The sequence below is a fragment of the Phaenicophaeus curvirostris genome, chromosome 1 (assembly GCF_032191515.1).
Source record: "Phaenicophaeus curvirostris isolate KB17595 chromosome 1, BPBGC_Pcur_1.0, whole genome shotgun sequence".
Lineage (NCBI taxonomy): Eukaryota > Metazoa > Chordata > Aves > Cuculiformes > Cuculidae > Phaenicophaeus > Phaenicophaeus curvirostris.
In genome coordinates, this window is record NC_091392.1 from 162,891,026 (window position 1) to 163,127,113 (window position 236,088).

General features: G+C 44.5%; 4 protein-coding genes across 6 annotated transcripts; 2 read left to right on the forward strand and 2 right to left on the reverse strand.

The window, feature by feature from the left end:
• Positions 1-13,248: 13,248 nt before the first annotated feature.
• ME3 (malic enzyme 3) lies at positions 13,249-136,980 on the forward strand. 2 transcript variants are annotated; one of them, XM_069879842.1, is made up of 14 exons: positions 13,249-13,460; positions 83,736-83,869; positions 86,256-86,405; positions 102,890-102,965; positions 106,629-106,790; positions 108,595-108,698; positions 117,890-117,999; positions 130,270-130,367; positions 131,591-131,704; positions 132,794-132,899; positions 133,482-133,624; positions 134,655-134,828; positions 135,225-135,323; positions 136,730-136,980. In XM_069879842.1, exons 1-14 carry the CDS (start codon positions 13,281-13,283, stop codon positions 136,889-136,891), a joined length of 1,812 nt encoding a protein of 603 aa, XP_069735943.1. In that variant the 5' UTR covers positions 13,249-13,280; the 3' UTR covers positions 136,892-136,980. The 2 variants fall into 2 exon arrangements, with proteins under 2 accessions (XP_069735943.1, XP_069735951.1); XM_069879850.1 differs by having other exon boundaries at positions 134,655-134,693.
• Positions 136,981-150,294: 13,314 nt separating this feature from the next.
• Positions 150,295-153,179, reverse strand: FAM181B (family with sequence similarity 181 member B). Its single transcript, XM_069879499.1, has one exon. The coding sequence runs from the start codon at positions 153,137-153,139 to the stop codon at positions 152,174-152,176; it is 966 nt and encodes a 321-aa protein (XP_069735600.1). The 5' UTR covers positions 153,140-153,179; the 3' UTR covers positions 150,295-152,173.
• A 31,353-nt stretch (positions 153,180-184,532) lies between these two features.
• On the reverse strand, positions 184,533-220,501 carry PRCP (prolylcarboxypeptidase). The gene is made up of 9 exons (XM_069879885.1): positions 220,320-220,501; positions 202,162-202,302; positions 200,978-201,079; positions 200,473-200,654; positions 199,163-199,320; positions 197,685-197,857; positions 196,295-196,459; positions 193,815-194,002; positions 184,533-186,558 (listed from the first exon to the last, which is right to left on the reverse strand). Exons 1-9 carry the CDS (start codon positions 220,455-220,457, stop codon positions 186,354-186,356), a joined length of 1,452 nt encoding a protein of 483 aa, XP_069735986.1. The 5' UTR covers positions 220,458-220,501; the 3' UTR covers positions 184,533-186,353.
• Positions 220,502-220,797: 296 nt separating this feature from the next.
• DDIAS (DNA damage induced apoptosis suppressor) lies at positions 220,798-229,522 on the forward strand. 2 transcript variants are annotated; one of them, XM_069879819.1, is made up of 6 exons: positions 220,798-220,813; positions 221,836-221,891; positions 222,883-223,011; positions 223,671-223,832; positions 224,936-225,053; positions 226,744-229,522. In XM_069879819.1, exons 3-6 carry the CDS (start codon positions 222,899-222,901, stop codon positions 229,252-229,254), a joined length of 2,904 nt encoding a protein of 967 aa, XP_069735920.1. In that variant the 5' UTR covers positions 220,798-220,813; positions 221,836-221,891; positions 222,883-222,898; the 3' UTR covers positions 229,255-229,522. The 2 variants fall into 2 exon arrangements, with proteins under 2 accessions (XP_069735920.1, XP_069735930.1); XM_069879829.1 differs by lacking the exons at positions 220,798-220,813; positions 221,836-221,891 and adding an exon at positions 221,530-221,788.
• The last annotated feature ends 6,566 nt before the right edge of the window (positions 229,523-236,088 follow it).

Below are 236,088 nucleotides of genomic sequence, written 5' to 3' on the forward strand. Positions count from 1 at the left end.
GAGTTGGAAGAGACCTGAAAGATCATCCAGTTCTAAGCTCCCTGCCATGCGCAGGGACATGTTCCACTGGATCAGGTTACTCAAAGCATCATCCAGCCTGGCCTTGAACACCTCCAGGGATGGGGCAATCAAGTCAATTAGGAGCAGAATCAAAGTTCTGCTCCCAAGTAACAAGTGATAAGATGAGAGGAAATGGCCTCAAGATGCGCCAGGGGAGGTTTAGATTGGATACTAGAAAAAATTCTTTACCAAACAAGAATGTAAGCATTGGAAGAGCCTGCCCAGGGAAGTGGTGGAAGTATTTGAAAACCATGTGGCCATGGCATTTCAGGACATGGTTTAGTAGGCATGGTGATGTTGGGCTGACAGCTGGACTTGATGATCTTGGAGGTCTTTTCCAAACTTAATGATTTTCTGATTCCATGACTGCCAGAAAAAAAAAAAAAAAAAAAAAGAAAAGAAAAGAAAAAACCAACAACAACAAAACACCAGCAACAAGAAACCACATATTTAAAAAGAGAAACAGGGATGAGCAGGACTAATGAGGACTTACCCCTCCCTCCAGGTTCCTCTGCAGTACCAAAAATAGAGTCTACCATGGTCATCTTTCCAGGGTTCTTGTGTCTCAACTAAGGTGTTGGATTCTTTTGTTCCAAAATGGGATATTGGTGGTAAACAGAATGCCACAAACTAAGTAGGCTATCAGACCACTGCTGTCCACATCAGCAGTTGTTAATGTTGTGAATTTTAGGATGTAATGAGATGATTAGGATGTAAATAGCATGGCTGCTGCTCCTCCAGCATGTCAATTAGCATGTTGTTCCATGATGCTTGCAGGGAAATGCCAACTGATTGCAGCTGGGCAGATGGTCAGCAAGGGCATGTCATCTTGCTTTCATTGTTTTTATGCCTACTTCATGTCATATACTGTTTTGTAATTACTTGACTTGAAATCACTTGACTGTGCACCCACTATAGCTATACAATCCCGTGGTTTCCTACAAAAATCTCCTTTCCTCCTTCAGTTTTTTCCAATTGCTTGTTGCAAGCAACTTCAACAATCTTCCATAAATCAGGTGGGAAGGTTGGAAAAGGAAAGGAAGAAGGGTCCAGAAAGACTTTATAGCAGCCTTCCAGTACTTAAAGGAGCCTACAGAAAAACTGAGGAGGGTTTTTTTAATCAGGGAGTGCAAGGATAGGACAATGGGAAATGATTTTAAGCTGAAAGAGGGGAGATTTAGATTAGATACTAGGAAGAATTTTTTTTCCCTTTGAGCATGGTGAGGCACTGGCACAGGTTGCCCAGAGAAGTCACCAATATCCCATCCCTGGAGGCATTCAAGGCAAGGCTGGATGAGGCTTTGAGCGACCTGGTCCAGTGGATGTTGTCCCTGCTCATAGCAGGGGTGTTGGAAGTGGATGATCTTTAAGATCCCTTCCAATCCAAACTATTCTATGATTCTCTGATCCTATTATTACAAATTTCTTCACAGTATGAAAAATAAATAAGCCATCTTTAAGTAGGACACGGAAACAGTGACGAGTTCAAAATTTTATCTGAATTAAAGAGCAGAAATCTGAGTTTCTGATACTCCGTCATATCCCAAGGCAGAATGTCTTCAGGGGTTTTAACCTTGAATGCCTCAGTTTCTCTTTGAAAAATGCCTTTATCTCTCTTGAGGTTGGGAATCTTAATTGACGGACATTTTCAAAGCACTTTGTACTGCTTAGATGAAAGACTTTTCTAAATGCAAAGTATTGTTACATGTAAAGTTCACGTCTGGAGTAAATTTTTAAAACAAACCATATGAAAAGCAGAATTAAGAGTGGAAATGCTGACCCAGCTATTAATTGCTTCGCATCAGAGAGTGGGCTGAGGGTCCTCTTTTATGTTGTTTATTTCAAACAAACAACTCTGGGAATCTCCTGTGGAAATTAAATGAGAAAACCAAAGTCCTTTCATGGGTATTTTTGGTTTATCTCCCCATGAATCTTAAATTCATCATGTGGAGAGAATGTGGAATGCATTTGCCCCCCTCTCCCTCCATCCCCTACACGCACTTTCCCACAATGAGTAAAATACATTTTCTTGCACAGTTTGTCTGCTTGTCCACCAAAGGGTAACAAAATAACCCAGAAAACAGGAACACCCTGTCCCTGAACCCTGTTGAAAACTAAATAAATAAAGAAAAGAAGAGGGACGACTCTGAGGGTTCCCAGGAAAACCTGCCGCATTTAACATCGTGTATGCAGTGACTGCTGACACACAAGCCCCAAAGCTCCTAATTCCTCAGCTCTTACTCAGCAGTGAGTAACAAACTCTTGGTCAGTGAGTCACACAGGCTCCAAAACACAGCTGAGCATGTGTCAGCGAGCATCCAGGTTTTAGGAAATGTGAGTGGGAAGGGGGAGATCTCTTGTATCTGTCTTGGAACAGGGAGAAGCCTGGCACACCGTGAGGGTACTTGGAAGCTGTTGTTGCAGCTGCTGGCAGGCAGGCTGTCATACCAGTCTTTTCCAGCACATTCAGTACTCTAGATGAATTCTACAGAATTATGCTTCTGTATTTTGTCTTTCGTTCTGCTGTCCTTCCAGCACACACACGTAGACCTCCCTCTGTCTCAGATTTAATCCCTCGGTTACCAACCTTGCACTTCTAGTGATACAACAACTAACCAGGAGTTAGCTGTTAGCTAAAACCCTTATCCGGCTGCAGGAAAAGCTTTGCTTTCCCCAACAAATCCTGATGTGAAAAAGGAGTGCAGAAGGCAGCCGGCTTCAGTGAGAGGAAAATAAGCTTTGCTGTAACTCAGTTTCTAAACTGTATTGAACAAAATCCGGCTTTCACAAGCGGTCTCTAAGGATTAATCCTAATTAATTTTGCCTGGTTAAATATTATACATCAGCTCAAATATACACCTCTGTGCTTTAGAATGAGAGGAGTCACGAACTTCTGAACTGGTGATTTACTACCACTTAAAGTTTTAGGATGGGAGAAAGTGCCTTTGCTCAAGATTAGACTCTGCTCACCTAGCTTAGACCAGCCATCCCGTTTTCAGTGGCTTTGCAACATCTCATGTCTTAGGAGCATTTTAGATGGATTTGGGCTTTAAAAGGCCCTTCATTCACTTTCTTCTCTTACACTAAGTATTATTACACCACACTGGCAATTTCATAGAATCATTAAGGTTGGAAAAAACCTCTAAGATCATGGAGTAGAACCATCAGACCATCAGGTCCAGTTTGACCCTTGAGCAGGTGATAGTTTGTCTTATGATAAAAAAATGGCATCACTTTCCTCTTTTTTTTTGTTCTGGGGGTCCAGTTTTGAGAATTTGTTCCCCCAACAATTCCCCCCCAATTGTTCACTCTGCTGAACCTCGATATATTCTCCTAATCAAATGTCAGAGGAGAAAAGGGTGCTTAAAAGTTGTTCATGGCCATGCTGGCACCCACAGCTCCATTTCAGTGAAGTATCTACTGCTGTATAGCATGAACAAACACTCCATCCATCCACTGCTGGTAGATGCATGATTTACCCTGCAGAAATATTTTGATCTAGTAGGTACTCAATTTCTAGAGACAATGTACAATTTATGTGTATGCTTTGACCTTAGTGTGTCCCTACTTTTCTCCCCTGCTGTTCCTCCTGTTGCTGGTTGTAGTGATGCTGGGATACAGGCATATAGTTTTACATTGATTTTTAATAGGAGCTTTGGACATGAAGATATTTTGATATCAAATTGCTGTTTAAGATTCTGTGGGAGTGTCTTCTCATTTAAGATGGTTCACCGCAATCTTGGCTGCTTGCAGGTTTTTGTGTGTCGTGACGAATCGCCTTCACTCAGACTTGGAAAATGAGATTATTCATCAGCATTCCAAATGCCAAGAGGTGTTAATGGAGTTAGTCTGCCCTCCCTAGGGATGGACTTCTGGGTTGCTGTATCCTCCCCTCCTGTTCTGTAAGAAATACTAATTAGTTCATCGTTTAAGATTCATTATGGCAGAAATTAGCCATTTCACATGGTTCACCATTACAATGATCTATATTTTCCCCAAGTAGTAGATAGCAATTCATAAAGCATTAACTTTCACATGCAGTATTTTCCATGGATTAAAATGTCTTTTGGAAGCCTCCTAGACTTCTGCATGGACCGGATACCCTGCACAGATGTGCTTGTAGCCTTTGCAAGTCACAACTACAAGCAGACACCGTTCTTATTTTGCCCATTAATTCATTCATTCCCTTTGCAATGTCAAAAAATCCCCCACTGTGTACTAAAGGATGTCTGTTTGTAAAAAAACCAACCCCAAAGCAAACCCAAATTAATTTCTGCCTAGTACCATGTTGTGATTGCTCTCTTCTCTCCTCTCTGACACACTACGCCCAGCAACACGTGCTGCAGAAGTTTACATGTTGGCAGAGACTGTTGTCCACCTGCTTGGCCAGAAGTAACTTTCTCAGAGTATAGCCAGCAGAAGCGAAGATCTGCCCAGTTCCCAGCAGCTTCAGTGCAAAATCCAGCCTCACTGGGAGCTTGCCAGGTCACAATTTTTAATCACAGGCAGCAGTTCTGATTAGAAAATTAATCATTAGGGTTGGTCATTAGGGACCTGGGGGTGTTGGTTGACAACCGACTGAATATGAGCCAGCAGTGTGCCCAGGTGGCCAAGAAGGCCAATGGCATCTTGGCTTGTATCAGAAACGGTATGACCAGCAGGTCCAGGGAGGTTATCCTCCCTCTGTACTCGGCACTGGTGAGACCGCTCCTCGAATACTGTGTTCAGTTCTGGGCCCCTCACCACAAGAAGGATGTTGAGGCTCTGGAGAGAGTCCAGAGAAGAGCAACAAAGCTGGTGAAAGGGCTGGAGAACAGGCCTTATGAGGAGCGGCTGAGAGAGCTGGGGTTGTTTAGCCTGGAGAAGAGGAGGCTGAGGGGAGACCTCATTGCTCTCTACAACTACCTGAAAGGAGGTTGTGGAGAGGAGGGAGCTGGCCTCTTCTCCCAAGTGACAGGGGACAGGACAAGAGGCAATGGCCTCAAGCTCCACCAGGGGAGGTTTAGGCTAGACGTTAGGAAAAAATTCTTTACAGAAAGGGTCATTGGGCACTGGAACAGGCTGCCCAGGGAGGTGGTTGAGTCACCTTCCCTGGAGGTGTTTAAGGCACGGGTGGATGAGGTGCTGAGGGATATGGTTTAGTGTTTGATGGGAACGGTTGGACTCGATGATCCGGTGGGTCTCTTCCAACCTGGTTATTCTGTGATTCTGTGAAAAGATCTGTAAGATCATTAAGTCCAGCTGTCAGACCAACACCACTGTGCCTACTAAAAAAGCATGTCCCAAAGTGCCACATCTACATCTTTTTTTTTAACATCTCCAGGGATAGAGACTCCACCACTTTCCTGGGTAGCCTGTTCCAAAGAAAACATTGATTAAAATTCCTTCCTAGGGTTGGCTTGTGTATGCAGACTCCATGACATAAAGTATGTTACCTAAACTGTGTTACATTATCTCAGCAGAATATCTAAGAGACATCACCAGATTGTCTAAGATTAACTGACTTTAAGCAGTGCAAACTTCCCTGTACTTCTTTTAAATTGCCTTTGAAAGTGTTAATTTCCTGTTTTCTGGTTTTCTTGTCTCTGTAATAAATATGTATTTGTAACTACGAACACTCAGAAAAAATGCTGTGTGTTTGGAATGAAGTGATCGAGTCAGTAATACAAGTCTGCTAAACTTCTGCTAATGTAAATAAGACAAATACTGATGTCAAAAAAAGCTACAATGATTTATATCAGTCAAAAGCATAGTCCCACCGACTTAAAAAATGTTTGTCCTGATTTATTTTAAGAGGCGTAAAAGTCTCCTAAAATCAGATCCTAAGGCTTTTTAGAAGATTATCTTGGAGGTTATAGAATTGACTGAAGGCTTGATGAACAGATAAAACTTCTGCAAACCTTCGTATTGCCAAGAAAGAGAAAGCCAGCATACATTTCTGCTTTACTTCTGTAAACAGTGTGCTTTTATGCTATGGGGTTTAAGAAGCCTGTCTTTTTTTTTTTTCTCTTATCATCACGTGGGACTCTGCACAACATTTATGCTGGCATTACACACACGCTTTTTAAACAACAGAGAGATTGAGAGCTCCGCGCCAGGCACAAAAGTGTGCCAGTGGCTGACTACATCTGTACCTATGCAACAGTGGAGCTGACCTTTGAAGCTACTTCTCACTTTCAGTTATTTATTTTCCTTATCAGTCCCATATCTCATCTGTATATCTCTGAAGGGGGCTGCCATGGGTAACCAGACTCCCAGCAAAGTTTAGAGGGCTGCTGCCCTCTGAGAAATGGTTGTGGCTTTGAAATGTCATACCGGCATTTTCCCCTGGCCAAAAAGTGTAAAGAAAACACACTTTCAGATATAAAACTAATGAAATGGTTTTACTAGGAGGCCATATTCACGGTTTCACTTGATAGTTACTGATTGTTAATCACAGAGCTAATACGTTATAATTATACAGAGGCCAGCTGAGTTAAAGTGGCTTTCATAGAGTCGTGGAATCATGGAACAGTTTGGGTTGGAAGAGACCTTAAAGATCATCCAGTTTCAAGTCCCCTGCCATGGGAACGCACAACTCCCACTGGATCAGGTTGCTCAAAGCCTCTTCCAGTCTGACCCTGAACACCTCCAGGGATGGGCATACACAGCTTCTCTGGGCAACCTGTGCCAGCGCTCACCAATTTCACGGTTTAAGAATTTCTTCCTAATATCTAATCTAAATCTCTCCTCTTTCCACTTAAAACTGTTCCCCCTTGTCTTGTCCTTGCACTTCCTGATAAAGCCCCTCCCTAGCTTTCCTGTGGGCCCCATTTAAGTCCTGAAAGGCTGGTATAAGGTCTCCCTGGAGCTTTCTCTTCTCCAGACTGAACAACCCCAGGGAACAATCCCAGAACAGGGACAGGAAAGAATAGGACAGGGATAGGGCAGAAATCATAGGATTTCTAAAAGGTCCTGGTACCATACCAGCACCAGTTTCTCTAAGAGCTTGACAAATCTTCAACAGATGAATTCTTCCAGTCCTTGCCCTTCCTACAGTTCATATTGGCGATCTGCCTGCTGCGGAAGATATCCCTTGGGATGGGGTGGGGGGGTATAAAGGCTAATACATCAATATAGGACTTGGAAAATGCTACACCTAACATGAAAAAGTGTTGTCTTCTAGGAATGATGTTCAAAGAAGGAAGGGATAACAACTGCCTGGTTGTAGAATTATAGAACCATTCAATCATAGAATGCCCTGAATTGGAAAGGGACCCATAAGGATCATTGAGTCCAACTCCTATCTCTGTAGAGAGAAGGGTGAAGAAATGCTTTGCATGCAGGCACACAGGTTTCTTCATGTTATTTTCTCTTTTTGAGTTATCCAGATTTATTTGACTCTGCAAGTACTTTCATAATATGCAACCTTGTATTATTTTCTCATTTTGTACTATGCAAAAATATCTGTTTTTAAAATACACCTTTTCACACACATAAGGAAAATATTTGTAAATCACACTGGCAAAGGAACTAATGAATTCAACACTTATGAAGTATAAATTACCATCTGTCATTAAAAGCTTCTCACACTACTTTTTCCTTACATCGCATAGACTTGTACTGCCCCAGAATCTTCAGGAATGACCTAAAGGAATTAGAGTCACAGAATCATGGAATGGTTTAGGTCGGAAGGGACCCATCCAGTCCAACCTCCTGCCATGGGCAGGGATATCTTCAACCAGACCAGGTTGTTCAGAACCTCATCCAACCTGGCCTTGGATGTTTCCAGGGATGGGGCACCTCCCTCGTTCCTGTACAAACTGTGCCAGTGGTTCATCATCCTCAACATAAAATGTTTCTTCGTTATATCTAGTCTGAAACTATTGAACTGATAAAGTCAAGTGCTAATTGCAATTTTGCACAATCAAAAAAGATTGTTCAGAAACACATTAATGGTTATTTTTGTGGCAGCGAGTCATTATGAAAACCGCCTTTGACCAAACTCTGGAATGATGATAAATATTTTATTGCTTTATAGCCGCAAGGGCCTTTTAAAAGAAATGTTGGTTATGACTTGTTAAACTTGCTGAGTATGTGTTCCCCTGTCATGACAAATGTGGGACATTAAGAAGCAGGTTAACCCAGCCATCTGCATGCTTACCCGTGTCATGCTGAAGGTGATACAGAACACTGCTGTGTGCTTTCCCCTGTAATTAATCCACCTCAAACTGCCTTCACAGCAGTAGTGGGTGAAGATGTGCACTGGGTGGTCAGCTGACACAGTAATTTTACCCCTTAGTAGCTTGTTTACCAGCTCTTTTTCATGTGTCTGAGACTTTGATCACCTCCTTCACTTCTTTTGTATCACAAGGCATTACCAGGACATTTTATTTTTTTGGTTTTGTGAGCTGTGAAGTCTAACTTAGCATAATTTTAATGAATCCATATTGCTGAATGGATCTTTTAATTGCATAAAATTTCCTAGCAAAAATAATTGTCCAAGTCAGACTTGGGGCACATCACTATTTGGAAGGTCAGTTGTGCTCCATTAAAATAACAAGCTGACTTCTAAGGAAAAAGGTTACCCACCTCCTTTTTGTCTTCAAAACTTTCTGTTTAGACACCTATGATTTACTTGAAAATGGTATTGTCATGCTCAATGTAAAAATGTACTCCTGCACTGTACATAAAATTATTTTTTTTTAAATATAAAGCCATTTCTAAAAAATGTCCAAAATATAAAGGTGGGCTGTAGCAGCATTGCAGTCTGACTGAAGCCAGCTGTAAAACCTTTAATATCTTCCATGGGAGGAAGCTCAAAGCCATTGCCTATGAAAAAAATTAAGTTTCAAAATAAATTAAAATTATATGCTTGTGTTTCATTCTAAACTGCATTTGTTTAGTAGAAATTCAGACACTATTTTGCCCACTTCTCTTCAAGAACTCGGACACTGAGGATCCAGCCCATGTGCTACAGGGTTAATGTGCAGCTAACACATCAGTGGTGAGACAGCAGGAAAACAACAAAGCCAACATTTATATAAGAGAGGACAGGAGAATTTATGGACTGAAGTGCGTTTATCTCTATGCTCATTTTTCATTGTAAGAAGTGTAAGTATGAATCCCCATCGTTATCACTTAAAACCAGCCAAGGCCAGGAAAGAGGTCCAAATGCCTGATTAAGGCCTTAATTGCACAACTGCAGATGGGTTTTCTCTGGATCACAGTGAAGTCTCTCACTGCTGAACAATAACATTATGAGTGCATATGTCAGGGAAGTAAACTGTAGCACAGGGAGTCTAGTGATAGATGACAAAGTAAGCAAGGGACTGACAGCCAGGACCTATGGATCCTCTTCCCAGCTCCATCATCTCATATGACCACAAATGAGAACCCTCTGCATGTCCCTCCATCTGTAATGTGAATGTGAAAATACGGAGTTAGCACAGTGACATTAACCAAAAAAAAAAAAAAAACAAAGACTTTGAACTTGGTTGCAGCAATAAAGATTTTTAAGACTAGAAAGGATCCCTACCCCATTGCAAGGATCTGCTGTTTTATGGCAGCATGCAATCATCTGTGGTATTTTGTCCATAACCTTAGGTCTTGTATTTGTTAGAGGTGAACAGAAGGGCTCTGGGACTGCTGTGCCTGGTGCAGGCCTTTGTTAATTCTTGTGGATTAAACGTCAAGTATATAATTGCTTGCAGTTGTGAAAGGCTGGCGTGATGATCCCTGTGGTGCCTTCAAATCCCACAGTCTGACCTAGTCTGACACCCTGTATGTAATATAAACTGAGTCCATACCTTCTAACTGAGCTAAAGCATACCTTTATCTATAACATATGTATTTTACAACATGTATATTACTCCATAGATATTATCTCTCCATATATGTATGCATATATATATATATATATATATCTCAACACAACCAGGAAGAACAGACTAAATGCTACAGCAGATGAAACTGCTGTAGCACATTCTACATGGGAGCTTAGCACAGCTATCTGTGATCCTGCTGGCTCCAGCCTCTTCTAGACCACTTAACAGTTTTTCTGGCCACTGTTTGTTGTACAGAGGGGTCTCAATCAAAATTCACACCCCACGTTCTGTTCAGTTTGTTTGTCAAGATGAACTTAAATTAAGAGTTTGCATGTACAGAGAGCATATGGTCTCTGCACAATCCAGTAAACCAGGAGACACACAGCTGTACAATGCCAAGAATTCTCAAGGTATGTGGTTTGAAACCACCATCAATGTAAGATTATAACTTCAGCCTAATTCATTTCCTGGGAGGAAAGATATTATCATAGAAGAATAGTCACTATAAGGCTCTTCTTTAGGCATCAAAGATTTATTCCCTAGTAAATTTTAAAGAATATTTCATTGGCATTCTCTTCAATGCCAGACTGCTAAATGTGAGGCCACAGCACAAAGAGGTTTCTTAAATTACTGGAGGAACAAATTAGCTCTTACAAATCACTTTGAAACTCCAATTGAGTTTTGTAGCAACCCCAAAATCCCCAAGTGTATCTAGAATCCCGTTCCAAAAACTATTCCTCCTGTTGCTGAAAAATAGCTTAAATAAAACCTTAAGAGCTTGATGCAAATTATGTATGCATTTCATTGCTCTTATGGCTTTTTTTAACAGTCTTTCTATTTTTTTAATTAAGAATTTAATTGATCAATCAAATTTGTATTCAAGAGAGGCTTGCATATTAGACAAAGTGCGTTCATGTGCATCTGACAGCAAGCACTCTGCATCTTGGAGATAAGGAATCTGATTGAGATTCAAGCCTTGTTTTGCAGTGACAGGTAAATTTTAGAAATGCAGCATCTGTAATTTGATTCTCACCGAGCTACAAAAAGTCAGTTTGATCGGTATGGTCAGCCCATAGAATCATAGAATCGATAGGCTGGAAAAGACCTTAGAGATCATCAATTCTGCTCGTACTTGTCTACTACAAAATCATATATCAAAGCACCTCATCTGATCGCTTTTTAAACTCCTCCAGGGATGGTGACTCAACCACCTCCCTGGGTAGCCTGTTCCAGTGCTTGCTAAACCATTCTGTGAAGAAGTTTTTTCTAATGTCCAATCTAAACTTCTGCTGACACAGCTTGGCGCCATTCCCTTTTGTCCTATCACTTGGGGGAAGAGACCAACACCCACCTCTCTACAACCTCCTTTCAGGTAGTTGTAAGGAGCGATAAGTTCTCCCCTCAGCCTCCTCTTCTCCAGGCCAAACAACCCCAGCTCCCTCAGCGGTTCCTTGTAAGACTTGTTCTCCAGCTCCTTTACCAGTTTCGTCCTTCTTCTCTGGACATGCTCCAGGACCTCAATGTCTTTCTTGTAGTGAGGGGCCCAAAACTGAACACAGTATTCGAGGTACAACCTCACCAGTGCCAAGTACAGGGGGAGAATCACTTCCCTGATCCTGCTGGTCACGCCGTTTCTGATACAAGCCAAGATGCCATTGGCCATCTTGGCCACCTGGGCACACTGCTGGCTCATCTTCAGTTGGCTGTCAAACAACACCCCCAGGTCTTTCTCTGCCAGGCAGCTTTTCAGCCACTCGTCCCCAAGCCTTTAGCACCACACGGGGTTTTTGTGTCCCAAGTGCAGGACTCTGCACTTGGCCTTGTTAAACCTCATCCCATTGGCCTCAGCCCATCAGTCCAGCCTGTTCAGATCCCTCTGTAGAGCCTCCCGACCCTCCAACAGATTGACATTTTTTCCCAGTTTAGTGTCATCCGCAAACTTGCTAAGAGTGCATTTGATCCCCTCATCCAGGTCATTGATAAAGATATTGAACAGGACTGGACCTGGCACTGGGCCCTGGGGAACCCCACTTGTGACCGGCCTCACACTGGATTTAATTCCATTTACCACCACTCTTTGGGACCAGCCATCCAGCCAAGAGAGGGTTTGCCTGTCCAGGCCAGTGGCAAGTAGGATCCTGTGAGAAACTGTGTCAAAGGCTTTACTAAAGTCCAGGTAAACTACTTCCACAGCCTTTTCCTGATCCATCAAGCGGGTCACCTTGTCACAGAAGCTGATCAGGTTAGTTTGGCAGTATCTGTCTTTCATAAACCCATGCTGAGTGGACCTGATCACCCCATTGTCCTGTATGTGCTGTGAGATGGCACCCAAGACGATCTGTTCCATGACCTTCCCTGGCACTGAGGTCAGATTGACAGGCCAGTAGTTTCCTGGATTCTCTCTCCGGCCCTTCTTGTAAATGGGTGTAACATCTGATGATGTAATTGAGGGCTGCTGGGCAGAAAAGGACTTGGGGGTGCTGGCTGATGAGAAGCTCGACATGAGCTGGCAATGTGTGCTTGCAACCCGGAAGGCCAACTGTATCCTGGGCTGCATCAAAAGAAGCGTGGCCAGCAGGTTGAGGGAGGTGATTCTGCCCATCTATTCCTCACTTGTGAAACCTCATCTGGAGTCCTGTGTCCATTTCTGGAGTCCTTAACATAAGAAGGATATTGAGCTTTTGGAACGAGTCCAGAGAAGGCCTACAAGGATGATCCAAGGACTGGAGCACCTCCCATATGAGTACAGGCTGAGAGAGCTGGGGTTGTTCAGCCTGGAGAAGAGAAGGCTCCGATGAGATCTTATAGCAACCTTCCAGTACCTGAAGAGGCTACAGGAAAGCTGGGGAGGGACTGCTTACAAAGGCTTGTGGTGATAGGAGGAGGGGGGAATGGGTATAAACTGGTGAGGGGCAGATTTAGACTAGACATTAGGAAGAATTTCTTCACGATAAGAGCGGTGAGGCACTGGCACAGGTTGCCCAGGGAAGCTGTGGATTCCCCATCCCTGGAGGTGTTCAAGGCCAGGTTGGATGGGGCTTTGAGCACCTTGATCTAGCGGGATGTCCCGGCCCATGGCAGGGGGGTTGGAACTGGTTGGTCTTCAAGGTCCCTTTCCACCTAAACTGTTCTGTGTCTCTGTGGCTCTGTGATTCTGTGACCTGCAGCCCCCTGTCCCCAGCACAGACGCTCCCGCCCCCACCACCTCCGACCCCTCCGGTGCCGCTGTGCCCGGCGGAGGCGGAGCCCCCGGGGCTGCCATCCCCTCCCCTCTGCCTTTAACAGGTAACGGAGGAGGCGCGGCCGCCCCGGCAGCTGCTTTCCCGGCTGCCTTTGGCTGCGCGGCCGCCGCGCGGAGCCCCGGAGCGGCGCCCCCCCCGCCGCCTCCCCCCGCCCGCGGGCGTCAACGCCGCGATGGTGCCGGGGAGCGGCCGCCTCCTGCGGCTAGTGGGGGCCGGGGGGAGGCGGCTTCTCCTCCTCAAACACCCCCAGAGGCGCGTCTGCCAGGCTGGGGGGAGCCCGCCACCCCAGGGCAGAGCCCTGGCTGCCAAAAAGAGGGGCTACGACATCACCAGGAACCCGCACCTCAACAAGGTCGGTGCTGGCGGGGGCGGGGGGGAAGGGGCTCGGCGTGGATCGGGGCTGCTGGGGCTCGGGAGCTGCCTGAAACCCACCTCTCCCTCCCTTCCCCGCGTCGTTTACGCCTTCCTGTTCGAACCGGCATCTCCGCCTCGTCCCGAAGCCTCCTTGCGTTGTGTATCCATAGCAACCTGCATCCCGGCACCCCGGCGGGTGCGCTGCCCAGGGGAGCGAGCATCCAACCTCCGCACAGAGAGCTGGGGAGCGGCTCCTTATCAGGGGTGCACAGAATCATAGAATCGCCAGGTTGGAAAAGACCCACCGGATCATCGAGTCCAACCATTCCTATCAAACACTAAACCATGCCCCTCAGCACCTCATCCACCCGTCCCTTAAACACCTCCAGGGAAGGTGACTCAACCACGTCCCTGGGCAGCCTGTTCCAGTGCCCAATGACCCTTTCCGTGAAAAAATTTTTTCCTAATGTCCAGCCTAAACCTCCCCTGGCAGAGCTTGAGGCCATTGCCTCTTGTCCTGTCCCCTGTCACTTGGGAGAAGAGGCCAGCTCCCTCCTCTCCACAACCTCCTTTCAGGTAGTTGTAGAGAGCAATGAGGTCTCCCCTCAGCCTCCTCTTCTCCAGGCTAAACAACCCCAGTGCAGGGGTAGGATGAGGGAGAATGGCCTGAAGCTGAAAGAGGGGAGGTTTATGTGAGATGTTAGGAAGAAATTTGTTACTGCGAGAGCATGGAGGCGCTGGCACAGGTTGCCCGGTGAATTCATGGATGCCCCATCCCGGGAGGCGTTCAAGGCCAGGCTGGATTAGGCTTTGAGCAACCTGATCCAGTGGAAGGTGTCCCTGGCCATGGCAGAGGGTTTGGAACTTTAAGGTCCCTTCCAACCCAAACCATTCAATGATTCTATGATTTATGAACAACGAAAAAAAAACCCAAAACAAAAACCCCAAAACCAAAGCAAAAGCTTTAGGAGAAGAGTTTAACAATGTCCATATGGTGCATTGTGTGAGACCCCATGCTACTTTTCTATCCCTTTCTGGTGTTGGAAAGGGAGAATAAAATCTGAACGTAAATTTTGGAGTCACTTATGTCCAATTCATAGAGTCATTTAAGTTGGAAAAGACCTCTAAGATCATCAAGAACGTTAGATTTCAGCTTCTTCCATGACAGAGCATTGGACTCGATGATCTTTAAGGTCCCCTCCAACCCAGATGATTTTATAGTACTGTTCTTGTATTAATATTGCTAAAAATAACTACATATATGTTAATTACCTTAAAAATACATAGATAGTAAACATAATATTGATCGTTAATGGGGCTGTGACTACACACCATCTGCTTGTTGTGTAGTTATCTAGTCTGTGAGCCTCCTGTGTCATCTTTTGGACTGGGGACTTTTTGGATGACAGCTTATACTTAATATAGCATGTGATGCGCTGGGCGTGCATCTGCTGGTACCTTCTTAGGTGTTCAAAAAGCATTTAGCCATGGCACTTTGGGACATGGTTTAGTAGGCACCGTGACGTTGGGTCAGCAGTTGGACTCGATGATCTTAAAGGTCTTTTCCAACCTTAATTCAGCATCCATAGAAGTGCACCCCTATGGACCAAGGCATGCAATGACACAAAATGTTACTGAACACATAACAACCCTGTAGGCAATCTGGTTTGAGTCATTATACAGTGAATGGAAGAGTGAAGAGGAGTTCCCAGATATCTCATAAGCAACATTAATTCAGCTCTAAGTGGTTTTGGTGGTTTTTAATTCAGCATCTGACTTGTTCTCTTGGGTGTTGGATGATAGTTATGAAGAGTAGCATAGCTAATGATTCTAGCAGTCTTACTTAAAATCAATTCAATTTGGAAAATTAATAGTTTTAACTTTGTTGGGTGTTATGTAATAATAACACACACATGGTTGAATCTATTGCTTGTTTTAAATTGATCTGACTACCACAGAAGTAGATTTTTTAATGTCCCATTTGATGTTTTTCAGAAATGAGCTTTTTCTGAACTATTTTCTTCCCTTTCAGCAAAATAAAGTATTTCTTTTTAAGTCTAAATGGGATTTTAGCCCATGTAGAGAGAAGGGAAGAAATCTGCCTCTGTTAGAGGCAAAATGTATTATTGTGTGCCATGCTTACTAAGAAATCTCCCAGCTGGATGTTTACAGTTCATGTTGTTCCATTCCTCTGTCAGTACAGACTTCACATCTACAGAATATCCAGGGGAGGAGAGAAGTGGCTGATATATTTGGTAAGAGAGAAGGACTGCCTATTTATACACTGAGGTAATTAGTAACTGGTCATTAGTAAATGCTCAGGCCGTCTTTCCAGACTGTTCTAAATAAGCCTCTATTTCTCTGTCACTCATAACATTGCTTATAACATGTTGAACATAAAGTGTTCATTGTAGTATCTAAGGAATTAGCTGTGTTCCGCTGAAATGGGATATTTCAGTTTGTATCTTGTAGCCTATCACAGAACCATAAAGTGGTTTGGTTTGGAAGGGACCTTAAAGATCATCCAGTTCCAACCCCCTGCCATGGGTAGGGACATCTTCCACTGGATCTGGGTGCTCAAAACCCCATCCAGCCTAGCCTTGAAAACCTCCAGGGATGGGACATCCAGGACGTTTCCACCATCCAGTGTCTTCCCACTCTAACAGTAAAAAATTTCTTCCTAATATCTCATCTAAATCTTCCCTCTTTCAGCTTAAAACCATTTCCCCTTGCATTATCCCTGCACTCCCTGATAAGGAACCCCTTCCCAGCTTTCCTGTAGGCCCCCTGGAAGGCTTCTATAAGGTCTCCCCAAAGCCTTCTCTTCTCGAGGCTGAATAAGCCCAGCTCTCTCAGTGGTTCACGGCCCTTTTCTCTGCAATGCTGTAGTGGTGTATCTCAAAATTAGGGCTGTTGATCTGTTTTCAATTGTTGTACTCTCATTATAAATCAATTCCCATTTACCACTTTGGCAGGTAGATGTGGGCACAGGGTCATTGCTATTTTCCTACAGTGAATCTTAGTTTTGTCTAAGCTTTCAGCTGATTGAAGGCTGCTCTGCGTCCTTACATCTCTCCAAGAACCTCTGGAAAATTTTTCTAAAGTGAGGGTTTGGGCAGCAAATGTTGTGCACTTTATTCAAAGCCCTGGGTGGTTTATAACTTTGGGGTGAAGTTTAAAGGGCTGGTCTAAAGCTAGGAAACGTGCTATTTTATCCAGCGAAAACTGTGTCCCTCCAGCAGAATTACAGACATACTGACATTCTGAGGTTGTTGATCCAAGTCTTTGCTTGCTTACTATGACAAAGCTGCCTTGTAGAAGCTCTTCAGACTTAAAAGTCACTGCTGCCAGGTCCTCTGTAATACCCTAAATATCATAGAATCATGGAATCAGTAAGGTTGGAAAAGACCTCTAAGCTCATCCAGTCCAACTGTCAGGCCAACACCACAGTGCCCACTAAACCATGTCCTGAAGCGCCACAGCCCCATGTTTTTTTAACACCTCCAGGGATGGGGACTCCACCATTTCCCTGGGCAGCCTCTTTCACTCCTTCACCACTCTTTCAGTAAAGAAATTGTTCCCAATATTCAATCTAAACCTCTCCTGGCACAACTCAAGGCCAGTTCCTCTTGTCCTGCCCCTTGTTACTTGGGAGAAGAGATCAACACTACCTTGCTACAATCTCCTTTCAGGGAGCTGTAGGGGGAGATATGGCTTACCCTCAGCACCCTTTTCTCCAGATTAAACAGCCCCTGTTCCCTTAGTCACTCCCTACAACCTCTGTCATCCAGACCCTTCCCCAGTTCCGCTGCCTTTCTCTGGATGCACTTCAGCTCCTCAATGTCTTTCTTTGAGTAAGGGGTCCAAAAGTGATTCCAGGTGCGGCCTCTCTAGAGCCAAGTCCAGGGGGACGATCCCTTCCCTACTCCTGCTAGCCACACCATGGCTGATCTAATCCAGGATGCTGTTAGCCTTCCTGGGCATGCTGCTGGATCATGTTCAGCTGTCTGTCCACCAGTAACCCCAGGTCCTTTTCCACCAGGTAGTTTTCCAGCCACTCTTCCCCAAGCGTGGATGGTTGCTTGGGGCTGTTGTTGCCCAGGTGCAGGACCCAGCATTTGGCCCTGTTAAACCTCATACATATTACCTGGACCCATTGAACCAGCCTGTCCAGATCCCTCTGCAAAGACTTCTTGTCCTCTAGCAGATCAACATTCCTGTCCAGCTTGGAATGTACTGGTGTATACATCATTCAAATGCAGAAACTTTATTTGTCCTTCAGCTTTGTGGGGAATAGAATTTAGCAAACTTAGGGTTCTTTGAACATAGTGTCAGTAATTTGTCACTGGAACTGAGAAAAGATGATGCAATCTTGCACATGTCTGTGTTCTGCAACTATGGTAAGACAGGCCTGAAATTGGCTGGATTTGTGTTATGATTGCATCTAAACAAAATTAATAACGAGCACAAGAGCAGCACATCTGAAATAGCAGTTGGTAAGATCAAATCAAGGCTGGATTCTGTTTCAAAATTAGTAAATCTCCTTTCTAAATTTGCAAGGTTTTATTTTTATAGGTGGCTGGCTTTAGGTCTGTTTAAGCATACAGCTACCAAGGTAGGCACAGGGCTTTACGTGGCCATGGGACACCTTGCATTTGTTAACTTATAATCTCTTCATGGTTTGCAGAGTAGGAGTATGAGGTAGACAAAGTTTGGAAGTTCCCCTCTTATTTTTTCAGGAGCCCAGAGCTGTTTGAGGGGGTTTTAGGGAACATGCTGATTTAGGAAAAAAACAGGTTAAAAACTCCAATGAGGGTATCTAAATATGCTAAAGCCACAGCTGGCTTAGAAAGTGCCCAATGTGGAAATGAGGAAAGCATGGGAGTGTGCAGAGGTAGAGTATCCTATTTACTGCTGTTATTGACTGTTCTTAAGGTTTGTGGCTGCTGCTGGAGACAAGAAGCTCGCACAGGTGAACTGACTTGACAGTGCTGTCCTGTTTCAGGGATGTCAAAGCAGATACTTTCATGGCCAAACCAGGCAGCGTGTTGGCCAGTTGTGGCCCAAACGAAACAATAGCTATGCGACTGCTAGAAAATCGTGCTGCAGCTCTTCTAGGGTTGAAATGCGAGTGAGCCAGAACACGGTGAGATAGGATGAGCCTTCCTGGTGCTCAGGCACTAGAACAGCTTGCCCAAGGAAGTTGTAGATGCCCCATCCCCGGAGCTGTTCAAGGCCAGGCTGGATGGGGATTTGTGCACCCTGATCCAGTGGAAGATGGCCCTGCCAATGGCAGGGGGTTGGAACTGGATGATCTTTAAGGTGTCTTCCAACCCAAACTATTCCATGATTCCATGTTTTTACTTGTGCTTTATTTCACCAGTCAAGCCTAGGTGAATCATTATTAACACAGTGGAACCATACTTTGAGGAGAGTATCCATGGTCCAGTGTTTCAGGAAATGTGCTGTTCTAGGAATACGATGGCTTACTTCAATTTGTTTTCACCCTCATCCTGGATTGTGGAGTTCCATTTTTCTGTGCTTAGTGTTAATGTCACACATTTCTTGAATTTTTAATCCAATGTGTCTTCTGGCGATGGCATTTCGTAATGTTTTGGTACCAAAAAACTTGCTGCTATGGCATGGTCAACAACCTAAATCTGTTTGTGTTTCTGGTATTGGCAGCAGCCTGCAGAAGTGCTTTTGCTTCCCGGTCTGAATTCCAATCCCCCTCCTTTATCATAGCCAAAACAGGAGGCTACCCGCCTTCCCTTCCCTCCACATAACTTCTTGCCAACGCTGTCATTCTCTGCTTTGGGACAGCATTGCTTTGGGAGTAGAGCTTGTGTGGAAAAGCTGGGAAGTACAGAGGAAGTCTCTTGCTATCAAGGTGAGAGGGGTGCTGATGCAGACCCTGCTTCTGGCTGTATTTACAATCCTACTACGCATTGGTCCTTTTCCTTTTAGCCCTTGTAAATGCATTGAGAGGTCTTGGAAGGACTGGTTGGGCAGCTTTTATAAGTTTATGCTTGCAGTTGCTGGATATTAATAAAAATAAATTGTATTTGGACCAAACACTTATTTCTGTTTTCCAAGAAGTTTATGTTATAGAAATACTTTAAAAATTTCAACTTTTAAGTTGTGGAAATTCATCAGTTTGGTGGCTGCTTATGCTGCTTTGGTTTTTTCATGCCCTTTCTGTTCGGGAAGCCTTAATCCTTACACCAGGCATGTTTTGGCAGAGCAGAGCCAAGACTGAAATTCTTGTTTCATATGGTCGACCAAGATTTTTAGCATTCAAATAAAAATTGCACTTAAGTAACACAAACTGTGTGATAAATGGTATGAAAATTTGTATCAGTGCAGTTAGAATTGGTCTAAGGCTGAATGTTACAGCTTATTCAGCATTCCTTTTCACTGCATCAAGCGTGGCAAGCAACTGGTTGGTGACTTTGGAAGCACCATGGATGTTGGTGGGAAAAATGAGCATATTATACACAGGGCTGATGCTGTAAACAAACTTCACTCACATCAGCAGCCTTCAAGCCTTGCCTCATGGAAGCAGCATGTCATATAGTGACACATAGAAACTATGTGCTGCTGTGTGTTGAAATAAGTCACTGCTGCTCATCAGAATTAGTGATTGAACTGAAGGCAGTGCTGATTCACAGGGTGGAAGGAAGAGCACTATTGCATGGTTTGGATATGGTTTCCATTGGATTTGCCTCATGGTACGGTACCAGTTGGATTTGGGAACTTTGTAGTGCTGTGTGGTAGAGTTTGACCTCTGAAGTTTTGGTTTTGAGGTGTCATAGATCTAGCACTCACTGAACAAAACTGCACCTAAAGCAAATTCCGTTTGACTTGATTTTGGATAAAGAGTATGTAGATTGAATTCCTCTTCAGTGTCTGTAGCAGCCACCTCCAGACGTACACTCTGGCTGCTGTTCCTGGCATTCATTCAGAGCCGAGAAAGGGAAGGTGGGTGTTTAACACAACTGCGCTCTACTGGCACCCCTGCTGAAGAAAGAAGCTGCGGTTGTTTATAATACCTGAAAAGAGGTGTTGCAGCCAGGTGGTGTTGGTCTCTTCTCCTGAGTAACAAGTAATAGGATGAGAGAAAATGCCCTCAAGTTGTGCCAGGTTAAGATTAGATTCGATATTAGGAAAAAATTTCTTTACTGAAAGAGTGGTGAAGCACTGAAAGTGGTGGAGCCCCCATCCCTGGAAATGTTCAAAAAATACGTAGCTGTGGCACTTTAGGACATGATTTAGTAGGCATGGTGGGGTTGGTCTGATGGTTGGACTGGATTATTTTAGTGATCTTTTCCAACCTTAATGATTCTGATTCTATACCTCTGTGGGCTGTGGGATACTTTTCTTTCCCTGACTTGCTGTAAGCGATGCCAGTTTGCCTTCCTGCCCCCCAACTTGCCTGGCTGATGGGAGGTACCACACAAACATCTGCCTTTGACCTGTGGCGTCCATGTTTCACTCACTTTCCATGTCTGAGCGTCCCACTACCGGCACATGTCCCTCTGTGGCAGCACGTAGGCATTCCTAGCACCAAACCTCTGGGAGAGTTGGGCTCCAGAGTTTGATATTGGAGCTGCCGATGCATGTGCCTGCTGTAGCCAAGAGCTGGATGCTGCCCTGCACAGAAGACTTTCCTGTTCCTATCTCTGATTAAATGCTATGCAGGAGTACAGAGTGTTCTCTTTTCTTGATTTTTTTAAATTACAGATCTTTTTTTAGTTACCCTTGGGGTCCTGGATCCAGAAATATTACACTGTCAAAAATTACTTAAAGGGGCCTACAGGAAAGCTGAGGAGAGGCTCTTTGTCAGTGATTGCAAGGACAGGATGAGGGAGAACAGTTTTCAGATGAAAGAGGGAAAATTTAGGTTTACTATGAGTGGGATGAGGCAGAGAGAAGTCGTGGATGCCCCATCCCTGGAGGTGTTCAAGGCCAGGTTGCATAAGGCTTTGAGCAACCTGATCCAGTGGAAGGTGTCCTTGCCCACTGCAAGGAGTTTGAAACTGGATGATCTTTAAGGTCCCTTCCAACCCAGACCATTCTACGATTCTATATGTTTTACTAGGCTGACTGATTGAGATGGGAGGAAGAAGTAAAACCTGGGGTTTTCATGTTTACATCCCTTCTAGCAACTCATTTTTTTAACTAGATCAGTTCGTCCAATTAAAAAAAAAAGCCCAAAACAACAACAACAAAAAAAAAACCCTCATCCTTCCCCACCCGAAAGCTCTGACTGTGAGATGTTTCCTACTGCACAGGGAATTCAATGGCTTCGTGTTGCTATTTGTGTCTGTAGCTTCTTGGTGGGATAAAACAACTGCTCCTGTACATGTGATTGCAGTTATTGGAGGGACAAGATAAGGCCCTTCTCTCCCCTAATACTGTATGGAGTTTTCTAACTCTATCTGTAAAATGAGCCAAATAAGAAAAAAATTACGTGCTGAAGTGCTAGGTCTGAGTAGTGTGGAAAAAAACAAATACAATCTGAAAATGTATTATGTCTTCTATTTATTCAGGTGTTTTGTCAAACTCTCTTTTAAGCCCAACACCACTGGGCCTACTAAACCATGTCCCAAAGTGTCACAGCCACACAGTTTTTGAACACCTCCAAGGATGGAGACGAGACTCCACCACTTCCCTGGGTGGCATCTTCCAGTGCTTCACCACTCTTTCCATAAAGAATTTTTTCCTAATATCCAATCTAATCCTCCCCTGGAGCAACTTGAGAGAAACTCATTTGGGCTGGTGCGATGTGCACTAAGTCTGAATTCCAACAGCCACTCCTGTAGGAAAAAGCAGAGGGCTGTACAGTGGTTGCTGGAGTGTAAACAGCTCAGCAGTTCAGGTGCTTTCTGACTAAGAGATGGAGCTTGCACAAGAGGATATGCAAGTTTTTAAAGTGATGCGGACATTGGGAAGAAAAGTTGAAAGCTCTCTCCCTTCAGTCTGTGCCAAGCAGATGGTTTGATGGGTGGAAGTAATGGGAAGTGATGATCAATGTAACCATGTGCTCCAGATAGGTGCAGCTACAGACTTCCCAAGGGTGAGGGAATGCTGATCTTAACACAGAACCACTCGCCTTCTGCAGTGTCCGCTACTTTATACTCCTTAGGGAATTTGCTTACATTGGCATCTTACAAGTTTGTCGAATAAATCACATCCAAGCACTGACTCTGTTGGTCAAAGGTAATAAAAGAATTGTTTTCCCTCTCAACTTCAGAAGATTTTCAGTACACAGACCTCTGGGACACGTTTCTTATTGCACACATGCAACAGATTCCTCTCAGGTTTGGTAAATTGCCCAGGTTATGATGTGTAGCAGTGTTTGTTAGAAGGAGACATGTGCGACATGCCTTTCCTTCTATGTGTAGCTGCCAGCAGCTTTTACTGGCTTATGTCTAGGAAAAAAAAAGCACAGAGCTCCCACTGAGCATCATGCTCTGGTTTCTAAGAGGCAGCACAGACTTAAAGCATTGGGAAGCTTTCCATTGATTCCAATGAACTTTTTTAATGCTAGGACTCAATGATCTGAAAAGTCTTTTCCAGCCTAAATAATTCTGTGAACTTTGCATCAAGCCTTTTTTGAATATAGGAACAAGCAACCTCACCGTTCAAGAAGGGAACACCTCCCATATGTGGACAGGCTGAGAGAGCTGAGCTTATTTAACCTGGAGAAGAGAAGGCTCAAGAGCCACCGTGTAGCAGCCTTCCAGTACTTAAAGGGGCCTACAGGAAAGCTGAGCTGGGGGTGGGGGGAGGGATGCTCTTTATCAGGGAGTGTAGGGATAAGACAAAGAGGAACAGTTTTAAGCTGAAAGAGGGGACATATAGATGAGATGTTAGGAAGAAATTTGTTATTGTGAGCGTGGGGAGGCATTGGGACAGGTTTCCCAGAGAAATCATGGATGTCCCATCCCTGGAGTTGTTTAAGGCCAGGTTGGATGAGGCTTTGAGTAACCTGATTGAGTGAAAGGTGTCCCAGTCTTTGTCAGGGGCTGGAACTGGATGGGATTTAAGGTCCTTTCCAACCCAAACCATTCCAGGTTTCTATGTTACGTTTATGTTTTGTAAATGATTCTGAGGTTATTTAATCCCAAATGGACGAGATTAAAGGTAATATAGCATGGAATTTTACCACATTGCTCTGTTAACAAAGACTAATTAAAATGGACAAAGAGACAAATTAAAATCACATTTGTGCTTACAGAATCTCAAAGCAAAAATGGAATTTGCCAGCGTCATCAATTTCTACTCATACGGAATCACATGAAGGCTTCAGCTGCTTCTGTACGTTTGTGTCCTGAAAGTCAAAAGTGCTCTTCAGTACTCTTTATTTTACCTTCCTCTGTCCAAGCTCATTCATCTTCCATATGGGCTTTGGAGCAGCCATCTCAGTGATGCCTTTCCAGTGCCAAAAGCTGTCCTCATGCACATGGGCAGGAAGCATCAGACTTCTTCGCAAGAGCTGCTGGAGAAAAAGCTAGGGAGATGCAGGCTGAAAATGTTGGGGTTGTGCAGTCTGGAGGAGAAGGCTGTGAGGACACCTTAGAGCAACCTTCCATTATTTCAAGGGGGCCTACAGGAAAGCTGTGAGGGGCTCTGGAGCTTTTTATCAGGGAGTGCAAGTATAGGACAAAGGGGAATGGTTTTGAGCTGAAAGAAGGGAGATACAGGTGAGATGTTAGGAAGAAATTATTTACTGTAAGGAAGGCATGGGCACAGGTTGCTCAGAGAAGTCGTGGATGTCCCATCCCTGGATGTGTTCAAGGCCAGGCTGGATGAGTCTTTGAATAACCTGATCCAGTAGAAGGTGTCTTATCCCATGGCAGGGGGTTGGAACTGCATGGTCATTGAGGTCCCTTACAACTCAAAACGTTCTAGGATTCTATATCACAGACAGCTTAAAGCTACCCTGGTGAGTTGCTGCAGTAGCTTAATAAAACTTACAAAACCACCTTTGAATTATAACCTTCCAAATGTCCATTGGTCAAGGTTACTGGGATTATGAAACCAGAATGGATGCATGACTGATGCTGGCTGAAACTGGGCCACTCTCCCTAAGGACAGGGAATTGTTTGGGATTTAACATGTTAACTGTACTCAAAGTTATAAGATAACAAACTCATTTCTTATAGAAATAGGCAGAAGTGAGGCAAAGGTGCTGGAAGGCAGTGGCAAGTCTCTCGCTGCTGCTGGAAAACAGGTTTGGTGTTGACTGCTTTTTAAAAGTTAATTGCGTTTTAAAGATAAGCCTTAATGGTTTTGGCAGTGAGAGTGCAGCTGTAACCAGATCTTGTTTTGCACAAGTGCCTTTGGGGTTCCTCTTCAAGGTCAAATGTCCGACTGACGGGCAGCTGAAATGCTTCCCTGGTAGGAACATAACTGTTATTTGATGGGGTTGCAAAATGAGTTTCCCACTGAAGCCAAATCTCAAAGCATATGGGAATCCAGCAGTTTCACTTCCTGCAAAATGGGAAACCCTGGAAGCATTTCTTAGGATTTCCTGCAGGGGAAGATGTATTATTAATCTTATTTGATTTACAGAATCATAATATTTGCAGTGCAATTTGTAACACAGAGCAGAAAGTTTTCCATTAGTATTTCCTGAGGAATGGCAAATTCAGTGAAGTGGATGCTTTTAACTTTTTACTTTATGTTACAGAATAAATGCAGCAGCTCATGAGACTGTAAATAATCCAGGTGTTGGAGCAGGGAAAAAGAGCAGTGGATGAGATTCTAGATCCACAAGGAGGCAAGGAATGGCTGAAACTGTTCTTGGGTCTCAATGCCTTTGGTTGTTGTCATCATAATTTAATCTCTGAACAGTAGTGTTATACCAAGTGTGCTTGTAGGAGGTGGAAACCTCAGTATGGTTGATTAAACAGTCATTGGATCAGTTCACTTCTGGTTTTAATTTTCCTAGTGTTACATAATTCCTCACAAAATCTGAGCTGATGGTGATGTACTCTGGTTTGGGGCCAAACTCAGATATCCTTGATGTCTTGGGAGCATGTTCCCTTTCAGGTTCATCATAATTTCATACTACGGAACCTGGTTTATGTATCTTACAGAGGCTTAAAACTTTAAGTTGTAAAATTTGCTCCACGAATTAAGAAACATCTTTGTGGTGTAGAATGCACCACTTAGGTTTAGAATCTTCAGCAGCTTGAGCCCAAAGAGGAGAGACAGGCTGCTTTTTCACACTGGAGAGGCTGTGGTCAGACACTTCATCCCTGGCTGTGGTTGCCAGATTGTGGCAAAATATATGAAGTACTGAGTTTGAACGTAAAGACATGGCAAAAACATGAAAACAATGTGAGTGGGAGAAATATTTGTGGTTTATTGTTTCTTCTTCCACATTCTGGGAGGCATTCAGCACATAGTATGACTATCAAGACATGGATCATTCAGCTTCTGCTTTTCTTTAATGAGATTCATTCAGGGATTGAAGCTCAGGCAATTGAAGTCTGAAGATGCTGGCTGCATTGCATCTAGCGCTTCTGAGCTCCACTGTTGTATCAAATAGTGATGGAGGGAAGTTTCTGAATCACTGATATACATTCAAGAGAGGATCAGGTAGACATGGGCATCGTATTGGTAAGTGTATCTCACATTTAGTTTTTGAGTGCCCATTCAAGATGGGGAAATGGACTTTGTAGAATCATAGAATAGGTTAAGGTGAAAGAGACCTCAAAGCTCATCCATTTCCAACCCTCTTGCCATGGGCAAGACCACCTTCCACTAGATCAGATTGCTCAAAGCCCCATCCAGCCTGGCCTTAAACACCTCCAGGGATGGGGCAGCCACAACTTCTCTGGGCATCCTATACCACTGCCTCCCCACCCTCACAGTAAAGAATTTCTTCTTAATATCCAGTCTAACTCTCCCATCTTTCAGCTTAAAACTGTTCCCCCTCATCTTATCCCTGCAATTCCTGATAAAGAGCCTTTCCTTTCCTGTAGGCTCCAGGACAGTTATTCTCACTTCACCAGGGAACGGAATTCAGCTTGCCCAAGGTGATATGGGATGATTTTGGCAGACCGAGTAAGCAAATGCAAGTCTCTCCAAATTGCCTTAACCACTCAGCCAGCAAACCTGTTTGCTCAGTCTTCTTATAGCATCTTTTCTCTCTGCCAGCAGTGATCTTAGCCACAGCCTGTGAGAAATATACATGGTCCATCAGCTGCTATATGCCATGCATGCCATCAAATCTACATTGTTTTATAAAATGAAAAGCATTTTGTGAAGTATTTCCCACAAGCTATGTGCAAAGGAAGCAAACACTTGTAAGCATCTGTTCTAGGAAGGCTTTTCAAATTCTGTTTACCACAGCCTTCTTATTTTTTCCATTAATATGCTTAGTTAATTACTTAAAATTTCTATTTTTATTATGTAATGGTTAAAGACTTCTAGTCACATTGTGTGTGAGTTACAGATGCCTATACCTGTAAACTTGAGGTAATGACCTTATCTACATTTTTAAAGTGATAATTCAAAGAGGGGACCAAAATAGGATAAGTATGGATCCTTAAAGTTGTTGGACCAGAGCTCTGGGTGTGCTGTGTGTCCTCTGTGGAAGGTGCTGAAGCATCTGATTGCACAGAGGCGACAACCAGTAATTTCTTAGACATCAAGAATCACAGAATCACTAGGTTGGAAAAGACCCACATGACCATTGAGTCCACCCATTCCTATCAAGCAATAAACCATGTCCCTCAGCACCTCATCCACCTGACTTTTAAATACCTCCAGGGAAGGTGACTCACACACCTCCTTGGGCAGCCTGTTCCAGCGCCCAATGACCCTTTCCATGAAAAATTTTTTTCTGATGTCCAGCCTGAACCTCCCCTGGCAGAGCTTGAGGCCATTCCCTCTTGTCCTGTCCTGCGCCACTTAGGAGAAGAGGCCAGCACCCTCCTCTCTACAACCTCCTTTCAAGTAGTTGTAGAGAGCAGTGAGGTCTCCCCTCAGCCTTCTCAAGGCTAAACAACCCCAGTTCCCTCAACTGCTCCTCATAAGACTTGTTCTCCAGCCCCTTCACCAGCTTCATTGCTCTTCTCTGGACTCGCTCCAGAGCCTCAACATCCTTCTTGTGGTGAGGGGCCCAGAACTGAACACAGGATTCGAGCAGCGGTCTCACCAGTGTCGAGTACAGAGGGAGAATAACCTCCCTGGACCTGCTGGTCACGCTGTTTCTGATACAAGCCAAGATGCCATTGGCCTTCTTGGCCACCTGGGCACACTGCTGGCTCATGTTCAGTCGGCTGTCAACCAACACCCCCAGGTCCTTCTCCTCCAGGCAGCTTTCTAACCAGACTAGAAACTTACTGTCCTGACTTCCCTCTCGTTTTATGTAATGGCACGTTCCAGCAAATGTCTAGGACTGTATCCAAACCAGATTGAATTTGACGGGAAACAACTGAGAAATGACAGACCTTTGCAGTAAAATATTCAGAGTTATGGTCTTATTGGCTTCATATTGTTTAATAAAGTGCTTTGCTGAGCTAGGGCATAGGTTTTGATTTAATATTTATCCTCTTTACTGCTGTGAGACTATGAGTGTCTTCTGGCCAAAGCCTGAGGAGTGGCTTTATATGAATACAGCTGGGTTGTAAACAAGTGGTGATGCACTTCTGCTCTGTACTTAGAGGGAAGAGAAGCAAAATTATAAAACAATGAAATGTCTGCATTATTGAGTACCAGGCAAAAGAAAATCAACTGCAAAAATGAAGTTAACTTGCAAGATGTGGTTCAGGCAGCTGTTCATGTCTCCAGTTGGCATTTGCATTATTAAATAAATGAGAAGAAAACCAAGAAATAAATAACCCGTGAAGTGACACAGTTACTTCAGATGTTAGAATTTCTGAACCTATAAATTTGCTCTCAGCTTTCACTGCTGAGGTCACAGGGAATTTTTTTCTTTGGATCACTTTCTTCCTTACATGTACAAAAGAAGGAATGGAAGAGTAGTGGATGAAAGGAAAGAAAGTCATGAAAGCATCATGACAGCCCCTTATGTTAGTGGTGGGTTTAGATCCTATATTCTTTAATGGTGGTGTAGGAGTCTGGGTTGTCCTTCCCATGCACTGTACAGTAACTGAGCAGTTTGATTAGAGTGTGATTGATTAAATGGATACATTAAGTGTGTTTGGAGCCAGAGTCTGCCTCCAAGCCATGGAGACCAAACCACTTCTCATCCCCAAACAGTTAGATGTGAAATTTGAGAGAGTTGGGGTTGTTCAGCCTGGAGAAGAGAAGGCTCCACAGAGATCTTATAGCAGGCTTACAGTACTGAAAGGGCTTACAGGAAAACTGCAGAAAGGCTCTTTATCAGGAATTGCAGGGATAGGATGAGGGGGAACAGTTTTAAGCTGAAAGAGGGGAGATTTATATTGGATATTAAGAAGAAATTCTTTACTTTGAGGGTGGGGAGGCAGTGGCACAGGTTGTCCAGAGAAGTCATGACTGCCCCATCCCTGGAGGTGTTTAAGGCCAGGCTGGATGGGGCTTTGAGCAACCCGATCCAGTGGAAGGTGGTCCTGCCCATCGCAAGGAGTTGGAGCTGGGTGGGCTTTAATGTCCCTTTCAACCCAAACCATTCCATGATTCTATGATTCTATGATTCTTTGAAATTTTGGTTCACGTTTTCTTAATGCAGAAGTACATATTTATGATAGATTTGCTCTTCTGCTTCACAATTCCTTTGCTCATAGGTTTTGGAAGTTAGGGAAAACAGGCAAAATGTAGTAGTAACAAAGAGCATAGTGAGGGTTGCCTGTAAGGTATTACAAAAGGAATAAAACCCCACAGCCATGGCAAACTTCGTCTCTCTTCTACATTCCAGGAGCCTTTCTGAACAAAAAGTCTGTGAATTTTTTGGGAAGAAAATCAAGATCAGCAGCATTGTGTAAATGTTTGGGGTTTGATCCTACAGGTCCTTAGATGCAGGAAGTGGAATCCTGTCTCCTTAGTCCATACAGAAAGACTTAAGCCCGATAACAGGTTGGGGATGATTCCATATTCTGAGATTTGGTAGGAAAATGCAGTGGCAGAAAGATTTGTGAATAATATGAATACGGATGTCCTGATTTGTGTAAAAAATATTCCAAGACAGATTTTCAGGGAGGACGAAAATAAACCCAGGGTATTTGCTTTGTGCTGAGTCTTTGCAATGCTGTTCCAACATAAACATAGTTTAGAAGTCAGTGGCTTTTGGGAAAAAAATTATTTTTTTTAATGTCTTTTAAGTTATTCAGGTAACCTCAAGCTTTGCAGAACTGCTTTATTTTGTCTGGTGAGAAAAAGACATCAAGGGAACTTTAGTGCAGGACATGGACTGATGCCAGCACAGTGGAGTAGGGAGTTACCTGACTCTACAAACTTACTCATAGTAGGAAGATTAATTTAGACTGTGCAGCTGCAGTGGCACCTCTCTGCACTTACCACAATGTTTTAGTGTGAAGTAAGATTTTGATAGATACAAAATAGTTATCTCCAACAGTACAAGACTAGAGCAACTTTAGTATAATTTGTATACTCACCGAAGTAGAACTTTACATGAAATTTGTCGAAAATACCTTTTATTTCACCAATAAGCAAGTACATGCATGTGCCTAGATGTGATTTTTGGCAGAATCTGGCCTCTTTATTCTGAATCCTAGTTCACCCCTGCTGTTCTCTGAAATGAAAACCTGGTTCTCCTGCAGGAAGAGGCATCATTCCTGCCATCTGCAAAACATCAACATCTATATCAGGCTAATATTGCTCTGACCTCTCAGAATACAATGACTTTTAAAGAATGTTCAAGGACAGATTCTTATCTTATGTTAAACACTGGACTTAAGAGACTGGATATGTCTTGTCATGTAACCAGTTTGTTAGGTGGGCTTCAGTGAATCGATGGTGCTTCTAATTCATACAGGTTCATATATTCTGATGGTGGGAAAATTATGTGTTTATCTGCTTTTAATTAGCCCATTATTTTGTGTAGTTCTGCATTTGACAGTTAAAAGTGTTTCTGTGCAGCGATAACAGCTTTCAGGTGCTGCGTTTTGAACAGTGCATTCTGGATGTATTTGCACAGGCCATTTCTTTTGAACATTTTTTATGAATATTGGATGTGAGTCATGAATGAAAGTGCTTGGGAAATGCATGCATAGAGTGAAGCCTGAAGGTGCTTTCTGTAGGTAATTGGTAACTGGAAAGAAGTGTGAAACACTTCAAGCTATTAATAAACCTTATTCTAAATGCAGCTTGCATATCAGAAGGGATTTTAATCATAGAATCACAAAAGTTGGAAAAGACCTCTGTTACCATTCAGTCCAACTGTCAGACCAACACCCTTATGCTTACAAAACTATGTCCTGAAGTGCCTCGGCCACATATTGTTTGAACACCTCCAGGGATGTGGACTCCACTACTGCCCTGGGCACCCTCTTCCAGGACTTTGTCACTCTGTCAGTAAAGATTTTTTTTCCTAATATCCAATCTAAATCTCCCCTGGCACAACTTGAGGCCATTTCCTCTTGTCCTATCACTTGTTACCTAGGAGCAGAGCCCAAACCCTTCCTAGTGCTTACCTCTTTTCTGGCAGCTGCAGAGAGCGATGAGATCTCCTCTCAGTCTTCTCTTCTCCAGACTAAACAGCACAAGGTTCCTCAGCCACTTCTTATAATACCTGTGCTCCAGACCCTTCTTCAGCTTCATTTCCCTTTTCCAGACATCACCAAAGTCTGTCTTGTAGTGAGATGCCCAATAATATACAACAATGAGAGGATTTTTACCATCAGGAGTACACAATTAGGAGATGAGAAGTAAAATCTCTGACATATAAGAAGATGAAAGTGATGCCAAAAGCAGTTTGGTGTATTGCCTTTGTCTATAATCAGACTGCCTTGGAGGAACTTGGGTCCTGGTTCTATCTGTCCATTTATCCTGGCATGCAGCCCAGCTTCAGCTTGTTTCTAAAACAGAAAGACCCTTGTGCAGACCATTACAGAAAGAAACATGTATGGTCTTGTCTGTTGGCACCACATCACTCAAAAATGGATGAGAGAGGCTGGCATCTGGACCTCACAGTGATCTGGTGCCCTACAGCAGACAGATGTGTGCCCAAGTCACTGTACTTTGCACTTTTCCTTAATCAGAGAAGCGTAATCATCTTGGTGATACTCCCTAGAAGGCTTATGAGGGTGACCAGGATGAGCAAGTGGTGAAACAGGTCTTGGACCTGGCTTTTTAAAATACGTTGTAGATCTACGTGGTATTTCTGTTTCTGAAATCTTGTATAAAATATTTGTTTCCAGTTATTTTAATGCTCTACATCTTTAAGTTAAAATCACAGAATCATAGAGTGGTTTGGGTTGGAAGGGACCTTAAAGATCAGCCAGTTTCACACACACACCTCCCGCCATGGGCAGTTTGCAGGTATTTTATGTGCAGAGCCCATTTATCTTAAGAAGTATTGTGGATGATATATGTCTGCCCCTTTCATTATAAAGGCAGGTTTTAGGTATGAAGAGAAATAGAATCATAGAATCATGGAATCAGTAAGGTTGGAAAAGACCTCTAAGATCATCCAGTCCAACTGTCAGCCCAACCTTACCGTGCCTACTAAACCATGTTCCAAAGTGCCATGTCTACAAATCTTAACTCTTTTGTGATCACTAGCAGCCTTCCTTGGACTGTTGAGAAGTATATCCTGACACTCATTTCAAACCACAGCTGATGAGCTACTTTGCCCTGTGAGCTAGTCTGAATGACATAATTAAATGTCTGTGTTGATAATCTGGTTACAGCCTCTTAATACAGGCTTTGTAGCTTGAGTTCATCCCTGGTCGTGGGAACACTTCAGTCAATACTGTCCGTGAATGGGGCTGTTTTGAACATTATGTGTGGTTGGATTCCTACTGATGTAAAAACTCAAGAAACTCCAAATAACGTTCATTAGATGTAGGCAGTGTCTGTACTAATGAATTAAACATACCCAAGAACATTCCTTGCCAGCTGCAGGGCCTGCATGCACACTGTTGAATTCTTACCCTTCGTAACCATGGGTCTGCTTACAGGCCATGCTCCATAACCCATTGAAACTCTCCAGTAGCCAATCCAGGAATCACCAGCCCTATAAATGGGACTAACTGCTGCAGAAGTGTTGATTCTAACTGTTAGTGGGAAACGTCATGGGTTTTCAGTTAAAATACAGTGTTGGTAACTAGAGCTTTTTTAAATTGGCATCTGTTGTGTGTTTAATTATTCCCCTGCAGTTGTTTTTAATATTATTTGTTACAAAAGTGCAATTCTACTTTTGATTTTCACAAAAAAATGCTGTTTAGTTTTTGTTAGCATAGTTTTCTTTAAATCTCAAAATACAGATTAGGGTTTAAGTTCTGCAACAGATGTACAGCTTGCCTGTAGTCTTTCATTTCACCTCACTGCTGCCATTTTTTCAGCTAGGGAAACTCTTCATTCATACTGCTTTTTTTTGGGAGGAGATGGGTGTTTGGTTTTGTTTGGTTTTATTAACATCAGTGATGACCCTAGGGGCTTGTTTCTTTTGTTATATGACTTCTCCTTAGGGACTGGTATGTGAATCCCTCTATAAGCCACTGCTGAATAAAAGTAGAATTTCTTAGTGGAGAAGAACCTATATACCATTATATTCTTAAAATACAAAATGTGCACATGCACTTCACTGTGCTTGATACACAATCATAGAATAGAATCATAAAATAACTACAGCTGGAAAAGATCTCTAAGCTCAGCAAGTCCAACACCACCGTGCCTACTAAACCATGACCTCAACTGCCACAGCCACATGCTTTTTGAACATCTCCAGGGATGAGGACTCCACCACTTCCCTGGGCACCTTCTTCCAATGTTTCACCATTCTTTCAGTGAAGTATTTTTCCGAATATCCAATTTAAACCACCCCTGGCACAACTTGAGGCCATTTCCTCTCATTTTATCACTTGTTACTTGATGATGCACCTTAGTTGTACTGTTATGCCTGCTTCTGTTGCTTTGGAATAGGATGTATAAATTAAATCAAGAACTACTTTTTTCCTTTATTCTTTATGTGACCGTGTCTTGCTTTAGTAAGACTCACAAGGCAGTGGCTAAAACCTCAGAATATGGAGAAGTACACTGACCCTTTTGAGAGTCAGTACAACTCTGCCTCTTGAGAGGTCTGTGCCTGCACCTTCTCTGTGTAAATCCATGTGGTCTATATTGCAGCTGCTTGCTGATTTTCATCCCTGTCTACAGCAGAGACAAAGAGCTAAAGACCTAGTGCTACAAACAGGGATTTCCCACCCATGTATTTTTAAGGAATTCTTTATAAATTATATTTCTTGTGGGCTGCCTCAACGTTGGTGAGTCATGCAGAACTAAATCCACAAATTATAGTTGGGTTAAGGGGTCCAGAGTAAACAAAAATTTCCAGTATTTGAAGAAGAATTTGCCAAACTGAAGGGCAATGACTGACATGTGCCAGGAGCTCATAATTTTGGTGCTGAGAATGGCAATATATGGGGTTAATGCAGAGCTGGTTAATGTATTTGCAGAGATTCCAAGGTGGAAGGTTGTTCTTTGCCCCAGGATGGTGCTTTTACTGTGGATTAGTCTTTCACAATGTTTATTAGTACAAAAGCTGAGAAAGTAATTGCAAATAACTTTATGCAATTATACTGATCTTTTTTTTAGTCTTCAAACTTCATTATATAGAGTATTTCATTCTGTAAGGTTTTTTTAAATCTTGGGTTCTTAATTAGTTTGCACTAAGTAGTAACAGATGGAAACACCCTCCTACTTGCAACACCTATGAGGTTCATTTGATTGAAAAAGATTTCCATAGAGAGAACTGCCAAAAGGACAAGAGAAAATAGCTTCAGGTTGCACCAAGGGAAGTTTAGATTGGATATTGGGAAGCATTTCTATACTGAAAGAGTGATGAAACACTGGAAGCTGCTGCTCAAGGCAGTGGTGGAGTCCCCATCTCTGAAGGTGTTCAAAAAACGCGTGGCCATGGCACTTCAGGACATGGTTGAGTAGGCACAGTGGTGTTGGGCTGAGGGTTGGAATGGAGGATCTTAGAGGTCTTTTCCAACTTTAATAATTCTATGATTCTGTGAGCCCTGAACGGTCTCTGCTCACTTGTAGAGTGTTGTCAAGTCTCCTTGTGTTGGCGTATGAAAACGCAAAAGACATTTTTGGGGATATTTTTGAGGCAGATCTAACATTCATGAAGTGCCAAGAAGAGCCTGCTGGATTTGTCTGCAGCAAGACTCTGTTCAGAAGCACTGTCAGGTGTTAGTGTGGGATTTCAGACAGGCTCTGGGAAAGAGGATCTAACTGGATGACACATGCTGTTTCTGTGCTGTGCATCAGCACTTCAGAAAGACATTCAGTTCTTCAATGTATTATGCATCTTTAAAGATGCATTGTGTTTCAGTGTCTAGCTTCACAAGCTTGTGAGACATCAGTTTTGTCTTGACTGTTTATCTGAGGGAAGCGTGCATAAATCCTGTAAGTGCTGGTAGCTGGCTACATGTAAACATGTCAGTGTGTCATGAGGTTTATGTTGTTCCAGAAGACGTTTGTGCCTGGTGAGTCTTTTCACTGACAGCTAGTGTAGTCGGCCTCTCTTCTGTAAAGACTTTTCATGGCCAGAGGGTTCCCCCACAAGGAGGAGTTTGAGAAGCATCCTGAGATTTTTTAGGAGTTCTCTCTGTGTGTACATATAAAAAAAACCTGCTGAATGATGTAGCTGCTTTTAATTCTTTCTTTCTAGAGAGTAATATTTCCTCGTGGATGGCCTTGCATAAACAGTGGTGCTACATCCAAAAAGTTCCAATTTGCAAAATCCCTCTTTCATTGATGACATTACAGCCTGTTCTTTTAGAGTCTTATGAGGAGTGGTTGAGTGACCTGGGGCTGTTCAGTCTGGAGAAGAGGAGGCTGAGGGGACACCTCATTGCTCTCCGGAGCTCCCTGAAAGGAGGTTGTTGTGAGGTGAGTGTTGGTGTTTCCTCCTAAGTAATAAGTGACAGGACAAGAGGAAACAGCCTCAATTTGCACCAGGGGAGATTTTGATTGGATATTAGGAAAAATTTCTTTGCAGAAATTTTACAGTGGTGAAGCCCTGGAAGCTGCCCAGGACAGTGGTGGAGTCCCCATCCCTGATGGTGTTAAAGAAACGTGTGGCCAAGGCACTTTGGGACGTGGTTTAGTAGGCATTGTGGGGTTGGGTTGACGGTTGGACCTGATGATCTTGGAGGCCTTTCCCAACTTTAATGATTCTGTGATTCATTCGTGTTTCACTGTGTCAAGCGTACTATTGCCGTGGTGCTACCTACATCATGTTTGAACCCATTTCAGCACTTTTGACTAGCTCTTACAGCTGGACCAACACATATCCCAGTTACACCACACGCTCAAGCCAATGGAGGGCTTCTTGGCCAGTAACTTCTGCTGGATGTTATTTGGCTCTGTTAGCAGGGTTTGGCTGGTCAAGCTGACTCTGTTCTGTACTTTCTCCACCTACTCTTTGATTTGTTTTCCCCTGTTCCACAACTTGGAGAGGAGAAATCTAAAAGTGAGGAAATCTCAGAGATTCCACTACTTCATTCCCAGTCTTCTGCCATTAAGAAATCCAGTTCCCGTGTGAATGATGACCACCTCAGTGTGAAGATTACTGTAGAGAAAGTGCAATCTTGTGTTTCTGTTAAGAATCAACTCTGTGATGTGCAGATACTTGAGTCATTCCTGATGCTGTTTCAGTGCTTTATGAACCATTAGAACATAGTTTTGCTCTTTTAGGGATCTTGTTACAAGCCACTACTTGCTAGCTAGAGAATTTAGGTTTCTGCCCAGATTGTGGGGTAGGATCCCCTGGCACATGCCTCGGCTCTGCAATGAATTGGCCTTGGAGCATTGATGCTAAAGATGCCTGTGGGGAACCCCACAGTAGGAAGCAGTATGAAAAAACATGAGAAACTGTAACAGCTCAGGTTTCTTTGTATTCAGTCACCAAAATTACTCTCTTCGTGTCCTGCCTTCTCTTGTGTCGCAGGTAGCTTGGTAACTTTACTACTTGGATGTGTCTACGTGGTTTGGATTAGACCAGAGCATTTATTCTATCCTAGTATCCTGTTCCCACAGTGGCCACCAATAAATGCTAAGGGAATATTGAGGATAGGGAAGTAAGCAGTAACAGTGCTTCCGGCAGCCAGCTGTTTGTGGCTCAGGAATCTACTAGCTTAAATCATTGCATCAGCAGGTAAAAGAAGGGGATTCTGCCCCAGTGCTCTGCTCTCATGAGAACTCACCTTGAGTCATGTGTTCAGTTCTGGAATCCTCATTACAGGAAGGACATGGAACTGTTAGAGTGAATCCAGAGCAGGGGCACAAAAGTGAGGCTGGAGCACCTCCTTTACAAGAACAGGCTGAGAGAGTTGGGGTTGTTCAGCCTGGAGAAGAGAAGGCTCCAGAGAGACCTTATAGCAGCTTTCCAGTACTTAAAGGGGGCTACAGGAAAGCTGGGGAGGGACTCTTTATCAGGAAATGCAGGGATAGGATGGGGAAAATGGTTTTAAGCTAGGTGAGATATTATGAAGACATTCTTAAGGGTGAGGGCAATATGGCACGGGCACAAGTTGCCCAGAAAAGTCATGGATGCCCCATCCCGGCAGGTGTTTGAGGCCAGGTTGGATGAGGATTTGAGCACCCTGATTCAGTGGAAGGTGTCCCTGCCTGTGGCAGGGGAGTTGGAACTGGAGGGTCTTTAGGATCTTTTCCAACCCAAACCATTCTATGATTCTTGATTTAATGGCTTTTGAAAGATCTGCCCCCCATCTCATTTCTTAAATGTTTTTAAACTCTTAAAAGTAGCATACAAGGCAAGGATTTTTTTTAAGATGACCAATTGTGGAATAAAGAAATTCCTCATTTTGGTTTGAACCTGCAGTTTGGTAGTATTTTTGATACCTCCTTGTTCTTCTGTTAGAAGTTATTGTGAATGACCCCCGATTTCTCTGTTCCTCCAGGAGAAATAAGATTTCCAGCCACTTAAGAGAGATTTCTAGAGAATCTCAATGCCTGAGGTGGTGATGGGAATGAAGGTTTTACTGATGAAGGCCTTGTGGTGGTGGGATGAAGACTCTGCAGTAGGAAAATGTGTACTAACCTAATAATTTCTCAGATTTAGAAACCAGTTATTAGGGCTAACTGGATAAGGTGGATAACTTTTCTTTACTATCCAGTTTTCTGCTTTATGTAACACATTAATAGTGCTAACATTTTAAAACCTACTGAAACTTAAAATTGTTTTTTCCAGTGTGTGTGGCAAAGAGAATAACAGTAAGAGTCAGGAAATGTGGATTTCTTTTGAGACACGTTAGCTCTGAGTTACAATGAAGTTATAAAGAAACAGACAAAAATAAAATATCCCCCAGCCCCACATAAGGCTGGGGGGATAATTAGCACATCTCGAATCAATGTACTTCTAAAAGTAATGGGTTCTCAGTGAGTTCCTGAAATTCAAGTGGGAAACAGGTGGAAAGCTGGAAAATGGAGAGAATGGAAATCTGATAGTGAAAAGCTCTAGTGTGATGGAATTGAGCTGGAAAATGGGTTTGAAATGTGCAGTTATATGAAGCAATTCTTCCATGTCAAATAAAAATAAGAATTCTAAGGCAACGTCCATAATACAGCTCTGTAATGGAAATTACTTCCATAAACTGAAACTGTAACTTCAAGCAGATCACATAAGTATATATTCCACAGCCTCAAAACAAATTTAACAAATTGATATGATAGAATTTCAGTACTCTGGAATAACTCTCTGAAAGACTAAACAACACCATGATGGCTAAGATGTAGAGATAAGCCTCAAGGGTCTTCACAGCAGTTTTTATATGTTGGGGTTTTTAAAACAAGACATAGAAAATACATCCTTTCTTAAGGAGACAATATTCTGTTTTATGTAATAATCTACTCTGAGCTTGGCTTTAATTTAAAATAAATAAATAGCTATGATGCCACAGACTGGGCTTGAAGTTCCACATATGAAGTCATTGGCTACACAGTGGACTCCAAGGATTTACTGTTAGCTGGCCAGGGAACAAGCGCAAATGCAGCAAATTCATCCTTACAGCCTCAGCGCATGTTCCCTAGGATGTCCTGTGGAGCAGCAGTAGTGGACCCTGAAGCTCATTTATTCTCCCAGTCACAGAATCACAGAATCGTTTAGGTTGGAAAAGACCCTTAAGGTCAAATCTAATCATCAGCCCAGCAGTGCCAAGTCACCACTCAACCATGTCCATAAGCGCTACATCTTCACATCTTTTAAACCTCTTCAGAGATGGCAATGCTACTACTTCCCTGGGTAGCCTCTTCCAGTGCTTCACCACTCTTTCATTAAAGACGTTTTTCCTAATATCCATTCTAAACCTCCCCTGGCGCAACTTGAGGTCATTTCCTCTTGTCCTGTTGCTTGTTACTTGGGAGCAGAGCCCCACCTCTGCCTGGCTCCAACCTCCTTTCCAGGACCTGAAGCGAATGCCGAGGTCTCCCCTCAGCCTCCTCTTCTCCAGACTAAACAACCCAAGGCCCTCAGTGACTGCCAGAACCCCTCTACTCTGGACCCTTCCTAGCTCTATTCCCCTTCTCCAAGTGTGCTTCAGCTCCTCAGTTTCTTTCTTGTACTGAAGTGCCCAAAACTGAACCCAGGATTCAAGGTGCAGCCTCACCAGTGCTGAGTCCAGGGGAATTACCCCTTCCTTACTCCTGCTGGCCACACCATGGCCAATCCAAGCCAGAGTGGTTCTGGCCTTCTTAGTCAGTCTCCTTTATCTTATCTTATCTATCTTCCTTATTTTCCTAGGCATTCCTCTGGTGCCTGTCTCTGATCTAGTGGGACATGTCCCTGCCCATAGAATCATAGAATAATTTGGGTTGGAAGAGACCTTAAAGATCATATAGTTCCAACCACCCTGCCATGGGCAGGGACATCCCACTAGATCAGGGATGCCCAAGGTCTCATACAACCTGGGCTTTAACACCTCCACAACTTCCCCTGACAACCTGTGCCAGTGCCTCATACTCTCATGGTGAAGAAATTCTTCCTAATGTCTAGTCTAAATCTGCCCCTCTCCAGTTTCTACCCGTCCCTCCTTATCCTATCACAACAAGCCTTTATGAATAGTGCCTCTCCAGCTTTCTTGTAGCCCCATTTCAGGTACTGGAAAGTCACTATAAGATCTCCTTGGAGCTGAACAACCTCAACTCTCTCAACCTGTCAACCTCCACATAGAATCATAGAATCATAGAATAACGAGGTTGGAAGAGACCCACCATTGAGTCCAACCATTCCTATCAAACACTAAACCATGCCCCTTAGCACCTCATCCACCCGTGCCTTAAACACCTCCAGGGAAGGTGACTCAACCACCTACCTGGGCAGCCTGTTCCAGTGCCCAATGACCCTTTCTAAGAAGAATTTTTTCCTAATGTCCAGCCTAAACCTCCCCTGGCGGAGGTTGAGGCCATTCCCTCTTGTCCTGTCCCCCGTCACTTGGGAGAAGAGGCCAGCACCCTCCTCTCTACAACCTCCTTTCAGGTAGTTGTAGAGAGCAATGAGGTCTCCCCTCAGCCTCCTCTTCTCAAGGCTTAGCAACCCCAGCTCTCTCAGCCGCTTCTCGTAAGACCTGCTCTCCAGCCCCCTCACCAGCTTTGTTGCTCTTCTCTGGACTCGTTCCAGAGCCTCAACATCCTTCTTGTGGTGAGGGGCCCAGAACTGAACACAGGATTCGAGGAGCGGTCTCACCAGTGCCGAGTACAGAGGGAGAATAGCCTCTCTGGACCTGCTGGTCACACTGTTTCTGATACAAGCCAAGATGCCATTGGCCTTCTTGACCACCTGGGCACACTGCTGGCTCATGTTCAGTCGCTGCCAACCAACACTCCAGGTCCCTCTCCTCCAGGCAGCTTTCTAGACAGACTTCTCCTAGTCTGTAGCACTGCATAGGGTTGTTGTGACAAGGGGGTTGGAACTAGATGATCTTTAAGATCCCTTCCAACCCAAACTGCTCTATGATTCTATGGTTCTTTGCTAAGGGGTATCCTTGAGCCCTCTTGCACTGGGTGTGTAGAAAGCAGGAAAGATGATCAAATTGAAAGCCAGAAGCAAGAAAAAACAATTTCTGGTCAGGGAAATGTGGAGAAGGAAGCCCTGTTCAAAGTTGTGGAGAGGTTTCTACCACTCTGGTGCTGGATATGACATATAAGGGTGACCTGTGGACAGGGAGGGATCGGCATGGCTCTGGTTTTGACCTCCAGTATTGTCCTCAGAGTGACAGTCTGTCCATATTGCTATTGAGGACCAGTATGACCAGTAGTACTCAGCTGCCGTCTGGAGAGATGCAGCTTTGGTAAATTCTCTTCAGCTTTTGTTCTGAAATCCATTTCTTTCCTGACTGCACAGTTTTTAACTTTAATCTGTCAACTTTTGCACCCTAATCAGCTCTCCTGTCATTTGCTTCCCAAGCTGCACCTGTGGGAAGCCCTGTGGTCTGTGCAGCTTCATCTGATGGGCTGTTTGTCTTCACCATCAATGAGTTTTCTAGTTTGAGTGGTTTGGGGCTTTTTTTTTTTTTTCCCCAGACCGTAATTACAGCCTTGTTGTGGTTGTCGTAATTCACTTCACTTGCATCCAGGGAATTTGACCTGGAATTCTTTTTGCAGGTGTCTATTGATTTATGGTAGAGTGCAAGGAAGTAAGCTGTTTTATCTGAAGACTATCTAGAACTTTGGAATCAACTGAAAGTTATCAGTCATTTTTTCCAGTAGGGCTGATAGTGCTGAACAAGTGGTCAACCCAATGTTTTTGTGAATAGGGACAGCCAGAAACACCCCTTCAGTTCATGGAATTACGGAATGGTTTGGATTGAGGAAACCTTTAAAGCCCATGCAGTCCAACTTTGCCACCATGAGCAGGGACAGCTTCAACCAGAACAGGCTGCTCAGAGCTCTGTCTAAACTGGCCTCAAATATTTCCAGGGATGGGGCATCTCCCACCTTTCCAGGCAATTTGTGCCAGTACTTCACCACCCTCTTCCTTATACTCAGTGTAAATCTCCCCTCCTTTAGTTTAAAACCTTCCCTCTTGTCCTTTTGCTTCAGACCCTGCTAAAAGCTGTCACCAAGACTCTAGGGTGAGAGCTCAATTTGGGGTTTCATTTATTTGCCGTTTAAAACTTTTTCCTTTACAAAAGTAGCTTTCAAAATTTCTCAGTGGAAAACTTGTGTTTGGAGTTTTCCAGCTTTTGATTAAAATGAAATATTAAAAAACACTTGTGTTTCTGTTTACTCTTTTTAAGAAAGTTTTATTGTGCTTAGTGACAAAAAGAAAAAGGATACCTGCTATATTTTGCTCTTCTTCCCATTACTGCATTGCAGGTTTTTCATTTTAATAGCTCAAATTTAAGGAGCTAGAATAATGGGATTTTAAAATGTGAAAGGAGGAGGGAAGTGATATCTGTCTATTTTCTTTTAGAAAGACAGAACAGGAGAGTTGGAAGTAAGGTTTAAGTAACGAAATCCAACCTCTTCCCAGGGTGCATTAGGCAGGGATAAGCTCACTGAGCACAAACAGCAAAGGTTTTTAGTAATACAACTGAGGAAATATGAGGCAAAAGGGGAATATGCAAATGGAAAAAATCTTAAAATACATCATAGAATTACAGAATGATTTGGGTTGGAAGGAACCTTAAAGATATTCCAGTTCCATACTCCCTGCCATGGGCAGAGGCGTCTTTCACTGGATCAGGGTGTTCAAAACCCCATCCAACCTGGCCTCAAACACCTCAGAGGATGAGGCATCCACTACCTCTCTGGGCAACTTGCGCCAGTGCCTCACCACCTTCACAGTGAAGAATTTCTTCCTAATATCTCATTTAAATCTCCCCTTCTTTCAGCTGAAAATGGTCCCCCCTTGACCTATCTCTGCACTTCCTGAAAAAGAGCCCCTTCCCTGCTTTCCTGTAGCCCCCTTTAAGTACTGGAAGGCTGCTATAAGGTCTCCCCAGAGCTTTTTCTCCTCCAAGCTAAATGTTATTCCCTTTGCTCTATCAAGCCCCCTTGGATTTAAAACTCTGAAGGCTTGATCCTGAGAGAGCTGACCTGCTTTGGGCAGGGGTGGGACTAGGTGACCTCTTGGAGGTCCCTAAATTGATCTGTAATTGTGTGACATGTGTAACTGCGGGAGGTTCTGCCTCATTGAAATGTATTGCAGTAGTCCAGGTTTGGATTTCACTGCTGCCCTGGACAGCTGTAAGGGCAGCTCTGCCTTTCTGTCTGAAGCCAGGAGCTTAAGGGATTGAAGACATTTTTAAGTATTAATTTCCAAATATTACAAAAATATTGTTTCTTTTTATTTAGCTTGACATTAATTGATACCTTGGTGCTTAAGGGATATAAAATGTAAGATGTTAATGTTCTATAATGTTTATTTTTGAAGTGAGACCAAAATTAAACTACAACTTTTGGCAGAAGGCATGTTGTTTTTAACCTATGCCAAGAAGAGCTGTTGTTTCAATTCTCCTTTCCTGTGCCTGAGCACAGAGCTCTCAGAATTAAGAAACCTGCACATCCATACAGCATCTCTGAAGCAGTTAGGAGCAAGGACATTGCTAAGTCTTCACAGATAACTTATGGCCGCTCCTGGGCAGCAAGAAGTATTTGACAACTTGTGTTCGTTCACGAAAGTCTCCGGTTCATCTAAACCTTGAAGCCAGGGCTTGACCTAGAAATATTTGTGCCATTGCTCAAGACAAGAGTCCATGTGCTCGATATAGTACTACAGGGTGTAAAAAATTAATCCTGAGAATAGCATCTCCTGTCAGTGCTTTGTTTATGTGAAAACTAGGCAGGCAGATAGCAGCTGCCATTTCATCTCTCGCAGGCTCTTAGTTAAAATCCTTACAGACAGTAGTTCCACAAAAAGATGAATCCATATTTTGCAAAAATCTTTCAGACTATATTATGATTATTAAAAGTGTACATAGGTGATTGTTTCTTTAAAGGCCATCAGGAAGATTTGTCAGTGTTTGTTTATAAATGTCCTGCAAAAAGAGATGCCTTGGCAAAAGGCCAGAGAAGGGCAGCAGGAATAAACGATGGTGTGGAGGGCTTCCATATAGGGAACAATTGACCAAATTGGGACTATTTGGTCTCCAAAATTGTGAGTGGTGCAGAAAGGATTGAGAAAGATGACTTTCATTTTCCCAGCATGTATGAAATGTAGAATACCAGCTTCATGAATTATCCCTTGGAAGAATATCCCCAAGAATTAAAACAGAATCACAGAATCACAGAATCACAGAATAACCAGGTTGGAGGAGATGAATATGTCCCAAGTTCCCTCTGAATTCCTTAGTACTTTCCTTAACCTGTCAGACTGACATATGAGTTTAATTTGAATGGTTTCTTTCTGTTTGCATTTTGGTTTTGAAGTACTGGCCATCTCCAGAGCTTGATGAAGTCTTGTCTTCTTCTGGTATCTAAAAGTGCTTCAACACAAAACCTCAAAGTTAGTGACAAATTTCAAATTCTTCTAACTCTGAGTGTTGCTTTGCTTTTGGTTTTTGTTTGGGGTTTTTTTTGTAAGATACACATTGTGTCTAAGTGAATGAGTCTGCAGAGATTTGAGTTTACTTGCTTTTACTAGAAAACTGGATAGAAATAATGGAGCTGCAGTTCAGAAGCCTGTGGCCACATATGTCACTGATGATGTAGCCCACAACTTGGTTTCCAGAGTGGAGGAGATTTGGGTTCACTGAGATTGGAATGTGAGAACAGTGCATTTGTGATCCTTCATGGATGTGTGCAGTACAGCCCCCAAGCTGTTTCTAATCTTTTGAAGGATGTTCTAGACCTACCAGAGTAGAAGAAAAGTGAGGAAAGACATCTTCTAGTTCATTTGTATTGGGGGAAAAATCTAAAGGAATTTGCATTCACTGGGTAAATGAAGGATGGGAAGATAAGAAGCAGTAAAAATATTTCAGTGCATGCTTTTTCATGTTTCCTTTGTACCCCCCTGCTTGTTTTTCATGAATGCACGTGACAGTAGGATCAGCCAGGCCAAGCTTGGATCTGCTCTAAGTAAACACAAAATTTTTATTGCCTATGGTCCTCAGCTCTTACTTTCACTCGTCCTGATTTAACCTCATTGTTCTGTTATTAACATCAGTGGAGTTGCTCCAGGTATTGCTGATAAGTGATATGAAAGTCAGAGTTTGTTAATGAGAACTAGGCTCACTATTTCATCACTGGTGGATGAAGTTGCTAAGCCATTATCTATCATGTTTAAGAGGTTGTGGCAGTCTGGTGAAGAGGAGGGACACAAAGATGATCCAAGGGCAGGAGCACCTCCCATACGAGGACAAGATGATGGAGTTGGAGTTGTTCAGCCCAGAGAAGAGAAGGCTCCAGGGAGACCTTATAGCAGCCTTGCCGTACTGACAGGGGGCTACAGGAAAGCTGGGGAGGGACTCTATTAGTGAGTTCAGGGATAGGACAAGGGGGAATGGTTTTAAGCTAAAAGAAGGGACATTTAGATGAGGTATTGGGAATTAATTCTTTAGGGTAAGGGCAGTGTGGCACTGGCACGGGTTTCCTAGAGAAGTCATGGAGGCCTGATCCCTGGAGGTGTTCAAGGCCATGTTGGATGAGGATTTGAGCAACCTGATCCAGTGGAAGGAGGTGTCCCCACCCATGGCAGGGGGGTTGGAACTGGATGATCTTTATGGTCCCTTCCAATGCAATCATTCCATGATTCTATGATTCTATTTAAAGGGAAAATGTTTCCCTTAGCTATTGCTGAGAGAGCAGCACTCATCTCCAAACCTATCTGTTGCTGACATTTATTTGCTATGAGAGTTGTTGCAGAAGAATTGGAGCTTATGCTGACCAGTAAGGAGATTCCTGTAAGGTGTCTGGGCCAAAGTATTAAAACTGTTAACTTTTTCTCTGTGGATTGCTTGTAAGACTTACTTCTTTAAAGGGGGGTGGAAATTAAATCACTGCCGTGAACATAAAATCCTGTTGTGCTCACTTGCAATACAGTTAAAGGTTTCAGGCATTCCAAAAAGGATCAGCCCACGCTGATCCGAATCACTGAACAGGAAATGCTGCTAGGCAAGATCCTGAGCTTAACTAATTAATTTTAATTTATGTATTAAAATATTGATCTAGATAATGCAATAATTACAAACTCTTGTGTTTGAAGATCATGAAAATTGCTATACAATGAAATTTTGCAATCATTGTAGTGTGAAGGTTGGTCGCATCTGGGAAAGAAATGTTTATCTTGTCCTGGAGCAATGCTGTTTTTATTAACATGCAAGTAAGGACTCTTGACTAAACTTAGGTCTGTGAAGTACATACCAACTTCTGGACTCAGTAACACTCTCCTTCTATTGTGTGTGCGGTCACAGAAATGGATATTTTTGCAAGATGCCCAGCCAGTAGCTTCAAAACCAGCCCAAAATCCTGAATGCCCAACCCATCCTTTTTAAACATTGTCCTTTGAATGCCTAATTTCTTCCCAGGGCATTTCATTTATCCATATTAATTTCTGAAGGATAGAACGAGACAGTTTTTTCAGGGTCAGTAGCTGATTTCACACCCCCGCTCTTCACCTTCAGGCAATGGTTTCTCACCCACTGAAGAGACCTGAAGGGGTTTGTTGTCCCACCAGTCCTGAAATTAGGGAAGGCATGAAGTATTATCTCTGACTTTAGAGAACTAGCTAGCTTCTGTCTGAGAGTATTCGTCACAAAATTTCTTAGTATTAATTAGGTTTTGCCATTATCTTCATAACACAATCGTAAGTTATGGTTGTACTACTTTGAATATCTACAAAAGCAAATCACAATAAAATGTATTTCTAGAGTGTATAATGCAAATCTCCTGTTCTTTCAGTGGCGGTGTCTTGTTGCTCTGCCGAAGCACTGGTGTTGCTCTGTGGTACCCTTGTATCAATCAGGCTGAGATTTGGCCTTCTACAGATAGAGTAATGTTTCTTCCTTTCTCTGTCCCGTTAGGCTTCTTGTTTCAGGCTTTTCAATAGGAATTCTTCTTTAGGACTTGTATTAAACACCTGATGAAAATGTCTGTCTTTCTTCCCTTTGCATCTGGGCACCCTTTCTTCTAGACAAGACTTCTCTCTGCTTTTCTGATCTTCTGTAAATTTTGCTGCCCTGTGTTCCTCACTCACCGTATCTTTTCTGACTTTAAGCTGTTTGCAGCCTTCAGAAAACCCAGGGTGTTTAAAAGCACATGTATCTTATTGGATTTGCCATGTGGAGTTTGCTACAAGCAAGATAAATACCTATTGTATCTTCTCTGATACAAACACAGTCAGGAAACTCAACACAGAGCTGTGGAAGAGTAGCTGCAGCATAACATGAACACAGCCAGCACTGCTCAGAGATTTAAAATCACAGGATCACAGAAAGGTTAAGGTAGGCAGGGACCTTTAGAGATCATCCAGTCCAACCTTCTTGCCTAGACAAGACCGTAGATCAGATTGTAGACCTGAGCAGATTGCTCAGGTTCTTGTCCAGTTGAGTTTTGGGTATCTCCAAGGACAGAAACACCAGAGCCTTCTTGGTCAAGCTTTGTGATGTTGTCTCCTTACATCAACTTTTCACTTTTTTCTGTTTACTTAAGAGTTCTTCAGCTATTTCCAGGAATGCTGTTATCCTATCTTAGGCTGAATGTACTTAATACAGCTCTCGGCCGTTCTCACAGTAGGTGAGAGAGGCATTGTGCTAGAGTTGTGATGATGCAGTGCTGCGGTGTGCATTTTTCTACACATTAGTGATGTGTGTGAAAATACAGCAGATACAGTGAAAATATAGGAAGGAAGGATTTTATACTTAGTTAACCTTAGTTAAAAAGGACTTTTTGTTCAACCTGGTAAGCTATGGGGATCATAATGCCTTCACTGCTGTGTCTGTGACTGCTTTCTGTATGCTTTATGATCTCTGCTGTGAATCTAAACAAATCAACTTCAGCTTAAACATCCCTGTACATGAACTCGATTCAACCTCCCTGCCAGAAAGAGAGGCCTCTCCCATTAGCAGTTTCAGATGTAGCAACTTCTGTTTATCTGGTCTATATTCTTCATACCAGGTCCTTATTTTTTTATTAATAGATTGAAAGGTGGAATAATAGAACCAGCTGAAGAGGGGCAAGAACAAAAACAGCTATCCTTGAACTGCTTGGTACAGATTCTGCCCAGCAGCAGAAGTCCAGTCCCAAGCAGGGCTGAATTTGGCACCATCAGACACTGCAGCACGGCTGATGGGGTGGATTTGTCCTGCTTGGAATTTGAAAAACTGGCTGTTTCTTGTGCTTTCTCCACTCTGCTGCTTATTAAGAATGTGACCTTCTGAGAGGTCAGTGTCTTGGTGCTTATAGGTGAGTGGGTATTCGAGCTAAATCTTCAAATATAAGTCAGCCCTGGAGCTATCTTAAGGAGCAACATCTTATCTACTCACAGCTGATTTGCTGCCACTCCTCCATGGTTTTCTGTGTTGCACTGTCACTTGTTTCTGTGCAGGTTTTTTGTTGGGACCCAAAAGCTCGTGTCTGATTTCAGCCCTCAGTTCTGCATTCAGCTTGTGTACAAATCCTTGTGCTACTTTGCCTCACTTGAATTAAGTGTTGATCTAATGGTTATTTAATTGTTCCCATTGCTCTTTATTGGGTGATACAAGGTCATCTGTTACAATGATGACTATTTCCATGAAGGCAGTAGTTTAAAACAAGCTGATTTTTCATTTAGACATCAGCTCAGGGCCTGTTGTCAATCGGAAAGATTTAAAAGCCTGTTTTGGCTGGCATAGCAGGCTATCTGTTTGTGCACATGCCCAAAGCGATCTCCTGCTGGGGGTCGGAAGGGAATTCCTCTCTCCTGGAACAACATGAAGAGCCAGGAGCATTTCTGAAGGAGGAAAAAGCCCACATTCCTCCAGGGCATCAGTTACGTGCAGATTGGACAGGGTATCACACCTTCCACTGGATCAGCATGCTCAAAACCTCATCCAGCCTGGCCTTGAACACCTCCAGGAATGAGGCATCCACAACGTCTCTGGGCAACATGTTCCAGTGCCTCACCACCCTCACAGTAACGGATTTCTTCCTGATATCTCATCTAAATCTCCCCACATCCAGCTTAAAACCATTCCCTCTTCGTCCCGTCCTTGCACTCCCTGATAAAGAAGCCCTTTCCTGTAGGCACCTTTAGGCACTTGCACATCCTTCAGGAGGAAACCCTGACACCCACTTCCTACATGCTGTATTGAAGTCCCTTAATTTTATTAATCCCTTTGTGAGTGAAAGGTGCTGTGGTTTGTAGCTCCCCGCAGTGGGAGATCTCTGGTAAAGCTTTCAGTTTGAGTGAGTTTGCAGGGATGGAAGGGGCTGGGTTTGGGTTTTTAACTATCTCTGTGCTTGGCCTGTTTCACCCTTTGCAGGAGGTAAAATATGTCCCAAGTAATGAGATTTTTTTTGTCAGTTTGTCTGCAAAGTTCAAAAGAGCAGAAATACTTGTTAGCTTTTGTCTCTCCTTTGGGAAAGAAAAATGCAGCCCTCAAATTCCTGCTGTGTTGTTGGCGAGTGAAATCTGTCCTGAACTGCAACCGTACATCGCTAAGCGCAGGCAGCGGAATGTCTCTCATTTAGTCAGAATACAAGCACAGAGGCATCTGTAAGCCAAAGAAAATCCTTAGCCATAAATGAGAAGGTGAGGGATTTAACAGCAAATTCTGGTTTTATTTGGGCCAGTGCCTTTGGATAAGGTTTAACTCAAATGAGATAGTTTACATCTCTCCCAGGCTCCTCTGAAAAGTAGTGCATGCTTTTTAGCTGAGGATGCCTGGAGATGTACCCATCTCTGCTTGTCTCTCCAAGGAAGAAGCCATGGCCAGTCTCCTTGGGCTTTCCCGTGTAGTGTCCCAGCTGACACCTCAGATAGGCATGTGATTTGTTGATGGCTGCTAGAGAGAAAGAGGGGAAGAAGATGGGAAGGACAGCTGTGCCTTCAACAAGTCCCACCTCCAGCTTCTAGAAGCAAGTGTTCTATTGAGGCTGGTCTTGAGTGCACTCAGTCTGTGAGAAAAGGGAATGTTCATCATGGGAAAGCCTTTAGCTGCAACAGACCTTGTCTAGGACAAGTTGGGGATTGGAACTTAATGATCCAGTCCATGTCCAGAGGTCAATGGAGCTGGTGAAGCACAAGTCTTATGAGGAGCAGCTGAGGGAACTGAGATTGTTTAGTCTGGAGAAAAGGGGGCTGAAGGAGCTTATCACTCTTTGCAGCTCCAGGAAAGGAATTTGTAGTGAAGTGGGTATTGATCTCTTCTCCCAAGTAACAAGTGATGGGATGAGAGCAAATGGCCTCAAGTTGCACCAGGGGAGGTTTAGGTTGGATATTAGGAAGACTTTCTTTACTCAAAGAATGGTGAAGCCCTGGAAGAGGCTGCTCAGGGAAGTGGTGGAGTCCCCATCCCTGGAGGTGTTCAAAAAACATGTAGCTGTGGCACTTTGAGACATGGTTTAGTAGGCATGGTGGTGTTAGGCTGACAATTGGACTTAATGATCTTGGAAGTCTTTTCTAACCTTAATTATTCTATGATTCTATGGTATTTAACTTCCCTTACAACCCAAACCATTCTACGATTCTATGATTCTAAGTTGTCCTCTGAGACCAAAACACGAAGGTCTCTGTGGCTGATTCCACAGCGTACCAATCTTGGGAATGGCACTGGTGAGCAATAGACGATGGACGGACTCCTTGGGACTGTCAAGGGGTTTGGGTCACACTGAGGGGAATGAGCCACCCACCACTGTTGACCATTTGCACTGACTTGGAGATTCAGTTATTTCAATAAGCAACCACTTAAGTCCAGTGTTTTCCAGGATGAAGCAACACAAAGTAAGATTTCCACAGTCTATGCTCTGGCTGTTCCCAGAGCATGAGAGTCCTATGTCCACATCCCAGTCTTGTATTTGCTTTTGAGCTGAGACAGGAAGAACAACAGAGGATCTTAAGGCTGAGGTAGTCACAAAGAACAGCAAAGGATCTTCTTCCTGATCTTCACCCCATTATATTAGTGTGATTTACCTATGTTGTGAAGTCTCTGTCTGTGGATAATGCCTTAAAATGGATTTGAATGTTTCTTCAGAAGTATAATTTACATGTTACATTTGGTGCTACAAGCTTCATTTTCAAGTGTTTGTGTGTTTGCTGCCACTTGCGATAGCTGCATTTCACTCAGCTGAGATAGCAAGCGTCTGCATGGACCAATCTTCTGTTCATAACCTGTTTTGATTCCAGTTCAATTCCTTTTCTGTATCAGTGCAGGGACTGCAGCCCTCCATCCCCTCCTGCACTGTGCAAATCCAAAAGGTGTCTTCTAGCCCAGAGAGGTCTCCATCAAGGAAGATGTCTGTAAAACTTGCGAACTAGTGGTTTTTTCCCTTGTACCCATATATGTAATTCCTATAATGACTTTGTGGTCAAGGAAGGAGAACAGTCTTTCATATGGGTACTAGAAATACCCCCCCAGTATCCTCCCTTCATGTCAGTCCTGGCCTGAAATAGTCTCAAGAGCTTTTTTAATACATTTCATAGCGTTTAATTCAGCTATGATTTCTGCTCTGGGCTTTTTTCCCCCCAAAGCCATAAATTGGAGGAAATATAAGCACAACACGTCCTTATTTTACATTATATCAAATGTATTATACCTGGCTATAAGAATTGCTGGTGAAATGGCTGGGGCACAGGGGCTGTGAGGAGCAGCTGAAGGACCTGGGACTCTTAGTCTGGAGGAGAGGAGGCTGAGGAGAGACCTCATCGCTCCTGGAAAGGAGGTTGGAGCCAGGCAGGGGTTGGGCTCTGCTACCGAGTGAATAGGGATAGCATGAGAGGAAATGGCCTCAAGTTGCACCAAGGGAGGTTTAGATTGGATATTAGGAAGACTTTCTTGACTCAAAGAGTGATGAAGCCCTGGAAGAGGCTGCCCAGGGCAGTGGGGGAGTCCCCATCTCTGGAAGTGTTCAAAACATGTGGTTTTTAGTAGGCACAGTGATGTTGGGTTGACAGTTGGACTGGATGGACTTAGAGGTCTTCCAGCCTTAATGTCTCTTTGATTCTGTAACTTTTGAAAAACAGCTAGTGAGGAGCTCTAGGGAGCTTTTTGACTAATTTTTGTGTAAGGATGCTGTCTGATTTGTTTCTCTATCATCATATTGGTGTACCTGATGGGGACCGTGCTTCACAGACTTGGGGTTTTCTACCTTCAGTACTTCACTGACTGATTTCAATAAGCAATATTATTTATAACCACAAAAAATCATGCAAAGTTTTATTCATAAATCCACCATCTGTGCCTTTCGGCAGCATCCCAATGTGCTACAGCTGTGAATTGACCCCCAGGCACTGCAAACCCAATCATTTCTAGGCAGGTTGTGACACGGGTTTGTGTCACTGCTCTAATTCTTGCCACAATTTTCCAAAGTTGTAAAAGTCAGCAGCCAGCATGCTGGAAATGATATCTTGCTATGGATGCAGGCTAGCAAGGGCTTTCCCAGGGAAGAGGGTTCATGCAACACTGAGTGTCCAGCCATTCCTGTCTTGTGAACTCAGTGCTGTAGTGAAGGGCTGCAATAACATCTTTGCTGTGAGCAGATTTACACAGATACACCCAGAACAAACATTTCCTGTCATTTTTTTAATCTTCTTTGTTAGCTACAAACACAAATGTCTCCAAGGACAATCAAATGGCAACACTTGGAAATGAACCCAAGCAGTAAGCAAGTGCATTAACATGCAGGATCCCATTTTCGTTTTCTAATTAAACTCAATTGTGTTCTCTGCCCTGCATTTGAAATACTGAATATTTAGGGAGATTCATACTTCACCACCCCCACCCCTCAGCCTAGCTCCTTTCAGGCTTTGTTCAGCATGTGAATAGCTCCATTAGGAAAATGTGAAAGCATTGGACTATGCATTCGGTTGCTATTTTGACATTCCAGAGGGAGATGCTACTAAGCTGTAAATTACAGCATTGGACATAGTTGGTTTGAATTCAGTTCATTTTGGCCTGAAAAGCAGAGTTGAGCTATTTGACCTGCCTTAACCCATTTCTGTGCTTTGTTCAGGGAGGTACCTGAGTTGTTTGCAAATTCCTTCCTACCCCACAGTGTACACAAATCTGAAGTATTCAAATGTTTTAGCCCATATCTCTTGCTTTTAAAATAAAAATCATTTTGTGCCTAGTCATAACATGAGTTTTTTAAACATTTTTGTTGCTTCTCTTTCTTTTTTATATTTTCCTGAAGTGCAGCTCCAAAAAAAAAAAACCTGCTTATGAACTCCATGAAACTCTGGACGGTATTGAAGTGAACATTTAATATCATAACATGATTAAAGTCAGTTTTTACAGTAATCTGAGATGAGATTGAGGAAGTAATGGGTTGCAAAACCTTGACTCCAGGAAAGACAATGCTTGAGTTAGAGCCTAGTGCAGAGCTTTGCTCACGTGTTGGAGGTGCAGAAGTAAGGGACGAAGCTGAGCGTCGCGTTAGAGCCAGACACTGCAGAGGCAGCAGCAGCAGCCCTGAGAGAGTGGAAAGAAACAATGAAGTAAGGAACATTATCTGTTTTCTCAAGTGAGACTTGGTTACAGAAAAACTGAGATTTAAGAGACCTTCCCTGGGTTTTCCTGTTAGAACCTGAAGATTCAGAGCATTTCTGGGTCACAATAAAAATACAGGTCCTAATTTTCCACTTCCAAAGGCTTAAGACGAGTACATGAACACTGCAGATGGTTTGTGAGAAAATGCAGGTAGCCTGTTTATGCCCAACCCCAGACCTTTGAAAGGAAACCTGTGGCATGCAAAGTGAGTGTGCATCCCTGTGAATGGTTTCCTGTATCTTCAAACTGCTGTTGTCCTATCTGGAAGAGAGGGTTGCTTGAGTCATTGGTCTAACACAACTGCTGTTCCAGCTGTAGCTCTGCACCTACCTGGCTGCTGGCACTACATGTGTCCTGCTCGCATCTCCTGCCTTTTCTCCAGCTGTAGTAGGACGCATATCATCTGCTCCCACACTGCAATTACCAGCTCTTCAGAATCACCAGCTTTGCCACCACAACATGAAGGTGCTGAGGGTGGAAGGGAGCTTGCCAAAGGCTCTGCTGCTGCTGCCTCTGCACCCTTCCCTGGGGGTAGAGTTCTGCCAAGCCATGCTCCAACCTCTGTGGCTTGTGGTCTGAAGCTTGTAAAAAGTAGCCTGGGGCATGGACTGACATAATGCAGCAGGATCACTTCTCCAAGCTGTCTGCTTCTTTTTCCCTTTGCAATTTGGTCTTTGAAGAGTCTACGAAAAATGGGAAAGCATAGCTTAATGTTGTTAATTATTCTAGTCTCATAGGGAGGCAGGAGGCACCTTAGTTATTGCACTTTTTCCTTGCCTACAGCTGGGTTATTAGAATCCTAGAATCATGGAATGGTTTGAGTTGGAAGGAACCTTAAAGATCATCCAGTTCCAGTGCCCCTCCCATGGGCAGAGACACCTTCCACTCAATCAGGTTACTCAAAGCCTCATCCAGCCTGGCCTTGAACACCTCCAGGGAAGGGGCAGCTACAACTTCACTGGGAACCTGTGCCAGTGCCTCGCCTAAATCTCCCCTCTTTCAGCTTAAAACTATTCCCCCTCATCCTATCCTTGCAGTCCCTGATGAACAGCTCCTCAGCAGCTTTCCTGTAGGCCCCTTTTAAGTACTGGAAGTCTGCTATAAGGTCTCCCTGGTGCCTTCTCCTCTCCAGGCTTGGAGGCACTCGAGCCCTCTGATCATCTTCGTGGCCTTCTCTGGACTTGCTTAAGTTTTCCTTGTTAAGGAAATGCAGTCAATGTACATTGTCCTCTGTCTTGTATGTGTTTTCTGTCTTTTTGACCTCTCTTCTCTCTTTCCCATTCTTTTAAGTTTAGGCATAGCTGTTACTACATTGTAATAATGAGCACTCTTGAATTATTATTTCTTCACGTTGCCATGGTCTAACCCATCTGGAGGGAGTTGGGATGGATCTGATACCAAACAGAATGCAACAGTGTCATACTGCGGTGGAAAACAAAATGGTTTTGTACTAGAGTATAGAGACTGGAGGATCCTTTGGAAGACATGTTTAGTAAACCACCTCTCTTTGTCCTGTTTAGTTGAGCGAGGTGCTGTGCCCCATCTAGGGCACTGTGCTGCCAAAAAGATGTGGCCCATTCAGCCAGAGGATGGTCTTTCACCCTCTGATGAGTGAGGAATGAGGGTCATGCGGCAGCGATCTTCAAACGTAGAATGTGGAGCAGTAATGCAGAGAGATAGATTGACTTTTGTAGCCTTGGGAGACTTCATGGAAAGTGATGAGCTTCGCTGCACCAAGGGTTCAATGACAAGAAGCACCTTCTGGAATGGACTGAATGGGAAGTGTGGAACTTGTGATATGGGAGGTTGTTAGGACTAAAGCAAAGTTCTGTCCAGAGAGATGTAGGTGCAGCTCAAGTTGTCTTAAGGTGGAAGAACAAGTTAGATGACTCCTTCACATCCTCCTTTTTTCTCTATTTCTGGGACAGAAGGTCTGTAACTTTGCATCTGTAACTTTTGCTTAGACCCAAAGGGTTTATTGGCTATGGGATATTTCCAGGGAGGCCTGACTGAGTGGGAAGGAAATGAATCCTTTCCCAAGGCCACAATTTAATCTTATCAGGAATATCAATAAACGTGTTTTCCCTATCCTCACCCCAGGAGAACTAAGAGGGGCAAGCAGCATTAGGCAGCAAAAATTGGCTGATGTCTGCAAAATTGTGAGTAGATCTCCCTCCAGATGTATTTCATACCCCACACCAACACGCAATGACATTATGTGAGCTATGCTAGCAGGGCACTGACAGGGAGAGAGGAGCTGGATTATGCTCTTGAAGCATTTAGCTGAAGTAACAGTGTGCAAAGGGAATTTACTTTCATTAAAGTAGCAAGTTCAGCTGGAAGCACAAGATTTGCAGATGCTGCTACTATCTGTGGATTTATGTTGGCACTACAAGTACAGTCTGAAATCAGAACGATGGAAATGGAGCACTCAAACCAGCTAATTTCTGTTCATTGATTTTCATAAACCTCCTCATTAAGTCTGTACCACATAAGCAGTCCGGAGTGGTTGATTTCTCCCTCTTTCCATGCAATAACCAACTGCCTTATTAACCAAGGAGAAAACTAGGATCAGGTCAGAGTTTACTTTAGCAAACAAAAATACTATTTATGCAGAATATGAAGCAGTTCGGGCTTTTCATGGCAGGGAACGAGATGGCAATTACAGTTTGCCCTCTTCCCTTGCTCATTTCCAAAAAATATAAAACCAAGATGATTTGGAATTTATTAGTCAGATTCAACACCTGTGCTTAATTCCTGGGATTGAAGGGCAGAAAGCCAGTTGGAAAGTTCAGTCTCAGACAAAAAAGAAATGTCGAGAAAAACAAGCAACCACAATGCTAGCAATTCCAACGTGGTGCCATTATGGTGTGTACAAGCTTCAGTGCACTAAGAGCTTTAAATTCTGGAATACTAATTCAACTCATGAAGTTACACAAGGTCAAGTGCAAGGTCCTGCACTGGAGCTGGGGGAATCCCAAGCACGGTTACAGGCTGGGCGGAGAATAAACTGGGGGCAGCCATGAGTAGAGGAACTCAAGCTCAGCAGTGTGTGCTTGCAACCCAGAAAGCAAACTGAAATGTGACCAGCAAGTCAAGGGACCTGACTCTGCTCCTCTTCTCGGCTCCCATGAGACCTCAGCTGGAGTACTGCGTTCAGTTCTGGAGTCCTTAGCACAGGAAGGACATCGATCTGTTAAGAGCAAGTCCAGAAGAGGCCACAAAGATGATCCTTTAAAGGGCTGGAGCACCTCCCATATGAGGACAGGCTGAGAGAGTTTGGGTTGTTTAGCCTGAAGAAAGCAGTCTCTGGGGAGACCTTATAGCAGACTTCCAGCACTGAAAGGGGGCCTACATGAAAGCTGGGGAGGGGCTTTTTATCAGGGAGTGCAGGGGTAGAGGGTAGGAGGGGAATGGGGCTAAGCTGAAAGAAAGGAAATTTAGATGAGATATTAGGAAGAAATGGTTTTCTGTGAGGGTGGTGAGGCACTGGCAGAAGTCGCCCAGAGAAGTTGTGGATACCTTGTCCCTGGTGGTGCTCAAGGCCAGGCTGGATGAGACTTTGAACAACCCGATCAAGTGGAAGGTGTCCCTGCTCATGGCAGGGGGTTGAAACTGGATGATGTTTAAGGTCCCTTCCAACCCAAACCGTTCTGTGACTCAATAATTTTGTGAAACATGTTCATATAAAGTGGTTGGAGTGCCTTAAACATAAATAAGAGGGATGAGAGAGGAGTCCTGGAGGAGTCTAGGGTTAAACTTGCTTTTAATGAAGGTCCTGAAAGTTTTGCCCCTAGTAAGGTGTCATTTCACCCATTGGAAATGATCCTCCCTAGAACTAGAAACAGGCTCAGCCTTTCTCTGTGTGGATGGTTTTTTTCTCAAATTTCTGTGACTTTGCCAGATTAGCTTTGGGAATTAAGTAACGGAAATAAATTAAAAGAACTGGAAAAATGCGTGCATGTGTGTAGACTGCGTGTGGGTTTAGAAAACCGCATTGAATATATTAACACTGAATAAGAGTGGAGGAAATTCATAAAACCTTTTACATTCCACTAATTCCTGAACTATGCACAGATGTAAAGTAAACAAAGTGGCACTGGTAGAGAAAGCTTTTTACAGGGCTCAGTGGACATCTGGCTACAGTTAAGGCATGCTTTTCTCATATAGGATGAATACCCTGTTAAAATATGCTATAGTAGAGTCATGGAATCATTAAGGTTGGAGCTGCAGAGAATGATGAGGTCTCCCCTCAGCATCCTCTTCTCCAGACTAAACTGTCCCAGGTCCTTCAGCTGCTCCCTGTAACCTCTGTGCTCCAAGCCCTTTCTCAGCTCTATTCTCTGTCTCAGCACCTCAAGGTGCAGTTCTATGTGCTCTGAATTGGGAAGAGCCTTCATAAGTCGAGAGAACTATGAACAATGATGCAGTTATCAGGAGATGTTCAAGAACTTGTGCATCATGGGCACTGGAATTGTTTTGGCTTTGGGTCTAAGAATCACACCGATGAGCTGTGCAGGATTCAGAAGGAATCAAAAGAGGAAGAATGAGTGAGGGATCTAGAGCTGTGAGATGTCTCCTCTCTTGATGCTGCCTTCTGCTGTGCTGTTATCTGATACTGCTGGCTCAGCTTAACTTCTTGCATCCAGCTGGAGTGGCCCAGTGCTGCTGCTGGTTTGTAGGCTCCACGTAGAGGCTGATGCAGAGAATTGGAGCCTTTGGACTGGTCAGATTCCTCAGCAAAGCTTTCAAAGGCTAGGAATTTATTTTTAAGGCATGCAAGACCTCCTACCTTATGGCTGTTTTAAGGCTGATATAAGCTTTTCACATCAAAATGTTCCATCTGTTTCCATGGGACAGGAGTCGATTATTGTCATTCCGTTGGCTCTATGTCACTCTTCCTTAGGTTTTGCTGTGGTTTTCTTCTACATGTTTCTCCCTTTGTCCTATTTGCACTTTGCATCGCAATTGTTTTCTTTGCAGTGGAAACAGCTGTGACACCAGGAGTTGGAAATGGGCCAGATCCTGGTGATATGGGAGTTACTTCTTTACTAAAAGTTAAAATGCAGCATTCATCTGTGCTTTAAATACCTGTTTTATATACGCTGCATGCTCCTGCTGGGAGCAACATTTCTAGTGACCTCATCTTAAGAAAAGCGCAAAGTCGATATTTTATACCCATCCTATCCCGCTGTCATCCACTTTCTACAAGTCAATGACCTCTCTTTTCTCAGAGTCCTGGCATCCTTTGCCATCTGCGGATGTTTACTTCATACTTCTCTCACCACTTTTTTCTTTCTATTTTCACCGATGGATGTCTCGGTGGAGGATCTTCCGTCATTAGTCCCCTTCTTTCTTTCCTTGATCTTTATGAAAGCCTAACCATGACTATAAATGCTGGTATTATCACTATATGTCTATCTTACGGGTATATTTCTCCACATGCAAATCTCTTTCCAAACTTCTACCTTTTTTCTCTGAGCTTACAGTTTTAGCCTGATTCAGATACAATTTTACCTGGCCTTAGATATGGGTATCTAGCTATTAGTTTGTGTACCTAGGATGTGTACCTAGGATGGAGAACTTAAAATTGTAGAGTCGTGGAATCATTAAGGCTGGAAACCTCCTCTAAGCTCATCCAATGCAACCATCAGCCCAAGACCACCATGCCTACAAAACCATGTCCTAAAGTGCTGCAGCCACATGTTTTTTGATGCCTTCCGTGGATGTGGACTGCACTACTGCCCTGGACAACCTCTTCCAGTGATTTACCACTTTTGATAAAGAATTTTCTTCTAATATGGAATCTAAATCTTCCCTGGCACAACTTCAAGCTGTTTCCTCTCATCCTATTGCTTGTTACCTGGGAGAAGAGACCAATACCTACCCTACCACAGTCTCCTTTTAGGGCACTGCAGAGAGTGATGAGGCATCCCCTCAGCCTCCTTTTCTCTGGACTAAACATCCTCAGGTCCCTCAGCCACTTCTTATAAGACTTGTTCTCCAGACCCTTCACTAGCTTTGTTGTCTTGATATTTCATCTCCAGCTTTCTTTCTGGATCACTGTAAGCATCAGCAATCTCCTTCATGGTGCCTAACCTGTACCCTGGGTCTTTCTAAAGGTTGCACTCAGTGTGTTCTCAAGGGCTTTTTGTGTAACGTTGTTAATATTCTTTTTTACACAGTTATAATTTCATCAAAGCTTTTATTATTCTGTGTCTGATTTAACATCTGCTTTGTTCCTAGCCTTTCTGTGCTATCCTTTCTCCACCTTTCTGTAGTGTATCAACCCAAAACTTACAGTAAGAACAGTTCACAGGCCATTCTCATTGCATGGCTTCTTTTATTTATTGTCTATATGTTGATTCCCAATTCAAAGCAGCCTGCAACATGACTGTCCATCATTCCTTCATTGTTTTTTCTTCTTTCTCCCATTTCTCTCCACATTAGAAAGAACTTCTTTGAGTACCATCAAAGCTGCTACACTGTCAACTTATCAAGAAACAACTACCTTATGAATATATCAAAATATATACTGATATATCAAAATCATTGCTTATCTTGCAGTTACGTATTTGTGCCCAGCTGCATGCCTGTACCAGCTGGCACTGCATATGCTTTGCTGTCTATTTGGGACAGGTATTTACTCTGTTAGTGCCACCTCCAGGACAACTGTTGGGGTCTCCCTAGCTGAGACCCCCCTAAGGTGCTGTGATAATTCAAAAAGAGAAGAAAGTTAGCCAAGTATTCGGTAAGCTCCATCTGCATACCTCGAGCCCTGGCCTTTGGGAGCCTTTCTTCTGCGCAGTATGGAAAAAATTAACTAATTCCTTTCTTGTTATAGGGAAAGTGCTGTCAACCTTTAGCCCGTGACTTCTCTGAAGAGCTGTGCTAGAAGGAGCATGCTTTGCGTGTGCTTCTCAGTCCTTCCTGCAAGGCTGAAACTGAACGTCCTAATTTGGCTGCAATTTTGCCGTCTGGAAAAACTTCCCTTTGGTGCAATAAACTGAAAGCTCATTTTGCACACTACAGTCACAGACCACGAAATTCAACATATACTCTGCATAGCAGCAGTGTTGGAAAGCTGAAACATCCTTGTGTTCACAGTGAAATGTATATAGAAAGTGAGCTGTTGGGGGAGTTGAGATCATGCTTAACTTACTATTTACTATGTATCATATTCCTAGGATCAATGATGTATTCACCAAATCTGTGAATGAATGTGATAGGACTGATTGTGACAGGCCCAGAGGAGGCTATGTAGATGATCAGAAGGCTGAAGCACCTCCCATACAAAGACAGGTTGAGAGTGTTGAAGTTGTTCAGCCTAGAGAAGGATCTGAGGAGACCCTGTAGTAGCCTTTCAGTACTTAAAGGGGCCTATAGGAAATCTAGGGAGGGGCTGTTTATCAGGGAGTGCAGGGATAGGATGAAGGGGAATGGTTTTAACCTGAAAGAGGAGAGTTTTAGATGAGATATTTGGAAAAAAGAAATGTTAATATGAGGTTGGTGAGGAACTAGAAAAGGTTGCCCAAAGAAGTCATGGATGCCCCATCTCTGGAGGTGTTCAAGACCAGGTTGATGAGTCTTGGAACAAAGCGATCAGGTGGAAGGGGTCTCTGCCCACGGCAGCAGCATTGGAGCTGGGTGATCTTTAAGGTCCCTTCCAACCCAAACCATTCCATGATTCTGTGACTGAAATACAACCTCCCTGGTGATGGAATATTACTAGGATCCATCTATACCCTTTGGCCCAGTTCCATCACTACACATCTCATTCGAGCCTCCTGACTCACATTCTCCTTGGTCTGCCTTTAGCACATACAGGGTGTAGACATCTACGCCAGAGGTAGCACCCTGATCCTTCCATATAACCAAATGGGAAGAAATAAGCACTACAGGGTACAATAACCACAGTGAAGAAGCTTGTCTGAAGTTGAGATGTGGCAGTATTGCCTCTCTAAGGCTTTTTTCCCCAGCTGTGAGCAGCAGTGTTGCTTTATCAAAACTTAGATGCCCATGCATCTAAGATGTTTTGCTTAGATGCCCATGCCTCTAAGATGTTTTGCTTAGATGCCCATGCCCTGCTAGGAGCTCTCCAGTGGGACAGGATACCACGAGTATTAACACTGATGGGGCATTCCTGGTGTGAGGGGCAGCTGGCATCAATCCAAGCTGAGCCCAAGCCACCAGAGGTGGGGAAGGACTCTCGTGGAAAGTATCTTTTTATGTATATATGTCTTTACACAAATTATACAGTACAGGAGGAGTTTTGGTTTCTTTGAGATCTCCTAAAAAAAGGAGTCACTACATAATCCATATGTTACTAATTTATTTTTTTTTTATTTTAGAAATGGAAGAGTGATAAAAATAATATTGTTAGGCACTCAAGTATCATATTTCTGAGAAGTCAAGTAGACCCTACTTGGAACATTAACTATCTTTTAACATTTGTTTAGATTGCTGGGTTTTAGTATTTGTCTTTATTGTTGGTTTTGGCTATCATAAATAGGTAGATGGTCTATAATATATATAATGCTAGAAGAGCAAGTCTGGTCAGCAAAAACATGTATGGAATCATAGAATCATAGAATGGTTTGGATTGGAAGGGACCTTAAAGATCACCCAGTTCCAACCTCCCTGCCATGGGCAGGGACACCTTCCACTTCGTCAGGTTGCTCATCTAGCCTGGCCTTGAACATCTCCAGGAATGGGACATCCACAACTTCACAGGGCAACCTGTGTCAGTGCCTCGCTACCCTCACAGTAGAGAATTTCCTCTTATATCTCATCTAAATCTACCCTCAATTGTAATATATGTTCTGTGGTATACACCTGTTCTGGCAAATGCCATGAAATCCTTTCTAGGCACATTATCATGTCTCCACCAAAGAAACACAAGCTGTTGCTAGCCCCACAGCTTCCCCATTATGATCTTCCCCAACTTACAGCAACCGTGTAATTCTACTTTTGGGGTTCTTAGTGTGGAAGAACATACCATAGAACAATCATATGATTGACATCATATCATAGAACTATAGAATGCTTCGGGTTGGAAGGGACCTTTACAGGTCATCTCGTCCAATCCATCTACAGGAGCAGAGACATCTTCAACCAGATCAGGCTCAGAGCCCCATCCAACCTAATACTGAACATTTCCAGGGATGGGGTCTCCACTGCCTCCCTGGGCAACCTGTTCCAGTGTTTCACCACCCTCATTGTAAAAACTTTCTTCCTTATGTTCAGTCTAAATCTGCTCTCTCTTAGTTTAAAACCATTACTCCTTGCCTTGTCACAACAGGCCTTGCTGTAAAGTCTGTCCCCATCTTTTTTGTAGACCCTGATGCCCACCCCATCATTATGGGCATCAGTGTTATGCTTTCCTAGCCTTTTTCCTTACAAATTCCTAGGAACACTTTGGTTAAAATTTGGGGGAGGCCCTTAGGGCTGTTCTGCTGCTGCTACTGAGTGGCATTAGCAGGAAAAATCTCCTATGGTATCATTGTATACTTTCATTCTGCCCTTTGTAACTCACCCAATTAATTCTGAGGGCAATTGTTGCATATTGTGTAGGAAATGATCAAGTAATTTATGCTGATTATGTATCTCCTGTGGTTGGTAATGCATCCCAATTACATTAAGCAAGGCAGGAATTTGGAACTTCTCTTGCTTGGTGTTTCTTGCTCTTACAATGAACGATGTGCTCTCTTTTCCCCTCTGCTGTATGGATCCATAGTGCCTGTTCAACAGATACGTATTCCCTCTGAGGACACATTCCTTGGCTGCTTGTAATGCTATAGCATAATTTTCCTGCTTAGCTGCATCTTTCCCCAGCAGGCCTGCTTTTTGCCAAAGCTGACACTGCGAGCTCCTAATTTTCACAGCACACTCCTTGGGAGCAGCCTGATTTTCTATGCAGACATTTCAATGGAGCCATAGGCAATAAATCGGTGTCCCGCGGTGAGGGGTTTTTCCTCCGTATCACAACAACTGTTCAGCCTAAGATCCTCTGTGTTTTACCTCTGAGACAAATGTCATCCTAGAGCGAAATGCCGTGCAGAGAAGGATTACTTTAGCATAACGAATATTTTTGAGCTGACTTACCAACTTGTCTGCGGGTGTGCTGAGAGTGCTGCAAGTCTTATGCGGAGGATGAAGCTCATCATTCTGTCAGCGTTGCTCCTCTGTTGTCTCCTACAGCTCTTCACTGCTTGGCTTTTTGGGACAGAGACTAAATTTTTTTCACTGCTTTTTTTTTGATCACCTTATTCTTTTTTTACAGTCTACTTTAGACCCTAAGGCTGTGATGCATGAGAAGAGATATTCTAATCCAAATATTTGTGAAGGTTTGTTCACAGTCCAGAACAAAACTTTAGCATTTATTGACAAGAAATATGCTCCCATTCTTTCAATCTGTCTGCAACTTGCAGTCCTCTCCTGCTGGAGTATAGTTAGCATATTTCTCTGTGCTTCTGTTAAGCACTGCTCTTAAGGGTAGTTGTCTATACAAAATGCTGTTGGGCTATTTCTATAAAGAGTTATTTCACCTCTTGTTTTTTCCATAAGGTGAATTTATGTTGATTAATTACTTAAAACAAGTAGAATCTTCAAAATGCTATAAATGATAGCATTTTCTCCTTCTTTTCAAAGGAGAGTTATTACTAAGTAATTAATAGCACAGTATAGCCTAGATCTAGATAATAATGATTTGACATTACATGTCAAATGAAGGAAAAAAGCATGTTGAAACGCCTTTGTAAAACTGAGAGGCCTTCATCTCTCGTGTTTGGAAAAGAATGAAATCAGAGGAGGAAGGATATGGAGGGGAGTCTTCCACAAAATGACCACAATGGAGGAAACTCAAACCTGCAGGATGAATGCAATAAAGAAAACCTTCATCCTCAGTCGAGTAAAAGATCCCAAAGAATCTGGATCAGAATTTTAGTGAGAAATGGCAGTAGAGAGATATTAGGGTTACCTGGATACCCAGTTCCCATGGAGAAGACTTCTCCAGTAACATTCACATTCTTAGTGCTATAGTACTTAACAAGCTCAATAGAATGCATGAACCCCATGTATGCATAGTATCTGGCAGAGGCAGGCATCAGTTGTTGTTGGAGGTTGCAGTTGCCACCAGACTTCAAGGTGGTTACACTTGCTCTGAGCCTGGGAGAGGGAGGGAAACAAGTCCAAAACTGGCAAGTTCTTGTGTGATAAATCATAGAATTATAGAATCACTAAATTTGGAAAAAAAACTCTAAGCGCATCCAGAACAACTGACAGCCTGACACCACTGTGGTTACTAAAATGTGACCCAGAGTGGACACGTGTTTTATGAACCCCTCATGGATTGGGAAATCATCCAGTGCCCTGGGCAGCCTCTTCCAATGCTTCACCACTCTTTCAGTAAAGAAATTTTTCCAAATATTCAATCTAAACTTCCTCTGATGCAACTTGAGGCCATTTCCTCTTGTCCTATCACTTCTTACTTTGGAGAAGACACCAGCACTCACCTCACTTCAGCCTCCTTTCCTGAAGCTGCAGAGAGCAATGAGGTCTCCCCTCAGCCTCCTCTTCTCAAGGCTAAACAGCCCCGGATCCCTCAGCTGCTCCCCATAGCCCCTGTGCTCCAGACCTTCCCCAGCTCCGTTCCCATTCTCTGGACATGCTCCAGCCCTTCAGTGTCTTTCTCGTAGTTAAGGACCCAAAACTGAATCCAGTATTCGAGGTGCAGCCTCACCAGGGCCAAGTACAGGGGCACGATCACTTCCCTTATTATCTGTGTCTTTTCTTTCTGCTGTGATGGGAGTACTCAGCTCTGCTTTCAGTTAGAATCTGGGGGCTTTCCCACAAGCTTAATAGCACAGGACCTGCTACAGAGCCATGCTTTGTGAAAGGATGGGCTGTGAGTGTTAGCCTGCAGTGGAAGTCTGCTAAAGCCCTCTGAGCCCCCTGCCACTTGTTGCAAAAGGAATCAGATACTGTGCATCCCACAGGTTGCTTGGAGGTGTCACCTCGAATTTTGATCATCCGTGAAGGTCCCTTTCCTTCTTTACTTGGAGGGTTTCTCCCTCTAGAGTCGGTTTTGCTCTAAAGAAGGAGTGAAGCCCAAAGCAGTGAAGTGGCAAAAGGGAGTGTTTGTATTCCCTCTGGTGCGGGCATGTCCGGATGAACTCCTAGTTTGACCTGAAGACTTACTTTCTTTTAGTTCTTTTTTTAAACAGCATTAGGGAATTCCTCACCAGCTTGTTCTTGCAGTAGCCAAGGCAACAATGACAAGAATGTGGAAATCAACTAAGCAATTATATTCACAGTGGTGGTTAACAGCATCCCTTCATCTGAAACAAATCAGTTACAGTCCAGTGAAACCTGCAGTACCTAGTGTGTTTACATAATAGAGCCCTTGTTGTGCATTTTCGGAGCGTGCCAGTTCCCTTAAACAGGGTCGTTGAGTGGCAAACAGAGAAAAATATTAACCAGAGATACAGAAACCTGGCTGTTTTCTTATTTAACACCCTTCCACACAGAGAAATATGCCATTGTGTTTATAAAGGTATTTCTCCAGGTGCTGCAAAATGTTGTAGGTATGAAGTCCAGGAGTATAACTTAGAATTAAATGTGAATGTCAGCAGTGACCAATTGCCAAAGTGGGAAAAGTCAGCTAACAAGACTTTAAATAAGTGGGAGTTAAACTGATTTGGTCAGCTCTGAAAGTCTGCTCTATTTTCTATACCACTAGTGTTCAACCTGTGAACCCTGGGAGTCTGCAAGTTGTTTCTCAGCTTCTCTGCGAAGGGCAGTCAGGAATGCAGGTGCACATCTGTGAAATAGCAAGTAATGTAGCAACACCTCTGAAAAAAACCTTTGCATCTTGCTGGAAAATTTTCAGTGGCCAGCAAATCAAATGAGACAACAAAAACACAATATGTGATGGTAGGGAGAAGCTCGTAGCAGTCAGCCATCACATGCAGGTGGGAATTTGGAAGGCTTGCCCTACAATATGCACTCATTAATGTGAGCCTTGGCTTATATCTAGAGTAGAATTTGATCCTTTGTGTTCACTGACCTACAGAATCAGCTCCTGCTCCTGGAAGTGTAAGACATTAATAGTTCCAGGCTGTGTACCTTCGAAACTCCAGATTTGTGGGGCTTTTGTTGTCTTTTTGTTAAAATGAGGGAGAAAATGGTTCTTCAATGTTTTCCTTGACTTATTGACTGTTAGAAGACTTGGAAAGATTCTGCAGTGAGGTTTGGCTGCACCCAGCCAGCAGTCCTATAGTTCTTGCAGCCAATGCCTGCCATTCCTGAATTTGTTGCTTGGATTCCTCTCCATTCTGAGCAATTCTCTTGAGAGTGAAAACAAGCTGGTTCAGAGAGAAGTGAACAACAGGGTCCTAAATGGGAGTGCAATGTGAACTACAGTCACAAAGTTTCATGGATTAATGGCCAAATTGTTGTCTCATTAAAGTCCGATGGCAACATTCCCATAGGCTACAATAGGGATAGGATTTGAGCCTGAAAAAGATTTAATTTGAAGCATTTGAGTGTCTCCCAAAAGCCAATTATTAAATCAGAGGCAGCGTAACAACAGCTCAAATTTATTTCAGGACAACGAGATGCAGTTGGGAGGTCAGGACATGCTCGCCATGTCATTTCTATGGTGACTTCATTGCAAAACTCGGCACAGGCCTGTGTACGAGACAGACAATAAGGCTGAGGCAGGAAAGGGACTAAAAGAATCTCATTGTAACTGATGAAAAGAGCTCTTTCCATTAGCCACCTTGTAAAGCAACTTGGAAAGTGGAAGCCGAAAGGTTTCTTATGGCGACTGACCTCCACTGCGTTTCTCTACCTTTGGATCCATCAATAGACACCGTCTGGCTCTGCTCCAGGCTCTAAAGAAAGCTCTGATTAATCAAACAGTCACTGACAAAACCACACTAACAGAGTGCATCTGTGTCCATGGTACAGTTTCATACCTGCACATCACTATTTCCTCTTCCTCTAGACAAAAACAAAAAAATAAGCAGAAGTACGTTTGCATAGCTCCATGTGAAAAGTGTGTTAAGTATTTATTTTATTTTTTTGTTGTTATTCATGGTTAAAAAGAAGGTATCAGCTGGTAGAGGCTTTCCCAAAGTGTCATTTTTTCTTAGGTACTTCTTCTAGGGACACTAACCTCCTAATAAACAGTAAGAAGGGAGGTTTACATGAAATATTAGTACAAAATTATTTACTTTGAAGGTGGTGAGGCACTGGGACAGGTTGTCCAGAAGTCACGGATGTCGCATCCCTGGAGGTGTTCAGGTTGAGGTTGGATGAGCCTTTCAACAACCTGATCGAGTAGAAGGTATCCCTGCCCATGGCAAGGGAGTTGGAATTGGGTGATCTCTAAGGTACCTTCCACCACAAACCATTCCATGATTCTGTGATTCTAATTAGTGATTCTGGTCTTTCTCATTAACAAAAAAAAAAAAAAATAATGCCAAGTGCATGTGCATCCTCTTAATATGCTGGGACGCTTTGAGCACTTGAAATTGCAGGGGAGGTCTCAAAATTAGAAGGTGAGACACTTGGTTGTCTAACAAACCGTACTTCTAGAAAACTCATGTAGTCGTGTGAATAAAGTGGAACCCTGTAGTGGAGACAACTCACCAGTTACACCATCACACTGCTGAAACAGCTTCCAGCTAGAGCAAAGTACCTGGAGGGAGGTGCTGGCTCACTGAGGAAAGACAGGTTGTCCTGTAATAAGCAGAAGACCTGATTCTGTAGTTTTAGTTTGTCTTCCTAAAGGTTCTTTCTTATTGCCTGGCAATCCTTATGCATGTTTTTCTGTAAGCAAGTTATTGTTATCAGAAGGAAGCCCTACAGCTTTGTTTTTGCTTAAGCGGTCAGGTAGCTTGTGTAGATACATTTTTATGTGTTCTTCATTTTTCCTTTTCCAATGTTTTGGGGTTGTTGTTGGGTCGAGCTTTTTTATGGTGGGGTTTTTTGGAGTTTGTTTGGTTTTTTTGGTGTAGTCAGGCCCCCTTAGGATAATTTTATTTTATTCCAATGAATGAAAATCTTCATTTTTATTTTGGCTGAATAGATTTGATTCTTGATTCTGCTTTTGCAAAAAGAATGGAGAATAAAAACAAGTTCTCCTTTATCAAAGATGAGTTGGTTTTCAAACTTTTTGGGTAGGTCAAATGGAGACAAAATTTTGTACCTGCACACTCAAATCCAAAGATGCCAAGATGAGACATTTCAGAGTAGCAGAAATGAAAGGATTTCTGTTTGGAAGAGTGTAATTAGAATCACAGAATCATTGAGATTGGAAAAGACCTCTAAGCTCATCCAGTCCAATCATCTGCCCAACACCACCATGACTACTATACTATTTCCCAGAGTGCCACAGCCACATGGTTTCTGAACACATCCAGGGATGGGGTCTCCACTGCTTCCCTGGGCAGCGTCTTCCAGTGCTTCACCGCTCTTTCAGTAAAGATATGTTTCCAAATATGTAATCTAAACCTCCCCTGATGCAACTTGAGTCCATTTCCTCTTGTCCTATCACTTATTCCTTGGGAGAAGAGACCAGCATCCACCTCACTACAACCTCTTTTCAAGGGGCTGTAGAGAGCAATGAGATCTCCCATTGGCTTTTTTTTCATATGGAACCTGATACGGGACTTTCACTCTGGTGATTCTTGGAAATTAAAAAGCATCAGTTTTCCTTCCAATAAATGCAGCTTAATAATGTAATATTTGTTTTGCTACAGAAGTTGTATTTATTTTAAAAGCCATAAGTCTATAATGTCATAGAATAACTCAGTCTGGAAGGGATCTATAAGGATCATTGTGTCCAGCTCCCTGCTCCTTGCAGTCCTTGCAGGTTTAATATGTTTAAATCCTGTTGCATCTTGCCATCACCTCAACATTCACTTAAAAGAGATGTTATTTTTTAATAATAATGGAATAATTGTCATTTTTTACATTTATGCTTTTGTCTAGCAAACAAATCTGAAAGATTCATTGTTCCTGATCTGGTCTGGGCTCAACATGAGTTTTGCTGTGTAATTTGCTGGAGCCAGGGTTTTACCACTGGAATCCAATCTGTCTTAACCTGGAAAGAAGGGCTGAGCTGAGTGCTAAGCCAAACCCTCCAGCTAAGGAACAAGGAAAGCTTAGTTGGCTTTGCTTTCCCTTTCATACAGTGTATGGTATTGCATGGCCTAAATGCCAGCTTCATCATTTCCACCCTAGGCTGTTTCTGAACAAAGGTCTGCATTAAGCTCAGAACTAAACTGCCAGCCTTGGACAAGAGAGATGGCTTTCAGACAAACTTCTGAATTTGGCTTTAAAGTTTTCATGTTTAAAGTTTATTCTAGCAGGAGGATTAACTCAGCACTTCTGATTTTAGACCCTCGTAGGTGCCCATCTTTAGACCTCCTATCTCTGACTGTCCTCCTGGGACTCAGCCTTGGAGATGCTGCCCTCATTCCTTCAGGGAGACCAGATTCTGTGGTTATGGTCTCCTTCACTGTGCTTTATGTTTCTGAAGGGTTGAGTTGACAGAGCTTTAAGAATCAAAGGTTGTTTTGAATTGTCAGTGGTAAGGTTGAAGGGAAGGGCTTTTGACAGTTTCCAGAAAGTCGCATCCTGGATCTGCTTGACTTTGTCTGAAAGCTTTTTCCACAGCTAGACATCCTTGACAGTGTGTGTACAGCTTGCACACAAGTTGCCCTGGGTTGCAATATCTGCCCTGTCTCGGAAGACCAGACACTGCAGAGGTTCAGACATCAAGCTTTGTATCAGAATTCAATCAATGTAACCAAGGGCCCTATCCATTGGCCATGAAGATGATCCGAGGACTGAAGCACCTCTCATACAAAGACAGACTGAGAGAGTTGGGCTTGTTTAGCCTGGAGAGAAGAACACTCCAGGGAGACCTTATAGCAGCCTTCCAGTACTGAAAGGGGGCCTACAGGAAAGCTGAGAGCTCTGTATCAGAGAGTGCAGGAATAGGATGAGGGGGAACAGTTTTAATCTGAAAGAATGGAGATTTAGTTGAGATATCAGGAAGAGATGTTTTCCTGTGAGGGCAATGAGGCACTGGCATGGATTGCCCGGAGAAGTCGTGGATGCCCCATTTCAAGGCCAGGTTGGATGGAACTTTGAGCAGCATAATGCAGTGGAAGGTGTCCCTGCCCATGGCAGGGGGAGTAGACTTGTATGATCTCTAAGGTCCCTTCCAACCCAAACCATTCCATGATTATATGATTTCTTTTAAAAAGCACGATCCAAGGTTTAACATTGCTGTCTAGAAATCAGCATTTAAACCTGAGCATAAGGCTGAGACTCCCAACAGCAGCTGTCCCAAAGGGAGCAGACAGCTACTCTGTGACAACTGGAGTTGTTTGTGATCTTCAAATCAGTGTGCGCCAATTTGCCTGGTGCAACAAACCCCTGGGAACTATCATTAGGTACATTTGAAGGATCCTCCGTGTTATTGCTGATATTATTGGTACACAGAACATTTTCACAAAAGTAACCCAAGTTACTAATAACCATGAAAATAACCAAACTCTAGTGGTGAGTGTTCTTTATTGTGTGTTGAAGTAGCAGTAAGGTTCATCCTGCAGATTTGGCACTGATAGTATTTTTTTCCTCAGTTTCTGGCATGCTAGAAAAAAATCCCCAAAATCTTGTTTCAGAAAACCATCAGAGGAAATAACAGTGACAGAGTGTGACTACTGCAGCCCATATACAATGTTCACTGACTTTCTGTGAAGCTCTGAATGATACATCCTGGAAACAGTGACTTCCACAAGATAATTGGGCATTAATTATCAGCTCTTCCATGTAACTTCTTTGCATTTTCTATGCAAAAAAATCCCGAGAGAGAGGGAGATGGGATTGAATGAGCAAGCTACATCTGTGTTGAAATGAAGCAGCAAAATTTCCATTAGGAATGAAAATGCAGCTGAGGTTGGAAATGCCAGTGCGCAGGTGACTCCCAAAGTCAGCTCTTGGGGTAGTGCCTGGCCTTGCCAGATGGGCTGACGTATCCCATGGAGTTTCTCCCTGACCACTGTATAACATCGGAGAGCTGCACAATGTTTAACCCTCTAACTGCTCATTTTTCCCTTGCCCAGCTCATGGGCAGAGAGACTTCTGGTTGCTTGGAACCCCATCTGTCCTGGCCTTAAATACTGCCAGTGACAGGGCATCCACAGCCTCTCCGGAGAACCTCTTCTAGTGGCTCATGACCCTCACAGTACATTTCTTCCTCTTGGCCTGTCACTTGTTACCAGGGAGAAGAGCCTGACCCCTGCCTGGTTCCAGAACCCTTTCAGGTAGTTGTAGAGGGTGATGAGATCTCCCATCAGCCTCCCCATCTCCAAACAAAACTGCCCCTGTTCCCTCAGCTGCTCCTCATAAGACTTATACTCCAGATCCTTCACCAGCTGTTACCCTCCGCTGGATACTCAATCCTTTAGTTCTTGCCGTTTCCTGATATTCCATATATCAAATTATTTGGGGATAACGGGGTGTGTTCAAGCAGCCCAGGCTGTGTTTGTTACCCTTACTGCACTCACGTTTCATCTTTGCATCATCTAGCCAAATTGTTTCAGTTACAGAAGAATAGATGTTCTGCTGGAGGAAGGAACTGCTGCGTTGGCCTTGGCCAGTATTGGTCTAAGTGGGAGAGGCTGGTGTAATTGTTCCGAGATGGACAGTCAGCAGCCATGCCAAGAACAATATTGTTTCCATTCTAAGTTATACCATCTAATGGAACCAAGAACAGAACCACATTTTTCCTAAATTCACTTGAAGCTTTGCCAAAGGGTGATTTAGAGCTCCCAGCAAAAACTAACAGTTCAGCTGTCTTGACCAACATGCAGTCACACATGTTGCAAACCGACATAAATATTTTGCAACATCTTGCTACAGTCCCTGTTCCACGGGAATCAAAAGGGTTTTAATCTTTAAATGTAATCTCAGATTGTACTTTTCTTTTTCCCTTCTGAACTTGGATAACTTGTTTCATTCTGCACTTGATTAAAAACAGTTGGAAGAGGAGGACGGGTGTATTCATTTTGAAACTTGTTTGGAAAAATTACAGGAACTTTATTAGTTATATTTGATTTATAGTCTAGTGTAGCTATAGTTCTAGTGCGATGGATGCTTTTGAGTCTGGAAGTGCTTGAGCTCAGTCTCAAGAAAGTGATAAAAATTAAAGTATTTGTGTGAAATTAGTGATATTTTGTCACCTGGAATATTTGGACATAGTTCTACTCATACCGTATGGAAGAAACAGAGCTGAAATTTTGAAGGTTAAAGAAAGTGAAAAATAAAAGGACTATATCATTGGAAGAGTATTTAGAGGTCCGAGGCAGGGGGAGGGAGAGTTTGATAGAAAGGATGTATCATTTTGTATTTGTGTTATTGTACAAATTGCAGTCCAGATGCTCCAGTACTGGAGCCAAACATTCTGAGTGTGGTGCATCCAACTGCGTATAATTCAGAGACAGCTCAAATCAAGTTGAAAATAGATTGAGATAGCAGGGAGTGCACACAGCGGTGATGAGAGCTGCAGACATGAAAGGTCACATCTTACACATTTGAGCACTTCATGCATCTTCCTTTTTCCTCTTTGCGTTAAAAAGGAAGAAAAAGTTGGAAGGAAGATGTTTAGAGGAGGACGAGGGGCCAGGTCAGGGGGTAGTCATGGTAGGCTAGCTCCTTTCCTGGTGGTGCCAAAAGGATTATAGTTTGGGACAGCTGGATGACTGATCTCAGCATTTAAGCAAAACATGTGCTTAGTGAAAGAACAGCCCCTGAGGTCGGTACAGAGATCATCTCAGGGCTGGCTGGAGGCAGGATTGGAAAAGGTCATACTTTTGTGTTACAGACATATATATATATATATATATATATGCATACATACAGCTTTAGCTACCTGTCAATGTTACAAAAGGTTTTGTGAAATACAGTTGTAGGAATGCTGAAGTAAAGAGAGAGGGATGAAAGCAAAAAATACTTAGTTCCTTGAGAGAAGAAATAAAATACCATCAGAGGGGTAAGTCTGTGGAAGGCTGAGAGGTGAGAAAAGAAGGCCCCAGGGAATCCTACAAAAAAGCTGGGGTGGGGCTCTTTATCAGGGTATGCAGGAATACAACAAGGGACAACAGTTTTAAGCTGGAAGAGGAGATATGTAGAAGAGATACCAGAAAGAAACTTTTTCCTGTGAGGGTGGTGAAGGACTGGAACAGGTTGCCCAGAGAAGTCATGGATGCCCCATTCCTAGAGGTGCTCAAGGCCAGGTTGGATGAGGCTTTGAGCACCCTGATGCAGTGGAAGGTGTCCCTGCCTGTGGCAGGGGGGTTGGAAATAAATGATCTTTAAGGTTCCTTCCATCCCAAACCATTCTGTGATTTTAAGATTCTAAAAATGTTGTTATGCTGCAGAGCACAGAGAAGCTAAGCTCTAAGGTAAGCTGCCAAATGAGGACAGCACAAATGTCTCCTCTTTCCTTCCAGAGGGAAGCTGGACACTGTCAAGAATACTGTACGTTTCTTAGCTGGTGTAGTGCAATAGCACTGGGCACCATGATGGGCAACTGTGTGCCTTGGCCCCGTACCCGATATTGTAGCTGCAGTATCTCTGTGGAGTTCCAGTATAAGCTGCCTGGGTTAAAATCTGTCAATGGCCTTGCAAGGCAGGTGAACTGCGGAAGCAATAAGTGGAAAACAAAAGCAGTGCAAATTACTCAGATGGGATATGGAGGCTCACACAGATTTCTTGTGGGATGCTCTGTGTTGACCTGTGTGTTTAGTTGTCTTCAAGTGGCAGTTATGTAATTGGAGGAGAGTTTAGTTGTGGTTTTTCTATTTGTTTTATTGAGATGGCAGACTTCCTATTTAGGGCCTTCTTTATTTCTCATATTCCTAATTTTTGAAGGAAAGCACTGTCTTTCTCCAGAATCTTTCATTTGAGGGGGTATCTGAATGTTTTGCGAGCATTTTGTATGACCTGTAGTGTTCTGAAGCAGGCATATGCATATGCAGGCACATGGAGCGTGTCCAGAGAAGGGCAACAGAGCTGGGGAAGGGTCTGGAACACTGAGGTTACAAGGCACAGCTGAGGGACCTGGGACCATTTAATTTGGAGAAGAAGAGGCTGATGGGAGACGTCATTGCTCTCTAAAGCTCCCTGAAAGCAGGCTGGAGCCAGGCAGTGGTTGGGCTCTTCTCTCAAGTAAAAAGTGGTAGGGCAAGAGGAAATGAGAGATGTAGAACTCATGTAAAGCCAGGGAAGGTTTATATTGGATATTAGGATATTATACCCTCTTTTACTTCTCTCTATCTGTCTAAGAAACCTGTCCAATTCACAAAGAAGCCATTGCAATTCATTCTAGTTCCCTCAAGAACGCCTTTATCAGGCCCACAGATCTGCCACATCACCTGGCCTCTTTTTCTTTCAACTGCTGTGTCCTCTTCCACTTGCAGAGAGAGTAACTAATCCAAAATAAATCTTGACATCGTCAGTTTCTTATTATGACCACTCTACAGAATGAGCAGCAAAGCATTAGAAGAAGCTGCCCAGGGAAGTGGTGGAGTCCCTCTAGGTCTTCAGAAAACATGTGGCCATAGCACTTAAGGACATGGTTTAGTAGGTATGGTGGTGTTGGGCTGATGACTGGACTAGATGATCTTAGACTTCTTTTCTAACCTCAATGATTCCATGATTCCGTGTTGCAACTCAGTACACATCTATCATAACTGTGCTTCAGAAGCCAAGCCTGCTTGTCCTGGTTTAGATAGCAATGAGCAGAGAGCATCTGGTACTGCTCAAGAAGCTGCTGCTGCCAGTTCCTTTCTACAGAGCTTTGGTAGAAGATGCATACAAATATATGTGAATGGTATAGTGAGAAATCAGCTCTGATAATGTCTGTCACAGAAGTACTGCCAGTTTTGTTCAGATTAAGCTCCTACCCAAGACGTCTTCTTGTGAAACATCTAGCTCTCTGCTTTAATCAGTGCTTTTCAGTGTTTCTCAACAAAATACAGCCATCAGCAATAATCCACGAACTCTAATCCAGCTCCAGCCTACATTCAGAGTGCTGGAGTGGCAATAGGAAATGAGGTAAGAATTGCAGAGAGACTCTTATCCTCTCAGCCCACGGTGTGGTGCAGCTGGTGTGCAAGCAATAAGCGCACGAGCCTCATTTTAGGTAATTTACTGAAAGTTCAAAAAGAATTTAGTGCTCTCTATAGCACTGAACCCAAATTATATGCAACCATGATTCACATGGCATGGGAGAAGTTTCCAGACATTGTAAAACTGGCTTTTAGAACTCTATTCTCTTAATATTTTGAATCACATTTAAACCTTAAAATCGCCTTGATCTTTGTTTTCAGACGTATTTCCTTGTCCAAATTGAGAATGAGAGCCAGTTTTCCCAGACTTAGGAATGCAAGCATTGTAAATTATACTGAATTCTCCCTGTCTACAGGAAACATCATATCTGGGAGAAATGTGTGTCTACAGCATCACAGGAACTGCCACGCTCAGTGAGAAATACTGGTTTTTGAGCTGGCAGAACTCCTGCAGAAACTGATTTTGTGCTGCTCCCCCTCCCCCTGAGGTGAAGGAATAGCATCCCCCAGCCAGATATCTGTGTGGACTACAAGCTTCTCGTTTCTGTCCCAAACTAGCTCATCTCACTCCCTATCTTGCATAAAAAGGTGTGGTAGTGTGGTAGGTGTGAAACGTGGAATTACACAAGGATGCTGAGAATTGTGCAGCAAAGACACCAGGATGTCTTCATTCTCCTGGGAGTCGGGAGAGCCAGTCCACTGGGATCTATGTACCAGGATTGTGGAATCATAGGATGGTTTGCGTTGAAGAGACCTTAAAGATCACCCAGTTCCAAACTCCCTGTCATGAACAGCGACACCTTCCACTGGATCAGGTTGATCAAAGCCTCATCCGACCTGGCCTTGAACACCTCCAGGGATGGAGGATATTTTTGATAGGGTGCTGGCAATTTGGGGTTCACCTCAGGAATCTGCCCACGCCTTTGGCTGTAGCAAAAACCTGAGTCATTGGAAGGCTGAAAGCAGGAATAAAGGCTGCAGGGAGACTTTATATCAGCCTCTCACTATTTGAAGGGGGCCTACAGGAAAGCTGGGAAGGGGCTCTTTATAAGGGAAAGCAATGATAGGACAAGGTTTTAAGCTGAAAGATGGGATGTTTAGATGAGACATCAGGAAGAATTTTTTTCCTGTGGGGGTGATGAGGCACTGGCACAGATTGCCTAGAGAAGTCATGGATGCCCCATCCCTGATGTCCTCATTACGGTTTGCTACCAAGTATTTTGTTATATACAGAGTCATAGAATCATAGAATAGTTAGGGTTGGAAGGGTCCTTAAAGATCATCTATTTCCAAGCCCCCTGCCATGGGCAGGGACATTCCACTAGGTCAGGTTACCCAAGACCCCATCCAACCTGGCCTTGAACACCTCCAGGGATGGGGCATCCACAACTTCCCTTGGCAACCTGTTCCAGTGTCTCACCACTCTCATGATAAAGAAATTCTTCCTAATGTCTAGCCTAAAATGCCTACATAAAGAGGCATTAGTACGTGTTTCGTGTTTTGAGCTCATCTGGGCACAATCTTTGACTCCATTGTTTGCCTGTACAAACACAGTGTTCCTCAGGAACTGAAACAAACATCAAGTTTAATTACATAATTAAGTATGTCTTGGAGGGCTTTTTTAGCATTCTCAGTCTCTGTGGGAGAGTAAAGAATGATATGAAAGGACTAGAAATTCATTATTATATCACTTTGCAACAAAGGGAGTGGCCAAGAGTGGAGGATTGTTCTACCAGTGACTTTGACCCCAGAAGAAGAGAAGAACCCTATCCCTGGAGGTGTTTGTCCCATCCGTTGAGATGTTCAGGGCCAGGCTAGGTGGGGCTTTGAGCAACCTGATCCAGTGGATGGTGTCCCTGCCCATGGCAGAGGTGTTGGAACTGGGTGATGCCTGAGATCCTTTCCATCCCAAACCATGCTATGATTCTGTGATTCTATGATTCAATTAAGAGTTTGTAAGTCACAGACAGCAAAAGGTTTGCCCAGCAGTAACTGCTGAGAAAGCATAGTGGGGAATCTTTCCAGGTTTCAGAGAAGACGCATTGAATGACATCTTCTGCAAGGCATCATTGCTGTGGGTTTTTAACAAGCACTCATGCATGCACTCATATAAATTAAAGGCAATAAAAAAGTACAAGACATTTAAAATGAGAAAATAAAGGATTGCCCCTCCAGTGTGCTTCCTTCCCTCTTCTTATGTAAATATCCCTGTATTCACTGCCTCTGAGGCTGCACCTCGAATCCTGTGTTTGGTTTTGGGACCCTTAGTACAAGAAGGACATTGAGGGTCTGGAATGCATCTGGAATGGGGAACAGAGCTAAGGAAGGGTCTGGAGCACAGGGGTTATGGGGAGTGGCTGAGGGACCTGGAGTTGTTTAGTCTGGAGAAAAGGAGACTGAGAGAAGCTCTCTGAAAGCGGTTTGTGGTGAGGCAGACGCTGGTCCTTTCTCCCAAGTAACAAGTGATAGGATGAGAGGAGGTGGACTCAAGCTGCTTCAGGGGAGGTTTAGATTGGATATTAGGAAAAAATTCTTTACTGAAAGTGTGGTGAAGCACTGGAAGAGGCTGTCTGGGGAAGTGATGGAATCCCCAGCCCTGGAGGTGTTCAAAAAACATGTAGTCATGGTATTTTGTGACATGGTGTAGTAGGCACAGTGGTGTTCGACCAACAGTTGGATTTGATGATCTTAGAGGTCTTTTCCAACCTTAATTGTTCTATGATTCTATGACTCTAAAATATTTTCAATACAGCTTTAATAGGGTGGGATAAAGCACAGGACAGGACCTCTGGCAGTCCATCCATGCCAGCAAGAGAAGTATAAGTTGCTGAGAAGGAGTCTTGTGAAGGGTGTCATGGAGAGCAATGGCCCGGGACTGTACAAGCTGCATGAACCCCTTGGTCTGGCCATCCCAGCCACCACACAGCCCTCCCACACACGAGAGCAAAGGGAGATGGAAAGACAAGAGAAAACATTCTCAAGCTGCATTAGGGGAGATTTAGATTGGATATTGGGAAAAATTTCTTTACCGAAAGTGGTGATGCCCTAGAAGAGGTTGCCCAGGGAAGTAGTGGAGTCACTATCCCCAGAGGGGTTCAAAAAATGTGTGGATCTGGCACTGCTGGACATGGCTTAGTAGGCATGGTGGTGTTAGGCTGATAGTTGCATTGAATGATCTTAGGAGTATTTTCCAACCTTAATGATTCCATGGTTCTATGCAGTGAGCCAAGGTTTTCCTCCCAGAATATGCTAAGCAGCGGGAGATGGTCTGAGTTGGAGTAGATTCTGTATGTTTGACACTAGGTAAGGCCTAATTCAGCCCCCGCTGCCTTAACAACAGTTTCCTGATAAACCAGGAACTACATTTTGCGTCTTTGCTCCCTGCTGCAGAAGTGATCTATACTGAGTAAGTTATAAGGCTGAGCCATTCGTGCATCCCTCTTGTTTTCATCTGTCCTTGAGTGAAACAACCCCTTCTCACTGCTGAAGAGCGCAGGCAGTGGTAAAACTAATTGTCATCTGTGAACTGGCTTCACCCTTCGGTTCCTGAAATAAGTGGCTTTTGTGGGCTTGAGCTGCAAAGAGGGAGCTGCCACATAGCAGACTTGGTGCTGTCAAAGATAAGAAAACAGAAGAACTTAGGATTGTTTGCAACAACCCCCTCTTGCTTAGCTCCTACATAGCATGAAGCCTTGTGGTCAGCTGATATTTTTGCCTTTGTTTTTTGGGTAGTGACATAGCCTTTGCCCTCTCCATGACAACTCATTTCCCACACATTTAAAAATGAATTGGAGCACCTGGCTTTAGCTCTGCAGGGCTGTGGCTTCACCATCTAATCATTAGACCTTTAAAGACCGGAAAAAAAGAGTGGTACAATATAGCTTTCAGGCAGTCTTAAAAAAAACCAATCCAAGCCTAAAAGCTTTAATCTTAAACATAGCAATACATCACTGAATTCCAGCTTTTCATCTAGGGCAGAATGTGTTTCCAAATTCATTTCACGCTGTGCTGTTTCAGTGAATATAACCACTTCACCCAGGGGTTCTGCTCCTAGACCTTCCGAGAAACTTCAGAGAACAGCCTTCAAAGCCAGACCAGGCAATTTCTTCTCTGCTTCCAGCCCTGATGCAGAGCCACTGTGTGGTGGACCAGCTTTGTGCTTAAAAGTGTTTTGGAGATTTAACTGGTTGTGAAGGCAGCAGGTTCCACATCACGTGTGGTTGCAGTCACTCCAGTAGCTGGTTTGGGTATGATTATTGCAAAAGCACAGTGAGCTAGAGATGACAGTATGCTAGTCTGACCATACTCACCCTGTTAACAGCACGACTTTGATTGTGTTTAAACAAACAGTTTAATCTGTTCTCACAATCCAAACACATGTGTCTATGTGCATAGATCTCAAATTGCTGAAAAATCAAGTCCCAAGTCTTGAGTTTGCCATGTCTTGAAACAATAGGTAGGCACTGGAGACAACCAGACTCCTGGCACTGTGCAGATGTCAACTAGCCTGAATATAAGCACCAAGCAGAGTTGTGGCCAACGTGCATGCATATCACTCCCAGCCCAAGTTACACAGACAAACTACTCTACAATACCATGCTCCCTTTTGACTGTTTTCAGTCTTAATTCCCAATACCACTTCAAGAGGTTTCATAGAATCATCGAATTATAGAATCATTAAGGTAGGAAAAGATATCTAAAATCATCAAGTCCAACCATCAGTCCAACACCACTGTGCCTACTAAACCATGTCTCGTAGTCCCATGGCCACAAGTGCTTTGAATACCTCAGGGATGGGGACTCCACCACTTCCCTGGGTAGCCTCTTCTAGTGCTTCACCACTCTTTCAGTAAAGAAATTCTCCTGCTATCCAATCTAAAACTCCCCTGGTGCAACTTGAGGCGTTTCCTCTCATCCTATTGCTTGTTACTTGGGAAAAGCACACCGCTGAACATTTTTCCACCTGGTGAGTCCCTCCTAAAAGGAGAAAAAAAATGCAGCGGGACTGAAAGGCAAGTCCCCAGGTATAGTGTTTCACCTTCATAGCAGCTGTAATCCCATCCTGTCTCTGATACTGCCCCTGGGTGAAGAGAAGCTGGATGCTCCAGGCCATACTGGGTTATAGATGTGATTTAGGCAGAGCCCATCCCACTAGCAAGTAAAAATTGGGGTTACTAGTGGCCATGTAGACAGCTGCTTCTGTGAGGTGTCATAGAATTATTGTGACTAGAAGTGAGCTGAAATACAGTTCTGGGTTTTTTTTTTTTCTTGTATTGGATGTCATAGAATCACAGAATCATAGAACAGTTTGGATTGGAAGGGACATTGGAGCCCATCCACTTCCACCCACTTTGTCATAGGCAGAGACAACTCCCACTGGATCAGGTTGCTCAAAGCCTCATCCAACCTGGCTTTGAACACATTTAGGGATGGGGCATCCACAATTTGTCTGGGCAACCAATGCCAGTCAGTGCCTCCTCACCAATTTTTTTTTTCTAATATCTTATCTAAATCTTCCCTCTTTCAGCTTAAAACCATTCCCCTCATCCTGTCAATGCACTCCCTAGTAAGTGTGATATTGATGCTTTTTCCTATTTTAATGAGGAGAAAATAACTGAAAGACCTTTTTTCCTGTTGAAAAAAATAATTCAAGAAGGTTTTTAGTGGTTGGGGCAAAAATGCCAGGGATGCTGCATTTCTGCCTTTTCTCTCCCTTTCTCCTTTAGAAGAGTAACCGCCAGTGGTTCTTTTATTTGCTGTTGTATGGGGTGAGCAGGTCTGAGATGCTGCTCAGCCAAGCTGTGATGTGACTCACGGTGGACAAGCAAGCTGAGTATTTAGTGCCAAATACTTCTGTCTCCTGTGATCTGTCTTCTATGGTACAGGAAGTAAATTGTTTGAAACCGTATCTTTTATTTTCCATTCATTGCAGATAAACATTGACCTTCACAGTAGCTGTATCTTCCCAGCCACAATGCAATATTGTCAGTGTAAAGCCAAATAGTGACAGAGAGCTGATGCCCAGTGTTGTTCTTAATCCAGTGTTTCAGAAGTCTCCAGCCTGAAGAATACAGATGGTTACAAGTTTTCTGATGAGAATATGTTGGTTTTTTTTTAAATTCGGAACTGGTGACTCACAGAAACTCAAACTTTATCTTGTGGGAACATACCAGTTCCGCTATGAAACTCATTTTGGGGGTAGGCTTCTCAGGTCCAGGAAGGAAATTTAGGTCAGAAATTCCAGGCACTTCAGAGAACCAGCCATGTCCTGGATACAACATTTACCAATGAGCACAGAGACCTTGATGCTTTTTCAGGGTTTGACAGCAAACCTTGACCTCCTGCTTCCCAGGCAACTGCTGACTCTTTGTCTGCTGGCTGGAAGACGAATGACTTCTCTCTGCTATGTTCTTGCATCAAAGACTGGGGAAGTACCTGGCTTTACCCTGATAAGGAAGAGAAAAGAACTATGAAAATGCTTGCAGGATAAAGACTGTTTTCTTGTTGAATGTCCTGAATATCTTTTCTACAATATATGTAGACTTTTATTCTTTTTAATTTGCACTAGCACGCAATTTAGTAATCGTAGAATCATAGAACCATAGAATGGTTTAGGTTGGAAGGGACTTTAAAGCCCATCTGATTCCAAACCCCCTGCCATGGGCAGGGACACCTTCCACTGGGTCACGTTGCTCAAAGCTTTATCCAACCTGGCCTTGAATACTTAATAAAAGAGGTGTCACACTGTGTACAAAACATGGATCTGGCAAATGAGAGAATCGGTTTCAGTCCTTCCTTCTATCCTTTTACAGATTCCTTGGTATCACTAATAGTTTGACAAACCTTTACACCAGCAGCCTCACCTCTGTCAAGTGAGTGGCTTTTGCAGTGGTCTATTCCCATGGCTGTATGTCCTCAGTGGCAGTTCCCAGGCTTACCAGCATCTGTAGAGCTGTCTGTGGTGGATCAGCAGCCAGGGGAGCTGCCCTGAGCTCAAATGACCTGGTTATTTTTAATCGAGGTGCTTCCTCTCGCTAATTCACCATGTGACTGCACACATGCTTGTGCTGGCACAACTGTTGGGATGGCACTGGGACAGGAACAAGCAGCAGGAGGTGAGGGAAGGCTGCCAAAACCAAGTTCATCGAGATATGTCCTCAGCTTTTTCTTATGCCATATTACTAAAAATTATTTGTCATAGAGAAACCCTAAATCCATGGAATAAAATAGCAATTTGACAGCTACATAGTCATAAAGCTACTCATTAAGATGTTTTCAAGCATTTGTCTGAGTGCTTGAGTAGATATGGTGCAATAATTACTGATTTTTAATATTTTACTGCCAGTTATTCATTAAGATCTGAATCAGTTGGTTCATTATGTGTAGAGTTTTCATTAGGATTTAAGCTCCCTAGATGCTTCTGAAAATGTTTCATTCTATCCTGCTGTCTAATCTGCTATCAGTGTAGCAGAAATCTTATTAATTAAGGACTAAGGCCTATTATAATCTTCTTCCCAGACTGCAGAATGCATTCACCATTCCTGTCCATCGCATCGAGTCCAGTGCAGGCTGCTGCTGGCTGTCTGGTGCGTCAGCCCCTGCATGCATGGGAGCAGAACATGCTCCATCTTCTACCCAGGAAGGATGAAGTTGTCCTGTAAGAGCAGGAATATCCCACATTTGCTCACGTTCGAGCTTCAGGTGCAGACCAGTGTCAGCTACTTAATAAGTCTTGTGCCATTCTATGTGCTTCTTGGATAAACATAAGAGATTTGGAATTGAGAAAGCATCCTACAAGTCAAATCTGGTTTCTGTGCTGGTAATGTGCCACTAATACATATTGTATCTGGTGGAAAACTAGGAAGTAACTGAAGCTGAGGAGTTGGATGTGCTATGATGAGTTGATGTGTTGGGTGTACAATTCAGTAACTAAACCTAAACCTGTATGTGATTTGAAAAGTATTGTGAGAGCTGGGCTTTCCGGAGGGCCACCGGAAGGCCCTGTAGGTGTGAGCTATGTAAGGAATGTAAGAGCATAAAGTGAAAGAAACTATAAGCATGTGTACACTGTAAGTTTATATACACTGTGGAGACCAACCAGATTTAAATGATGGAAGACTGTGAATCATCAAAGCTGTGCTGGTGCAAAGGACTTCTAATCCAGAAGCTGTAGCGTCTGGGTGGTCCTTGTCCACACTCTCTGCAGCCAAGAACTTCCTCCAGGGCCTCCAGGGCCGCATGCTGGTGCTTGCTTTCCTTTTGGTATCCTATCTGATAGTGCATATCCTGCCATTTCAACATGCCTTCCTCTTTTCTTCCCAGGGAATGGCTTTTACCCTTCAAGAGAGGCTGCAGCTGGGAATTCATGGTCTCCTTCCTCCTTGCTTCTTGAGCCAAGATGTTCAAGTCCTCCGTGTTATGAAAAACTATGAGAACAAATCTAACGATCTAGACAAGTACGTAAAAACCATCTTATTTCCTCCTTCTTCACCCTTTATTTCCAATTCTTTAAAGCCTTTGGGAAGACCTGAGGATCCTACTTCAAGGCACACAGATTTTCTTCAGAGTCGCTTTTTCACAACCATCCATATTCTCCAGCATCAGGAGTGTTAATTCTGGCCTGTGCACTGTCACCTCAGTTCATGTGCCATCACAGTTCCAAATTAGCACTGATACTGCTTTCTTCTGCCACCATGTTCTGGAAGGCTATGGCATTCTGCTGTTAATTCCCTGTACTTTGTGTGCAAGCAGTGAAAAGACTGTCCTTGCCCTGGAGCACTGTGGGTAGAGTGATCACAACAGCCAAACACCACCATGTCTACTAAATCATATCCCAAAGTGCCCCATCTACTCATTTTTGAATACCTTCAGGGATGATGATTCCGCCACTGCTCTGGACAGCCTCTTCCAATGCTTCACCACTCTTTGAGTAAAGAAATATTTCAAAATATCCAATCTAAACCTCCCCTGATGCAACTTGAGGACATTTCCTCTCATCCTATCACTTGTTACTTGGGAAAAAAGACCGACATCCACCTCACTAAAAGCTCCTATTAGGGAGCTGTAGAGAGCGATGTCTCCCCTCAGCCTCCTCTTCTTCAGTCTAAACAATACCAGTTCCATCAGTTGATCCTCATAAGACTTCTTCTCTCATCAACACATTCACTAAAATACTGACTGGAAAAACAGAAAGAACCTGCCAACTGGTAGGAAAAAAAATATAAAAGAGAAGCAATGATGTGTAATCACTAATCTTCCTTTTCCTGAGCTTGCATTGCATCTACTGTTGTTCATCAGGATTATTAATGAAAGGAGGTGTTTAGCTGGTGTCACAATAGATGGTAGGGTTTACATCTCTGTCCGTCTCAGTCATTACTGATCTGAGGACTGAGAGAGCAGGACTCTTCCCCTGTAGAGCAATTACATTGCGCTGGGTTTTCAGTGTCACAAATTCATGTGTCGATCTTGCAAATTGTATCTTATGGGCAGCGTGTCACCCCTTTTTGAAGCCACACTGCATGACTGGGCACAGAACACAAAAGAGAGTTCATCGTTATTATAGAATCATAGAATCATAAAATGGTTTGGGTTGGAAGCGACCTTAAAGACCATCCAGTTCTAATCCCCTGATGCAGGCAGGGACACCTTCCACTGGATCAGGTTGCTCAAAGCCGTATCCAACCTGGCCTTGAACACCTCCAGGGATGGGGCATCCACAACTTGTCTGGGCAACCTGTTAGTTATGGTCATCCAAGTTTCTCAGACAGGAAATAACTGGCAATCTCTCTTTACTTTTTGAGTTTTTCATTTTTCTGGCTTCAATTTGACGAATTCAATCTTACCTACTGAAACATTTCCAAGAAAGGAAAATCTTGGCACAAATGTAGCTTATTCAAAGTCACAAAGTGATGAAACAAACCTGGTGATGCATGTGTAATTCTGGACAACACTAAGAATACAAACTTGATTTAACATTTTAATTTTCAAAATTAATATTTCATCCAGGTTTGGGTTTTTTTCAAATATGAAATTTAAGAGTAATTAGGTAATTGAGGCTGGGGAACAATGGAGAGAGAGGTTTTGTGGAAATATTTTTGAAAGGAGACCTTATAGCAGCCTTCTAGTACTTTAAGCTGAGGAGGTGCTCTTTATCAGAGAGTATAGGGATAGAACAAGGGATATAGTTTTAAGCTGGAAGACACTAGATTTAAATGAGATATGAAGATGAAATTTTTTACTCTGAGGATGTGGAGGCACTAGAATATGTTGCCCAGAGAAGTCATGAATGCCCAGTCTCTGGAGGTGTTCAAAGCCAGGCTTTGAGCAACCTGATCCAGTGAAAGGTGTCCCTGCTCATGGCAGGATGTTTGAACTGGATGATCTTTAAGGTCCTTCCAACCCGAACTATTCTACTATTCTATCATTCTATGAAGTGCAATGCTTTGAAATTTGCCTATTAGTTTCTGCATATATGCAAATTTAATCTTATAGATTGCATAATAGATTTGATTAATAAAGATCATGTCCCTCTCTGTCCAAGATAGCCCTGAAGTCACTTTTGATCTTTTCCATTGCATTTGTTTTTAATGCAAATTCCAAAATCCTGAGGTTAGGCAGGTGTCTGACTTCCAGCACTACTGAGTCTTTTTAAGCTGCTGCTGAGGGTGGTGGAGCAGGTCAGGTCTTCTGGGAAACTTACTCCAAGTATCTGCTCACGATGTGGCACTGAGAAGTGTCAGGCTTGGGAGAACTGAGTACATCCTGAGTGAGTCAACTACTGCATTTTATGAGCCTGTCAAAATCCATAAATACTGAGTATATCTGTTTTATTTCACTTTTAAGGTATATTGTTCTTATGACATTGCAAGACAGGAACGAGAAGCTGTTTTATCGAGTGCTGACCTCTGACATCGAAAGATTCATGCCCATCGTCTACACGCCAACAGTTGGCCTTGCTTGCCAGCAGTATGGTTTTGCTTTCAGGAGACCACGGTGAGTGAAAAGGCTGTTCTTGCCACTTTTCTTAATTCCATGTGAATATCTCTTTTGTATCAACAATCCATCGTTATGTGGGCAGCCCAATACATCTAGAACTTGATCCCTCATCAGAAGATGGACCAGTTTCATGTGTGTACATTTGAGGATTAGCTGGCAGTTGAGAATAGCCCTGCCTTCTTCCTATAAACAGAAAACAGAGTGGTTTTGTTCTCAAACAGTACTGTACAGTGTGTACAACTGAGCTCCAAACTGAACTTACGGCTGCACCGCATCTGCTCTCTCTGGAGCACTGAGAGCCTTCTGCTGTGCTGCTGTTTGAGTAACTGTTGGATTTTGGATACATTGTGCTGTTTTTGAACTTTTGTTTACGCTTCCACTAATCATCCCACAAGAATCATTTTCATAGGAGACGGTGCTCTGCATCACTGCCTTCCTCACCGCTCAGAACAGCTACTGTGTAAATTCATGCAACATTAAACACAGTGTACCGTGCCAGAAGGCCCTGTTCTGCATAACTCTATTTAGCGATTAATGTTTAGATAAAGCCCTCAGTAGCATTCTGTAATATATTTTAGCCCTCACTTGAAAATTCAGTGTTAAGGTTCAGTTTTCTCAGCAAGATTTTGGGTTTTGTCCTTGAAGTGCACCAGTGGGCAGATAAACTTTTTCGCTTTCATTATAGGAATACGCAAAATAAAGGAATGGAATAGTACCACTTGAAAAGCATTTCACAAGCATGAGGTTTAACTGCAGTTTCAGCTGAGAGTAGTGTGATAGGTGGGAAAACTGAGGCAAGTATTACGGAGTTGCTCAAGTTCACCAGGAGAGCCAGAGTCAGGCCTTGAAGATGTAAGGGCTGTGTAGACAGATCATAGAATCATAGAATCATTAAGACTGGAAAAATACACCAATATCATCCAGTCCAACCATCAGCCCAACACCACTGTGCCCACTAAACCAGCTCCCAGAGTGTCACGGCTTCAAGTTTTTGAACCCTCCTGGGATGGTGACTCCATCACTGCCCTGGACAGCCTCTTCCAGGGCTTCACCACTCTTTCAGTAAAGAAATTTTTCTAGATATCCAATCTAGAACTACCTAATCACAACTTGAGGCCATTTCGTCTCATCTTATCACTTGTTACTTGGGAGAAGAGACCGACACTTATCTGGCTCCAACCTCCTTTCCAGGAGCTGCACAGAGCTCTGAGGTTTCTGCTTAGCCTCCTCCAGACTGAACAACCTTAGGTCCTTCAGCCGCTCCTCATAACCCTTGTGCTTCAGACCCTTCACCAGCTTTGTTGCCCTTCCCTGGACACACTTCTGCACTTTCTTGTACTGAGAGGCCCAAATAAGCTATTCAGATTATGAATAACAGATTATGGATAAATTATCTTGGCAAACATGCTCACATCCCAGAGGAGAAGGTCCTGGGAGTGTTGGTTGACAGCCAACTGAACATGAGCCAGCAGTGTGCCCAGGTGGCCAAGAAGGCCAATGGCATCTTGGCTTGTATCAGAAACGGCGTGGCCAGCAGGTCCAGGGAGGTTATTCTCCCTCTGTACTCGGCACTGGTGAGACCGCTCCTCGAATCCTGTGTTCAGTTCTGGGCCCCTCACCACAAGAAGGATGTTGAGGCTCTGAAGCTTGTCCAGAGAAGAACAACGAGGCTGGTGAAGGGGCTGGAGAACAAGTCTTACGAGGAGTGGCTGAGGGAGCTGGGGTTGTTTAGCCTTGAGAAGAGGAGGCTGAGGGGAAACCTTATTGCTCTCTACAATTACCTGTGAGGAGGTTGTAGAGAGGAGGGAGCTGGTCTCTTCTCCCAAGTGACAGGAGACAGGACAAGGGGGAATGGCCTCAAGCTCTGCCATGGGAGGTTCAGGGTGGACATCAGAAAAAAAAATTTCATGAAAAGGGTCATTGAGCACTGGAACAGGCTGCCCAGGGAGGTGGTTGAGTCCCTATCCCTGCTGGTTCTTAGCTAATCAAGATTCACAGCAGCACTTGTTGCTGCATGGCTGCTGGATCTCTGCCTTCAGTCTGCCTTTCATAGAATCGTAGAATCATAGAATAATTTGAGTTGGAAGGCAGCTTAAAGCTCATGTAGTTCCAACCCCCTGCCATGGGCGGGCACACTTTCCACTGGATCAGGTTGCTCAAAGCCTTGCAAGAGGTTAAAACAATGTTAGAGAGCTTTGCATCAGCTTCCAGACCTGTTGTTACCCTGGGGAAAGCAGGGATGTCTTGTACAATGGACTCTTTCTGTAGTTGTGGCTGTCGGAAATTTCCCCTTGTCATAATTCACTTCTTTCTGATGTTTTAAAGCACTTGGTACAAACACCTATTCTCATAGTGTAACAGTTTTGCTGCTGAACTTGGGCTTGAAGCTTTTCTATATTCCAGCCCATGCCTTCTGCAGGAAAGGGCAAACTATCATGCCCTTAGTACGCAGAATTTCCTGAAGATGAAGAGTGAATTTCAGCCTAGCCTCAGATTTGGTTCTAGCAAAAGGGTGGTTTTGTTGCAGAAAGAAGGGAGCTATTATATCATAGAAAGTGATGAGATTAAAATGAGAAGCATTCATATGTGCTTTTTTGGTCAATCTAACTCTTATTGTCTTGCACTATGTTTTTTCTCTCCTGGAGCATATAATGTACATCAGGATGGGAAGGGGCAACTCTTCATGGGATGACTTTCTGCAGGAACAATTCTCTGCAAAAAGCCATTAGAGTTAGGCTTAGGCTTAAGCTTAGGGTTAGGGTTAGAGTTGTCCTTACATGGAATTGTCCCCTCAGAGAGTTGTCCTGTATAAAGCTGGCTGTGTCGAGTTGGCTGCAAAGAGTTGTCCTAGACCCACATCAGGAGCTGGCTTGCAAGACACAGTTCAGAGTAGGGCGCCAACACTTTTCTGCTAAAATCATTGGGTCTTGCAGAATTAGGGAGCTCAGGAATTAAGATCTAAGTTTGAATTTCTAGCTGTTCCCATGTTTGTTATCCTAAGCTGCACTGACAGTCTGGAAAGGTGATTCTTCTAACCTAGTTTTATTTGTGTCAGAAGGTTTTTAAAACAAAATGACACCTACATAAATATATCTCACCATTTTTTTAAGGAGGACATGGCACCTAGAAATAGAGAGGATGTGTAAGAACTATAGAAACATGGAATGGTTTGAGTGGGAAGGGCCCTTTAAAGGTCAGCTACTCCAACCCTCCTGCCATGGATAGGGACATCTTCAGCCAGATCAGGTTGCTCAGAGCCCCATCCCTCTGGCCTTGAACACCTCCAGGGATGGGGCATTTCTAATCTCTTGGGGCAACCTGTTCCAGTGCCTCACCACCGCCCCTGTAAAAAAAAATTCTTCTTTATATCCAGTCTGAATCTCCCTTCTTTTAGTTTAAAACTGTTATCCCTTGTCCTATTGCTACAAGCCCCACTAAAAACTCCATCCTCAACTTTATTTAGCGGCCCCCTTTAAGTATTGAAAGGCCACTGTAAGGTCTTCACAGAGCCTCCTATTCTCCAGGATGAACAACTCCAAGCCATTTGGTTTTTTTCACTGTCACAGGAAGCCTTATATAATCCTGCTCATTAGCTGTTTATTTTTTATGTTAAATCTGCAATAAAGCTACCCTACAGATCCTGTTCTCATACTTAACTCTCATATAAATAGAAAGCTTTATTTCCTCTAATATATAACCTAAATGATCTTTGCCAAGGTCATCCTCTCTACAGTAGACTTTTCAGGGTAAAAAACTGGGATCATGCTCAGCCTGGTGTTTTTCTTGCCTGTAGTGGTTGCTCTTCTGTCCAGGCTGTCCCACTCTGGAGTCTCCTGTTTGGCTGCATTTCTCCTGATGTGCACCACAGAAGAGCAAGCACCACTTCACCATGGAGGGTTGGCAGTGCCGAGGAGACCGGAGTAGTTAGATTTCAGCTTTTGTGAACACATCCCAGTATATTTTCACCTTTTGTGGCATTACCTGAGTAGTCTGGTCACTGTAATTCATTTTGTCATCTTCTCCCTGGGAATCTTTTCTTTGATTTAATTCCCACACAACGCCCCCCAGATATACGTCACTCTAAAATTGTCGTTAGCATTTCTCCTCACTCCATGTCCCGCTGGGAACTCTGTCCTGTTGCTTTTAGTTGATCTCTCTAGTGAGTCAAAGTCTTTCTAAACCTGTCCTCAGGGGTGCCACACCTCCCAGCCCATCTGGGCAATGAGGAGCTAGTTTCAGTGTTTGCTACAATTACCTTTTCATCCAGTTACATTCAGTGCTCTTATCAGGCCGGAGAGATGAGATCTCTCAGTTTAAAAGCATCTGATGGTGCTCCAACACAGATGGATGTGCAAATATTGCAAAGCTTATGGTTAGGAGAGAAGTCAAGTCTATGGAATATTATACAGTCTTTCTGTGACCAAAGCAGCAGCAATTAGTGACCTGGGGACACAATGAACTTCTTGCCTGTGTTGAGACCTTTCTTAGCCCCATTAGTGCTTGGCATTATATTTGAAAGTTGAGCCTGGAAAGATTAAAGCGCAAATAACTTGCTTACAAAGCAACTCTTGTACAAGAGCATCTGAAAATAGTCCTATGATGTCCAGCAGGGCTTCTCTCATGCGAATGCATTTATCAGTGTTTGCATGGTTGCAGATTTTGTTTGCCAGATATTGCTGTCATCATAATTGCAGAGCACAGTGCTTCTACCATTCCTGGTCACTATGTACAAATCCTTAGTGTGGACTTTTTACCTGAACTTCTGTGGGGCTGATGTCACAGAAGCATAGAACAGTTTGGGTTGGAAGGCACCTTAAAGATCATCCAGTTCCAGTCCCCCTGCCATGGGCAGAGACACTTTGCACTGGATCAGGTTGTTCAAAGCCCCATCCAGCCTGGCTTTGAACATCTCCAGGGATGAGGCCTCCATGACTTCTTTGGGCAACCTGTGCCAGTGCCTCACCATCCTCACTGGACAAAATTTCTTCCTAATATTTCATCTAAATCTTCCCTTTTTCAGCTTAAAAACGTTCACCTCATCCTATCTATACACTTCTTCATAAAGAGCCCCTCCCTAGCTTACCTGTAGGACCGTTTTCAGTACTGGAAGGCTGCCGTAAGGTCTCCCAAGAGCCTTCTCTTCAATAGTCTGAGCAATTCCAACTCTCTCAGCCTGTCTGTATGGGAGGTGCTCCAGCCATTGGGTCATCTTTGTGGCTTCCTCTGGACTCACTCCACTCCTTCTCATGTCCTTCCCATACTGAGGACTCCAGAAATGAGCACAGGACTCCAGGTAGAGGTCTCATGAGAGTGGAGTAGAATCACCTCCCTCAGCTTGCTGGTCAAACTTCTTTGGGTGCAACCCAGGATGCTGTTGGCTTTCTGGGCTGCGGGCACACATTGCAGGCTCAGGTTAGCTTCTCATCCATTGAAAGTATGCAGGAGTCAGCTGCTCTGCCGAGGCTTTTCGCATTCCCTGAGAGAAAATCTGGAACATGTTGGTGAGTCACTATTGAAGAAAGCTATGGGGACAGAAGAAACTTGCAGAAGTTCAACTCTTCTTTTCTGGAGACGTAAATACCCTTGAGGACAGGTTACAGAACATTGTGAAATGTATTATGGTGAAGCTGAACCTGGGGAATGAAAGCTGACAGATGCAGATGTGCAAAAATTGTGAAGGAATGATGATCTGTGTCTCTGATACAAAATGAGCAAGTGAAATATCAGACACTCTAGAGAAATGTCTTGTCAACAGATCTGCTTCTACTGAGGTGCCTTTTTTTTAATGGTGTTGCACGGTCTGAGCAGTGGGAGAGAAAGTTCCCTGCCACTTCTGGACACTATACCCAAACCAAATGGAAATTGGAACAAAGGTTTAAATCCCATAGACTTGTCCCTAACCACAGAACTGTCTGCACTTCCTCTTCTATGGATCAGTGGAAACAAAAAGTGAGTGGGAAGACTAAGTTTTGGATTATCATCCTGAAAATTGTACTTTGAAACCCCTTTTGGCAATCTCCTTCTGGTAAAAGCAGTGGTTGTCATAAATCCTCTTGTTGCTGCCAGCCTGTTTCATCCTTCGTCCAGAAGCAGCTGAAGTCAGTGTCAAAGAAGATGAATATGATTAATGATCGGTGTTTAGATAATATCACCACAAGGAGAATGCTCCCTAACTGGCTCTGTAGAAAGTGTCATGGAGATAGCATGTAGTCAGGAAATCCTGAAGAAGTTGGCAGAAGAATCATGGAATCATAGAATTATACAATGCTTTCGTTCAGAAGGGACCTTTACTGGTCATCTAGTCCAATTCCCCTGCCATGGGCAGGGACACCTCCCACTGGATTGGGTTGCTCAAAGCCCCATCCAACTTGATCTTAAATGTTACAAGGGATGGGGCCTCCTCTACCTCCCTGGACAACATGTTTCATCACCCTCCTTGTAAAAAGATTTCTTCTTTATATCTAACTAAGTCTACCCTCTCTTAGTTTAAAACCATTATTCCTTGTCCTGTCACAACAAGCCTACTGAAAAGTCTGTCCACATCTTTCCTGCAGGCACCTTTAAGTACTGGGAGGCTGCTGTAAGGTCTCCCAGGAGTCTTTTCTTCTGCAGGCAGAACACGCTCAACTCTCAGCCTGTCCTCACATGAGAGGTGCCCCAGTCCTCTGATCATCTTTGTGGCCCTCCTCTGGACCGATTGCAACAGCTCCATGTCCTTCTACCCTATAGATGGGAAATAGTCCATGTTATGGAATGAGAAGACCATGGCCGGAGTGGGTGAAGAGAAAGCTGTTGGCACAGAGGAAGCCCTGGGCTGCTAAGAATAGCACAGCCTTTCTGAAAACTTCCTCTGAGAGGTAGCAAATTAGTTCAAGGATTCTTACTGCTCCTTTTGTGCTGACTCCAATTTTCCAGTCATATCTTTTCAGTCTGCTGTACCCCAATCCTTGTGCTTTCTCTGTTCCCCATTTGGTTAAGTGGTACTCAAGATGGGAGAGGAGCACAGATTTGTCTCTGGGCATATGAAGAGTAGAGCTGGTGGATCAGCTGTGATTTGAGGTCCTGTGAAGTTGGGGGAATATGATGGGCACTGTTGGGACTGTGAGGTTGTGCCAGGGTTATTAAATTGGAGTGGGAATAAAAAAGATCTTACATCTCTTTTTTTTCATTAGAAAAACAGTCAGTGCTCCTCCGTCTGTATCTCCAGTCTTTTCTCTCTCTCTCCCTTAATTTTCCTGAGCAGCCAGGGGAGATTCAGGCTGGACATTAGGAAAAAATTTTTCACGGAAAGGGTCATTGAGCACTGGAACAGGCTGCCCAGGGACGTGGTTGAATCACCTTCCCTGGAGGTGTTTAAGGGACGGGTGGATGAGGTGCTGAGGGTCATGGTTTAGTATTTGATAGGAATGGTTGGACTCGATGATCCGATAGGTCTTTTCCAACCTGGTGATTCTATGATAATCTATGTGCAATGGCTCTAACACTCAAGAGAAACTTCTATGTGCATGAGGCTAAATCTCAGCCCTGCTTAAGTTAACGGCAAAGTCTCACATCATTTTATGGAAGTCAGGCTTTTGCCTGCTGTCAGAGGTGATTTGAATATAAGTCTGTTGAGACTCTCTTATTTAATAGGAGAAGTTCAAAGGAAGAGGTGGAGTTGGCCAAAAGAAAAGTTGCCCTGGTGAAGGAAATTCAATAGGATGTGTTCACCTTTAGTTTGTCATAGATCTATGCTACTGCCACAAGGAACAACCCCACCTTAAACAAAAAAAGGTGAAAGAACGAGAAATATTTAGAATAGTGAATACCCGGATGTAAATTGGAGGGGAAATAACATGGGCTATCATAAAAACCTTGGACTGCAATACCCATTGGACTGTAGGACAACCTTATCTGCTAATAACAGGGCATCCATTTCTGAAAGAGACGAGAAGAGACGAGAAGAGAAAGAAGAGATGAGAAAGAAGAGACGAGAAGAGAAAGATGAGATGAGACGAGAAGAGAAAGAAGAGATGAGAAAGAAGAGACGAGAAGAGAAAGACGAGACGAGACGAGACGAGACGAGACGAGACGAGACGAGACGAGACGAGAAGAGAAGAGAAGAGAAGAGAAGAGAAGAGAAGAGAAGAGAAGAGAAGAGAAGAGAAGAGAAGAGAAGAGAAGAGAAGAGAAGAGAAGAGAAATCTAATGGCAGCATAAAGAGCTGATCTGCCTTTGCCAAAGACTTCCCAACACATCTGCCCAGAGTGAGGTCTTCTGTAATCATAGAGTCATAGACTGGTTTGAGTTGGAAGGGACCTTAAAGATCATCCAGTTCCAACCTTCCTACCATGTGCAGGGGCACCTTCCACTGGATCAGGTTGCTCAGTGTCATCCAACCAGGCCTTGAACACTTCCAGGGATGGAGCATCCACAACTTCTCTGGGCAATCTGTGGCTGTTGCTCACCACCCTCATAGGAAAAAATGTCTTCCTAATATCTCATCTAAATCCCCTCACATTCAGCCTAAAACCATTCGCCCTCATTGTATCCCTGCACTCCCTGATAAAGAGCCCCTCCACAGCTTCCATGTAGCCCCCTTTAAGTACAGGAAAGCTGTTATAAGGTCTCCCTGGAGCCTTCTCTTCTCCAGGCTGAACAAGCACAACTCTGTCAGCTTGTTCTTAGACTTTGTGGTCTCCTCTGGACTCACTCCAGCAGATCTATGTCCTTCTTGTGCTAAGAACTCCAGAACTGAATGCAATATGGCAGGTGATTCCTACCTTCCTCAGGTTTAGCTGTGTTTTGGGGTTTTTTTCCCCTGAAGAACTCTGTGTGCAGATACAGCATTCAAGGATTTTGACAAGTCAAGTCACATCAATCTTCAATACATGACTATGGGAGACGTCCTTTAAAAACTACTGGCATTTTCTATATTTGCTACAATTTATGGCAAAAGTTAAACTGTTTTGTTGTGTGAATTCATAAGACAGGGTGTGCCACGAGAAATGTAATTTTTCTGGAAGCTGTTTGCTCTGGTATTTTCTAAGTAATATTTATTTTCTTTGTCACACTTTGTCCTATTTCTGTGTTTGCTCTTGGGGCTCCCTGCAGTGTGCTCTGAAAGTGAAGGTGTGGGTCTTGGAAGAGTTTGCACAGTGCAGGAAGGAAATATAATCAGGGCAGGACTTAATTGAACTTCCCAGGAACTTTTGATCCCCACCTTAACCTCTGTACTATCAAGTAAAACAGAATACATTATGTGTTTAGAAGTGAAAACAGATAAGGGCTCCTTGATCAATATCACTGAGCAACAGCGCTGATTGCTCATCTCAACGCATTTCTCCTTGCAGCCCTACATACATGCAGGTTTACGGCTCTACAGAGGCAGGGAAAAATCAGGGGCTTCTGTGGGGCTGGTGTCACAGAAGCATAGAACAGTCTGGGTTGAAAGGAACCTTAAATATCACCCAGTTCCAATCCCTCTGCCACAGGCAGGGACACCTTCCACTAGGTCAGGTTGCTCAAAGCCCCATCAAACCTGGCCTTGAACACCTCCAGGGACGGGGCCTCTGTGACTTCTTTGGGCAACTTGTGCCAGTGCCTCACCACCTTCACAGGAAAAAATGTCTCCTAATATCTCATCTAAATCTCCCCTCCTTCAGCTTGAAACTATACCCCCTCAACTCATCACTCGCACTCCCTGATAAAGAGTCCCTCCCTTTAAGTACTGCTATAGGGTCTCCCCACAACCTTCTCTTCTCTGGTCTAAACAACCGCAACTCTTCCAGCACCTCACAGGGGAGGTGCTCCAGCCTTCTGATCATCTCCATGGCCTCCTCTGGACTTGCTCCAACTGATCCATGTCCTTCCCGTGCTGAGAACTCCAGAACTGAATGCAGGGCTCCAGGTGAGGTTTCACGAGAGCAGAGTAGAAGGGCAGAATCCCCTCCCTTACTCTGGTGGTCACACTTCTTTGGATGCAGCCCAGGATATGAGTGGCTTTCTGAGCTGCAAGTGCGCATTGCTGGCTCTTGTGGAGCTTCTCATCTACCAGCAGGCCAAAGTTCTTCTCCTCAGGGCTGATCTCAGTCAATTCTCCACCCAGCCTCTGTTAGTGCTTGGGATTGCCCTGACCCAGGCAACCTTACACTTGGCCTTGTTGAACTTCATTAGGTTTGCACAGGCCTACCTCTTAAGCCTGTCACAATTCAGCCAAACTCCAGTGACCACAGAGCGGCTTGCAGCAGCAGTCAGCATCCATCCATGGTGACATGCCAACTTCTCTTTTTCTTCACTAGTATGAAGATAATTTTTCCAGGTGAACTTCAATGTTACTCTGAGATTGTCTTGCTCAAAGCTTTCCAGGAGGAGAAGGTCACCATGTGCCATGCCTGTCAGAGCCTTTTTCAGTGAAAACATGTATCTCAGTTTAGGTTTCTGACCGCTGTCTCACAACTTTTCCATCAGTGTTCAATGCAGCCTCAGGCAGGCTTAGATGTTAACAAAGATCTGACTCATGTCCTTTGTTTGTTGCCTTTTAAAGCAATGGCTTCCCATGGACTTCCTACCGATTCTGGTGGAAGTCCAGGCCCTACTTAGTCAAAACACTCAAGGACTTTAATGCGAGCAGGATTTCATCACCTTCAAGTTGTGAGTAGGGATGCTTAATCTTTGTCCTGACTGGCTTTGTTCTGAGGAGGAGCCTTTCCTGTCCTGATTAAAACAGAAAAGAAACATCAGAGATATTGTCTTCAGTGTTTTAATTGGGACAGGAATGGCTCCTTCTCAGAACAAAACACTCAGGACAAAGATTAAGCAATAAATAAGATTGATGGGCTGATTGCTTTGCAGAAAGCACATGGAACTTGCAGTTGAGTGGTTTGAGTTCTTCATGCTACGTATCAGACCCTGGCAAGCCTGATGTTTGCAATATCTGTAAATATTGAATGGTGCTGTTCAAATCCATACCTCCCCTACTAAGCAAGTGTCTTTTTCTTCAGAGAGTAGTCCTTTTAGAGGAGTAAGGGAGAAGAAGAAGGATGAAGCTGTTGTATTGGCTGAGTGGGACTTCTTGTGGTTTTCAACTCCTGTCAACTTAGAAGCTTTTGAGATCCGTCTAGTGGTGGCTTTTTTCCTCTACATGGACATAAATATACAAATAAGGTCCTATCTCACCTAGTAAGAAAAATTCCTGTCAAGCAAAGAGCAGGGTCCTTTTTCTTCATGCTAAGATACAAGTCAGTGATCCAGCAGAATCATCTGTTCTGCTCTTCTGTGGCTTTTGACCTGAATAATGAAGTCAGTGGACATAATTGCTGCCATATATGATGAGTGTAGAGAGGCCATTAGCTATATGGAATCACAGAAGCACAGATTGTTGAAGTTGGAAAAGACCTTTAAGATCATCGAGTCCAACTATACACGCAAAACTGCCAAGCCCACCACTAGCCCACGTCTCTGAACACCTCATCTACATGTCTTTTAAATCCTTCCAGGGATGGTGACTGCACCACTTCCCTGGGCAGCCTCTTCCAGTGCCTGATAACCCTTTCAGGGGAGTAATATATCGTAATATCCAGCCTAAACCTCCCCTGCACAACTTGAGGCCATTTCCCTGTGTCTTGTTACTTGGGAGAAGATGCCAACAGCCATATAAATGCAAAGAGGCAAGTGGAGTCATAGGAGTGCTACCCAAAACCAGAACACAGGACAAGACTGTAAGAGGAGCAAAGCACTGGCCAAAGAGGTTTTACTGGAACTCGATAAAGCAAAGGCACTGGTTGCATTGCATTTTGGTTTGATTGCATGTGGGAGACAACAGTCAGCTAGAAAAGTGGGGGAACACAACAGCAGGAGGGTTGCAGACACAGCCACAGAAGCATTGGTAATTGCTAAGAAAAAGCTATTAGGAAGAGTGACTTTGGTGTAGAAAGGAGATGAGGAGAGATTTGGAGCTGTGAGGAAAGAAGTGGCATAATCTTTTTCACTCCAAGTTTGGGGAAGTGAAGCTTTGTACATTATCTGTAAACAAACAGTGCTTTAGAGATAAGTGCTGTTTTCTCCATCGTACAGTGTTTCTTCTAAGGGGAAATAGCTCAGAAAGTAGCATTGCCAACCATAAAGATCAACAAAGGGATCAGTACTTTGGCTTTTTAAAAAAGTGACCACTCATTGAATGAAAACATTGCAGAACCTCTTTGTTTCCTCATATGTGAGACATGTTAAAACTTGTTCCTTCACAAATTCCTAAAAGAAATGAATTTATTCTATAGAACTGTCACTGATGTCTGGCGTTGCTTCCTCTGGCCACCAAACATATCCTGTCTCCATTGTCCCTGAACCCTTTCTAAACTGAGCCTTGCAGATCTGGGATTGCCTTTATTGTGGGTCTTTCAAAATGCCATCAGGGCAGCCAAGATATAACCTATACTGAGCACCAACACAGGATTCTTCCCATGGCTCACAGGGGAAGAATCATAGAATGGTTTGGGTCGGAACCTTAAAGATCATACAATTCTAACCCCTGGCATGGGCAAAAAACACATTCCACTGGATGAGACGGCTCAAAGCTCCATCCAACCTGGCCTTGAACACCTCCAAGTCTGAGTCTTCCACAATTTCTCTGGACAACCTATGCCAGTGCCTCACCACTCTCACAGGAAAAAATATCTTCATAATGTTTAATCTAAATCTCCCCCCTTTCAGCTTGAAACCATTCCCTCTCATCCTATCCCTATACTCCCTGATATATAGACTCCTTGTGTAGCTTTGTAATTCCTAATGCACTTCCATGAACTCATCCAGAACAAAATCAGAAAGGAAAAGAAAACATCCTTAGCTTAGGGATGATAAAAGGTGTTGTGTAGTGTAGGTGGATGAATCCAATCCCTTTGACAGATTCTGCAGTGATGATTTGCAGCCTGCTGAATCTTGAAGTCTAGTTTGGGCAGCTTGACATGACCTGCAGAAATCCAGAGGGATATAGTGTCTCAGTGATAAATTAAGGACCTGCAACTCTCCTCAGAGTTTTCTGGAACCTTACAGACGTGCTTAGTTGCACCATAAAATCTAGTCTAACTTCCACCTTAACAGAAGGCAGCTGTAGGGAAATCTGTGGTGTTAATGGTCTGAGTGGGAAACTGGAGCTCTGAAACCTTAATGAATGCAGCTTGGAGCACTCCTTACTCAAAATTACCCCCACAAAAGTAACAGCTCTCTGAAAGTTACTGTTTAGCCAGAAGTAATTGTACAGTCTATGTGTTCTGGCTTGACATTCCTGGAGCAGTTAATTTTTACTAAGCTCTTTTTTCTTCTGGTTTTGGCCCCGTGCATGTGTGTTTGCCTGGCAGGATCTTATAGCAGCCTTCAGCTACTTAAAGGGGCCTACAGGGAAGCTGGGGGAGGCTCTTTATCAGGGAGTGCAGGGATAAGATCTGAGATGTGGCCTCACCAGCGCTGAGTACAAGGATTTGATCGCTTCCCTGCTCCTGCTGGCCACACCGTTTCTGGTACAAGCCAGGGTGATGTTGGCCTTCTGGGCCACCTGGTCACAGTGCTGGCTCAGTTGGCTGTCGACGAGCACTTCCTTTTCATGGTGCAAGCAGTCATTAGATTTTGGAAGACACAGGCTGAACACTGACAGATTGGGAGCAGACGTTGGAAACCAGCCCCCTGCCCTCCCGAGACAGTGGTCAGAATCAGGATCTCTTCAGAGGCAGTGGGAATCAACCCTCTCCGTTTTGTGTAAAACCCACAGTTCATGGAGCCACAGGACTGTTGGTGGGTAGCCTGTTGGGTTTCAGCTTCTGCTGCAAGCACTGGGTGTCTTTCAAAGGTTTATCAGCTGGTGGACTCCCTTCAGCACTGAGATACGAATGTATGAGGCACATAGGAAGATATTTCAGTAACAGGTGTCTCAAAATAACTTGAAATATCCACAATGGTGTTACTAATCTCTGCTTTTAATTCTCAGTTAATAACTCCTTTCTAAGCGTTGATGGCGAAAATACAGTACCGCTTTCTCATCAAGATTAACATCAGTGAATACTGCCTTTGAGATAGGCCATGTAGACGTGATTAGTACATTAGTTACTGGGCACAGTTTTGAAGAACTATGGTGAACAAATGAAGCATTGCACTCCTTTTCTTTTCTGCATTTCTGATCTTTCAGCGTGATTGTGAACTTGATCAGAGTTGAAGTCAGCACTTTTATTTTTCTTCTTTTCAAAGCGAAGATCTTTTTCATTAGGAATCCCACGGTTAACTGTGGGAAGATATCTGTGCAGTAGAAGAGTCACGAGAGAGGAGTTCTTGCTTTAGAGAGTAGCCCAATTATGTCTGATTATTCATCACTCATATAGACTTACAATGGAGGTTGTTGTCAAGCTTTTTCTACCTAATATTTCACATTAGAACCCCAAAGCATGACCGGATCTGAACTTACTGGGGCTGAGCAATAGCAGAGAGATGTAAGCAGCAAAACTCATAGAATCATTGAATTTTAGAATGCTTTGATTTGGAAAGGACCTTAAGGATCATACGGTTCCTACCCTCTGCCGTGGGAAGGGACACCTTCCACTGGATTAGGTTGCTCAAAGCCCCATCCAGCCAGGCCTTAAACACATCCAGAGACGGGGCGTCCAACACTTCTCTGTGTAAACTATGCGAGTGCCTCACCACCCTCACAGGAAAGAATTTCTTCCTAATATGTCATCTAAATCTCCTCTCTTTCCATTTAAAATTGTTCCGTCTCATCCTATTCCTGCACTTCTTTTCAGCTTTCCTGTAGTCCCCCTTTAAGAATGGGAAGATTGCTATAGGGTCTCCCTAGAGTCTTCTCTTCATTTGTCCATTGTTCCAGCTGATACTAATCGCTGACATAACTCCTCCTTTTGTGAGTAGGTAACAAGGCATGGAAAATGGGTACTTCTGCCTGTTAAGAGGAATCATGGCACTAGAGCCCCCAAATTGTGCTGATTAGGGATCACTTTGAGTACCATGAGCAATTTAGCCTGAGACTCATATGAAGGAGGTTGCTTTTTGAGTTTAGCACTGCCTAAAAGGCATTGCAAAAAAAAAATGCTCCAAACATCCAAGCAAAGATCAGCTAATGTGAATAATGCCATCCTGGATATTGAGGGAATCCCTGCTATGGATGCTATTTTGATAACAATAGTAAAGAAAAGAAAAATAAGCCCCAAATCTAAAACACGTTTCAAGAATGCTGTCTTCCAGTTCCTAATTTTATTAAAGAGAAGGCATTGTTGTTTAAGCAATGAAGACCTTTGTGTTAAGAAATGATCAGCCTTAGTACAATTAGATGTGCGATTGTCTGTATGAATAGTTCATACAGAGATTTCCTCTAAACATTTAATTTTCTGTTTCACTTTGACTGTTTCACTTTGACTGTTTTCATTTGGTGAACACAAGTGTCAAAAACTAGGGTCAGATATTATGGGAAGAAAATACTGTTACAAGGACATGTTTGGCTTGGTTGAAGCAAATGCCACAGCAAGTATTGATCTAATTGCATCCTGTTGGAGCTCTGTTGACCAGAGAGGGGACCCTAAATCCCTAGCTCAGTAACAGACAACCACATCATTTGTAGCAGGATGAGAAAGATTGTGCTTTCACTGTTTGAAGTGGGGTCCTCAGTACAAGAAGGACATTGAGGGGCTAGAGCGCATCCAGAGAAGGGCAATGGAGCACAGGATTTATGGGGAACAGCTGAGTGATCTGGGGGTATTCAGTCTGGATAAAAGGAGTTTGAGGGAAGACCTCATCACTCTCCGCAGCTCCCAGAAAGGAGGTTGGAGCCAGGCAGGGGTTGGGCTCAGCTTCCAAGAAACAAGTGATAACATGAGAGCAAATGGCCTCAGGTCACACCAGAAGAGGTTTAGATTGGATATTAGGAAAAAAATTCTTTACTGAAAGAGTGGTGAAACATTGGAAGAGGCTGTCCAGAGTAGTGGTGGAGTCACCATCCCTGGAGGTGTTCAAAGAACATATGACTGTGGCACTTGGGGACATGGTTTAGTAGTCACGGTGGTGTTAGGCTGACAGTTGGACTGGATGATCTTTTCCAACCTTAATGACTCTGTGGTTCTATGAAGTGCCAGCAATAAGCTCCCCAGGAAGGAACGTGTAACAAGGCTTATGGAAAAAACATCAGCCTCCCCTGCATTTACCTGAATTATTTTAACTGGAAGACTCTTCTTCACTAAGAGTTTGTTCCCTGAACCAAAGATGGTGAAATGTGCCACACCAGTGGCTGTTGAGTGAAGTTGCCCTTAAAGACTTTAAGCCTTGGGGGTTGAAAATGAGAATTAAACTCATTATTAGCAATCCCTTGAGGTCTCATTGCTATGCCAGAAAATAGCCTGCTTTTGTGCTCTGTAGCTCATTTCCACGTGTTTTCGAGTTTCACCTGTTTTGTTTTATCCTGGGGTTATTAATTTTATGACAAGGCTTCTTTTTCTTCTTTTTTTTCCCTTTCTTAGGGGATTGTTTATCACCATCCATGACAAAGGCCATATTGCAACAATGCTCAACTCCTGGCCTGAAGAAAATATTAAGGTATGTAGCATGTTTCCTGTGGACTGGGAAAATACAGGGATTTGGGTGGAAAATTGGACACAGAATGCAACTGCTTGGCATTATTTACGGAATTACATATTCAAAAGGACAAGCTAAGAAATATTCCCTTCCTCAGAGAATTTCCAGAACTTCAGAGACTCTGTTGTGTGTATGGGTCAGGAACACCTTTATCAAAGGTGGCAGGACCTCGGGCAATAGAAAGAGTGTGCATGATAGTAAATTTGTACAGAATGGGGGTTCTAGCAAAGGAGGAAGAAATAGGGTGAGGGGGGTGAATTCTGTGGCTAACTCACATCTTGTTAGATGGACCAAAGCTTTTCAAGGTATCTCTGTAACTGACTTGCTTGTAGGACTCCTCCCTAGAGCCAATGAGTCATGCAGTATCCAGAACACTGGCAACTCTGCAAACAATGTTTGATATCCAGCAGCTGAAAATATTACTGACACCCCACCCAAAAAAAGGGATCTTGTGAAGTGTTTTTCACTTGAGCTTGGGGCTGGGCAAGTCCCTGGCATGAAATAAAGTCAACATGTAAGACAGGTCTTGCCAGTCACCTCCTTCCATCAGCCTGAAAGTGCATGTGTCTGAGAATTTCCCTGTCTACTGACAGAGCTTGAGTTCCCTATCAGCATGTGTTTCTTCCAGGAACAAAGATTTGGGCACTAAGTAAAACTTGCAAGCATTTTCCATTTCTAAGGGGAAAATAAAAAGGACTCTAACATGTTCCCAGAAAAAAGTAATCATACTCCTATAACCTTGTCTTTGGAATCATGATTAGAACAGATGCAAACTAGATATTTTGTCCTTGCTCTGTCTGTCCAAAGATCTCAGTATTTCCATTTGTTTCTATCTCAGGACTGCGAGCAGAACTCATTGTGGCTAATAGCTGTGTTTTTGCAGATGGGAAAACTGGCACAGAAAGTTTAGAGATGATTGTTAAAATAGCCCCCTCTGGCACCCAGATCAGATATAGGTAGGGCAGGGGTCCACGGAAGAGATTCAGGCTATCTGTTTTCCAGGACTGCCAGACGCAGCTGATCATAGAATCATTGAATAGTTTCAGTTGGAAGCAAACTTGAAGATCATCCAGTTCTAACCCCCTGCCATGGGCAGGGACACCTTCCGCTGGGTCATGTTGCTCAAAGCCTCATCCAGCCTGACCTTGAACACGTCCATGACTTCTCTGGGGAACCTGTCCCAGTGCCTCACAACCCTCACAGGAAAAAAATCATCCTGATATTTAATCTAAATCTCCCCTCTTTTAGCTTAAAACCATTCCCCCTTGTTCTATCCCTGCTCTCCTGATAATGAACCCCTCCCCAGCTTTTCTATAGGCCCCTTTTAAGCACTGGAATGACTGGAAGGACTGTTTTTATCAGTTTGGGACTGCTGGGCTCCCAGTGTGTTTGTAAACAAATGTCTCTGTGCCTAAACTGGTAGACACTGGAACACTTGAGATTCTGAGATAACTAAGGAGACATAGGGACTGCACCCAAGTCCCTAGAGGGACCTAGTGTTTTGAAAAGGTTGAATAGCAACACCAGTAAGTCCCATTAAAGAAAGAGGAGAAATACATGGAGATGCTGCCCCACCTTTTGCTTTGTGGCTCCTTTGAGCTTCGTGGCAACAGCATTTACTGTGGAAATGGGAAATTTGGATTGTCTGCCTGGATTCTCTGCCTGGAAGTTTGCTCTGCTTAGCTTACCAAAGCCTTAGCCAAGCTCTCATGCCCCACCTCAACCCCTTCTGTGGAATCTGGACTCCTCTGAAGGAATCAGTGCCAGAAGCAGAACAAGCGAAAGAAGCCACTTCTGAGCATACTCATGTGGGAGTGTAGGCTTTTTGTGTCTCTTCAAAGGTGGCTAATGAATCCTGTAATGAAGAAACATTGGATAAAATGTCAGTAGCCCTCATCAGCACATCCCCTTTCTATTTTTTTTCCTCTGGTTCCTTAATTTTGTAGGGTGTCACTATAACTATGTGTGTTATGACCCTGAAATATATCATGCCTGAAATGACCAGAGGGGTTTTTTTTTTGCTAGAGGGCAAAATAGATGTAAAAAATGAATAGGCACGTGTGTCCTCTGTAGCTGTAGCTTCTCCTCAGGCTTACTGAACTATGTAATGTAATGTAACTCTGTTCTGTCATTACAAACAGTGGTTTGGGTTGACGGAGAAAATAGTCTTGGAGTGTGTAAATAGTTCACGTTGAATAAGAAAGGACACTGAAACAAATTAGTGTGATTCTTCCTGAAATAGTGAAGTGCAGCAAGAGGTTTATTCCACTCCCAAACAACGAAATGCTTCTCCATCACAGCAATAAATCAATATTTCCTTATTATCCCCCACTCCAGGAAAGTACCTCTACCGAGATGGCTTCTAATCCCCCATCCTCTTAGTTCTTACTAAAGCACGTGGATGCATATGTCCTATGTCCTAACTTTAGCCTTAAATGTGCAGATCAGCAAATAAATAACTTCTCTGTCTCCTTTGAATTCCAAGCTAGACCCTGCACTTGATTCCCCCACAGCCTGACAAAACATTTAATGTGAGCTCCCTGTTCTCTGACGTGCTGGGGCAGTGCTGAAAGTTATTATTGTGTTTTACAGCTTTCTCCTGCAGTAGGACTGCACTCCAGTATCTTCCTTTTCTTACTGATTTTCAGAATTGCCCCAAATAGTGCCTGACCGTGGGGACAAAACCAACAAATGGTGTAGTTAACCTAAAAATAGTGAGGCTTAGTCAGATCTGCTTGGTCATTTGCATCCTAAGGTGTTGGTGTACAGTGTGGGTTGAACAGCTCGACTTTAGGGACAACATTAAGTAGGATTTTATTTCTCTTCTTGTCACAAAGAAATGATAACAAGAAGAAAAATGTAATATCATGGACAAGAGATTTTGGTGAAGTGTAACGTGATGGTATTGCTGAAATGCAAAAGGCCAGTTGCATAGAGTTAAAAGGCAGTTGTTTAACTGCCAACTTGGGGAGAAAAATTGGTCTAATATTGACTACATAGAGCAGCAGCCCCTCCACAGTCCATGCTGCTGCCCATTCTGATGGCTTCTGTCTACCTGCCTTACAGCCAGGGTACCTGAGGGAAAGGGGCCGGGTTATGGTGAGTATTGTTTTGATTACCTGATGTTGGCTACTCAATGTGATGTATGAACTTGTTACTACTTGGAATCATAGGATCATTTAGATTGGAAAAGACCCTTCATATCACTAAGTCCAGCAGTTCTTCCACAGATACAGTTCATAACCACAAGCAGTGCTGTACAGAGCTCTTTTTCCTGAGAAAGAGAGAAAAAATAAAGGCTGGACCTCTTTTGTGCAGCTTCTGGTTGAGAGATGCACAAAGAGCCATAGTGACTGGGTTCTGGTACAAATGAATTGAAGTGCTGGCAAGCAGAGCTGCTTCTGTCCCACACTGCATGCACCTACACATCAGTCACATTGTTGCTAACCTGAAAAATGCACAGCACTCTATCACTAACAGCTAGATAGCCTGAGGTCATGTAGAAGGAGCAAATATCCATTGCACAATTCAACTGCAAAACAGCATTGGTGTGAAGACAGTGGAGCTGATTTTGCTTTGGAAGCCTTGGCTATCACATTCAATGGTCTCTTTTGATTCTCCTAGGCCATCGTGGTAACAGATGGAGAGAGGATTCTTGGTTTAGGAGATCTAGGAAGTTACGGCATGGGGATCCCCGTGGGGAAACTTGCTTTGTACACAGCTTGTGGTGGAGTTAACCCACAACAGTGTCTCCCTGTCCTGCTGGATGTTGGCACAGACAATGAGGTAAGAGTTTTTCATAGATCTAATGGGGGAGAGAAAGAATTGAGATTAATGCTTAACTGAGGCCAGTTCCCTAAATCATAGATTCATAGCATCATATAAACACAGAATGGTTTGGGCAGGAAGGGACTTTAGAGATCATCCAGTTCAAACCTCCCTGACATGGGCAAGGACACTTTCCACTGGATCAGGGTGCTCAAAGCCTCATCCAACCTGGCCTTGAATGCCTCCAGGGATGGGATATCCATGACTTCTCTGGGCAATCTGTTCCAGTGCCTCACCAACCTCAGAGTAAAAAATTTCTTCCTGATATCTAAATGTGAAGGCAAGCCAGATACATCAAAGATGTATCATACAGTCATAGAATCATTAATGTTGGAAAAGGCCTCTAAGATCATCAAGTCCAACTGTTGAGATGATGGCTACACCAGGACTGCAGGGAACTGGCCGGGTTTCATTCCTGTTTGATGCTCAAGAAATTTTCACTCATATGAAGAACTGAAAAAAACCCTAAGTAGTCTCATGGTCCCATGATGAGATGATTCCGAATGTTGCCAGTTGGAGCTCCACCTTTCAGCTCAGCAAGGTGAGTTGAAAGACTTTGTACATGAAGTCCTAGATTTATTATTCTTCTGGTAATTGTGAGAAAATAGGCAGATGCTCATGTCTGGATAGAGGTGACTGTATTCTAGAAAATAGACAATCCCTGGTGGGTGGTTTGGGAATGATTAATTCCAGTGTTTTGTCAGATTGCACACTTTAGTGCACATGATAACCAGACAAGAAGACTCCATCTGTTTACAGATTTTTGCCTTATGACTCTGGCTCAGAAAGGCCAAAGTGCAACGTTTCAGCAATGCCAGAATGGACATCTGTGAGGATGTCGTTTTCTAAAATTAATATCCTATAGTTATTTGTGAGGGCCTGGGTTTGTCCAGTTTCATAAAATGTACTTACACCTCACTTGACCCCGAGTAAACAAAGCACATGTTTCTTGAGAGACATAACAAACCTGGGCTATAAAAGCTTTGAGTTTGTGTATGAAGAGAGAGAAGTGCTAGCGTTTTCAGACATGCCCATGCTCACTGGAAAGCTAGATTTTTCTGCACCTCTTAACACACCAGCCCTAAATGTCTCACACTATACGCTTGAAAAGAATGAAAAAAAGCAAAATGCATGGCTGTCGATGACATCTGGGATGAGATTCCCAGTAAACTCTTTGGTCTCTGGTCCTAGGATTATTTTATCCCTTCAGCACAGGGACCTGTCATAGTTCTGTGGAAAAAATGGAGTGCTCATCTCAGACTGTTCCAGTCTTTCCTGAAAAGTGGGAACTCTGAACTTGGAGTCTCTGAGGCTAAAGCTATCTCAGTCTCTCACTTCTTGGTGTTTCCAGTCAACACAGCACTGTACTTGACTTTGGCTCCTTCATCTCTTCCTTCTCCTCCATACTGGTCTGCACACCACCAAGTGCTGGTGTGCTCCAAGCCCTGCAGCTGAAGTTTCCCTCCAGAGGAATCTGTGTATCAATGTTTCCCCACTTCCAGGGATGGGGCATTCACAACTTCTCTAGGCAACCTGTTCCAGTGCCTCACCACACTCACAGCAGCATATATCTTCTTAATATCTAATCTAAATCTTCCTTCTTTCAGCTTAAAACTTTTCCCCCTCATCCTATCACTGCACTCCCTGATAAAGAGCCCCTCCACATCATCATATGACTACAAGAGACCAACTTTTTGCGTAGGCTGAGACGTAAATCCATCCGTGGAAGAGAAGGTGTCAACAGAATTGCTTTGTGTCCTAGGCTCTCCTGAATGATCCACTCTATATTGGCCTGAAACACAAGAGGGTTCGTGGGAAAGAGTACGACGAACTGGTTGATGAGTTTATGCAGGCTGTCACCAACAAGTAAGTCGGATTATATACATGGCTTCTCTGGAACAAATGTTGCAACTCCTGCAATAAACATTAGTATAATTGATCATCCAAGCAAATGTTATTTAAACGAAAGTCTCCTGGGTGGTCAACAAATTGCTCTTTGTGCTTGAACACTCTATATCAAAAATATTTGTCTTCAGAGAACTTAAATGGGACTATTTATAACCATTTCCTGCCCATATAGATCAGAGGTGTCAAACTTGTGCCCTGTGGGCTGCATCTGGCCTCCATCTTACATTTATGAGCCTCATTCAGCACAGACAGAATCTAGACTTCGTTCGTTTACGTTTTGTATAGGAAGTTTGTAGTTTTCACCATTATGAAGGAAATAATCTAATAGGAAAAGGCACTTTACTGGGCAGAGTAATACCTGTCCGAGTCTGCAGACTGTGTGTCTATCGCTTTGGTAAAAATAGGAGCTTCCCTGATGGCATTTAACTCTGTGGAGTGATAAGGCCAGGACCGTAAGTTTTGCCGTTTTAATGGTGGGACAGACTGAGTGCGTATTTCCATTCTTACTGACTAGCTGGGGTAGAAGGTCTCTGATATACCAAGGAGTTCAATGTAAGAAGAGCAGAACCGCACGTTCAGTGCTGTGTGGGCACCTCTTCCACTGGACTGAGTTCATCTTACAGTAAAAAAGAAAATATATTAAAATCATAGAATCGTAGAATGATTGAATGGTTTGGGTTGGAAGGCACCTTAAAGATCATCCAGTTCCAATCCCCCTGCCACAGGCAGGGACACCTTCCAGACGGAGCCGTGGCCCCTGTATCTGTATGAACCCGATACCACTGCCTTGCCTGTTGGCTTAAAAATACCTAAGGGTTACTGCAGAGAAGAGACTTTTTGTTTGTGCTATGAATTGTCCCTCTTTATATTTGATAAGAAAGCTTAACTGAAATTTCAGTCGATTACCATGCAGTATTATCAAATCATGTAATCATGCAATGGTTTGGGTCAGAAAGAACTTCAAAGACCATCCAGTTCCAGCCACCCTGCCATGGCCAGGGACATGTTCCACTGGATTAGGTTGCTCACAGCCTCATTATATTAGGCACTTAAAGGTTATCTAGGGGGAAAAAATTCTTTGAGGCTAGAAAGCTGGTAAAATACAGCTAGGAAATCACTAGAGAGTCTACAAGAAGAAATTATTTAAGGGCTCTCAGGTTTGACTTGTGGGCTTATTTTGATTCTAGTCACTAATTAATCCTTCAAAGCAACTATCCCACTTCCTTCTGGCCAGGAGACCACAGGATATTGCAGTGTGGGTGTTGATGATAGAATGGGAACAATAGAATAAGAATCCAGATTATGATCTCAGCCATCATAAATTGCACTCTGAGATTGACTTTTGTGGTGTTAAATGCAAAGCTCGTTGTACCCAGTGGTCCTGCAACAGGGATGTCAGCAACATGGGTCAGAGAGAAACTTTGCCTTTTCTGTGCCTGCTGCTGGAGAGGAAGGATTGGTTGTTATTTTCCTGTGTTTAATTTACATCAACTAATCTCCACATTGAAGGGTGAAAACACACAGCCATGAAACAATGAGCCCTTATCTTGTGAGGAGGTGATGTCATGTCTAATGCTTTCATACAAGTAGTGGGAATCAAGTTCCTGGGGCCCCTGTCCCAACTTTTCTATTTCTCTTAGCTGCGATGAGTTGCTTGAACACAGATAAGCCCCAAAAAACTTCTCTGCAAAGTGGGGCTGGGAAATTCCATGTTGCATTTCTCCATTCACATCTGTAAAGTATTTGAAGATCCTTAAGTGAAAGGAGCCATTACCCTATATTATCATCCTGACCACCAGCATACTTTAAAGCATTGTTGGAGCATGATCCTTTGTGAGCTCTGGGCTGGTGAATAATCCCACTAGCAGCCTGGGTTTGGCAAACTTAAATGAAACAGATTCATTTGGTTTCAAATTTCCACTGGAATGACTGGATGTAACCCAGTAGGAGTTTTTGCTTCTGTTACAAAAAGAAGCAGGAATTGTTCAGAAGGTCAAGAACATACTGTTTTATTGAATATAGCCTGCTTCCACGTGTGAGGAAACCTGTAAGTACAAACCGCTGTAATCTGCTGCTGCAGTTCCTTATGCAAGTCTATGATGTCACATGCAAATTCAGTTATCTGGGGAGGAGTCTCCTGGGTTGCCACAAACCTCTTGCAGTGCGGGAGTTTTCATTTTCAACTTGGTGTTAATGCAGAAATTCTGTCTGCTTCCTGAGGGTACTTCGACTTCTCATGGAAACCATTTGTCAGTTCCTCTACAGGAGTACCTCCCGACCTGTCAAATCACTGCTGGCTCAGGGGACATTTGTCACTGATGTGGAATGTGTCAGAGTGCACAAGAAAGCCAGGGGAGTGAAGATTTACTCTTCTAGTGGAATATTAACGTCAAACAGATGTCAAATTTCTGTAGCTGAAGACCTCTACAATCAGCTCCTGGTCTCATAATAGCTACTCTGCAATGACATGAAAAGCATCTTAGGGGCTTTGGAGTTAGCACTTAGAGTATTTTGAAATAAAGTCTAACCTTTAGGCAATTTTAGAAAGAAAACCCCTCCTGAAACACCAGGATAAATTACTGCATTTTCCTGTTGCCTAAACCTCAATTCATTACACATTCACCTAAAAACACATGTAATGACTGAGTTATTGTTAGATCTCTAGGCCATACATTTTGCTCCTCTTGGGAGGCAAAAACATGCAAAATTTGGCCTGCTGAGCTTAGCCTATGACTTAAAGACACAGCCTGACAAATTGCTGTTTTCTTACAATGAGTAATATGTGTCATATGGGAAAATACACTACTTCATTTTTCGCTTTCCTCAGTTGCCATGGCAAAGGGCAAGCCAGTTTTATTCTTGAACTCGTGCATTTTTGCAGGCTGGAATAAATAACCACCTAAAGTGTCGAATGTTCATAATCGGAATAACCCACAGAATTTCTGGAGACTGTATGAGCAGATTTAAGGTCACAATCACAAGAGAACCATAGAACCATAGAATGGTTTGGTCTGGGCAGAACCTTAAAGATCATTCAGTTTCAGCCCCCCTGCCATGACCAGGGACACATTCCACTGGATTGTGTTGCTCAAAGCCTTATTAAACCTAGCCTTGAACACATTCTGGGATGGGGTAACGATGACTTCTCTGAGCAAACTGTTCCAGTGCCTCACCACCCTCACAATAACAAATTTCTTCCTAAATTACTCTTGCAGTGTCACTGGGTAAGAAACAGAAGTGAAGAACTAGTTTTAGAGAAACCAAACATAGATGGGGTGTCATGAGAGAGTAGAGGGGCAGAATCACCTCCCTTGACCTGCTGGCCTCAGTTCTTTTGATGCAGCCCAGGATACAGATGGCCTTCTGGGCTGCAAGAGCACATTGCCAATTCATGTCAAGCTTCTCATCAATCAGCACCCCCAAGTCCTTCTCCACAGGGCTTCTCTCAGTCACATTGTCCCTCAGCCTGTACCAATACTGGGGTTTGCCCCAACCCACCTAGACGGCAAACTTTGCACCTGGCCTTGTTGAACTTCATGAGGTTCACACAGGCCCACTTCTCCAGATTATTCAGGTCCCTCTGGATGACATCCTGTCCTTCTGGCATGACAATTGCACCACTCAGCTTGCTGTCATCTGCAAACTTGCTGAGGGTGCACTCGATCTCACTGTCTATATCACTGATGAAAATATTTAACAACATTGGTCCCAGTACAGAGATGAATTGTCCAAGCATCCTACTCCACAGCCTGCAGATGTGAGGATTAGCCATGCTGGGGGGAAAGCTCCAGTTCCACAAAGAGAGATAGAACTGCAGAGGTCGCAAGAAATGCACACTGTGTGCACAGTGTGCCCAAGAGGAAAGGGAACAGCCTTGAATGAAAAATCAGAAAACAAAACCTTCCTTTTCAGAAAAGGATGGAAAGAACTCAGAAGTGGAATAAACCAAACTGGAGACTGGTATTTACTCTGTTTCAGTGTACCTTGTCAATCTGAAATACTTATAATCTACACCTGAGCTTTTCTTTTAGACAAAGTCAGTTAGGTCCTGGGTGTTGTGATGTCCCAGATGCCAAATGATAATAGAATGTTTTAGAGAAGATGAGTCACAGAGAGTCAGGGTGAGATTACTGGAGGATACCAACTCTAGCCAGCCATGGCTTTCTTGGGTAGGAAAACATTCAGTCCTGATGTGACCTGCTGCTCTTGGCTTCAAACTCACCTTCAGGCTCTGAGCTGAAGGCTAGGAATCCCATGGATTAGTAGGAGCACAGAAGAATCTATGAGAACGGAAAACAAGCCAAGCAGACTGACCTCAAGAGCAGTTTGCAAGATCTCTCTGCAGTACCACCCTCAATTCTAGCCACAAATTTAAGGTTATTTATATGTGGCAGAGGGGATCTTCAGAAATCCTTGTTCAAATACTGACTTTACAATCACTTTTTCTAAAGAGAGCATTCTGTGCCTATAGACAGCAAGCATGGTGCAAGTGCTTTGGAGTCTACTTGCTTGGACTGCGTTCATATCAGACCTCAAAAGTTAAACAGAGCAAAATTTCTTAGCTGGCAAGACAAAAGCATACTTCACTAAAAGTGATTCCTCCAATAAGAAATCTTAATGGTTTCTTAGTGGAAAATAAAATGTTTCCAATTAAACACAATAATTATACAGAATTAGCTTTATTAAAATCTAGTTTCCATTTAAAAGATGTTATGATGGGAGGAGACTGGCAGTTGAAAGGGTGAAAAGCCACTGACTTAGGGTGAATGACTTACATTTAAGATCTTTCCAATGAGCTGTGATAATTAGGTAACATCATATTGTCTCTCCTAATCTAGCTTGGTGACTAAAGTTAGACATCTGAATTTAAGTTGGTCACCTTAGACCATCATCATAGAGGCAGTGGAGAAAGAGGCACCTCCAGAGATGTTATCTACTTCTATTTTCCACTTAGACTGGTTCAAAGAAGTTGTGATTGGATGTGCCTCTTTATGTTGTCTGAGAAAGTGACCAGAGTTGCCTAGCTCAGCATTACACAGCCAGCTTTTAGAGACAGAATCATAGAATCATTAATGTTGGAAAAGACCTCCAAGATCATCAGGTCCAAACATCAACCCAACACAACCATGGCTACTAAACCATGTCCTGAAGTGCCACATTCAGGGATGGAGACTCCACCACTTCTCTGGGCAGCCTCTTCCAATGCTTCACCACTCTTTAAGTAAGGAAATTTTTCCAAATATCCAGTCTGAATTTCCCCAGGCACAAGTTGAGGCCACTTCCTCTTGTTCCATCACTTGTTACTTGGGAGAAGAGACCAGCACCCACCTCACTACAACCTCCTTTCTGGGAGCTGCAGAGAACAATGAAGTCTCCCCTTAGCCTACTCTTCAGAACAGACTGAATGGCCCCAGGTCATTAGCTGCTCCTTATAGGACTTGTTCTCCAGACCCTTCACCAGCTTGTTGCCGTGCTCTGGACACACTTCAGCAGTATATTTCTATGTAAAGATACTGGAAGAAATCCTAGTCTGCACTGCGTCTTATTCACTGAATTGTAGTACAAGTAGCAGCTCTTTGACCGCTTTTTCCCTTTGCAATAACAGATATTCTCCACCTTCTTTCCTCAACTAGACTGTTTTTATTAGCATTGTTACATATTAAAGCACTTCCGTGCTCTGGTCCCACATCGGCTATGTTTTACTTTTGGATGCTACCCAAATACTTTGTAGAGAGCTCCAAATTCCTGTGGCATGAAACAGGTTACACAAGTCTTGAGTTACTTGTGCTGTGAAGAAAGGACAGTAGAATTGACTCACCATGTTGATACTCACCAGGATGCTATTGCAAATGGCCCCATCATTGTTTTATTCATACTTCTTGCTAAGTTTAACCTTAGCTGCTCAGGTCAAACTAAGACAGAGCATTGGAAATAGCCACCGAAGCACCAGTAGGAAAGAGCAGTAAGCAAAATCTGGTGGAATTCTAACATGTCTCTCGGCCTAATTTTTGTTTAAGCTCAGTGACTGAGCAGCACAAAAGTCCTCTCAAAATCCCACAAGGTGTGTAGTCTTTGAGAACTCATCCTGAGATTCCCATCTTTAACTGCAAGTCCTAAATATTTTGTTCACAGCATCAGGTCTCAGGGTGTAGCTACAACCAATTTCACAGAATCATATAATCATAAAATGGTTTGGATTGGAAGGGACCCTAAAGATCATCCACTTCCAAATCCCCTGCCATGGACAGGGACATCTTCCATTGGATCAGGTTGCTCATAGCCTCATCCAACCTGGTCTTGAACACCTCCAGGGATGAGTCATCCACAACTTCTTTGGGCAACCTGTTCCAGTGCCTCACCACCCTCACAAAAAATCATTTCTTCCTAATATCTCATCTAAATGTCCCCTCTTTCAGCTTAAAACCATTCTCCGCCCCCCCCCCCCCCCCCCCCATCCTATCCCTGCACTCTCTGATAAAGAGCCTCTCCTCAGGTTTCCTGCAGGCCCCCTTTAAATACTGTAATTTGGTTTTATAAATGAGAACTTTAGTTCTCACACTATACAATGGCTCACATAGGTTCAGAAATAAGGTTTATTCTTCAAAAGGCTCAGTGGACATGTTTTAGAGAAGAAAATAATGTTCAAAAAAACAGCTCAGTGAAAAGATTTTGCATTACAGCACTGTCCTGTCTTACTAAAGGGCATGAAGAGAAATGAAGTTTATGGGCTACCATATCTTGGAGGGTTCATACCTTCCATACCTTCCTTGTTCTCTGCATAATAAAAAATGATCAAAGACAAAAATAGGTAGAAATATCTGGACAGTGTCTCATTCTGCAGACCAGGAATGAGAAGTGAGAAAAAAGAAAAAAAGTGCTCAAAAGAGAGAAAAAAAAATTTGTGAATTTGCCTCTGTGGTCAGGGAAACTGACCCATCTACCCTACTGCTCTTTGAAGAGCTGATCACACATCCATTTAACGCTGGATGAGATCACCAATTTTATTAAGCAAGTCAGGAATGTTAGTTCCTCAGTGATGCAAATAAGTAATGTCTGGTGTTAGAGAAATAGTTTCTATAGCAACTGAGTTTGCCTAAAGATTTGTTATTTCTTTGAAATGTTAGCAGATGTTCTGTATGGTGTCATCTCACCCTTAGCCATGTTTTGCTTACATGTTCAAAAGATGGATAAGAAGGTCATGGTTTGTGTTGGAAGGGACCTTCAAAGATCATCCAGTTGCAACTCTTTTACCCATCCAACTTTGCCTGGAACACATCCAAGGATGGAGCATCCATGACTTCTCTGGGGAACCTGTTCCATTGCCTCACCACTCACACAGAAAAAAATTTCTTCCTAATATCTCATCTAAATCTCCCCTATTTCAGGTTAAAAACATTTCCCCTCATCACCTCCACAGCTTTCCTATAGCCCCCTTTAAGTACTGGAAGGCTGCTCTAAGGTCTCCCTAGAGCCTTCTCTTCTCCAGGCTGAACAAGCCCAACTTCATTAGCCTGTCCTGTATGGGAGGTGCTCCAACCCTCTGATCTGGGTGGGAAGGGTCTTAAAGATCATCCAGTTCCAGCCCCTCTGCCATGGGCAGGGACACCTTCCACTGCATCAGGTTGCTCAAAGCCCCATCCAACCTGGCCGTGAACACTTCCAGGGACAGGGCATCCATGACTCCTCTGGGCAACGTGTTCCAGGGCCTCACTACCCTGGAGTAAAAAATTTCTTCCTAAATCAAGACTGAATCTCCCCTCCTTTCGTTGAAAACCATTCCCCCTTGTCCTATAGCAACAGGCCCTGCTAAAAAAGAGTGTCCCTGTTGTGGTCCTTTCCTAGAAGCAAGCACAGAGAATGTGAAGCAAGTGTAAGATCCAATTCTTTTCCCTTTTTGAGACTGGAGGGCTTGTGAAGGGTGAGTTTCTCATGATGGACAAAATAGAGGAGCACAATGCATGTGCTCCTCATTGTCTCCTTGCTGACAGATGTACTTGAAATGGAAAATAATGATAATAAAAACTCTGACGCCTTCCCAGGAAAGCCTGACTCCCTGCACTGCGAGTACCATGAAAAAAGCTTTTGAGTCACAGTTCTCAAATGGAACATGTTTCATCCGGTATCAATTTCTAGTTTCAAGCAGGGGTGTCTCATACATCAGGTTTCAGTGGCAAAGAAAGGAAGACTGAATGAGCAGTAGGTAAGGTGATGCTGCTCTGCACTGCTTACAGTCCCTGAGAGGCTCAGGCCTCCAACACGGGATAACTCTTTAGAGCCCTTTTGCTTGCCTGCAGTCCAGAAATTGCTAACAGTTGCATTACTCACTTCATGAATATTTCCCACTGCCCCGTCACATTTATGAGAGAGAAAAAGAGTTCTTATGGCACTTTTATGTTCTATTAGCAAAGCTGTAATGCAGTCTAGAGTCATAAAGAGCTGAAAATGTATAGCTAGGAAGCAGATTTTCAGAAAAAGCACGCTTGTCCTGGTGTTACTGGATAATTATGGAAAGCAGGCAGTTATTTCCTACCTTTTGAGTCTATGGGTCACTGACTGTCATTGAATGCTGATTGCCGGCAAAGCAGCTGTGTGGAGAGAAGCCTGTTTCTGAAACACAAAAATCTGGCTGTGAAATCACACCGTGATGCACTCACTCTGTAAGATCCTACAGGCAGGGTTTTTTTCTCATCTCTTGGTCGCCTACAGTTGAAATGCACACTCAGTGTTGTCCTTTTCACTGATGTTCCCTTTACAGTCATATCTGCTATGTTGCAGCATGGCAGTTATAATATCCATTGCAGAAGAGCATCGCCTTTGCTGTGATAAGCTCATCAGTAAGTAAGCCAATGACAATTTGTCATACCAACAGTCCAAAGGTGCATATATATGTGTGTAGCTATATAGATATGCATATTAAGAAGCCCCTTGAATTATGAATACCATTCATCCATGGTGACTCCATATTTCTGAGTGTATTGGACCTTGGGAAGGATCTGATCCTGTTTTCTGTTACTGGGATGCATTTTTCTGACAGTGCTTCTGCCTTTGTGCTAGAGTGTCTAGCTACATTGTCTTGACAAAAGATGCATATGTCGTTCTATGTTGTGGAAAATACTTTTATCCATTTTTTATCACCCTTTAACTTGCAGGTATGGCATGAATTGTCTGATCCAGTTTGAAGATTTTGCCAACGCTAATGCTTTTCGTCTCCTCAATAAATACCGCAACAGATACTGTACATTCAATGATGACATTCAGGGTAAGTGCTGTTAGAAAAATGCAGATTTAACCTTCACCTTGTCATGAAGAAAGGTGGTTAAGATCGCAAGACTCTTTATTATACAATACTCAGATGTGTGAGAAATGTCAGAATTTACACATAAGCATTTAAGACTATAAACAAAAGCACAGCAGTCTGAGTTGAAAAGTGAGTCTCCATTGCTTTTAAGAATTAAACTGTTCATTGTAGAGATGTTCAAGGGAGAAAATGGATCATTTGCTTTACATTATTAAGGTAATTTAGGCAGTTCTATTAATTTTCTGTAATTTAGCAAAAACAGTGATGATGTCTTAAGAGTTACTTAAGGCTTTCAGTTTCTGTGAGCTGGGTAGTTATTAGCTGATCCTGGTATTGTACCACTGTTGTTATAGAATCATAAAAATGTTTTTTTGCAAAAGACCTTTGAGGTCATCAATTCCAACTGTACCTCTCCACTACTAAACCATATGCCTGAGCACCTCATCTTCCCATCTTCTAAATACCTCCAGAGATGGTGACTCGATCACTTCCCTGGGTAGCTTGTTCCAATGCCTGATAAACACTTTCAGTGAAGGAATTTTTCCTAATACCTCCCCTGGCACAACCTGAGGCCATTTCCTCTCATTTTTATGACTTGTTACTTGGGAGAAGAGGCCAACATCCACCTCACTACAGCCTCCTTTCAGGTAGTTGCAGACAGTGATAAGGTCTCCTTTAAGCCTTCTTTTTCTATAAGCTAAACAGTCCCAGCTCCTTCAGCTGCCTTTCATAAGGCTTGTTCTCCAGCCCCTCAATGTCCTTCTTGAAGTGAAACTTCTTGAGTTATCCTCTTTATTACATGTGCAAACAGAAAGGTAAACCCGCTTCTTTTCTCCATGGGTGCTGACTGCAGTGTAACCTGAGAACAGGCATGTTCTCCCCTAGAGTGGTTAACATAATTCTTCCAGCACTAAAGAGAAGTGACAGCAGACAAGAGAGCTTTTAGCAAGCATGTCTCCCAGGCCCTGTGAGGCTCAGCAGCCAGCAAAACTGCTCAAATGCACAGAGGGTTACAAGCTGCAATTTGATGGCATCCTGGTCTTGTGCTGAGTTTGCTTTAAACCATCGGAAGAGCTGTTTGCCCATCAACAGGGAAGAATCAATCATAGAATCATAGAATAGTTTGGGTGGGAAGGGGCCTTAAAAATCATCCATTTCCAACCCTTCTGCCTTGATCAGGGACATATTCCACTGGATCAGATTGCTCAAAGCCTCATCCAACCTGGCCTTACACCTCCAGGGACGGGACATTCATGACTTCTCTAGGCAACCTGTGCCAGCACCTCACCACCCTCACAGGAAACAATTTCTTCTTAATAGCTCATCTAAATTTCCTCTCTCTCAGCCTGAATGTGTTCCTCCTCGTCCTATCTTTGCACTCCTTGATAAGGAGCCCCTCCCCAGGTTTCCTGTAGGTCCTCTCCCCTTCCCTTCCCTTCCCTTCCCTTCCCTTCCCTTCCCTTCCCTTCCCTTCCCTTCCCTTCCCTTCCCTTCCCTTCCCTTCCCTTCCCTTCCCTTCCCTTCCCTTCCCTTCCCTTCCCTTCCCTTCCCTTCCCTTCCCTTCCCTTCCCTTCCCTTCCCTTCCCTTCCCTTCCCTTCCCTTCCCTTCCCTTCCCTTCCCTTCCCTTCCCTTCCCTTCCCTTCCCTTCTCATTAGTTTCTCTCTCTGTGTAAATAGAAGGGTCTCATCAATTGAATGGAAAAGAGGCCAGGCAATGTGGTAGATCTGTGGTCCTGGATGAAGGTGTTCTTGAAGGAACTGAGTGAATTGGAAAGGTTTCTTGGTGAATCAGACCAGTTTCTTAGACAGACAGAGGGAAGAGGAAGAGGATATTAAAGCAAAACTGAAGATTCTGAATGGGAAGCAGAAGAGTATTTATAATGTCTTTTTGGCCTTAGATTATGACTAAATGCATCAGACATTTTCTGGAAATGACTCCCTCAGAGGGGTGAGCCACATCTAGGAGGATGCTGTAAAATGGCATTGCCATAAAATGAACCTTGTCTGTTTCTCCCCAGTCAGATGTCTGCCACGGAGATGTTGAGTGCCCCGAAAATTATCCAGAATCCCACCTGTTAAAACGATAGGATTTCACCTCTTAGTAAACTCCTTATTATTCTCAAACTAAGTATCTAACTGCCACTGGCTTCACAGTAATAGATAAGGAAAGAAATCCTTCTGATCTTTTGCACAGATGAGGTGAGCTGAGGGAAACAAGCCACTGTTTCAGGCTTTTTGAATGTAACTATCAGAAAGAAAAAGTGATTCCAGGCCAGGGTTGTAGTCAGGAATGACTTTTGGGGACCTCTGGGAAGCTAATATAACTTGAATCATCTCAGTTAACCCTGTCTTAGAGTCATGTCAGAGATTAGTGGTGTAGAAGCTGGAATGAGGAGTCTGAGTTATCCACTGGAATGTACCCTTCTGTATCCCCAAGTGATAGGAGAGAGGGAGGAAGTGCCATTTTCTTATTTAAACCCTCCTGTTCTTTGGTTTTGCCTCAGGCTCTCTCTTTTGCAACATGCTGGTGTTTCCTGACTCGCCCACATAGAAAAAAGTGGGAGAGTTCAATGCAAATCATGTTCTAAATGATTAATGAGAATTAAACAAAGCCTTGTTTAAGCAGGCCTGATTTGTTTTACTCAAGTCAGGCAGGAATAGACCTCCTGAAGCCTGAATTTTTCCAGCTTCTGAGCTGGCACTGTTTTAAGTATATTGATGTAAAAACACATCTTAGGCACAAAAAGTGCAAGTTAGATCAGGCCTGAGCTACGCTAATTTAAACTCCTTGGCCATTGGTTAGCAGAGCTGGTCATGCAGTGCACCTCCACACACATACACAGATGAGATGTGAGAAGAAAGTATAAATTGTTCCACTTACTCTCCCTTAGACCTCCCTCTTACTGCCCTAGGGCCAACGTGAACAGAAAACAGTTTAAAATATTATTGTCCACTTTTTTTTGTCCCACAAATTTCTGTGTTACCAAGTCCATCCCACAGAATTAAAATGACTCAGCCCCCTTCTGGTTCGAGCCAGCCTGCTGACGCTGAGCGGGACGCCTGCCAGGTGCCACAAATGGGGATGAGGTGATTGCTTTTATTTGGAAAGCCATTAGCCTGGGAGCTAGGAGCTGGCTCACAGTGCCCATGCATGGAAGCTCCCCATTAAGGGAGTGCTTCTCCTTGCTCTATAGGGGTGATGACATCAGTCCTTTCCCGGCTCTGTCAGGGTTCATGCAAGGGGCAATGGCTTCAATTTCAGCTCTACAGGAGAAAATTGATTGCCATTTCTTCCTTTTTCCCAGTAAAGAACCAGAGCAGGCAATGAAGCACATGGAGAGATATGAGAATGCTTTAGATCCTGCTCTTTCTTTTCCTGCTGTTTTCTTTTCCTTTTGCTCTGCTTAACAATGTGCACAATGATCAACAAGAAGCAGACAACTGAAAAGTCTTACAAAAGTGTTGAGTCTCATGAATCCCCGAGACAGGCATACAATCAGAGAATGGTTTTGATTGCAAGGAACCTTAAAGATCATCTAATTCCAACACCTCTGCCATGGGCAGGAACACTTTCCCTTGGATCAGGTTGCTCAAAACCTCATCCAAATGGGCAAACTGTGCCACTGCCTCTCAGGCATCTTTAGCTTAGTGCTTCATACAATAAAACAAAAGAACCTTGAAGAAGTTAGTGTAGAAGGGACCTCTGGACATCTCCCAGCCCTCACTCAACTAAAATGTGATTTCAAACTTAGATCCAACTTTGGCATTAGATCAGGTTCCTCAGAGCCTTGTCCAGCCAAATAATTTTCAGTATCTGCAAGGATGGATATTTGCAGTCTCTTTGTGCTACCTGTTCAAAGTTTTCTCTTCTTCCTTGTGCTTTGACTTCTCTTCCCACCTTATTTTTCCTAGGAAAAGTTCATTCTCCGGGCTGATCCATATGTTACCCTCGATATTCACGTATTAAACACGAATTCTGCTGGCTTGCATTGCTTTACTCAGTGCTGAACAGCAGAAGTTGTCCAAGCTGTAGAAAAACGAGGAAATGTTTAATGTGTTATTTAATTAATTGTATCTGCTCATGTTATTCAAAAGCCTTTCACACATATAAGGAGGGCAAAGGGAATAGCACACAGAAGCATAAAGTCTCTTTAGCAGTCTTTTAAAACTAGACCTGATATACAAGGACAGGCTGATAAGAGTTGGGCTTGTTCAGTCTGGGGAAGAGAAGGCTCTGGGAAGAACTTACAGCAGCTTTCCTGTAGTAAAAGGAGGCCTACAGGGAAGCTGAGGAGGGCTCTTTATCAGGACGTGAAGGAATAGGATGAGGCGGAACAATTTTAAGCTGAAAGAGGGGAGATTTAGATTGGATATTAGGAAGAATTTTTTTCCTGTGAAGGTGATGAGAAACTGGCACACGTTGCCCAGAGAAGTTGTGGATGCCTCGTCCCTGGAGATATTCAAGGCCAGGCTGGATGAGGCTTTGAACACCCTGATCCAGTGGAAGGTGTCCCTGCCCATGGCAGCGGGGTTGGGACTGGATGATCCTTAAGGTTTGTTCCAACCCAAACCATTCCACGATTCTGTGATAACACTGATAGCCTGTCAAAGAAGCACCAGACTGTTTCACATATATACGTATGCAGGAGACTGTAAAGAGACAGGATTTCTAAAAACCTGAACACCTACACCATACAAATGAAACTTCTTCAAGGCACTTCAAGATGGGAAACCCTAAATCACTACCCACATTAAAAGCACTCATCCTTTTGTACTTCCACAGTCCCTCCACAGCTGAAGAAATCTGCAGGCAATGTACAGAATCTCACTTGTGCAGAATCTCTCTGAGCCTTTTCCCAGTCTTTGGAGCTGTGATTACTTTTTGTTGTTGAATCCATGACTGCTGATGAGTCTCAAAATATCTCTTGACCCACCAGCCACCTTTTCTCACTATCCTGGCAGATAACCCTTCCATAACCTTTCCAGGACACTTCAGGAAGCAGTGCCTCAGATTGGGAACAGGCTGACTCCAGTGTCTCAAATCTAAGCAGCTTCAAACATTTGGGCAAGGTTGAAAACAACCATGTGCAAATGTGGCCTAATTTGTAGGCACATTTCCATGTGCTATGTTAAGCAGGCAAAGCTAGTTTTTGGCTCAGTATTAACTAATTTCAGCAGGTTAAAATGGTACAGCATCTTACTTTGTTGTTTCAGCTGGAATGGAAAATGCATCAGTAATTATCGCAGGAAACTAAGGAAGAGGGGAAGCACAATAGGAAGGGAGCGCTGGACGATACCCTGATGCAGAACAAAGCAGGCTATGTCCTGCCAGGGAGCTCCAGAGCAACACTCTTTCCCTGTGGGGATTTACCCAACCTGAAGACAGATATCAAAATGTTCTCGGTCCTGTAGGGGCTCACCAGTAGCAGAGGAGGCTTCTGCATTTTCCCTTGATGCTACTACATTAACTAGTTAACAACCCACTCCTAGACTTGTGTCTAAATCATAGAGCCATGGAATCATAAAATGATTTGGGTTGGAAGAGACTTTGAAGATCATCCAGGTCCAACCCCTCGGCCGTGGGCAGGGACACCTTCCACTGCATTAGGTTGCTCAAACCCTCATCCAACTTGGCCTTGAACACCTCCAGGGACAGGGCATCCACAGCTTCTCTGGGCGACCTGTGCCACTGCCTTACACCCTCACAGGCAAACATTTCTTCCTAATATCTCATCTAAATCTCCCCTCTTCCAACTTAAAACCGTTTCCCTTCATCCTGTCCCTGCACTCCCTGATACAGAGTTCCTCCCCAGCTTTCCTGTAGACCCCGTTTCAGTACAGGAAGGCACCTTTAAGGTCTCCCCAGAGCCTTCTCCAGGCTGAACAAGCCCAACTCTCTCAGCCTGTCCTTGTATGGGAGGTGCTCCAGCCCTCAGATCATCTTCGTGGCCTACTCTGGACTCATTCTAACAGATTGTGTCTGAGATGCAGAGCTCATCTTAAAGAAGATACCCGGTGGAGGTCACCTCTAGGTGCCTGTTTTTAATCCTTGCACTGTAAAGTGCTTAGTGTATGGAGTGCGATGCTGTATGTCATGGCTCTGGTCTGCAGCATTGCTGTTGCTCCTACCCGTGAAGAAGCGCAGAAGCAGTGCCAGTGAGCAGACCAAACCCCTCATCAAGAGGCTCCCTCATCAGTCCTTCAGAAAAAGTATCCCCATCACAGCAGTGGAGACTCTGTGGATGTTGTTTTATACCAACATGCTGAACCAGGTCAGAGCACAGCCCTGTTCTATTCCTTTTGCCTCCTCAGCCTGGACTTAAAAGCAACAGACAGCTTAACACAGAGGTGACATATGCTGTTCTTTACTGCAAAGGAGGAGTTTGCGATAGCAAACATCCAGTGACTGAGTGATCAAATCATTCTATGATTTTACGATAGCTTGTCACCACACCAACACATTTTCTGGGTCAGCAGTGTCCCAACCCTGTTAGTGGAGGAAGTGAGTGCCTTCCCTCAGCATCAATGCTTTGCATTTTACTGCCCTTCTTGTTAACTTGCTCCACAACATTTCTAGAGTTATTTTCTTAATGTCTTCCAGAGGCTCTTTGGGGGAAGGATAACAACAGAGGTGAACACCTTCAGCTGCAAACACTTCAGCAGCTTTTTGCTTAGGCTTTGTTGTGTTTGACAGTTGATTATACATTTGGAGTAGACCTAGAGAGGCTTCACTCTGCTTTCCAGAAACAGGCGGAACTGCTGCAGGGAGTTCATGTGAACCAGGATTTGGAAAAACCCTAAGCTTCCTCTGCATCCATAAATTTAGATATATTTTCTTGGCTGCCTTTTACTGGCGCATTACACTGCTATTTTCTGTTCACTGGGCCCTTATCTTGTCATTGTTTTGATGGGGCAAAGTGTAAGCAGGCCAGACAAGGGTGAAAAAATAAAAGATCAGGCTCTTCCACCAGAGTACTGTGTTGGAGAAGGCAGAATCTCTCACATGAGTGTTGTATGAAGAAACAGGCAGTGGTGCAGCTGCATGTCCCAGTGCTGCTGCTGGAAGGATTCAGCATGGTGGAGATGCTTTGCTTTGCACAGTAGGTGATGGGGCAGCAGCAGCCCTCACCATGGGGGACTTCTACCCCCAAACATCTGCAGAGTCCCCTGTATCCCCTGCTCACGCTCTGTGTGTGTCACACACTGTACAGCCTCGACATTGACAGTGGGCAGGACTTTCCCTATTGCAGTCATGCCAGCACTGTCTGCAGCTCCATATGTGAAGCCATTTGCCCCTCTGTCTGCTCTCTCTGCTCTGAAGGGAGGATGAAGTCCATGGGTATGGCTGCCTCTGGACTCTAGCCTTTTCCATCTATGCAGTGTCTTCAAGCTGTGAAGCAGATCCTTTCCCTCTAGTTTTGCTCCAGTGTAGCTCCACTGACATCTATTGGGGCTTGTTCTGACTGACTGCACTAATAAACCTCGGGCCAGGGGGCGGTTCTTAATGTTTTACGATATTCTGAATATGCCTGAATGCCAAGGATGATTTCCTATGGCATGGCCATTTTCTGGAGAGCACCTTAGTTTTAAATGTGCCTTTTCTTTGCTGATCCTTTTGCTCTGGGCTCCCCGAAGAGACTCTTAAAGTCTGCTTGCTATTGTGTGGCATTACATCAAGCATTCCCTTTGAGTCTTGGATGGATGGGATGATTTGCAAGCGTTTTCTTTTCTTCTCTCTATGCCTTTCCATATCATAGAATCACAGAATCATGGAATGGTTTGGGTTGGAACAAACCTTAAGGATTATCCAGTTCCAACCGCTCGGCCATGGGCAGGGACACCTCCCACTGGATCAGGTTGGTCAGAGCCCCATCCAACCTGTCCTTGAACACCTCCAGGGATGAGGCATCCACAACTTCTCTGGGCAAACTGTGCCTTTGCCTCATCACCCTCCCAGGAAAAGATTTCTTCCTAATATCTGATCTCAATCTCCCCTCTTTCAGCTAAAAACCATTCCCCCCTCATCCTATCCCTGTACTCCCTGATAAAGAGCCCCTCCCCAGCTTTGAGATAGGCTCTCTTTAAGTCCTGGAAGGCTGCTATAAGGTCTCCCCAGAGCCTTCTCTTCTCCAGGCTTAACAAGCCCAACTCTTATCAGCTTAAAAACATTCCCCCTTGTCCTATCCATACTCCGATAACTCTCTGATAATGATCCCCTCCCCATCTTTCCTGTATCTCACCTCAGATACAGACCAGCCAAGCTGGCTCTGGCTAATTACTTAGGGAAGTAGTTATCTGCAATAGCAGCATCCAATCTCTTTGGAAAATAGACAGACCAATGTGTTGGGTGGTTGGTTTGTTTTCTTACCACAGATCATGGTGAGGGGTTCCCCTCGTGTCATTTTGTGGTGTTTTCAGAATTGAAGCTCACTGATTAGCCAGTTCCTTACCTGAACCAGCTGTGAACTCTCCTCCATAGTGATACTCTGTTGTTCCATGCTCAGAAATTTGAATTATCAAAGAACTGTTTAAGCTGCGGCCACAGTACAGTGACTTTGTTACTTGAGTAATGGGAGTGGGATGCAGTTTGGTAGATGTGGAGGGATTAAAAACACTGGAGAGAGAGGAAGAGGATTAGGAATGGCAGAAATGAACAGAGACCTGCTTTTAGTCAGAGTTGCAGTGCAAGCGCAGGAGGATGAGTAATGGCACACCCAGTCCCACAGGTCTCCATTCGGCAAAAGGCAGACTGCTCTGCAGACTGAATCCATGCACACTTTCTTTCCGTATGCCTCAGTTCTCAAATTCCTGCTGGTAACATCTTTAAAAAGATCCAGAGTCCCTCTCCTGAAATGGGTCATCTAAATGGGTTTGTGGATCATAGGGTATAGAGCAATCTTTCCTGGGTCAGGACCAAGAGAAACAAGGTATTTCTGTAGTTGCATTCATTTCTGTAAAATACTTTCCAGGCTTCTATTTCTGCTCATGCTCTGACCTGACATCCTGTTGCAATGTAATTGTTACAGTTCTGGATTTTTTCCCTCTGATAAGTTCCCCACTCCCACTCACATGGGGATTTGGGGATTTCTGTGCAAAGTAAGCCTGGGATATAGCATGTGAGTGTGCTTGAGTGTATGTGTAGGTATTCATATTCTACTGCATGTAACAAGCATCTCTGCTTGGCATGTCTGTCAACTGTGGGGACCCTGGTCTTTCCCCACTTCTCTGCAGTTCAAACTGCCAAGGTGAGATCCCTTTCTCCACAGTGTAGATGGCTGCAATAGAAGTGTCTACATGTGTTCCAGTTATCTTGTCTCTCTTAAAAAACTGTAGTTCCTTTTAAGGAACATTTCATTTGACCCCATTCAGATGTCTGCTTAATCACAAGCAGGATCATACATCTTTATTTAGAGAAGTCCCATCCTTCACATTTGCATGGCAACAAGCTATGCAGTTCTGCTGATTATAGACATACCAGAATAGGAGTATGGTCAAGCTTTGTATCACCCATAAAAATAAAAATTTAAAAACTAGGTAATTTTCTGGTGTTCCTTGGATGTTCATCATCATCTTCTGTAATTTTTCTACTCTGGTGTCAGGGTATTTACCAGGCACATATATTGCTCTAACTACAGCTTCAAAAGGCAGGAGAAGTAAGGGGAAATCCATCATATGCATCCTTCAGTTGTCTGAGTTGGCATGTTAATACTGAAGCAGCAGAGAACTCAGTGGTTGATTCCCTCCCCACTAGCTCCCTTCTAAACTGACTGAAATCAGACAGTCTGGAAAAAAAATATACAAACTGTTTGCTGAGCTAACAAAGGGAAATCATCCTTGATGCTGAAGCATCTCAAGGGATTCATTGCAAGAAAGAATTATAGGGTGGTTTGGGTTGGAAGAGACCTTAAAGATCATCCAGTTCCAACACCCATGCCATGGGCAAGGACACCTCTCACTGGATCGAGTTGCTCAAAGCCTCATTCAACCTGGCCTTGAACACCTCGAGGGATGGGGCAGCCACGACTTCTCCGAGCAACTTGTGCCTTTGTCTCACCACCTTCACAGGAAAACTTTTCTTCCTAATATCTCATCCAAATGTTCCCTGTTTCAGTTTAAAACCATTCCCCCTCATCCTATCCTTGCACTCGCTGATAAAGAGCCCCTCACCAGCTTTTCTGTAGGCCCTTTTAAATACTGGAAAGCTGCTGTAAGGTCTTTCTGGAGCCTTCTCTTCTCCAGGATGAACAAGCCCAGCTCTCTCAGCCTGTCCTTGTATGGGAGGTGCTCCAGCCCCTGATCATCTTTGTGGCCCTCCTTTGGACTTGCTGTAACAGATCCATATCCTTCTTGTGCTGAGGACCCCAGAATTGAATGCAGGGCTCCAGGTGAGGCCTCATGAGAGCAGAGAAGAGGGCAGAATCACCTCCCTTGCCCTGCGGGTTGCACTTCTAACGCAGCCCAGAAGAAGCCACAAACCATCAATCTAGTCCATTTTGTGTTTAAGACAGGGATGCTTGCAATGCTCAGACAAGTAAGAAATGATGCTGATGCCGTTCTGTACCTCTGTGCCTGTGCATGGATATCATGATGCTAACATTTCCTGTAGGAATGGGGCCACTTCCACCTCTGCTTAACCAGAGTCACTCTTAAATGGCACTAATTATTAATTTATTGAGAAATAAACTCATTTGAGTTACAGATGCAAAATGTTGATGGGCTAATGGTACTGATAAACACTTCTGGTCTGGCCAATGAAGATTTTCTTTGTTGGAGAAGCTCGTATAGGTTCCCTAGCAAAATAAGCCAAGTCAATGACAGTTACTTTACTTCTCCTCCAGAGTTACTGTGCTCCACCAGGTTTTCTGCTTGCATGGCAACAGTGACAGAGAAAATCATTCCCCGATGCCATGATATGCCAGCAGATTTCTAGTGCAGCTATGGCTTTTGCACTACAGAACAGGTGCAGGTAAAGCTGAATTTCTTCTCTAGGTCCTTCCCAAATGAGGCAGCACCATCTGCTGGTGCCACTGCTCCTGGTCAGGCTTGAATCCTGTGCTACTCTGCTTCCCAACTCGGCTGTTCGCTGATGTCTGGCAGCACTCCAGGCCCTGAGGACCCTGCAAGGGGCTGCACTGAAGCACTGGCTGATTAAATGGGCAGGAAAATAGGAAATGCTAGGAAGCTGGAAAGATCAGATATATAGCCTAGAAGGGTTGATTGTCTGCCTTACCTGTGACCACCCCGCAGGATTTGTAACTTGTGGTCTCCCTGTTTTCTCACAAAGTTTCTGAAGATGAGGATGGAGATACCAGCATTAGAGCTGGGGATAGCATCAGAGCCGGGGCCCATTTGAACTGGTATCCTTTAAAACACTGAGGCATCAAACTAACAGAATCAATGATCCTTATAGATCCCTTCCAAACTGAGATATTCTTTGATAAAATTGCCTCCTTCATTCACCTTTAAAACTTGTTTCCAGCTTGCTCAGGTGTTCTGAAATACCGCCAGTGCCTGGATGTTTATTAATTGGAGTCTTGATTTTTTTCCCACCATGTTCCTTCACCTGGGATAGGACATTAGATGTCCTGTATGTGATTGATGTGGGGGGAAGGCAGGTTTATTCTGTCTGGACATCTCCTGCCCTTGATGGATGAAGAGTTGTACATATCACAGTGACTGTAATAGCAGGACTCTGCCCTCCTTATACTGGATTCTTTCTCACTAATCTGTTCTCAATGACACCTTAATGCTTTGCAGTGAGGCATGATGGCTCTGAGTCAGGGTATCAGAGTATCAGTAGAGAAAAAAAAAAAAAACAAGATGGTGCTGGGCTGTGAAGGTAAGTGAGGAGACAAGGATGGTAATTCCATGGTCATAGAGGATTTTGTGACAAAGACATCCATGTTCAGACCACCACTCTGCTACAGATGTCTTATGTGACCTTAGACAACTCACATGCATCTTAAACTCTCGGGAGTCAAGTATTAACCACTTCTAGCATCCTAGGATTCAGTGTTCCTTTGACTCTGTAGAGGGAAACTGGTTTTATCATGCCTTGGAGGGGTCTTCTGGGGATTAATACTTAATATTTCAGAGTAAGGAGGGCACTCTGAACATTTAGTGACAGGGTCTAAGAGAATGGTTCCTACCACAAGGTTTCTAACAGCATATCAGTAGGACAGACAATCCGTTTGCCAGGATGTCCATCTCATGGTGTTTCTCTCTTTTCAGGCACTGCGTCTGTTGCAGTCGCTGGCATATTTGCAGCCTTAAGGATCACAAAGAACAAGCTCTCTGACCATAAGTTTGTTTTCCAGGGAGCTGGAGAGGTAGGAATCTTCTTGAGTTTGTTCCTAAATACAATCTAAATTCAAGTTTAGAGCGAAAAAGTCAACCAGGAAGCTTCCTGCAAGGCTTGGCTGCATGAAAATTAAGCACAGAAGCAGGTTCCTTGTCACGGGTCAGGAGTGGGCCCTACAGGTGGATCTTGCTGTTCCGTAGAAGTTGCCAATGATCTTTCAGTGACCTCTTGGCCCATGAGTCAATGTCAGACTTCCCAGGTGCTGTCAGGCTACCCGTTTGTCAGCAGGGCTGTAACTGCAGGGAGGTCTGTTATGAGGCACCCTTATGATGGTGCTGCAGGAACATTAAGGGGGCCAATTTGAATCCCCAAAAACTGGTATTCCAGGTAAACCAGAGTCTCTTTAGCAATAAAGTTAAAAGGACTCAGACTCAAAGTTAACTGTAAGAATGTAACCTTGCTTTTTGGAGTCAGCTGCATTGCCCCCATAGCAGGGGTTGGGTAGCCTGGATGGCACCTTTGCTCAAAGAGAGAGGGGAAAGAACAAGTCTCCAAAGCCTGGACTGTGGACTAAAGGCATTGATCCAGGGCCTGGCTCATCTCTCGCCCATCTGTGGGACTTGAGGAAGGTCTCTTCTTCACTGTTTGTCTATTCCTCTGTGAAACAAAGAATGTTTGTTCTCTTTTTCCACTCCTTCTGTCAGACACATCTGTGCCAGTCAGGGTCTCTGTGACACAGGGACCTTCCTGCCATGTTAGTCCCCATCAGAGCAGGAGGTCCAGGCACAGTTGTAGGACCCTTAACACAAAGAGCATATCCAGGGCAGCTTCCTCAGGCAGGAATGGGAGAAGAGGACTTTCCTCGTGGCAGTACTTCAGATGCAGCAATCCCATTCTGCTTTGAGTTCCTCTGTACTAGCATCGTCACCAGCGTTGTTCAGTGTCTGGTCCTTTTCCTGCACTGCAGCAGCTGGTTTAAATGTTGGACACGGCCTCTGTCAAGGTCCCACCTCCACTGGTCCAGCCTCACAGCAGCCTGCTCTGCTGGATGATTGGTTTTTTTTTAATTTATGGCAGCACCCACAATGCTAAAATCTGCCCCATGCCATGGCACTGTACAACCACGGAGCAGAAAGCCTCCTTCTTTCCATCCATTCAGTACTGGAGGATGACCCAGCACATCTTTCATATAAAATCTTTCCCCCTCCAAAAGATGGTGATACTTCAATGAAGTGTTTCACTGTGTTCCAGGCTGCAATGGGCATAGCTCATCTCATCCTCATGGCCTTGGAAAAGGAAGGAATTTCACGAGAGGATGCCATCAAAAAAATTTGGATGGTGGACTCAAAGGGACTGATTGTGAAGGTGAGTTTCTCTCTAGAGATGAGCTTCACTTGGTCTGCTGCTCTGCAAGCTACAGACAGGCCAGAGCAGGCAGGTACCTTGGGCCCGTGCTCAGCCCTGGAGTAACAACTGCAGTTTTATCGATGTCAGCAGAACTGTTCCTGCTTTCACAGGACTAGGTCTCATGGTAACAACAGTGTACAGCAGCACCAGCTGCCCTACAGGCAATGCTTTGAGCTAAGTACTGTAGTGATAGAATCATAGAACCATAGAATGGTTTGGGTTTGAAGGCACCTTAAAGATCATCCAGTTCCACCCCTCTGCTGTGGGCAGGGGCATCTTCCACTGGTTCAGGTTGCTTCGAGCCTTATCCAGCCTGGCCTTGAACACCTCCACAGATGGGACATCCATGACTTCTCTGGGCAAACTGTGCCAGTGCCTCCACACCCTCACAGGAAAAAAATTCTCCCTGATATCTCATCTAAATATCCCCTCTTGCAGTTTAAAACCATTCCCCTCATCCTATACCTGCACCTCCTGATAAAGAGCCCCTCCTCAGCTTTCCCGTAAGCCCTTTTTAACTCCTGGAAGGTTGCTATAACATCTCCACAGAGCATTCTGCTCTCCAGGCTAATCAAGCCCAACTGTCTCAGGCTGTCCTTGTACAGGAGGTGCTCCAGCCCTTGGAAGATGATTCTGCTAGCCATAGACTCAAGAGGTGCTGGAAGTCTTGCATGTCCTATGAGATATTGCAATAGCAACGTCTTGTCCTGCTTGGTGATTCAGCCTAGCCCAGCTCTACTCTACACTCACTGGGTCCTCGGGGCCTCTGCCCTCCCTCCCCTCAGACTTAAGGAGCCTTGTGCTACATGTACAGCTTCTTTGCCCTGGCAGCCAGATCCTTCCTCCACACAGTCAATGTGTTTTGGAGGGCGGAAAGAGCAGGGACCAGGCCCACTACACCAATAGGTCAGCCTGAGTGGCTGATGCTGAGGTCCTGCTCTGTGAAATCTGGTTTAGGTAGAGGCACAAGATATTAAATGAAATGATGAATTACTATGTTACACCTTTAGCCAACAGACCAAACTTTGACTCCTTTTTCCTTCACAGGGAAGGAGCCACCTGAACCATGAGAAAGAAATGTTTGCCCAGGACCATCCCAATGTGAACACACTGGAGGAGGTTGTGAAGAAAGTGAAGCCTACGGCAATTATAGGTGGAGTTCCCTTAGCATAACCTTTTCACACCAATTCAGCTCTTAGGAACATTTCTGTCACTCTTCCAGGGCCTCATTTCATTCTCCCAGTCAAAACAAAATGAGAGGGTTTTTACTCCATTTTGTCAGTTGAATTCTCCTCATTCTTTCCCCTTCATTCATGGGGCCCAGGATTCTTCTCTTTTGGAGTTGTCAGAGCCCTCACAGACAGGGATGTAGAAGGAGGTACTGGGAGAGGCAGAATTTGGGACTCTGGGCATCAAACATGGCCCTGAGAGGCTTTGAAGGACAAGGATGACAATGGGCAGCTCAAGCAGGTCTTTGGGAGTCAAAGTGCTATGGCCAGACTGGCCTAAACACTGATCCTCGCTCTACCCAGAGGAGCAGAGGGCTTTGTTTTGAGACAGGATTTTAATCTCATGATAATATGAGAAAGAAACATTGCCCCCTGCATCTCCAGAGATGGAACCTGTTCCCTCCCACAGTTCATTTACAAATAGAGGCATTCAGAAGAGATCAGACCAATGCACCGAAGTCGGACAGTCAGAAAGTCACCATCTCACTCTGCCGTTGTTGTTTTAGGTGTCGCAGCCATTGCAGGAGCTTTCACTGAGAAGATTTTGAAGGACATGGCAGCCTTCAATGAGAGACCCATCATCTTTGCCCTGAGCAACCCCACAAGTAAAGCAGAGTGCACAGCGGAGCAGTGCTACCGTCTCACTGAGGTACTCAGCATACAGAAGCTGGGTGCTCTGGGTACCAGCTGCAATTGCTTTGTGGTCCTCTAAAGAAAGCACTGGCTTCTTTCACCCATAGCTGCCTGAGGTGTCCCATCCTCACAGTTTACTGTTCCCTGTGTTCTGCCAACCCAGTTCTTTATGTAACAGTTTCATCAACCAACTAGGAGACAATGTCCCTGAAGAATTATTGTCAAGTGCATTGATCTGGCTTGAGAGAGGCAGTCTTGTCTCACTCTCCCCTTTGCCCTCCCCACCACCCACTGCTGGCCAGAGTAATCACACAGCCCCTAGATGTTTATCCTGCATGAGTGTGTTATCACATTCCATAGATGGTTCGTAGAATCATAGAATGACTTGGGTTGGAAGGGAACTTAAAGAATAGCCAGTTACAAGCCCCCTGTCATGGGCAGGGACACCTTCCACTGCATCAGGTTGCTCAAAGCCTAATCCAGCCTGACCTTGAACACGTCCAGGGATGGGGGATCCACAACTTCCCTGGGCAATCTGTGCCAATGCCTCACCATCCTCACAGTAAAAAATTTCTTCCTAATATCTATCTAAATGTCCCCTTTTTCAGCTTAAAATCGTTCCCCTCATCCTATCCCTGCACTCCCTGATAAAGAGCCTTCTCCCCATCTTGGTTGATAGAGGGGATGGTGCAATTAATGGAGGAGAGCAGCCATTTAACCACCTCCGCTTGCAGCCTTAAGCTCCTCATCTATGCAACCCCTATACTGTTATTAGAGAGGAAGAGACTCCTTTTCAATGTGTTCAGAGCAGCTGGGCAGTGCAAACACCAAGACAGTGTCCTGTCCATGGCCCTGTTCGTATCTCTGGGGACCAGACCCTCCAGAAGTGTCAGCTGGAGATGGCTCTGGTGGATATGCCCCTCACTGACTGGCTGGAGATTAGTCCACTTGGTCACCAGAGTTCCCTGGGCAAAGATCATGGTGAGCAGCAGAAATACAAGACTTCTTTTCTAAATTTGTATGCCTCTTTCTCTCTCTTTGATCAGGGCCGGGGAATATTTGCAAGTGGAAGTCCATTCTCGAAGGTAACACTGCCCAATGGACAGACTTTCTTCCCTGGCCAAGGAAACAATGCCTACGTCTTCCCAGGAGTGGCACTGGGGGTCATTGCCTGCGGAGTCCGGCACATCTCTGATGATATCTTCCTCATCACAGCAGAGGTTTCCAACTGGGATTTAACTACTATTTTTTAAAAAATCATAATAGGTGTTTTCAAGAACCTAACTTGGAACAGCCCATTGGCACACTCTCAGCAAAAGCTATAGCCTTTCCCAGTCTCAAGGAAAGCTCACGCTTCCATTGCACTCACAGAGGTGCAGGAACCATGATAGGGTTCTCATTCTCCATACCTGCTACCCTGGCACAGTCCTTACACCATTCTGGCTCCACTTTTAAGTTTGTAAGGAAACGTATATACACGTATTTTGAATAGTTCAGCTTTCCCACTGAAAAATAATCCCAGTTCTGCTGCTGAGGCTTCAGCCACATTCCCAGTAACACCAATGAATGTGGTCCACGCTTGAGACCATCTTTACATTTCTTTCTCTTCTTTCTAGTCTATCGCCGCCGAGGTGACAGAGCAGCATCTTGCAGAAGGAAGACTTTATCCTCCCTTGGGAAGCATCAGAGAGGTGTCTCTCAAAATTGCTGTGAAAGTGAGTATTTCCACTTTCCATGGTAGAGAGGGCAGGAATTAAGTCCTTCTAGTACTTAAAGGGGGCCTGTAGGAAAGCTGGGGAGGGGCTCTTTATCAGGGGGTTCAGGAATAGGACAAAGGGGAACGGTTTTAAGCTGAAAAAAGGGAGATCTAGATGAGATATTAGAGAGAAATTTTGTTCTGTGAGGGTGGTGAGGCACTGGCACAGGTTGCCCAAAGAAGTCATGGATGCCCCATCTGTGGAGGTGTTCAAGGCCAGGTTGGATGAGGCTTTGAGCACCCTGAACCAGTGGGAGGTGTCCCTGACAATGGCAGAGGGGTTGGGATTGGATGATCTTTAAGGTCCCTTCCCACCCAAATCATTCTATGATTCTGTGATTCTATGATCCTTTCCCTGTCGATGGGCAAACAGCACTTCTGATGGTTTAAAGCAAACTCAGCACGAGACCAGGATGCCACCAAAATGCAACTTGCATCCCTCTGCACATTTCAGCAATTTTGCTGACTGCTGAGCCTCACAGACCTGGGAGACATGCTTGCTATAACCCCTTCTTGCTGCTGTCACTTCTCTTGAATGCTGGAAGAGTTATGTTAGCCACTCTAGGGGAGATAGAGTTGAATGTTCCCCTGCCCATGACAGGGAGTTGGAACTGAATAGTCTTTAAGATCCCTTTCAATCCAAACGGTTCTATGATTCTACGAAATCGCTATTTTGGAACTTCTCCTCCTGTATTTGATACAGGCTTAAGTACGTAAGTACTATTCCAGATCTGGCCTTGCTGTCCAGTTGTGGGATTGGCCCCCTCTATACATCAAATTTGTAATTCACATTCATGGGACACCCCACTGGGAATCACACTGGCATGCTAGGAGTTACTGATGGATGCACAGTGTAGCTGAAGAGCTCAAGGGTGAGAGTGGAGGTGGTTAAACGGCTGTTCTCTCCTTTAGTTGCACAATCCAACTCCTTTGCCAGGGCAGTGTTGCCAAGGCATTTCTAAGCAGGATTTCTAAGCAGCCAGTAATTGCAGGCAGCTTGCAGCCCTTCACCCAAAAGATGAAGTACAGCTGACTCAGGGAATTCTACAAAGAGAAAAAAAGAAGTAAAAAGGACACAATTTTGGGGGAAGGAAAGAGGGAAAATACAGCCAGGGCCAAACTGCAGTTAGTTTCTACTTCATAACATGCCAGTGTTGTTTCATTAGCATTGGAAGAGGCCGCTCAGGGAAATGATGGATTCCTAATCCCTGGAGGTGTTAAAAAAATGCTTAGATGTGGCGCTTTGCAACATGGTTTAATAGGCATGTTGGTGTTGATGGTTGGACTTGATGATCTTAGAGGTCTTTTCCAACCTTAATGATTCTATGATTCTATGATCAGCTCATTTTGCTTATCTCTCTGCAGATCGTTGACTGGGCCTACAAGCACGGTCTTGCTTCTTGGTACCCCGAGCCAGCAGACAAAGAAGCCTTTGTGAAGCAGCTGGTTTACAGTCCTGATTATGATTCCTTTGTTATCGACGATTACCGGTGGCCGCCCACAGCCATGCAAACACAAAATATATAAGTTTTTTTGAGAACTGCTTTCTCATTTTTACCATCAGTTCCCATGGTTCATATTGTTGCTGATATAAATGCACCTCCAGGCTTGCAGAATGATCAAAGTAAATGAATCCGAGTATTTTTTCACTTCCAGATGCTTTTTCTCTTCGGGAGTATATCAGTAGGTAATAAAGCAGAGTCCAAGCCCTGAAAAATTGTCATGCCCCACCAAATACTATCCCAGTGGGATGAAAATATTCCTGACTGTAACTGGAAATACTGATTCTGGTACATCTTGTCTTGCCCAGGCAGATAGCAAGGAGGGGACAGGACAAGGAAGTTAGTTAGACTCTGTTCAGTGGTGCCCAGTGGCAGAACAAGGTGTAAGTGGGCACAAGCTGGAGCTTAAGAAGTTCCACCTGGACATGAAGAGAAACTTCTTTCCTGTGAAGGTGACAGGCCTGCAACAGGATGACCAGGGAGGGTGTGGAGTCTCCCTCTCCAAACATATCCAAACCAGCCTGTATGTGTTCCTGTGCAGCTGGCTGGAGGTGGCCCTGCTGTAGCAGGTAGTTGGACTGGATGAGCTCCAGAGGGCCCTGCAAACCCACTCCACTCTGGGTTTCTGATGAGACAAAGATGGGACCCTGGACCAAGCTCACTGCACTGTGTAGCACCATGAAAGGTGATGATGCAAAGACCCTTCAGGTCACCCAGCCCACTGGGCAATCTGAAGCCAGGCTGGAGCACTTCCCCAGTCAGGGACAATGCTGGTGCAGCTCCAGGTCCCAAGTGCAGTGATGTGCTTAGCACAGCCATTGGTCCCACCTTGGGACCACCCTCTGCCTGGCCCCTGCACCAGTCAGCTCCTTGTGGGCAACACAAGGCAAGGGGGGACACTGTGCTCGGCACAGCAGCAGCTCCCAGTGCCAGTGCTATGCTGGCATCAGGCAGGGCCATGCCAAAAGGTCACGGAATCATCTAGTCCAACCATCAGCCCAACACCAACGTGCCTACTAAAAGATGTCCTGAAGTGCCATGTCTGCACATTTTTGGAACACCTCCAGGGATGGGGACTTCCCTGGGCAGCCTGTTCAAGCGCTTCACCACTCTTTCAGTAAAGAAATTTTTCCTAATATCTAATCTAAACTGCCCCTGGCACAACTTGAGGCCATTGCCTCTCATCCTATCACTTGTTACTTGGGAGAAGAGACCAACACCCACCTCACCACTTGTGGAGTCCTTACTCCACGAACGATATCTTAGTACAATTGAAACACCCTAGAGGTACCCTATGGCCTACTGGACACCAGCTCCACTGCTGTGACATGCAGGACTAAAAGAAGAGCCCAGCTGCAGCAGAAGGAACTGATCCTTGCTGCTGGGAGGTTGCTCATTGCCCACTGCCAGCGTGGGCAGCCCAGTGTTCATCCTGAGCCATTTCTCCAGTCTTTATCCATCTGTTGAACAGCCCTTGGGGGTTCCACCCAAGCTGAGAGTGTTGCTCTGCTATTATTGCTGGTTTCCTTTGTTAGCAAAGCAATCCTTTCCTGGCAGTGGTCTTACTTGGGGCTGTATCTCCTGCAGAGTCCAGGGACAGTGGTTTTGCCCATATCATTGTGACCAGCAGGTCGAGAGAGGGGATTCTTGCCCTCTACTCTACTTTCACAAGACATCATCTGGAGCCCTATGTTCATTTCTGAAGTCCTCGGCACAGGAAGAACATGGATCTGTTGGAGCAAGTCCAGAGGAGGCTATGGAGATGACCTGTGGGCTGGTGCACGTCCTGTATGAGGACAGGCTGAGAGAGTTGGGGTTGGTCAAGAGAAGGCTCCAGGCAGACCTTATAGCAGCCTTCCGCTATTTATAGGGGTCATAGAGAAAGATGGGGAGGGGCTCTTTATCCGGGAGTGCAGGGATAGGGTAAGGGGGAACAGTTTTAAGTTGAAAGAGGGGGGATTTAGATTGGATATTTGGAAGAAATTCTTTACTGTGAGAATGATGAGGCATTGGAACAGGTCCCCAGAGAAGTCGTGGGTGCCCCATGCCTGGAGGTGTTTAAGGCCAGGCTGGATGAGGCTTTGAGCAAACTGATCCAGTGGGAGGTGTCCCTGCCCATGGCAGGGGTGGTGGAACTGGCTATTCTTTAAGGTCCCTTCAGACCCAAACTATTCTATGATTCTAGGTAGAAAGAGCATTCTTTCCCAATTGGCTTCTGATGGCATCATCCTGTTTCTCAAGTAGAAGTCCTGTTCCTCCCTGATAGTCCCTTTCCCCGCCTGCAAGCAGTGAAGCTCTGTCTCTGCCTGGCTGCATAGCCAGCAAGGGTCTGCTCTGAAGAGACTTCTCGTTGCCTCCTTCCAGGGACAGCTGCTCACACATTGCTCTGTTACAGCCCCAAACACTATCCCAGTCGATGAGGGTCACTGGAAAGCTGGACAGGGGTCTCCTGCTAGTGCTGCCAGATTGTTGCTGATTTTCTTCACTGATCTCTCTCACCTTCCCCTGCTTTTACTGCAGGCAGAAAGGATGCAAACCGTGTGTGCCATAGGATTAAATCAATCTCCAGCATCACTGGCTGAGGAGTGACTCCACAGAGGAAGAGAGGAAAAGTGCATGTGGGAAGAGTACCAGGCTCACAGGGAGAGGAATGAGGCAGAGAGGGCCTTTCTCTGCCCGCAGGGGCTGTTGCAGACACTTTTCCCCTCTCTGAGCTTGACCTGTAAGCATCCCAGGAGAAAGACTGGCATTTTCTGAGTCTTTTTCTTCCTTTGAGGATCAGAGCTCTTTCCAAGCCCTGTGCAGAGAAGAGAAAAGGTTCACAGAGATGATGAGGGGACTAGTGCATCTCTCTTGGGAGGAGAGGTTGAGAGAGCTGGATCTGTCCAGCGTGGAGAAGATCCCATCAATGCTGATCAATATCTGATGGGTGGGGGGCAAGAGCAGGGGAGTAGACTCTGTTTGGCGTGGCCTTAGCAACAGGACAAAGCAGACCAGAGACAAACTGAAGCATGAGATGTTCCACCTGGACAGGAAAAGTTTCTTTCCTGTGAGGGTGACGAAGCCCTAGAATAGGCTGCCCAGGGAGTCTGTGGAGTCTACTTCTCCAGAGACACCCAAACCCATCTGGATGCATTCCTGTGCAACTGGCTGGAGGTGTTCCTGCTGTAGCAGAGGGTTGGACTGGATGAGCTCCAGACGGCCCTTCCAACCCCCACCAGTCTGGGATTCTGTGGAAGATTTCTTCCCCTTGCCTTCAGAGGCCAAGGGCTGAAGCCTTTCCAGATTACTTTCTCAGAGACAGAAGACTGCAGGGGAAGCTCTCCTGAACTTGGGCAAACCAGGCTGTGAGGCCTCCACATTCTTGAGTGGAAGGTCCTGCCTTTGCATCTCCATCTAGAACACATTCTGTGCTTTTGCTTGAAGATGCAGGCTGAGAAACTGAAGCTCCGGCTTCTGGAGATTGAATCCTCGCTCCGGCTTCTGGAGATTGAAAGGAAGACTGCTGATAGCACTGCAGTTTTGTAAGCACCTTACCTGGGAATGAAGACTACATCCACCCTGGGAATTTCTTTCCAAGGCTGAGGCAGTGTTCCCAAAGTGTAGGATTCAGAATGAACCACTTGAGGGCTGTAGAGGACTTCTGCCAGAGCTTTTCCTGCCTGAAGAGTTCCTGTCACTGGTACATCACATTTTATCAGCGACTTGAGCATTGGCAATAAATATTTTATTCTTGGCAAGAAGATCCTCCCGGGGAGGAATTCCATCTAGAAATCAGCACCTGCCGTGTGGCTGCCCTACAGGCAGGGAAAGAGATTAAATCGGCTTAGGGAAAACACAAGCTGAATATTGTGGGCATTTTAGCTGCTGTCTGTTTGTGGTTTGTTTTCTGATTCAAAGCAAGAATATTTATAGCTGATCATTTTGGGTTTCTCTGTTTGCTGCCATTTCTGTCTTATCAGCAGAATGAATCTTATATTCCCAAGCTGTTCTCCTTCTCTTCCTTTGACAAGTGATTGACAAATCATTGACAAATTTGAAATGAGAGCTAAAAATAGAAAAAATACAAGGAAATACTATCAAGGCTTCAGGGAGACCTTACAGCATCCATCCAGTACTGAAAGGAGGCTACAGAAAAGCTGGGGAGGGGCTCTTTACCAGGGAGTGCAGGCATAGGACTCCACAGCTGAAATACCCTAAACAGCTGCCAATATGTGCTACAAATTCATAGGAAGATAACATCATAGAATGGTTTGTGTTGGAATGGACCTTAAGGATCATCCAGTTACAGCTGCTCTGCCATGGACATGAACACCTTCCACTGGATCAGGTTGCTCAGAGCCTCATCCAACCTGGCCTTGAACACCCCCAGGGAAGAGGCATCCACAACTTCTCCGGACAATCTGTGCCAGCGCCTCACCACACTCACAATAAATAACTTCTTCCTAATATCTGATCTAAATCTCCCCTCTTTCCGCTTAAAACCATTTCCCCTCATCCTATCCCTGCATTCACTGATGAAGAGCCCCTCCCCAGCTTTCCTATATGTCCCCTTTAATTAATGGAAGGCTTCTATAAGGTTTCCCTAGTGCCTTCTCTTCTCCAGGCTGAACAACCCCAACTCTCTCAGCCTTTCCTGGTAGGGGAGGTACTTCAGCCCCCGCATCATCTCTGTGGCCTCCTCTGGACTTGCTCCAAAAGATCCATGTTCTTCCTGTGCTGAGAACTCCAGAATTAAACACAGGACTCCAGGTGAGGTCTCTCAAGAGCCGATTGGAGGGGCTAAATCACCTCCTTTGACGTGGTGATACTTCTTTGGATGCAGCCCAGGATCCGGTTGGCTTTCTAGGCTTCAGGCGTCTATTGCCAGCTCATACTGAGCTTCTCATCCACCAACAACCCCAGTCCTTCTGTTCAGGGTTGTTCCCAATCTGTTCTCCTCCCAGCCTGTATTTGTGCTTGGGATTGCCCCAACCCAGGTGCAGGACCTTGCACTCGGTCTTGTTGAACTTCATGGGGTTTGCACAGTGCCACCTCTTAAGCCTGTCACAAGATCTCTCTGGATGGTTTCCCTTCCCTCCAGCATGTCTACTGCACCACAAACTTAGTGTCATCAGCAAACTCACTGAGGGTACATTCAAAGTCAGGGCCATGCTCCTCTGGTCCAATTTCTACTTCAGTCATTGTGTCTGGTGTTTCTGTCAGATGTCTCTAGGCCTGAAGAGCCAGCTAACCCATAAAAAAACCCTATAAATCTCAGACTTTTGGATAGCATTCAGGCTATCCAGTCATTACATTTGTGCTTGGCACACCGGGCAAGTTCTTACAAGCAGTGACCCTAAATTAAACTTCTACCCTTTAAGTAATTTTCTGAGGCTTCTTCCTCACAAACCTTGAGTTCAAGTGCAAATCAGAGACGTTTGTTTTCCCAGTGCTGAGAGTGTGCTGACCTTTCAGTCTTAAAAGGAAAATCTTGATAAAAATCACTAATTAATGGCAGAGTTAGAATCATTTGTCCCAGATATGTGCATAAACAAAGAACCTAAAGGTCTGGCTGTTAAACAGGAAAGCAAGGGCTTTCTTCATAAAGAAAGCCTGGCTGTTTGGTACCAAAAATGCTGGTAATTGATTTATATTCAATTATTTGAGTGCACAGAAGCAATTATAGCCAATCTTTGATGCCCAGTTCTACTGTGAAGTGTTACTATGCAAAATATTATTCCTTATTAGTTGGCCACTGATGAAATAATGGTGGTAGGAGGCTGGAATGTCCCTTTTATTTAGAATTTACACCCAGTTTTACCTGTATGAGCTCTGCTTTTTGTATATTGAGAACAACAGTGTTGTTTAGTCCAGATTTAACAAATCTAGCTGCCAAACCACTGACTGGGAAGAGACTGTGGGAACTGGGAGGGGGGTGATCTCAGAATTATCACACTGGCTAATATTACTGAAACAAGTGATCTGTCAGAGTCCAGCTCAATGCACAGGCTGTATCCACATAGGCAGCACAATTAACGGCATTTTAATCTTTAACTCCTTCTAATACTTAAAGGGGGCCTACAGGAAAGCTGGGGAGGGGCTCTTTATCAAGGAGTGCATGGAAAAGGCAAGGGGTAAAGATTTTAAGCTAAAAGAGGGGGGATTTAGACTAGATATTAGGAAAAAATTATTTATTGTGAGGGTGGGGAGGCACTGGCAGAGGTTCCCCAGAGAAGCCATGGATGCCCCATCCCTGGGGGTGTTCAAGGCCAGGCTGGATGAGGCTTTGAGCAACCTGATCTAGTGGAAGGTGTCCCTGCCCATGGCAGTGGGGTGGAACTGAATGATCTTTAAGGTCCCTTCCAATCCAAACCATTCTATGATTCTGTAATTCTATGATTCCTGCAGATTGGTCCAGAAAATCACAGATTTCCAGAGATCTCACAAATTGACTTGGAACCTCATTTTTAACTGCCAGAAGGAAGGAAGGAGCCCCTTTCAGAGTGCTCAGCCTCAATACCCACCAAAGCATTCAAGCTGGCATAGGAACTGAACACATCAAAGAACATGAGAGGAGAAGGGAAATAGTGTGTATGCCATACTGAGGGTCCAGTATAGCTCTCAGGGCTCCCCTGGAATGTTGTCTCAGTCTGAACCCACAGCAGAGACCTATGTGCACTCAATGCAGACTCAAGCTCTTCATCAGGAAGTCTGGATGATTGCCTGCAGAAAGAGCTATGTCTGATACACCACTGAAAGAGGTCATAGGGATAGTCTCTATACTATACCTGATCCTATGAAAATCACGGCCACTGCTTCTCCTCTGCCACCATCCCTGGTCCAGCGGCCTGTCTCAGGCTACATTCTTTATGGTTTAAGAGTGTCTTGGCAGCACTAGAATAAAAATCGTTCACGGTTTTCAGCACTGTGGAGGCAAAGGGAAGTTTAAGCAGTGGGCTTGTATCTGTTATAAAGCTGAGAAAAAAAAAACAAACCAACCCAGTAATGATTACAGAATCAAACAATTCTAGAACAGTTTAGTTGGAAAGGACTTTAAAGAACATCCAGTTCCAACTTCCCTGCTTTTGGCAGGGACCCCTTCTGCTGGATCAGGTTGCTCAAAGCCTCATCCAGCCTGGGCTTGAACACCTCCAGTGATGGGGCATCCACAGCTTCTCTGGACAATCTGTGCCAGTGCCTCCCCACCCTCACAGTAAAAAATTTCTTCCTAATATCTAATCTAAGTCTCCACTCTTTCAGCTTAAAGCCATTCCCCCTCATCCCATCCCTGCAATCCCTGATAAAAAGTTCTTTCCCAGCCTTCCTGGAGGCCCTTTTAAGTATTGGAAGGCTGCTATAATTTCTCCCCACAGCTTTCTCTTCTCTGGGCTAAACAAGCCAGACTCTCTCAGCCTGTCCTTGTATGGGAGGTGTTCCAGTCCTCAGGTTATCTTCATGGCCTCCTCTGGACTTGCTCAAACAGGTCCACATCCTTCCTTTGCTGAGGACTCCAGAACTGAATACAGGAGCCCAGATGAAGTCTTGTGAAAGCAGAGTAGAGGGGGATGTAGTAGATGCCCAGCTGCTACTGAAGAAATAGAAAGCACCCTATCCACAGCTACTAGTAAAGTAATATTGTTGGCGCTCAGTATTTCAGTTTTAACTCACTCCCAGTCTGCCAGCAGATTTGCTCAGCTGAGCTGGGGCTGTACCGCCTGAGCTGAACTCCAGCCATTCCTGGGCTAATCAGCATGACTAACTTCAAACCATCCCTGACGATGGACTTGGGCACTGACCACAGGCAGGAAAAACAGAGGCACGGATACGTCTCCCTCAGTGCACGCAGCAGAGGGGTCCAGCAAAGGGGCAGGGTGACAAATCCACACAGTCACCTCTTCATCCGGCACAGCAGGATTTGCCAGAATTTGTTCAGCAGGGCCTGCAGACTGAATAACAATTAGCTGCTAAGAACTGAGGCCGTCTAAAATGTCCACCAGGAGACATCCTAACACACCAAACATGCACTAACAAGAGCACCAGAGCCCATCAGGACAAAGTGTAAATCCTGTTCTTCCCTTATTACAGACTGATGGGTATTTTCTTCTATGCCCAGCATTGTCAGGGAATACCTAGAAGGAGCATAGGTTAAAGCATGCAGTTTTATAGCTGTTTCTGTGAGAGTCACAGAGATTTCATAAATGAGATGTGATTTTCCCATCTCAGAGAAGGAGATGAAGGATTCTTTTAGAAATGCTGCATATCTCTCAAATCTGAAGAAGAGAAGGCTCTGGAGAGACCTTATAGCAACCTTCCAGTACTGAAAAGGGGCCTACAGGAAAACTGGAGAAGGGGTTTTTATCCAGGAGTGCAGGGATACGATGGAGGAAGCGGGGAGGAGGAAAAAGTTTTAAGCTGAAAGAGATGACTTTTAGATTAGATATTAGGAAGAAATTCTTTACTGTGAGGGTGGGGAGGCACCAGAAGAGGTTGCCTGGAGAAGCTGTGGATGCCCCATCCCTGGAAGGTTGGATAAGGCTTTGAGCAAGCTGATCCAGTGGAAGATGTCCTTACCCATGGCAGGGTGGTTGGAACTGGGTGTTCTTCTATGTCCCTTCCAACCCAAACCATTCTGTGATTCTATGATTCTAAATCCTACACTGGCTAATTTGAGCAATTACAAATACTTTCCATGGACAGCAATGCAGTGACGTGGAGTCTGTGCTCTCTGGACAGTAGTGGGTCTGTGGACCACAACCAAAATAACCAAGAAAAATAAAGCACAGACAGGACATTTATGTTTGCTATGGAGGAGCTCCAAAAAGCGTAAAAGGCTTAAAACCCCCCAGCCTAGTGAAGAAATCCTCTGTCAGCAACAGAGGGATATGACCAAGATAATCATAGTTCCAGTCAGGTACTGAAAGATATTATAAAACACAGAAAACAGAAGTTCTCCCCTCATCTTTCTGCAATCCTCTGGCAATCTTGTCCCACACAGATTCTGGGAGAGAGGGATCACTATAATACATGCTATTCTTATTCTTTAAGTACATGTGTTACACAAACACATTGGATTTTAAACAAGTGCTTACCAGTCATAAGGATCATAAAATAACAGAATCGTTTGGTTGGAAAAGAACTTTGACATCATCGAGTTCAACTGTACCTGTCAACTAGTAAACCACATCCCCGAGCACCTCATCAACCCGTCTTTTAAATATCTCCAGGAATGGTGAGTCAACCACTTCCCTGGGTAGCCCATTCCAGTGTCTGATAAACCTTTCAGTGAAGAAATTTATCCCAATATCCAATCTAAACCTCCCCTGGTGCAACTTGAGGTCATTTATTCTCATTCAATCATTTGTTACTTGGGAGAAGAGACCAACATCCACCTTGCTGGAGCCTCCTTTCAGGTAGTTGTAGACAGAGATAAGGTTTCCCCTCAGCCTCCTGTTCTCCAGGCTAAACAACCCTAGTTCCCTCAGCTGCTCCTCATCAGACTTGTTCTCCAGCCCCTTCATGAGCTTCATTGCCCTTCTCTGGACACGCTCCAAAGCCTCAATGTATTTCTTGTAGTGAGGGGCCCAAATGCGAGATGAATTTATTGCAGAGAAGGCAGGCTGCAATCTCTCCAGCTGACACAAAGCTATCCTACAAGCATTCCTAACTCTCATTTCATAGTCAGGTTTGTAGGCTTGAACTCTCACATTTCCGTCTTAATTGCTTGCACATCACTAAAGAGTTGCTCTGCCACCTTTTTTTTCTGCCTTTTGCAAATAGCTGCGGAATGACCTTCAGTTTTTGCACCATTGCCAGAAGCAGTTTATTCAAAAAGTCAGAAAACAAAAAGAGTTTACAATAAACTTCTGTACCTTCTTTACTACCGCTGTTTGAACAACTTTGTAAGCTCATCGAAGGTGACTCATTTGCAACAGCCAGGCTGTATTAGGGCAATCCCAAGATCAGGCCATTAAATAGCGAGCAAGCCTGTTTCAAAAGCCTATCCAAGAAAATAAAGGAATCTTTCTGCTTTCTTGAAGCAGCTTTGGAAAAGACCCAGACCATTGAAATCACAAAATATTGAGACACAGTAATAATTGTTCACGGTGAATCCTTTCTTTATTCATCAGTAAATCACAATTAAGGGAAGGTAAGATTCCCTCATTTAAAAAGAGAGTGAAGAGTTCTTGTTATTCACCTTTATCATCTTTGACTGCAAATGAAAAATTAAGATGTGTATGCTTTTGCATCAAAATCACCAGTAAAATCAAAAAATATCTGTAAAATACATCCACAGAAAAAGAATTTAGTATATTTTAGGATCTCATCATGGGCTTTCTAAAATGCAATAGTTTGACAGTCTGACCTTCATCCAACCAAACATAACCCACTCCAAGGGACACCTTTCTTTTAAGACAGAAAAGCTAAAAAGGATCAGATTGGTTTCTTAGGGACAGACTCCTCATAAAAGCGCACCAGATAACCCAAAATATCTGGCTCAATTACAAAAGGTTTTATTCATACAGCTGCTTGAGACGATGCTCTTCAGTGTTTCAGTGGAGAAAGCAATTTCCCAAGGGTGTTTGTAAGCGAGACTCTCATCTGACATTTTCAGTGCCTGCACTATTCAAGCTGGGGGAAACAACCGCAACAAAAAAAAAAAGAGCCCACACATGCACAAAGAAGATAAAAGATGCAGCTCCATTAGATGGCAACCCTTGGTCTGGTAGCGGTGCCCTCGCCTCCTCTGCAGCGCGGAGAGGAGGTCCAGCACTTCGCGCGAGTAGCACAGAAGTCCTTTGTCTGGCTTGGCTGTGGGAAAAGCAGCCAGGATCACCCCAGCCATTGTTAGCTCCTTTCCAGCCTTATCAGGCTGCCCATACCAGATACTCCTCAAATACATGCTCTAGCAAAATGCATCAGTACTTCAAAAAATACTGATACTAAATTTGGTAAATTTTTTTTTCTGGTGTAAGCTCCTATAAACTGAAAATCATAGAATTGTAGAATCATAGAATGGTTTGGGTTGGAAGGGACCTTAAAGATCATCCGATTCCAACATCCTTGTGATGGGCAGGGGCACCTCCCAGTGCATCAGGTTGCTCAAAGCCCCATCCAGCCTGGCCTTGAACACCATCAGGGATGGGTCATCCACAGCTTCTCTGGACAACTTGTGCCAGTGCCTGCCCATCCTCACAGTAAAGAATTTCTTCCTAATATCTAATCTAAATCTCTCCTCTTTCAGTTTAAAACTGTTCCCCCTCGTCCCATCCCTGCACTCCCTGTTAAAAAGGAGTTCAGCTCCCCAGCTTTCCTGTAGCTTTCCCTTTCAGTACTGGAAGGCTGCTTGTATGTCTTCCCAGAGCTTTCTCTTCTCTAGGCTGAAAAACTCCAACTCTCTCAGCCTTTCCTCGGACCATCTCCATGGCCTCCTCTGGACTCACTCCAACAAATTCACGTCCTTCCTGTGCTGAGGACTCCAGAACTGAACGCAGGACCCCACATGAGGTCTCACAAGCACAGAGTAGAGGGGCAGAGTCCCCTTGCTTGACCTGTTGGTCACACTTCTTTGGATGCAAAAGAAAAAAATCTCCCTTTAAGGGCCTACTGCAGAATAGAAGCTAAGCTGAAGCAACATCTGCAGCTGCTGCTCAGCCCAGCTGACTCCTGGAGCCTACCCTCAACTTCTTGCAAGCCCACGAAGAACCCTCCCAACCTGGCAGCATCAGGAGCAGTCTCCCACAAGGGTTTTAGACCAGCCCAGCTCTGCTGACACCCACAGAGCCGCTTCTCCCACTGGTTTGAAACAAGATCATAGAATTGTTTGGGTTGGAAGGAACGTTAAAACTCATCCAGTTCCAACCCCCCTGCTATGGGCAGGGACACCTTCCTCTGGATCAGGCTGCCCTGATCTGACCCAAGAAAGCTGATGATGCTCAGCTTCTGAGAACCACATGTTACCATCTGTGAGAGAGCAGAGCAACAACTGAGTGAAAACCAACAGCAGGTCAGACTTGTGGCAATTCATGGCCATTTGGAATAAAAGGATAAGGCCTTTGGACAACAAAACCATTCAGGTTTGAAATGTCTACATAGCATATCCCAGAATCTATTCCTGCAGAACTCTTTGAGACTTTTTTCAAGCAAAATCTCACTGAAGTCTGCAAGACAGTTGACACATAGGATGGCTGTAAGGTCTTCAGGATTAGAACCCCACTTAATGCATATTTATGTATCAAGCTTGTGAAATAAACTGCTCTGTGAAATCCTAAGTGAAAAAGGTGTTTTCCTAGCAGAGACCGTTGCGTTATCAGCTTCTCCTTCATTTGTTCGGCCTGCTGAAAGCACAGCTCTCAGGCACATAGCTCAGGTGAGAAAGTCGGGCAGTAAGATACATATCAATGAAGCTGAAATACACTAAACAGCTGCCAATATGTGCTACAAATTCATAGAATCGTGGAATGGTTTTGATTGGAAGGCACCTTAAAGATCATCCGGTTCCAACCTCCCTGCCACGGGGTGGTTGCTCAAATCCTGATCCAACCTGGCCTCAAACACCTCCAGGGATGGGGCATCCACAGCTTCTCTGGATGACATCTTCTGGTGCTTCACCACCTTCACAGTAAAAAATTTCTTCCTAATAGCTCATCTAAATGCCATCCCTTTCAGCTTAAAACTTCCCTCCCTCATCCTATCCCTGTACTCCATGATAAAGAGCCACTTCACAGCTTTTCTCTAGGGCCCTTTCAGTACTGGAAGGCTGCTATAAGGTCTCCCTGGAGCTTTCTCTTCTTCAGGCTGAACAAACTCAGCCTGTCCTCATACAAGAGGTGCTCCAGCCCTTGGATCATCAAAAAGTCCACCTCTCCAAGTGAAATAAACTCCCTACTGGTCTTGTTTAGCTAATCTAAAAGACAACTGTACGCAAGCTCTGCTCAAAGCTGGTGAATGCAAACTCGCGCGCTCTTCACAGAGGTTTTGCCGAAGTGAAGGCAATAGGACTGAGTCCACATTGTCCCGTCATCAAAACCAGCAGCAGGGCAGGATTAACCTCATTTGTAGCTACCTTGGCTGGACCGGCTGCCCATCATTGCACTTGGGACTGGCAGGGAGCCAAACCACGGGATTGCCTTTTCAGACTCTCATCTCAATAGGAAACCTCCAAGTATTTTGATCTGTTTTCATAACTGTAGCGATTTTCATCCCCGTGGCTTTGCAGCGTATTATCATTCCCTTCTTTCTAATAAGTTAAAGAAACAGCTGGTACAAATGAAGGCAAAACAAGCACGGGTCACTGTGGATAAAATACGGCATTTCAAAAGATTTAGGAAAGACAAAAACCCATTGCCTGTCTTAACTCCTGCCAAGAAACCATTACAGAGGATGCAGGCATGGTGAAAGCCCCTTGAACGCTGCATTTCAACAGCAGTAACAACCACAGAGCTCAAATCTATTGTGTAGCTTTATTTTTATAGGGCCTATCATAGACTCTTTTACATAACTTAAATGATTATCAAATAATCTCCTGTACACAATGAGACCAAGCCACATTTGCTTTCCAAGCTTTGACACATTCCTGGAAGAAATCCAAAGGGCTGTAGGAATCACATCGCCACAGTGGCTACAGTACAAGTTTGTCCCAAACACACGCCATCAATTAATTCACATATCACTCTAAATCACTGTTTGCAAGATCCTGCAAGACATGGTTAAATTTCAGGACACTAAGTTTTGGTAGCAGCGTTTTCAATCTTGCTTTGCTCCAATGTTTTCCTTTTCCTTGCCTTTGTGTCCTCAGCTGAACACCCTCCAGCACTTGTGATGCAGGTGAGAACCTGGGAAAACTTGATAAATGCAACCGCAAAAATTGACCGAGCTTTACTTTTAGACCGAAATCATTTACCACTTGTCATAGCTGTCTTCAAGAAGAAGAGCCCTGTTGCAACACCACCCAAGATGATTACACCAAGTTGTATAGGACAAAACCAGGCCTGGGAAAAATGTTAAAACACAAGTGCAAGAGTTGACCAAGCTTTACTTTTAGAACAAAATATTTGACAAGTGGTCACGGCTGCCTTTGAGAAGAGCAGCCCCGTTGCAATGCGGCCCAAGACAGGTTCACCAAGCCGCGCGGACAAAACCTGGCCTCTAAGGAAGGTGAAGAGAGTCACCAGCCACCAGAAAAACACCTGAAGGGACCCACTATTCCACATTTTATTGGCAGTGGCTTCCACAATGCAGGAAGAGGTGACTCGCAGAGCACATGGGTGAACCTTGCGGGGCTGTGCTTTCGGGTGGGGGGCACAATGCAGCACCCAGCCCCACACCTGAGTCCCCCCTCTCCCCCAAGCGTTCCTGCAGCAGGTCTCAACCCTCCCTCAGTTCCATCGTCCTGGGCAGGGCTCACCCCCCACCCCCAATCCATCGTCCCAGGTGGGGGTCTCACACATTCCCCCTCCATTCCATTGTCCCGGGTGGGGGTCCCACACATACCCCCAGTTCCATCATCCCGGGGGAGGGGGGTGTCTCACACATTCCCTTCAATTCCACCATTGCGGGCAGGGGTCCCGCACATCCCCCCCCAATTCCATTGTCCTGGGCGGGGGGCTCACACTTTCCCCCTCAATTCCATCATCCTGGGAGGGATGCGGGACGGACGTCTCACACATTCCCCCTCTATTCCATCATCCCAGGCAGGGGTCTCACACACTTCCCACCCATTCCATTGTCCCGGGCTGGGGTCTCACACATCCTCCTCCATTCCCTTGTCGCGGGTGGGGGTCCCACACACGCCCCCCATTTCCATCATCCCGGGGGAGGGGGGGGGGTGTGTCTCACACATTCCCTTCTACTCCATCATCGCGGGCAGGGGTCCCACACATCCCCCCCAATTCCATTGTCCCGGGTGGAGGTCACGCACTTTCCCCCTCAATTCCATCATCCCGGGGGGGACGGACGCCTCATACATTCCCCCTCTATTCCATTGTCCCAGGCAGGGGTCTCGCACATTTCTCCCTATTCCATCATCCCGAGGAGGGGGGGTCTCGCGCATCTCCTTCTACTCCATCACTGCGGGCGGGGGGTCCCACGCTTTCCCCCTCAATTCCATCGTCCCTGGAGGGGAGGCAGGTCTCACACATTCCCTTCTATTCCATCATCGCGGGCAGGGGGCCCGTGCATCCTCCTCCATTCCATCGTCCTGGGTGGGGGTCCCACGCATTCCCCCCCAGTTCCATCGTCCCGGGCGGGGGTCCCACGCCTACCCCCCCCCCTCCCCCCCGCGATTCCCCCGTCCCGGGCGGGGGGCTCGGAGCCTCCCGGCGCTGCCCTACAGCCCGGGGTAGGCGGCCCGGGGGAAGGCCCCGCTGTAGTCGAAGTGCCCCTGCGGGGGGGGCAGCGGGCACTCGGGGAAGAAGGGGGCGAACCCCGCCGCCAGGTGCCCGCCGGGCTCCTCCCCGCCGCCCCCCGGCACCGGTTCCCCCCCGCCGGGGTAGAGCGGGCGCAGCGGCTCGGGCGGCGCCTTCTTGGCGGGGCTGCAGGGCCCGGCGGGGCTCCAGGGGGGCTCGGGGTACAGCAGCCCGCCCAGCAGCGGGTGATGGGCGGCGGGCAGCGGCGCCTCGTACAGCCCGTGCTCCAGCCCCAGCTCGGCGGGCAGGCGGGCGGCGGGGAAGGCGTCGGGCGGGGCGGCGTCGGGCACCAACGCGCCGTACTCGGGGCTCAGCAGCTCGAAGAAGTCGCTCGCGTCCCCGCCGCCCTTCTCCGGCTCCTTGGCGGCCGGCGCCGGCTCCGTGAAGAATGAAGGAGGGAGGTTGCGGTCCCGCAGCGGCACCTTCCGCGGGCAGCCCGGCACCTCGGGCCGCACGGAGCCGAAGAGCGCGGCCAGACTGCGGCTCTGCAGGCTGCCGGCCGCCTGCGGGGCCTCCCGGCGCGGCGGGGGCTTGGCAGGCGGCGACGAGGAGGAGGAGGAGGACGAAGATGAGGAGGAGGACGATGCCGCGGGCGGGGCGGGGGCGACGATGCCGGTGCAGCGCTTGATCTGCTTCTGCAAGTACTTCCTATGGTTCACCTTCCGCTTGGACTTCACCGGCTTGTCCAGCGCCAGCTTGATGTTGCTGGAGGCGGAGTCGATGAAGCTCAGCAGGTCCCGGGTGGCTTCTCTGAAATCGCCGGCGTCGCCCGCCGCCCCGCCGCCCTCGCAGCCCTTCTCCGGGTCGGCGTAGCCCAGGACGCCGCCGGCGGGGAAGCAGAAGGGCAGCAGGTGGTGCGGGCTGAGCAGCGCGGCGGGCGCGGCCATGGCCGGCGGCGGAGCCGCAGCCCCGAGCGGCGCCGCGGGGAAAAGGCGGCCGGGGCGGGGGGAGGGACCGGCCCGGGGGTGGGACCGGCCACCCGCACCTCCCCCGGCTCCCCGAGGCCTGAAACCCCCCGGCCGGGGACAGCGGGAGGGAGGAGCATCGCCGGGGGCGGGGACGGCATCCCGGGAAAGGGAGGGGCATCCCGGGGTAGGGACAGGCGACCCGGGGCAGAGAGAGGCGTCCCGGGGTAGGGAGAATCATAGAATCATAGAATAACCAGGTTGGAAGAGACCCACCGGATCATCGAGTCCAGCCATTCCTATCAAACACTAAACCATGCCCCTCAGCACCTCGTCCACCCGTGCCTTAAACACCTCCAGGGAAGGTGAATCAACCACCTCCCTGGGCAGCCTGTTCCAGTGCCCAATGACCCTTTCTGTGAAAATTTTTTTCCTAATGTCCAGCCTAATCCTCCCCTGGTGGAGCTTGAGGCCATTCCCCCTTGTCCTGTCCCCTGTCACTTGGGAGAAGAGGCCAGCACCCTCCTCTCCACAACCTCCTTTCAGGTAGTTATAGAGAACAATGAGGTCTCCCCTCAGCCTCCTCCAGGATAAACAACCCCAGCTGTTCCTCATAGAAGCATCTCATAGAATCATAGAATCACCAGGTTGGAAGAGACCCACCAGATCATCGAGTCCAACCATTCCTATCAAACCATGCCCTTCAGTGCCTCGTCCACCCGTGCCTTAAACACCTCCAGGGAAGGTGACTCAACCACCTCCCTGGGCAGCCTGTCCCAGTGCCCAATGACCCTTTCTGTGAAAAAATTTTTCCTCATGTTCAGCCTAAACCTAGCCTGGCGGAGCAGGGCATCCCAGGGCAAAGACAGGCATCCCAGGGCAAGAACGGGCACCCTGGGGCAGGGGGAGACATCCCAGGGCAGGGATGGGCGTCCCAGGGCAGGGAAGGGCGTCCCAGGGCACGGAAAGGCATCCCAGGGCAGGGAGAGGCATCCTGGGGCAGGGAGAGGCATCTTGGGGCAGAGACAGGCATCCCGGGGCAGGGAGAGGCATCCTGAGGCAGGGAAAGGCATCCCGGGGCAAGGAAAGGTGTCATGGGCCAGGGACAGGCATCCTGGGCCAGGGACACAGATCCCAGTGCAGGGACACACACACAGGGACAGGGACACACACACTGGGACAAGGACACACACTGGAATAGTTTGCAACTACCTGAAAGGAGGTTGTAGTAAAGTGGGTGTTGGTCCCTTCGCCCAAGTGACAAGTGATAGGACAAGAGGAAATGGTCCCAAGTTGTGCTAGCGGAGGTTTAGGTTGAATGTTAGGAAAAAAAAAATGTTTACTAAAAGAATAGTGAAGCATTGGAAGAGGCTGCCCAGGGAAGTGTTTGAATCCTCGTCCCTTAAGGTGTTCAAAAACATGAGACTGTGGCACTTCAGTTTAGCAGGCATGGTGGTGTTGGGTTGATGGTTGGACTGGATGATCTTAGAGGTCTTTTCCAACTTCCACGATTCTGTGATAGTTACACACAGCCTAGGACGGGTACAAACACACCAGGACAGATACAGATGCATCCCAGGAAAGTCACACACACATCCATGGTACAGCTAAACACACACCAGGACAGGTACACAAAGACCCAAGACGTACAAAACTACCAGTACTGGTAAACACACATTCCAGGAAAGGCAGAGACACATCCTGGGACAGGTAGACACAGACACCACAACATGAACACACACTGGGACTGGTACAAACATAGTGGGACAGGTAAACACACACCAGGACAGGTACACACACACCGGGACAGGTACACATACACCAGGACAGGTACATACGCATTCTCCTGGGAAAGTACATACACCCAAGGGCAGGTGCCCACACTCCGGGACAGGCATACAGCATCCCACTGACTCCATCAGCGTGATTCCCATCACTATCATGCTGCCACCCCCAGCTCTGTTCCCACTCCTGCAGCTGCTCACCTGGCACAAAATGTGTCCCTCTGCCTGAGATCCTATCTTGGATCACCCCAATGGCTCTAGGATCAAGCACACAGAGACACACTCCTGCTCTGAAATCCACCAAGGTGCAGAAACCTAAGTTAATTTCGAAAGGTGAAGTTTTTTTCCAAGTTCGTTGCTATGTGCACTACCCAGCATACTGTGTTTTCCTTGTTGGGACAAGTCCTGAGAAAATCCAGCACTGTGATCCCATAGGGATTTTAAATGGCTAGGCTGCAGTCAGTTGAAACTGACCTCATTTGCAAACCCCATGAAGTTCAACAAGGCCAAGTGCGAGATCATGCACAGGGGCTGGGGCAATCCCAAGCACAAATACTGGCTGGGTGGAGAATGGATTGGGAGCAGCCTTGAGGAGAAGGACTTGGTGGAGAAGAAGCTCAGCATGAGCCATCAATGTGTGCTTGCAGACCAGAAAGCCAACCTTATCCTGGACTACATCCAAAAAAGTGTGACCACGTCAAGGGAGCTGATTCTGCCCCTGTACTACCTGCTCTTGTGAGGCCTCACCTGGAGTCCAGTGCTCAGTTCTGGAATTCTTAGCCCAGGAAGGACATGGGTCTATTGGAGTGAGTCCAGAGGAGGCCACAAAGATGATCTTCGGGCTGAAGCACCTCCTGTATGAATACAGGCTGAGAGAGTTGGGAGTTGTTCAGCCTGGAGAAGAGAAGGCTGTATGGAGAAGTTATAGCAACCTTCCAGTACTTAAAGGGGGCCTCCAGGAATGCTAGGGAGGGCCTCTTTATCAGGGAGTGCAGGGATAGGGTGAGGGGGTTGGATTTAAACTGAAAGAGGGGAGATTTACATCAGATATTAGGAAGAGATGTTTTCCTGTGAGGCTAGAGAGGCACTGAGACAGGTTGCCCAGAGAAGTTGTGGATGCCTGGAGGTGTTCACTGCCAGGCTGGATGAGGCTTTGAGCAACATGATGCAGTGGGAGGTGTCTCTGCCCATGGCAGGGCGTTGAAACTGGATGGTGTTTAAGGTCCCTTCCAACCCAAACCATTCCATGATTCTATGATACTATGACTTTTACTTGCATGAGTTAGTGATATAGGGGTGTATATCTTCCATATGGAAGGTAGAGAAATTATTGAAGGAGTTACTGGAAGTCCTGATAGTGGCTCTGAGAGGAACTGTGATATCTTTCCTGTGGAAATCTGGTTCATTTCCCTCTAGAAAACTTCTACATTGATGCAGAACAACCTCAACCCTTTGAGCTCTGGATTTATTTTCAGTGATTTTACGCGTCCAAATATGAATATTTTTACTAAAATAAAGTGAGTTTTCTTCATCTGCATTGATTTACTGGAAACTCATCACTTTCATCTTGGAAGGAAACAACAGAGAGCAAAACTCTGCAGAAAGAAAAGGGAAATAGGCCCCCTTCTAAGTCTGTTCTTAGTGGCAAAACAGGAAAAATCAGCCAAATTCACCCCACTGTGGTTTCAAACGCTCCTTGAATGTAAAACAAACAAGGAGAAAAGAGTAGGAAGCACATATTTAATGAGAGGAAAAAAAGGTTCCAATCCTCTACAAAACAAAAATGCTTATTTCTTGGTCTCTTATCTGAATCTCAGCAGATCTCAACAGGGTTCCAGCAGCAGGCAGAGCTTTGTGGTCCCTGGTACAGCCTTGTTTCTGGTGTTGATACAACTGGACTGAGCCTCCAGGTTAGGTTTAGATGAGATATTAGGAAGAAATTTTTTCCTGTGAGGGTAGTGAGGCACTGGCACAGGTTGCCCCAAGAAGTTGTGGAAAATGTCAAGTGGAAGATGTCCCTACCCATGACAGGGGGTTGGCACTGGATGATCTTTAATGTCTCTTCAAACCTAAAACATTCTACGATTCTATGATTCCTTGCAAAACCTATTCAGCTGGAGCCTCATGGAGTCTCGTCTCTGCGGAGCTGCTTCAAGTGCAACTGTATGATTGAAGCCAAGCTCCCTGGTAGGTAGAGGGCTATGGGAAATCTAAGTATCTCTCCATTTCAGAATGAGCCTGTCTGCACAGAAGGTGGATTTAAACTACTTAGCTCGACTACAACTGACATGGATTAGCTACCTGAGCTTTGACCCTCAAGTCTTGTCAAGCCCTGTCAAGCTTTGCAGCCTGCTCCAAGCTCCCATATTGATGGGGAAATATAAAAAAACAACACACATATATCCCCTGTGTGCTCCAGAGCCCCATCCAACCTGACCTTGAATGTTTTCTAGGGATAGGACCTCCAATACCTCCCTGGGCAACCTGTGCCAATGTTACATCGCCCTCACTGTAAAAAATTTCTTCCTTATATCCAGTCTAAATCTCCTCTCCCTTAGTTTAAAACCATTACTCCTTGTCCTGTCGCAACAGGCCTTATTAAAAAGTCTGCCCCCATCTTTCCTGGGGGAAAGTACTTCCCCTTTCAGTACTGGAAGGCTGCTATAATATCTCCCTGCAGCCTTCTCTTCTCCAGCCTGAACAACCCCAGTTCTCAGCCTCTCCTCATATGGGAGGTGCTACAGCCCTCCGATCATCTGTGTGGCCTCCTCTGAACTCGCTCTAACTGAACCATGTCCTTCCTGTGCTGAAGTCTCTAGATCTGAGCGCAGGACTCCAGGTGATGTCTCACCCGAGGCTAGAATCCCCTCCCTTGACCTGTTTGCCATGTTTCTCATGATGCAGCCCAGGACACAGTTGGCCTTCTGGGCTGTGAGTGCCCATTGCTGGCTCATGCTCAGCACCCCCAAGTCCTTCTCCACAGGGCTGTTCTCAATCCATTCTCCACCCAGCCTGGATTAATACTGAGGATAGCCTCAGCTCCAGTGTAGGACGAGTCCTTATCTAAGCAATGAGATATGACTCTAATAGAGCACCAAGCTGCCCACAGTTCCTACCTGCTTTGGCATTATGGTGGTAATATGTAAGAGCCTGCCTGAAGGGGTTTGTTAATGAGTCTGGGTGGCAGTATATGCAGAGTGGCTAAATATCCGGTGGCTTAGAGAAAATAAAAATCCTGAAAGCCCTGGTTTCACTTCTGTAAGGCTGAATTCATTCAATTAATGGCTTTGAGTGCTTAGCTGTGGTTTAGTGGGAGACTTTATTACCTACTAAAAATCAGAGGGTATTAAAACAATTGTCTCGCATGCAAAGGAAAGTTTGCATTCAGTTCGGCTCAGCAGTCAAATTTACATATTCTCAACCAGATCTGGAGATTTAGAAAGCCTTCATAATTGCATTAAACATGCTCATTCTCCATGTTCTCTCAAGCAGAGCTGATTACCCCAAGTTGGGCAATGCCTGGAGGGAAATTTGCTAAGCCACATGACGTCAACAACTTGCAAAGAAATTTAGTATTTCCAAGGAAATAGCAGTTTCGTTATTCCTGAAAAACGTCTCTTTCCTGGCAGCTCCACGAGGCAGTGCCTGGACTCTTTCAGGGTGACAGTGCTCAGCTCATGCAGGACAGTTCTCACACCCCACCAGTGATCCAACTCAGCTCACTGGCAAGGTCTAATGTCTAGGAAGCATCAGGATTAGACCTACAAAATAACTCCAACCCCATGTCTGTTTTGAACCAGATGTGTCCTGCTCCCTCCACTCCCTGTCCCCATCAGACCAAGGTGAGTGAAGCAGTTGCAGAAGCACTTCCCCTTCTCCATATCTCCATCCCACAGGATAGCTTTCAGTGCTCAGTAAGGGGCTCCAAGAGTTCTACTGCTATTTTCTTGTCCACTTTTTGCAGGAAGTTTATCTGATTTTGTTTATTTTCTTGCTCCTCATCTCAACCAGCTCTGCAGGTTATACCAGGGCTCTCCAGAATGCCCCTGGTCTCAAGTTTGGGTTTTTTAGAGGGAACTGCACACAGTCACAGTGAATCAAAGGGAGTAGGGAATGCTTTTCAAAGGCCACAAACACGGCTTATAGCCACACGATCACGCCCTACCCAAGATGATTGATTTGTTATACTTACAGATCCAATGGGCCAGAGAAGAAAGAGCAGTTTACACAAACAAGAAAGCCTTGCACAGCTTGAGTACCATGCTTCAGTGCCAGCACTTTTGAGGAGCAGCTTCTCACCAGAGGCACTTGCAGAAGTTGAATCCACCCTCCTGATGCTTGCAGGACCACCCATCTCAGTGTCCAGTACTAGGGTAAATCCTCTGCAATGCAGACAGGATCCCACTAGGATGCAGCCTGAAGAAACACAGAACCGTAGAATAATTAAGGTTGGAAAAGACATCTAAGATCATCCAGCTCAACTGTCAGCCCAATACCACCATGTGTACTCAATCATGCCCCAAAGTGCCACAGCTACACCTTTTTTTAACACCTCCAGGGACTCCATCACTTCCCTGGGCAGCCTCTTCCAAGTGCCTGGCCAAATATCTCATGCTGTGCCCTGTCACTAAAGAGGGTAAATTCAAGCTGATAAAAAGAAGACATTTTTTACGCTGAGAGTGGTGAAACACTGGAACAGGTTGGCCAGAGAGGTGAGCAGATGCCCCATGCCTGGAAATATTCAAGGCCAGATTGGAGAGAGCTCTGAGCAACCTCATCTGGCTGAAGAACCTGCAGGGGGGTGGAACTGGATGGGCTTTAAGGATCCCTTCCAACCCAAAATACTCCGTGATTCTGTGTTCACTAGGAAAACCTTCCACTGGGGAAGACAAACCAAATCCAGCACTGCCCAGCCCTCGCAATTCACAACACGCTTTTTCCTTCTGCCACAGCATCAGGAAGGCAGCGTGAAAGTAATAAAATCTCTGCAACAGGGGAGGGAGGACTTTTTTTTTTCCCCTGGCAGGTTGTATGGGCCCATATGTTTATCGAGTTATGGGAAAATCCAACTGCCCAAACAGGTGTCACTGCTCACAACCTACAGTCTCATTTCCTGATCGCATCTTAATCGGCGAGTTGGTTGTGAAAGTTGATTTCTTGCACATTCTTATATCAGTGGGAATTTCTGCCCTTCCCTGACAAGTATTATAGGCAGCCTTTGACATACAGCCCTACAGGACCTAAATAGGCTACTATTCTTTCCCTGCGCTGAAAGGGAGCTTTGTGCCAGGGATTCATTAAACTGCACTGCACAGCCCTTCATAAATGGGCTCAATAATGAACAGTCGATTTAACTGGAAAAGCTGCTGGAGCTGTTAAATTAAAGGGAAATAAAGTGCACTTCAGGCTCAGTCTGCCAGAAGAAGATGTTGACCTAAAAAAAAATTCTTGATTTTATCGAATATCTTACAAACAGGCTAAAATCTTTAGGAAGTTTATACTCCCAACAGTGGGAGAAAGTTTAAAACATACCAGTTTGCTTTCCGCTAATGAAGAAAAATTGACAATAAAATATTCAGTAAAATCAGAAGGAAGGATGAAAGGAATACTCCATTTAAGCTAAATTTAAGCCACTTAATCTAAATTTAATATGGGTGTGTAGATATACGATTGTGTGGCTTATGCAGATCCAGTCCTCTCCTTCCTTGAGTCACTATAGACCACTTTAGCTGGTGCATATTCATACATGTACATATGTACAGTTCCTTCCTCTTTGGTCTTGGTTTCACAGAGATGCTGTTCTATTCCATGAAATTGCTAGTAGACACAGGACTGCAGACCTGGCACCCTGCAGATAAAGCCCTGTTTTCCTCTTGCAGCCTCTGGATGCTGTCGTCTGTTTCCCTTCCCTTCTTTTATTCTTGGTGGGCATTTTGTGTTCTCATGAGATATATTCTCCTGGGATGCCCTATTCCAGATGTTCAAGGCCAGGTTGGATGGGGCTTTGAGCCCCATGAATGGAAGCTGACCCTGCTCATGGCAGGGGGGTTGGAACTGGATGAGCTTTAAGGTCCTTTGGAACACAAACCATTCTATGATTCTATGATTCTATGATTCAATGATTCTATGTTTCTATGATTCTATGATTCTATGATTCTATGATATTCTCTCCAGCAGAAGGGGCAAAGTAGTTTTTGGTGGTTCTCCTGGCACCAGTGAGTGGGTAACGTGTGTTTGGCAGCGCTTCATCACATTGGAAAGAGCTGTTCAAGGGCAAAGCACAAAGCTGTATTGCCTTGTTTCGGGGATCATCACTCCATCAGGAGTAAAGGCTCTCCTGTTCCTTGCCCAGGCTGGGCTGAGCTCTGAGATGCCACTGGACACTTCTGGGTTTCAGCAAGGATTTGCTGAGCTACACAGAGGTGTTTGGGGTGGACTTTAAAACATTTAACCTGAGGTTTTCTATATATGCCTATATTAAGAAATAAGGAAAAAAACCACAAACCAGACATGATTTAGAACTGCAATAGCAATCATTAAAGGTCACTAAAGGCCCTCATCCAATCAACTGTATATATCTAAAGTTTCCTCTGGAACCAAGTTCATAAACTTTCCCTCAGGGAGGGACTTTGCTTCCAGTTTGCCAGTATTAGGTGAGATCCTGGGGATTTACACAGCTCAGTCCTGCAGTGCCCTGGTCTGGGATCAGGCTGCTCAGAAGGCAATGGTTGTTTCATCCATGTGAGGACTGCAGGACTTGGCTGAAACATGGCCCACATGGGGCAGGACTATATCTGTTCTTCTGGGTGAACAGGGAAGTCCATCATTCAGCTGAGCCTGCCCCACCTCAAGATTTTATATGAGCATAATTCTTTATTTTGCTGGGGCTCCTTCAGCATAAAACTAGGCTTGCTTAGTGGTGAATCAGCTCTTCCACCAAGCCATCTTCTTCTCCCTCTTCTGAGCTGTCATCAATATTGTTCCACAGCTGTGTTAACTACTTCATATATGATATATTGTGAAGCATTCTAGCTATGGGAAGGTAGACTGGACGCTTAAGGGCAAAAAATGATAGAATCATAGAATCATGAAATGGTTTGGGTCAGAAGGGACCTTAAAGAACATTCAGTTCCAATGACCCTGCTACGGGGGCAATATGAAAAATTTAGGTGGAATCATAGGATCATAAAATGGTTTGGGTTGGAAGGAACCTTAAAGAACACCCAGTTCCACACACACACAGCCTGCCATAGGCAGGGACACCTCCCACTGGATCAGGTTTCTCAAAGCCCTATCCAACCTGGCCTTGAACACCTCCACAGATCACCTTTGTGGCCTCCTCTGGACCCACTGTAACAGATAACATGTTATCATGTCACAGATCCCCCAGGTTTATTTAAGAGAACAAAGGAATAATAAGAACTATATTGGTGTAGTTGCAGGTATCTGAAGTCACCTCCAAGTGAGGGGCTGTCCAGCATGGTTGAAGCATCATTGGAGAACTACCCGGAGTGGAAGGGAGGGCTGAGCCCAGATGAGGGAGTGCTGAAAGGACAAGCTGAGCTCATAGCTGCGTGGAGGGAAGGTGTCTCATGTCATATGAAGAGATTGGCATGGGGTTTCCTGGCTCAAGGAAGTTCGTTGTTTTCGTTCGTTGTTGGAGGGCAAAGAGACAGGGACCAGAGTCACTGGTGCTCAGCAGTTCTACCCCTCTACTCTCATGAGACCTCACCTAGAGTCCTGTGTTCAGTTCTGGAGACCTCACAGGAAGAACGTGGATCTGTTAGAGTGGGTCAATAGGAGGCCACATAGGTGATCTGAGGGCTGGAGCACCTCCCATATGAGGGCAGGCTGAGAGAGTTGAGGTTGTTCAGCCCAGAAAAGAGAAGGCTCTGAGGAGACGTTATAGCCTTCCAGTACTTAAAGGGGGTACAGGAAGGCTAGTGGGGGGTGGGTGCTCTGCATCAGGGAGTGCAGGGATAGGATGAGGGGGAACAGTTTTAAGCTGAAAGAGGGGAGATTTAAATGAGATACTAGGAAGACATTGTTTTCTGTGAGGATGGTGAGGCACTGGCACCAGGCAGCATCCAGCCCTCCTATGCACTCGCCTATGATGTGGACGCCAAACAACTGGGCCTCTGAGAAACACCTCTTTGCCTTTTGTTTCAGTTGCTGGTTTCAGATACATGCTGACAATTTTGCATCATTTGCTAAATCCTCATTGTTTGTATCAGGTAAGATTTGAGGAGCTCCTGCTTTCCCCAAAACCTTGCAGCACGTCCTGTTAAAGATGACATCAAATAAACTGGTTCCAGCCAAGCAAACAAATATTAGAGGAAGGACAATGTACGGGAAACAAGATGGTGCTTGACATTAGTTGCTTTTTGTTTGCGTTTTATATTTTATTTCCACCCAGCAAAGCATTTCCAAGCAGCACCCTGAATGATTAGCGAAAATAAGAGAATGAGTTTGATCTCAAAACCCACATGTTTACCTGCAGAAATGTCTCTAAGTGAAGACAAATCCCTGCAAATTTCAAGGAATACACAAGTACTGAGGTAAAAATAAAAATTATATGAAAAGTATTTATTAATATGAAAAGTAATATTCTTCCTTATTCTTTTTGAGTGTCTGTAAGTGTTTCCCCAATGTGTGTTTCTACCAGTAGCCAAGTGCCAGACTGCAAGCAGGACGTAATGAAGTGAAATTACAATTTTAACTCCCCAGTACTTTTTTCTGAAGAGGCAAGAGGGGGGGTTTGTACAGCTCTGGTAACAGTGACAATCACCAGCGCTATATCCAGGTGCTGTATTCAAGAAAACAGCCCACAATAGTTATTTGATGCATTCTTTTTTGCAGCAAAGTTCATATTTTTGCAGCTTGGCGGGGGGGGGAATTTTATCTACACCAGGTTATCTTTAATCGAGCCATAAATAATTATGAAAAATTTAGGTGGGATCATAGAATCATAGAACCATAGAATGGTTAGGGTTGGAAGGAACCTTAAAGAACATCCAGTTCCACACACACAAACCCTGCCATGGCAGGGACACCTTCCACTGGGTCAGGGTGCTCAAAGCCTCATCCAACCTGGCCTGGAACACCTCCACAGATGGGGCATCCATGACTTCTCTGGGCAACCTATGCGAGTGCTTCCCCATGCTCACAGTAAAAAATCTCTTCCTAATATGTCATCTAAATCTGAATGCTCATGTTTTCAAAGAGTATGAAAAATACTTAACCCACTGAAGGCAACTTCGCTGAAGAGCTGAAAGCCTGTTGCCATCACCTTGAAAATTATGAAGGAGATGTGAGCAAAAGTCACAGTGGCTTGAAGGAGATGAGTGTTTCTCCAAACAGGAACTTTATAAAATGAAGCTACTATCTGAAACAGTGAAAGCAACATAAAGTTTTTTAAGCTAGTGCTGAGTTCTGTTTTCAGGTGAGCTGCCCCAAGAATTTGATTTGGACATGGTCACTTCCCCATTGCACGCTTCTTCCAGTTTGATTCAGCCTACAGGAAAGATGGGGAGGGCCTCTTTATCAGGGAGAGCAGGGAAAAGACAAGGGGGAATGGATTTAAGCTGAAAGAGATTTAGATTAGATATTAGGAAGAAATTTCTTAGTATGAGGGTGGGAGGCACTGGAACAGGTTCCCCAGAGAAGTCATGTCATTCCTGGAGGTGTTCAAAGTCAGCTTGGATGAGGCTTTGAGCAACCTGATCCAGTGGAAGGTGTTGGAACTGGATGGGCTTTGAAGTCCCTTCTAATTCAAACCATTCTGTGATTCTCTAATTCTATGACATTGGCAACAAGGTGGTTTCTGCCTATGGAGCTGCTCTGGCACTGTTGCATCTTTGTCCACCCCAGGGACAGAGCTTGGGCTCATGTGGTGACATGGTAGGAGCTCTGTCACTCCATGGCAGGCAAGAACACAGCCCAGTTTTTGCAGGTACTTACTAAAGGAACTTACTAAGGTTTTTTACTAAGGTTTTTTTCTAGTGTGTTACAGTGGTTATGAGGTATTTGTGGCACAGGGTTATCTTTAAATGTTGGTCAGGACTGTGTCCCAGTATTTAAATGGCTAAACTCTGTCCCTTTCCAAGATTTTTTCCATAGAAAAGGACACGTGGAAATTTTAATTGCTTTATTTTTATTTGAAAATGCTATTAAAACCATGATCAGTTACGCTTACTGAAAACTATCCTTAGAGAAGTTCAGTCAGCAGAATTTAATCGGCATAAACAGACAGGTAAATGCACCTATCTGTTCCCAGCCTCACCTCCAAACCACTGCAGTGCTGGACTCCTCCAAGGAAGTCTCTGTGATCTGGACCAGGAATATGTTTTTGACATGGTGACATGAACATCTGTCAGGTCCATGTAAAAAAATGTTAGGAGTTGGACATCCAATGCCCTCTGCCTTGCTGCCATGGGGATATCCAGTCTCTGCATTAAATCCCTCCTGGATCCTCTCTCCAGATGTCATGGAATCATAGAACCATGGAATCATAAACATTGAAAAAGAACACTAAGCCCATCCAGTCCAGCCATCAGCCCAACACCACTGTCACCAAACCATGTCACAAAGTGCCACGGCCATATAGTTTTTGTGCACCTCTGGAGATGGTGACTCCGCTTCTTCCCTGGGCTGCCTCTCCCAGTGCTTCACCACTCTTTCAGAAATGGATTTATTTCCTAACAATAATGGCCTTCTGGGAGGCAAACCCAGGTTTTATCTCACAGAAATACCATTATTTCCTGATACCAGCACCAATTTCATTAAGTCACTTTTATTTTCCATATTATTTATTTTCTACCTTGCTGAGGTATGTCTGCAGGGAGTCTAATCCCACCAGGAGCAGGAATTGTTCCCAAGACCCCTTTCATATAGCAAAAATCACCCTGTCATTGGTTCAACACAGTCTGCAGATTGAGATGACCACCAGTCTGCAGGGCTTGAGAACAGCAGCAGTCCCCGCTTCAGCACAAAGACCTTCTTTGGCCCCAGTATGTTCTCACATGGAAACCCCAGACCCCAAATCATCACAAGAGAGGGCTGGGCTTGTTTAGCCTAGAGAAGAGAAGACTCCACTGGAGACCTTATAGCTGCCTTCCAGTACTTACAGGAGGCCTATAGGAAAGATGGGGCGGGGTTCTTTATCAGGGAAAGCAGGGATAGGATGAGGGAGAATGGTTTTAAGCTGAAAGACAGGACATTTAGATTAGATATTAGGAAGACATTCTTTATCCTGAGGGTGGTGAGGCACAGGCACAGGTTGCCCAGAGAAGTTGTGAATGCTCCATCCCTGGAGGTGTTCAAGACCAGGCTGCATGGGGCAAGATGTCCCTGTCCATGGCAGGAGAGTTGGAACTGGATGATGCTTAAGGTCCCTTCCAACCCAAACCATTCTACAATTTTATGAACGCAAACATCAACCACCAAAGCCAATCTGAATTTCAATGGGCTGACTCTCCTGCTTAGATTTGGATATATCTTGTTGAACCGAAGACTTTTTTCATAGCAAGAGGGGTTCAAAACCATTTTGTGGTGCACAGCTTCCTTCCAAATGCTTGTAGGATTCATTAAGAGTTTAAATCGTAATATCTTACTTGCCTATAAATTATCTAGATTAACACATAATAAATCATTAAATGTACATATCCATCCAGAGCAGGAGCATGCTGTGACGAGGAGCTTTGCATACAGCACCACATATAGACTAAAAATAGTTAAAGACTTATTTTTGGAAAGCTACAGCTAACAAAAATGTTGGATTTTTGTTAACCAGAAATGTTTTTTAACCAGATGTTTTCAGTCTTTTCTTAACAGAGCCAGTCGCAGACTATACCCTGAATTATTTCATGTTTAGAAATGGTGTCTTGTTAAAAGAAGAGAGGGAGACGGAGGGAGAGAGTTGCACAAACTGCCATTATCATGCAAATAGCCCCAGAGGAAAAAGGACAGTGAAAATGATAGCACTGATCTAATTATCTGCAGGCCAATATAGCTAAGTCACTGAAAGAGGCCCACAGAAAAGGCTGCCACAGAAACACAAAAAACAGCCAGAAAACAATAAGGAACTTAGCAACAGTATAAAAACGGACTTCTTTCTGTGCACAAAGAGTAGTTTTATGAGCATTTTTCTTGCTTTCAGTTTGCAGAAAAGGTTAGACCACATTTTAAATTCTATGCAAGTTTTTTTTTCCCCTCCCCTCAGTCCCTAAAGATTCTTTGGCACGCCGTCATATCGTTGCGCGCTGGCGGTGGGAACACGGCCACTCCTGCTTAGTGTGTCCAAACCACCACACATGTTGAGGGGCTGCCGAGATCATGCAAGGCAGATTTTGGCAGTGCTCTTTTCAGGGGCTTGGATTTTGATAAAAACATTCAAGCTTTGTCCTTTTCCATAGGGTCATAGAATCAGGCAATCATTAGGGTTGGAAAAGACCTGTAAGATCATCCAAGTGCAGCTGTCAGCCCAACACCACCATGCCTTCTAAACCATGTCACAAAGTGCCACGGCTAAACATTTTTTGAACCCCTCCAGGGATGGGGACTTCCCCACTTCTCTAAGCAGCCTCTTGCAGTGCTTTACCACTCTTTTAGTTAAGAATTTTTTCCTAATATCCAACCTAAACCTGCCCTCGTACAACTTGAGGCCATTTCCTCTCATCCAATCGCTTGTTACTTGGGGCAAAAGACCAAAACCCAGAAGAAATCACACAATTTTGTGTGCTAACGCTCTCATTTTCCTTATAGTGTTCCCAGGGGGTTCCCAGCTGGAAGATGGAGGGTTTTTATGCTACCCGCCTCTCCTCAGGTGACCCATGTAAGGGTGTTGATGCTCCCTCCATGGAGACCCACAGGAGGAGCCCAGCTATTGCAGCCTGCACCTGGGCACAGTCATCCCCACAGCCATAATTCCCCCCACTAAGGCCCCCAGTAAGGACCATGAGATGCTGCTCACCAGATTGCCAAGTATGGTCACTGACAAGCAATTTAAAAAGACTCAAAAGCCACCGATTTTGGCTCTGAAAGAGGACCCCACCTGAGCATCACACCCACAATTCTTTTTTCTGTGGATGTGGCACTTAGAGACATGGTGTAGTGGCAGACTTAGTAGTGTCAGGCGAATGGTTGGGCTCAATGATCTTAAAGGACTTTTCCAACCAAGTGGTTCTAAGATTCTTATTGTCGGAGAGAAATAAGCAGCTCCAGAGTTACTTTTCTGCCCTATCTTAGCAATCTTGCCTGTAATGGCCTGGTTTCCCACTGATCTTGAAGGGAGTCCCCGTGATCAACCAGATGAAACTAGTGCCACTCAGATCCTAAAAGCTCAGGGCACCTGCTAACTTGGCCCAGCGTCCTTTGGAGTTACATGTGTCAAACCAGGGCAGCTGCCCAAAATTTCCTGAAAATGCTTTTTACCCCTTCAGAGGTCAACACAGTCTTTTTTTCTGAGAGGGGAAACTCCCAGCCAGTAACTGTTTCTGTTCATTACAGGTTTAGACCAGACTGGGGTCAAATTTGGAAAGACAAAATTAAGCTGAAAGAGGCAGGATTTAGATTACATATTAGGAAGAAATAGTTTACTCCGAGGATGAGGAGACACGGGAACAGGTTGCCCAGAGACGTCATGGATGCCCCATCCTTGGAGGTGTTCATGGCCATGTTGGATGAATCTTTGAGCAACCCGATCCAATGGGAGGTGTCTGTGCCCATGGCAGGGGGATTAGAACTGGATGATTGGTAAGGTCCCTTCCAACCCAAACCATTCCATGATTCTATGATTTAGAATGCATGTGACTTGAGTGGAGATCTGTGGAAACATGGGTCAAAAAGGGTATTGAACTGGGCAGCAGAACCCTGGTAGATTAGAAATCTGCTAACGAGCCACAGGCAGACCTGTGTGTATCTGCCCTAGTCCTTCCTTCTTCTCCTGCCTTAGTCCCATCTCTTACCACCACCTGGAGCCAGTATCGTGTACAGCCCTGTAAGGAACTGCTCAGGGTTAAACTTCTCCTTTTCTGATCTAGCCAGGTTCATATGAACCCTGAGCAATTCTCCAGTGCACTTCAGTGCACCTCCAAACAACTGTATGACCTTTTCCTTACAGACCTCTAGAAAATACAGATTAGAAAAAAGCAAAGAAAGAAAGAGCAGAAGTCAAGTTGACTTCCAGTCCCTTCCAGCACCTAGAGGGAGACTACAGGAAAGATGGGGAAGAGTTCTTTATCAGGGAGAGCAGGGATAGGATGAAGGGGAATGGTTTCAAGGTGAAAGAGGGGAGATTTAGATTAGATAGTAGGAAGAAATGTTTTCCTGTGAGGATGGTGAGGCACTGACATAGGTTGCCCAGAGATGTCATGGATGGACCATCTGTGGAGGTGTTCAAGGCTTTGAGCAACCTGATGCAGTGGCAGGTGTCCCTGCCCATGGCAGGGGTGGAGGTGGAACTGAATGATCTTTAAGTTCCCTTCCAATCCAAACCATTCTAAGATTATGCTGATGATTATCATTATGAAGAGTGTGGCAGGCAGCTCTTCCTCCAGCATGGCCATCCAACTGTACAAAGACTTCCTTTATTTGAAGATACAACACACACCAACAAAAGAAGTAATCAGATGAAGAAAATTATAATAAATACTAAGACAGAGAAATAAAAGGTACTCATCCCCTGCATCCAGCACTCTGGAGCACTCATTGCATCTTCTTTTGACTTTATAAAGTGTGCACTAAAGTCATCTATTTCCTAGGAAAGCTTTGCTAGCATTTATACGATTGAGGGGGGAGCTGTCATTTCTGTGAACGGGCAGTTAAGGTCAGAAAACAGATTTTGGTAGCAAAATCGGCTGTGTCAGATAAATGTTAGTCATGGTGATTATCTGCCAGGGAACACAAACAGGCTACAAAGCTATAAGAGGAGCTGCTGGCATCAGAGATCCTGTTACAGTTTTTTTCCGTGTACACGGACTTTAATTTATGGAGGCTTTGCAAACAGCATCTGATCACTGTGTCAGATGGTCTGGCACCCGGTCAGCAGCCACCAAGCTTCTACCCTGTTGAACTCACATCCTCATTTGTTGCACTAGAGAGATGTAAGGGGTTTGAGCCTTCATCCTCATAACCCTCTGTGCATTTTTTAGGTCTTCCACATAGCAAGTCTCTCCCCCTCTGATCCCTTTTGTGACAGTATCTGCTGTTGAGCCCAGAGAGTGGTGGTAAATGGTGTGAAATCCAGCTGGAGGCCAGTGACAATTGGGGTTCCCCAGGGCTCAGTGCTGGGTCCAGCCCTGTTCAATGTCTTTATCAATGACCTGGATGAAGGCATCGAGTGCACCCTTAGCAAGTTTGCAGATGACACTAAGCTGGGTGGAAGTGTCAATCTGCTGGAGGGTAGGGAGGCTCTGCAAAGGGATCTGAACAGGCTGGACCACTGGGCTGAGTCCAATGACATGAGGTTTAACAAGGCCAAATGCCGGGTCCTGCACTTGGGGCGCAACAACCCTATGCAGTGCTACAGACTAGGAGAAGTCTGTCTAGAAAGCTGCCTGGAGGAGAGGGACCTGGGGGTGTTGGTTGACAGCTGACTGAACGTGAGCCAGCAGTGTGCCCAGGTGGCCAAGAAGGCCAATGGCATCTTGGCTTGTATCAGAAACGGCGTGACCAGCAGGTCCAGGGAGGTTATTCTCCCTCTGTACTCAGCACTGGTGAGACCGCTCCTCGAAAACTGTGTTCCGTTCTGGGCCCCTCACCACAAGAAGGATGTTGAGGCTCTGGAGCGAGTCCAGAGAAGAGCAACAAAGCTGGTGAGGGGGCTGGAGAACAGGCCTTATGAGGAGCGGCTGAGAGAGCTGGGGTTGTTTAGCCTGGAGAAGAGGAGGCTGAGGGGTGACCTCATTGCTCTCCACAGCTACCTGAAAGGAGGTTGTAGAGAGGAGGGTGCTGGCCTCTTCTCCCAAGTGACAGGGGACAGGACAAGAGGGAATGGCCTTAAGCTCCACCAGGGGAGATTTAGGCTGGACATTAGGAAAAAATTCTTCACAGAAAGGGTCATTGGGCACTGGAACAGGCTGCCCAGGGAGGTGGTTGATTCACCTTCCCTGGAGGTGTTTAAGGCACGGGTGGACGAGGTGCTAAGGGACATGTTTGATAGGAATGGTTGGACTCAGTGATCCGGTGGGTCTCTTCCAACCTGGTTATTCTATGATTCTATGATTCAATACACGCTGTTCCCTCTCTTTTTTTTTTTTAAACTTGCTTCTTCCTAGACCACTCTGTTGGAAAAAATTACCTCATCAGAGAAATATCTGACATTTCAGCTGATCTAAATTCAAAATACACTGAGCTTTGAACAGCACAGCACTGCACACAAAGACATGTGACAGGCAAGCCATAGTAGATACCTCAGAAAGGAATCAGATCAAGCACTAGGTTGGTTAACAAGGACCACGAAAACTCAACTTAATTGTCAGTATCTAAACCACAGCTTTATAATTTCGGTATGCAATATGTCTAATTCCTTTTGATGTTTCCCAGCTGCAAAGTACACACAAGTAATCTGCTGTGATGGAGGTGTGGGGATGCACTATGACGTGAAAGGCTGTGTAGAAAAGTCCAACAATAACACAATTGGATAACACTTCTTTAAGACTTCTCTGGATTATAGTGACAAGGGAGCTGAGACCAGAGGTGACTTTGTCAGTATACCCTGGGACAGACACCATCAGCACACCAGCTCTTCCAATCACCAAGCAAAAAATATTACCTTTCTTAAAGTGCCTGGGATACATAGATCCTTTCTGAGCACATAGAATCATAGAATAGTTTGGGTTGGAAGGGACTTTAAAGATCATCTAATTCCAACCTCCCTGCAATGGACAGGGACACCTCCCACTAGATCAGGCTGCCCAAGGCCCCATCCAACCTGGTCAGTGTAGAAGAACTGTCTGAGCTGTTAGTCTGGAGAGACATTTTCCAGCCACTTTGACTAGTATCTGATTTCTGGCCTGCCCTAATCCTAGTCTTAGTTGATCCTGCTGGTCTTGGTCCGTAGTTACTGGACAAAGAGGGGTTGGTTATGCCTCTATGGCATTGGTCAAAGTTGGGCAGCTGGGGCCAAAGGGGCTGTCTGGGTGGTATATGTGTTTAGGTTTATACAGGGCCAGAAGACACCATCTGCATCATGAAGCCCAGATAGATACACAGAGGTCCCCAAGCCACGAGTGGGAGCAGAATGGGGACAGTTTGTGGTGAGAGTAGTCTATGACTTATAGCTCTTCCCAAGGGTCTCCTCTGGCCTCTGTCAGGGAGAGGACATGAAGCTGCTATAGGAGACATACAGTTCAGAAGGATCTAAAGAGCATCCATTCCACTTGCCACTATGCAAGGAAATCAATGCCAGCAGAAGACCAAATCAGGACCTGTAAGATGTCTCAGGAAGAGAGGAGGGGAGCCCTGCTATGTTGGTGTCCGGGTTTCTACCGTAGCAGGGAATTCATGGCATAAAATCTCAGATGATGCTATGAAGTGCCCCAATGTTCACTCTACAGCAGAAAGAAAATAAAATGCTACTTTAAGAGCACAGTGTAGAAGAAGTTGACTTGCACCTCTCACACTGATGTCTGATAATTCAGGATCCACTGGGACAGAGAACAGAAGTGCTCCTGCAGCTTTGTGCCAAAGAAATGTGAGGCCCTGGGTTCAGGGATCTGCTTCCAGTGTTGCTTTGCTATTTAACATGAAAAAACAAACAGCTGCTCCCTCTCACTTCCACCCTCCCCATCTCCTCCTCCATCAGAAATGACTGAGGGATGTCCTTACTTCCATAGGATGTTCCCTGATGTCCTCTTCAGCTGTGACAGCAACTCTCTCCCCTGAGGGTGAGCCTCAGAGACAAGGGTGTTTTATCCATCAGGGTATTAGCTGGAGATCAGATACAACTCCCTGCCCAGAGGGACATTTCTTGTTGGGCCAGTCCTTGAGCCTCACTCCCCTAGAGGTACTTAATCCCTTGCAGTTTCTGGTGTGACTCAGGGAATATTGCCTAAGTCCAGAGATGAACTATAACAGTAACTATCCAGAGCTGCAAGACTTAAAGGAGAACATCACATTGTTTGGCGACAACCCCTTCCAACTAAAGCAAATAAAAAAAGATATTGTTTTTTTAAAAAATAAACCTCCCAAATACTTCAGAAAATTCACGGTATTATCCATTTTCCAAATTTTCCTCTATCTATTCACCACACGCAGTATTACATTTCTGGGTTTGCAAATGAGAGGGAAAATGAGAGGAAAATGAAGAAGTAGGAAATAGTAAAAACATTTTCAATCTTGCCAGAAAAACAGCTTCCCTGATTTAAAAAATCAGACTTTCTTATTTTCAAAATAACACTTCGTAAAACCAATCTCATTTAGAAATCTCAGACAGCTCTTGGTAACATGTTGCCCTAAGAGCAGCTCTGTATTCCTGCATCCATCACCACAGCAGTCACATGGACACACCATTCACGTTGCCTTTCTTCCTCCCTGACACGGCGGCTCCACATAGCATCATGGCAAAAAGTAAGAGAGTGGCTCCTGATCATCGTTGAATGTGTGTTCTGTGCATGTGTGTGCATGTTCACGTATTTGTGCATGTGCAAATTCCCACGCCAAGCCAGGGCCTGCTATAGTTTGGCTTTCTCTCAAGCAAAGACATGCACATCTCATAACTTGTTACTGTCACTGTCTCCCTTTTTTTTTTAACATAAAAATTTGCCCAAAAGCAGTTGTGTAAAGATGCAATCAGCTAATTAGTTGCAATTGGAATAATGTGGCAGGAGAAAGGCTGTAGGACTGGTAATGTGGGTTCCTTGCCCTCCTTGAGGACTCAGCCTACTTAGGGGGACAAAGCTGCCAGCACATTTTCAGGAGCCAATTGTTTCCCAGTCGGGGTTATCCAAGGGTAAGATCATGGTGGCCACTGTGCTGAAATCTTGTTCTTTGCTCTGGATTTCATCCTACCATGACAACAGGCACAGAGAGATCCTGTGATGGCACGAAGATGTAGGTTCCAACCCGTAGGTCCCAACCCCAGAGCAGGAAAGCCACCAGGACACCACTTATGTCACCCTTCCAGGCTCTCAGGGCTGCTTTTCCAGGAGCTGTGTATTGACTTGCCTCAACCCAAAACAACAATGTCAGTCATCATTCCTCTTCCCAGCTCGATCCCCACCCCCCAGAGTAAGGAAAAGCATCAAATAATCCTCCTCCGTTTGGTGTGTGGTCCGGTTTTCCATGTCATCATGCAGACAGTACAGAGACGGGGGTCAGGCGGGTCATCAGAATGCTAATAAGAAATCTGATTGATGAGCCGGTGCCTCGGGGATGAATGGGATACTTAATTAATGACTTCTGCTCTGTTTAAGAAAAAGTTTCCCTTAACTCCAATCCCCCTTTTTCTTAAAAAAAAAAAATCCTCTATAATCCTAAGTTTTCCAAACAGCATAAAGGGAACTTCAAAGAAAGACATGGTCAGTTTTTATGTGTTGGGTTGGTTCAGTGATTCTTTCCTTTCTTTGTTTACAAGGGCAGCCAGGCTTGATTCCAAGGCTGAAAAAGAAAAGGCCACATTGTTCAACCAGAATCTGGATTTTTACAAGAAATTTCCTCCTTCCCAGTAGGGCAATTAACTGCTTCATTTCTGGGTCCGTGAGTACCAAACCACCCTGCCAGCACTGTGAAACTCGGTAGCGGTTGGTTCCTGCCAAAACACGGCTCTGCTTCCGAAACAAGATGCACTATGGAGATGTTATTGTCCCATTAAAAGCTCACCAGTGAGCCAAGATTCAAGTTTTTTATCTTTGCAGGGAAATAAAAGCCCATCAGGGAAAATACCTGGTAGGTATTTAGCTTAGGAACATCAGCCTGTGTATTCAGGGTGATTCAGTTGTGATTTCAAAACAGTAATTAGCAATGTGAAAACAGCAACAGTTTCCAATGATCCCTTCCGGATTGATTTGGAAGGTTATTTCATGCTAAATGAATAGCAGCAGGAAAGAAGATGAAAAAGGAAACCCACACAAATGAATTTTTTAACTCTGAGGTCTTTTTTTTTTAGGCACCAGCTCAGCTGTGGCATTCAGGGCAGAACAAGCTGCTCAGTATCAGCACCGGGCAGACAGGAGATGCCAACAAAGTGATGCCGGTGATGGATCAGGACCCACGTGTCTTCCACCCAAATTCGGTCACTCCCAGCAGATGGCTCAGGCTGCCTTGTGGGTCTAAACACCATGAAATGCAGCCAGGTCCTGGGGCTCTGCAGATTCGTGGGACCTCAGTTCCCTTAGTGGATCCAAGAGGGGAAGGAAATGGTGTGCCTCATTCCTACACGGGCTCCAGCAGCCCCTCACTTGGGTTTAGGGACATCCTTTGCAATAAGCCCATTGCACCAACAATTCACTAAGTGGGAGCTGCCTAAGTACTCCAAGTTAAGTGTATACTTAAGTGCCTAGTTGCTCTGAAGCCCATAGGAGGAAGGGATGGATGCTGACGGAGCCAGCAGCTGTCCCTCATAGCAATGCTCAGACCAGGCTCACAGGACCTGAAGGCTGCCTTTTGTTGGATTGTTGGAACTGAATCTTGATTTTGATGTCTTGATTTTACCTTCCTTTTGCTGTAATCCTGTGTGCATTTGACCTCACAGGCTGATATGTTCAGCTGTAGCTTGAAATATAATTAAAAATAATTTTTTTTTTAAATGTCAAGGCACAGAGAGTTTGCACCAGTCTGAAATCTGGGCATGGAAGAAAATGTGTGAAGTCCAGAAGAAGAAATGGCAGGCATGTCTTTAACCTGACAGCCTACTCTACTGGATATTTGTGCTTTTTGAAAAACAGTGCATGAATTTTCTAAGGGAGCAGACACCTGCTTTGGCCTAAGGATTTAGACGTGCAGTTACTCTTCCCTGCCTCACTGGTGAAATTCCCCCTTGTTAAATTTTCACTCTTGGAGGATTTAGGAGTCCCTCCTTTAGATATTTTGTAACCTAAAAAGAATTGATATATTTAAAGTGATGGGAAAGTTCAGTCACCCTCCTCCCTCCGAGCTTGACTTCTGAAGCTGTGATCTCCTACTTGATTTTATGTAAGAGATCAACCCTTCAGAGAGGCAGAAAAGCAGGAACGTAAATGCCCACCTGTCTTTATCCAGAACTGGTGTGACCCACCTGACCACTATTTTCAGGAATTTGAACAAGCCCTGGTTTAATTTTCATAGAATCATAGAATCATTGAGGCTGGAAAGGACCTCTGAGATCATCAAGTCCAACCATCAACACAACACCACCATGCTGACTAGACCATGTCCTGAAGTGCCACATTTACATGTTTTTTGAACCCCTCCTGGGACAGGTACTCCACCACTTCTCCAGGCAGCCTCTTTCACTCCTTCACCACTCTTTCAGTAAAGAAATTTTTCCTAATATCCAATCTAAACCTCTCCTGGTGCAACTTGAGGCACTTAAATTTTAGCCCTTCAGCTTTTTCTGCTTAATAAACAAAAAGGCTTTAAATAAGCTGGGCGACAGAAGCAAGAGGAGGAGAACAGAGATGTGGGAATGGAGCAGGTCTCCGACACTCCTGGGGACCATGCTTGGGATGCACTCACTAAAGGGAAGGGAGGAAAAGAAGCAAGTGAGAAAAGACCTGCCAAGTGATGCTGGGAAGCCAAGAAGGAAAAAAAAAAACAAACCAAGGTTTGCTGCCAGGACCTGATTTGCATTTGTGTTGGGCACTTGGGGAATACAGATCAGAACATTCTTTATTTTTAAGGGGAATTCAGGGAATATCAGCAGCAGCATCCGTGCATAAGCATGAGAGGGAGAAAAAGGAAGTATTTTGATGATTCTGTTCTTAGGCAGCAACAGTAGTAACATCATAACTACACAACTCTACCACTTTTTTTCAACAGTCCTGCCAAGGAAAGCAGCACAGGCAAAAAAATTGCTGTCACTTCTGGCAGTAGTGCATGTGGGAGAAGCTCAGGAGGGAGGTTAGATGGGGATGGATGTCACTAGCAATTGATTGTTAAATTGTGAACAAGAGGAAGGACCCAGACTCTGACATCAGAGCTCCCGCCACTGATGCCCACAAGGCTCTGCAGCCCTTCTGTCTGCTGCTGAGCACTGGCAGTGCAAAAGGAAAATTGAAAAAGAACACTGGCCAAACACTGAAGAGGCCACAAAAAGAAGAGTCATTCATGGCCAGTGAAACAAGTTGTACAGCTGAGCTTTTCTGTAAACCTCAGGCTGTGACTGCTCACTGTGGGTGTATAATGCACTCATGGATCCTAGTTTCCCACTGGTTCCTAGTTGGAGATTCCATCTGTACATGTTTCATAGAAGCATAAAACATCAAAGGCTGGAAAAGACCTCTAAGATCATCAAGTCCAACCATCAGCCCAGCACCACTGTGTCACCTTGATCCTAAGTGACATGCTCGCATGTTTTTCTGAACACCTCTAGAGATGAGGACTCCAGCACTACCCTGTGCAGCCTCTTCCAATGCTTCACCACTCCTAGGGTAAAATTTTTCCCAATATCCAATCTAAACCCCCAGCACAACTTGAAACCATTTCCTCTTGACCTATCACTTATTACTTGGGAAAAGAGCCCGACCCATTCCTGGCTCCAACCTGCTTTCCAGGAAGTGCAGAGAGTGATGAGGTCTCCCATCAGCCTCCTCTTTTCCAGATTAAACAACCTCAGTTCTCTCAGATGTTTCTCATAAGACTTGTGCTCCAGATCCTTCACCAGCTCAATGCTGGCCTTGAAGCTCTTGCAGTGATGGAGCAACCATTCAGTTACAGGACTATCTATCCCTGCATCTCCTAAATACAATAAATGCCTTCCTCCTGGACTTCTAGAGGCTCCCAGTCTGATGGGTTTCAGAGGCATCTCTCCTGAGCAGATGGACTTCTGCTTTAGTTCTGGTTTATTTGAACAGCCATCTGAATTTTACTCAAATTGTGAAAAAACAGTGAAATAGCAAAAGTTGTGTCAGATGGGAAAAGGGACCCACGCAGTACAATGTTTTCTGATAGTAAATGTAAAGACTGGTCCCAGGCACCGCTCTGCTCTGTCTCCAATGGGGAGGCTGTAAGCACTTTGCTGGATCATTGACCCAGACAACTCTGCAGACAGACACATGTTGGCTTCTCACATGCCAGGCACTCCCAGTGGAGGGTGAACTGGTTCACCTGCCTACCACCAAGCAGCTCCATGTGGCCAGCTTCTTTTTGCTGGACAATTTTGTGGAGATTTGCTCATTTTGCACTTTTAAGGACCAAAAAGAACCAGGGAGTCCACCTCATAGCCCAAGTCAAAGTGTTGACTCTACTTCCCACGTAACAACTTCAACCTCAGTTCGTGGCCATTGATGCTCCAGGAAGGCTCCACATACAGCTGATGCAGAGGAACTGGGGGAAACAGTTGTTTCCTGGCCACCAGCAGCGATATCTCTCTTATGCAGATGATCAGATGAGGACATGGGTCTTCCACCTCAGGTCTGTTACTGTGTTATAGGAACAGGTCTGAGGCAAAATCTCTTCTGCTATAAACAAACATCTACTATTTATCCCTGTACTGATGGCCAGGAAGCCTTTTCTGATCCTTTGAATGCGCCTGAGAAACATTTACTCCCATGTTTAAACAAACCACATACTCCTCTGCATAAGGATGGGTCAAAACCAGGGAGGTTTTCCTTCTCTGTTTGTTGGTGGTATGTACCAGATCAAAGCAACATGATCAGTAGCCCTCCAGTGTCATTTACCAGCTGAAAAACAACTGAAGTGTTACTTCGGCCTGATTCACTTTCAGCTGTTCACATAATTCCTTCTTCTACCTTTGCAGCAACATTTAGACCATGTAAAGCATCAGCTGGGTGAAGAAGGGTCATAAACCCCAAACACTGATGGAAAAAGGTTTAAAACTGCAGCTGTAGCTTGGACCTCTTGGCATCTACATGCTGGGGTCTGTAGGTGTGGCAGAAGACGTTGTCCACTACACGCATTCTCAGTTTTCATATATGTCCTCTTCATCCAGGAAGGCTCCATTCACAAAGACAAGTTTCAGACAGAAATTTGCTGCCATTCCTAGATGTTTTGGAGGATGGCGGGGGGGAGGAGGAGGAGGAGGGAGGGACTGAGTGGAGTTCGAGCCCCTGGCTTACTCTGCTGATCAAATCCCGGGCTGTGGCATTACCTTCCTTTTCAGCTGACCCAGTTCGAGCACTGTGACTGCCTATTCCCACGCCACGTCAAAGAGAAGGTTTACATTGTTCACTGGATATCAATTTAAATTATTCTGGGGTGCTTGGAAACCACCTTCCCCCCCCTTCAGTCTCCATGGGGACTATCGCAGAGGCTGGGAGACATCAATCGGCAGCCACTGCCTCAACAATCTTTCTCTCCTTCTACTGCAAACTCTTGTGAGCAATTTTCACTGTCAGCATAAGGGGACATACTCATATTTCACTGCACAGCTTGCTAGGACAAGATAGATAGATAGATAGATAGATAGATAGATAGATAGATAGATAGATAGATAGATAGATAGATAGATTTCTTTGCTCATTAGGCAGTATACAGTTTCCTATTAATACCAGTTTCCATTTGTTCATTAGGTTCACACACTTGTGTTGTGGTTCTTTTCTTCACACCAACATCCTGCTGCTTGTTGATGGTATTAATAATACACCCAGCGGGAGGCTGTGCCCCCTGGGTTCAGGCTGTCTGAATAATTATTGAATGACATTAGGGTTGTTCTGTAAATTACTTTGTGACCCAGGAATTCAGCAGGTTACTGCTATAATTCAGACTCTTGCACTTGATTACACTCACCTCCTGCTGCCTCGACATTTATTAGTCTAGTTTGCGTAGCAAGTACTAACTTTGTCTCTTGGGAGGAAAGGTGGGAGCCTCCTCTCTCCTCCAGCATGACCAGCGAGGGCTGCAAGCAGGGAGGAGAAGGTCATTCCTTTCTTTCTGGAGGAAGAATGGTATTTTTCCACCTGTATATTCACATATGTTTATAATATACATATATACACATTTCACAGACAGGGGACCACTGTTCTCCGCTTGGACCAAAGGAACAGGGCTCCATATCACCAGAACCTGCTTCAGCCAAGAAACTAAAGGCAAGAGGTGGATCTGTGAGATATTTGGAGGAACATCAACAAACATTAAACACAGCAAAAATGTTGAGATGCTTCCCATCAAACTGATGGGCATGCAGATGTGGAAGCAGAAAGCAAGCTCAGGAGAGCCCAGTGTTGGAAGTAGTGACCCACTGAACCATACCTGCCATCACTTCTGAATCCCCTCAGCATGTGGGCAGATGTACTGGGTAACTTCCCTGGGAGTGGTGGGAAGCCCTGGAGCACTGATCAAGATTGAGACAGTAATATTGCATTAAAAGGTTTACAATTCCTCCTGAAGATAAAAAGTCAAGACCTCTCTGGTCTTATTCTGGTCCAAATTCCTCACTTATAAAATAGAGATAAAATACCTGAGATATCGTAACTGTGATCTAGTATAGTTCTCTCTGACTCATACGACCGTAGGAATCACCCTCCAAAAGAAACCCTTTGCTGCTTTCAAGGAGATAGACCAGGCTGCAGTTCTTCTTCCCCATTGCAGGTTTTCTGACAGTGCGTAACTGCCAAAGCTGCTCCACAGTCCCCCACAGAAATGACTGGGTTCAATTTTCACTGCAGCATGGAGGCTGTAGTGACTGCATGTCACTTCTACAGCTCATTCATATGATAGCAGGCATCGCAGCAAGACACTTCTAAAAGCCCTGCTGTACATCAGGGCTCTAAGGGCAAAGCAGCATGAGGCTTTCCTCTTTTGTCCTGGCAGCCGATCAGATCACAGCTACATAATATTTGAAACACAGAATCATAGAATAGTTTGGGTTGGAAAGGACCTAAGGGATCATCTAGTTCCAACTCCCTTGTCTTGCGCAGGGACACCTTCCACTGGATCAGGTAGCTCAAAACCTCATCCAACCTGGCCTTGAACACCTCCACAGATGGTCCATCCATGACATCTCTGGGCAACCTGTGTCAGTGCCTCACCATCCTCACAGGAAAACATTTCTTCCTACTATCTAATCTAAATCTCCCCTCTTTCACCTTAAAACCATTCCCCCTCATTCTATCCCTGTGCTCCCTGATCCAGAGCCCATTCCTAGCTTTCCTGCAGGCCTCCTTTAAGTATCAGAAGGCTGCTGTAAGGTCTCCCTAGAGTCCTTCAAATCCATGGCAAAATTGATGTCGGGATGCAGTTAACACGAAGGTGGTCAGGAGAGATGTAATCCTTTCAATGTTGCAAGTACTTCATAGAGAAAGTGCTTTCAAGATGAGTCCAGCCTGGGGAGCAGCTCTGCAGAAAAGGTCCAGGGGATGCTAGCGGACATCTAGCTAGGCATGAGTCAGCCAAAAGAGCAGCAGTCTCCTGGGCCATAGGAACAGCAGCTGAGCCAGAAGATCCAGGGAAGGGAACTTCCTCCCTCTTATTGGTGCTTAGTAACCACAAATCAAATACTACATCCAGGCTGGAGCATCCCAGTAGAAGATATTGATCAACAGGAGCAAGTTGAGGGGACGACCACCAGGTTGGTTGGGGCTGGAGCACTTGGCCTCTGAGGAGAGGATGGGGGAGCTGGACTTGTTCAGCTTGGAAAAGGAACAGCTTTGGGGGCACCTAACAACAGTCCCCAGGGCCTACAGGGCTCATCAAGAAGGCAGAGAAGGACTCTTCATGATGATGCATGGTGGGAGGATAAGAGACAGTGCATGTAAACTGAAACAAGAAGTTCAGACTAAATGCAAAACTCTTATGCCATGCAGACAGTTGAGCAAAATGCCCAGAGAGGCTGTGCAGGCTCTGGCCTTGGAAGTTTTCAGGATCCAACTGGACATATCACTGAGCATCCTGGTCGGACAACGTTGCTGACCCTGCTGTGAGCAGGATGTTGGACCAGAGACCTTCTGAAGTCCCTTCAGCCTGAACCATCCTGTGCTTACTGATAGTAAAGCAGCCTGCTGGGGAGATGCCAAAGCCTTATCTATAAAAATTGCTTTCTTCTCCTTCAGAAAATTCGGTTTGGTACAATCTGGGATTGGTTTTCAGGTTGTGCATTAAGTTCTTGAATACTCCCTCTCCACAATAGGGAGCCCAGTACCAGCTGCATGGCCAGGGTAGCCAGACAAGCATGTAGGGCTACAGCTTCATGAAGAGGACACGCTGATGTTGAGGTACCTCTTTTCCCTGTGTTATTCTGCTGGGTGGTGAGAGGAGACAGTGCATTTCACTCCAACAGGAAAAGGCAGCAGCTTAATAGCCTTTTCCTCCTTCTTTGCTATTTTGAGGATGATTGGATAGCAAATTACAAAATGTTACCTGTTCGCCTCTGCTATAAAGCCAAATCCATGTGCTAAAGTGTCCTAGAGCCACCACTTGCTTTGACAAACACTTTGGCAAGGCAGGGGGTTCTACTTATCTTGCTAACTGTAGTGGAGAATAGGATTTCCCAATGTTTGCAAGACCTGTGTATCCAGATGGACATGGGGAAATCAAAGATGCACAAGCACAGACCTAAGAAAATTGGAGGAGCTGAGCAACACCAGACTGCTATCAGTTAAGGTCCAGTTACAGCTGCATCCTGCAGCATCACCCCTCAACGCCTTTCCCTCTGTCTGAGCATGGCTGTGTTAACCCCTGCTCAGCTGATAACTTGGTAGCAAGTCAAAGTCTTTCCAAAGGGTTGATATGGAAAAAAGGACCCTTGGAGAATTCCCCCATGCTCCACATGGGAAGGGCTGCTCACTCGACACACAAAACTGGGCAGGGTCCTGTCATGCAAGCAATTGCAAGCAGCTTCCCCACATGCTCAGAAAATAGAAAGCGTTTCTGTATTTCATGTTGGGGGGGTTGTGGTTTTGCAGGAGGGCAAAAGGAGGACCCTCTATTCAGGTCGCAGTCAAAGGGAGCAGAGGGTGCTCAGCTGCCTGCCGGAATTGGCCCCGTATTGGTTACACCCCCAACTATTTGAGGAAAAACTTGGCCTCTCAAAGCTCTCTGCCTCTCTCCTGCGCCTTTGTATTCTCTGGAAGGTGAAGCGTAAGGGTATAAAAAGCTGCAAACAAGTTCCTACCTCTGGAGACCAGGCATTTACTTTAAGAAAGAAAGACCAATTGCTTCCCAGAGCATTGTCCACCCACATTAGAGAAAGGATTAAGCAGATACATTCAGCTATTCTAACAGATTTTCTTTAAACCTTGAATACGCCTCTCACACTCAGTAAGATAATCACATTAGTTTTGTCATTAAAAGATCCCTTTTATAGAAAGTACCTAAACCGCTTAAACCACCCAGAGAGGTCGCATACATTAGAAAACAACAAGACAAACGGAAGGGATTTGCTATTCCCAGTCTCAGTGTTTCACTGCCCCTGCTTTCTAAACTGGGGGATTGAAGGAAAAGATTTTGCAAATCACCAGTGGAAGGGAAAGGCCCCAAGAGCTGGGCAGGAGCCGCCCCCATCCCAGGGAGCCCTCGCACCCCACTGAGGAAAAGCCTGGATATAGCACTGAGGACTATGGAAAATACATTTTACACTACAGAGATGCCCACCCAAAGCACCCCAACAGTCAGCTGGCACCCAGATGTTCACATCTGGCACTCAAAACTGCAAGATAAGCAATGGCTGGCATAGTTGATAGCTGTCTTGGAAGGCAGAAATGCAGGGTGCAACCTGATAAAGGAATTCCTTCTCATTCCTTGCTTCCAAGGGCATTTGCTGTCTCCAAATCACCCCCTGGGACCGGAGGGACCCTCAGTGTGGGGCTGCCAAGGGTGTAGAGCAGGTCTCCACCTTGGCGAGGCTCAGACTAGAAACACAATTAGCAATAGAACTAATGTTCTAAAGCAATTTCTTCATTGGGCTTGTGTGACTGAAAGGACATAGAGAAGGAAACTGCCCTAAATTATGTGGATAACATAATTTCAGGGTTTTGCGGGAAAATTAGTTAAGTTGGGGGCAAAAAATGAAAGGCTGGCTTGGGACTTCAACACTCACATCTCAGAACCTGGAGGCAGTGGTGTGAAATCAAGACATCCAAATAATATAGGAACATAAGGCTGTTGATGTTGGTGGAAGCTGCAGAGGCTCAGCATCTTGAAAACAATAAACCAGGTTTATTTGGTTTTTTTTTTAAAAACTGAAAGGGAAATTTGAAAAGCACTCAAGGACTGTGAATTTATCCCAGGTATCATCCTCAGCTCAGAACTTTTGCTGTTGCTTCGCTGCTCATGTAACACACAGTAACACACAGTTTCTGCTAACCTGCGCTGCCAAACCAGAACATTTTAGTTCCTTAATAGGGGGATACTTAAAAGTGGATTTGTAAAGTTATTTTTGTGAGCCTCTCCCCACCTCTCCTTGAATTGCACTAAAGCAGGACATTACCATTCATCAATTAAAACATTAAAAAGTACAATGGAATGTCTAAATATTTGGCTGTAGCCCATTTGATTAGGAAAACAATAGCTTTTATTTGTTTCACAAAAATTTAACATCACCATGTTATCATAAAGCACACGAGTACGAGAGTGAAATATATTTACAGCGGAGTGGCAAAAACTGGAATAATGAGAACAGGGATTACCAATAGCTTTCAGTCAACAGGTTGCAGGTGAGTTGTATATAGTTTTTCCTCTTCCATGTGGTTCTTCAGCTCTGGTCTTGTTCTGTATAGTCCCTTAAATAATTACCTTGCTCAAGAGCATGAAAGGTTTACATTGCAGAGTCTGAACATGAATGCCATGTTTAACACAAGACGAGGGGATGCCAGGAGCTCTATTGGAAAGAAGATGCACAGAAGTGTACTAAAAGATAAAATCTCAATGTTGGGTTCACTTTGTTCCCAGAGGACAGGAGGAAGCTGGAAGCAGAAAAGGCCATCTGGTTCTTAGGAAAATATCAGGCATATCATCAAACCTGAGAAAACTTTTCAACAGAACTGGAATTCTAAGAGTTTGGGGACAAAAAGCCTTGCCTGAGTCTTTCCGAAATGGAGTTGTCCTTTAAACTGCAAAGAACCCTTTCTGAAGAAGGGCTGCAGTGTGAACGGAGCCAAAGCTGCAAAACGAGGGGACTGCCCCAGCCATTTATTAATGTCAAATATGCTGTCTCATGAATCAGGGCAGTTTGTCTGCTTTGGAAGCCTTACAGAAAGCTCGGTGCACCTGGCTTGTTGAGCTCAGCATCAGGCTTTAGGCTGATGCAAGAGGATGGCTGCATTCTGTGTTTTGAATAGTTTGTCCTGCAAACAATTTTTTTAAAAGGCTTTTATTGAGGAGCCATCAGCAAACAGATCATGCAGAATTTGAACAATACACAGAAGGGGGGAGAGGGAGGAAGCCCACACAAGGCACAGCCCTAATTATTTGTCACTTCATAAGATCTAGCCAGCATAAGTGTCACACTTGCTCTTCAAGAGAATAGCTTCCCGATTCGAAAAAGCTGAAGTGTTTGTGGGGGATACATACATACACACACACAAAATATACCCAGATTTTCCTTGGCAAGCATCATCACAGTGGTAGATATTTCAGGATTAGGACAAAGAGAAAAGGAAGAAACAAAACCCTGATATGGACTGTGCACTCTCAGCCAGCTATCAGCAGAGTGAGTCTGGGTCCAGCCCTGACTATTCAGTACAGCACAGAATGGAAAAGTTACCTGAGGAAGCTTTGATTAATAAGCTGCCAGAAAACAAAGGAGGAAAAAAGATATTTACTACTTCACAGCATTGATTGCAGGGTTGTTTAGTTTCTTTACAAATGGCACAGCCAGCTTCCCCATGACTTCTCTATCTCTCCACCAAACATTTCAGTAAGATGTGGTTTCTGTTCCCCCGTTACCTCCATTCTGCTGCTATGACAGTTTATGCCAGGTGAGGATGTCTGAAATTCAATCCCACAGAAGGCAGCAGCTTCATCATCAACAGCACTGCCGTCTAATCCACTGTAGGTACCAGAAGTCAGGACAATTGCCCAGCACAGCCAGCATCAAGCGTAGAACAGGAACTCTTTACCATAAAGTACAGCATTTGAGAAGAGCAGAAGAGGGAAGCAAGAGAGAGCAGGCGGTGCAAGCCATACACTTTAACTAAAATCTGTTATCTGAGAATGCTCTCCATCCATCTGCCACCTGCTTGGCTTGGGCACAAGCAATGGCTCCCACTGCAACAGAGGTGAGGAAGCAGGACTGAAGTGTTCAGAGGACTCTGAGATATGGCCTGGCCTGCTCCCAGCAAAGACAAAAGAGGTGGAATGGCCACCATTGTTGCAGCACCACCTCAGTGGCTGTGCCCAGCCTTTTCAATCCACTGCTTCATGTAGCAGATTTCCAAGGCTCGAGCTTGCTGCACAGATCTGGGGTCCTCAGGGTTGCGGCTGCGTAGGTCCAGGTGATGGGCTCCATCTGGGATCAGGATTGCCACGAGGGAATCAGTGATGTTCTGGGTCACCCCACCCGCAGACCATGGGTCAAGGCCACCATTGCTGTAAAGAAAGAACAACTCCTTAGGGCACATCTGCATCATGGGAAGCTGTGGGGCTGCCACTGACATCAGCACACCCACACTGTCTTTACAGTGGTTTTGCATCTGTACAGATAGGAGCAGACCTCAGCTCTGGATCAATGCCTTGAGCCCAAAGCTCTGCTGAGAGGAGCCTTCTTGACAGAGTTATGGAGCTATTGGCAGCTGAAACAAGGCTACACTTCTGTCATTAATGATCTCCTAATTCATAAAATCATAGAATATAAAGGTTGTTAAAGACCTCTAAGATCACCCAGTCCAACCATCAGCCCAATACCACCATGCCTACTAAACCATGTACTGAAGTGCCACAGCTACACACTTTTTGAACATGTCCAGGGATGGGGTCTACTAACACTTCTCTGAGACACCTCATCCATCACTTCACCACTGTTTGGTAAAAAAAAAAATAATCTAATATCCAATTTAAACCTCTCCTCACACAACTTGAGGCCTATTCCTTTCATCCTATCACTTGTTACTTGGGAGAAGAGCCTGACCCTTGCCTGGCTCCAACCTCCTTTCCAGGAAGTGCAAAGAGTGATGAGGTCTCCCCTCAGCCTCCTTTTCTCCAGATTAAACAACTCCAGTTCCCTCAGTCGCTCTTCATAAGACCTGTTCTCCAAGAACAGATATCATACAGATAATAACCTATAGTAGTGTCACAGCCTATGGAGATAGATCTGCTGCCACCTCTCATTGTCATAAAAGGTTCACGATCCCCTGCACCGAGATATGTCCAAATTCCCAAATAAAAGCACTTGGTTTTCCTTCTTCACTGTCTGCCATAAACTAATAACCAATTGGACACTTAAGAGCTCAATTTTCAGTAAGTTCTGCCCCTTGTTGTCTCAGCTGGATGTCAATTTGGTTTGCAAAGAAATGATGGGGCCTCCATTAGTCCCCTTATTTCTAATAATAACCATCTTAAAATTGAATCATAGAATCACAGAATCATGGAATAGTTTGGGTTGGAACAGACACCAAAGATCATGCAGTTCCAAGCCCTGTGCCACGGACACAGACAGCTCTCACTGCATCAGGTTGCTCAAAACGTCGTCCAACCTGGCTCTGAACACCTCTAGGGATGGGGCATCCACAATTTCTCTGCGCAACCTGTGCGAGAGCCTTCCCACTCTCACAGGGAAAAAAATTCTTCCTAATATCTCATCTAAATCTCCCCTTTTTTCAGCTTCAGACTGTTCCCCTCTATTCCCCTCTTCTGAGACCTCATCTGGAATACTGTATCCAGTTCTGGAATCCTCAACATAGGAAGGATATGGAACTGCTGAAACGAGTCCAGAGGATGACTACAAAGATGATCCAAGAGCTGAAGCACCTCCCATATGAGGACAGCCTGAGAGAGTTGGGCTTGCTCAGCCTGGAGAAGGCTCCGAGGAGATCTTATAGCAACCTTCTGGTACCTGAAAAGGGCCTACAAGAAAGCTGGAGAGGGACTATTCATAAGGGCTTGTGGTGACAAGACAAAGGGGAACGGGTATAAACTGGAGAGGAGCAGATTTAGACTAGACATTAGGAAGAATTTCTTCACCGTGAGACTGGTGAGACACTGGAACAGGTTGCCCAGGGAAGTTCTGGATGCCCTGTCCCTGGCGGTGTTCACAGCCAGCTTGGATGGGGCCTTGGGCAACTTGATCTAGTGGGATGTCCCTGCCCATTGCAGGGGGTTTGGAACTAGATGATCTTTGAGGTCCCTTCCAACCCTAACTATTCTATGGTTCTGTACTTACACTCCTTGATAAAAAGCCCCTCCCCAGCCTTCCTACGGGCTTCCTTTAAGTACTGGAAGGCTGCTATAAGGTCTCCCTGAAGCCTTCTCTTCTCCAGGCTGAACAACTCTGACTCTCTCAGCCTGTCCTCATATGGGAGGTGCTACTACCCTCGGATCACTTTTGTGGCCTCCTCTGGACTTGCTTTAACAGATCCATGTCCTTCCTGTGCTGAGACCTCCACAACTGAAACAAAAGCTTTTATCTTCAATAAACTGTCTAAAGTAACTCTTTTTCTGTGACAATTTAATGCAGTTTACTCCCCCTCCTCCCTCAGCTAAGTCAAAGAAAGGATTCCTTGCACTGTAGCTCTGGCTCTAAATAATGTCTGGCCCACTCAGCAAGCCAATGGCTAAGCAGGGATGAAAGTTTTGCATCCTTCATTTCAGGTTTGGACTTATATCTTGGTTTTCTGTATCACAATCATCTTCTCCCACGTGGTCCATCTTTCTGCACAAATAAAATAACATCCGTATACTTATGGAATATGCACACATCTGGATCTATTCCTCACTTAGAACACTGAACCTATCCAGAAAAGAAAATATTAGAGGTGAGCTATTGGATGAAAGTGTCACTTTTTGAGAGGACTTAAGAAATTAAGACATCCTTGGGCATTAAGAGCTATGCAGCTAGAAAATACCACAATAGGAAAACCAGAAAATAACAGAGAGAAATAATAAGTAAAAAATGGTATTTGTAGAAATAGAGTAAAAACCCAATGAGATCTGAACTAAAACTTAATTTGTTTCTTCACTGAAAAAAACCCCAAGTATCTTGAATCTCAGTTCTTTATTTTCAATGATTCTAAATATGACATAGGACAAGAGAAACATCTTGTAACTGTGAAACAAAATGCACACAGAGCTCACCAATAAGCAAAAAGCATTTGATAAAACAGGTTGCCTGAATCAGTAAAGCACCTTGGCAACAGGGGGATCAGTTGCCGAGAGACCCAAGATGTACATGAACTTGGATCTTCTGGTCTTAGTCATGTGGAAACAGAGTGCACCACAAGAAAACAACATTGTCTGGCTTTTCTGGGAGCTTCTGGCCGTATTCTCTGCAGCTTCTGCCAAATGATGGCACTGGAGGCACTGACGCAGTTTGGGAAGTGACATTGGTTGAGAGGAGGGGGGATGGAGGGCTCACCACAAAATAACCACAAGTCTTAACAGTTTTACGGAATATCATAATTCAGAACCAACTGGAATGCTAAAACTAAGAATGCATGTTGTGTACTCAGTTGCCAATCTTACTGGACAAGAGTTTCCCAATCTAAACAGAAGTAGTAAAAGAAAAGTAAGAACTCGGCACTGGTGAGACCGCTCCTCGAATACTGTGTTCAGTTCTGGGCCCCTCACCACAAGAAGGATGTTGAGGCTCTGGAGAGAGTACAGAGAAGAGCAACAAAGCTGGTGAAAGGGCTGGAGAACAGGCCTTATGAGGAGCGGCTGAGAGAGCTGGGGTTGTTTAGCCTGGAGAAGAGGAGGCTGAGGGGTGACCTCATTGCTCTCTACAACTACCTGAAAGGACGTTGTAGAGAGGAGGGTGCTGGCCTCTTCTCCCAAGTGACAGGGGACAGGACAAGAGGGAATGGCCTCAAGCTCCGACAGGGGAGGTTTAGGCTAGACGTTAGGAAAAAATTCTTTACAGAAAGGGTCATTGGGCACTGGAACAGGCTGCCCAGGGAGGTGGTTGAGTCACCTTCCCTGGAGGTGTTTAAGGCACGGGTGGACGAGGTGCTGAGGGATATGGTTTAGTGTTTGGTAGGAACGGTTGGACTCGGTGATCCGGTGGGTCTCTTCCAACCTGGTTATTCTGTGATTCTGTGATTCTGTGATTCTGTAAGAATAAAACATCAGCTCTGCCATTCTGGCAGTGGCCAGGCAGGTACAGCTTCAGAGAAATGCCTACTGCAAAATACTGGCACGCTAGTCCTGTTCATCATATTTCCTTGACAGCATAATTATGGTCTTGCCTATCCCACACCAGATCCCTTTCCTGCCATCTCTTCAGAGCTGCCTCAGCCCTGCCCTGAACAAGGAGAGAATTTACACAATCTTAGCAGCATTGTCTGTGCAACCATTTTGAACGTGCCTGCTCTCCAAAGCTGCCAAGTTTTATTAATTTTTTTCTCTCACCTTTTCTCTTCAGCCAGGCATTGTTCCGCCTTCCTCCACTGCCTTTTTTCATGCTAACAATCCCCTCTTCCACTCATAGTTCCAGTAACTCTGAAAACAGAGCCTTCACTTCCTGCTTCTCCCTTGCCAATGCAGAACTGGATAGGTGGGTGCCCTGACTGAGCAGGCGTGATCCACATAGAATGATAAATATCAGATTTTAGACTGCGCAGACCAAATTTTGTACTGTCTGATAACAGCTACACTGATTCTGGCTACTGTAGTATCTTGATGACAAGACACTACCAACTGCTACATGCTCTCTGCCACCACATGCATGTACAGGATTAAAATACCATTTCCACAGCTGTGCAGCACTCCCAAAGTACACAGCATCTTCCAGTAAGAGTACCAGGAACAGAAATTACTGGAAGGGAGATGGTAAACAGTGTTCTGAAAACCTCAGTTTCCTCAAACCAGTGTTTTAATAAAAGTTCGCTAACCAGGACAGGGAGGTAGCATCAGCCTACAGGCTGAGTAAGGACTCACATGCAAATTACAGACTTCCAAGAATCATAGAATCATGACATGGATCTGACATGGAACTGTTAGAACAAGTCCAGAGGAGGCCATAAAGACAATCCAAGAGCTGGAGCACCTCCCATATGAGGACAGGCTGGGAGCGTTGGGGTGTTCAGCCTGGAGAAGAGAAGGCTCTGCGGAGACCTCATAGCAGCCTTCCAGTGCTACAGGAAAGCTGGGGAGGGGCTCTTTATCAGGGAGTGCAGGGACAGGACAAGTGATGTACTGCTCGCAGAAGGAGAAGCAGCAACACCGATTTAAACATCCTGGCCAAATCATATTGCAGCTGGACAAATCCACCCTACAGCAATTTTCTTTAGACAGAGAGCTCTTCCCCTCCTGGGCTAAACTGTTGTGCAAGTTGCCTGACACTTGAAACACATTGCTTTTCACCCTACTAGGTGCCACATCCTCTGGTAAATATAGAGATATTTTTTGTAAAGCGCACTGCAGTGTTCAAGGATAACAGGCTCTTATATAAAATGTACAGTGCTGACAATGTTTCTGAAGAGAAACAACTCAGCTTGAGATCTAAAGCTTTGTGTGCACTGCACTACTTCTCCATTCATTTGATTGCTTTCAAGCTTTTTCTCATTTCAAGCTCCTTCAGCTGGCACAAATTCTTAAAACACTTAGATTTGTTTGCTTGTCTATGGCTTACCGAGAAGATTTCTACAGTAATAGAGCTGTGGAGCCTTTGGAAAAAAAAATGCAACACTGCAGAAATTAAGTTAAACCAATAATTTTTTTTTTTTTATGAAAATGTTTTCTGCCAAAAAAATGCAGAATTTCTCACTCTAGACCAAACATCCTGCTGGGACAGGAACGGCAAGTGTCAAACAAGAAGAAAGCCAAGCAGACCAATGCTAACAGTTGAAATGTGAGAATAAAATCGTAGAATGCTTTGGGTTGGAAAGAACTTTTACAACTCATGTAGTCAAACCCTCCTGCCATGGGCAGGCACACCTGTAACTCGATCAGGTTGCTCAGAGCACCATCCAATCTGACCTTGAATGTTTCCAGGGATGGAGCCTCCATCAACTTCCCGGACAACCTGCGCCAGTGTTTTACCACCATCATTGTAAAAAAATTCTTCCTTATATCCAGTCTAAATCTTATTTTAAAACCATTATTCTTTGTCCTGTCACAACAGGCCTTGCTAAAAAGGCTGTCCCCATCTTTCCTACAGGCCCCCTTTAAGTACTGGAAGGCTGCTATAAGGTTTGCCTGAAGCCTTCTCCTCTCCAGGCTGAACAAGCCCAACTCTCTCGGCCTGTCAAATAATCCCCAACTCCAGTGAGGACTTTCTGCATTTAAAATACACACTTATTTACCAAGTCCAATAGACTAATTCTGAGTTTTATTTAAAGAAGTGGCAGTTATTTTGAAAAGGCCTTGCACAATTATAACCAGAGCACTGAGGAATATATAGTCAGGAGCCCACAGTGTGCAAGTACTACAGTAAGTCAGAACTTTCTTTCTTTACTGAAAGAGTGGGGAAGCATTGGGACAGGCTGCCCAGGAAAGTGGTGGAGGCACCATGTCTGGAGGTATTTAAAAAAAGTGTAGCTGTGGCACTTTAGAACAGAGTATAATAGGCATGGTGGTGTTGGGCTGACAGTTGGACTGGATGATCTTAGAGGTCTTTTTCAACTTCCTGCTTGCATGATCCTAGGATTCTATGATTCTATAATTCTAACTCCTGAAGCGCAGGCTTCACAGGGTTTATTAAATATCTCCCTAACCCATAACAACCTAATGAACAGCTAGTTCTCAGCTGTTCAAAACCTTCTGCCAGTAGAAGTACAGCCACATGAACCTCCTGGTGAAGAAAGCAGAGTTTAACCTTAAAAATAGAATTGTAGAATGCTTAAGGTTGGAAAAGATCTCTCTAAGATCATCAAGTCTGACAGCCAGCCCAATAACACCATGCCTACTAAACCACATCCCAAAGCACCATGGCTAAAATGCTTTTTGAACACCTTAGAAATGAGGAAGGTGAAGGCTGAGCAGAGAGCAAGCAGCATGCACTAGTCTTTGCACTAGACTAAACCATTTCTTTCACTTTTTGACCACAGACAAAGGTGTTTGAGACAAACTTCTGTTGTACAACTGGTATGCCTTGCTAGAATGGAAGCATCTCTTTGTATTTGGATCTTACACAAGTTTGTTGAAACTTGCCTAATTAACACTAAAAGAAAGAGCATTTGGCAGTAAGAGGAAAGCTCACCAAGTTACTTCCCTTGCTTTTCTGTATCAAAGGAAAAGAGGAATATCACACCAGCCACAACACAAAACTATCACCCTGAGCAACAGTTTTAGTGACCAAGATCCTGTGTTACAGGAGCTAGAGCTTGTGTAGACTTTCCTTTTATGTGGAAGAGACAGTGCTTGGGATTCATAAAAGCTAGACGGATTTACCAGCACAGGAAACCTGGACTTTGGCCAAAAGATAAGAAGGAATCTACATGGGAAGAAAATTACACTTGGCAGAATCCCAACCCAGATTCTTCTTTCACAGTCACACAATCAGTGACAGAACAGTTGGCTTCTTTGGCCACTGCAGACTGACCATTTTACTCTCAAGAACAACACAAAGGACACCCATCATTTATTCAGCTGGAGTGGTGGAGACAGATCCTTTTCCTACTTACGCCATGTCCTCTGCATTGACAGCCCAAACTGGTGGAAGATGCCACTCTAGAAGCTAAAATAAGGCTCACCTGAAGATGATGTTGCTGTGGGAACTGATGTTTTTGCCTCCATACATAGAAAGAATCCAAGAGGGGCGAGGCCTCACTCCCCAAAGCCTGTAACACTCTTCTGAAAAGGCATCAAAGTCCCATTTCTGAGGTTCAAACATGTCATTGACACCATCTGTGCACATTGGCATCACCATCTCCGTGCAAGCCTGAAAGAAAGAGGAGGGCAAAAAGATGTATTCCCAGGAGACTGTCTGATAGCTGTCAGTGCTTAGGTTGGAAAAGATCGGAAAAGATTCTTGAGATCAAGTCTAACCGTAAACCTCACACTGCCAAGTTCACCACTAAACCATGTCGTGAAGTGCCACGTCTACACAGCTTTTAAACTGCTCCAGGGATGGACTCCACCACTTCCCTGGGCAGCCTCTTTCAGGGCTGGCCAAGCCTTTCTGCAAAGGATTTTTTCCTAATATCCAAACTAAACTTCCCCTGGTACAATTTGAGGCCATCTCCTTTTGTTCTGTCATTAGTTACCCAGAAGGGCCTGATCCCCACCTGGCTCCCACCTCCTTTCCAGTAGCTTCAGAGAGCAATAAGGTCTCCCCTCAGCATCCTCTTCTTCAGACTAAACAGCCCCAAGGCGCTCAGCCGCTCTCCATTACTCCCATGCTCCAGACCCTTCCCAAGCTCCATTCCCCTTCTCTGGATGCACTCCAACAGCTCAATGTCTTTTTTGGTGTGAGGGGCACAAAACTGAACCCAGCATTTGAGGTGTAGCCTCAACAGTGGTCAGTCCATGGGGACAATCCCTTCCCTGCTTCTGCTGGCCACACCATTTTTGATCCAAGTCAGGATGCTGTTGGCCTTCTTGGCCACCTGAGGACACTGCTGGCTCATGCTCAGCCACTGTCGATCAGCAAACCCAGGTTCTTTTTCACTGGGCAGATTTCCAGCCATTCCTCCCCGAGGCTGTAACATTGTATGGGGTTGTTGTTGCCCAAGTGCAAGACCTGGGGGTCTCATACAATTGAATCTCATACAATTGGCCTCAGCCCATCAACCTAACCTGTCCCAATCCCTCTGCAGAGCCTTCCTGCTCTGGAGTATATCAACACTCTCACACAACTTGGTGTCATCTGCAAACCACAGAGGGAGCACTCAATCCTTTCATCCAGATCATGGATAAAGACACTAAACGGAACTGGCCCCAACACTGAGCCCCAGGGAACACCACTCGTGATTGGCCACCAGCTGGATTCAGCTCCATTATCCACAGCTGTCTGGGCTTGGCTGTCTAGCCAGTTTTTTACCTAGCAAAGAGTACACCCATCCAGGCCACGAGTAGCCAGTTTTGCCAGGAGAATGCTGCAGGAAACAGTGTCAGGGACTTTACTAAAGTCTAGGTAGACACCATCCACAGGTTTCCCTCATCCACTAAGCAGGTCACCTTGTCACAGAAAGAGATCAGGTTGGTCAGGCAGGATCTGACTCTCCAAAGCCCACGTTGATTGGGCCTGATCACATAGTTATCCTGTACACACAATGCAATAGTGCTCAAGATGATGCATTCGATAAGCTTCCCCGGCACTAAGGTCAGGCTGACAGGCCTCCAGTTCCCTGGATCCTCCTTCCAGCCCTTCTTGTAGACGGGCGAGAACACAGATACCAAGCACAAATTTCAGCTTTCACACTAACTATTCTTTGACACCTTAGCAATACTAGCTGAAACAGAAAAACAGGTTATGTCCTGGAAGCAACATAGTCCCCCATCACGGTAACTCATCACTTTCCCCATTCCCATGAGGCTTCAGAAGCAGGCATTCAGCATTCAGAAGCATTGTTTGGGTGAGTCCAGCTGTGATATTCTTTTTATCCATATGGCGTTTCCCCGCTTTCTCAGAAGACAACTTGTAAAGCCTGTGCATCTCCCAGGGTTGTCTGGAACAAATACATCAGAGACAGTAGCCAAGAGCAGATGGTCACAACCTCACTGCCTATAACTGTGTGGCATGTTCTTTGTAACTGGGATGAGGAGAGCAGAACGTCCTGGTTCTCTTACCGCAGGGATCTGTATTTTTATTACCTACCTAATGGGAAAGGTTGGGTCTCAGTGAACTACAGGATAAACAGCTTTACTTGAAATAAATCAGTATCAACATATCCTGACATATCTGCACACAGATATGGGATGGATGTTTGAAATGAGGGGATTAGAAGATCAAGATGCAGCTGCTGTACATAATTTTCAGTCAATATGAAGAGCTGAAAATCAACAATTAGCTAGATAATGAAGACATACCTGAAACATCTTGGGAAAGTTTCTTCTCTTTTGTGACTTGCCCTCCCCACTACAATCCTACTTGCTTCATGCTTACATTTGTCATCAGTACATGAATTACATGTTGTGCAATACATTGATAGTTCAAAGACCTGACAATTCTCATCAGCCCAAGCCCCAAAAAACCCACCAAGTTGCAACTTAGAAAGGGTAGAGCACATACCTGATAGTACCAACCTAACTGTCCCAGATTCTTTGTTGCAGTCTCAGATATGTCTAAACATGAGGCTTCTCCTGAATAATTGTAATATAAATTTACTGCCTGGAAAACATTCTGCAGCAACAATTTGTCAGGGAGACTAGGATCCTTCAAAAACTTGCAGACTTCCTACAGCAAAGAGAGAAGGAACGGGGTAAATCCTAAAGATTAATACATGGTACCTGACAGGATATCAATTCATTTTTGAAATACAGTCAGACCACTTGCAGAAAGCATCTTTCTATGTAATGTTATACCCTGAATGTTATCACAACGAGCAGTATCCCACTGGCACAGCACATGCTACAACAAGGAACCTGAAACTTAACACTTCTTCATTAAGACCAGTGCAACTTTAATATCTCAATCACCCAGCTTTTCAATCAATTTCATAGAATCATAGAATCATTTGAGTTGGAAGGGACCTTAATGATCATCAATGATCATCTTCCCTGCTCAAAGCCTCGTCTAGCCTGGCCTTGAACACCTCCAGGGATGGAGGTTCCTGTTCTTTAAAACACATAATACTTAATAAAGGGTATTTAGCTCCTCTGTAATGGAAGGCAGTTGGGCTTGTTCATCCTGGAGAAGAGAAAGCTCCAGGGAACATTATAGCAGCCTTCCAACACTTAACGGGGGCTACAGGAAAGATGGGGAGGGGCTTTTCTTTCAGTAAAGAAATTTTTCCTAATATCTAATTATCCAAATGTCCCTCCCCTCCCCCATCAGGCATCTCTACACAAGGGAAATATTTTATTTTATATTTAACTACTGTTTGATAGCCAAAAATATAAATATTTTACCTACCTCACCTGCCATGAAATAACTGCAGATAAACAGAGCTGCACAAGTGAAATGAACTGCAAGTAGGAAACGTGATTTTGCTTTGAGAAGTGTCCCTACAAGGAATACACTTGTCGGGATCCACATTTCCTCTCTCACTAGTTTTCCCATCTCAGAAAAGACAAATGCTCAGAACTTTCTCTTTAGTAGCAAGCTCTGTAAGTTAAGCCTGGCACCAGGAGCTCTAATTGCATGTGCTTTATGTGCAACGTTTCTGCTCCTTGAGAACAACTCTGCAGGATAGCTGAGTTTTTGCATTCATCCCTGTGACTTTTCTTCATCTAGGCTCTTGATGCAACCTATTAGCCCTACAAGAGGCAGTTAGTCAACAAACCTATTGATGCACTAAATGATATCACCCTGGTTCTCTTTTTTCAGCCACATTAGTTCTATAGAGCCCAAAATAAAGGAAAAGGTGCAGACTCGGAGAGCAGGAGAGAATTAATTAAACAAAATGGTCAATTCTACTTAACAAAATGGTCAATTCTACTTGATACTAATTCTCCATTACCTGTATAGGCCAAGCTGGCAGAGGCTGTAAGAAGTCAGCTTTATAGGGATAGTTCACCATAGCCAAGTTTACCCATGTTTCACTCAGCCAATTTTTCATTGTAGCAGCATCCTGAAGATTTTTTAATGGGTTACACAAATGAAATGCACTGGAAAGCCACTGTAGACCTGCCTCTTTAATAAAAAAATAAAATTAACCAATGTTTAATGTATTGTACTATTAACACATAGTTGTGCTGCTGATAAAAAAAATATTTCACTTAGCATAACTAATCTGGTGACATTATTCCACATACACGCAAGCATCACAGACCAAATTTTAGTCAGCGTCTCTAAGTGAAGGGAAATACAACCTGTATCCTTCAGCGTATGAGTGTGTCACAGTTACAATAACTCTTTTCAAAAAACAAAGAAAGATTTACAAGGCATTTGGCATTTTTTGATAGGAAATAATATCGGGGTGCTCTCCTTCCAATGAAAGGTAAACTTCAAATCAGGTAGCTGACAGTACAAGGACTACTGATAAATAGATCTCTTGCTACTCTCCTGGCCTTTCTTCTCATTATTTCATCTAGTCTAGAACTGGTCCACTTCAGCTTCCCTGATTTTAATTAGCTGGCTCATCATACAGGCTTTCTCTTTAGGACGCTAAACTCAAGTCACAAGGTTTTTATTTCAATTGAATTTCTTGCTGTACAGTGAGCTCATGTGATAAAGAATCACAGAACCATTTAGGTTGGAAAAAACCTTTAAGATCATGGAGTCCAACCGTAAACCTCACACTGCCAAGTTCACCACTAAACCATGTCCCTAAGTGCCACATCTACATTTCTTATTAAATTCCTCTGGCAATGGTGACTCTACCACTGCCGTGGGCAGCCTCTTCCAGTGCTTCACCACCCTTTCAGTGAAGGAATTTTTCCTAATATCCAATCTAAATCTCCCCTGTTGCAACTTGAGGTAGTTTCATCTTGTCCTATCACATGTTAACTGGGAAAAGAGACTGACATTCACCTTGTTCCTTTCAGGTTAACTGTAGAATCATGGAATCATATAGGTTGGAAAAAATCCTTAAGATTGAGTACAACTGAGTTCCTAGCATGGAATCCATAAAGACTGCAGTGATTTTCTATAGCTGATTGCTTCTGTTGGTATTTAAACTCTTGAGAGTAACAAATAGCTGTCCTACTGTGTCAGAAATGAATACAAGCCTTGAGGTTCTGATCTGGAGTCAGCTCCTTAGGGATGTTTGGACCTGGATTATGAATCACACCAGGTGTGAAGGAAGCTTGTGATCCAACAAAAGAGACATTTAAAAAAATCGTGCTAAGTTCATTTCGCAGTTTTCAGTACTAAGTCCATAGTTTCAAAAAAATCAATACATCTACAGGCAAAAATCGTAACATTGCTGATTTTCTGAAGTCATTAACACAATCTTGAATGTTACAACCCTTTGAAAAATTATTGGTGAGGTCTCACCTGTTGAGGAAAGGTGGTTAATAGCATTCCAGGAATTCCGGATGCTTTCTGAGCATCCTGTCCCACTCTGTTTGAAATCATTAGTCACTATGCTGAAATAAGTGCCACACGGAACCAAATCACCAAATTGCCAGATTGGAGCGGAGGCTGCCAGAGCTCTGCCAAGAGACATAAGAAGACTGTTTAGAAAAAGATGTGGATCCTGAATCCCTGTAAAATGAACTGCCATCCACTGGTCAATACCCTCCCCCATGGCCACTGCCTAAGCAGCATTTGTAACTCCAACTCATTTATAACAACTGAGCCTCAGGCAAACTGACATCATTCTGCAGAACTATTCCATAGGTCCGTATCCAAATGCTGTTGAAGATTTTAAGTCTTGAACTCTGGTACAAAGATACCAGTAAATACATAAAGTTGAAATTCAGCCTTGCTTGCTTTATAATTTTTCATTCTCATCTAGCAGCTAGGTGTTTCTCACCAGGCATTATGCAAACTCAACTGAAGAGTCCCTGCTCACAAAAACCTACTACCTAGCAGACAAAGGCATGGGAATTATTCATCTTGTTTTCCAGAGGGGAATTAAGGCATTGAAGAGATTAAAGATCTGCCTCAAGCCACCAGGAAGTCTGGTGACACTAAAAAAAAAATTAGGTGCCAAATCAGTGGTCATAATAACTGTTTTTACAGAACAGACAGCTCTGAAAATACACACCATCCAGTACCTGCTGACCTACGCTGTTTTTATTAGGCAAATAGTGCCTTTTCCCAAACTCAAGGCAACTTAACTCCTCCTCCTAGTAGTGAAAACTTCAAGTCAGCTTGAATTATGGTACTTCTTCCAAGACTGTAATATAGCACAGAAGTAACACAGGCTGAGAGAGTTGGGGTTTGTTTAGCCTGGTGAAGAGAAGGCTGCACGGAGATCTTGTAGCAGCCTTCCTGTACTTAAAGGGGGCCTACTGTGGAGGGGCTCTTTATCAGGGAGTGCAGGGATAGGATGAGGAGGAATGGTTTAAGCTGAAAGAGGGGAGATTTAGATGAGATATTAGAAAGAAACTTTTGACTGTGAGGGTGGTGAGACAGTGGAAGACATTTCCTAGAGAAGTCATGGATGCCCCATCCCTGGAGGTGTTCAAGGCCAGGTTGGATGGGGCTTTGAACAATCTGATCCAGTGGTAGGTGTCCCTGTTCATGGCTGGGGTTTGGAGCTGGATGATCCTTAACATCCCTTCCAACATAAACCATTCCGTAATTCTATGATTCTAACAAAATCCTGCTCTGTGTTTGAGCAGGATGAGTACACTCACCCAACTACCACATGAGGGTACTTCATCCTTAACCAGGCTGCAAGCATTCCTCCATAAGATCCTCCTATAGCTATGACAGGACTGTAACGGGCTCCCACAATGGTCGTCTGTAAGTACTCAATTAGTACTGCAAAGTCTGCCAGAGCTTGTTCGGATGTCAGGTAATTCAGATGCTTGGAATCCTAAAACATAGAAACCAGGTTATATACAAAATAGGAGTGATTTCCAGCAGCAGTCTTTCTATTTCACACAGTAGCTGCCAAGTTCTAAATCTGTGCCTGATAACAAATGAAATATTCTTTGCAAGGGTTCACTGAAGTGCTAGAAAAACTCAGGTTATTATTTTTTTAATCCTAGAATTGCTGGTTAAAAAATAGAATGGTCGTGGGCTTATAGAACATCTAAATCTTACTCAGGTTAACAGTCATAGCACTGGCAAGAATTACAATAGGCAGAATTACATTTCTATAGGACACATTTAAGGAAGACAAAACAAAACACTTACGCTGAAAGACTCATTCCCAAAAGGCAAAGATTCTCCATAATATCTATGTTCAGCAAATACTAACATGGCATTAAGTTCTTCAGCCACATCCCACATAAAACCCTGGTTAGAAGAAAACAGATATTTAAATAAGTTGGATCAATTCTTTTCAAAGTCTCTACTTCCAGTCTACTGCATTCCAGCTCATATCTTTTGATTAGAAGGATCTCACTTTCAAAATACAGCTATAAAGATAGAGTGCAAGTTGGTTTTAAAGTATCGTGGAAGTAAGAAAACACACAAAACAGACAGCGTCAGGGACACTTACAAAAAATATGTATATTTTAATATTAAGCAGTATTGTTTTGCGAGTGCACATAGACAATACTATCAAATCTCATATGACATGAGCTTAGCCTAGATGAAATAACATACACTATAAGAGAAAAGCATGCATTTGAGTTATGACTGAGTTACAGAAACCATAAAATCTGTTTAGCAATAATCTAGAGCATTGTTATACACTTATTTTCAACTAATAAATTAGTACAATTTGTTATTATTTGTTGATAGGAGCTTGTTACTGCCAGTTATGGAAAGCAGCAGATAGAGATCACCTGCTAGCAGAACGAAGTGTGTAAACAGTCCTCAAGTGCTTTAAGTTCAGTATGTGTCATCTCCTGTTGTGTCACTGAACTTTGTATCAAAGTAGCTGAAAAATGCCCACATGTGCCACTCTGTCATTGTATCAGCCAGGGAAATAAAAACTTCCACAGGTCTCTTCAGAGACCAAGAACCATCTACCTTTGCTTTCCAGCCCACTTCATTTCACTTCATATTTCTTATAGGGAAAAAAACCAAAATATCAAAACCACCTGTTTTACTTGGGGAATCAAAAGTACTGGGATAGGTGTAATTTGGTCCAAAATTTTGCATTCCTAGCTTGAGGCACCTGACAGAGTTTCCTCTAGAAATATCAGGTCCTGTAGGTGTTCAAGGCCATGCTGGATGAGGCTTTGAGCAACTCAGTGCAGTGGAAGGTGTTCCTGTCCATAGCTGGGGGTTGGAACTGAATGATCTTTGAGGCCCCTTCCAACCCAAACCGTTCTGTGATTCTATGACACTATCTCCATGTTCTTCCTTGTTTTTCAGTACATCACTACTGGGCAGAAGGATTGTAATACAAAAATTCATTTTCTACATACCGTATTGTTGCAGAACCATGTGATGTCTCCTTCATTGCCTGTATAAAATAGTATTGGTCCACTGTTTTTCTTCCAGTGCTGATCTGCTATTAGATACCGTTGCTGGAACGTAAGATTTTCATCAAATCCAAAGTGATCGATCTGTAAGAACAAGGAATATAAAAAACATTCAAAGGGCTAAAATTGATCCTGGAGTCCACCACAAGTGCTAACAGTCACCTCGCAGACAAAAAAATAGAGAAAAGCAAAATGCTTTTACTGAGAAAAAAAATCACCCAAATTTGAGGGCTGGAACACCTCCCGTACAAGGACATGCTGAGAGAGTTAGGCTTGTTCAGCCTGGAGAAGGCTCTGGAGAGACCTCATAGCAGCCTTCCAGTACTTAATGGGGGCCTATAGGAAAGCTGAGGAAGGGCTCTTTATCACTGAGTGCAGGGATAGGACGAAGGGGAATTGTGTTAAGCTGAAATAGGGGAGATTTAGATGAGATATTAGGAAAAAATTGCTTCCAGTGAGGGTGGTGAGGCAGTGAAACAGCTTGCCCAGAGAAGTTGTGAATGCCCCATCCCCTGGAGGTGTTCAAGGCCAGGCTGGATGGGCTTAGAGCAACGTGATCCAGCGGGAGGTGTCCCTGGCCATGGCAGAGGTGTTAGAACTGTATGATCTTTGAGGTTCCTTCCAATCCAAATCATTCTATGATTCTATTAATTAATTTATATTCCTAGATTCCTAATATATCAAAATTCTTCTGCTTTACCAAGGAAATCAGACAAAATTAGAGGTGAAAACACTGAAGAGAAATGTTATTTTCAGCTTTAAAAAAAAATCCATGCTCTTTTTATATTACCATACATAATGTGATTTTATACATACATTTAGGAAATCAGACAAAACTGCTGAGGGAGGGAGTCACAAAGTGTCTGATGTAATAAAACTGTATCAACAAATAAAAAGTGTCATTGTCTTGCATTTTCTTGAGTTCTAGGAAAATCCCTTCCTAGCCTTAAAACTGACACCCAACAGCTCTTTTTTCTCTTTCCCTTTCAGCACCAGTTTTATGGAGTGCTTCTCCTTTTCTCCTGGCAATTTTCACTAATTCACGTTCCCTCCCCAGTTCTTTCCACTGCCTTACAAATACCACAAGCCTATACACTCTACTTCACCCAAATCCCACAGTGTTTGCTTTATTTCCTCATTAGAAATTTAATTGCTGTTCCTAAGGTCAGTTTTTCAGCTTTTAGTCACACTCGTATGTACTCACTATTCCCCTTGACACTTCCAAAAGGACTCATCCATAGTGGGAAGTTTATCCACCGCTTTTACAAGATGATTCCCTGCATGGGTACAGTCTTATTCTGGAACACCTATGGAAGCTTTTGCTATAGCAAATTAAAAAAAAAATCACAATACAAAACTGCTCCAGAAGATTCATGCTGCTTAATTACCATGTATTCCCAAACCATCACTACTTTTATTCATCAGTTGAAGCTGACATGTAGCCTCCCAATCCTGAATTTCATCAGCACCAAGCATCATCTCTCCCCTTCCTCGTTTCTGGCTGGTGGTAACAGTCTGACATCTGCTGGCTCACATATCTCTGCTCACCCTTCTGACTTTACGCAAACTGCTAGATCTCTTAGATGCTCCAGAAGCCAGCCTTTCGCATCTCCTGCTTTGAGAGCATCTGCAAGTTGATGTGTAAAAACAGCAAATTACACAAGTCCAAGCACTTGTTGCTAATGTAGTGACCCAGCTGCAAGATCCAGGAAATCTTGGGTTAATGAGATTGCAGAAACTTACTTAGGATACACAACCTGCTGCAAAGATTTTTTCAAACCCTCTCAAAGTTCACTCATTCTTGGGCTGAAGTCATGTTGGGGCTCACTGCCAGCAGAACATTTGGAACTGCTGGAGGTCTCCCCATGATCCTATCAGGCACACAGGCACCCTCAATAAGCCAACTGCAGCCACTGCTTCCAGACCCAAGTCAAACTCATGGAACCATAGAATCACAGAATAACAGAATGGGTTGGGTTGGAAGGGACCTTAAACCCCATCCAATTCCAATGCCCTGCCATGGGCAGGGATAACTCCCACTAGGTCAGGCTGCTCAAAGTCTCATCCAACCTGGCCTTGAACACCTCCTGGAATGAGGCATCAATGACTTCTTTGAGCAACCTGTGCCAGTGCCTCACCAGCCTCACAGGAAAACATTTCTTCCTAATATCTAATCCAAATCTCCCCTCCTTCAGCTTAAAACCATTCCCCCTCATACTATCCTCCCTGTTAAAGAGCCCCTCCTCATCTTTCCTGTAGCCCCCTTTAAGTACTGGAAGGTTACTCCTTCACATTTTGCTCAGCCAGATCATTTACTACATACTCATAAGTACATAGTGCTGTTATCATGTACATATCTAAGGGCTCCACCTTTCACTGAATTTAAGTACTGAGAACATACGCTGGTCTTATTTCACACTTACAATTCACCTGCTCCTTTTTCATTTGCATAGTTGTTATTAATTTTTGTTTCTTTTTCTATATCAAGCACAATCATGAGTATTGAGATATAGAAATGCAGAACAAGGTCAGCAACTAAGAAAGTCTTGAGTCCTAAGACAATTAAACTGAAGGATTAGATAGGGCTTATCTAATAAAAATCATGGTATAGTTCATTAAACTCCAACACTACTAGGAGGTATAACTAATACATCTTTTCTTCCAAGTTTGTTTTTAAAGGGGACAAATTTCTAGCACTATATTTCTATTTCAATTGGTATTTCTATTAATTTATATTGTTATATTTATATTACTATATTATTTCTATTTAACCTTCCTGGGCAGGCTGCTAGCCAGAGATAGGAAAAAATAGGCTATGTTTTTTTTTTATTGTGTGTCCTGTCTGCCTTTTTATGGCATGATCTAAAATTAAACATTTAGCTTTAAAACTTATTTCTGCATCCTTCCTGCCTGAAGCCACAGTGCCAACTACAATGCTACACCACAAAAAGTATTCAGCTTTCCTGAACTACAAAGATTCATACTAAAATCTTCTCAGTGTGGGCAGCTTAATATGCAACAGACGAAAAACATACAATGGACAGGGAAAAAATAAAAGAGAAAAGAATCAGCATCATTTAAGGGACAAGCATCCTTTTGGAATCAGACTGAGGTTATTCATGGGAGGTTTATACAGATTTTAAAGCCCATCTTGCTGTTCTTATATCACAGGAGTTTAGTATAGTAATATTCCAATATGAATATTTTTTCCCAAATTATGGCTAATTTTCTTTCTAGAGAGACAATTTACAGTGGTTTCCTTGTAATGCTATCTGTCAGTCTACTCCCACAAAACAAACTCTCAAATCCCAATGCTTTTGTGAATCTTCCTCTCAATACCAAGAGTGAAGAAGGTACAGGAATTCAAGCTTTCTTCTGCTAGTTTTAGTTACCACCATTGATCAAAGTGTCATCATTCTCATGTTGACTCTAAGCTATACCATAGATTCAGTCACTGCCATCAGTTACATTTGTCTTTCCCATCCCTCCTTAAATGTAAAATTTTGATAGCCTCACAGCAGCTAAACTGCCTCTGTTCATCATATTCATAACACAACAAACCATGGACACATGTAAGACTCCAGACAGCACAGACACAAATCGAGTCTTATCCAGGAAAAAAAAAAAAAAAATCACAAATAACTATTCTGCAACTGAAGAGCAGGAACTCTGCCACTGCAACTTGTCTTTGTATGGGTAAGACACGTAACATGACTAAAAAAAATACTTATGCTTATAAAGCAGATAAGAGACAGAGAGAGAGATGTCCAGAGAAGTTGTGGATGCCCCATCCCTGGAGGTGTTCAAGGCCAGGCTGGATGAGGCTTAGAGCAACCTGATCCAGTGGAAGGTATACCTCCCCACGGCAGGGAGTTGGAACAGGATGAGCTTTAAAGACCCTTCCAATCCAAACTATTCCACGATTCCATGATTCCATATCACAACTGCTGGTTATCAGAAAGAAATGCAAAAAAATTCTGAATCCAGAAGATGAAAATACAGTTTGGAGGTGTCCCAAGAAGTATCTCCTCAGAGGAGTAAACACACTTATGAGTCATTTATCAAATGTCCTAAGTCAGAGAGAAGAAGCACAAGAATGGATATAAAATGGTGCAGTGAGAGGTGTGGACACAAAGGAAAAGCTGTATTCAGGAGCAGCAGATGGAGCTGTTGTGCAGCCAAACTTTGCAGCAGGATCATTCATGCCTGAAGAGTTTCTTGTTCTCATTCCACATGCGCTTTCTTTCATCATCCTTTACAGAACAGGTATGCAAACAAGTAACAAACCCCACAAACTGGGTAAAGTATATTTTACAACTCAAACCACCCAGGCTTGTTTTTCAGCTTTCTTTTAAGTCAGATTTAATTAAAATGCTGAACTGTAAAATTTCTTTTTTACACTTTTGCAAAAAGGGTAAGACAAAAGCAATCACTTTTGCAAGCAGACTTATTTAGAATAGACCACAACAGCAAAAGAAAAAAGCGGTTTAGCACACATTTACAATACCTTAACTGTAAGTTAAAGTAACAATGATAAATATATATTAGCATATAAGAGGTTTTTCTCATTACAATTTTCATAATAACATTTACTGCCAGGTTGTGAACTGTAAGTACAAGGTCCTGAACAACTTCATACAACTGAAACTGGCCACAGGATACGTAGAGCTACCTTTCAAAACTTAACTCTTCTAGGATTAACCTAAACCAGTTACACAGGCTGAAGTTTTAAGCCGTCAAAAACAGGACCACCTCGCAAGTTTGGTTAGAAATAAGAATACAGTCATAGATTCATAGAATCATAGAACAATTTGGGTTGGAAAGAACCTTAAAGATCATCCACTTCCGCCCCCTCTGCCAGGGCAGGGACACCTTCCACTGGATCAGGTTGCTCTAAGCCTCATTCAGCCTGGCCTTGAACACCTCCAGGGATGGGGCATCCACAACTTCTCTGGGCAACCTGTGTCAGTGCATCACCACGCTCATCACTGGCAATACAACAGCAGTGTTCTACAAATTAAAGGTGTACGTAAACCACTCTGACAGAAACAGTCATTTCGATACTGATAAAAGGGAAGGTAAATATATAAAAAGAAGTACTGAAAGTAATAAGTTATGAATAAGTTTATGGGAAACTTCTGTCAGCTGAGGCAGGCACGATGAAGAGCTACAGCTGTGCAGTGAAGAAAGCCAGCAATAGAACTTCAGTGCCATGTATAAAAACTTCATGAGCCTTGGAAGGCTCTGCAGAGCAATCTGGATAGGCTGGATCAATGGGCTGAGGCCAATTGTATGAGACTCAAAGAGGCCAAGTACCGAGTCTTGCCCTTCGGTCACTAATGCCCCTTTGCAACACTACAGACTTGGGGAAGAGTGGCTGGAAAGCTGCCCGTACAAAAAGGACCTTGTGGTGTTGGTCAACAGTGGCTGAACTTGAGGCAGCTGTGTCCACAGGTGGCCAACAAGGCCAACAGCATCCTGGCTTGGATCAGCCATGGTGTGACCAGCAGGAGTAGGGAAGGGAAAGTCCCCCTTGCCTGAGCACTGTTGAGGCCGCACCTTGAATCCTGGTTCATTGTTGGACCCCTCAGTACAAGAAAGATATTGAGCTGCTGAAGCATGTCTAGAAACGGGCAATGGAGCTGATGAAGGGTCTGGAGCACAGAGGTTCTGAGAAGTGGCTGAGGAACCTGGGGCCGTTTAGTCTGGAAAAGAGGAGACTGAAGAGACACCTCAGCACCTGAAAGAAGGTTGGAGTGAGGTGGGTGCTGGTCTCTTCGCTCAAGTAACAAGTGATAGGATGAGAGGAAATGGCCTCAAGTTGTATTGGGAAGATTTAGATTGGATATTAGGAAAAAATTCTTTACTGAAAGAGTGGTGAAGTACGGAAGAGGCTGTCCAGGGAAGTGGTGGAGTCCCCATCACTGGAGGTGTTCAAAAACCATGTAGATGTGGCACTTCAGGACATGGCTTAGTAGGCATGGTGGTGTTGGGCTGACAGTTGTATTTTATGATCTTGGAGGTCTTTTCCAACCTTAATGATTCTATGATTCTCATTTGATTAAAAGGAATCGCCTTGTATTTTACTGCACATCTTTGAAGTCCTTGTGAGTCCGAAGACTCACAAAGCACTTGGGGAAACACGAACACATGCACAACAGACTGCTCAAGAAGCATCCAGCTCCAGATGGAAGACTGCAGCAACTTCCCAAAGCATGGCCACAGCTGCCAAGATCTGCACTCACTGAGCTCAATTATTAAGACAGCAGTCTGCTGCACGAGCTGCTGTGCCCAAGAGGCTGATGAGAGCTCCAGGCTGAAGGCTTGAGTCAGCTTTGATCCCTGAGCACAGAGAAACTTTCTACAGCAAAGAGCAGCTCATCAACTCAGGACAAGGAGCTTCTCCAGCCTGGTCAAAAGAACAAAGTAGAAAGAAGGGCCAAACCCCACCTCACTGCCTCTGCTCAAAATACACAGCACAGTTCTTTGGCTTTATCTCTCACACACACGTGTATTGTGTGCTTCCGTTGAACTCTCAAAGGTGACTTATCTTGGGGTGGTTTTTTTAATGTGCTTTTTTGCTTTTTTGGAAATCCATTCAAAATAAAATAAGCTACTCTGCCACACATCTCCCCCAGGGAGAAAACAAAAACAGGCACAGCAGATGGTCGTTGTTCCACAGCCATTAGTCTGCTTAGTACAGACCTGGAAGTGTTTGGGAGCTACAGCAGTGTGTGAAGTACAAAGACAGAACAGGACCTATGGGCTAAACCTCTCTTCCTTCTCAGCGGCACCTTAAGATCATCAGTGACTACAGAGAGAGGAAAGCAAACCCAAGGCTTACCAAAAAAATGACTAATTCTAACCAAAAGCATTTAATGTCATTCAAGGTGGTAAATCAGCACCTGATGGTTTAATGCTTTTGAGTTTCTGGCAGTACTGCAAGTGTCTGAAAGCCCTTCTCTCATGCCTCAAATTTCAATCCTCTATGCAAGAGCTTTATTTTCCAAAATTTGGATATTCCATTTCAAATCAAGTCAGTTGTTCAACCAGCAATAAGCCAGGAGATTCTAAGGGGCATGCTCCACCCTCCACACATTCATGGAGTTGTTTGGAATGCTCATCCTGTCTGAATTATTTCCTGAGGATGAGAAGACACAGGACAGCGTAAGGATATCCTCCTCCGTGAACAGCAATGCAGGGACGAGCTTTTCTGGGATTTCACTTATGTGGTTCTTTTCCTGGCCTTACTTCTGGCAGGCTGTGGGACTCTGGTCCCGTTAGCTGGCCCTGTTAGTTCTATTTCCTCTCAAAAATATTTGCTACCTCCGTTTAAGCTGCAAGTCCATGAGAGCAGGGACTGCCTTGTCATCTTTGTACAGCATCATATTAAAGGAGCCCCAAATTCTGTTACAATTATTCAAGCTAGTAAAAACACATTGCATCAATAGCGCACCACTAAAAAACCAAATTCATGCTTATTTACGTCTTCATAGCAGGGGAGACATAGAACCAGAAATGAAAGCTAAACAAAAAAATTTTCTTTTTCCAAAAGTCTCCCTCCCTGACATTACTCCTGTTGCTTTATTTCCTCCTAATACACATTTTATGTATCATAGCCTGCCAGAACTGAGGCTTCATCTCACCAACAGCTGGTAAGATCCTCTCAGATTGTTCCTGCTAATCTGAAGCAGATGAAAAGAAAGGGGGAAAAAAAAGATAAAAAAGGACAAGAAAAAGGATAAGAAAAATCAAATTTAGCTTTGTTTTATCTTTTCCATTTTACATGCAAGGAATGAAGCATTTCCTTGCTTTCTAGGCTTATACTTGTGCAACAGACAGCAAAGACTGAGGGTTAGCACCAGTCCATTGAAATGCATCGTCATTCGAAGCTCTGTGGAAGCCCAGGGAGATGGGAACTGCATGTTCTTGCATGAGGCTACACTAAACCACTAACCTGAAAGTCCTACGAGTAAATAATGTAAGACAACTGGAAGAGATAGAGTCGATGAATTTATAATCTTCCACACTCTCCATAATTCAAAGATTTTGTTTGTTAGATTAAATTTTATTTCATTAATCTGTCCCAGTTCACAAAATATATAGACGTAATTACACATACTGGTTGGCTGTCCCAGCCTCCAGTCTACTGGTGATGGTCTAGAACAACCATTACAAGCTTTCCCTTGTTTGGAGTTACAGCCAAACACACTCCCCCAAACAACTCCAAGATTAAGATCTCAGCACAAGGACACTCAGCACAAGAAGGACATGTGGAGCTGTTGGAGCCGGTCCAGAGGAGGCCACAAAGATGATCCAAGGGCTGGAGCACCTCCCATATGAGGACAGGCTGAAAGAGTTCAGGTTGTTCAACCTGGAGAACAGAAGGCAGCACAAAGACCTTATAGTGACCTTCCAGTACTGAAACGGGGCCTACAGGAGAGATGAGGACAGACTATAGCAAGGCCTGTCATGACAGAACAAGGAGTAATGGATTTAAACTAAGGGAGAGGAGATATATACAGGATATAAGGAAGAAATTATTTATGATGAGGGTGGTGAAAGAGTGGAACAGATTGCCAGGGAGGTAGCAGAGGCCCCATCCCTGGAAACACTCCAGGTCTGGTTGGATGGGGCTCTGAGCAACCTGATCCAGTGGAAGGTGTCCCTGCTCCTGCAGGGGTGTTGGATAGGATGACCTGTACAAAGTATTCTATGATTCTATCCTAGCAATGGAGGGATCTCTTCCATTGCAACTATGTCCTTGTGAACACGCTGGCCTCTGACCAGAATCATGCTTCATGTATTTTCGTGAAGTTTCTATTACACTGCAGGAACCACATCATCTGCTCTTTGGAGGCTGCAACCATTTAAGGAAGTCTGCTTTTAGTGCTCGTTTTTCAGTGTGGTGATTAAAAAGCACTGACAAGGAAAGCCTCAGACAGGAACTCTACCCCTGTCCTGAGTCACACAGTTTAATCAAGACACTTAAAAGACTGAAGAACATTTAAACAGCTACAGGATATGCTGTAGGAAAGCACCAGGCTGCTCAGGTCAATTGAAACTCCTGATTCTCCTTACCATGTAAGGATGAAGTTCATAAACACATTTAGGCTTTAACAACTTCAGTGTAAAATCCTCCACCAGTCACAGTGAGGATGCAATTCCTCATTACAACTCCTCCAGCTGCAAAGGACAGTCTGAGAGGTCCCACAAGCCCTCCCAAAATTTTTGGCATGAAACTTGAGGATGTCTTCAGCACAAGGGAGAGAACAGGTGACCAAGGCAGGTATCACTTCAATCAACTCTACTGCTGATGCTCCTTACCCACGCTGTCCATTCCCCTGCCATTCTCTTCTGCAAGCAGTGGAAAGGCTCCTGCTGCTGAGAATCAAAAAATCATCCACCTGAATTTAATCACAGAATTATTAAGGTTGGAAAAGACAAACTACTATAGCAATAAACAGACCAAATGTCCACATCATTGATGCTTCCATTCAAGGCATTATTATCCTGGTGAAGTTCTTCCTGGGACAAGGGATGGGGTAAGGAGTAGGGAACAAACAGGATGAAGCTGTATTACCCAAAGTGCATTATTTAATCATAGAATCATAGAATGGTTTGGGTTGGAAGGGACCTTAAAGCCCATCCAGTTCCAATAGGCAGGGACACCTTCCACTGGATCAGGTTGATCAAAGCCTCTTGCAATCCAGTCTTGAACACCTCCAGGGATGGGGCATCCATAACACTGAAATCAGCATGCAGAAGACTCACTCCATCAGCAAAAAAAAAGTTAGCCTAGTGAAAGGTCTCTCAGACCTCTAACAGGCAAAGGCCTGTAATTTTTTTCCATCTGCCTTACAGATTGAATTACAAATCCATCACATTTGGAAGATTAACTTCAGAGGGGAGGAAGACATTGTACATAACCTTTCAATATGTCACAGATTAAGCAATCTAAAAATCCTAAAGGTTTGAACAGGACCAATTGTTCCAACAAAATACTTGACAAAGTAGGTTTGATATTCCCTGATTAAAATGGCTTTTGTTTGAAAGGCTTCCTCAGTATTTTGGAAAACAAGGACATGGGAAAGGAAAGCATTTCATATTCAAGAATATATTTTGATTTGGTCAAATTAAATATTTAAAATACCTCCCCCCTGTCCCAAAAGGTCTAGAGGTGCTAAATGTTTTTAAAGGTTTAACTCAAGTCACAATCATCTTATCTCCCATCTTTTCAGAGCTACAAGGACAAGCTTGTTGTCCTATTATTCATCCAGCCTTAGTTCAGCCACTGGGACTTGTATTTTCTTCAGCTAATCCCAAACAAAACAGGAGACCCAGCATGGATGGATGGGGAGACAGAGTAAAAATTGTCCTGTCATCCACCCCAATACTATTCTAGTTAGATACAGCATGGGCAAAATGGCTAAAGCATTAAAAGGTTCTGAATACCTTGGTAAGTTCCAGGACAAGGGATTTTACACATTTATTTAATAATTTATTTAATAACTACCAATTCTAATGAGCATCTCAGAGGGAGGGGAGAAGGCAATTACATAAAACAAAGCATTGAAGCAGCAATTAGTCATACAGCTTTTGTGCAATACCAAAAATACCACATAGCAACAGCTTCTCTGGCAAGCTTGCAACATCTCTGAATGCTGTAGAACAACTGTCTGCTTTCAGAGCTCCAAGACATGGGCAGACCGGATGACAGGGAGACTGGCAGCATTCATAGAATCATAAGGTTGGAAAAGATCTCTCAGATCACCTTGTCCAACTGTCAGTCCAATACCACCATGCCTACTAAACCATGTCATGAAGCGCCACGTCTACATGATTTTGAAAACCTCCAGGGACAGGGATTCCACCACTGCCCTGGGCAGCCACTTCCAATGCTTCACCACTCTTTCAGGAAAGAAATTCTTCCTAATATCCAATCTAAACCTCCACTGGCACAACTTGAGGCCATTTCCTCTCATCCTATCACTTGTTACTTGGGAGAAGAGACCAGCACCCACCTTGCTACAACCTCCTTTCAGGTAGTTGTAAGGGGTGATGAGGTGTCCCTTCAGTCTTCTTTTCTGACTAACCAACCCCAGGTCATATGGGGAGCAGGTTATGCTCCCCATAACCCCTGCGCTCCAGACCCTTCCCCAGCTCCATTATCCATCTCTGGACATGCTCCAGCCCCTCAATGTCCTTATTATACTGAGGGGTCCAGCTAGTTATCATGGTGTTGGAAACACTACGGAAAACCCAACACTTCCAAAGCAGCATGTGTTTCTGGACAGCTTTTGTGGAAGACTTGATTTTCAGGGAGCCAAGCAGTAAAGAAAAGCAAGCTGCTGCTTTGAGGCATAAATCAAACAGTTTGTTAATGCTAGTTTTATTTTCACCCACTTCCTCTAGTTCAGTCTGGCCTCAGTCCAAGCTCTGCTGAAGTCGGAGGGCTTGATGCTCATCACTTTCTGTTCCTGTTGTCTTCAAAGGAAGCTCCTGCATGGAAACTACCACCTAAGCCTACTTCCAACCAGGTTTTTAAAACTAAGACCTTTTGCAGATGCTTTCAGAAAGTTTGGGGTTTTTTTTCGCTTTGCAATGCAAGAAAACTTATCCCCATGGAAGGAGAATAAATTAACTAGGAATTAAAGGAGAAGGACAAGCAAGCGCACCCATATCACAGAACCACAAAATTTTTGAGGTTGGAAAAGATCCTTGAGATCATCGAGTCCAACCATAAGCCTCACACTGCCAAGTCCACCACAAAACCACGTCCCTAAACATCTAGACGTCTTTTAAATACCACCAGGGATGGAGACTCTACCACTTCTCTGGGAAGCCTCTTCCAGTGCTTGATAAGTCTTTCTGTGAAGGATTTTTTCCTAATATACAATCTAAACCTCCCCTGGCACAACTTAAGGCTCTTTCCTCTCATCTTATTGCTTGTTCCTTGAGAGCAAAGCCTGACCAGTGCTTGGCTACAACCTCCTTTCTGGGAGCTGCAGAGAGCTATGAGGTTCCCCCTTCAGTCTCCTCTTCTTTAAACTAAACATCCCAAGGTCTTCAGCTGCTTCCCAGAACCCCTGTGCTCCAGACCCTTCCCCAGCTCCGTTCCCTTCTCCAGGTAAGTCTTCCTTATAGTGAGAAGGCCAAAACTGAACCCAAGATTCAAGGTGCAGCCTCACCAGTGCCGAGCACAGGAGCACAATTTCTTCTTTTCTCCTGCTGGCTACACCACCACACCACTGCTGATCCAACCTAGGACACTTTTGGCCTTCTTGGCCACCTGGGCATGCTGCTGGGTCCTCTTCTGGAAAGAGACATGCTTCTCAGATCTTGCTCTACAAATACCTTTGCCAGATAATCTTCACCTAACAGGTCTCATGTTAGCCCGACACAGGGCAAGCTTGTCTCTTGGCTGTATGAATGAATACTGGAAAAAGCTGTTACGTCAATTTGAAGATAAAAGGAACAACCCAAAAGGATCATAAGTTTTGTTCTTTGCTCACTTTATGCATTTAGAGAACAGCAGCCACAGCACAACTGACAGTAATGATGCAACTTGGCAGCATCCCTACAGCAGTGCTGAGTGTTGGAAAACATTCCAGGCACACTGCAGTTGAACCAAAACATAGGAGACAGCAACTGAAAGCTCAACATACAAAAGAAAATGAACCCTCCACATCACAGGCAAGGAGGACACTGAAAAGAAATGTAGTTCCCATTCTTCTGTCTGTTTATAATTAACTGGAGTCACATACCTAGAAAATAAAGACATGAACCATTTTGCATGTATGTGGAAGACCACTGCCTGCAGCCTGGGTTTGCCCATTAAATTTCATAGAAGTTTCCTTGCTTCAGATATTTCTCTACAAATTCCACAACGTATGAAATATAGAAAAAGTAAGGTTTCTTCAGTTTCTGAAGATTTAAAATGAAATAATCAAGTGTGACCTTTACTCTCTCACCAATCTGGCATATGCTACAGATGAAATGCACAGTCTAGGATGACTTATTATGCTGTCCTGATCTCTTCAAACTCGGATTTTGAAATCAATACAGAACACATCTATTTTTAATTTAATTTCATAGAATCATAGAATCATGGGATAATTAAGCTTGGAAAAGATCTCTCAGATCATCCAGTCCAACCATCAGTCCAGCACCACCATGCCTACTAAACCATATCCAAAGTGCTATGGGTACACATTTTTCAAACACCCCCAAGGACAGAGACTCCACCACTTCCCTGGGCAGCCTGTTCCAATGCTTCACCTCTCTTTCAGTGAAGAATTTTTTTCTAATATCCAATCTAAAGCTCCCCTGGTGCAACAGGAGGCCCCCTCCTCTTTTCCTATCACTTGTTTCTTTGGAGAAGAGACCAGAACTTGCCTCGCTACTATCTCCTTTCAGGGACCTGCAGAGAATAATGAGATTCCCCCTTAGCCTCCTCTTCTCCAGACTAACCAATCCCAGTTCCCCATGCCGTCCCTCCAAGATTAGTTTTCCAGACCCTTCACCTGCTTGGTTGCCCTCTTCTGGACACATCCCAGCACCTCAATGTCCTTCCTGTAGTGAGGGGACCAAAACTGAACACAGGACCCAAGGTGCAGCCTCACCAGTGCCAAGTCGAAGGGGCCGTTCCCTCCCCTACTCCTGCTGACCATGCCATGTCTGATTCAACCCAAGACACTGTTTGCCTTCCACTGCTAGAAGCTTGTGGGTAATTGGTACAGGTCAAAATACCTTCAGTGAAGTTAATAGGATTTCTCTCATGCACATCTGCCTTGCAAATAGGTTCCTACTTCAGCCATCTGCAGATTTGTTTGTTGATTAGTCCTTTAGACTTTCTTTAATCAAGAGAGTCTGTCAGAAGTCTTTCAGTGGTCTATTACAGCTTGTGATCATTAAAGCTAGTAAGATGAAAAAAAATGCCTATTTCAAGAGTGTGCAGTGATCATTGATGCTTTGTGTAGTCTCTCCTATTAACTGCTCCCGTGAAGGAAAAGGCCACAGGTTGTGAGGAAATTAATGTTTCCTGCTTAATTTGAGTAGCCACTGCCTGCACTGTGACCTGCAGATAAGTAGTGCATAAAAATAAAAATTCACTGACAAGCTTTAACAAGTACTTCCTCACTTTCCTGTCCGTTGAATAAGAGCTATTGTTTCTGCTTATAGACCTGGTTTATAGCTTAGAGCTGCTGTTTTAAATCACACTATGAAATCACAAAGTAAAGCTGCCAAGTACTCCACTACTACTTGATGAGTAAAACATATATACCAAGTTATCCGCATCAGAGACAAACAGCAGCATCAATTCTTCTCTAACCATACTGTAACTTTTAATTGGTACCAAGGGGCTCTGTACAAAGCAGATTGTTTTTTCCTTCACCATCTATTGTATTATGGTGCCAGACATGAAAAACAAACCCATCTTAATCATTCCCAACATCTGTTACTATTCCGAGACAACAACCTGAATCACAAGATGCTGAAGAAATTGCCAACCAGAATTTAAAGTGGTAATCTCAATGTGTCTTAATATCTTAGCAGTAAGTTTTAGGTTCATGGTTGAGAATTATCATCATTAATCCAAGTTTATCATCTTAAGATGATAAATTAAGACAGCATTGTCATCAAAAAGGTGCTCCAATCTCTTCACCTCACATTCCTTTACTCTGCTCACTCATGCAGTGACCTGAGACTGAAGTTATATTGATTTTTGCTGCAGTACATTTTCAGGAAGAGCAGGGAACTTCCACGATTCACTGGTTTCCTCTAAATTAACCCTTCCTATAAAATGGAAAGAACCATGTCCAAAAAAATATGTGTTTGCTTCTCCTTTGCAGCCCTTCTCAAATACTCTCTTCTGGCTTGAAACTTCCAGTACTTAAAGGGAGCCTACTGGAAAGCTGGAGAGGGGCTCTTTATCAGGGAATGCAAGGATAGGATGAGGGAGAATGGTTTTAAGCTGAAATAGGGGAGATTTAGATGAGATATTTAGAAAATTTTTTTCCTTTGAGGGTAGGGATGCAGAGGTACAAGTTGCCCAGAGAAGTCTCAGATGCCCCATTCCTGGAGGTGCTCAAAGACAGGTTGGATGAGGCTTTGCGCAACCTGTTCCAGCGGAAGGTGTCCGTGCCCATGGCAGGGGGTTGCAACTGGATGGGCTTTGAGGTCCCTTCCAACCCAAACCATTCTATGATTCTGTGAAGTACAAGGGGAAGAGAATGTGCAAGAGACTGCAGGGAGCAAGATGTGGCATCACCTTTATTGCAAGATGTAATGGGGACTTCTACTACCCTTCTCTCAAAATCTGTCTACTTCCCTCACCTGCATAGAAGCTTTTGCAACTGGAGGGCGGAGTGGCTGCCTCTGCTGATAGCAGAGAATAACCAGGAGGTGCTATGACCTTGAGATGGGATGATGACAGCATAGTGACAAAGGGTGGCTCGGACCAAAGCACATGATTAGTATCACTGATACTATGACAGCAATGTGCAACAGCCAATGCACCAGAACAATTAGGTGTCATGCTTAGAGTTACAACACTACCACAGGATTGATATCCTGACCAGCACAGATCACGCAGTGCAGACAGCATCTGCAGTTATGTTTCCAAAGTAAGATTCAGCGCTGTTAGGGGAGTCAATAGAGGGACCCAAACCTCAAATTGCTACCTCAGTGACTGAAAAGCATTAGATAGGGATGCTTTCAAGACACAGGATTTAAGCAAGGAGACTGCTGGCAGAGGAGCACTCCCAATCCAGTAAGGCAGGCTGCAGAACAATACAATCATCATCCATGGATTTCTTAGTGAAACTGTTCCCAGCCCACACCTCACACCCCTAATGACAGGGGCCTTGACTGTAAAATTATTCCATAGCTATTCAGGATACTGTAACAAGGCTTAGCTGTTTTCTTCATGTTTGTTCACTCTGAAAGCATCATCTTATCATTTTGCTTATTCCATTCTCAGTTAACCTTCTACAAAATTGAAACAGGAGACATTCAATCCACAATTTATAGAATCATAGAACAGTTTGGGTTGGAAGGGACCTTAAAGATCACCCAGTTCCAACCCCTCCTGCCATGGGCAGGGACATGTCCCACTGGTTCAAGTTGCTCAAAGCCTCACCCAACCTGGTCTTGAACACCTCTAGGGATATGACATGCATGACTTCTCAGAGCAACCTCTGCTAATGCCTCCCCACCCTCACAGGAAAAAAAATCTTCCTAATCTCTCATCTCCCCTCTTTCAGCTTAAAACCACTCCCCTTCATCCTATACCTGCACTCCCTGCTAAAGAGACCCTCTTCAGCTTCCCCATAGGTAATCATGAGGAGAATTGTTGGAGTAGATGGGAAAAGAAAGCTCAGGGGAGTAAGAGAAATGTGTTCCATAATTAAAATAAACAAAAATTGCACAAGTGCTATTTGCAAACCCTGGGTACAGCCAGAGTCCCTAGTCCCACTCTGCCAACACTCTCTGCAGTAGTACGTTTTGGAATACAGACTTTCGTGCTAGGACACGGGCTATAGATACAACAGGGCTCACTGCTTTTCACTGCAGCTGGTCTCTTTAGACAGTCGCAACTTAATGGGGATATTCAAGACTGGGATATTCAATACCAAAGGGACTGAGCATTGCAACATCCAGAAATCCACGAAAACAGACAACTATCCAATCTAAGGCTAAATGAGGCATCTGAAAGAGAAAACAACCCCTGAATCCCCAAAGAAAGTCCCTGCTTGACTCTGGCTCGGACTACTGCCTCCTCTGAGCAGCTGTGCTCAGCTGGGCTGTGGGAAACTTGCAAGTGATGGAACCCTTACGAGCAGCACCAGGGTGGGCCTCCCCAGCTGTATCTCCTGTCACCTGGGTCAGATCTTCTTTCCTCACCCTGGCCAGATGTCCCCTCACCCTGGTCCGGCACCTCACTGGGGATCACCACTGGCCTCACTCAGGAACGCCCAGAGGGAAGTGGCAACTACCCCTCTAAAACTAGTCTCTGTGTTAGAATCATCAATGATAGAATCATTTAGGATGGAAAAGACCTTTAGAGATTATCGAGTCCGACTATAAATCTAACACTGCAAACCCCGCGACTAAACCATGTCCCAAGGCACCACATCCACACGGCTTTTAAATCCCTCCAGGGATGGAGAATCCGCCACTTCCCTAGGCAGCCACTTCCAGTGCTTGACAACACTTTCAGTGAAATAATTTTTCCTAATATCCAACCTAAACCTCCCTGGCACAACTTCAGGCCATTTGCTCTTGTCCTATCGCTTGTTACTTGGGATAAGGGCCCGACCCCAGCCTCGCTCCAGCCTCCTTTCTGGGAGCTGCAGAGAGCAATGAGGTCTCCACTCAGACACTTTTTCTGCAGATTAAACAGCACCAGGGCCTTCAGCTGCTCCACAGAACAGAACTCCTGTGCTCCAGTCCGCTCCCCTTCTCCAGGAATGCTCCAGCCCCTCAATGTCCTTCTTGGAGGGAGGGGCCCAACACTGAACCCAGGATTCAAGGTGCAGCCTCAGCAGTGCTGAATCCAGGGGAACAATCCCTGCCCTGTTCCTGCTTGCCCATGGCTGATCCAAACCAGGACGCTGCTGGCCTTCCTGGCCACCTGGGCACACAGGCACAACTGCTGGCTCACGTTCAGCTGCTGTTGGGCAGCTTTCCAGCCACTCTTCCCTGAGCCTGGACGGTAGCATGGAGTAACTGTGGTACAACCTTTCTGCCCCCCAGCCCGTGGATCCAGCCCGTCCTGATCTCTCTGCACAGCCTTCTTGCCTTCCAGCTCATGGATCCAACCTGTCCAGGTCCCTCTGCAGAGTCTCCCTGCCCTCTAGCTCATGGATCCAACCTGTCCAGGTCCCTCTGCAGAGTCTCCCTGCCCTCTAGCTCATGGATCCAACCTGTCCAGGTCCCTCTGCAGAGTCTCCCTGCCCTCTAGCTCATGGATCCAACCTGTCCAAGTCCCTCTGCAGAGTCTCTCTGCCTTCCAGCTCATGGATCCAACCTGTCCAGGTCCCTATGCAGAGCCTCCCTGCCCTCCAGCCCGCGGACCCAGGGTGGCGTGCTCCTACCTGCTGGCGGAGGTAGCGGGTGAGGTAGGGTCCGGCTGTGTCCGCGGAGCCCCGGCGGCGGGGAGGGACGGGCAGGGCGCCGGTGCTGCCGAGCAGCGGGAGGAGAGGGATGAGGCTGAGGACGAGGATCGGCTCCATGTCCGGGGCAGCGCAGGCGCCGCTCCGCGCGGGCAGCGGCTGCGCCCCGGGGCGCGCGGCAGGGGGCGGGGCCTCCCGCGCACGTGGAGGGGCGGGGCCTGAGCAGCGCCGCTTTCTGATTGGCGGCGGCGCGGAGCACGTGACCCGCCCCCGCCCCTGTCCCCGCTCCCCCGCCTCCATCGGCTCTAAGCGCCGGTATGAAAACTCGCGTCTTATTGGGCGAGCGGGGGCGTCTCTGCCTCCGCGCGGCGCCGCCATTGGGTGAGCGCCACCCCGGCCCCGCCCCCCTGGCGCCGGCGCTTCCGGGTTCTCTAGGACGCTGGGACCCGGGCGGAGGGGATGGGGCCGCGACTACGGTAATCGCCGAAGGGAGGGGGCACCGCCGGTTCCTCTCCCCTCCCCTTCTCCCCTCCCCTTCTCCCCTCCCCTTCTCCCCTCCCCTTCTCCCCTCCCCTTCTCCCCTCCCCTCCCCTTCTCCCCTCCCCTCCCTCCTCCCCTCCCCTCCCCTCCTCTTCTCCCCTCCCCCCCTCTCTCCCCCCCTCTCTCCCCCCCTCTCCTCCCCCCCCTCTCCTCCCCCCCTCTCCTCCCCCCCTCCCCCCTCTCCTCCCCCTCTCTCCTCCCCCTCTCTCCCTCTCCTCCCCCTCCACCCCCTCTCTCCCTCTCCTCCCCCCGCCTCCTCCCCCTTCCCCTCTCCCTCCCCCTTTCCTCCCCCTCCTCCCCCTTTCCTCCCCCTCCTCCCCCTCCTCCCCCTCCTCCCCCTCCTCCCTCTCCTCCCTCTCCTCCCTCTCCTCCTTCTCCTCCTTCTCCTCCCTCTCCTCCCTCTCCTCCCCCCTTCTCCCCCCTTCTCCCCCCTTCTCCCCCCTTCTCCCCCCTTCTCCCCCCTTCTCCCCCCTTCTCCCCCCTTCTCCCCCCCTTTCTCCCCCCTTCTCCCCCCTCCCTCTCTTCTCCCCCTCTCTTCTCCCCCCCCTCCCTCTCTTCTCCCCCCCCCTCCGCCTTTCCCCTTCTTCTCCCTCCTCCCTCCCCCTCTTCTCCCTCCGCCTCTCTCCCCCAGCCTCTCCCTCCCCTTTTTTTGCCCCCCCGCCTCTCTCCCTCCTGCCTTTTGCCTTCCAGGGGAGGACAGCGCTTCACCATTTCTCTTCAGCCACACAACGGCAAATCACTTTGGCCCCTTTTTTAACTGAAGCATTTCCTGGCTCAAAGCACAGAGGACGAGCCCCGTGGTTGCGGTGAAGCCAGGCAGCCCCGGGCCTTCAGCGCCCTTGTCCTGTGCCCAGCCTGGCTGCTCCCCCGGACTTCAGGGTGGTGGGGGCTAAGCAGGAGAAAACCATGGTGTAAGATCTGATACAACTTCTCTTGTGTGTTCTTGTTTTTCTCTTAGGGAGCGTTTAAGGCATTGAGCCCACCAGAGGGCACCAGGCACTGATGGAAACCTCGGTGAGACTTCAGAGCTGTCGAAAGAGTTAGTGTTGTTCAGCCTAGAATAGAGAAGGCTCCGGGAAGGGCGTATAGCAGCCTTGCAGTACTGAAAGGGGGCTACAGGAAAGCAGGGGAACAATCAGCTTTCTCCTTGCTCAGCAGACGTAGCAGCAGGGTCACACAGAAACCTTGTGCCAGGCTTTGCTTTGGGTAAAAGCATCTTAGGAGTATGAAGGCTCCTGCAAAAAGGGAACAAAATGCCCGGGGGGGGAATGGAAGACTTAAAGGGATCTACAGGAAAGCTGGGGAGTTCTTTATCAGGAAGTGTAGGGATAGGATGAAGAGGAGTGGTTTTAAGCTGAAGGGGGGTAGGTTTAGCTTAGATACTAAGGAATGTTTTCCTGTGAGGGTGGGGAGGCACCTGAGGTCCAGAGGTTTGCTTTGACTTTTTTATTAAAAAAGTAAAACAGGTCTATTTGTAACTTATGTCCAGATACAAGTGATGAGAAACAGAAGTGTAGATCTTGAACCCTTTCTTTCTCAAGGGATTTCTTACCAGAGCTGTGTGCGTACGTACATGTTGCACTTTATCTCCTATATTGCAATGGAATATTTTGAAGAATTTTAGTTCATCATTTATTTTTCAGTTCCACATGTCTCCTCTGTCGAACCCAGTAGTAAATATTGTAGAGCTGCCCTTTTGGCTCAAAGGGTATGAATAAAGCTGCAATCACAAGCCCTTTTGAGGTTTTCTGGACATCCTCTCCTTTCAAAGTCATTGGTATTGAAGGCATTTGCAGAATTACAAGTGAATGATCATTTCCATTTTTAACCCCATGCTGGGAGTTCATTCTAAATTAAAGGGAAAAAATCAGAAATGGATTTGCTGCAGTGCTGTGCTGAAGGATAGTTCTAATAAAGGTTTTCTAAAACTAGTTTTTCCAACTAAAAGCAGTTAATATCTCATAAAATGAGAACTCTCTGAGCCGTTCTGACTTCCTTCTTTCAGGTGATGCTGTGAGCACATGAATAGTGTGAGGGGACTCTTGGCTGCCTCTGTAATTTCCATCCAGAACTCCTGCTTCATCTATCCTGCCTGTCAAAAATGCTTTTCTAGGCTGATCCTGGATTCAAGGAGGTATGTCCTTCTGTGGGGCTAGACTGCGACTGTCGGAGGCCTTGGGAATCTCTGGGAGTTGGAACACAAATTCAAGGAGTAATGGTTTTAAACTGAGAAGGATAAATGTAGACTGGAAGAAATTGTTTACAATGAGGGAGGTGAAACACTGGCACAGGTTGCTCAGAGAAGTCATGGATGCCCCATCCCTGGAGGTGTTCGAGGCCAGGCTGGATGAGGCTTGGAGCAGCCTGATCCATGGCAGAACAGTTGAAGCTGCATGGTCTTTGAGGTCCCTTCCAACCCAAACCATTCTATGATTCTATACTAAAGCTGCAGGAAGAAAAATCCCAAACCAGAACAAAACACAAACAATGGGGATGCAGGGAATTCAGAATTTCTCCCTGACGTTTCATTGAAAGCCCACTGTTTCTCTCCGACTTCACAACAGGCTAGCACTTAGCAAATCAATAAAAGAAACCAGAGAGGTTTTGTCATGATACAGACACCTTATTGAGCCTATGGTAGGATTAATGCTTTAGGGAGTAAGGAATCTTACAGTTTGTGATGGAACACTTTAGGCATTATAGTAGTAATAAATGCAGATAAGTCCTTCTGCAATGATTAACAATAGTTAATGTATTCAATCGTATTTTTTTTTAATCTTTGCCTTTTGTCAGGTTTAATTGCCTAAAATGTGGCCGCACAGGTGAAGCTAAAGATGCAAGTTACAGATATCGATTGTCCCTAAAGGTTGCTGATGCTAATGATTTGTTTGACATTACCGTGTTTGGAAGTTGCCTAGATCCATTTTTTGGGGTCACTGCAGAAAATTTGCAGAGGTAAGGAATGATTTGTTTCTAACTGTGTAGCTGCTGCTGCTTCTTCGGCCTGAAAGAATTGAGATGAGCTCGGATGGTAGGGAGATGAGTGGGAAGAAGCTGCTAAAGGGCGCCCTTCTATCTTTTCCTTGCTACCCAACACCTTGATAAATTGCTGAAGTTTGATTTCTTCCTGAAATCTTGAAATTTGGAGATGGATTACTTCTGTGTAAGAGATCCTCCACTTGTCTCTTGGAGGCAGCTATCGCCTGCTAAGGGAGCTTCACCATTTGGTCGGTTGGGCTTCTTCCTTGCATCCTTCTTGCTTTGAGATGATTGAATTTCCTTTGTTGAATGGCAGATTGATAGTCAGCTTTTCCAGAGATTTAGATACATTTTTTTCCTCAAGAGCCTTTGAGTTTGTTGTTCTGTGTGGTTTTTTTTTAAGTCTGCACCTTGTGACTTTTAATGAAATATGACCACATTTTTCTTGAGCAAGGAGGGATTTCTAAGAAAGCCTGTTAGTCCTCAGAGCCTGACCACCTACACTGTAAACTTCAGACTTTCTCATAAGTGTAACTGCTAGGATGGGATGTTTGCAGGCATTTACTGCTTGTTTCTCAATTCTGTTATTATCCAATGACTTGTTTTATCACTGGCTCAAAAACTAACACTTTAAAAATTCCCTGTTAGCAGCATTAATAGCCTGCTCGTGGCAGACATTCCACACTAGCCTGCTGTACTGCTGTCAGCTGTGAAAAACAGTTATATACGTATCTTAATGTGGATGTGTAAGCTGTGTTGTAAAGGTGCACGAAGAATGGATGTGTAAGCAACACCAGAATTATGCAGTCATTCTGTTGATACAAAAACCACAGCCACCTGAAAGCAGTGTGTATATTAAACCTATTCAAAGAAGTTGTTTTGTTTACTTCTATTTCACTAACAAATTAAGTGAACTAAACAACTGAACTTACAGGTTTGTAGATTCCTGTTTTCATTCTATGTTTAGTTTGAGCTGCAACAAGATCTTCTCCTTAGCACATGTCCTACTTATGCAACAGCTAAAATGCTGTGTGAGGCTTCCTTTGTTGGTGCAAAACTTGTGTATGTTTTTACTCAAGGTATATTCAAGACTTCAATCAGCTGTCAGGAGAAACAAGCACAGATGCATCTCCAGGAGTGTTAGTTCAAGCAGTGAAATCCTGTTTCATTGGAAAAAGATTTATATTTGGAGTGAAGGTAACTTCTAATCCACAGTACTCTCTTATAATGAGTTTTTTCATTAGCTTCTAGCCAGTGGGAGGCATAGACTGAGTTATCAAAACATTACGAACAACATTTTTGGGGAATTCGAGAAAATTTAGGGCTAGGAAATGGGAAAGATTCTGCTCCTCTTCCTCCAGACTCCTGGGTTGTTTCAAATGAGTCGCATCCAAAAGTCATCTTGAGTGGCAGCAGTCAGCTTGACAGCTTGTCAGGGCTGCTTTTCAGCAAGCTTCGACAGTGCCAGCTCCTGTGCATATCAGGAACAGCCTGGTGTCTGTAAAAACCCATGCACAGTTCAAGCAAGAAGCAGACTGTCTTTTCAAGCACTGCTCTACTTTTCCCATGCTGGGTAGTCTCCTGGTGTTTGAAATGTATGGAGAAACACATCCCTTTGCACTATTTTCATATTTCTGGATTTAAGAGTGTTTAAAAATGTTGATGAAGTACAGATGTTCAACATACACATCTGTGGTTCGTCTATGTGCTTAACAGGCTTTGAAATACTAATTCTTAGTAATATTCCCATGTAAACAGTATTCTAAGTTCTCTTCAAGTGGTGCTTGTGTGAGTCATCCGTATTATGAGTTCTGTGACCTAAGTCCTACCTGGCAGTGTGTTTCCTTCCCACAGGTTTGTATCTGAGCCTTTGTGGATTAACTTTACTTAACTGGAACCATTCACTAGGTCTCTAGATCCTATTCCTTTGCAAAGACAACTAATCCTACATATCAGCGGTCCTGTGGCTGCTCATGCACACACAAGGACTGAATGCATATTCAAGGACTGTTTGTTCAGCCTTTGGCTGTAGACGTTTCTCTACAGGTGTGTTCAGCTGTGCATATAGTCACCCTCTCCCAGATAAAACTCAGAATCAACATAAAATACTTCATTGAGCCTTACCTAGGAGGGTGTTGTCCTTGGCTAACAGGCTCAACCTTTGCGTAAACTTGGAAAGTAAGAGGGTTGTTGAATTTAAAGACAGCTATATTTGGGTTTTGGCCTCCCTGGCATAGACAGACCTTGAGGGGAGGTGAAAAAGGATTTATCTGCTTCTCAAAACATTAGATAATTCTCTCTGCTTTTTATGTCATTTTTCACCTGTAATTTCTATGTAGAGAGAAGTGGGTTCTAGAAAGAATTGCAGCTGAAGCTCCTTTGTAACACTACTCCCCAAATAAATCTGAGAAGATAAAGGTTTTAGCTTTTAACAGAGAAAATGTCATGCTGGCTTTGATAGCTGAGCTGCCAAGCTGGATATCAGGTACCAGAGTGCTTCCCTTCAAGTGCTGCCTAGTGCCTCCTAGAGAACAAAAAAGGTTTCTCTGGAAGGGAGGGAGCCCGGAAGCACTCAGTGTCCTGGGGGAAGGAAGAAATGTTCTGTGAAGTCCTTCCTTAAAATCTTCATTGTTTTTCCAGCTCCAAAACTCTGTGTAATTGCAGCAAGCAAAGAACCTCTCACTGTGGTGCTCTTTATAGCCCTTGCCAGAGCTTATTTCCCAGGAAGCACTGCTTTGTGTGACACTGTTTTGTATTCTCTTCCCTGCAGATCCTGTTAAAAAGTGAGACCTAAATTTAAACTTGACTTAAAAGACATGCATTAATATATTTTTTTCTGTCACAAAATAAAGCATTAAGGTGGGTTTTTTCTTCCCTCTCACCCAAGGGTTGTGCAAATGAAGATGGAGGGCGTTCTGCTGCCAGCAGCATCTTGCAGAACTGTTCCAGAATTAATAGAAGCACAAAAAACCTTACAGCTTGCCAAATCTTCCTGCCAAACACTGCTGTTACTGGCTTTACTGTTATCAGCTACTTCCATCGGCTTCTGCAGTCAGCAAAATTCAGGAGCTCCAATAACAGCTTGTACTTACCTGATGCATCTTTGGTTCCAGTAGATGAACCTGTCAGTGAGCTCAGCAGCTTGTCCAGCCTGAGAAGAAACTCCTGGTCTGTTCAGTCTAGCAGCAGAGAAAGTTTTTTAGTGTCCTGGCAGCAGTCATTCAGCCTGACTTCATCTGTTGCTTGGGTAACAGCGGAAGACTTTCTCAGTCTGGAAGTGGGAACACTGGTGAGTGAAAACCATGAAGAAGAGGGGAAGCTTGTCTCTGCAGAATCATGCAGTGTAAGCTGCAACGATCAAATTCTTTGCAATTCACAGTTTTGCAGCTCTTCTGTAAAGGAAGCAGACAAAGAGGAGGATAATAAACTGAGTTCGCAGCCCAGTCAGACTGATGGTAGCTCTGCAACCGATAAGTTAGAGACAGTATCCTCTTCAAAGACTGAGTGTTCACATGGAAACAGTCCCAGGTTGTTACAGCATCCTTTGGAATATGAGGGGAAAAGCATTTACCCAAAGACTAATAATACAAATTATTCTTGCCCAGAAAAATCGCATGACTCCCTTTTTGACAAGAAAGATGCCTCATCTTCTAATCACATAAATGTAGTGGAAGCATCTCAGAGGGACTTGGTGCTGTGGGATGATCTCCCATTCTCAGAAAGCCTCAATGAGTTTTTAGCCAGAATAGAAGATGGCAACAGTGTTGTAACATCACCTGGCCTTGATGAAGGCAAATTGGGTGTAAATCCTCACGAATTGTATCCCAGGCAAATCCTAGTAGCTGGTGAATTGCCTGGAGTTAGCATTTCAGGGCCGTTCTTGCCACCAGCAGAGAATGAGAGTTGGGAGAACATATTCTATGCTTGCTTTCAGTCAAATGCAAATCCTCTGAGTCATGCAGTGTCACAGTGTGAGTCTTCCTCTAGTGTTTTATCTTCAGCTGACAAGGACTGTGGAGCATCTTGCTTTATACCTAACCCTCAGCTACCTGTTCTGTCACAGTCATCACCATTTACATCAAGGCCTTTTGTTTCTGAGAGTGCATACATGCAGTCCAGAGATTCAACTATTGACATTTCAAAGCCAGCTCAGTCTTTTATGAGTCTGCTGTGTACTGCTGAACACAGGGAAGCCTCTTTGAAACCAATCAAGGCAGCTACCTCTGTGCATTCTGCGTTTGACAGCTGTTTAGCTGGATATGAAAATAAAGAAAACTGTTCTACACCAAGTCAAAGAACAGATCTAGCATTCCCAGGGATGTGGGACTCTGATCCAGCAACTCCCAGCAATACAAAGATCTATAAAAAACAATTAAAGCCACTGACAGAACTGTCAGAAAATACCTTCAAAAGTGTTACTAGGAGAGCAGTGCTGTGGAACAACAGCTTCCCTGAAGGCAGCTACAATGCTTCTGCTGATCTCTTTGCAAGTGCAAGAGAGGTAGCAAAGTCTGTAGAATTCTTAAATAAATCATGTAGTTCTTTACTACAGGAAGACACTTTGACAGAAAAGGTCACAGCTCCTGCATTGATGCTTTATCCCGGAGATGTTCCCTTTAACAGTTCAAAACCAAGCTCATCCCTATGTAGATCCCCTCCTGCTTTTAGGAAGCACAGCACACCAGTGCCTCACTCCTTTAGTGATTTGGAATGCCATTTGGTTAACGCTCCAGACTTTATTCCATGTTCACAGTCCACTCCTATGACAAAACCTCTCCAGAAACTGTGGCCTGCTAAGGCGGCCACAGTCTTCACCCCTAAAAATCCCACTAAGACCCACTTCAAATGCAAGCGATCTCGGTCTTCCTTTCAGAACACTCTGCTGCAGGACCTTACGGGCAGGTTAGTGAAACGTAGAAGGCCAAGCAACAGAGAAGACAAAGAAAGTAACAGCTCTGTTTCACAGCAGTCCCTTAGCAGCCCGCTGCCTGCTGGCTTTGAGGAGTGGATCCCTCCCTCTGCAAGCAAAAGGTTAAAAACAACTGCACCTTTAACCTTGAAAAGAGTCAGCTGGGCTGCTGTCTTGCAGCCAGCCAGTGGGCATGCTGGCAGGAACACTTTTGCTGAAAGCAAAAAGAAGAGTGAAAATTATGTGGGCTTCAGAAATGAGAGAATTGACCCTGAGAATGCTGACAGGGTACCAACTACTCCTGGAGCTGCAGGTGACACTAAGGCCTTGTTTTTAAATAATACAGTCCTGGAAACTTGTTCCCCTTCAGAAGGCAAGAATCAGCTCTTGAATGCAAATTATTCAAGGGCTGTATTAGAAGGGGCAATGGGCTGGTCTCCGGAGTTGTTCTTCCAGGCATGGAGCCCTTCTTCCAATAAGCCGAAATAGTAAAAGAAAAAGATATTTCTATGCCACATGCTGTTGAATAATTTTTAAGATTTTGGGGAAGGAGCCAGTTGAAGAAAAAGAGCTATTTAAAAATTATTAAATTGTTCATGTAGTTATTGGAATATGCCTTCCTAAGCTGAGCTGTGTTTATTTGCAGAGCTTTGTGCTACAGAGACTGGGGAAAGAAAAAAAACCAGAATTTGCAGTCATGTAATTTTATTGTAATTTAACTTTAGAACGTGCAATAAAAACTTTTGTAAATGTGAAAGTATTTAATAGATCTCGTAAAGTACAGGTAGGCAAAATGTCACAACAAGATCCCTGGAGCCCACCGACACTCCAGATCCTCACCTGATGATTCTCTGTGAAGAAGGGCCAAATTTTCATCCAGGACTTTAATATACTGTGTGAGAGCCTTGTATTTAAGGGATGCTTGGACAGAGTTGAGTTGGGAGTAGGGGATGGGGACACTGCCCTGAGAGACTGGTAGCACAGTTTTCCTGTGGGCTTTCTCAAGTCAAAGGCTGAAGCAACCACTCAGCATGGACACCTCCACTGGATCAGGTTGCTCAAAGCCTCATCCTTGTTACCTTGAACACCTTCTCTGAGCAACCTGTGCCAGTGCCTCATCAGCCTAACAGGAAAAAAATTCTTCCGAATATCTCATTTAAATCTCCCCTTTTGCAGATTAATGCCATTCCCTCTCATCCTGTCTATGAATTTTCTGATGAAGAGCCTCTCCCTGTCTTTCCTTTAGGCCCCTTTTAAGCCCTGGAAAGCTCTAGTAAAGTTTCCCTGGAGACTTCTCTTCTTCAGGCTGAAAAACACCAACTCTCTCAGCTTATCTTTGCAAGGGAGGTGCTCCAGCACTTGGATGGTCTTCATGGCCTCCTAAAGACTTACTTTAACAGATCCATGTCCTTCTTGCCCTAAGGACTGCAGAACTGAACATGGGGCTCCAGGTACTGCATATTTTATTTTTATTTGCAATTTTATTTATTGCAAATAAAATACTGGTTGATAAACCTGTGCTAGGGGCAAGTGGAAAAGGAGTAAGAAATGGAGCCTGTCTGAACACAGTAAATCAGCATTGAGGGCTCATGTAGAAAAAAAAAAAGGGGAAAGCCAGCATTAGTCATCCCCAAGTCACTGAGCACAGGGATGGCAATATTGAAAGGGTTTTAAGATACAAGCGCTCAAAGAAATAGAGCTTGAAATTAGTTGTTTCTGATCCAACCTCCCACATAATACAAAACTGAAGTATCACCAGCTCTTTAAGCACTCCCTTGTGATGAACTGGACAAACACCTCCTTTATCACAGGGGTCAGACTGACTCCAAGTGCTGCGCCAGGGTCTTGATGTAGCTAGCAATGAAACGCTGCCAGAACTTCTACATCATGTACCTGACAGCATTCTGACATGAAATGTTTTGTCCAGCATGAGTGATTTTATTCAGCAGAGAATTCATGCTCATGCTACAGTAAGTTATAGTTTTATGCAAGCTGATGTGATCGTAATTATAAGCCGGAACAAAAAGTATAAAGCTCAGCATGTTTAATTCTGAAGGTAATAAAACTCCTGAAGATGCAGACTGATTTTGTGGTTGATTCCTTATGCATAGAAAACCATAAATCAAGAGTAGGTTTTAAATTAGGTAGGAATGCCTGTACGATACCACTGAAATTAATGCAGGGCAGTCAGGTCTGCTGTGCTTTGTGTGAGAGGATTGCACACAGAAAGACCAAAAAGTACCATTGTGTGACAGGCCCCTATCAGCAAGATGACATCTTATTGGCAGAGCTCCCTAAGTGTTTGTTAGGAAGTCCTTCTATATGAGAAGATGGAAGAGATGTAGAAGCTGTCTTGGCTTTGCTCCTGTAGCCTGTTATAAAATCACAGAATGTTTTGGATTGGAAGGGACCTTAAAAGCCTATCTAGTTCCAACCCTCCTGCCATGGGCTGGGACACCTTCCACTGGATCAGGTTGCTCAAAGCCTTGTCCATCCTTGTCTTAAACACCTCCAGGGATGGGGCATCCACAACTTCTTTGGGTAACCTGCCCCAGTGCCTTACCATCCTCACAGGAAAAAAATTCTTCCTAATATTGAAACTAGATCTCCCCTCTTTCAGCTTGAAACCATTCCCCCTTGTCCTATCCTCACACTTCCTCATAAAAAGCCCTGTCCCCAGCTTTCTAATAGCCTCCTTTAAGTCTTGCATTCCTTCTAACGGGTATGTTGTTCCCTTTTTGCAGGAAGCCTTCATGCTCTTCCAGTCCTTTTATCCACGGAAAAGCCTGGCACAGGCTTTTTGTGTGATCTTGCTGCTACACCTGCTGAGCAAGGAGAAGGTTCCATGGAGCGCAGGTTACATGCTCCTTGCAAGGAAAACCTGCACCAGGAATCATAGAATCATGACAGTTGGAAAAGACCTCTAAGATCATAAAGTTCACCTGCCAGCCCAACATCACTGTGCCTACTAAACCAGGTCCCAAAGAGCCACATCTACACACTTCTTGAAAACCTACAGGGATGGAGACTCCACCATTTTGCTTGGTGGCATATTCCCATGCTTCACCACTCTTTCAGGAAATAAATTTCCCTTAAAATTCAACCTAAACTTGCCCTGGTATAACTTGAGGCCATTTCCTGTCATCCTATCCCTTGTGACTTTGGAGAAGAGACCAACACCTACCTCACTACAACCTCCTTTCAGGGAGTTGCAAAGAGCAATAAGGTCTCCCATCACCTCCTCTTCTCCAGGCTAAACAATCCCAATTCCCTCAGCCGCTCCTCAGAGCTTAGTATGGCTTCTCTAGCCATCACTCCCGCAGACAACACCCTCCACCTCTCTTTCTTTAAATATTTGATTCCCAAGCTGTCTGAACTTTAAGGATGTTTCCTTCTTCTCTCTTTGCCCAGTTCCTACCTAGAAGCTTGCTGGGACTTTCCCCTCCTCCAAATACCTCTCTGTTCTATCACTGACACAAATTGCCAGCTTCCTGGGGAACATAGAGCAGATGGTCCAGCCTTCATGTCAGACATTTACCAAGGAAGGAGCTTCAAGGTCAGTGGAAGAGGTAATAAAGGACACATGGTGTCTTCAAGCTTCACAGCTCATTTCTCAGTGTAAGTGTTGGCAGAAATCATCCTTGATGTGAAGGAGAGCACAGGGAGGAAACTTGATCCCCAGGATGAGTCAGAGGACAAAGTTTAAGTCTTTGATCTTCTGATCTTGTCCAAAAGGATTCCAGCTCCCCTCCTTCCCCCCCAGAAGGCAGGTCACTCCAGTGACAGGGGAACTCCAGTGGAAGCAGATGTCTTCTCTGAGCATGAAAAGAGCAAGCTGAAGGCTGAAGAACTAGGATAAAAAATAGGCACTGGGACAAAAATAAATTCAACCAAAACATCCAAATGTCACCTTCATCCACAAGACCCTGGTGGGATAGGAGCTTACCAAAGTACCGGTGTGCAGTGATGGTGACTACAGATGCTGCTCTGTCAAAGACCACCCTCTAGTGCCTGATGTCGGCATTTCTGTAGCATTTCACACTGCTATGAGCTCTTGTTTTCAATATTTTTCCTTTGCTCCAGTGCAAAGGGACATCGCCCCCAGGAACAGCAGCTCTACCTCTGCTCTTGCTGTCACATCCCAAGGCTGCCAGAGCCTTGGTCTGCGCAACCCAAGCAGAAGATCAACAGCAGCCATTCATTTGTTAGACTGATATTAAATCACAGAAGTATAGAAATCATTGAGGTTGGAAAAGACCTCCAAGATCATAGTGCCCAACCATCAGCCCAACACCACCGTGCCTACTAAACTACATCTATACCTCTTTTTAACATCTCCAAGTATGGGGACTCTACCACTTCCCTGGGCAGCCTCTTCCCATGCTTCATCACTCTCTCAAGTAAAGAAATTTTTCCTAATATCCCGTCTAAAGCTTCCCTGGTGCAACTGGAGGCCATTTCCTCTCATCCTATCGCTTGTTACTTGGGAGAAGAAACAAGAACCACTGCCTTGTACATATTTTTAAGGCAGCTTTGCTTAGCAGTTCAAATAAAAACAAAAAAGCAAACATATCAAACACTTTAAGCACCAAGTGGAAAGGATTAAACATTTATTTACATACAGATACATATGTAAGCAATTTCTAAGTATAAAAAGGACATTACAAATAAACAAGAAGCGTCATACATTCATCATCCTGGTCATCCAAAATACGTTTCTTTCTCAATCCCACTGTACCACACTTAACAACAGGAACTTAAAAAAACAGACAAGCCAAATGTTTCTGACAGTCAACGATTCACAGTTTGGCAATTTGCTAACACCTACACCCTTCCCAAAGACAGCACGACCCCATCAACTCCAGCTCCATGGTCTGACCAGATGTATTGCATTTTCTCCACTGAAATGGTTGTGCTTGAACAAGAAACATGCCCTCTCCACATTCTTCTGGCCACATTTAGGAATCAGGGTTCTTGCTAAAATCCTGTACATTGTGCTAAATTCACAATTGTTGGGGAAAAAGACAGCAGACTCTTGTGGGACAAAACTCCAACCCAGGAAATTCCTTTAGGGCTCTGACTTGCCTGGCAGGGGAGCTGCAAACAAAATGCTGCTTTTAGTGCTTAAGCGGGTCTTTAAACTACAGTTCAAACTACAGTTGATGGTATATAAAATGCACTTTGTTCATGCTGTAAAGAGAATCATGTGCTTCAATACTTATTTGTTAGTAATCAAAGCTGAGAGTAAGTCAGGCTTTCTTCAGAGGAGAAGAGAGATGCCTTTAGCACATCTCTAAAAATGATCACAGCTTTCAGGAAAGAGGAAACATTTTTGACTCGAAAAACCTAAAGGTAATGCAGAGCACGACAAACTTGTCAGTTGGATAACATTATAAAGGGAAACAAGCCAGTAAATACGAAATTAAAATGCCTACTCAAAGTATTAATGAATTCAAATGAGAACTGGGTGAGTCTTTCTGTATAGATCAAAGGCAGCTTGGAAAAAAACTCATGATCTGCAAATTCACAGAACAGCCTAATACGTGCAGCAGCACAGAGTGAAGTGGGAATAAAAGCAGAGCAGGAAGAGCCTTGTCCCACACTGACAGCTGAGTGACTGCAGCTGCTCCGATCTCAGCGTTGGGGTTGTTTTCCCCTTTTGTAAACAGCTGTGGGGAATGAGATGGATGTGACATATCTGCAATGCATCCTATTATGCTAAAAACCATGGCATATTTTAAAATATTTCTCTAATATCCAGAGATGTACTTGTCCCTTCAAATCATCATAGCAACAAGCACTGGGCTCCTTCCCTACTCTCTGTAGATGGCCTTTTCTCCCCCAAAACGTTGGCTTAAGAAACTGGTTTTGTCCTTTCAGTGCTGACTGTATGTAAGGGCCAGCAGTAAGGCTTTTTCCAAATAGCCTGCGGTAGTTTAGGCAACAGCAGTGTCTGCAATCACGGCAGCTCTCCCTGCCGTAGACCAAACATTCTATTCTCACTCCATTAAATTGTCAAAACCACCTTCCTCATTCCCCTGCTACCCTCTCTGTAAAGGCTTCCCTGCTGGGAAGATCACAGCCATTACATTTACTAAAGCTCCTGCGGATGATGCAACACAGACCCTGGGAGATATTCACACCACCCCACAAGTGACAGCTCAGAATAACTCTCCACCTCCACAGGGCTGTAAGTCTCCCTGGATGGAGAGCAGCATCCACCTCCTCACTGGAGATCTACTCACTTGCACCAAACAACCACCGATTCTTAACATCAGTGTCTCTTGTATTGGTCCCATAAGAAGGGAAACATTTCTTACAGGATGCCTGGCTTGAGAATGGGCTAATATATTTAGTTAGGTTTATGTTCACAGTAAAGTGTTCATGTCAAGGTGGCACAGAAGATGAGATGTGGATGCTCTTCCTTCTAGCTAATGCCAAATTCAGATCCTGAGGTTCATGCAACGAGTTCTCTTTCAAATCCAAGACCTCCACAGCACTCAAAGCATGAGCAGTATTGGGAAGAAATAAATTCATGAAGAAAGAAAACTACTGGAGGAATCAGGCTTTTAAAAGCTCTGAGGTTCGCATTCATGTGACACAGGACACACCAGAGCCCTCAATCACTGCCCATGAAAGCGTAAGAGTACTTTTAACATCCCCTCTCACTCAGAAAACCATGCAGAGCTGAAAACATGGCCAATGAGGAAAGAAAAAGCCAAACTTTTTCACATAGGCAAAGTTTCTTCCTTAGCTTTTTATAAAATATTTTTCTTCAGTAGCTTTTCTGACTAGAATTTATTAGTATTTCTTTTGGTTCCAATGCGGTTTTCTGAGGAGCCCTTACATACATCAACATGGTGGAGTTGCCATATTTGCTCGCTAGGAATTCACAAAGTGTCCTCTAAGAAACACCTTTTTTCTAACTGAATGAATTCTAAAAGGTATTGGTTGGGAGGAGCAATGTGTATAAGGATATTGAGTTCTTTGATATGGAAAGCAAGAGAATGCAGAAGAATTTCAGCTGAGATTCAAGTTCCAACCATCTCTTATTGAAGACCAGAAGATTCCAAAACCACGTCATAGATGCATTTTTAAAGAGAGGATGGGATTGAGAAAATCTTGAGTAGAACCATCCCTTCGCTTTGCACCTCCTGCACCAGAGTCATCTTTGCCCTTACACAAAGGGTACAGCACTCAGTCTGCCCCACAGCCGGGAGAGGGTTTCTGTGATAGTGTCTCCAGCCATATTCAACCACAATGGTACAAGTCCCCAAACGGCAGCGTGTCCTGCATGTTTGTTCAGCCTGGAGAATTTCAGCT

Coding starts and splice junctions, on each gene's coding strand:
- ME3 (XM_069879842.1), top strand. CDS start 13,281: ATGGTGCCGGGGAGCGGCCGCCTCCTGCGGCTAGTGGGGGCCGGGGGG. Junction 13,461..83,735: donor GGAACCCGCACCTCAACAAG/GTCGGTGCTGGC, acceptor TTTTCTTCCCAG/GGAATGGCTTTTACCCTTCA. Junction 130,368..131,590: donor TTTTCCAGGGAGCTGGAGAG/GTAGGAATCTTC, acceptor ACTGTGTTCCAG/GCTGCAATGGGCATAGCTCA.
- FAM181B (XM_069879499.1), bottom strand. CDS start 153,139: ATGGCCGCGCCCGCCGCGCTGCTCAGCCCGCACCACCTGCTGCCCTTC.
- PRCP (XM_069879885.1), bottom strand. CDS start 220,457: ATGGAGCCGATCCTCGTCCTCAGCCTCATCCCTCTCCTCCCGCTGCTC. Junction 202,303..220,319: donor CCCGCTACCTCCGCCAGCAG/GTAGGAGCACGC, acceptor TTGTTCTTACAG/ATCGATCACTTTGGATTTGA. Junction 194,003..196,294: donor AGTTAGGTTGGTACTATCAG/GTATGTGCTCTA, acceptor TCTTTCTTTCAG/GCTTGCACGGAGATGGTGAT.
- DDIAS (XM_069879819.1), top strand. CDS start 222,899: ATGAATAGTGTGAGGGGACTCTTGGCTGCCTCTGTAATTTCCATCCAG. Junction 223,012..223,670: donor CTGATCCTGGATTCAAGGAG/GTATGTCCTTCT, acceptor GCCTTTTGTCAG/GTTTAATTGCCTAAAATGTG. Junction 225,054..226,743: donor GATTTATATTTGGAGTGAAG/GTAACTTCTAAT, acceptor CTCTCACCCAAG/GGTTGTGCAAATGAAGATGG.